Here is a 231000-nt window from a genome sequence, read left to right on the forward strand (position 1 = left end):
TACACCATTACCATCACTTAGTCATGTGCAACCCTGGGAGGTTAGTTTATTCCCTGGAATGAATGTCTTTTCTATATCTTTTGAAAGTTGAATTGATGAGTTTGAAGAAAATCCTTTTATAAAGCAATAACATCCATTTTCTACAAAACTCCACTTGTATATGTTTGTATGCATTTTATTTGACTTAAAAACATCTGTTACCCCCAAAGTTAAAACTGACAAGTTTGTAGGCTTAGTTATTTAAACTCTGGAATGAATTTAGATAGCTTCTAAAGCCATTTAAAACTAGAGGAAAGTAAATTAAAAGTAATAGAATGGATGGATTTTTGAAAAGTAAAGGGATAATACTTCAATCCCAAACTTAGTATAGGAGAATTTAACACTCTTTGGAAGGCAATTGGTGATATATCGTCCATGAGTTTTTTTTTTTCTTATTTAAAAATATTTATGATATTTTGCTTAATACTACCCCACTGGAATGCAGAACAATCTTTGTTATACATACATATGATTTTAGTCAGATTTTGAGTTGCTGTAACTTAAAGACCAGACCAGAACAATTTTAGGGAAGAAAAGTTAGAGGAAATACATATTGTTATTATCAACATTTTAACATGTCTCACATTCAAAGCCTTCAAACTAATGTAAGATATGTTTTTGAAATTCAGAGTATGAACTTTTGAAAGGTGCTTTGTGTTTGTTTATAAGCACAGTAAAAATAGAAGTTAAAGGGGAAGCACTGAATCAGGTAGAGTATGGACTTTATGTCAGACAGATCTACATAACTGTGCCCTGAGTCTATTCCCGATTACTAGACTTGTGACTTGGGTGCTGTGTGTAATCTCCTTGAACATATTTGGATACTGAGATAGTAAGTTTTGGGAATATTCTGAGGATTAAAGGAGACAGGTTTATTGTAAATGCTATTTGTTAATAGATATAAGTAATATTTCAGACCAAATACCTGACCAATGAAAATATCACAATTTAAATTGCTTGGCTAGAAAAAATAGAAAGCAAGCTGAAGATTCTCTTCAATAAGCCTGTATTAGTGACTACATTTTTGAGAGCTTGTTTGGAAGTTCTAGCAGGGGAGTACAGTACCCTTGACTGAAAATGGTCCTCTGTCCTCCTGTTATCAGGGAAGGTGGCCTTCTTTGACAAGAGTGTGCAGCTTTGGGAGGGATGCACATGGAGTGGTGAGGGAGGAAGGGAACACCTGCTTAGCCAACCAGATTCAAGTGAATCGACGCTGGCGTTCAATGGGGTGACTGATGTTTCAGCCAGATCACATTCACATCCCATTGACCACCTTTTGAAGAGGATTGAAAGTGGTAATCAGTCAACAGATATTGGGCATGTTGCTCAGCTGTTATATACCCCAAATAAGATTTAAGCTGAGTTATTCTCAGAGTCTTCAATTGTTTAAAATAGTAATAGCGTCAGGATAGAAAAGAAACTAACCTCTGAAATGAGCTAGTTTTTGGCTCATGAAAGTATATACATTTATATATGTATCTACATATACATATATATATATATTTTACTCAGTGCAGAACATACTAATTTCATAGACAACAAGTTAACAAGTTATTCATGGTATGACATTCCATATAGACATTTCAGAACAGTTTTGATGTCAGTTGATGTTTCTGATGTGAATTCTTGGACATTACCATCTATGTGACTTGGCTGAATCACTATGTTGAGAAAATTTAGTCTCAACTGATTAAATACCTAGAGAATAAATTTAGTATTTAGGCATATTTTATGTTACTAACCAAAGAAAATGATTAGAAACTGACTTTTAGAATTCTGTTTAGATAATTCATTTCATTCAGATCACAAGTAATTCTTTTTTTTTTTTTTTTTTTGGTGGTGATGGGGATTTTTTGTCATGTTTTAAGGTGATATTAAAGTAAAATGTCAGGTCAGTTTTTTTTCAGTCTTTGAATTGAAAATTTGTTGGTGTTCTCAAAAGAAAGATGAAATCCTCAATGCCAGAATGCAACATCCATTAGCGGATCACTTAATAAAATGGCACTGTCTTGAGTTTCTTAAAAGATTTTGAAAGTCAGGAGAGTAAAATTCAGTTCCACCAGCCACAAACATGCTGTCAGTAATCTCTTCACTCTTCAAGTTTTTATTTGTGAAACAGATAGGGAAGCTGAGTCAGAGGGAGAAGAGGGACTTTACTCAGTTGGAGCAGAACACCAGATCCATGCCTCATAACACCGATTTCATGCTCTACCCATGACTGTCATTGAGTTGGGGTTATGTTTTATGGTGACATAGATGCCCTGTTCTGTCACTGTCCAGGAAAGCATGTGTAGAACCCTATCCTAAAGTGTGTGTGGGGGGGTGTTACTAAAGTGTAAATGCTCCCTAAGTGATGAAGAGTCAGTTCCCCTGAGGATGTGAGAACTAGCTGCTGAAAAGTGCTTCTTTGGTCACTTGGGGGGAGTTTTGCTAGTGGGTTGCTTTTTATGTCAGTTAACTCTAGTTTCTCATTCTCAACTTGGTAACTTGACCTTGATTTTTCCTTCCTGTCCTTTCAGATTTATTGTTGACAATTGTTGGCTCTGGAATTTTTACCTCAACTTCCTTTCATAGATTTTTGGCTTATCTTGTTCATCAGGTTCAGAGCACCTTCTGTTGCCTTAGTGGGAGTCCCTGACTCATTATTTTTGCCATTTTATAACTTTATAATTCTTTTCCCAGATACCTCACTTTGCTGGTGGTTTTTTCCTGCCCCTCCCACAAAAGGTGGCAGAGGGATTTGGGAAATTTTCGCATGTATGCCTACTCTCCACTTTATAAAGGTTGCTAAAGCATTTTATAAATGCAATTCTCCCAAAGACAGATTTGAACTTATGGGTCTTGAAAAGTGTCATTAATGGACAAATGTATTTCTAAACTAGCTTAAACTTGAGGGATCTAAAGAAGAGATGGTCTGAGAAAAGGCAAAGGAACTTAAGTTTTATGACATTTAATTAATTGGACATTCTGTACCTAATTAAGGAATAGACATACTGCACATATTACACAAGCTTTAGAAGTGACTAAATAATTTCTCTGCAGGTTCTCTCTGAACAGGAAGCTGTTAATAATCAATCTCTTTTGAAGTGGTGCTCATTTACTTCACCCTCCATGAACAGATGTTATTTCCAGATGACTGGAAGTGCTATATACAGTCTGTTAATATAAGTGATTAAGAAATGTTGGACAGAAAGATTATAGTGAAAACATACTGTGTGGAGGGGGTGAATTCTTTACTTTTGTTTGTATTACTTTGTGGAATATATGCATTGTGTGTATCACACTTTAGTAGGAATTTAAAATCCCTACCCAGCCCACATACCCACTCTTAATATGTTTTCCATCTGCTTTGTGTAGTTTAATGATATGGATAATTTAGGAGGGAGCTTATTTCTCTAACAAATTATATTCCTCTACACTGAAAAATGCTTCTAAAACTTAAGGGATCTCATTTTATTGTTTACTAAAATAAGTTTAATAAATAAATTCATAATTTGGGAAGGTACCTTAAGGCAAGCCCGATATTAACTTGTCAGTGGCTGAACTATGGTATACATTTTGGTTTTCTGAATTCAAAGTCTTTTTTCTTTCTACTATGTTATGTTGCTTCTCTAAATAAAGTTAAAATTACAAAGTTAAAAAAAATACTTGCTTGCTGGGCATGGTGGCACATACCTATAATCACAGTTACTCAGGAGACTAAGGCAGGAAGATGGCAAGTTTATAAGTTTGAGGCCAGCCTGGGCAATTCAGTGACTTAAAAAAAATAAAATTGTTATATTAATTAGACTTGTCATTCGTATTGCTATTTTATAAGTCATGAAGTCAGGTTTTGTAAGTGGTCTTAGATTCTGGCCTGGTTTTGAGGTCTTTGCCAATAGCATGTGTTACTGGTTGATTTCTCTATATAATCTCTTGGGTATATAAGACAAGGTGTCTTAGTTCGTTTTGCACTGCCAAAGCACAGATTGATAATGATTTATAATTTATGGTAAACCAAAATTTATTGGCTCACAATTCTGGAGGTTGGGAAGTCCGATATCAAGGTACTGACACTGTTGCCAGCTTTCTTGATATATCATGACATGGCTGAAGGCATCACATGACAGGAGTCAAAAAGAGGATGGAAGAGGGCAAGACAGGGTGAACCCACTCTTGCAATAAGAGCACTAGTCCATTCTTGAGTAGAGCCCTCATGACATAAACACCCACCTCTCAATGCAATCACAATAGCAGTTAAGCATCAACTTAATTTTGGAGGGGACAAACCATTGAACCACACTATAAGGCAAATGAAGCCGTATTTTGTCTGAGAACAGTTAAGCTATAGATGTCAAGTAGGAAGTGTTATAAGACCTGTTTCTCTCTCTCTCTCTCTCTCTCATTTTATATATATATATATATATATATATATATATAATTTTGTTTTCTTTGCTGAGAATATCTTTAAACTTCACAGAAGTACAGGATCGATGCCACTAATTTTGGACCCTTGACTCAGAACAGATCCAAATAAGGCTGAAAAGAAGAAAAATATTGTAGAATCTTTTTTTTTATTGATTGTTCAAAACATTACAGAGCTCATGATATATCATCTTTCATACATTAGACTCAATTGGGTTTTGAACTCCCCTTTTTACCCCAAATACAGATTGCAGAATCACAACTGTTATATACTCACATTATTAGATAATGGCATATTAGTGACTGTTGTATTCTGCTACCTTTCCTATCCCCTACTATCCCCCGTACCCTCCCCTCCCCTCCCCTCCCCTTCCATCTTCCCTCTCTACCTCCTCTGCTGTTGTTCAATTCTCTCCCCTTTTTTCCCCCCTCCCCCTTGCCCCTCATAACCTCTTATAATTTTGTGTATCGTTGAAGGTCTCCTACCATTTCCATATGCTTTCCCTTTTCTCTCCCTTTCTCTCCCCCCATTCGTCTTTGTTTACTGTTAGTCTTTTCCTCATGCTCTTCCTTCCTGTTCTGTTCTTAGTTGCTCTCTTTATATCAAAGAAGACATTTGGCATTTGTTTTTTAGGGCTTGGCTAGCTTCACTTAGCATAATCTGTTCTAATGCCATCCATTTCCCTGCAAATTCTATGATTTTGTCATTTCTTAGTGCTGCATAATACTCCATTGTGTGTAGATGCCACATTTTTTTTATCCATTCATCTATTGAAGGGCATCTAGGTTGGTTCCACAGTCTAGCTATAATCATTGATGTGGCCGTATCCCTATAGTGCGCTCTTTTAAGGTCCTCAGGGAATAGTCCAAGAAGGGCGATAGCTGGGTCAAATGGTGGATCCATTCCCAGCTTTCCCAGGAATCTCCATACTGCTTTCCAAATTGGCCTCACCATTTTGCAGTCCCACCAGCAGTGTACAAGTGTACCCTTTTCCCCACATCCCCGCCAACACTTATTGTTATTTGACTTCATGATGGCTGCCAATCTTACTGGAGTGAGATGGTATCTTAGGGTGGTTTTGATTTTCATTTCTCTGATTGTTAGAGATGGAGAGCATTTTTTCATGTACTTGTTGATTGATTGTATATCCTCCTCTGAGAAGTGTCTGTTCAGGTCCTTGGCCCATTTGTTGATTGGGTTATTTGCTATCTTATTGTTTAATTTTTTTGAGTTCTTTGTACATTCTGGATATTAGGGCTCTATCTGAGGTGTGAGGGGTAAAAATTTGTTCCAATGATGTAGGCTCTCTATTTACCTCTTTTATTGTTTCCCTTGCTGAGAAAAAACTTTTTAGTTTAAGTAAGTCCCATTTGTTGATTCTTGTTATTAACTCTTGGGGGTATGGGCGTCCTATTAAGGAATTTGGAGCCCGACCCCACTATATGTAGATTGGAGCCAACTTTTTCTTCTATCAGACGCAGCGTCTCTGATTTGATATCAAGCTCCTTGATCCATTTTGAGTTAACTTTTGTGGATGACGAGAGAAAGGGATTCAATTTCATTTTGTTGCATATGGATTTCCAATTTTCCCAGCACCATTTGTTGAAGATGCTATCCTTCCTCCATTGCATGTTTTTAGCTCCTTTATCAAATATAAGATACTTGTAACTTTGTGGATTAGTCTCTGTGTCTTCTATTCTGTACCATTGGTCCACCTGCCTGTTTTGGTACCAGTACCATGCTGTTTTTGTTACTATTGCTTTGTAGTACAGTTTGAACTCTGGTATTGCTATACCTCCAGATTCACATTTCCTTCTTAGAATTGCTTTTGCTATTCTGGGTCTTTTGTTTTTCCATATGAATTTCATGATTGCTTTATCTATTTCTACAAGAAATGCCATTAGGATTTTGATTGGCATCGCATTAAACCTGTAGAGAACTTTGGGTAATATCGCCATTTTGATGATGTTAGTTCTGCCTATCCATGAACAGGGTACATTTTTCCATCTTCTGAGATCTTCTTCTATCTCTCTCTTTAGGGTTCTGTAGTTTTCATTGTATAAATCTTTCACCTCTTTTGTTAGGTTGATTCCCAAGTATCTTATTTTCTTTGAGGATATTGTGAATGGAGTGGTTTTCCTTATTTCCATTTCAGAGATTTTGTTGCTGATATACAGGAATGCCTTTGATTTATGCGTGTTGATTTTACAACCTGCTACTTTGCTGAATTCATTTATTAACTCTAGCAGCTTCTTTGTAGACCCTTTTGGGTCTGTTAGGTATATTATCATGTCATCTGCAAATAGCGATAATTTAATTTCTTTTCCTTTTTATGCCTTTAATTTCTTTTGTCTGTCTAATTGCTCTGGCTAGTACTTCGAGAACTAAATTGAATAGAAGTGGTGATAGAGGGCATCCCTGTCTTGTTCCAGATGTTAGAGGGAATGCCTTCAGTTTTTCTCCATTTAGGATGATGCTAGCCTGAGGTTTAGCATATATAGCTTTTACAATGTTGAGGTAAGTTCCTGTTATCCCTAGTTTTTCTAGTGTTTTGAACATAAAGGGATGCTGTACTTTGTCAAATGCTTTTTCTGCATCTATCGAGATGATCATATGGTTCTTGTCTTTAAGTCTATTGATGTGGTGAATAGCATTTATTGATTTCCGTATATTGAACCATCCTTGCATCCCAGGGATGAATCCTACTTGATCATAGTGCACAAGTTTTTTGATATGTTTTTGTATTCGATTCGCCAGAATTTTATTGAGAATTTTTGCATCCAAGTTCATTAGAGATATTGGTCTGTAGTTTTCTTTCTTTGAAGTGTCTGTCTGGTTTTGGGATCAGAGTGATGTTGGCCTCATAGAATGAATTTGGAAGAGCTCCTTCTTTTTCTATTTCTTGAAATAGCCTGAAAAGTATTGGTATTAATTCTTCTTTGAAGGTTTTGTAGAACTCCGCTGTATACCCATCCGGTCCAGGGCTTTTCTTGGTTGGTAGTCTTTTGATAGCTTCTTCTATTTCTTCCTTTGTTATTGGTCTGTTTAAATTGTGTGTGTCTTCCTTTTTCAATCTGGGCAGATCATATGCCTTAAGAAATTTATCGATATCTTCACTATCTTCTATTTTATTGGAATATAGGGTTTCAAAATACTTTCTAATTATCTTCTATATTTCTGTAGTATCTGTTGTGATATTGCCTTTTTCATCCTGTATGTTGGTAATTTGAGTTCTCTCTCTTCTTCTCTTCGTTAGCATGGCTAAGGGCCTGTCTATCTTATTTATTTTTTCAAAGAACCAACTTTTAGTTTTATCAATTTTTTCAATGGTTTTTTTTCATTTCAATTTCGTTGATTTCTGCTCTAATTTTAATTATTTCTTGTCTTCTACTACATTTGCTGTTGTTTTGCTCTTCCTTTTCTAGGTTTTTGAGGTGTAGTGTGAGTTCATTTATTTGTTGGTTTTTTCTTTTTTTGAGGAAAGAACTCCAAGAAATGAATTTCCCTCTTAAAACTGTTTTCATTGTGTCCCATAGATTCCGGTATGTTGTGTCTGTATTATCATTTGTCTCTAAGAATTTTTTCATCTCCTCCTTTATGTCTTCTGTAACCCATTGATCATTCAGTAACATATTGTTCATTTTCCATGGGATGTAGGATTTTTCCTTCCTTCTTTTATCATTGATTTCCAATTTCATTCCATTGTGATCAGATATGGTGCATGGTATTATCTCCACGCCTTTATACTTACTAAGAGTTGCCTTGTGGCATAATATATGGTCTGTCTTTGAGTAGGATCCATGTGCTGCTGAGAAGAACGTGTATCCACTTGATGATGGTTGATATATTCTATATATGTCGGTTAAGTCTAGGTTATTGATTGTGCTGTTGAGTTCTATAGTTTCTTTATTCAGTTTTTGTCTAGAGGATCTGTCTAATGGCGAGAGCGGTGTGTTGAAGTCACCCATAATTATTGTGTTGTGATCTATTTGACTCTTGAACTTGAGGAGAGTTTGTTTTATGAATGTTGCAGCTCCATTGTTTGGTGCATACAAATTGATAATTGTTATGTCTTGTTGGTGGATGGTTCCTTTTAACAGTATATAGTGTCCTTCTTTATCCTTCTTGATTAACTTAGGTTTAAAGTTGATTTTATTCGATATGAGTATGGCCACTCCTGCTTGCTTCCCAGGGCCATGTGAGTGGTATGATTTTTCCCAACCTTTTACCTTCAGCCTGTGTATGTCTTTTCCTATCATATGAGTCTCTTGAAGGCAGCATATTGTTGGATTTATTTTTTTGATCCAGGTTACTAGCCTATGTCTCTTGATTGGTGAGTTTAGGCCATTAACATTTAAGGTTACAATTGAGATATGATTTGTACTTCCAGTCATGCTTCTTTATTTATTTATTTTAGTTTGGCTGGTTTTACTTTTTGGTTATTTTCCTCCCCCTTTACTGAGGTACCTCCTGCTGTTAGTTTTGGGCACTATTTTTCAATTCCTCTTCTTGTAGTATTTTGCTCAAAATGCTTTGCAGTGCTGGTTTTCTTGCTGCGAATTCTTTTAGCTTTTGTTTATCGTGAAAGATTTTAATTTCATTGTCAAATCTGAAGCTTAATTTTGCTGGATACAGTATTCTTGGTTGGAAACCATTATTTTTCAGCGTTTGAAATACATTGTTCCAGGATCTTCTCGCTTTCAAAGTCTGTGATGAGAAATCGGTCGTTAACCTAATTGGTTTACCCCTGAATGTAATATGCCTCCTTTCTCTTGTAGCTTTTAATATTCTCTCCTTGTTCTGTACATTGGCTATCTTCATAATTATATGTCTTGGAGTTGGTCTATTATGGTTTTGAATGTTTGGGGTCCTGTCGGCTTCCAGGATTTGGCAATCCATTTCATCTTTCATCTCTGGGAAGTTTTCTAGAATTATTTCATTTAATATGCTGTCCATTCCTATGGTTTGAGTCTCTGTGCCTTCTTCTATCCCGATGACCCTCAAATTTGGTTTTTTTATGACATCCCATATCTCTTGAATAGATTGCTCGTGGGAGTTAAGCATCTTTTCTGTGTTGACTATATTCTTTTCAAGTTGATAAACCTTGTCTTCATTATCTGATGTTCTGACTTCTACTTGATCAAGTCTGTTTGTTATATTCTCGTTTGAGTTTTTAATTTGGTTTATATTTTCCTGCAATTCTAGGATTATTGTTGGATTTTTTTTAAGATCTCTATCTCCTGTTAGAGCTCGTTCTTTGTCATTTGAATTTGTTTGTTTAATTCATTTTCAAAATATACTTTTATTGCTTAGACTTGCTGTCTCATGTCTTCCCTAATATTCCTTTCCATTCAAGTTAGGTATGCCTTGAGTTCTTTCCCTATCCCTGCTTCTGATGTTTCTATGTCCTCCTGTAGAATTAAGTAGTCCTGCATTGTTTGTACTCCTTTTTTCCCTTGTTTTCTCATGTTGTCCACGTTACTTTCTAGCTCTATTTGATTGCCGTGTTTCTGCTCTCTTTTATAGATTTGTTTTGGTTCTGTATTACTCTGTTGTTTCTTCTTTGCGTTGTTAAACTGTGCCTGCTAACGTGGATTCTGCTGGGAAGGAATTCCGACGGCCGAGCTCCAGTGACGTCACTACTCTGCTATGACGGGCCCCAGTCTCCTTGCTGGGGTGTCCTAATGGGGCTGTGTGACTGGACTGTCTCTGTTTGGTTTCAGCTCCCCGTCGAGGCAGGCGGGCAGTCTCAAGCCGCCCAGTATCTCAGGCAGCGGGCAGGTGATCGGTCACGGCGGGGGAGTGGACTCCGGCTGCCCAGTCGTGCGGGCAGCGGGCCGGCTCTCGCCGGTGGGCGGGCGATCTCTAGGCACCCAGTCCAGCAGTTTCCAGCTGCCCAGTCGCGAGGGCCTGGCCTCTAGTCCCCTAGTTTCTCCTGCTAGTCTTGGTTTCTCCTGCTAGACCAGATTTCCCCAGAGTGATGGTTCTCGTCAGTTCAAACTGTACTCTGGACCTGCCGTTTGTTGGGTGTGGAGGGTGTCTATTGGGGACCCCGGCACTCTATTGTTTTGTTTCCGTTGTGGGGGATAGAACTGTACTGCTTCCTTCCCCCTCTGAAATCCCGCACTCAGCCCGGGGGTCAGTGCGGGCTCATCCGGCAGGATTCCACAGAATTGCAGCCACTTTTCTCCCTGCTTGCTAATTAATCACTTCTCTGCGCGCCCCACCTTCTGTAGCTGCGGGGAAGGCCGGGCGAATCAGTCAGCCCAGATCCCCGGGGTCGCACAATTGGCTATTGGGATCCCTGGCACTCTATGGTTTTGATTTTTTCTGCTTGCCCCTCCCCCAGCGCTGGCTAGACAGGTTTCGTTTTGGCTGCTGATGGGAGGGGGAGTTGAAGGTCAGGTGTCTCTAGTTTTCCCCTAGTCTTTATGCGGGCTCACTCTGATACTCCCTCCCCCGGAAAGCCTAGGAGAGGTTTTATGCTGATTCCCCGATGTATGGGGGATGGGCTGAGTGACACAGACCTGTTTTATTGTTGCAGTCTGTCGGAGAGTGGCGGTGGATACTTCAGCTCTCCAAGATGGTGGCTGTTGATTGCCTTGATGGAGTTTCCGTTGTGGGGGACGGGACTGTATCGCTTCCTTCCCCGTCTGAAATCCCGTACTCAGCCCGGGGGTCAGTGCGGGCTTGGCCGGCAGGGTTCCACCGAATGGCAGCCACTTTCCTCCCTGCTTGCTAATTAATCGCTTCTCTGCGGCGTCCCGCCTTCTGTAGCCGCAGGGCAGGCCGCGGGGATCAGTCAGCCCGGATCTCCGGGGTCGCACAATTGCCTCTTGTAGAATCTTGTTGACATTTGTATATTGCATTCAGAATTCTATCAAAATCTTTATAGCAGTGCATCTTTGGGGAATGTTTGTTTTTTTGTTTTATTTTTTCTTTCTAGAACAGTCTCTCATAGTGTTTTGTGATTACTCCATTGCCCATTCTCTCCTTTTAAAGAGATTATATTTTGAATCACATTTCTCAATATTGCTATCCAGGAAAGATGGGTAGAATTTTTTGGAAATGTGGGCATGAAGTTCAAAAGATTCCTTAAGGCTTGATGCCTTTATATTCTCATGCATTTTGAGAGCATCTGTAGGAAGGAGGATGTCTTCTTTTGCATGCACATGCAAAACAGACATCTAATGGTAGCATTAGCACTGTGGTTGTGACACTAATATTGAAGCTATAAATTGAGCTACTTTGTATAGAAAATAGTCGCACTTGAGTGAGTCTGTAGAGTTTATTTTGGGAATCCTGAATATTTCTTAATGTTGATGAAAATTGAGTCTGATGTTAGAAACCTCGGGGTATAAATTGTGCTGATAATTGGTCTGAGTTGAACCTGGAAAAAATGCTGATGTGTTCACTCTTAAGCAGAGTGATTCATCATGTAAGCCTTATCATGGACAGCTCTGGCAGAGCAAATAGAAGTGAAGTAGGGAAAGACAAATTAAAGGAACCATGGAAACGGTGGCTGTCTATGCACAAGGAACTTGGAGGTCTTTGAGGAGAAGGCTCCTGAGTGTCCATATTCCTTGCCATTTTCATTACTGATTGGCTCTAGTTATGTTTATGGGGAGCCACTCTACCTTTCCCTGTCACCTGAATGAAGCCCCCCCCCATCTCCATTATTCTGTACCCATGGGATCACTTTTAGGCTTTTGTGGCTTCTCAGTCCGTTAGCTTTCAGAACCATGGTCAGTCTGTTTCATGGCTCAGAACTGGCTATTCTGGTCCCCAGTGAGCAGTGGAGGCAAATGCTGTGGGCTTATGTTTGTGTTGGACATTTATTGCAAAAGATAATTGAAATTCTGCAGTTTCAAATACTTCAGGGGGAGTGTCTGGCACTAATTTCACATGACTGTTTTCAATTTAGTAATTAAAAAAACCTTAATTGGTTTGTTTCCCTTATAAATATGAAATGAATGTTAATTTTAGAAAATTTAGAACTTACACAGAAGCAAAATGAGGAAATAAGAATCATCAATAATTCCTATCATCCAGGATAATAATTATTAACATTTGGTATGTATCCTTCTGGTGTTTTTCTGAATATATTATTTAAGTCATAAGTCTTTGGATGTAAGATATCCAATTATATGTTGAATAAACAAACAACAAAAAGAGAATGTACTGATTCATTAAAGGAAGAGTTTGGATATAGTTGGGTCTTTGGGGAAAGTAATTGATTTGAACAAAAGATTAGAGGAAGCTAAAAAAATGCATTCAAAAGTAATGATTATCCAGATACACAAGGCAGTGTGTCTCCTGTACTTTTACTAAGGCAGATGAGCCCTACTGGTATATGGGGGTGAATGGAGGTATTGTGAGAATTCTTCTGCCTTTCTTGAGTCCTTACCTTTCTTTTCTTCTGGAATTCCCTGGCATGTGGCAAGTGTCAAATGACATAATTTAGAACTCTAGAAGGGACAGACCATACTCTGAGGTCTGTACTGACCCATTAAATGGCTGTTATCTGATGTCTAGATTTCCTTGGTTCCTGATTTGGTTTTCCCCACTGTGTTGTTTTGGCAGCTTGAATCTTGCCTCTCTGAGAACTTTGGGAGTTGACGTCCTTGGCAGGGTACCAGGTGCCATCCTTGTACCCTCTCAGGGTGGTTTTTTTTTGCAGGTGGGGAACACTAATAGGGGCATCCTTTTGGGATCAAAGGAATGTCTATGTGTCAGCCATCCATTTTTTTTTCCCTCATAGCTGAATACTGTGCAAACCTGGATTATGTGAAATAGGAAAATGATATCATGGAAGGTAAAGTTCAGGAAAAAAATGCCAAAAATTATAATTTTTTTCATTAGTTAACTTAATTACTTAGTGTAGGTCACCACTGAGTCTGCTTGGAAACAAATGACTGATTTAAATTCTGCTTCCCTTTCCAGTAGAAATTCTTAAAATATCAAAATAACACTAATAATATAATTAAGATAATTATAATTAATATAATTGGAATAATTAATAAAAGAATTAGACCAAAAAAGCTGCATACCAGTGATTTTTAATATGGTCACTGGAATTTCACAGGCCAGATTCATTTGATGGCTAAAATAATACTAACACCACGGCAGAGGTCCTAGTTTTAGTATTTTAACTCACTTTGTTGGCACAAATTATGAAGGAAGAAGACAGTAAGTGGGGAAATGTAAGGGCTACCACCATTTTGTTCTAAAGAATCCTGTGTATCTTATAGATGGATCTGAGTCATGACAACATTTTTGAAATGGTAAATCCTAGGTAAATTATATCATCTACATTTTAAAAATAAAATACTAAGGTACAGATATTTCCTAAAAAAGCCTGAGTGAATTCATTGAACTTAATCTGCTCCTGAGTAAGATAGTTTGGTAGGATTCTTAAATCTAGGTTCCTAGTGCTGTTGATTTCTCTACGGCTGAATAATAATGTCACGGAATATTAAGGATAATTGTGGTAATTGACAGCTTTTCTTGAGTGGGAGTTTATTAATACATGGATTCCTACGTATATTTAAAATTATCCATTTTAATGAATGCTATTTAGCTGTTTCAGTTTCTTGGCTAATTTGAAACTGAAAAAGTAACCTTCTAATTTACCCCTCTAGAGCCCGCCAGCCTGTAAATTGATAATAATTTTCTGGATTGGTTGAGATAAAGGTAGGTTAAGGCATAGGAAAAAAAATGTATGGATGACTTGTATAGATTATTCCAGAATTTGGATTCTATTTTAAAAAGGTTATTCAATGCAATTAACTTCATATTGAACATAATATGTGGAATTTAGCTGTACTCTAACCTATTAAAACTGAATCATAGAAGTGTATAGCAGCACTTTTTTGGTTTCAAGTGGCAGAAAATTCAGCTCAGATTGTTTTAAAAGAAAATTACCACAAATGATTGAAAAGTAATTGTTAGGCATGGCTAGATCTAGGTTTTTAAATGATGGCCCAGGAACCTCTTTCTTCCTTGGTTTTGAGTTCTTCCATGTTTACTTTACTCCCGGGCACCCGTTTCCTTTAGGGTTGCAAGATGGTCATCAGTACCTTGCAGTTTTCATTACCACGTTAATGTCTCAGTGTAAAGCGAAGATTTATTTTCCAGTAGTTCCAGCCTAAGTCTGACACTTAGTCACACCAACTAGCTTGGTTTAGGTAAAGTGCTCACTCAAAAACAAATTGCTGTGGTCAGGAGTTTTGATCATTGCGTGCATTTGGGTCACAGCGGGAGGATTCAGCCCAGTGCATGAACCCACAAGTCTAAGGAAGATTCTCTAAAGGAAAATAGGATACATTTATCAGAAAAAAAGGTCAGGGTGCTAAGATGGCAAAATTAACAGGTATTGCTAAAACGGATGTTTTAGCATTTACAGGTTTATGAAGTTTCACTCATTTGGTTATTTCTCATTTCTTATAAGAGTGAAAATGAAGTTTGAGGATTTAATAGAACATTTAAGTATATTTTTAAGAGCACTACAGTGGTCTGATGATTAGATGAATTGTGGAAATTTTAACAACCATGATGTCTACCTATAAAATTTGTCTTAGGACGAAGGACCAAAATGAAATCTTAAAATGATAACTGTGTAAAGCAACTGGTAATAGCATATTGATCACTTTAATATTTTTTAGGCTTTTGTTTGAGAGCTGAGACTTCATAAGATTGTAGACTTTGCTAAAGAGAAAATAAAAAATCCAGAAGTCCTCATTTAACCCACTGAAAATATATGTAGACTTGTCTTGCTCAATATAAATTGTTTATTATGACCATCATTTCTATTAAAAATATATTTCTGGTAGCCTGCAGGGTGGCCACAGTGGGATGCTTCCCAGACTGAAAATAAAAGGGCACATTCACAAATTGCCTTTTGGTAGATAATGAACCAAATGTTCAATTAATTTACTTTAGGACTATTTCATATGCCAGTGTGATTTCTGCCTCTTCTGAAATCTAATCCTTTTACTGTTTGTACTGTTCATATGGCAATCTGATCATGTTTTTCTTTTAATTAGTTTATTTATTTATTTATTTATTTATTTATTTATTTATTTTACGTGTGTGCTAGCTAAGAAACGGTATTGGAAATTAAACAGGTGGGCTTGTGGCCATATAATTTACCAGTTCTGTGATCCTTAGGGAAGTCTCTTACCCTCTTAAAACTCAGTTATCTATTTGTAATCAAGGGTTGTGTAAAGTAAATGATGTAATAACAGTGTTTCTCACAAGGCCTCTGTAGTCATTCAAAATGTTAGTTATTGAATATTACCATTTTATTGATACCATGTTCCTTATTGTGTATTATCTTCCCATCCCTAAATTCCCTAGGAAAGGAACTTTGTCATAAAAATATTTTGTGATCTTTCAACAAACACCATAGTATATTGCATACACTAAAAATTTAAGTCATCCTTTCAGATCCATCAGTTCCACAACCAAGTATTTAACCAGCCATGAAGACATTGGAAGGCCTACAATAAGTGTGTCTGTACTTACTATAGACTGACTTTTTTCTGTGTCGTTGTTGCCCAAGCAATGTCATATAACAACTATTTTCATAGCATTTACATTCTATTAGAAATTTTTAATAACGTAGAGATGATTTAATGTACACAAGAGGATAAGTGTAGGAGATATGCAACACTAAGCCACTTTACATAATGGATTGAGAATCTGCAGAATTTAGTATCCATGGGTGGAGGGCGTGAAACCAGTCCTCCGTGTGTGGACTCCAAGGGATGATTGTGATTGTATTAATTATGTTACAAAATGGCAGTGTGCTATTGCTAGACCTCAGAGTTTCCATTTTGTCAAACCATGTCATTTTCCAAGATGCTCTTAAAAAGAGCAAGAGAAAAGGGCACAGGAAGAACTTTTCTGAGGAACTAGGGCAAAATATGTATTGTTTATTCATTCATTCTCCTACTTATTTTTCCCACTCATTCTTCTTTGTATAACTTAACTGTACCCAAAGTAGGCACCAATAGTAGTTTAAATAAGTTTTTAACTAAATGAATGACTTAGAAAAAAGCATGACAGAGTATAGTAATATATAAAACACAAAGCAGGTGGATATCAACTCTCCTGATAGAGGTACAGATTAAGTGTTGTGGTCCCTCAGGATAGGGGGAGATAGCATCTAGCAGAGGAAAGCATTTGCCCAAGGTTTTCATTCTCTTATTTGAGGCTTAGTCCACATTCAATGTCTACTTTATTTGGTCACATGACCACTAACGTGAAGAGGGATTAAAGGAAGGATAGGTTAAGAGCAGTTTTCAAAACTTTAATGTTTTCTGTTTTATAGTTCTTAATGTGAGATTTATTTTGCAAATCATTTTTATATACTTGAAACTATCCAAGTTTTATTCAGCCACCTCTAATTTCTTAGTTTAGCATTTAAAGTTATGGGATAGTTCTGTGTTGGTCTTGGAAGAGGGCACATAAAACGCAGCCCACCTTCTGGTTTGGTGTCTAGCTGGGAGGAAAATTACCTATAGAATGTTGGTAAGAATGAAGAGGCTGTGTGCCTGTAGAAGTCATTCAGACATGAAGTGTTATTATGGCTGTAAGGTAGAGTCCCTTGCTGCTGTACATGGGATACTGAAAAAGATAGAATTCAAAACTGGGAAGTGGAGTTGGAGCCAGGAGAAAAGGGTATGCTCCTATTCTAAATAGGAAAGGTGAAACAAAAACAGAAAGTGAGCAGGTGTGCTCCTCTGTGAGTCACAAGACAGTTCTGTCTGGGAGACAAGGTTGGGCGCAAAGATAGGGGCAGGCAACTGTGTGGACTCTTCTGCAACTGGGGATGGTAGCGGGGTCTCTTCTGAGCTGCTTGATGGATAGTGGCTGTCCAGATGAACTCTGAGGCCAAGTCCAGGCTGAGTGGGAGTGAATGTGGTGATGTGTAAGAGATGTCTACTGTAGATGCTGGTGGTGGGGTGGCCGTGGCCAGCTCTCCTGCCTGCCTTCTTGTCTCAGTGGAATTTGGGAGTGCTGGGTCTCTTGCTAACCCCACAGAACACTTTGTCATCCTTCATGTGGACCCTGATCAGAGATAACCACATTGATGTAGGAACGTGACGATTTGTCCATTTCATAAGTTGTACAATAGGAAGAAGGCAAGCACTATTCAAGCTACCCCGATAAGATGTGAAAAAGAAATGACTGTTTTAATCTCAGTGTTTCTACTTCAAAAACCAAAACATGTTCTCATCAGAGCACAGAATTCCAAAGAAAATCAAGGTAGATTAGAGGCATGGACTTCACTTTGATTTACTGGCTTTGCTGACCATAAAAAAAAAGAGTAATTGGATTAATTTCGCAATTCTTCCCTCCCTGGGAATTTCTCTTTTTTTCTTCAGGTTCTCTTTTACAATGAGGTTAGTTTAGTTATTGCTAAGAATCAATGTATTCCTATTCAACATAGTTGACTTTCTGATATACTCCCCACCCAGGTATTAAGTGAGGCTAAAGGGGTTTGTTATGTCCCCCTTGTTCTTTGTTGTCTGTTCCTGGGAATGTAGACACACCTGTGTGTTCTCATCCCTGAAGCCACTGAATTCACTGAAGTGAAACAGGCACCACTCCTGGCATTTTTCTTTCCAGTCTTACACATTTTCAATATGCAGTGATTCTCAAGGCCAATATTTGTGAGAATTTTGTTTCTTAAACTACAACTGTAGATGCTTTATCATCATCATCCCCTTTGGCAGATGGGAAATTTGAAACACAGAGAGATAAAGTAGCATGTTTCAGGTCATACAGCTAATTAATAACAGTTAAGATTCAAACCTAGGCAGTCTGGCTTCAGAGTCTATACTCTTCTTTCTGCAATGCTGTCTCTTCTATTTAGTTCATTTCCCTACATAATCAAAGACTATGGGAAACAGTGAATTCCTGACATAACTCATGATCCATCAATTCTCTGGGTATCTTTGTGTTGAGTGATGTTAGCAGTCTTTGGGAAGGGTATTTGCGGGTGACAGGGACTCTCCTTCAGGTCGTTATTTGCAATACAATTGCTGTGGCCTCTTCAGAAATCTTAGGGGAGCAATTGAAGAAATTTACTAGAGTCACAAGTTAGTTTATGACACATGATTGTGAAATTTTACTTCCCAAAGGATTATTATACTCCTTGCTCAGGAGATAAGATAACATATAAGAAGTGTTAGAAATGGTACCTGATGGCACCTAATGATATCACCTGGGGTGATGTCACATTCTTTTTTTTTTATTGATTTTTTAAAGCATTACATAGCTCATGATATATCATCTTTCATACATTTGACTCAAATTGTGTTTTGAACTCCCATTTTGTTGAAGCCACTTTGAGTTGCTGTCAGGGAGAGTGATTGGTATTTTCTTGTATGGAGGATGCTGGTCCAGAGAGCAGTGTGCTGTGGAGCAGCCCCAGCAGGGATGTGTGCTGTTGGTGCAGGAACTTCTGCTGTTTAACCTGGAAAAAACATTTGTTCCCTGTTAGAGGGGGTGGACAGACCTATATCCCATCTTTAGGAGTGTACAAAAAGTTGATTGTTCAACCCTGGACTTCACCCTAAGCTACTTCTCCCTTAGGGATCTTTGATGTTGAATGCTGATGAAAAGGTAATCGAATTTGTGATTGTCAGTTCCAGGACCACTATAAAGAAATGAAGTGACTAAATGGAGCAGCATGAACGTCTGTTCCTTAGGATTCCAAATTCCACTGGTCATTTCTTCATTTTCATGCCCTCCCTGATCACCTAAAATACTTATTCCAATTTCTTGATTGGAAAGGCATTGCAAATGTTTTCATGCAAAAGTCTTGGAACTTTAGATCCTTTTTTTCTTCCAAAGATTTTTAGAAATTTCAAAGCCAAGGGGTTACAGAAATAAAATACACTTATTGTAACCAAATCAATATGTATTCAATTACCTTAATGTTCTGAAAACACTTATAGTGAGCAAATATATTCTCTTGGTTTGTATGCGAATTTATTGGTTCATTTAGCAAATTAATTAATTGCTTATTGTTTATTTCCCCTACTTGCATGATAATATCAGGGATGATTTTTTCATGTTTTATCCTTTATCTTCAGAGCATGAAATAGAGACTACTTAGAGGATAGACTGGGCTCAATACACATTGCTGAGTGAATACATGGATGGATTGTAAAAACTTAGAACTTATAGAAAAGAAAACATTGAAGCTCTAGAAATAATCTATATAACATTTAAAATGTGCTTTAGTTTAAATATACCTGTATAGTTAAATAAGCCTGTGATTAAGGCAGTCCTTGCTTTATGCACTAGTGCAAGACTATAAAAAATGATCATGCAAGCCAAAATCAATACAAAGCAATCCTAATAATCCATGGGAAAAGTTACCATTGTTCCTTGACCTTTATAAAAATTTCAAAACATTAAAATCTCTCTTGATGTTGGCTATAATGGTACAGGGAAATGGAAAACAAAATGTTAAAACTGCTATTTACTTAGTACACAGTAATTTAAGACATTAGAAACATTGAGATTAAAACGGTCATTTCTTTTTTCACATCTTATCAGGGTAGCTTGAATAATGCTTGCCTTCTTCCTATTATACAACTTATAAAGTGGACCAAACAGGTGTTTTCCTTTAAATGCCTAGACAAATTGTCACGTTCTCTTTAGTTGGGATCAGCGTACAGCATTTATTCTTTACGCTTTCTGTGTCAAGCCGTGGTCTCTTGGGTTTCTCTAGTGTGAAGTTTTTTCCAGCATCATTCACTTCTTATAAGACATTGTCATCTTTTTCATCATGGCCCTTTTTCTTATAGATGTTGATAATTTGCCTTCACAAAGTTCCTTATATTCAGAGTCTCTTAAATGGCGACTGGCAACATTGTCAACATTCCATGGATGGCGATGTCTTCTGCAGCTCTCTTTGTGTTTGTTTCAGATTTCACTTCTTCTAACATCATCAGTTTCTTTGTTGGCCAGTTTTCTCTTTTGATGAGCCACATCATGTGTATGTACCACAGAAAGGCAAGAAGGCACACGACTACACACTTGCTGTCTTGTGTGAATTGAGTAACAACTTTTAGTGGCCAGTCACTGACGGATTGAAAGAAGAGCTATGGGGCTAGGGTTGAAGCTCAGTGGAAGAGCACTTTCCTAGCATGTGTGAGGCACTGGGTTTGATTCTCAGCACAAATAAATAAAATAAAGGTCCATCAACAACTAAAAGATATTTTAAAAATATTAAAAAAAGAAGATCCATGATTGGTCACTGTTTAGCATGCACATTTGTTAATTAGGTAGTGATTTATGGACTGAAGAGCTAGCAGCAAAGGTTTTACTTTATGCAATTACAGTTACTATACTATGTTAACAGAAATTTGAACTGTGTTGTTAAAGGATTAAAATTATTTAACTAAACTGTGCTACCTGAAATACACACACATGATAGAACTGAGCAAAGTGAGGGTTGCCTCAGTTTTGGACTTTGATTTATGGATATGTATTGTGCATTTTTTCTTTACTAGAATAGGGCCACTTTATGCCTATGATTATTTTTTTTCATTTGATTTTATATGGTATACATGTAAAAACCCTGCAATCTCGAATTCATGTTTTATGACTGCATGGTATTTTGCTGTGTATTTGTACCATGTTTAGTTAACCAATCCTTCTTTCTTTTTTTTCTTAATTATGAACAATACTGCAAAGATCACCACTGTAGCAAAAATCTTTGAAACAGCTAGCATTTATTTGAAATGAATGTCTTTTTAGTGGAAGAATTCCTGGCTTATAAGATATACTTTTAATATTTTTTTTTTTAGTTATAGATGGACACAATACCTTTATTTTATTTATTTATTTATTTTTTATGTGCAACTAGTGCCTCACATGTGCTAGGCAAGTGCTCTACCAATAAGCCACAATCCTAGCCACCAGGATATACTTTTAAAATATTTCCACATCCTTCCAAATTTCCCTTTAGAGATTTTTTCCCATTTAGGTTGCCTACTAACAACCGACAATGGGAGATACTATTTCACAATTTCTAAACATTGGGCATTGTCATTCTTTCCTATTGTTATATTTCAATAGGTGAAACATATATACTTTAATAATTAGTTTTGATTACTAATTAGGTTGAATATTTTTCATGGATTTATTTGCAGTAAATAAATTTTGACCTTTCAACTTTTATTTTGTCCTGTATTTATGTAATTTTCAGATGGTGGGCATTTTCATGTTTTATTAGGTTGTTTGTTTTTTTTTTTAAATTTTTTATTGGTTATTCACAACATTACAAAGCTCTTGACATATCATATTTCATACATTAGATTGAAGTGGGTTATGAACCCCCAATTTTACCCCAAATGCAGATTGCAGAATCACGTCGGTTACACATCCACAATTTTACATAATGCCCTATTAGTAATTGTTGTATTCTGCTACCTTTCCTATCCCCTACTATCCCCCCTCCCCTCCCCTCCCAACTTCTCTCTCTGCCCCATCTACTGTAGTTCATTTCTCTCCTTGTTTATTTCCCCATTCCCCTCTCAACCTCTTATATGTAATTTTGTATAGCAATGAGGGTCTCCCTCCATTTCCATGCAATTTCCCTTTTCTCTCCCTTTCCCTCCCACCTCATGTCTCTGTTTAAAGTTATTCTTTTCTTCCTGCTCTTCCTCCCTACTCTGTTCATAGTTGCTCTCATTATATCAAAGAAGACATTTGGTATTTGTTTTTTAGGGATTGGCTAGCTTCACTAAGCATAATCTGCTCTAGTGCCATCCATTTCCCTGAAAATTCTATGATTTTGTCATTTTTTATTGCTGCATAGTACTCCATTGTGTATAGATGCCACATTTTTTTTATCCATTCATCTATTGAAGGGCATCTGGGTTGGTTCCACAGTCTAGCTATTGTGAATTGTGCTGCTATGAACATCGATGTGGCAGTATCCCTGTAGCATGCTCTTTTAAGGTCTTCAGGGAATAGTCCGAGAAGGGCAATAGCTGGGTCAAATGGTGGTTCCATTCCCAGCTTTCCCAGGAATCTCCAAACTGCTTTCCAAATTGGCCGCACCAATTTGCAGTCCCACCAGCAATGTACAAGTGTACCCTTTTCTCCACATCCTCGCCAGCACTTGTTGTTGTTTGACTTCATAGTGGCTGCCAATCTTACTGGAGTGAGATGGTATCTTAGTGTGGTTTTGATTTGCATTTCTCTGACTGCTAGAGATGGAGAGCATTTTTTCATGTACTTGTTGATTGATTGTATATCCTCCTCTGAGAAGTGTCTGTTCAGGTCCTTGGCCCATTTGTTGATTGGGTTATTTGTTATCTTATTGTCTAATTTTTTGAGTTCTTTGTATACTCTGGATATTAGGGCTCTATCTGAAGTGTGAGGAGTAAAAATTTGTTCCCAGGATGTAGGCTCCCTATTTACCTCTCTTATTGTTTCTTTTGCTGAGAAAAAACTTTTAAGTTTAATTAAGTCCCATTTGTTGATTCTAGTTGTTAACTCTTGTGCTATGGGTGTCCTATTAAGGAATTTGGAACCCGACCTCACAATATGTAGATAGGAGCCAACTTTTTCTTCTATCAGACGCAGAGTTTCTGATTTGATATCAAGCTCCTTGATCCATTTTGAGTTAACTTTTGTGCATGGCGAGAGAAGGTTGTTTGTATTGAAATCTAAATATAAATCTATTGATTTATATATTATATTCATGTGTATGATATACATCAATTGTATCCGTATGTATATGTCATTGGATTATTATTATAAAAGTATACATGGGCCTTAGTTTTTAATGTGACCATCAATTTCCAAATGCTTTCATCCCTCTCTTTTTTAAAAAAGAGAAAATAACCTACAACCTGGGGGAAATTCTAGTTAAATTTTCATTACATGATTTCCAGGAGATGGGGTCAAAAGGAGCTAGTAGGGCATTCAATTATCTGCTTAAGTGTGTTGGAAAACTTTTTCCCTCTCAGGTGTACAATATTTTACTTGGACTTGTTTTTCAAGTGCATTGAAGTGTGACTAAATATTTTTGGGTACTGCCATTATGTAAAAAAGAGACCTCATCTTGTTAAATATTCCTTTACCAACTTTGCAGTTAGTTATGGTCAGCGAGGAGCCTGGGAGGGTCATGGGCTCAGACATTGGACAGAGGGAGGGTGGGTGGAAGGAGTGGGCCTAAGGAAAACCCAGGATTGGGGTGCTCTGTTGCCCCTCCCACAGCTATATGAAAATGTGATTGGTTCAAGATGATTTCTGTCTTATAATTTTGGATGGGTCATAAGTGAGGAAGGAGGAGAAGTCATGTGGTTGGGCCTCAGCACATCTGAGGGCGCAAGGTTCTTGGTTACAAACTACTCAGACCTGGAGCGCAGTTCTTTTGGAGAACTGAGATACAGTTTGGACCAAAAGAAGAGAGACCAATTTTGAGTGCTTTTTGGCTTTAGGTTGGGGATAAGGGAGAGTCAGCAAGAAAGATGTCTACTGAAAATGTGGAAGGGAAGCCCAATAACCCTGGGGAGAGAGGAAGATCTCGGAGCTACACTTTCCTCCGGGTTGTCCAGCCAGTGTTTAACCACAGTATTTTCACTTCTGCAGTCTCTCCTGCCGCAGAACGCATCTGATTCATCTTGGGAGAGGAGGATGACAGCCCAGCGCCTCCCCAGCTCTTCACCGAACTGGATGAGCTGCTGGCCGTGGATGGGCAGGAGATGGAGTGGAAGGAGACAGCCAGGTGAGGCATGGCTGATCATATGCTGTACTAACTCAGGGAAACGAGTGTGGGGCATGATAGGTGAGCCTGCAGGTGCCTTCCTCTCACCTCCACACCCTGAATGGGCAATGAGGGTGATGTTGCTGCTGCATTAAGGAGTGAACCACCCCTATTTCTTCTTTTCTTCTACATTGACATGGTTGCAGGGCACCCTTCCTTTCACTGTTGAATCATAGTTTCATTGCCCTGTGCTGTTGTAAGTTTGACTTTTATAATGAATGAGAAGTTGATCTCAATTTATATTCCTACTTTATGGTAAAGTATTTTATAGAGATAATAAACTCAGGCACCCAAAGATGATAGCCAATAGATGTGCAAATAACTCCGATTTATCTTGTGAGACCTTGTTTTATTCTCACTCCATGATAAGAGAGGCATTGTGAAGACGGTGATAGGAATTAGCAGAGTGGGATTTCAAGTAAAAACCTGTCATCTTCTAAACATCCAGCTAAAAGCAAGTAGAAGGTTCACTTCAATTTGGAGTTTAAAGACCTCAGTTTACTTTTATGCTCTGTTTCCTGTTAGCTGAATGGTATTTAGTTTCTTTGGTTTTATGCCAGATTCAGTGGTTTATGCCTATAATCCCAGTGATTCAGGAGGCTGAGGTAGGAGGAGTGCAAGTTTGAGGCCAACCTCAGCAGCTTATTAAGACCCCGCCTCAAAATAAAAAATAAAAAGAACTGCATATATAACTCAAAAGAAAAAAAAAGAACTCTGGATTCATCATCAATAATGAGTAGATAAAGTTCATTGGATTAGACAGAGCAATGAAGGGAAGGGAGGGGGTGTGAGAATAGAATAGTAGAATGAATTGGACATAACTTTCCTATGTTCAGTTATGAATGTACAACCAGTATAACTTCACATCCCGTTCAACCACAAGAATGGGATCCTAACTGGAATAAGTTGAACTCCATATATGTGTAATATGTCAAAATACACTCGACTGTCATGTATATCTAAAAAGAACAATAAAAAGTGTAGATAATCATACCTATTATGTATGATATGTATTTATGTTATATAAAATGTGTAATATTGGGGCTGGGGTTGAGGCTCAGTGTTAGAGTCCCTGCCTCGCACATGTGAGGCACTGGGTTTGATCCTCAACACCACATAAAAATAAATAAATACATTTTTAAAATGTGTAACATATTATGTATAATTATATCATATTTTTATCTACACACACACACATATATATAGATATAGAAATGCTTTCTACATTATTAACCACTATAACAGGTAGATAAACTTTCATGAGTTTCATGATTTCTGAGCTTTCCTTTACAAATAAATTCAGTTACATATCCCAGAGTAAATCTTCTTTTGTGACATGAATAATTATGTGATATAAAGACTTTGATATTGGTCTCTCATTGTTTTGTAATACAGAGATACCAATTTGTTTCAGTTTTCTAAATAAAATAATGTTAAGCTATGTCTTTTATAGACAATAATTTATTCATATCAATTCAATTTACCCAGTGCTTTTTTGAGTGATTAGTATATATCCAAGCATTATCTTATGTTCTGGGAGTGCAGTAGGGAGCAGAAGAAACACATACAGTGACCTCTGTACTTTATTGAAAAGTTTGAAGCAAGTTCAAAATGCTGTGTTACAATCTGAGGAATACCAATCAGTATCCTGATTTTTAGTTTAAGAGAAATAAAGCTAAAAAAGGCAAAGGTCTCCTGTGGTAATTGATGGAAATGGGACCTTCATCTGCTCTTCTATTCTAGATAGGCTATTCCAGAGTCAGAAAGAAGTTAATATTTTCATCATTATGATCAGTCAGAACAGATGAACTACAGAGAGCAAGCTCAATAGTCCCCCTTTTTCGACATCAGGGCTCTTTTAAGAGTTAAAGGAAGGACTTTTTTCTGAGGCATATCTTGAAAGTTTCACATATTATACCATTTACGATGAAGTCTTTGTCAATTTGATTGGGTTTTTATAGGTTAGGTACTCAGACTATGCTTTACAGATTTATGAATTTATTCTTATTTCCACAATTTTAAGTATTGCTGAATGTCTTCAGCCATTTGGTATTTTTAATACTGGAGAGGTTTTGTAAATTGATTCATTTGATAATGATTGAGAGGCTTTCATTATTCACCAAGAATTTTGAGGTAGCTTGGACTTACAGACACACCTGCTTTTAAAAAGTTTAGTAGAACCCGTGAAGACTTTCTTGCTTTCCATAACTTAAACCATGGTCAGCAAAGAAAAAAGACATTAGGTTATTCCTTACCCTCACAGTAGCATTAAGACAAGGGATCCGATTTTCAAATATTTTATTTCCACTTAATGGTAATTCTCCTTCTAATTGACATCTAGAGGGAGTGTGCTTGTTTAAACTCGTCTGTTTAATACTGAATTAATTTTTCTCTTTTACTTATAAAGCTTTGGTAGCACATCTGTATTTTACTCTAATGCTCTCAAAGATTTTTCCTTTTTGCTCTTTGGGACCTCTTGTGACACAGCAATTGTCTCTTATTTCTCTTTTTAAGAACCAATAACTTGTATACTAAAAATCTTTAAAATATAATTTTAGTCCTTAAAGTGTCCTCCGAAAAGAAGGCTTCAGAGCAAAAACTTTTACTGGTGTCTCCATTTTATTCTCTTTTCTTTCTTTCTGTTAGGAAAGTATGGAGTGAAACTTGTATTAGTGCAACCTCAATTATGTGTTGTCAGGTCTTGGTCTAGCCTTGGCTTTGCTGTTCTCTGATTGTTTAATTTTTTTTTTATTGGATGTTCACAACTTTACAAAACTCATGACAAATCATATTTCATAAAATAGAATCAATTGGGTTATGAACTCCCATTTTTTCCCCAAATACAGATTGCAGAATCACATCGGTTACACATCACATTTTTACATAATGCCATATTAGTGACTGTTGTATTCTGCTACCTTTCCTATCCTCTACTATCCCCCCTCCCCTCCCCTCCCATCTTCTCTCTCTACCCCATCTACTGTAATTCATTTCCCTCCATGTTTGTTATCCCATTCCCCTAGTAAACTCTTAAATGTAATTTTGTATAACAATGCGGGTCTCCCTCCATTTACATGTGATTTCCCTTTTTTTCTCCCTTTCCCTCCCGCCTCATGTCTCTGTTTAATGCTAGTCTTTTCTTCCTGCTCATCCTCCCTGTTCCGTTCTTAGTTGCTCTCATTATATCAAGGAAGACATTTGGTATTTGTTTTTTAGGGATTGGCTAGCTTCACTAAGCATAATCTGCTCTAGTGCCATCCATTTCCCTGCGAATTCCGTGATTTTGTCATTTTTTAGTGCTGCGTAATACTCCATAGTGTATAAATGCCACATTTTTTTTATCCATTCATCTATTGAAGGGCATCTGGGTTAGTTCCACAGTCTAGCAATTGTGAATTGTGCTGCTATGAACATCGATGTGGCAGTATCCCTGTAGTGTGCTCTTTTAAGGTCTTCAGGAAATAGCCCGAGTAGGGCAATAGCTGGGTCAAATGGTGGTTCCATTCCCAGCTTTCCCAGGAATCTCCATACTGCTTTCCAAATTGGCCGCACCCGTTTGCAGTCCCACCAGCAGTGAACAAGAGTACCCTTTTCCCCACATCCTCGCCAGCACTTGTTGTTGTTTGACTTCATAGTGGCTGCCAATCTTACTGGGGTGAGGTGGTATCTTAGGGTGGTTTTGATTTGCATTTCCTTGACTGCTAGAGATGGTGAGCATTTTTTCATGTACTTTGATTGTTTAATTTTGAACATATCACGGGGTCTCCCTGAGTTTGTGTTTTCTGTTCTATCAAAGGATCATAATATTGGGTTGTAGCCTTTCTAACATAAGCCTATTTTATTGCTCTAAAATTTTATTCAGATGTGTGTATTGTTGTAGTTAGCTGTGGCTGGTTTGATTCTTATTTTTATCTTGAAATTTTGTAGTTATCATAGAGTGCAGGGATTGTTGTCTGTTTTTTATTTCAGTCAAAATTAGACTGTGCTTTATTTGACATTATCCTTAGTCCCAAAAGGGTGGAGAGGTCGCAGTTCATTGTATATAGGTAACCCAGTGTTGAATGAGATGGGCTTAATATTTCCCTTTAAGATCATTACAGATTAAAGTGATCTTGAATTATTTACTACCATCTTTGAAGACTTTTTTTTTAAGCATCTTTGCCATCTTAGTGATGTAATCAGTTTCTCAGAGACTGTATTGCCTGTAGGAAGAGCACTGGGAGTATACTGTGTGTCAGGGAGAAGTTGTCTAGGAATAAAAAGCACTCACACTCATTAATAGCCCACACTTTATAACTTCTCATATGTAGTATTTGCCACAATTACTATTAATTAATTTTTATCACTAATTTGTGTTTTTATTATTTCCATCTGTTTTCCCTCATGACACTAAACCTGGGGACTACCATGGCTGTTCACTATGGTGTTCCCAGTGCCTTGCTGTTCTTGATTCATACTGGGTGATAAATATTTGTTGAATATGTGATAAGTTCATAACTGATTGCCTTAGAAATAACCACTTTGCAAATTCCATGATTTTGTCATTTTTTAGTGCTGCGTAATATTCCATGGTATATAAATGCCACATTTTTTTTATCCATTCATCTATTGAAGGGCATCTGGGTTGATTTCACAGTCTAGCAATTGTGAATTGTGCTGCTATGAACATCGATGTGGCAGTATCCCTGTAGTGTGCTCTTTTAAGGTCTTCAGGAAATAGTCCGAGTAGGGCAATAGCTGGGTCAAATGGTGGTTCCATTCCCAGCTTTCCCAGGAATCTCCATACTGCTTTCCAAATTGGCCGCACCCGTTTGCAGTCCCACCAGCAGTGTACAAGAGTACCCTTTTCCCCACATCCTCGCCAGCACTTGTTGTTTGACTTCATCATGGCTGCCAATCTTACTGGGGTGAGGTGGTATCTTAGGGTGGTTTTGATTTGCATTTCCTTGACTGCTAGAGATGGTGAGCATTTTTTCATGTACTTATTGATTGATTGTATGTCCTCCTCTGAGAAGTGTCTGTTCAGGTCCTTGGCCCATTTGTTGATTGGGTTATTTGTTATCTTATTGTCTAATTTTTTGAGTTCTTTGTATACTCTGGATATTAGGGCTCTATCTGAAGTGTGAGGAGTAAAAATTTGTTCCCAGGATGTAGGCTCCCTATTTACCTCTCTTATTGTTTCTCTTGCTGAGAAAAAACTTTTCAGTTTAAGAAAGTCCCATTTGTTGATTCTTGTTATTAACTCTTGTGCTATGGGTGTCCTATTAAGGAATTTGGAGCCCGTCCCCACAATCTGTAGATCGGAGCCAACTTTTTCTTCTATCAGACGGAGAGTCTCTGATTTGATATCTAGCTCCTTTATCCACTTTGAGTTGACTTTTGTGCGTGGCGAGACGGGGGGATTTAGTTTCATTTTGTTGCATATGGATTTCCAGTTTTCCCAACACCATTTGTTGAAGATGCTATCCTTTCTCCATTGCATGTTTTTAGCCCCTTTATCAGATATAAGATAGTTGTAGCTTTGTGGATTAGTCTCTGTGTCCTCTATTCTGTACCATTGGTCCACCCACCTGTTCTGGTACCAGTACCATGCTGTTTTTATTACTATTGCTCTGTAGTATAGTTTGAAGTCTGGTATCGCTATACCACCTGATTCACACTTCCTGCTTAGAATTGTTTTTGCTATTCTGGGTCTTTTGTTTTTCCATATGAATTTCATGATTGCTTTGTCTATTTCTACAAGAAATGCCATTGGGATTTTGATTGGCATTGCATTGAACCTATAGAGAACTTTTGGTAATATCGCCATTTTGATGATGTTAGTTCTGCCTAACCATGAACAGGGTATATTTTTCCATCTTCTAAGATCCTCTTCTATTTCTCTCTTTAGGGTTCTGTAGTTTTCATTGTATTAGTCTTTCACCTCTTTTGTTAGGTTGATTCCCAAGTATTTTATTTTTTTTGAGGATATTGTGAATGGAGTGTTTTTCCTCATTTCTGTTTCAGAAGTTTTATCGCTGATATACAGAAATGCCTTTGATTTATGAGTGTTGATTTTATATCCTGCCACTTTGCTGAATTCATTTATTAGTTCTAGTAGTTTTTTTGTAGACCCTTTTGGGTCTTCTAGGTATAGAATCATGTCATCCGCAAATAGTGATAATTTAAGTTCTTCTTTTCCTATTTTTATGCCTTTAATTTCTTTCGTTTGTCTAATTGCTCTGGCCAGTGTTTCGAGAACTATATTGAATAGAAGTGGTGATAGGGGGCATCCCTGTCGTATTCCAGATTTTAGAGGGAATGCCTTCAATTTTTCTCCATTCAGAATGATGCTAGCCTGAGGCTTGGCATAGATAGCTTTTACAATGTCGAGGTAAGTTCCTGTTATCCCTATTTTTTTCTAACGTTTTGAACATAAAGGGATGCTGTACTTTGTCAAATGCTTTTTCTGCGTCTATTGAGATGATCATATGGTTCTTCTCTTTAAGCCTATTGATGTGGTGAATAACATTTATTGATTTCCGTATATTGAACCATCCTTGCATCCCAGGGATGAATCCTACTTGATCATGGTGCACAATTTTTTTGATATGCCTTTGTATCCAATTCGCCAGAATTTTATTGAGGATTTTTGCATCTAGGTTCATTAGAGATATTGGTCTGTAGTTTTCTTTCTTTGAGGCGTCTTTGAAAGAGCAGATTATGCTTAGTGAAGCTAGCCAATCCCTAAAAAACAAATACCAAATGTCTTCTTTGATATAATGAGAGCAACTAAGAGCAGAACAGTGAGGCTGAGCAGGAAGAAAAGACTAGCATTAAACAGAGACATGAGGCGGGAGGGAAAGGGAGAAAAAAAAAAGGGAAATCACATGGAAATGGAGGGAGACCCTCATTGTTATACAAAATTATATATAAGAGTTTACGAGGGGAATGGGATAACAAACATGGAGGGAAATGAATTTCAATAGATGGGGTAGAGAGAGAAGATGGGAGGGAAGGGGAGGGGGGATATTAGAGGATAGTAAAGGTAGCAGAATACAACAGTCACTAATATGGCAGTATGTAAAAATGTGATGTGTAACCGATGTGATTCTGCAATCTGTATTTGGGGTAAAAATGGGAGTTCATAACCCAATTGATTCTAATCTATGAAATATGATTTGTCATGAGCTTTGTAATGTTGTGAACATCCAATAAAAAAAATAAATAAATGTAATCCTGACTGCAAAAAAAAAAAAAAAAAAAAAAAAAAAGAAATAACCACTTTGGATATAATGGTTTTTTAGACATATTAATTGGCCAAAGTTGGAATTCTATTATAATTTCTCTCTTTCTGAATGATGAATGCTTGTGGAACAACAGCCCCAAGGTACCTAGCATATCACTGATAAAGCAGAAGAAGACCTTTGTTTAAAGTTTTAAACTACTTCATCAATGTGTGAATAGCACCTGCATTTTTATCTCTAAGCTAGACTTCTTTCCTTACTTAATTGGAATTAAATATAATTGGAACTATTGGGAGTCTCAAAATCCATGTTTCCAGATCTGCATCTCCTACAGATTTCTCCACATCAGTAAATAGTTTACTCTTCTAGTTGTGTCAGCCAGAATGTTGGTCTTTTTTGATGCCTGTCTTTCCCTTTACCTGCTATTTGATCAACTGGCAAATTCTGTTTCTCCCTTAAAGGTACTCAGATATTCAGATGTCTTACCACATTTCACCTTCAGTACTCCCATGACCTTGGCGCAGGCTACCATCTTGCACCTAGATTACTGTGAGTGGCTCCACCTAGTTGGTCTCTCTGCACCAGCCCTTACTTCCCTCATGAGCTATCCACCCTGGTCTCTTTGACCTTATCTCCTCTTTTCTTTCTCCTTATTCAGTCTGCTTGATCCCCACTGGCCTGTCAGGCTCTATTCTGTCAAGGACTTTGCCCTTGCTGTCCCCTCTTCCTGCCATGTACCACCACAGTTACCTGCAGAATTCATTTCCCCTCCTTCAGGTCTTCATTCAAATATTATCTTCCCAGGGCTGCCCTATCTATAGTTGAAACTTTCCCTCAACACTTCCTAGCACTTGCTCATCATTACTTTAGTTTTTACCACTTGTCACCATTTGGCGTATTATGTATATTGTTATTGTCCTTTCCCAATAGAACTAAAGTTCTGTGAGGGCAGTTGTTTTGTTTATCACTCTATTCCTAGTGCTAGGTACTACCTGGCACATACTTATGCTCAAGAAATATAGGTTAATAGAATGAATGAAAAGAGAAATAGAGCCTTGATCCTTAGTTTGCTGCTCCATCTAAATTCTCTGAAGGTTTGGAAATGATTATGCTTCCAGAAATGTTCAGATTTTAAGCAGTCTTTACTTCAGAATGTTTTTTGTGGTAATTTGACTTCTATTTGTGATGTCCATTTCCCAGACATGATAATTTATTTTCCCCTATTAAAAGTTCTCCAACCTACCAGACTAATAAAAAAGCTTTTGCTTAGAAGGAATTCATTTTATATATGAAGATGTGACATGAATCTTTTTCTGATTTTAAAAAAAATTTGAGAATTCTGTCCTGCAACAACCTCAGTTGATAGACATGTTTTGCGGGGAGAGGGCTGGGGTTTGAATTTCAGGCTTCATGAATGCTAAGAAGGTGCCCTACCACTGGGCTACACTCACAGGTGGTAGAATGTTGTATTCCAAGGAGAGCTAACCTTTCATACTTCTCCAGCTTAATGCAGTTTCTATGGAGTCTATACTCCACAGAACACAATTCCCCCCTACTTTTCCTTTTTAGGTTCTATACTTTTCAGTTGGTACTGATTTGATTTGACTGAGAATATTCTACATGGAGCCTCAGCATTACTGTGGTTTGAATCCTACTTCAGGAATTTCAGGTTGGCCCTGTGCCTCAAACAATAAGGAGATTGTTTCCAGTAATAGGGGAGATGCCCTATTTAAGTCTTATAAGGTGCAGTAGTCATGTAGTACTATGAACAAGAGAAGTTTTTACTTATATGGAGTTTAAAGTAACAGTCAATTCTATCTGCCACCCACCCATCTTTTCACATCCTGTCTCTGTTCTTCTTTTTCCTGTAAGTTAGAACTTTGAATTTTCAGCGACTCTTCCAAAACAGAGCCCAAGTTGAACACTGCACAAAGGATAGACTTATCAGACCCCACAAATGCATCTTATCAATGGAATGGCAAGGAATGTGACTCTTTTTTTAAAAGAGTACTTCTGAATGTTTGCTCATTATAAAAATGACATTCACTGAGATAGCAGTGATTAAAATCAAATCATTTGGAAATGGTACAGAAGTCTTGCTTCTTGTTAAGAACCTAGGTATCAGCTAGTGGGTTCATGAAGCAAGTGGGTAAAAAGAATAATTTGTGGCCCAGATTTGGTGATGGCCCAACAACTGGAGGAAGGGACTCCCCCCCTCTCCCCCCAACTCTTTATTTCTTTGAGCTAGGAATATATCTGCAAATGTGATTATTGTTTTTTGGCTTTGCTTCAGTAAATTTTCAGATGGACAGTGCTGGAATTCACTACTGTTAAGTGAATGTGTTAAAGATCACTTATCCAGCATAACTCAAACAGTGCTGGCAAACCTGGGTAAAAAGAAAAGCTGTCACAGTTTCAACAGATAGGAGCCAACAAAGGGAAAGGGTGTTGATGTTTCATGTCCAGTGGGACAGCACAAGGGAACACCTATTTGTGTTTCGGCTGATTGACCTGACTCACCTCTGGGAAACCTAATTTAAGGTCACGGTCATGACACATCAGAAGGTACACTGACCCTGTGGATTTTGACATGGATCACTTTCTTTCCAATCTACACTTTCTCTCTTTTTGTACTGAATTACTCTGGGAAATTCCATTTGAGACCATTTTTTTTTTCTGTAAGAAAAAGGCTTGAGAATTCTAATCAGAATGTAATTATATGTAGTTACATCTAGATAATTATATGCAATAATTTTTACAGTCCATCTAGAAACTTAAGAATTCTCCTTAAAATCATACTTTATCCCAGGTATGTACTAGCATCGACTTCTTTTATATGTAATGAGGCATTTATTAATTAGCAAGAAATTTAGTATCATTTCAGTAGTTTTATGTAGTTGGGTTATATTCTAGTGCAAAGGTCGTGTCTATTTTCCACTGTAAAACTGGAAGGTTTTTAAGTTAGAGGTCTTGTCTTTTCTTAATTATATTTAATCATATGATTGGAAAGTTGCAAAATCCAGTGATTCCCAGTGGACCTTCTGTTTCTTCAACAAACGAGTGAAAAGCTGTTTGGTTGGCAGTCACTCAAAGTGTGGTAAACTGCAAAGTACTTTATCATTATTCTTCTAAGACTTTGGAATAAATAAACTTCACCTAATAAACTCCCCTCCAAGGGTACAACGGTTTTGTAATTGCAAGCATTTAAAAAGCCAACTTTTGAAATTAATTTTCCTGTAATATGTCAAGTACTGAAACAAGAGGAAAAGTCAGAAACTTATTCCAAATATATGGTTACTCATAGTCATTATGAAGGGTACATAGTGGCTTTTAGTACACTCTACAATAAAAACGTCTGTTTTTTTAAAAAAACATAATTGCATGGTTATAAAGCACCTTTACAGATTCATTGGCACTCAGGCTGAACTTTGGTCTTTTGCCTTAGCCTTCTTTTTAATGGCTTCTGATTTGAATTGAGTAGTGTTCAGTTTTTTTTTTCCCCACAAGTTTGTCCTTGGTATGTGAGGTAGATAGATATAGTGCGTGCAGTTTCCAGAATGAAACTATCTGCAAACAATCTGTTTATATGGGCACACCATTCTTTTGTGCTTAAATGAATATGTTGAAAGTATAATTGTTCCTTGAACACTTGAGATAGTACATTCTGAAGGAATTTCATAGGCCTTATCCCAGGGTTCCGTTATGCTGTTAGCTGTGCTATAATATGACATCATCACAGCTCTCAATATTTACTGAAGGCAAAGTGAAGTAGTTGCTGAGCTGAGATAATACTTATCCCTTAGGAATGTAGATTTTAAGCAAAGGCTAGTTTTAAGACTTTATGTTTCCATTCGTTTATGGTTAAATCTTGACCTAAAGGGCTAGTATAATCCAGAAGGGTGAGTAATGCTATTTTGTAAGTCCAACTTAGTTGGGATTTATGATTTCTAATTTTTAAAATGTACTTTTAAAATGTCTTCAAATTCATATTTTAAGTCCAATCAGGTTCCTTACACTGTTAACTATGGAGAGGAATGCATAAGAGGCAGCCACAAAGGAATCCAGTGATTTTGCTTCTCTTTTTTTAACAAAAATTTTATTAAATTTATTTTGTTTGGGCAGTTGAGGATTGGCTTAGCCTTTTTTTGGCTACAGTAATATAATATCATAGATTGGGTAGCTTATAGATAACAGAAATGTATTTCTCACAGTTCTGAAGGCTGGGAAGTCCAAGATCAAGGCCACAGCAGCAGTAGTGTCTGAGGGGTGATACTTTCTCATGTAAAGTGCCTTTTTAGCTGTATCCTCACATAGTAGAAGAGGCTATCTGTCTACTTGGGACTCTCTCTATAAGGGCACTAATCCCAATCACAAGGACTCCACCCTTCTGATCAAAGTACTTCCAAAGTACTTCCTAATACTATCACCTTGGGGGTAAGATTTCAACATATGAATGTCAGGGAACATAAACATTTATACCATAGCAAGGGTAATGGCAGAAAAGAACCACTGTCAAATACTGGACATCAGTGATGTATAGTTTTCTTTTAAGGAACAGGTTTAGCAGTACAGGTTGATGGAAATTAATAGAAAGGAGACACTCATTTAGTAAGGATATTAGGGTAATGAGGACATATAAGATATTTCATTTAAAATAATTTCTAGTTGATTCTTGTCATTCATCTTGGGCTTGAATCTACCACCAAAGAATCTACCTGTAATTTAATAAGAATATACTTAGAAATAGAAAATGAGGAGTCACTACACTCTCTATAAATTATATAACTCTATGTAACCCTGACTTGATTTCATATACCATGAAATCTTCTGTCTACTGGAGCCTGAACTTGGGCAATAAATTATAACCTCAGATGTAAATACAGTTCCCACAACCATTACCAAAAAACATGGTTAAAGAATTTATGAACAAGTTGGAAAAAATGTTATACCTAAAGTTAACCAATGTATCATATTGCATAAAATGATTATTCTTGAAATAACCCTGATTACCTAATTACCTCTTATTGTTTTGGTTACACCCATAGAATTCTATAAGTGTGTGATGTAAAACTGTCATTTTTTTCTTCTCCTAGCCCCTTCTATTTCTCTGGCTCTCATTCAAACCAAAATGAAGAAGTGCTAATTCAATCACAGGTGTGCATATACGCACACCAACATGCATGCAAGAGTATTAGGACTCATTGATTCTTTACTGGAGTGTGAGTCAACCACTCTTGTAGAAATAAACTAGGTTTCATTCTGAATTTCAGAGCCTCTTTGGTGTTGTTGTTGACCTTTTAAATCTTGGGGAAAACATTTAAAAATCTCCACTGCTTACCTTTTTTGGGGTGTGGGATATAAGGGGAAAAAGCAGGGGTCTTAGAATTGAGTGAGATTGGGATGGGGTTACCACTGACACAGGAATTGCCTGGCTCTCTGGGGCTTCATGACAGGAGCATGGAGGGAGAGTCTTTGAATATGGCAGAATACTTCTGAATCATATTTGTGTTAGTCTTGATTAAATTCTAAATATTATCTGGCTTTGTGGTTGATCGCTTGATCTATTTTCACTCGGTTTCTCCTGATGTGTGTTTCCCTTTCCTTTGGGGTTGGTAAGAGTTCTATAAATAATACTTTATATAGAGTTTCCTCTGTTCTCTGCCCTTTGTTCTCATCTTTGGTGAGTTAGGTGAGTGTTTAGCTTTTTCTAGGAAAACATTTTTTCAATCATTAACCCTTTGGGTGAAAAATGTAGGAAAAACAATTTTTAACTCCCTCTTTCTTTTATCCAGTATCTTTCATAATGTTTGAATAAAACAAAGCAGTGTGTTCATTTGGATGGTGATGTATAGCAATCAAAGATGCTTTTCTGTTTCCTTTAACAGTGTACGACAGTCCATGTGTAATGTATGGGATATAAAAACTACCAAATGTGCTTTGCTCTACCTGAACTTTTTGTTTCTGAATATTGCCGTATTATCAAAATGTCTAGGAGTCTTAGAAAGCAGCAGCTATGGCTGTTTGTTCCATTGCTAAGGTTTATAGAAGATCTGTTATTATCAGAGTAGATCTGTTTTTCACTGAGCTTGTATATTTTTAAACACACATGGAACCAGACTTGCAGGCGAAAGCTTCTGTTAGAATCTCAATGAGAGGGAGCATTTGTTAGCTGAGAAATAAACAAAGACACAGCAAACATGATGACCCTCTGTTAAGCATCCACAAAGGGAAACTTTATGTTCATTTCACCACTTGACACATCAGGGTTTCCAACTGTTTGAGATAAATATTGGTTCATCACTAATATTTTACCTTACATGAACCTGCCTTGTGAAGTCTCAATAAGATCCTCTTGGTGGTGGCTATTTTTATACATTGTAGGTTCTATCCACATGGAGAATTTTGAGATGCATATTTTTCTACCTTATTTAAAAAGTTTAGTTAAAGAATCATTCTTGGGGGCTGTGGTTGTGGCTCAGTGGTAGAGCACTTGCCTAACATGTGTGAGATACTGGGTTCAATCCTTACCACCATACAAAAATAAAAAAAATAAAAAATAAAATCATTCTTGGTGTTTTCATGGTTACATGTGGGCAGGTATAAAAACAAAGATGTTTTGTCTCTTTTTGGTTACTTTTATTCTCTCTAACTGTAGGGTGAGGAGTGGTCTATGACTCTGGGTGTATTCCAGAAGGTAATGCAATAAATGATAGAGTAAGCTATTAAAACTTTACAAAATGAGACATAAAAAAGAAAGTTCTGGTAAGAGTGGAAATGGAGGGGTTGACATTGCTATTTCTAGAGGAAGTTGGAGCAATTTTAATTATTATTCACTATTTTCATCTTTCTAGATGGATTAAGTTTGAAGAAAAAGTGGAACAAGGTGGGGAGAGGTGGAGTAAGCCCCATGTGGCCACGTTGTCCCTACACAGCTTATTTGAGCTTAGGACATGTATGGAGAAAGGATCGATCATGCTTGACCAGGAGGCTTCTTCTCTCCCACAGTTGGTGGGTAAGTATACTGTTTAGGTTCCTATTACTATTTTGCCTTCACAAGTCATGAGTCTACATTAATGCAGAGGCCTACTAGTGGAAGTAGAGTTGAATAGTATATAACAATCTTTTCCTTTCCACATTGTGAAATTAGTGTGGTTTATTGTAGAAAAGTTGAAAGTCAGAAAAGAAAAATGTAGCTGAGCACAGAGGCACACACCTGTAATCCTAGTGGCTTGGGAGGCTGAGGCAGGAGGATCGTGAGTTCAAAGCCAGCCTCAGCAAAGCGAGGTGCTAAGCAACTCAGTGAAACCCCATCACTAAATAAAATACAAAATAGGGCTGGGGATGTTGCTCAGTGGTCAAGTGCCCCTGAGTTCAACCCCAGGTACCCCTCTTCACCCCCCAAAAAAGATAAAAAAATAAAATGTCTTCTGTAATATGTCTCTAGTCAAAACCATTGTTAACATTTGGAAATATTTTCTTCCTGATTTATTTTCCAATCTTCTCTTTCATGCTTTTCATTTTTTATATTATTTTTCCTTATATTTAGGATTGTACTATTTATTTATAGATTTGTATTAATTTAATTCACTTATTGGCACAAGATTAATATTTTGAGTAGACTCTCTCACTCACCCATCTTTGGTCTTATCAGACCAGAAGTTGGCACATTAAATTTCTAGAACTCTTTGACCTACACGTTGCATCGAGCTTCTGTGCACTTCAGTTTCAGCATCTGCAAAATGGAGCTTAAATCTTCTATAAAAAGGGAAATAGTCTGGGTCCTGCATTGGATGTCAAGCTTTTTAGCTGTGTATAGAGAAAGCTTATGAAGGCAGCGAGCAGGTAGGACCTTTTGGGTTAGTGACTGAGTCAGTTCACATTGTTGCTGAGTATTATTTGTATCACCAAGAACTTGTGAAATTTCTCTGCCTGAAATTCTACCATTTAAAGATTCATTCCATCGAGCCCAGGGTTTGTCCTCTATAAACATGTGCACATTCTCTGGAAGGTATCGTGTATCAATCCCATGAGATATAGAATGACATCACAGGAAAGATGATGGATTTAAAATTGGGAGGGGGGGCTTTAATTAAAGTTTACCTCTGCTGACATGGGTGACCAAGGATAAAGCAAGTAATTTAACTCTTGTGCAGTCTTATTAATCTATAAAAGCAGGATGAAGCAGAGTTGTTATGAGAATAAAATGAGATCATTAGATGTATTTGTTACAATTTAATTATCTAGATCTTTTTACATGTCACCTGGCAGAGGGCTGAGTGAAGACTGAGTCAGGTTAAATAGATACTCAGGGATTTCATGAGCAGGAAAAAAGATTCCAAATGGTGTGGCAGACAGAGCTGGAAATGGTTGCATAGTTTCTTGACTATGCCTGGAGCTGATCAACAGGAGATGAAAGTCAAAGTGGAATTACACATGGGAGCTTTTCTTTAAAGCTGTCTTTGGGGTCTTCAGCACCAGAAAGAGCTTAAGGAGCTTCTGGTCTTCAGCAGCTAATTGACCCCTTTACATGTAGTAGAAGACAGATTCCACATTAAATTGGAACCTCTTTAGCCAATGGCCACAGAGAGAACTTCTGATATTTACTGCATTTAAGAAAGGTTAATCGAAGCATTTTATGTTCTTGCATTAATTTTCCATTACCTTTTATTATCAACTGTGAACCTTTTCCCTAACCTCCATGCATTTACTTTAAAAATTGTCATTACATGTTAAAATTAGACACCACTGGGTCATTTTGAGGTATCATCCTTCACTAATATGTTTGCTCCACAGTCCCTGGGGCAAGTAGGCAGAGAGCCAGCGCTGTCATTCTGGAGCTAATAATACAGACATACAGTTCAGAGGCAAATCACATGTCATGAGCAAAACAAAGGGAGAAAGGGGGAAGAGGCTGGTTTTGCAGGCATGGGAAGAAAGCTTGCTTGAAAGAGTGTAACTGGCTAACAACAAAGACTTACAGATCCTTGGAGAGAATCAAAACCTTCTGGAGGGTAAAACATGAAGAATAAAAGGTCCTATTTTATCTAGTTTAAAATGACAGAAGATGGAACAGTAATTTGAAGAGTTATAGTCATTTAGTTAAGAAAAAAATCCTTTCTAGCAGAGGGTAAAATGGAGTTGTTCCCAAATCCTGAATCATGCTATAATTTTCAGTTGAAAATTATTCACAGCTAAGTCTTAAGATGCATCTCCCCCCACACTCCAATTTTATTTCAAAAATAAGATGAAAAACTAATAGCAACTATGATAGCAAATATCAAAAAACAATAGTATGCTGCTTATTCTTCTTTGCAGTCCACCAGCTACCACGTCTCATCAGTCTGCCTCTCAGAGGCTTCCCACCCTGAGCTCAAAGGCAGTGCCATAGGAGGGGCCTTGAGATGCATGGGGGCTATGAGTGGCGGGTGACTATTTAAGCAGGTGTCACTTCTCATACTTACCAAAAAAAAAAAAAAGAAACAAAAATTTAGCCTAATTCTGATTCTTCTCAGGACCTCTATGTGCTTTTTCCATGAAGAACCCCTTCTGCATGCTAATAGAAAAACTTATCTTTTTAAAAAAGTATCATAAAGGGTAAAACATTTTCATGGATTATTTTAATAGTTTTATTATTAGCATCATCATCATAATTCTACATTTAACGAGTGTCATTCATATTTGAAGCCAAGTCCATGGGAATTTTCCTTCCCTTCTAAGTTAAAAACATTATAAGCCATTTCAGGTATTCTATTATGATAAAAAATGGATCAGGGAAATGTACCTCTATTTTTGGAGCTCATTTTGTATGTAAAGGCATTCCTGAGCTGTGCATGTTGGCAGATGTGTGAGTTCTGTTGCTTCTTGCTTTTCACACCTTTTTATATTTTCAAAATGACTTTATTTCTATTGTTTCTTCTAATTACAAAACGAATATATGCTTATTTTAAACTAATACAGAAAAATGTAACCCACAAAAATAGAAATACCCACTCAACTAATTTTCAGATCTATCTTCTCAGGTTGCTTGCCTGCTTTCTTTTCTTTTCATTTACACACACACACACACACACACACACACACACACATTATTTATTTTAGTAAAGGTACTAAATATAGTTCAGATACTACTGAACTATATCCCCATCCCTTTTTATTTTTTGAGGCAGAGTTGCTAAGAATGATCTTGAAATTGTGATCCTCTGGCTACAGCTCTGCCAACTTGCTGGGATTATAGTCATGCACCACTGTACCTGCGTCTCAGCATTTTTTCTATGCAACCGTTTATGCATCTATAATTTATTTCACAAAGCAGAATCATAGTGCCTCATTTTTTTAAAAAAAAAATCTTTATTTTATTTACTTATTTGTATGTGGTACTGAGGATCGAACCCAGTGCCTGAAGCATGTGAGGCAAGAGCTCTACCACTGAGCTACAACCTCAGTCCACATACTGCCTCATTTTAAAACATAACAATATTTTTCCATGTTATTAAATTTGAATGTAATTTTAATGTATTAAAATTACACAGTATTATCACACAGTGTTTAATAATCTATTATTGGGTGTTTAAATTGCCTTCAAATTTTTTATTGTAAAGAAAAGAAGCAAAGATATTTCTTATAGTTTCGTGAAATTGTTAGATTATTTTCTTGGTATGAATTTCTAATGGTAGAATGTTCAGAAGCTTTGAACATATTCAAAGGTTTTGATATGTATTTGTGAAACAATCTTCAAGAAAGTGTCCTAGTCACTTTATCATTAATGCATAAAATTGCCTGCTGCATGCACCCTTCATACCATGGGGGATTGATTTGTCTTTTTAATTTTTATCACTTTGGTGGATTAAAAAAATACCTCATAATTGGTTTAATTTGCATAAATTTGTTTAAATTGTCTTTCTTAATCTTGAAGTTGAGTATTTGCGTATTTTTTGGCCCTTTGTATTGCTTTTAAGAAGTCATTTGTGACCTTTGGCCATTTTTCTGTTGCATCACATCTTTCTTTTCTTTTTTTTTTTTTTTTAAAGAAAGAGTGAGGAGAGAGAGAGAGAGAGAGAGAGAGAGAGAGAGAGAGAGAATTTTTTTTTAATATTTATTTTTTTTAGTTCTCGGCCGCACGCATGCCAGGGGAGCGCGCTACCGCTTGAGCCACATCCCCAGCCCCTCACATCTTTCTCTTGGTTTGCAAAAGTTCTGCATGTATTGATTCTTTTCTTGTCTAGAGTTTTCTTTTTAAATCTAAATAAAAACATGTGACCTGGAGAAAGATCTAAACTGTGAGTCAAAAAAACTGGTTTTATTGTTTTTGTTTTTGTTTTTTTTTTTTTTTTTGCCTCTAGTGAGTCTACATGTGTGGACCAGCACCTCTCTAGCCCGCTCTTTTCTCACCTGTGTAATAAGAGCTTGAACTCTTTATTTTTTTAATTTGTTTTAATTAGTTATATATGACAGTAGAATGCATTTATGTACTTTGATATACATAGATGGCATGCAATTTCTCAATTTTCTGTGTGTACATGTTGCAGAATCATATTGGTCATGTGGTCACATATATACATACAGTAATAATGTCTGTTTCATTCTACTATCTTTCCTAGCCCCACATTTCCCCTCTCTTCCCCTCCCATCACTTCCCTCTACCTAATCTAAGGTAATGCTGTTCTTCCCTAGTGCCCCCTACCTTATTGTGAATTAGCATCTGCATATTAGAGAAAACATTTGGCCTTTGGTTTTGTGGGATTGGCTTATTTCACTTAGCATGATCTTCTCTAACTTCAACCATTTACTGGCAAATACCATAATTTCACTCTTTAAAGCTGAGTAATATTCCATGGAGTATATATACCACATTATATTTATTCATTCATCTATTGAGGGACACCTAGGTTGGTTCCATAGTATAGCTATTGTGAATTGAGCTGCTACAAACATTGATGTGGCTGCATCACTATAGTATGCTGGTTTTAATTCCTTTGGGTATAAACCAAGGAGTGGGATAGCTGGTTAAATAGTGGTTCCACTTCCAATTTTCTGAGGAATCTCTATACTGCTTTCCATAGTGGCTGCACCAATTTGCAGTCCCACCAGCAATGTATGAGTATACCTTTTTTACCTCATCAACATTTATTATTGACTATATTCTTGATGATTGCCATTCTGACAAAAATGAGATGAAATCTTAGAGTAGTTTTGATTTTCATTTCTCTAATTGCTAGAGATTTTGAACACTTTTTCATATATTTGTTGATCAATTGTATTTCTTCTTCTGTTAAATGTCTGTTCAGTTCCTTAGCCCATTTATTGATTGGGTTATTTGTTTTTATGGTGTTAAGTTTTTTGAGTTCTTTATATATTCTAGAGAGTAACGCTTTATTGGAGGTGATGTAGAAAAGATTTCCTCTCAATCTGTAGGTTTTCTCCTCAGGTTATTGTTTCCTTTGATGAGAAGAAGCTTTTTAATTTGAATCCATCCCATTTATTTATTCTTGATTTTACTTCTTGTGCTTTAGGAGGTCTTGTTAAGGAAGTAAGATCCTAGGCCGACATGGTGAAGATTTGGGCCTATTTTTTTCTTCTGTTAGCCACAGGGTCTCTGTTCTAGTGCCTAAGTCTTTGATCCATTTTGAGTTGATTTTTGTGCAGGGTGAGAGGTAGAGGTTTAATTTCATTTTGCCACATATGGATTTCCCGTTTTGCTGGCACCAGTTGTTGAATAGGCTATATTTTCTCCAGAGAAAGTTTTTGGCACCCTTGTCTAGTATGAGATAACTGTATTTATATGGGTTTGTCTCTGTGTCCTGTATTCTGTACCATTGGTCTACAAGTCTATTTTGGTGCCAATACCATTCCGTTTTTGTTACTATAGTTCTGTAGTTTAAGGTCTGTTATTGGGATGTTTTCTGCTTCACTTTTCTTGCTAAGGATTACTTTAGCTATTCTGGGTCTCTTATTTTTCCAAATAAATTTCATGACTGCCTTTTCTATTTTTATGAAGAATGTCATTGGGATTTTAATAAGAATTGCATTGAGCTCTTTAGTTTTTTAAAATTTGTTTTAATTAGTTATACATGACAGTAGAATGCATTTATGCACTTTGATATACATAGATGGCATGTAATTTCTCATTTTTCTGAGTGAACATGTTGCAGAATCATATTGGCTTTTGGTACTATAGCCGTTTTGACAATATTAATTCTGCCTATCCAAGAGCATGGGATATCTTTCCATCTTCTGAGGTTTTCTTCAGTTTCTTTTTTTAGTGTTCTGTAGTTTTCATTGTAGAGGTCTTTCACCTCTTTTGTTAGATTGATTCCCAGGTATTTTTTTATTTTTTATTTTTTGAGGTTATTGTGAATGCAGTAGTTTTCCTAATTTCTCTTCAGCGGATTCATCACTGATGTATAGGAATGCATTTGATTTATGAGTGTTATTTTATATCCTGCTACTTTGTTGAATTATTTTATTAGTTATAGAAGTTTTCTGGTGGAATTTTTTGGGATCTATAGGATCATGTCATCAGCAAATAGTGATTGTTTGAATTCTTCTTTACCTATTTGTATCCCTTAAATTTCTTTCTTTTGTCTAATTGCTCTGGCTAGAGTTTCAAGGATGATGTTGAATAGAAATGGTGAAAGAGGACATCCTTGTCTTGTTCTAGTTTTTAGTGGGAATGCTTTCAATTTTGCTCCATTTAGAATGATGCTGGCCTTGGGTTTAGCATATATAGCTTTTACAGTGTTGAGGTATGTTTCTACTATCCCTAGTTTTTCTAGTGTTTTGAACATGAAGGGTGCTGTATTTTGTCAAATGCTTTTTCTGCATCTATTGAGATGATCATATGATTCTTGTTTTTAAGTCTATTAATATGATGAATTACGTTTATTGATTTCTGTATGTTGAACCAACCCTGCATCCCTGGGATGAATCCCACTTGATTGTGGTACACTATTTTTTTTAATACATCTTTGTATGCAATTTGCCAGAATTTCATTGAGCATTTTTGCGTCTATGTTCATCAGGGATATTGGTCTGAAGTGTTTTTCCCTTAATGTGTCTTTGTCTAAGAGCTTGAACTCTTGCTCAGCTTTCAGCTCTGCTATCATCTGGAGCTGGCACTTTTTCTCCCAATTGGTAGCGTCTGTGGGATTTTGAACACTGAAGGCTTAATTTCAGTGTAGCTGTAAAATGTTACTGCCCCCACTTTCCTTTGAAAAGTTTCGTAGTTTATGTTTAAAGAGATTCCTATAATGTAGACCATTTTAATGGAAACTTAATGAAGGGCATAAGCCACACAGATGTTTTAACCTGTTCTAACTGGTGATTTCCAGACATTAGTAACAGGGCAGGCTGTGTATGCATATGGATTGGTTTGTGATTTTAAGGGAAAGCAAGAATAGAGGGAGGCTCTGCCAGGAATGGTAGATAAGAAAAACTTTAATCCACAACCCTGGAATTAGAGTAGGAGTTTGATAACACTTGCAGCTGATATGCTGGGCTGTTTTTTTTTTCTTTTAAATTTTTTTTTTTAAATTTTATGGTTCTTCTGTAAAATGGACTTTCCACATGGAACAAAGCTTAAAGGGAAAGAAGAAGGGTTGTGTTCTGTAGGCACCTAATTATTTTACTGTTCAACAGAGGGATAATTGTAATTACAGGATCAGTTCTGAGATTTTTACTGAGTGGGGTTTGTGTAGTTAAAAATACTCAGAGCTAAAGGCCACTGTCAAACCAAAACATCCACAAGAGAAACTCTTCCTGTCTTGCCCAGGCATCCTACCAAGTGGTCCAGTGTTACATGACATTTATGGCATCTGTGTAAGGCACATGATGGAAAATCCTGGATTTAGCCTCTGCTTGACTTCCAAATAATTGATTGTGCATTGTAAATGTCAGTTTCTTGCTATAGACTGTGAGACCAAATCTATGAGTACTTGCTATAAAGATGGATGTATGAGAAGTACAATTATGCCCAAGAAAAGCCCCTTGAAAATCTGCGACTTCTCTTTACAGGGGTGGGAATCGTGGGAGATGCTATTATCCAACTAGGACCCATTAGTTTTCTTGTCAGACTTTTGCAGAAGAATAACTTGTTCTCTTTTTACTTTTGTATATTGAGATGCTTGCTCAAGAGGGGAATATGGATATGTGTTAGATGCATCTATGTATCCAAAAATGTTGGTATGGGATATATTGTTCTGGCTCAGTGCAGAACACTATTTGCTTGTAGTGAGGTAGCTTCCTGCCAATATTGCACAGATTTTGTGATTTTTTTGGTCTTCAATCTCATTCAGGGTAGAAATAAAATATCCTGTCATGTAGATGTTAAAGTAAGATGCACCTGGATACATTTATGTTATACTATTAACATGTTTTACTTGTGAGAAAGAGGATTTCTTATTTTCTGTTAGAGTAGAGGAAAGGGATGGTGGGGGGAAAGGAAGGAAGGGGGAAATACTGACAAATGATATTGGCCAAATTATACTGTTACATTGCGTGCATGTGCAAATATGTAACAATAAATCTCACCATAATGTACAACTATAATGTTCCAATAAAAAAATGGGAAAAAAGCCTGCCTTAGAAGAGATTAAAGGATAATTTCAAAGTTACTCTTTTATTTAATTAATTGGTGTTCAGATGACTTGATATTAAGAAACTATTGTTTCCTTTTCTCTTGTTTAAAAAATATATTTTTTGTAGTTGTAGATGGACAGTGTGCCTTTATTTTATTTTTATGCAATGCCAATGATTGAACCTAGTACCTCACATGTACTGAGCCCCAGACCCAGCTCTCTCTCTCTTTTTCTTGTAAAGAAAACATAACCTCTTAGGGGAATTTGGAAAGATAGATTTAAATTTTTTAAAAAATTAAAAAAATTAAAGTTTAATCTTACTTTTAAATTTACACATTCTTAAGTTTTTCATACCATTAATATTTCTAACACATAATAGTGCATGAAAATTTTCCAGTTTATTTTAGATGAAAATGTAAATTATTAACTCATAGAAGTAGAATGTAATTTATGTGAAATTGCTCAACTTGGATGAAGGATAATGAACAAGATAATTTTGCCTTCCCAAACATACAATTATTACTAGAATATTTATAACTCTCATTAAAACCAGTATCCCTGTACCTTGTATCTTTATCCTTTACATAAAGTAGGAAGTTAGTATATTGATATTAAATTTGAGGGTGACCACCATGAAGCTGGAGTAAAAAATTCATGTTTCATGATTAAGTTTTATTTTTGTTTCATTTTCTTTTTGTATTAGAGATGATTGTTGACCATCAGATTGAGACAGGCCTCTTGAAACCTGACCTTAAGGATAAGGTGACCTATACTTTGCTCCGGAAGCACCGTCATCAAACCAAGAAATCCAACCTCCGGTCTCTGGCTGACATTGGGAAGACAGTCTCCAGTGCAAGTAGGATGTTTACCAGCCCTGATAATGGTAATGAAGGGCCACTGGCTGCTGCTTTCTCTTACCTGTCTCAACTTTCTTCCACTTCTCGTCATCTTTTCCTCCACATTTCTTCCTTTTCCAAGTTCATATGCCACAGTCATCTCATGATACTTTTTATCCAGGGGGGCAGTTTATAGACTTGCTGGAAGGATTTCACTGCTACTGTAGGCTGAAAAAGCCATGGTGCCTGGCTTGCTCCATATATATCTCTTCTGATGGACTGATAAGGTTTGGTAATAACTATGATGATCCAACCACATTTTTCAGATGCATCAGGAAGCTTATATATCCTGAGTACCTCAGGTAGTATTTTTCAACATGATGGTTTACCAGAATTAGGAGAATATAGTAAGATATGATAAATGCCTTGAAATCTCATGGAATGAGGTGTTTTCTTGGTGTGTGACAGCATCCGGCCTATAAATGATCACTTCATAAAGTAAGACTCAATAATTTTTTTACTACTTAAAAAAAAACAACTTCTCTTTTCATAGGTTATAATCATGGGAAAATAAGTATTCAGGATGGGTTATTAACCCAATTATATAATAGTAGGGAAGGCACTATGTCCTATTCATACTTTATTGCATTTATGAGAGTTTCCTGATAAAAGTGCTATCTTCTGGATTATTCTCTTTGTTTTAAATAAATTTCATGATTGGGTGCAGCCTGAGAAAGGAGAATTTAATTTCCATAAAGCATGGAAAATGAAGGTGTGGTGGGCAGAGTTGCTAAGCACTGGGGTGGTAGAACTAGGTCTGTACTTCCATTCTTCCTATCTTGTTTAGTGTCAAGAGAAATGAGTAGATATGGGAGGTTCTATTTAATTGTGTTCAGTTGCACTTTCAGAACATGAACATGTTGTCATGGAAAAGGTGGATTGAGAGAATCGTGTAGACCGAATTCCAGCTCAGCCACTCTGCTTCCAGAAATGGGGTTTTCTGATTTAGTGTTAATGTAAAAAGTTGGAAGAGAGCTTACTACAAATGAACTTTTCAGTTATATTTCTTAAGGGAAACTGGTTACAAACAAATAAATAGAATAGAAATGCTCTTTGTAAAGAAATTTCACAGTGGTTTGGGAGGCTGAGACAGGAGGATCACGAGTTCAAAGCCAGCCTCAGCAACTTAGCAAAGCCTTCAGCAACACAGCGAGACCTTGTCTCAAAATAAAATACAAAATAGGGCTGGGGATGTGGCTCAGGGGTTAAGTGCCCCAGGGTTCAATCCCTATTTTAAAAAGAAAAATCACAAAAGGTAATCTAACCTGGAACATTCCTACTACAATTTAATGGTTCTACTGTTACCTGGAATATTGCTGCTGACAGGAAATGTTTTGGTTTTTGCGTGTCTCTGCTTTATTTACTGGTTTTTAAAAAAATGGTTTTTGAAGAAAAAGGTTGTTTAATGACTGAAAAGGTTACAGGGTGAATAATTTTAATAGCTGATGTTAAAATGTATTTCATTTTAAACAACCCATATTTTTGAAATTAAGGCAATTCAAATTGAAGTCCCTCTTGTATATCATATATAATAATACTCTTTCTCACATAAAATGAAATTTAAACAATTGGGAGTTTTTTTTTGTTTTTTTTTTTTAATCGTGGGGTTGGTGGTATAAAGAGGTAAGAATGTAAAGAGGTAAAAAAGTGTGTTGTGTTTTCAAATGTCATTGTATTTGTGAAGAGAAGAGGAAGGATGAGTACTGTGAGGATGCTTTCTACCACTGCAGTTCTTGGAACTGTAGGCAGAGTCAAAATTACAAACAGATGAGTTTTGGAGGCCAGTATCTCGTGGTAGCTTGAAATCGGTCCTGATATTAGTACTGACCTTCCACAGTATTTGGATGTGGAACACAGCTAGTGAGTTGATAGGGCTCCTCATTTTATCAGTAGATCTCTGTACTTCAGAGGAAAGTTGAAATTGCCTTTGTCATTCACCTTTTCACTTGTGAAATGTTATATGTGCTGGGCAGAAAGTAATAGGGAGGGCAGGCAGTTCCTTTCTGGCTCTTCAACGGATCACCTTACACCCTGAAGCATGGGATACCATTAGGTCTTTTAAAACCTATTATTATTGGCCCTTGTGTTATCCAACTCTTTTTAAAACATCACAGGCAAGATTTGGCTTTGAGAGATTCTATAGCAATGAATTTCATGTGCCTCCAAGGTACATTATTATAAATTATCAGATGGCGAATTTTTGGCTTTCTAAAGGTGCTTGTTCTAAACGTGCAAGTTTACACAGTTGCCTTTATATCTTGGAGTTTAATCACTTAATATCTTTAACAACTACAAAATGTTCTTAGAATAAACTTTTAAAATAAAGAATTATATAACTGTTGCTGCTATTTAAGCCTGAATCTTATGCCTATTGTAGTTGGAGCTATATTCTAATATCCTCATGTAAAGTCTAGATAAACTGAAGTCACCTTGGTCTTCTAGTACAAGTTGGAAAATAGACCCAGTGATATAGTCAGTTTTATGTGAGCAACAGTGTGATAAATAGCTGAAATTTATGGAGACACTTCAGAGTTGGGAGTTTTTTCATTTCCCAGAGGTGTGCTAGAGCCAGCTCTTATCTACTCAGAAGAGCCCATTGTTATCAAAAATTTTGCACACTGGTTAAATACAGCTTCTATTAAAAATTAAATTATGTAAGCAAGTAATTAAATAACATATTAAAAACTCATGTAATAAACACTCAAATTTACCACTTCCGACTTATTTCACTATATCTTATTGTAATCTGTACTCTTGAGGTAATTTCCATCTATTATTGTGTCTGTACGGTAGAAATACTATAAAATGGTCTGCTACTGTGCATCACTTCCCAGCGCTCCATGGTCTGGGAGTACAGAAGTCTTTTGAGAAGTGGTGTATTAGTCATCCCATCAGACCTAGATTGTGAATTTCCTTTTTTTCAATCCAATTTAATAACTTCATTTTTTATTAGTGAAAAGTTGTTTCTTCTTTCTAATAAAAAAGGTAGTTTAGTACTTAGTTTCCATGTCTATAAAACACACGATGAAATGACAAATGAAATGACATTATGTAAATGTTTAGAATATTAATAATACACAGTAATACACAATATATTTAAGCATGAGTAGGAAAGATTTCATGAGTCAGAATGGATTCTGGAATGATACCTGCTTTGTAGCTTACTACTGGGAGGAAACTCATGGATATAGTCCTGATTTATTTCTTATGCCTTTTAGTAAGTGATACCAACACCCATTTGTTAGCAAAGGGGAAAGGAAGCTGTCTTGCAGAATGGTCTGTCTCCTTCATTGGTTTTACTCCTGGCTCAATGGCTGTTGTGGACCCTAAACCACACTGGGAATTCATGGGCCCCATCAAATAGATCAGGGGTTGGAGAAGGTGCCAGCTCCAAGCAGGGTGGTGGCTCCTAGGGCTCATGGTGCTTCTCTCTGGCTTTTCCTGGATAGGGTCTCTTTTGTATATATAGGGGCCCATGGCCTGCTCCTGATTGGATCCCTCTGAGTTTTATCTTCAAATTACCACCTCCCCCTTTTTTTCTGTCAATGTGAGAAATGTGATCTCCTTGGTCTTACCAGTTTTTGCCTCCACTTACTCCTGAACCTGGTCTCTTCTTTCAAGGTTATCTACCAGGCAGGGGCTGCTTCCTAATTCTTTCCCACGTGTTTGCTTTGACATAGGCATAGAAAACTTCAGGTATTTAAAAAAAGGTTCTCTATTGCTGTTGTCTACAGAAACAGTGGTTAACAATGCAGAACAAACAATAGAAAGAGGGCTGGGGATGTGGCTCAAGTGGTAGTGCGCTCACCTGGCATGCATGTGGCCCGGGTTCGATCCTCAGCACCACATACAAACAAAGATGTTGTGTCTGCTGAAAACTAAAAAATAAACATTAAAAAAATTTCCTTCTCTCTCTCTCTCTCTCTCTCTCTCTCTCTCTCTTTCTCTCTCTCTCTCTCTCACACACACACACACACACACACACACACACACACACACACACTATTTCTTTAAAAAAAAACAATAGAAAGAAACCAGTGCTTTTTTGTTGTTGTTGTTAGTAGTAATTCTAGGCTTCATAGAAATGGAAGTAGGATTAGTAAGGCTCTTGTTGCTTTGGATGTGATTGAGGTTAGATCTATTGGAACTATTTGGTTTGAATACTGGATCAACTGCCTTGACATTGGCATATGTTGGGTCTGGCTGGGATCACTGCCAGGTTTGGCAGCTTTCTCAGTCCCTTTAGCAATTCTTAGCTTTTGGTCTGGGTTTTAGATTCCAGTTAGCCCTGTTGTCTCTGGCTGGGTTGTTCTACTTTGCTTATTCCACCACCCCTGCCCTGGACTCTTAAATTCAGACATGTACCTGAATCAATGGGTAGGCAGGCATTTCCCTAACTTCCTTCAAAGGTTCTGCTCCTCTGAAGCAGGCCATCATGCTTCTGAGATGAGACAGGTGACATTTTGCATCTTGAGGCCCATAGCATCTTAAGATGAGAGTTGTCTTCCCAGGTGACTTTCTGTGTATTAGTCAGCTCCTTCTGAAAACCAGCAGCAGATATCTGTTTTGTTCTGGATTCTAATTTCCCATGCATTTGCATAGCACATGTAAATATTCTGGCCAGACCCCAGGAATGATCAACCTCTTCCCAACTTTAGAATAAATTAACCAATCCATGGAAAGTGTCTAGAAACATGTCCAAAAGAGATTATTCCTTAACAGCAGTAGCTGTTATGTTTATTATTATAAACAAATTTCTCATTTACTCATCAGGCACTCTTCCTACTTTACTTTCTTTCCTCCAGGCAGTGACTGATCTTCTTGATCAAAACTGTTCAAATCTTTTAAACAATAACTCATTTTTCTCAAGGGCATTCCTTCTTAGTGTTTGCTAGTCTGTTCTGTTCTTGAAGGCAACAGAGAGTCTGGCTTAAGAGACACAACACTAGTGAGTGCTGGTTTTAACACCAAAGGCCGACTTCACTATCTTTTTCTAGAAGTCATGATGCTATCTTTTTCCAAAGGTTTTATTCAAATCTTGCTAATATTTGGTAGCAGCATGATTTTGAGTAGTATACATAATCTCCCCAAGCCTTAGTTTTTGTATCTGTAAAATAGGGTAGGTAGTAATATCTTATTCATTGTATATAACCAGAATTAAATGAGATATCTTTGTGAAAAGTATTCATTAAGAAGTACATGAGATTCCTTTATCAGAACCAACTTATTCAGAAATATTTTAAGGGAAAAATTTCATGACCTTCAGATTTAAATTTGAGGACAGAGTTTCAATTCAACACCATTGTTTTGTTTTCTGTATTTCTCAGTTTTTGTCCCATATCACTCCAATATGAAAACATTCCTGCAGTTTTTTAATAGTGTTATTTTTGTTATCAACTTTACATTTACTAAAAAATGTTTAATGTGTTGACACTTAGAACTTTATAGCATTTTTAATTTAGGGTAGAAAGACTAATAAGTATGTGTGAGCAATGACAGTTCTTAGCCATCAATAACTGATGTATGTACAGCAGGATGTCACCATGAGATGAACATGTTTTTTAATTTTACTAATTGTTAGTCTGTTTTATACAGCCAGAATGCGGGTAGAGGAAAGGAACTGGAATGATTCTCTTTGTCTTATCCTACCAAATACAAGCACTCTTCTTTATTCTCCCTTTCCAGGAAAAAATTGTGTATTTAAGGGACACTGAATGATTTGCTGCTGCCAACCCAGAGTAAATCTTGCAAAACTTGAAAGCCTTCATTGATCCACCCTTGCAAAGTCTTCAACTGCCCAGCCTCATCTTGTGTTGAGAGTAGATGGGAGAGGAGGTGCAGATCTGGGACCATGTCCTGATCTCTATGAACAAGAGAGAGAGAAGAGGAGAGGGAGGAGAGGGAAGAATGAGGAGTGATGAGGATGTGAGCCGGGTGGACTCCTGATTATGTCTTCCTAAAAGAAGAAAGGGGAGAGGATGTTAGTCTTCCAAGAGTAATTAAGCATGCCTGTACTGCTTGAACCCTGTTTCAGTACAAGGGACAAAAAGAAGATCTTTACTGGTGTGTGAACCTGATTTCTTAAAAATCACATTTTGAGGTTAAAGTTGCATTTAGTTTTTAGTGGATATTGACAATGATACTTGTATTTATTTATGGAATACAAAGTGATGCTGTGACATATGCATCCAAGGTAGAATAATTGAATCAAGCTGATTAAGGTATTATTCATCACCTCAAATACTTATCATGTATTTCTCCTGTTTACTTGAAACATTGTACCCTTTGACCAACATCTCCCCATTTTTTCAAATCCCCAGCTTCTGGTAAGCACTGTTCTACCTTCTGCTTCTATGAGCTATTATTTCAGAGTCCACATGTAATAAGTGAGACAAGTGATATTTTTCTTTCTGTGTTTGGCTTAACAGTTTCTCCAAAAAGCCAAAAATTTCCTCTTTTTTAAAAAAAATAGGACTGACAGTACTCTGTTTTGTTGATGTTTATCACAATTTCTTTATCCACTCATCAGTTGATAAACACTTAGGTTAATTCTATAACTTGGGTATTGTGAATAGTGCTACAGTAAACATGGAAGTACAGATATCTTTTTGGCATTCTGATTTCAGATCTTAAAGTTGAATTTGAATTAGGCCAAAATTGCTGTCTGTAGTGTTTTCCAACATGGTTCAGACTGTTGAGCACAGGAAACATCATTCTGTTAATGATAACCTCCCATTTTTATTTAAGCACCTTGTATACACTGGACATATGCCAGGCATTGTTGTCTACCATATTTCTAATGTATGTAAATAATCTCCATTTGAAGATGAAAAACCTGAAACTCAGAAATGTAAAATAACTTGCACAAGCATAATCAATGGAGGATCCAGTGTGCCTAATAGCAATATGATAATTACACTACAAGGGGAATAAGCTTCCTCAACCATAATTTATTTCCCACACATTAATGAGTCCAGTTCTCTCATTTTGTGCAATCATGAGATGTTGAAGAGCTCTGGTAGCTATTCTTTTTGTGTGTGTGTGTCGATGGACACAATACCTTTATTTTGTTTATTTTTATGTCTTGCTGAGGATGGAAGCTAGTGCCGTACAAGTACTAGACAAGTGCTCTAACACTGAGCTACAACCTCAGCCCCCTGGTGGCTATTCTTTATTTGCAGGAATACACATCAAACATGGCAGACTGTTGATTATCTTATTGGCTTTCTAAATGAAGATTTCTATGCAATGTATCTCAAGGGTTTATTGGTGAAATACTACTATAATATTAGGTAAAATTTAATGGTGAAATAACAGTGGGAGTGCATAGTAAGTGCTTGGTAACTATTTAAACATACAACATTGCATCCCCCCCCCCAAATTATACAATTTTAACATAGATAAACTTCTTCTCCTCTTAATACTATTGTTGAAAAAGCATTTTTCTGGAGAAGTTTCCTTGATCTGTTTGCATGAGTCAAAAAGAGACACGTTCACTTGAGTAGATTTAGGATGGATGTCTTTGAACAAGTTGATTTCCAAGGGGAACATGAATCATTAAGCAAAATTTTTGATTCATAACACAATCCAGATATTGGAAACCATCACTCAAAAATGTTTAGAGGCATAGCTTTCGTCATCAAGTATGACATAAACAAGATTCTACCTTGTTCGTGGCAAACATGATTTAAAATTTGTAAGATGCTAGCAAAGCTGTTTGTTTTGTAGCTCAAGCATCAAGGACAAAAATGAAAGAATTTTTTAAAGATGCACACAATATATCATTACTGTGGTCTAATTATGAAAAGTTCAGTTCCAACTTTGGGAACAAGTTTTTAAAATTTGATGTTTGGAGTAAATTTATGAAGAAAAAAAAAGTAACAAGAGAGGGTTACAGTTTGTGTCTCTTCCTGCACAGAACACCGAGGGCCCAACAAATCAAAATGTTAGAATTTGCCAGTAAAAGTAATGGATGCTGTGAGCCTCCCAGTTTTCGTGAGGGTGAGCAGCCAGATGGCTCCAATCAGGCTTTGCTAAATCACAGGTGCCAAGTCTCTATGGGCATTGCATTTTCATGCCTGTCTTTGCAGCCAGGTTCTTTGCTGGTATGTGCCAGGCTCCATTCCACCGTCCCCTTAATGAGGAGGCTCAGCATTAGTGGAGGCTGTGTATGCAAAAGGGAGTTTCCAGATTTTGTTCCCAACAGATACTACACTGACATGCTGAGAGGAGCAGAGAGAGAGAAGCTGTTGGAGAAAGCTAGTTACCAGCATCTTAGTATTTGAGCAGCAGCTGACTTCTCGTACTCACTTTAGTGTTGAGTCATGACATCAGTGATAAAGTCTTGGTAGCTACATACTCGTGAGAAGCTAAAGGAATGTGAGTTTACATTGTATTACCAGTCTCTTTCAGTTCTCACGGATTTGGCATTACATTCAAGCCCTTGTTTGGGCCCAGGCAATTGAGTGCCAGTTGTATACATTCTTCTCACGTCATTTAGCCAAGCCTGCAGGAATATTGGCTCTTAAAACAGGGCACTAAGTCATTAAAAGAAACAGGAGGTGAGACTTGGTCAGTTTGATAATATACATTTCTAAATGCCTCCCTCTTGACAAAAGCAATTTTGGAGTACTCTCAACTGGTTCATTTCCCTTTTTCATTTTTCTTAGTGCAATAAAAACTTGCAAAGAAGTTCAATTATGGGAAACAATTAAAAATTCAGATTGCAAAGAGAAGACATCAGATTTGCCTCAAACAGGTGCTGGCACAGATGGCCTGCTCACAAGTCCTGGCTTTATTTACAGCTTTTAAACACAGACAGATAAATTGACAAAAATGTTTCTGGATTTTATAATGTGCTGAATGCCCAAATTTGGCTATAAACTTACATTAATTTTTAAATGGTTCAATTTAAAACCTGACCTCCCAAGTCACCAATAGCCTATTAAAAAAAAACTGTCTGCCCTGTCTTTTGCACACTTGTATGAATAGAATGATCTAATATTTGCTCTTGGTTGGATATGTTTTGCTTATTGCCTTGATCATGTTAATGGCTATATCATTAAGAAAAAAAATACTTCTCAAGTCAAATTGTACATAGTCTGATGGTTAGGTATTTACTCCATCACTGCCATTCCTTAAAAGGATCATTATGCTGTCCATTTCTTTTTTTTTTAATTTTAATATTTATTTTTTAGTTATCGGCGGACACAACATCTTTGTTTTTTATGTGGTGTTGGGGATGGAACCCGGGCCGCACGCATGCCAGGCAAGCGCACTACCGCTTGAGCCACATCCCCAGCCCCTATGCTGTCCATTTCTTACTAGCCTGAGAGCATGGTGCTTGATGAAAATAGCAAGACAAATGACATGAAGCCCAAAGCCTAAAGGAAACTGTCCTCAGGAGGAAGTCGAAGGTGTTATCCAGTTGATGAAATGTACCAGGAGGAACAATACTGTATTTTTAGCTGCATCATTATTTTATCCTTACTTATTTTGTGGTCTTAAGATTTTGCATAGGTGCACCAAGTATAAAAATGGTAGTAAAATAAGTATTAAAAGGCACAAGAAAATGAAGATTTAATATGCATTTCTAAGCGGGCCTCTATTAAGATATTATTTATCCTGGTGTCATATTGCTGGAGAACTGAATAACAGAAAATTGGGAGCCACTTCTGAATTCATCAAGGAAAATATTTCAGAAGTGGAAGTCTGAAATGTTGCTTTCTACCTTTCTGAACAAGATCCATAGACGGGTCTGTTGGGTAGATCATCAAAAAGCTGCTTACTAATATGACATCGTGTCCCCTGTGCTTTGTAAAACTACGTGTTACTTCCCTCTGTGTGTGCTCATATGGTACAAATTATTAACAGTCTTTCTCTGACATCTTGAGTTTGGTGTTTATTATGTAAATCTTTCTTTGGGAAATAATCCATGTTTTGTGTATAAGACCTGCGGGGTGAATCATCCATTGATAATTGGGGAACTATAATGATTGAATGTAATTTTTTTTTTAACTTTTCATTCTGTGTTGGGATATGTTTCATTTAAGGGTGCCGGGTCATGGGAGGGGGTGTGTGTCATTGTAATGTGTCATTGTTCTCCTTTAACACGCTTGTGTGATTTGCTTTAGCATTTTTTCTTCTTAATTAATGCTTCCATCCTCATCCTTGCTGTGGCTGCTCATGTGTCCTCCTCCTTCTCCTGTCTTCTGCTTCTGACACTAAAGCCCGCAGCCCGCTTGAGAACTCAGTGCTCTGCCTAGCAACCCGCACCTTGGACGATGACCCCCGAGTGCGGCGCACTCCCAGCGTGGGATGGCTAAGTAAGTCAAGGGTTGGGGAAAGGGCAAGGATGGTGGTGGGGGAGGGCGGGAAGGATGATGATCTCTTGGCCATGGAGTGGAGGGCATCCTCTGGCTTGCCTGAAAGGGTAAGATGTAAGAATTCCTAAGCTCATGATTACTGATGGATTGCTTCTGCTTCCAGACAGTACAGGAATAAAAAATTCTCTGGATCATCTGCTGGAGTGAATTTGAGTTGAGAACCTTGTGAATCAGTGGGAAGGGTGTGAGAATGGGGTCAGGGCTGATACTGCAGCCTGGCCTCTATGCAGTACTTGTCAGAAGCTCAGGTCCCTCATGCTGGACCTTGTTCCTTCAGAGGATTATGAGCAAGGTCACTTGGGATGAACTCTCTGAGGGTGGTTGGAACGTATTCAGGAGCTAGATAGGAAGAACTTACTAAGTTAAGGACGTAAGACCCTGAAATACTGATTACATGCCAGAGAGCCATCAGGTGCTAAGAACAGTAAACAAAGAGCTAGAGATAAGAAAGAATCTTTAACTTTTTAAAATTTAGAGCTTTACTAAGGAGGTAAAACTAACAAACCTAAAACCAAAGAGAAGCAAACCTGTTCAAGAAACCACATGGACTTTTCCCGAAGATTTTTATATTGATCGTGAGTGGTATAAATGTTGGTTGGCAAGAAGCCTATCTATGGTGACATCATTGGGTCTTAACTGATTATTATTCACTTTCATAGAGTATTTATACTGATTTGAGCCTTTCACTATTTTAGCATAAGAGAATTTCACCTTCTTAGGAAGACGTCCTTTCCATCTAGATGAATGGGAAAAGATTTAGTTCATCCTAATATAGAGTTTGTTGAATTATGTTCTTCCAGGGATTCTCTTGGTATTATTCTGACATTTCAAGAAGCTATAATAATAGCCTCTGTGTCTTATAGAGGTATACATGCATGTGCTACCCATTAGGTATGGTATGGGTATCGTGTATTCAGAGGTGAACAAGGTGAGTCTTTTCCCTCTTGGGAGTTCCTTTCTAATGAGGGATGAAGGACACAAATGGGTAGCAGGTGTATAAAATAATCAGTGAAATCACTGTTGAAAACACACACATGCATACACACCGCCTACACCCAGATGTACGCCCATTTACACATACACATAAGATTGTGGGAAATCTTGGCCTTGGAGTGGTGTGGTAGATAAGGCTTTTTGAGGTGGTACTTTTGGGGGTTAAATCTTAAGGGAAAAGTATGAATTTTGTAATGGGAGAATCAGGGGAAGACCCCATTATTGAACTATTAACTTTATAAAGATTATTTCTATAAAGTAGGCCTCATGGACTTGAATAAAAGTTTTTCTTGAATAATAATAAAAGTTGCAGACATCAGTTCATTGCTTTTCATTACTTTTTTGCAAACTCTGAGCTAAATACTTGATGTGACAGTATTTAGTTTTTCGAGCAATCCTGTGACGAGGCCATTATTATCCACAGTTTACAGATGAAAAAAAAATGAGGCTTAGACTGGTTAAGAAGCTTTCCAAAATCGCACAGCTCATGTGTGTCTAGGGAAGGACTTGAACTTCATCGTGAAGTTCATCAAGAATATGATGGGTGACTTTTTATTTAAATGGTAAGAAATTCACAGGGACAGATTACCAGAAAGATCTACTGACCCTGTCATGAAGCTCTAATACCTGTGTGATTTTCTCTGCAAGAATCATGTACTGTTTCTAATATATTCTTTTATTCCTTGGTGTTGCCTATAGTGGAGAAAATAAATTCAAGTAAGAAGTTTAGATGTTGGAATTTGAAGTCAAGTAGGGTTGGGTTTGAATCTGGGTCTCCTCCTGGTGGCTTCCTGACTTTGAGCAAATTACTTATTTCCTGTAAACTTGGGTTTCTGAACTATAAAATTAGGTTAATCCTACCAGCATAAGATTGTTGTGAGAATTAAATTAGAAATGGATAAAGTGTCCAGGGTAGTGCTTGGTACTCAGTACATCCAGCCTTACTGTTGTTAGCAAAGTACTTACAGGAATTGCTCAGGAAATTGTAGCTGTTTTTAATCTTTTAAAAGTTTTACTTATTCCATGTCAGGAAAACAGATATTAAAGTATTTTTCTGTATAAAGCATCAAGGAAATTGACCAAAAGGTTGAGATGATGATATAGAAATTTGGCAACTCTTTGGAAATCAGCCTAAGATTAAACCATGAGCCATTCCTTCTAAGAAAACATATTTTAGTGATGAGAGGAGCTTTCTCATTGCCTAGTTTTGTGGTATATTTTGTTCCTAAACAACCATGTTTGATGTACAGTCTCCATCACCTTCACCAGGTGTCCATATGACTTACCTTATGTATTCAGTAAACCAAATATAAACCATAGAATAAGTTGTGCAAGTTATTGTTAAAACCTGTTGGTGCCACCTGCTCACCAATCTCATTTTGTCTCTTTTTAGTGTGAGCCCCAGCTTGTCCTTTGTTTTTGTCCTTTACTTTTGGTATTAAGTTTTATCTCCATGCTGTAGTTGATTTCCCTGTCCATTCATGAATGAATGCCTTTTTAAGTAAAACTTTCCAAAACTATTCAGTAGGGCCTGAATGATGTTCTGCCTCCTTTATAAAATTGTTCCTATAAACACAGAATAGGTCCTCAAGTCTTAAAATTTCATAGTTCCTATTGTCTGTGCCTATCAATTCAAGATTTACTATATAGTTTTATGTTGTCCTCCTATGTCTCATTATCTGTATATATTTTTTCATTTTAACTGTATAACAAAGCTCCTTTAGGGAGGGGCAGTATCTCAAGCTTGTACATCTCCTCTGATGTGCAGCAGGTACTTGAAACATGGATGTTATATAATACCCATGTTCCTTTTTTGACACCTTATCATTTCATTGAAAGCAACTCACAGCCCCATTTTCATTGTGGGCCTTCTTGGCCACCGTAAACTATTAACCAGACATGAATATTGTTTACTTGCAAAAACTGTTTATCCATATTTCTGTACATCCTGAGCTGATGAATTTGGTTATCAGTTTATGGTTAATAGTTAAACACAGAACAACTTTTAAAAAAATTTGCCAAAATATCAGCTAAAACCCAGATTTATAATAAGAATCCATTAAGTTAATCTTTCAATATTCTTACCAAGATATTTTCAGGCCTAATGTAAATTGCAGCAACTATCTTTAAAAAGCTGCCTTTAAAGGTGCTTTTGGAGAGTAAGCTCTCATCATTTCTCATTGTGCTTCTTATCTTAGTTGTCACCTGAGGCAGATGTGAGCTTAGGGCTCTTATCCATTTCAAATGCTGCCAAGGTATTGAATTAGAAGTTGGAACAAAACCAAAAATGATTTCCTCTTGCCGATCCCACTGGCAGGTCTGAAACCAGACAGGCCACTGAGAACAAAAGGGAAGCTTTCACCTCCACTTTTCAGGACAAGTTAATACCAACCTAATGCTTTGCCATTATGAGAGTGTTAGAGCATACCCTATCTTGGTAGATCCAGAATGGCTCTTCACTCTGAGTGCTTATCTGTGAATTCAGTTTGACATCTAACCGCCAGCATCATTTGAGCCCTTAGAAAACACTTGTGTCCCTTTGCAGTTAGGGACAGTAGAGATCAGCTGCTTCAGACATTCAGGTCTGAACTTCAAAGAAGAAAATGAGACTTAGGGTTTTCCTGTCGTCTTCTGCACATCCCTGGTGTCTGTCTTCGCTATGTTTTGTATTGTGTGTCTGGTTAGTTTGTGCAGGAACCTGGTCCAATTCAATGTTTTTCTTTGTAGGTCTTTATCCAGTATCTACTGTTATTATTATCCTAAGTCTAATAATTAGGTAAAACTTTTTTTTTTTTTAGTTAAGCCACAGTACTTTAACTCCCGAATCTTGTTTTATTTTCTAATTAGCCTACACAACTTGACCCTAGAATTTAAAAGAACTAAATTATAAGTGGGACCTTTTTTTCTTATAATTTTTTTAGTTTCTTTTTGGATCATTTTTGGAATTGATGAAAATTTTTTGACTAAAAAATTTAGTTTTCTCTGTCCCAGAAGTTTTTCTTGAAAATAAACTAAAAACTTTTTTAGGAAAATGGAGAATCCAGAGAGTTCAGTTTAGCAAGTTTAATTCAATAGCTATTCCCTGAGCTCTTATTCTTTTAGTTGACATCCAATTGGAGAAAAGGAGATGAGGGAAACATGACAAAAGCACTTTGAGAAAAGCATGGTAAGTGCCACCCAGGAGAGTAGAGGGCAGACGGGTTTGTCTGCAGAATATAAAACAGTAGTGTGTATTATGCACTCTGAAATGCTTATTAGCAGAATGGATGGTGGGTTACAAAAAGAATTAGGAGAAGAATTCTTCCTAGGGTAGACAGACTTTTCCATGAACCTTAAAGAATGGGTCATATTTTCATAAATGGAGATTGTAGTGAAAACAGGATGAGACATTGAAAGACCATGCTAGACCGAGAGAAAAAGTACAAAAGCAACCAGAAAGTATGAAAGATAGTTTGTATGAGGTACAGTAAATTGACACATTAAATTGGCAGAGAGGGAATGACAGCAGGACATTGGGGAGCTAACATAGCAAAATAATTGAGTTGTTTTGTGGAAGGCCTAAGTTTTTTTTCCCCTCCCCTTTATATTAGGGAGATTAATCTGACAGGGGTTCTTTGAATGGGATAGATTTAGGAGGTAATTGCAGTTGACCAGAGATGAGGGGAATAAGGATCTGGACTAGGATGGTGACTATGGAAGTTGAAAGGAGGGGACATGCAAGCTTTGCAATGGGCATGGAATTGCAGGACTTGGCAACTTCCTCAACTCTGGGCAAGGGAGAGGGAGAAGGCTAGGCTTGCCCTCAGGAGGATGATGGAAAAGCATTTGTGGAAAAGGGTGATGGGCTCACAGAGGCATGCCAGATGAGGTCTCTGTCCCCACCATGCATGTAGCAGCCATCCTTGAAGACACATTTCACTAGCAGAATATTAGATGACTTCTTTTTCTAATTTATTTTTTCTTTGTTCTAATTAGTTATCCATGACAGTAGAGTGCATTTTGACACATCGTACATAAATAGAGTATAACTTCTTGTTCATCCGATTCTTCTTTTGGGCTAGGGCTCCTCTACATTTCTGCTTTGTTGTCACATTCTTAGCTTAGTTTTTCTGAGCTCCATCTCACCCTTCCTTTGGGGTGACACATCGTACATAAATAGAGTATAACTTCTTGTTCATCCGATTCTTCTTTTGGGCTAGGGCTCCTCTACATTTCTGCTTTGTTGTCACATTCTTAGCTTAGTTTTTCTGAGCTCCATCTCACCCTTCCTTTGGGGTGGGGAATAACCAACACATCACAGCTATTTATTGCCCAGTGAATTTAGAACATTTTCATTTTTGATTCCAAGCATTTCAGTTTTCATTCCTCTGTTTCTTTCTTCGCCAGGTTCACATAGGCTTGTTTTTGAATGGGAATATTATTTGGGTCACTTACTGTACCATTCACATATGTTCTTGGCCTTTAAAAGCCAAAGCAAATCCAAGTATAACTTTAAAAGTTCCCTTCCTTGAGCTGTTCATAGTCATAATTTTCAAAAGACTATAGGGAATAATAGATGTCTTTTGCCAATCTGACTTCTATTTTCAGTTAACATAAGACATTCAGAAAACTTGTGGTATGCAAGAACAAGTGACAATGTTCTTAAAATATCGATAGTCCTAACCACTTCTTCTTCATTTTTTTTTGTTACTTTAGATACTCTTTATCCTGAGTTCTGAAAGAAGTCTCATGAATTATTTCATTGATATCTAACATTGTATTTATAATAGACAAAAATCTGTGCTGAAGCTAAGCAGGTATGAGTAGAATGAAATGGAGAAAGAAGAAAAAATTAGAAATTCTGTTACTTTGCACTTGGAGGCACAGATTTGGAAACAAATTTGATAGTCTGCTGAAATTATAAAATACTTATGTGGTCAATAAGAGGATTTTGGGATTTGTGAGGATTCAAACTCATGCTTGACAGAAGGATGGGTGGTGATATGTGTAGTATGTTTATAATTAAAGAGTTTCATCACCAAAGTCTTCCCATCACCCAGTCTGTCCCTCTTCCTGACTTTCCTGGTCCTTACCATCTTTTTGCCTTCTCTCAGTCTTGGGCCTGAACATGCCCTTTGATTATGCACTCTCCTCCTCCACCTGCAGTGGCCCACCAAAGGTGTCCAGTGTTACCTCTGTGTTGTTGCCTGCTCTGCTTCGTTTATAGTTCTTACTGTCATTGGGTTTGTTCAGGTTCGCATTTCCTCTTGCTGAGTCTGATCCAAAAGCCTGTTACCTGGGGTCACTGCCTATGGGTGGGCGTATGCAAGTGCAGACTACACTTCTGTTAATCTTAAACCTGGCTGATAAGTACCTTCTAATGAGGGAGTGTTCAGTGGCATTTCATACATCATCCAAGCCCCCGAGCTTAACATTCAAGGCCCATTACACAGTGATCTGAAGCTGAGGAAGCAGTTTTTCGCTTTCCTGTGCTCCTCTTTATGCCCTGTTTCAGTAGCTATTTGTCATTACTTGCATCTGCTGGGCACCTCCCTCTCTTAGTGCCTTTGCCCTCAATCACTTCTCTGCGTGGAATATTCTGCTTCCTCCTGAAACTTGGTCAAACTTCCCTCTGTCCTTTAAGACTTCCTTTAAGACACATTCTCCTAAAGCCTTCCCAATTCAAGGTATTATTTACTGACCTTGAACCTTAAAAGCATGTTTTCTTAGACTTCTCACAGTGGCATTTATTTTATTCTACTTTGTACTGTAGTGCGTAGGCATGTATTACTGCCTCTTAAGGGCACCCAATGTCTAATTTGTTTAGATATCTTCTATCACATGTATGGAAAGGCTGGCCCATGGACTAATCCATTCTGTAACCTGATCATGTAAATAAAGTGTCATGGAACCAAGCCATGCTCATTAGCTGATATGTATTGTTTTTGGCTACTTTTGTGTTATGGTGGCAGAGTTGCAACAGAGATCTTAAAAACCTAAAGTATATACTGTCATCTAGTAAAAGCTATTCTTGCCCTTGCATTGTAGTCCTGGTTCTCAAAGTTGGGACTGAGGAACCCTGGGTCCTCCTAAGATGCTTTTAGAAGGTTTGAAAGGTCTTAGGACTTTCTTCATATAATTCAATCAAAATAGTATTTCTCAACAAATTGAACACAGACGCAAACATGAGAATCTAGTTATATCCCATAAGATAATAAAGGAGATCTTCAAAGATGTCATTTTTTTATGGTTAAATAGCCAATCAGCATTCATACTTCAACACCATTTTTATAGTGATTTTTTATTTTGAAAAATAGTTTTTTAATGAAAATGTATGAATTCATTGACATAATGCATTTATTATTATGATCTTACATTAATGAATTGATATTCTTAAAAATTGTTGTTTTAATTACTGATGTGATAAGTGTTTGTGTTTTTTCTTTTTGAAATTAGAGTGTAATAGTTATACATATTAGTTGAGTTTATCCTGACAAACTCATGTATGGAATTCAATTTCAGTTCATGGTCCTCTCTTTTCCCTCCCGTCCTCCCTCCCCTCTCCCATTCTCCTTCCTCTCCTAGTCTTTGACTTGCCTGTTTGTTTATATTTTATTGGTTCCTTCTACCTCTGTATAAAGGTGAGGTTCTCTGTTGCATATTTATATATATGTATAACATAATTTTCTAAGAATCCATTCTCATTGCCTCCCCTTGCCCTTCTTGCACTCTGCCTCTCGCTGTCCTTCTACGTTACTGAGCTTCCCTTTACCTTTATGTTATCCTATCCTCCTCTGCCCCTTCCTTTATTTTACTCTAGCTTCTGCATATGAGAGAAAACATTTGACCTCTCATGTTTTTTTTTATTTGTTCTTTTTAGATATACATGACAATAGAGTATATTTTTGACATATTATACATATATGGAGTATAACTTATTCTAATTAGGATTCCATTCTTGTGGTTGTATATGATTTGGAATTTCACTGATCATTTATTCATATATGAACATAGGAAAGTTATGTCCCATTCATTCTACTGTCTTTCCTATTCTCATCCTCTCTCCCTTCCCTTGATTCCCCTTTGTCTAATCCACTGAACTATTATTCTGTATCCCTCCACCTTGTGTGTCTGCATCCATGTATCAGAATATTAACCTTTTTGTGCTTTGAGATAGGCTTATTTCACTTAGCATGATATTCTCCAGCTTCATCCATTTACCATCAAATACCATGATTTAATTCTTCTTTATGACTAAATAATATTCTATTGTATACATATACCACATTTCTTTATTCATTCATCTGTTGGTTCTATAGCTTAGTTATTGTGCATTGAGCTGCCAAAAACATTGATGTGGCTGCATTACTATAATCAAGAATTCAAAGAGAGAGCCTTGGAATGGGAGAAAAATCTTTGCCACCTGTATCTCAGATAGAGCATTAATCTCCAGGATATACAAAGAATTCCAAAAACTTAACACCAAAACCAAAAACAAATTATTACCCAATGAATAAATGGGCAAAGGACATGACAGGCACTTCACAGAAGAAATATGAATGATCAACAATATATGAAAAATGTTCATGGTCTTTAGCAATTAGAGAAATGCAAATTAAAACTATACAGAGATTCCATCTCACTCCAGCAGAATGGCAATTATCAAGAATACCAGTGACAATAAATGTTGGCAAGGATGTAGGGAAAAAGGTTCATTCATACAGTGCTAGTGGGAATGAAAATTGGTGAAACCACTATGGAAAACTGTATGGAGATTCCTCAGAAAACTTGGAGTGGAACCATTATTTGACCTTTGAGTTTCTGAGTTTGGCTTATTTCACTTAGCATGATATTCTTCATTTCCACTCATTTACTGGCAAATGCCATAATTCCATTCTTCTTTTAGGCTGAGTAGAACTCCATTGTATATATAAATCACAATTTCTTAATTTATTAATTTATTGACAGACATCTAAGTTGATTTGATATGGTAAATATTGGTAGATGTGATCTAGATAAATAACATTTTTAATGTTTAAGTGTGTTAAGGAGGCCAAAAAGTTTGACATTTATTCTGTTGTGTCTTGTAGAATGCCTTATACATAGCAGTGAATCAATAAGTATAGAATAAATGAATGAATGAACAACAGAACCAGATGACTAAAATGAGAAATTTAAAAAATTATTGATAATAATTGAAAGTATTGAAAGGAAAGGCCAAGTAAGAATCATTAAGACATGATATTTACTAATTGCTTGTGACTTTGATTCCTTCTTGGCTTCCCAGAGAACCCTGGTGAAGGATACTTGATAGAGGATAATTTTAAGGGGATAAGAAGAACATGATAACTAGTAGTCAGGAAGGGCTAGATTTTGCTTCAGTGACAACCCCCCTCTCCCTGTATCTCAGGTGCTTAACATGACAAAAGTTTCTTTTTTATTCATGCTACTGCATATCTAATGTAGGTGTTTAGGGGGCACTGCTCAACATCCTTCATCAGGATTCAGGCTCAACGTATGTTTCCACAGTCACTAGCAGCAGACAAGATTCATGGTAATGCGTAGGCTGCCTGTTAAACTTGTACCCGTACATTTCATTTGACATAGTTAGTCATGTATCCACACATTACTTCAAGGAATGTTTATGCCCAGAAGGTATCAATTCACTAGTATTTGACTAGTGGCATTAATGACTACCACCCAATCACAACAGTAATTGTAGCCTTGACTTTGAAGTGTGTCAGCATTGTGAAGCTGTGCAAAACCAGTATACAGAAAATCTTTCCCTCTCACCATGTACTCTTAAATGAGGAAGATGAGAGTTCTCTTCTAATGAAGGAGGTTGGATTTACCAATTCAAGGTCTACCAAAGAACCTATTGAACTGTGGTCTTCCAGGGGACTTCTGAGGTAGACTAGAGTAATTTGAAACTGATAGAGAGTCTTTCCTGCAAATATACAATAAAATACTCTTATTAGACCCGACAATGTCTGGATGTAATTATTGGAGACAACTGAAGATCTACCTACTTGAATTAGTATGTCTGTGCACATGTGAGTGAGAGAGACGAGGGGGAAAAGCAAATGTAATGTTCTAGCTGTGGATATCAATTTCAAAGTTAATAATGAAATTTCTTCTTGGCAGCAAATAGTAGAAATTTACTTTGATGAAAATTGCTGGCAGAATCTTCAGAAATAGGGTTTTTCTTTCTGTGGTAAGCTGAATGTTTATGATATGTATGGCTGTCCTGGTAATTCACATTTCAGTTCTACTCCTTTGAATGCATTTCCCAGCTCTGTGGACCCTCATCCATTCTCCTGCCAGGCCAACGAACCCCTTTTATTTTGGACTTCTCTTCATTCTCCATTCTCCATTCTCCATTCTCCATCTTCTTATGCTGCTTTGCTTCCTATTAATTCCTGCCCATCATGAACTCTTTTGTTATAGCTGCTCTGCTTCAGGGCCTTATCATCTTCTTTGTGGACCATTTCAATTGCTTCTTCTTTTCCAAGCCTTTGTTATTACTTCTTTAAATGAATCCTTCCATTACTACTACTACATATTTAAATTAATCCTTCACAACTGCCAGAAAAAACTAAATAAGCTACAAGTGTAACTTTTTTTTAAATCAAAAACCTTGAGTGAACTTCCTATTATTATTAAGTCCAAGCTCATGGTCCCTAGTCTGGCTAATATTTGTAAGATCAAGCCCAAGTTTTCTAGCCTGGGAGAGGCTTCTTGACTTGGTCATTCTTAACTCCCTAATCATCTTTTGCCATTCCACTCTTGTACTTCAAGCTCAAGTAATTTAGATTTAGATCCTCACATGCCCAGACTGCATGTGTTTCTGTCTCACATATTCTGTTTAGTGACCCCCACTTGATGTGACTAAATTTTAACCTGTCATTGAAGTTCATATTTCCTCCAGGAGAATTTTTTTTTTCTTGTTGTTCTTGTTCCTCTCTCCTATCCCACCAAAGGCTTCTCCCTCACTATGTTCTTGTAGCCCGGCTCTCCTGCCCCCACAGATTTATCATCACACCTGCATTGTTGGCAAAGTGGCTAAAGAACTTGAACCACATCCCATTCGTCTTTGTTCCTAGTGCCAAGCATAATGTCACACACTTAGTAAATGTTCAGTAAATGTTTGACTGGACCAGTTCATCCACATGATTCTCACCATGGCTAAATTATTTGTTAACCATGTGTTGTCAGTCACACCTATATCTCTTTCCCCACCAGGTTGTTATGGAGAAGATCTTTTATGAGTGTCTTTAAGAGTTTAGTCAATCTAAAGAAAAGAGAGGAAATAGAATATGTTCCATCTACTTAAGCAGAATATGTAGTATCCAGAGCTTGAGACAAACCTTTTAAATAGATCATTACATTTTTGTTTTTGACTTTTGGACAAAACAAAAGCTTTGGAAGGATTGATGGCTAATTTCTCAAATTCATTTAGATTTTATTGTTTGTATTATTTATTTATTGATGGTGGTGGTATAGAGAACTGTTACTGGGCATAAACTCTGATTCTTAGAAAGGTTGTTTTTGGGGGATGGGGTGGGATAAGAAACAATGATTTATTTTTTTCACCCAGGGTCTAATATGGTGTCTGACACATAGATATTTTATAATACTTGTTGATTAAATGAACACTTAATGTGAAAATGAGAGAAAAGTTGAGGTAACATCTCATCTTTTCTTGATTTATCAGATCAGTATTTTTAACATCATCCCAAAACTGACCGGCTGCAGTGCCATGGGGGAAGCTCTGGGTTTTCTCTAGCTTCTAATAGTAGTAAATTTTGATGATTGGTCTCTCTGCCCATGGCCTCCATTTCTTGCCAACTGGGTCATTCTATCCATTATTGAGATATCACAACCAGGGCAATTATGGGTACTCCCTAACATTTATGTACGTGGTTCCCACAGAATATTCTTATGAGGTAGGCATCATTGGCTTTTCTTGTAGCTGAAGGCACCTGGGATCAGTAGGTTATGTATTTATGGTAGTCATTAGGGTTATTCACAAATATTCCAGCTTTCCCTCTTTTTGGGGAACTTATGAAGATTGTACTTTCTTGCCCAATTGAGGTTAGGTGTGACCACATACTTGCTTTTTGGCCAAGGAATTGTGAGCAGAAGTACTGGGTACCAGTCCCAGGGGGAGCTTCTAGAGACAGTGCACACATCACTCAACTCTTCTTCCTCCAACCAACAGTGTTCTAGAGAGTAGCTGCTACCTGCAACTGGGCCCTGGTATAAGAACAGAGATGCAGAACCATGTCCCTGTCAATCCACAGTAGTCAGTGTCAAGAGTGAGAAATCAATTACAGTAGGGTTAACCCATGAGAATCTGAGGTGGTTCTTTTCTGTAACCCTACCTGTCTGAAAGGGAGTGTTTGAGGTCACCCAGGAGATAGGTTAACTGGCGTTGCACTCAGTGTAGACTCCAGATGACATTTTCCCTCTTCATTCCTCGCTCTGCTTATCATTCATTCTGATACTACTCTTGCCACAGATACTACTTTTGTCTGCTAAAAAGAAGTATGGTCACGGACGACTCAGAGTTTCTCTGTTTTGGCTCAGAATATGAAATTCCTGATGTCCCTCAGTGAGAGGCAACAAGTCAGCATTCCAAAGCATAAATTTCTGGGTTGTTTCTGTTTTCTAAGGCCATTCTTCTCAACCCCAGGCAATAGTTGGAGTACACAAACTACGATGGGCTGTGACCAACTTTGTTTTCAGAAAGCTGTACACTATGTGTTCTGTAAGTAGTAACCATGGTTACAAACTGGTATACGGTCTTTTTAGGTAAATGTGGTGGAGAGACTAATATCAGTATCCTTTTTGAGGAAGAACACGGTAAATCCAATTATAATGTCACGTTTTCTCCTCAGTCAAATCTGTACATCTGGCACACATTTAAGCTGGGCTCTGGGTTTAAAGTCTCAAGGTTGAATCATTTCCCCAACTTCCAAAGGCCATCTTAGAAACTTTTTGTCTGCATTTCTAGGGAAGTGCCTAGAATGTGTATGAAGGATTTCCAGCTAATAGCTCACATTGTATTATTATTTGTAAAAAATGTCAATCATAGTTATAACTGTGGTCTTTAGTAAAAGTGATTATTTTAACTATGAACTGGGAAGGTTCCTTCTCCCTTTACTGGTAATAATTTCATTATTTCCAGATATAGTGATAGAATTTTGAGGTGTTATAATAATTCATTTGGATTGTCAAATTCATTCATTCACTTAAATACTTTTTTGGGGGGTGGTACTCGGGGATTGAACTCGGGGGGACTCAACCATCGAGTCACACACATCCCCAGACCTATTTTGTATTTTATTTAGAGACAGGGTCTCACTGAGTTGTTTAGCGCCTTGTTGTTGTTGAGGCTGGCTTTGAACTTGTGATCCTCCTGCCTGGATAATTCCCTTAAATATTTTTGAGGATTACTCTTTGCTCAGTTCTCAGCAAGGTGCTGGAAATATACAGTGATCAAGACACACAGTCCCTGTCTTCAGAGATCTGCCAGTTAAACCTGTTTACCATAAGAGGAACACTGATGTTTATGATAAGCTAGGCTTATCATGTGTAGGGTGAGAAGTCCTTGTGGGTAAGTGGTTCCCATCTGGTGGAAGAGAATTATAACCTGGAGACCATCTAAGAGGTGACCAGACACTGAGACATCTAGGCATGGTCATCCTTAGTTGGCCCAAGAGAGCTGGCCTAATACTTATATGTAGAGGAAAGTAGACCTTGCTTTGTTGCTTTAGAGAACAATATTAGACCTATGGATGAACATTGTAGTGAGGAAGATATTTGCTTTAGGCTCTTTATGTCTCTGGATAAGAATGGAATTCATTTCTAGAATCCATTAATTTTCAAAGAGGATCTGTGGACTGCTTCAGATTTACTTTTTTCTAAATTCAGGCTGATAAAGCCCTCTTGGTGAGGATATAGGTATCTCCCTCTTGTACAAGGGTACAGAATTTCCCACTAAAGGCCCTTTGTACACTAGCTTCTGGGAGGGATGAGAACTTTATGGACTAGCTCCCTGCTGGTAGAGAATTGTCAAAATAAGGTGAGGGCTTCTATGTATGGAAATTCTCAGTAAAGCCTGGGAACATATGAAGATGTACATTATTTCTAAGAAGAAAAATATAAATTATGTGTATTTGAGTGGAAATCAGTCTTTCAGAGCAAGTGTGTGCTTTAGTTGGCACTCTGAATGTAATGTATGTACTGACTTTGGTCCTTGAAAATGCTACTGCTTACCTGGGGTGTGGATGCAGTTTACCAAATATAAGAAGAACTTCACTATAGTGAAAGGGATTGTTTTATAAGTGGCAGATTTCCTGTCAGCAAAAGTATGTAAGCAGATAGTAGGAAACTAGCTGTATCTAATGTTATAGGAAGAATCACATTTGAAAAGTAGGTTAGAGGGCACCCAGGTGCCCTTTGACTCTGTTATTATATGAGCCACATGTATAATAACATGCCCAACCTACCAGGGACTTTTCCCTGGGGCATCTAAATTTATTGTACCCTCTGTATTGTATTCCTGGTCCACAGATAATGTACAACTGTGAGAAAACTTTAGTAGTACTGTATCAGAGGATTTTATTTATTTATTTATTTATTTATTTATTTATTTATTTTCATAATTATTGATAAAGATTTTATTTGGTTTGGCTTTGGTTTATGTTGAATTATACAATTATTAAGCAAATACCAAATATTGACTTTTGCATGTATATTGTGTTTTGTTTGCATGTTAATTTGTTTGGACTAAAGAGTGATTTAGGATCTAGTATGAGAAGGGGCTTATAGTTTCAATTTGTCTAATTTATAAGTAAGACCAACTGTGTTTTGATATGGAGCTTTTATTTTTTTATTTTTTTTAAAGAAGGAAATACATTTTATTCAGATTTCATTTTAAACCAAAATTATGATACATTGTTAATTATCAGATCTTAACCAATATTGTGGTATCAACATTTTCTGAAAGTAGTTCAAAGAAAGTATCTATAAAAAAGAGAAAGAAAATGTGATATTTATATAAAGTATAAATAAAAAATAGGATGATAGGTTTATATAGTATTTGGGGATTATATAAATAAAAGGAATTAGAATGCTGGGGATGAAGCTCAATGATAGAGGGCTTGAAGCCTGAATGTATCCCCTAGACACATGTAAAGAGATAAATAAATAAATCCAAACATATACCCAAATTCTCTGTGTAAAAAATAGTTGGTTGAAAATAAAATTCTAGTGTAATTTTTTTTACAGTTGACTTAATGCAAATATACAATTTTTATAATGAGAAAATCGTTGTTTTTAAAGGTGAGATCCATTGATAAAATGAACATATAAAGAGACACTATTCTTAGAATCACACCTTCACTCAAAACAGGGCCAAACAAGAGAATCAAAAAGTTTTCACTTTATTTTTCATCTAATTCATAAAATAGGTTTCTTTTTTTTAAAATTTTATTGTTGGTTGTTCAAAACATTACATAGTTCTTAATATACCATATTTCACAGATTGATTCAAGTGGGTTATGAACTCCCATTTTTTACCCCGTATACAGATTGTTGTGTCACATCAGTTACCTTTCCATTGATTTACAAATTGCCTTTCTAGTGACTGATGTATTCTGCTGTCTATCTTTAGTAGTACTGTATCAGAGGATTTTAGAAGCTGAAGTTCTGCTTCTGGTTCACATTATTCCTAGTCAGTGTTTCTTTCTTATTCTCTGTTTCATTTCTCTTTATCTTGGTTCAGCAGAAAATAGAGTTTTTTTTTTTTAAAAAAGAAATTACCTTTGCCCACTGATTTAAGCAATCTTTAACTAGCATAACTAGACTCAGTGAAGCATTCTCAAAATCTCTGCTTTTTTTCCTCATGATGCTTCATATGTTTTAACACTTGCTCTTTTTTTTTCCACCAGCTCATCCTCCACACCATTTTAGTAGCAAATGTAGAAAAGTGTGTCTTGTCCTCCATCAGAATGACAAACTAGATCACAGCTCCTCAAAAGAATATTAGAAATTACCATTAAAGACCTTTTTATACCCACAATGTAATATATGTAAGTAAGGTGCTTATTGCATAGGTTTTTGAAGTAAATGATTGTTAATGACCCCTGCACTCAATGAGACGTCTAACACTTTTGCTAGAAGCTGTCTCACATTGGTTTGCCTGGTGTGACCACGTATCCCCTGTGTGATTAAGAATAGCTCTATTTAGTCCTCAGTCTTCATTTATTGAATTGACTTAGATGACTTCAACCTAAACCTCAAGATATCAGTTAGAATTGCAACCTCTCAGTTCTCTGAACTCATCACCTTAGACTGGAAAATTACAAATGATGACTGGTTATGGGACCTCACAATGGCAAATGTACTTCACAGTTTCCTAAGCATCTTGAGTTCTGAGTGGCATGATTGCAGGGAAAAATGGAAAGAAAACTAACATTTATTGAACATCTGAGAAGACCCTTCTTATGCATTTTCTTGTTTAGTTTTTGTAACAATCCTATGAATGATCATTACTCAATTGGCTAATCTTTTCTTACTCTTGCTTTGTCTTCTTTCTATAATAACATGTTGGCATGATTCTTTTACTTCTTTTTATGGATCCAGTAGGCTCTTCCCAGAAAGGAAAGATGTGAGCCACCATTCTATCTTCTTTCCCAGCTCATGCTTAGTAAAAAAAAGTAATGATCATGGTAGTTACTATCAGGCAGGTCTGGGTCATAAAATACCCTCACCCTCGGAACTTCTTAGTTCCAACTTCTTAGTAGAGGTGATTTAGAAGTAGGATAGTATTAACTGAGAGCTACAGGCTTCTCAGTTCAGCTTCAGCTTTCAATAAGAAGGAAATCCTGGACCTTCTTGTTTCTGCCTGGAATTCCCCAGGGTAACTCTAGGAGGACCCTAAATGTCACTTTGGCTGAAGATGAGCTTATGAATAGGTATATACAAGTCAAGTGGGACATGCAGTCAGCAAGGTCATGAGGAGTTGGTCACACAAGGAAGCCAATTGAATGACTTTTCCCCAAATATGTTTTGTGAGCCATAAATCTAGAGCACAAGGGGAGGGGCTACATTTGTTAAGTGGAGGCTCAGAGAATGTGTCTATTAACCTTTTAAATTTTTATGTCTGTTTCTATAACATCTGTATCTATATTTATGTCAACATCTATATATTTATTTGACTGCACACAGAGGATCTTGTTAATATTGTGCTTTTTCTGCACATACTCATACTTTTCAGGTGTAAGAATTTTTGGTAACTCCAGCTATGGATTATAATCTTTAATAATTCAGACAGATTTCAGAAAAAGTTTCCTTTGCCATAATTAAAAAATTATAAATAATATTTCATGGACTGAAAGATTGGACCTGTCCCTGGCCCTTCCTTAATGCTGACACTTCAGGCTTCTGTCATTGCTTCTTTTACTTTTATTGTCAATACTGGTTAGATTTACATTCTCATCTTTATCTATAAATAAATGTGTGCTTTCTCTGTCAGTTGATTCTAATGCTAGGAATCCATAAATAGAATTTGTATTATGACTGCATGAATATAGTTCACTCTAAAACTATGTAATGAGCTGTAAGTACATTTTCTTTTGTGAACATCTTTTTTTAAACTAGAGTTTTGAATTGCATTAAAAATTACCTATTACTGTATTCTCAAGCTCTTTCAGTGTTGCAGTGATGCTAATGCACCTGTAGTGTGCCTGAGTGTCACCTTCTGGCAGGGCTGCCCCTTCAGTGGATTCCCCTGCCCCCTTTACCACCCTCCTGCTTGTCCCTGGGCCTGCTGCATGGTGGGTATTCTGAGGTTTGCTTCCCTGGCTCTCCAAAGTTGGAGACCACATATCCCCTTCCTTAGTCATTACCCCATTTTGCTAAATCACATGGTCAGGTAACTTTGTATGAGAGGGTATACTAATATTAACATTTTTCACCTGAAATTTTTTCTTTCATTTCCCCCCATGACTGATGATTTGGAAGCATGTAGAATCCCTGATTGAAAGTAATTTTTTTTTAGAACTTTGAAAACAGGGTTCCATTAACTTCTACCATGGAACTTAGGTTTCTGCTGCTTAAGAGAATTCCAAGATCTAATTCTGGTCAGAACATTTTAGAATATTCTCTTCATTCTTGGTGTGAGGAAGTTTCACAATGACTCATCTACATACAAGACTGGGATTTTTTAAAAAAATTTTTTGTGGTTTGTTTTATTATCCCCTAGAGGCCCTTGTGAGTGGAAGAAGCATGTCCTTTAGCTCTGGGTTATTCTCTCATAGTGTTCTTTCCTTCCCTTTTGTTGTTCTGACCTAATAGGACTCCTAATAATTAGATATGGGGCTTCTTGGATTGATTCGCTATACTCAGATATATTCTCTATGTTTCCTGGCATTGTCCACCCAGTCTCCTTGTTTTTTTGGAAGACTTTCTTGTTATTTTCTAGCTCTTGTATTGAGGATTTTGAATTTTGTTGTTGTTGTTCTGGGGGTTTAACTCAGGGACACTTTACCTTACCACTGAGTGACATCCCTAGCCCTTTTTATTTGAGACAGGGCCTCATTATATTGCTTAAGGCCTTACTAAATTGCTGTAGCTGGATTTAAACTTGTGATCTCTCAGTCCCAGCCTCCCAAGTCACTGGGATTACAGGTGTGAGTAATTGTGCCTGGCAGGGGTATTATTTGTTATAATCATCCCTCTTGCTCATGCTCTCCACCCCCATATATATATATATATATATATATATATATATATATATATATATATATATATATAAAATACACACACACAAGGAAAGCTTTCAGAATGAACAAAATGATTAGTTTAAACATATTTAATGTTTTTTATATTTAAATATATTAAACACATGTGTACACACATATAAAATGTACCTATATATGTTTAAAGTAATTATTTATTCATTCTGAGACCTTTTCTTTATTCTGTTTTTCATAGAATCTTGTCTGTATTTTATAGATAGATTATTGTCTTGGATCTCTGCTAATTTTTTTTTTTTTTGGAGAGAGAGAGAGAGAGAGAGAGAGAGAGAGAATTTTTTTAATATTTATTTTTTAGTTTTCGGCGGACACAACATCTTTGTTGGTATGTGGTGCTGAGGATCGAACCCAGGCCGCACGCATGCCAGGCGAGCGCGCTACCGCTTGAGCCACATCCCCAGCCCGGATCTCTGCTAATTAATAAGAATTTTTGAGTGTTCTAAATTATACTTATTTTTCTAATTTATTTTGTCTCCTTTCTTTATGGTTATCTCTGAAATGCTTGCTGTGATCTGCCTTCCTCTCCTGAATGCCTGATGCTCCTCAGTTGTTCATTTGCCTTTGAGAAAGAACACTTGCTCTACAGTGCATTATCCCAAGAGGGTCCTCTACAGTGCTGGAATTCACAGGGCTTGGCTCTGTGGTACAGACTCTGCACTAAATCTCTTTGTCTTTGCTGAGTTTCTCTTTAGTAAAGAGCCTGGCAGTTGTAAATGCCTTGGCTGCTGCTAGTTAGTCTGTTCCCTGGGATGGTGTTAAATTTTTGGTGCATGGTATTTCCATGAATTTGTTCCTTTCAGCCTACATCTCTGCTTCCATCTACTTGGAGTCTTTCAGTATGGAGCTTCTTCAGGAGTGGGAAGATCTCTTTTGTGATGTCATGCCCCTCAGCACGTATTCGACACTACAATTTCTGAATAGTGTCAGATTCTACTACTCTGTTTGCTTTTCTTCTTATAGAGTGTTTGAAGTCTCTTGTCTGTGTTTCTCTTTTGCCAGTTATTTTCATTGATGTGGCTTATCACCCCCCCCCCTTTTTTAGTATTTTTGTTAGAAATATCTAGGAAGGGTGTGGAAGTAAACCCATCTATTAAGTCATATGCTAAGTACATTATCTTGAACTGGTAGCTTTCTTAAAATATTTAAAACTCACTTCATCAAATCAGAGAATTCCTTAATCCAATGAATGATATTTTACTATTATGTTGTATTTGGTGTCTATACATGTGTGCAAGAGAGTAGCCCAAACTTATCCAGTCACACACTGGTAAACGTCCAGTCCTTGCAATGATGTGGCTGCAGGAACCTACTCATATTCCTTTTTAACTTAGTTTAGGGGCATTTCATGAATATCAGTCTAGGTTGGTACCTTTTTGGAATGAAGACAGTGAGATGTTTCTTTACTGCTCTCATATTCTGCCATTGATAGGCCTTCCCTGTTTACACTTTTATTAACTAGCATGGGCTCACTATAGGTACTGCTCTTTTCTGTTTCTGTGAGGTAAGAAGGTCACAAAGTATTTTAGATATATCTACCTAAGTTTTTTGTTCATAGTTTTAATTTTTGCATGTGTGCATGCATAGTGTGTGTCTGCATATATATGTGCTCAGGTGTATGTGTATGTCCTTTGAGAGAACTTTTATAGAATCACAAATACTATAATTGAAAGGACAACAGATTCCTTATAGTACTTTATAGGGAATTTCCTTTTTAATAAATTTTCCAACCATGGTCTGTTTCTGAATTCTTTCTCAGATGACTAGTGATTTTATGTTGTGTGTGTGTTGGGGGCGGTAGTTGAGAATGAAAAACTTTTCAAAAAATTAAGCTGCCTATTTTAAGTCACTATAAAAATTAAATGTTTAGTGCAGTGTTATTATTAACTGAGTGAAGGAAGTTTAGGTTAGAAGAGTATCAAAGGGGCTTAGATAGTAGAGGGTGTAGAGTATAGAACAATCTTTGAAAGAAGAGGGTGGTATCTTCACCTAATAGAAGAAAAAGAAGGCCCAGATCTTCATCCTGTCGGAATAGGCCCCTACTTCCTTAGGGCAAGACTCCTAAAGGGCAAGAAATTAACTCAAGAATTAGTAATGGGATGGGTTCAAACTGAAAAGCTTCTTCTCAGCAAAAGAAACAATCAGTGAGGTAAATAGAGAGCCAACAGAATGGGAGCAAATTTTTACCACATGCACGTCAGATAGAGCACTAATCTCCAGGATATATAAAGAAATTAAAAAAAAACACCAAAAAACCAAATAACCCAATCAATAAATGGGCTAAGGAACTGAATAGACATTTCTCAGAAGATGATATACAATCGATTAACAAATATATGAAAAAATGTTCAACATCTCTACAATTAGAGAAATGCAAATCAAAACTACTCTAAGATTTCATCTCACTCCAGTCAGATTGCAGTTATTAAGAATACAAGCAACAGTAAGTGTTGGCAAGGATGTGGGGAAAAAGGCACACTCCTACACTGCTGGTGGGACTGCAAATTGGTGCAGCCAATCTGGAAAGCAATATGGCGATTTCTTAGAAAACTTGGAGTGGAACCACCATTTGACCCAGTTATACCATTCCTCAGTTTGTACCCAAAGGACTAAAAAACAGCATACTGCAGTGACACAGCCACATCAATGGTTATAGCAGCACAATTCACAATAGCTAAATTGTGGAACCAACCCAGATGCTCTTCAGTAGATGAATGGATAAAGTAAGTGTGGTATATATACACAATAGAATATTACTCAGCATTAAAAGAGAATAAAATCATGGCATTTGCAGGGAAATAGATGGAGTTGGAGAATATCATAATAAGTGAAGTTAGCCAATCCCAAAAAACCAAAAGCTAAATGATTGCTGATTCATAATGGAGGTTGGGGGGGGGAGCATGGGAGGAATGAAGGAACTATGGATAGAGGAGAAAGGGGAAGGGAAGGGGTATGGGGGTAGGAAAGATGGTATAATGAGATGGACTTCATTACTATAGGTACATATATGAAGACACAAATGGTGTGACTCTACTTGGTGTACAACCAGAGAAATGAAAAGTTGTGCTCTATTTGCATACTATGAATCTAAATGCATTCTGCTGCCATGTATAACAAATTAGAACAAAAAAACAATTGATTAAAAATTTTAAAATGTTAACAAAAAAGAAGAGAGTGTTGATTGCCACCTCCTCGTTACAGGTGTTCTGCTGTGATCTGACCCCTGCACACTTCTAGCTCTCCATGTAAGAGCATCTTCTCTGTTATCTTTGTCCCATACATTAGGGATGACTTCACTTTTGGCTGAACTTCACTCACATACTTTGATAGTTATCTGGGTCTTTTTATGTCGTTGTCTTTCCTGCAAATTTCTTTCACTTTCCAAGTTAATCACGTGCTTCCAGTGATTTCAGTGCCACCTACCCCTCTGGCTTTTCTTTGTCCCAGGGCTCTCCTTTCCTTTGGCCCAGACTGGACACCTTGTCCCATTTCTCCTGCATCCTGACTCCTGGTTCTTGGTTTGCAGGGTTTTTCTTTTTCCCATTATCACTTCTGACTTCTGTTCCTTCTGTTGGCTGACAGGCCTTTGGCCAGCTTGGCAGAGTCCTTGGGTTCTGTTAGTTCTGGGCCAGCAACAGACTTCTTCCTTATTTACTCTCAGACTTTCCAAGTCTGAAGGCTCTTGGAGGGTACATGCAGCATCTCCCTCCATAGGAGATGGACTTAGCACTGTTGTGTTTAGAGTAGTAATTCCAGACGGAGGTCAGATGATACCCACTTGCATTATTCATTCACCAATATTTATGAGGCTCCATTAATGCCAAGCTCTGAGGCTAGACCTGTGAACAAGACAAAACCAAGTGCCTTGGCTCTGGGCTCTTGGAGTTTATATTATAGAAAATAATGAACAAACAAACAATAAAAACATCCTAAACCAAAGAATTAAAATGAAACAAAAATAGACAAACTGATTTCTTAGTTATGAAATTCTTTCATAAAGCTCCTAATGACTGATGATATTTTTAGCTTTCCTTAGTCTAATACTTGCATTTTATGTATTTCTGCATTTTATTTAAAAGATGGGTGAAGGGATTAGATTAGGAATCTTAATAATCTGCGTATTTTTAAATTACTTTTGGTGGGAATTGCTTTTGATAGCCTGTTGTTATAGAAAACTAAGCTATTCCTTCCAGATAGTCTCAAATTTATTATAAGTATTCTAAGTGATTTATCTCCTTGTTCTATTTCTGTTTTTAGTGGTTGAAATGGGAAGAAGTTGTAGTTGGAGTAACTTGAAATGTGGAAAACCAATATGGAAATAATGGAGAATTGGCTTTGTGTACATTATGGAATTTCCCAAACACTTGGCTATGACGATGTAGGACATTTAGAAGCATGTGGTGTTATTATCTTATAATTATATTGTTATTGCTTTTAGCATCCTTTCTTCTTTGTCACAGAGTTGTGGTTTGGTGCTGCTTAATCACAGTGGTATACAGAATAGCTGAGTTCAATACTTTTCCTGTTTTTTTCTTTATGAAAATGAAAAAGTGAAGAAATACAGATTCCGTCTTTGGGAACAGCTAAGTTGAAAACCCAGAACATATTTGTCTCAAACACCCTCAGCAATGTTATATTGTACACAGTTGGCACGGAAAAAGGATATATTCTTCATGGTTGTACATTATACTTTCTCTTCATTGGACATGATGAAGGACATATGTTTATTTGTGTAAATAGCATAGAGCAGTTTTCTTTATAGAGGAGGTGGGACTGGTATTAAGAAATCTAATTTTAAATTTCGGTTTTACCATTTGCTGTGTAATCATGAACTTAACCTTCTTGAAGTTCATTTGTTTAATATTAAGTGGTAATAATAATACCAATCTTCCAGTGTTGATATGAAGATTAAATAAGATATGCACTCAAAAAGATTAGTTAATCATTAAGCTTGGATGCAGACATCTTTAGTAAGTTTGTTATGTCTATAGAGCAGGGAGGATTATCAGTGGGGTCAATGGGGATTCAGAACACATTAACAAGCTGTTAGTCAGATTTTTGTCATTGCAACAAAATACCTGAGATAAACAATTTGCAAGGAGGAAAGATTTATTTTGGCTCATAGTTTTAGAGGTTCAGTTCATGGTCACTTGGTCCTGCTGCTTTGGGCCAGTGGTAGAATAGTACATCATGGTGGGAAGTTGTGGCAGAGAACATCTGTTTACCTCATGGTATATGGGAAGGAAAAAAAAATAGAAGACTCAAAAGGGGAGGTCCTCATATCCCTCTCATGAGCATATCTCCAGTGGCCTGCCTTCTCTTACTAAGCCCCATCTCCTAAAGGTTCCACTAACTCCCAGTCCCACAGGGTAAGGACTGAGCCTTCAATACAGGGGACAAGGGTAGGGAGCATTCCATATCCAAAGTATAGCACATGCATTTTCCTGAAATTACATTTACTATTTAGTTTATGGTCCTACACAGTGCAGATTAGATTCACACCTCTGAATTTTCTAACATGAACTTATATGTCTGTAACTTGTATGTTACCTTAGTTATTTTTTATTCTGAAAATATTATATATTCTTAAGAAAAAAGAACCCAGTGTATTTTGTAGACCTGAGCTATTTGTTTTAACTTGTCCTTGTGTTCTCTGTTGGCTCATTATGTAGTTTGAGGTAAGGGGGCTGCCACTGTGTTTATACATATTTACATTTTTATGTACATATTTAAGTATCATTCTTTTTCTATGCCATGCATTCTCTATACCCCATTTTATCTAGTAGAATTGCAAAGGACTTTATGAATTGCTACATATATGCTAAAGAATAACAATGATTTTAAAACAGTACAGAATGTAATTAATTTTTATAGAAACAGTATGTACCTGCCAAATGGGTACTTTGCAAATGAAATTGTTTTTGATTGTGTGAAACTGCTTGAAAATGTGATTCTCCAAAGCTTTTATTTTTCCCCCTTATGGCTAGAAAACAGTGATATGGAAATTAATTATGACTATGCACTCAAGACTAGTTCTTCTCTTAAAAAAAAAACCTTGAAAAAAAACCCCACAAAGTTTCTTTGGATAAAAAGCAGGGCTAAGACATTTGTATGTCCTGAAATCAAATTCCATGCATGTATGAGTTTGTCTGAATGAATCAACTACTCTGTATAGCTATAAACCTCTAATTAAATAAAAGAAAAGAAAAGGCAGGGTCTGCAATGGTAGCTTTGAGTGATTCACCACCTGTCCCACTTTAGGGTGTGTTTGTATTTCATCTGTTTGGTACAAGGTGACATTTTTCTCTAGTCCCCCAACTCCCTCAGAATTGTAGTATAATAAATTTGTATTATTAGGCCCAAATTCTAAATAGAATGCACTGATTTATTCTGACAATGTGTCGTAGTGTATGTCAGTTGCAAAATGTACACAATAGAATGTGTTGTTAAGGACCTGTTGTGTAACAGCTTCTTGGGTTTGCTGAAATCCACACACAAATTTCTGATTCCCACATGTAATCTGGTTTGTAATCATTTGGCTCTTGTCCTGTCTTCTTTGATTTGGTTAATACATTTCTGGAAAAGTCTGATCAGTGAGTTTCCAAAACTAAGTATTTATTTATTTAGTTGTATAGGTGAGGACTCAAAGGAAAAACCAAATAGGGTTCTTTTGTGTGTTTATGTGGTAAGGATGCTAATCAAATGATTTTGCTTGAGATAGGACAGTTGTGGAGTAGTGATTTGGAGGAGGGTAAGTTATTAGAATTACCCTTCTGGCTACTCCGGCTTAAATGTGCTTCTTCCAGTTCCAATTCCGAGTAGACATACACTGTTAAGATGACTATTTTATTTTGAGCAGTGGTTCTCAATCTTTATCATGTTTCAGAATCACTTAGAAGGTTTGTTAAAACCCATGTTGCTATGCTCCATACCCAGAGTTTTGATAGAGTTGGTCTGGGGTGAGCCTCAAGAATTTTGCATTTCTAAGTGGTACCTAGGGGATACAGATGCTGCTGGTCTAGGGACCACACTTGGAACCACTGATTAAGAGCATTGGGAAGCATCTGTCCCTGTTCAAGGTGTTGTGGAAAGGGGGTGGGAAGTTTGATAGGGAGAGAGGGGAAAAAAGTTGAAGAATACTGATTATATGCTTAGTTACCTGGGAGCTTTGACTTCTGAGCTCTTACAGCATATCACAAGGTTAAATGTTGGTGAAGCTGTTAATACTGGGAATTGGGTAAAGTTAAGAAGGGGCAATAGATTTGATTGTTTCTTAACATTGGCCTTCTCTTTCTCATCTATTTCTTGCATCTTCCTTCAACCTGGGCTTTCCTCTGAAACCCCCCCCCCCACCTTCTAGGATAAATGTAGATAGGTGCACTATAACATTTCAGAAGTGAGAGAAATGATGAGGTACTATATGAGGTTTCTTAGAAAAATTAACACATCAGTCAAATTTACCATTATCATAAAAACCTTATCTATTTGTTGTTTACCTCCTTATGGTTGTAGCAATTAGGATGGTGACTGAGCTGAAATATACCTTTGCAGTATTTATAGAGCTTTCAAACAAATCAATATATTTAGGCTGTTGCCCAGGGAATTTAACTTGTTTAATGAAAAACTGCTTTCAGATTATTTCAACATAGCCAATAACATACATTTGATTGATAATTAGAAATCAGTCTGGAGTATTCATCCTACACAAGCTGCTTTTAACTTGTAAGTCTTATTAGGAATGCTAAGACTACATTTCTTTAGGAGTATGTAATTCAGATTTCTTCACTCAGGCAGACCTTTCACTGTGTTAGTTCAAATAACTGCGTTTGTTTTTAAATATAAAGTGCAAAATTATATCAATTCATCATTTCTATTAGAATCAATCTCAGCATTATTTGGGGGCATTCAAGTTTGTACCAGATGTCTTTTGTATGGACACTAGAAAGAGGTTACAGTTCAAAGCAGAAAATAGCACCTTCAGAGGGGTTCTTTTAATTTTGCTTATGAAGCACTTTTTCCAATGTTGCTTTCCTTTAAATAATGTCCTGTGCTCAAATTTTCCTAGAATAAAACACCCATCAGGTAAAGGATTTAAGAGATCTAGGCCATGCTTACTCAATGAAATGCAGCAGAGTGGAAAATACCCTGTCTTGCCAGCTCAAGAAAACTATGATTTTTCTGATCTGGTAGTTAAAGGCTATTATATTACTTAAAGAGATGCTTTTACATAGAATTAACTTATTAGGAGTAGGTTTTTTTCTCTTGTAAAATTAGGTGTTGGGGTTTCTATGTGAAGGAATTAGTCTGTAATCTAAAGGATGATTTCGAAGCCAATGTTCTATTTGAACCTCTGTGCTTCTTTTCCACCCTTGTCCTTTTGCTGTGAAGACCAACCTGAGTCAGATCATTGAGGATTAATAATGAATGCATTGCTCAGCACCCTGCAGGGGCTGGGTCAAACACCCTGGATTTGAAAAAGTTACTCTTTTGCTTAGTAAGCCCACAAGTTTCAGGTCCAACTGCAGAATGCAAGTTCAGTATTCTGTTGATTAACATGGTCCACCTGAACATGATCTATGGCTGTTCTTGGTGTTTTTTTCTTTATACTTGTGTATAACAGTGTCTAGAATAACTGGAGGGATTGCCAATTAATTTTATCCACAACTGTGATAATGCTGAGAAGATTGGTTCCCATGTAGTATTCCTGATGAAATTTATCCTTTGACTTGAAGCAGAAGTCTGGCATGTTGAGGAGGAAAAGGGACTGTGTTTATTTTAGATTGCCAAATGGAAATGCAGAGAAGCAGGGAGCCTGTGAGAATATGACTGTGAGGCAGACAGTGGGGATTCCAGATCAGATACCCACTAAGGAGAACTATTCTGTTTGAAATCTCTCTCAGAGAAGGGAAAGCAGGTGGCTTTTCTGGTCCATTAAAAAGAGTAAAGGGAAATCAGGTGGCTTTTCTGGTCCTAGGAAGGACTGTCAAGTCCTCGGGGAGAGGAGGTCCAGGCTTGCACCCAGGGGCCAGCTCTGCTGCTGATGAGGAAGGAATTGATTTCTGCAGGCCATGGAAAAGGAAAAGAAACCAGGGATATTAACATGTGTGTGAGAAGGCAGCGATAGTAGTGAGCCAAACCAGAGGAAATTTATTTTATTTAAAAATTTTTTTCAACTGTAGATGGACATAATATCTTTATTATTATTTTTTTTTTTATTTTTATGTGTTGCTGAGGATAGAACCCAGCACCCCATGCATGCGAGGCAGGCACTCTACCACTGAGCTGTAACCCTAGCCCAGGAAATTTCTCTTGATGCTTATTGTCATAGAAGTTTATTTCAAAGTTTAACTTGTCTTGAAGTAGAACCAGGTAATAAGATTTTTAAAGTATTTGGGATTTTTAAATATTTTCCACTTAACCACGTTTGTACTCCAACCTGAATTCTAGAAAATTCTTTAGGAGAATCCTAATGTGTTTAAAAGCATCATCATCATTCTCATCTTTGTCTACTAGTGTTTATGAATTATACAACCAAGGTCTTAGTCTTGAGGAGATGTCTTTAATGAAAAAATCACTTGTGTTTTTCCAGGTAGTCCAGCCATGACCCATAGGAATCTGACTTCCTCCAGTCTGAATGACATTTCTGATAAACCAGAGAAGGACCAGGTAAGCAAAGAATTCTTGACTCTTTGAAATGTACAAGTGAACGTGTGGCTAAACAATGCTAGGAAAAGATTAGAGATGATGGTTGCCTCATGTAACATGGACCATTATGTGTCCTTTATGCTTGCACTTTACCTGAGGGAAGGTAACCAGTATGTGAAGAGTTCTGGAGTCAGAACAGAGTTTACATCTTGATTCCAGCCTTTGTGGGTGGTGATGGTTTGGGCAATTTAAACCTTGGAGCTATAGTTGATTAGCTTTCAAACAGTAATAACCTCTGCCTCAGGAGCATTGTGAGCATTAAATGAGATAATTTATGAAAGTGTTTGGGTAAACTATAAACAGCTAAGAAATGTTGGCAGTTGTTAATTTTGGAGGGATACAGCAGGCTCAGGTACTGATTGTTAAATCATCTCTCTAGCTTTATATTTGTTTGTCTGTTAAAACCTGTAGCAAGTAACCTATTTGAAATGAAGAGCAATTGGGTTTTGAATCTGCTTTCTTTTCAAAAGAATGTGGGCTATTTTCCCAGTTGGCTGTATCTACCTGTGGAGAGATGTATTTCAAGAATATAGTTTATCAATATTTATAAAAGGATGCTTCCTGATTAATAAAGAAGTTACGGCTTCAAATAAATCAAAGTGGCATATTTTTAAAAGGACAGAAACCCCAACCCATTTTCAGGGTTATAGTGGAGGTAGCTATGTTGGAAAGAGCAAGAAACAAAAAGCAAGTACCATGGACTTGGAACTTGTTTCAAAACTAGATAGTTATGTAATGAACCCCAGTTTTCTACTTTGTTAAGTGGAAACAGTAATATATGGCTCACTTCAGAAAATCAAGTATCTGATTCTTGCTCCTTTTGTCCTTTGATATAGGAGAGTGTGATTCTAGTTGGCTTCATGCTTGACATTGCTAATTGTGTATCATTTATGTGACCTTATTCTTCCTTTCTTTCTCTTTTAAGTAGGGTGGTTTTGAAGATTTCTTTTTCACACTTTGCTATTTTTTTCTAAAAAAGGCAATATTTATGACAGTGTTCTTCTTTAACTGGCAGTACTTGTAGTAATGACAGAGGTTTATAGGGGTGGTGAATTCTAAAAAGAACAGGAAAGGTGAAATTACATTCCTTCTTATGAAATGGCTCTTGGATTCTTTTTACCTTCTCCTTTCCACCAGCAATACTCAAATAGGGCCGCCATCATCTCCGATCTGGATTGTTAGAAAAACCTTTAGAACTAAACCTTTATTCCCACTTTCTCCCAGTTCAATGTGCTTTTCATATTATTACCCTCATTTTTCTTCTCCGAATTGGAAACTATCGAGTTAAGTTTGGAATTTCCTGACTTTAAAGATCCTCTGAAATCTGGTGTTGTCCTTCCGATCTTCATTTACTTATTCTTGTTCTCCAAAAGAGGGGCTTCTTCTTTTGATCAGGACTGATCACTTCCCTCCACCTTTGCCTTGAGATGAATTCTTGACTCCTTGAATGCCTCCTCCCTCAAATGCTGATGTGGATTTTCTCCTCCCTTCCACCTGCTCAACTCCTGAAATAATCAGGGAGAGGGTCATTTAAATATTGGATACATTGGTAGGTATGTACCTGTAGCAGAAGAGGGAGACCCAGACCACTAGGATTTCCTTCAAAGCTCTTTTGCACATTTGGCTTCATTCAGTATTTACCAAGCAGTGTTGACTATTTAGGTTGTTTGCCAGGAATCTTGAAGTTGGGTAAGGCAGTACACTGGTTAGGTTAGGTATATCTGGTTGACAAGACTTTTTGAGGAATTCTTTTTTTAGGAACAGCCCTCCTCTGGTCAAAAATTTGTCATAGGCAGCTGGTAAATTCTGGTGGAGAGAAATTTCCTACCTTCTTGGATCTTTTCATATTTGGGTATATGTAGAAGAAGTTTGATGACTTATGATACAAATTGCATGAGATTTTATTTCTAGTGATAGAAGAAATATGTTGGGAAATTATGATATTTTGAAGTTCATTTTGCTATAAAACCTGTGTGACTGGGTCCTTAAAACCAGAATCTTCATTGCCTATCATTAACATCTCAAAGTAATGAAAGTTCATGTTAAGATGAAGCCAGAAGGTTTAACTCAAGAGTTTGGTTCCTCTTGTTTTCAAAGCAAGCAAATGAAGATTGGTAAAAATACTATTATAAGAGCAACTGTCTATGCAAATGGTGTCTATTACAGTAATTATACTTAATCTAATGTGTTCTTCTGTCCAAGAAAAGGAAGAAAATCTGTTCTTTACTTCCTACCAAAGAGCTTGAAGAGGAACTGTGACTGATTTATGATGTCTTCCACAACCAAAAGTAGGGGAGGAATTCAAAGTAGTATTTCCAGTTTCTTTCTGTACCTTCTCTCTTAGTAACTAGAAATATAGAAGGCCCTAGATCATTTTAGGGTGAGAAGAAAAGATGGACTTGCAAATAAGATGAAGATGAAGATACGGTAAATCTGACACCACTCCCCTTTTTTAAAAAACTTGTTTTAACACAGTGAATCTAGGCTTTAATTTTTTAACCTGATTTTCCTCTGTTGGGGTAGGAAAAAAGGTTGCCAGGCTTAAATTTGTTTTGAAAAGCTTTTATAATTAATTAGCCAATGTCCTGGAAGTGAGCTTGGCAGTAAAGTCAAACTTGTCCTGTGTGCTTATCCAAGTTGGCCCCAAAAACTTCCATCCAACTGCGACTGAAGTTTCTGATTGACTGATTATTCTGCCTGAATACAATCTCAACAGTTGCGATGGTGCCTCATGGCTTCCTGGAGCTATATAACTTCCCAGTAGCACAAGGGATGGTTTTAATGTTCAGAGATACAAAGAGGAACAGAACAGCTCTTTCTGACAGCTACATAGTGACAAAATTTGAGGGCATATTTTTTTATGAGATTCTGTTTTGGGAAAACAGAAGAAACAAATCTGTGGACTGCACTTTTTCTTTCTGGCTGTGCCAAGCCTCTGAACTTAGGATTTCAGAAGCGGCTGCCTGATTGAGAAATAGCTCAAAATAGTTAACAGCAGAAGAGAGATAGCCAAAATTTAGGTGATTCAATGCTTTAACAATATTCCAACTTGGATGTTATATTTATTAAGCAGAAAAACACCTGTGGACAGTAGATTAAAAATACATCTGGAGCTCATCTAGTTGTAAATCTACATAAATAACTTCTTCTATTTTGTTGCTATGGAGTTGTTTTTTTTTTTTTTTTTTTTGCATTATGCAGTTATCTTCCTTGGTTATCTTAGATTGATTTGTTTTTTATCCCCCTTTATTCCTTTCCTAATCTTTTAAAACTTTACATGCGTGTTAGATGGGTGTTCATCAAATGCGGGATCTTTAATTTCAGTTTTCATGTGTTAAGAATTAGCTGAGTGGATAAGACATTTTTTCTCATCATTTTACTTTTGAGCTTTAACTCTTGTAGAAGTACTGTGCTCATTGGTACAATAACTTCAGAAGGGGTTGACTTTTTTTCACGTTTATCAACAACGCAATAATGTTTCTCACAATTCCATGTTCAACTTTAAGTGAAATTGCAGTCTGGAGTTTGCAGTGGTTACAGAATTCATGGAAATACCTTACAGATTCCCAGGGAGACATGTAAGGATCACATAGCCTTAGAGCTGCTTGTCTGATTATCACTTCCTTGATTCTTATTATTTAACAGGCTTCCCTGAGAATTTATCCCATTGGTCTCCTCATGAAATTTGGCCTAGGGTTAATGTGTAAAGTGTTTTATAATTTTTAAGCATCATCTATTATCCATTAGCTTTAAATATATTTGGATGCCTTTTTATTTTTGAAGTGTTGGTCTTCTATGATAGTAAACCCAAGTTTAGATATTTTGTCAGAGAGTAATAAGATGAAACCATTAAGTCACGTACAAACTTGAAATTGCTAAGCCATGACTGCCAAAAAATGAAATCTAGAAGGAAACACTCGGTAGCTGAATGACTCCTAGTCCTTCTCTTCCTCATACACGACATAGGTGCAAGTCAACCTCTTTTAGCTGAGATGACTCTTTCATGGTTTTGAAGGTATGATTCCATCCCAGAGCATAGCCTGGGATGCTTCCCTTAGCCTTAGTAGCTGGTTCATATTTATGGTGACAGAAATATACCCAAACATCTTTTTTTTCTTTTTTATGGCTCAAACACTGAAGTTCACACTGAATATGGATAGTCTTACTTTACCCCTCAAGGGAGGCACCATGGCTGAGAAAAGATCATGATCTCCATGATTAGAATAGTGGTCTTCAGCATGTTTTCAGGGACCAGTGAGGCACTGCTGTGTCAGAACAGCTCCACGGGGAATTGCATCTGTGAAAACTTGAGAACAAAGGTATGTTGTGAGCAGGGTTATAGTCCTTGGTCACTACAGTATTGCTAATGGCTCAGTGACTATGGCTTTCCTTGGGCCATATGTTTTTGAAGGGAACTTGTGTGGCCATGATTATCCTTAGGTCCCTTTCAAACAAGATCAAGTTGCGTTTAGATAACTAATAAAACAGATGTTTGTCATCACCTTTTGTCTAATAGAAATTTGACTTAATATAGCTTCCTTTTTCTACCCTGAGCTCTGTCCCGTGGTCTTAAGTTTTAACTACTGGTGGGTGGGAGTAGAGTTTGAGAAGAACTGTCAGTACTGATTTCAAGAACCTGTGTGTTTTAAAGTTGGGACAGTTGAATTTCCCTTTTATTGATGCTGTACTTTCTTGAAAGCCATTTGATTCAATCAGAAAACCAGCATTCAATTAAAAGCAGGTTTATCAGTTTTAACATGATAATAAATCATAACCATATGGTTGTAAATAAATCATAACCATAAGGGTTATATATGTACACACACATACAAGAATTCTTTACCTTCTATATAGTAACATGTTCTTACTATAATATTTTTAAAAAATCTTAAAAGAGTTTTCTAGTTCAGGAATATACAAAACTGCTGTAAAACTTAAACCAGGCAAGCTTGAATAAAATAGAAAGTAATAATTCTTAAATTCCAACCCTTCAAAGTAGCCACTATTAGCAGTTCAATGTAGAGTCTTCTGGACTTTTTTGATGCATACTTATATGCTTCCACATGTAAAAGAGAAATAGGATTGTACTCTTCTATAACCTGATTATTTTTAACCCACAGTACCATGGAACCTACCTTGTTCTTCTTAATGGCTATATAGCACACATAATCATATTTTATTGTAATGATCTTCTATTAATTGATACTGAGTTATTTTCAATTCTGTATGATTACAAATAAGCTCAGACAAAATATTCTTATGGTAATTTTTAGTTTTCTTTCATGATTATTTTTGGAGGAGAAGTTTTTCTGAGTGCAGTTGCTGGGTCACTATATATTGCCAACACAATTAACTTCTCAAAAGATATACCACTTGTGCCCTAGATTTTTTAAACATTTTAATAAACCTCCTCTACTGCCAAGATACTGCTTGCCACTCAGGTTTGAGTTTCTTCTTTATGATTCACTCCACCAAAAGCTCAGCAATTCAGCTAAAGTGAAAAGAATTTCAGTAACAGCATCTGTCTCCCAGCTCACTTTGGGACTTTTTTCAGAAGCTTAAAATACAGAGATAAAAACCAAGTTCATGGGCTGGGGCTGGGGCTCAGTGCACTTGCCTGGCATGTGCCAGGCACTGGGTTCAATTCTTAGCACTGCATATAAAGAAATAAAATAGAGGCCTATCAACAACTAAAAAAAATATATATTAAAAAAAACAACCTCCAGTTCATGTTCCTGGTCTAATTGGCTGTCTGAGCTGGCTAATTGCCTGTATCCTGAGGTAAGGAGGTGAAAAGTGCAGTGGCCCTAGCCTTGACCACTTGTGTTTCTTATTGCTCTAGCTAAAGGTGTTGCTGTTCCCAGCTCTGGGAGAAAGAGCTCTTTGGGCTCTGTAGGAATTTCCTTGGCAACCAAAAATGGTTTCCTTTCAAGAGCCCTTCTTGGTGGTCAGCATTTGGAAGAACAACAACAATAAAAAAAATAATTGCAAGATGAGTTGAACAAAGGTTCTTTTTGAAGCATTACTCAACACATTTTCAGCTCAGCTGTGCCTCTCCCCCTCTCCCTCTTCCCCCAAGAGAATTTTGAGTGAACTGACATCCAAACTGTACAGTTATCTGGAAGTGCTTAGGAGCTTTGAAGGAGTGTTGTTATCTGGGAGAGCTAATAGAAAGACAGCTGACCATGCTGTACGTGGTGGCTTGTTGCTACAGATTCTGCTGCTCCTCTGCCTCCTCAATGGGGAATCTCTGCAGAGTAGATCTATGAAGAGGCCACAGCTCACAAGGAAGTTGCTTTTACTCTTTTTCAGAAGGTGAATGGTTTTCCACTGTCTGCAGTTCATTCTTCTGATTGATCCGGAGACTAGCTGATTTGTTTACCTTGGCAGAATTTCATGATCCTATCAGCCACCACCAGAGCTTCCTGATTTCTCCATGTATTACCATCAATGGTCTCATTTTACTCCCTAGATTCAAGTGAAACTGAACAGAAATGGAAACAACACTTTTTTTTTTCTTTTTCTACCACATTAAAAGGGCAGAGGTATTATTTTTTCTGTAATCCAAAAGCCAGTGGTTAGTCACACCAAGCAGACATTCCTGCCTAATCAGTGTTCTATGCATACATATACATGAAGGTAGAAAGTAACTGAGTCTTTGCATAGGCAGCCATTGTAAACTTTGAATTTCAAAATTAGCTGTACTGCTAATCATGCTGTGGCTCTACCTGCTAGTATTGAGACAAGCGTCTCACTGATAGAACACCCAATTGAGTCTGTTCCAGTATAAAGAATAATTAACAATAACTAACATAGATTGGACCCCTACTTACATATGCCACGTGAATGCTTTGGAATTGGTAAACTTGAAGCCTGGAGAGATTAAGTTCCCTGAAGTTAAACAGCATCTAAGCAGTAGGCTGCATCCTGTTGTGTGCGCCTGTGCTCTTAATCAGCATAATGAATTCTGCCTATTTAGATTAGGGGTGTCTCTGAGGTTTGAAGCCACAGTGAAACAGACAGGTGTCCAGTTGATAGTTTTTGGCCTTTGGTTTGCCTTTGAGGTACACATCATGTTGACTAGGCTAATTACCAGAATTAGTGTTAAAAAAATAATTTTTTTAAAAATTCTTAAGGCTCTTTGATTGGTTGGACATTTCTGCTGCTACAATGATTAAAAGACTTGATGTTGTATATCTGTACTGTGTGTAGGATTGGAGGGGGATCAGTGAAAAGAGGCTGATATAATTAAAAAAGGTATGATATATGATTCCCTATTGTGAGTTTGTATCTAGCTGGGAAGACCAAATAAACTGTGTGGTGCTGACAGTGGAGCACGGCAGGAGTTCAGTGAAAGACGAAATAACTGTGTGGGCCAGAGCTGTCAATCAAAGAGAAACAAGGGACTTTGGAAGCATCTTTTCATTTTAAAGAACATAAATAACAGAAGAGATGAGAATTAGCCAAATGAAACATTCTTCCTTAGATAAAGAGTTGGGTAAGAAGTGGGAGAAATAAGTTGAACTGTAACTGTCTGCAGTTTAATAATATAAGTGAATGACTTGATTCATACAGTAAATGGAAAATATTGTGGCTTTTAGAATTCTTTGAAATAAAGACCCCAGAGTCCTCAAATCTGATAAACTACAACATTTAAATTTAATTTTTTTGGTTGTAGTTACAATTCCTGTGAATTTAACAAGTCTAGATTAGATTGTCGAGTTGACTCCATCACAGATCACAGTGGATAATCAAGAGTTAGATCTCGCTTGGTTTATGAATCTTCACCTTGTTCTTTACTGAAATAATCCATTGTTCTTTGGCTTTCAGATCAGTTAGTATTTATCCTCACTATAGATTCAATCCCCTCTAGGTCATTAAGTCATACATACACATATATCATTATGACTTTATTTTTTCTGGTAAGTGGAAAAAGCAATTATTACTGAGCTTTTTTCACTAATCCTATCTCAGGAAGAGCATTAACTTAAATAAGCATGTTAAGCTTTGATTCTTCTGAACTTCAATTTTTCTTATTCATAACACAGGTCTTATGATTCACAGAGAACTTCCTTCTCCTCAGGCTTGTTGTGTGAAAAGGAAAGTGCTTACTACAGTTTAAAGTGTTATACAAATCTTCATTGTCATTTTATTATATAAATGATCTATTGCCTTTTTTGGGGGATTTTATTTTTTAATAAATTGAGGTAGGATGGAAGTCACCTACATTTTAGATATCATTCCGCATCTTTCAGATTGATATTGCCAGTTGCTGTTTGATATTCCATGCTCTTGGCTTTTGCACTATACTTCTCTACCTTCACTCTAAAGAAATGTTGGGTTGTTTTTCCAGGAATACTATTATTGCATGTACATTTCCTTTGGATCCCATGATCCATTTTCCTTAACTTTTACAAATCATATCTTTACTTGAAGACCTGTCAAGTACTACTCTTTCCTTACATCCATATTTAAATTTTCTATCAGATGTAACCAACTCTTTCCTTGAATATCTAATCAGCTAATACTTACTACTTGCAACACAAATTTGTTACTTGTTCATTTTGCTTTTTATGTGTATGTCCATCTTCTCTATTTGGAGAGGCAGGAGTTAATTTGAGAGTTAGTTTCTAATGATGACAACTAATTGGGGACAATAAGTATCCACTCATTTTTTCTCTTTTTTTTAAGCTAAGGAAATGTTTATGACCCTGATTTTCTCAGAGAAAAAAGATTTCTCATATTATTGTTATTGTCATATCTTTTATTCTGGTAACTTTAAAAGTTAGTGTTGTTTGAATCTGTATTTGTTATTTTGTATATATGTTAAAATTCATTTTCCAAGAACAAATTTAGTGTTGCTTATGCTCATTAGCATTGTGCTCTATTAATTAGGTCAACCAGTTGCTTGAAATGTATACTTATATTATCTTTTCATTTAGAATAGTCCTGTAAATTCTACCATTTCAAATATATTTTACTCTTTCATTTGCTATTATCCATTTACACATTTATACCATAACCTATATCTGAAATAATCAGTATACTGCAAAGAAAAATGAATGAACAGTTGTTTGACTGGCATAAAAAACACCACTGAATCTTTTTCTCCTTTGTTTAAAATAAAGTATGGTCTGTCTTAAGGATATATTGGAAAAGCCAACTTTCAGCACAGAAAGGTGTTTTATTGAAAGATGGCATAATATTGTTCATTTATGTAGAGCACATGTCAAATTATGGACTGTATAACATTCTAGTTTTATATAAGAACCTTTTCATTTTTTGGTGATGTGAAATTAGGGGGAAAGCAGAGCAAATGGAAAGGATTTGTCATTGAATGGGATTTATGATTGAATTTACTAGTTCTATACATTATAACACCATCTCACTTATCCAATTTTCTTATAGTTTAGATTCCATGGAAAGCGTTATGATAATAATCTTGGTATATTATTGAAAATAAGTGAGAACCAGTCAAATTGAAATCCATCTATGTATTAAGATGATTTGTCTCAAAAAACCCTTTTGGTTAGAGATAAAACAGCATTTCTTTTCTTATTGTGTCTTTGATTATATTATACATCATTTCTCAAATATCGTTTCTTCTTCCAATATCAGCTTATTAAGAGACACTGAGAAATAAACAAAGGGAATTCCAGAAATTTCAACAAGCAGCCTGCTTGGAGACTTTGTAAGAAGGACTAGATGGAAAGTCTACTGCCTATTTTATTGTGATCTCTGAGAAGGCATTCCTAGTTTACTGGTTTCTGGAAGGAAATTTTGTTTAGAAGAACAACTGCCATTACTATCTACAAAAGTTGTGAAATTTTTCAGAGTGAGCAATTCTCACAGAATAGCCCTTTCTATTGAGACTTATGAAAACACATGTAAGAATGTGTCATGAAGGGAGTTTCATGAGGAGACATCAAAGTTGTCCCTGAAGGATGTCTTAATTACTAATGGAATAGAATGCAGCTAGGCCTTTTTAAAGGCCAAAGTACATTCATATTTTGTTTTCCATTAGTACTTAGAAAAATCCTGTATGGTTTTTCATTTCTAAACAGCATATCAAAGTAATACAATGTGCAGGGTTCTTTTTAAGTTAAAAAAGAAGAACAAATTAAATAAAAGGTATAAGATTCTCCCTTCCCTGATTATACCAGGGACTTGCGCCTCTTTGCTAATATGTGTTCTAATCTGTGTCCTTGTGGTCTACACCAGTCAAGGAGCTGTCCTGTCTTGATTTTAGTGGTGCCTTGTTGCTCTAAACGCCCAGTTTGTAAAACCTCTGTGTGGAAAGAAAATGAGAAAAGGATTTAAATAGAAGGGTAGAAGATTTAGGGTAATTTCAGCATTTTCTGAATATTAGGAAATGTATTTTGCTTGATGTGATTGAAAACTCTGAATTTTATAACTCTTAGGATGTTGGTTCAAAACCTGACTTCCCTTCTTACTGTGTGATCTTATGCAGTACTTATTTATATCTCTGAGTCTTACAAAGAAGTTTTTTTTTATATTTATTTATTTTTTTTAGTTCTCGGTGGACACAACATCTTTGTTGGTATGTGGTGCTGAGGATCGAACCCAGGCCGCATGCATGCCAGGCGAGCACGCTACCACTTGAGCCACATCCCCAGCCCAAGAAGTTGTTTTTTTTTTTTAAAGTATCTCCTCATGTACTCATAAGAATAAAAGGAGATAGTATATGTGAAACATACCAGGAGCAGAATGGATGCTTAGTAAATATTACCTCCAGAGCAGAGCAGGGAACTTGCTTAGTGTGTGAGGCCCTGGGTTTGAATTCCAGCAACACACACATGCACATATATGTGTGCACACACACACACACACACATACACACACACACACACACACACACACACACACACACAGTTTCTTTCCCTACTCCCTTATCCTTTTCTCTTGAAAGCAGAGGAATAGGATGAACTATGGAATTTTAAAAAACATATCTGAATATATGGCAAGAGATCATTGCCACAAAATGTAAAATATTTACTGTTTGGGCTTTCACAGAGAAAATTTGCCAATCTATGGTCTAACTCATCACTATTTATGTTGAATAAAAGAACAGAAGTATAATCTATGTCACTTTCTTTTTAGAGCAGAAACACAATTATAGTGAGGCATCCATGGAGTCTTAATGATGTTGTAGTAAGCATTTGCACAAATAGGGCTGTGTTACCATCAGAGGGTTCTAATCTGCTTAAACAGTAATACTCCAAGTGTGTTGGTTAATAGCTAGTGTAAATGTGGGAGGGTTTCCAATATCATGGCACTTTTAGCTTGTCATGCTGTGTTGAAAGGATTTATCAGCAATTTGAAGTAGGACACAATACATGCACGTTAAATTTTCTTATGACACAAAACTGACAAGGTTAGCTATCTTAATTTTAAATGATAGCATCAATATGGACAGTGATCTTGATAGGCTTAAACCCACAGGAATTTAGCAAGAATAAAGGTGAACTATATAAGTTCAAAATATGAAGAATATGTGACAACTGCTACTTTATTTGGAAAGTTTATGACTTTCATCTGATTTAGGCTTTTCAAAGATGCCCATTATCCAAAAGCAGTTGAGGATAACTAATGGATTAAGATATATAATTAACATAGTGAGATGCCTGGGCACTAACCAGAGAATAACTAAGAATTGAAGTAACTCCTCCAGCTTTGAGATGAAGGGCTATAGGGGTAGAGTGCTCAGAAAAGTTGTTGTTTTCTAGTAAGGGAGGATAGATCTGCTGTCTGTTGCTCCAGACATAAAATTGCAATACCAGGTGGATATTTCAAGGAGGTAGGGTTTATTTTTTTATTATTATTATTTTTTATTTTGTTACTGGAGATTGAATCCAGAGGCACTTAACCACTGAATCACATCCCCAGCTCTTTTTTTTAAAAAAAATATTTTATTTAGAGACAGGGTCTCACTGAGTTGCTTAGGGCCTTGCTAAGTTGCTGAGGCTGACCTTGAACTCATGATTCTCGTGCCTCATGCCTGGTTTACAGGCATGTGCTGCCATGCCCAGCAAGGAGGCAGCTTTTAGTTCAATAAAGGATAAAAGGAGATGAGGCTTTATCACTAATTTACTTACAATGTTTTTAAGTCTTTCTTTGCACTGAAGATTGTTTTAGGCATCAAGAGTACAGAAACTGTTCATTATAGACTTCAAGGAACAGTGGTAAATAATGTCAGGTGTTAAATGTCCTGGCCCTGAGAAGGGAGTAGGCCTTCTTTCAGGGTCCAGAGAGTGGGCAGGTGTGATGTTGAATTAATTCTTGAATTGAATGTTTTTTTTTTCTTTCACTATAATGTTTAAGAAGAATCAAACGACTATATGTTAGGAATACAGTTGTTGAAGGGAAAAATTGGACTAGACAGTTTTGAGTTCTTTTAAGATTTTCCAATTTGATAAATGTCAATAAGTGGCAATTGTTTTTGCATCCCCCCACCCCAAGTAAGAAGTGGGCTTTGGGCTGGAGTGTACCCTGGAACAAAGAAATGAAGGGACCCTGAGGGTCATTTTCACATTGGTCAAGTGATCATAACCTGCTGGTGGCCCTTTGAGAGCCTCCAGGTGCAGATGAAGAACCTCACAGGGAAACTTCTGTGTGGCTGTTGTCTGCCCTTGTGTGAGAAGCTTACTCTCCCTTCGATTCCCTTTTTCTGTTTCTTCAGTGTTCTCTATTGTTCTAATTTGGTACATGTTCTCAGAGACCTCAGTGAAGGGTACATGAAAAAAAAATCTGCTAAATAAATAATAGCATGACTACTACAGATTTAATTATAGCTATACAGCTGCCTGTTTGAAGTGTTCTGCCGGGGCCATATGGTCCCTTCGATATCCCAGCCCTGGAAGGACCTGGTTTCAGTGCCACCCAGCTGATAGGATTGAATTCTCAAAGAACTGCTAGCAGCCAGCCACTGGGGAAGTCAGTAGATAGTGTCTTTTACCTTGTGCTCTCCCCAGGTGGACTTTTTATTGATGATTGCTTATTAGACTCCAAGTCATCAGATATTAAAGTACCTACCCAGACAGATTCTAAGTATTTGTAAACATCTTAGCCTGATTTATGTCATCATACTCAATGTGGTAAGGGGCAGTACTTCTGTATCTGACCATTTTGACTTCTTTCAGGAAGTATCTTAATGGGCGAGTCTTTTAATTATTTACTGTCCCACTGGTATTGTGGGGACAGGAGTGGAGAAGGGCCCAGGAATGGTGCCTGCTTCTGTTCTAGGAGTGTGACCTGGAGCACTGTTTAGCTTCTCTGGGTCTCTGGAGAGCAGAGACTGGGCCCTTCAAGGCCTCTTCAGATTCCAGAAGTCTGTGCCTTGACGTTAGACTGTGCTCTTGCCAGTGACACCTGTCTCTGGAGGTGAGGGCAGTTACCTTTTCCCACTGTGATGTCTGTGCATCCCTTCCCCTTGTGCTTAGAAAGCCCAAGTTTCCCATTCTCAGAGGCACAAAAATCTTTCAGTATGAAGTCTTTGTGAAGGACTAAACCTCAGAGAGTAATAGAACTTGGCCTTTATTATGTATGTTTTCAGTTCAAAGACTCATGCTGCAGTCTTTAAGCTGTTTCCACATCAAGGATCCATTTGAGCTTATGATGAAGTGATGGATGTTTTCTCCAGGAAAACACATAAGAAACATAAAGACTCAAAGAGTTGCATGTAAAGTTGCATGTAAAAGGTGCCCATAGACTTCCTGGGTTTTCCCTGGGGACCCCAAGTTAAGAACTGCCGCTGTGTGCTTTGCGAAGAACCTGGCCATCTCCGTTTTGCTCGGAGTGACAGGACTCCCAGGGTAGGTCAAGTTTGGTGAAGTAGGTGTGAGGCCTGAAACACCAGCTCTGAGGTTCAGATGGGGCCAAAGACAGAGTTTGTCAGGTTCATGGGCTGCACCCAGGTGGAACAAAGAATATAAGTGGTGGATGGTGTTTTCTCAGTTCCAGCACAAGAAAAGCATTCTGCATAGGTGTTTGCAGAGCCATCAACTTTCAGCTTTTGGTTATCTACATTACCTTTGATGATTCCACCCTCCCTCCTCTCATGCCTTGAAGTTTTTCTTTTTGAGAAAGCAGTCTGTGTTATTTATTAGCTGCTCTGACTGGGATGTGTGCAGAGGAGAATTCACACAAAACATTTCCCTTTAAACTGTAATTTTCTCTTGAAGTCACTAACCCCACAATGCTAATTGTTGTTTGTTTGTTTTGACTTCATTTGGTTGTTCCCTCTGAAACCTTTCTCTTCTTGTGGCATCTGGAGGTTGTGGGGCAATGAAAGAAACCCTATGTTTAGGATCTTTCTTTTGGGGGTGCGAGCAGGAGGAGTGTCAACAAACACTGCTCTTTAGATATTAATAGGTAGGGCAAGAGTTAGAATTAAGCATTTCATGTTATGTTTGCTTTTTCTTTTCCTTGTTGAACAGTCATTCAAGGACAAGTGTGTCATTCTGAGGGATTACAGATAAATTAAATGGTGCAATATCATGTGGAATTATATTTTTTCATATTATAGTTGCCTTGAATCATCTAAGATCTTCTCAACCTTCAGTTCATCTGATTTTGTAGCCTCTGCAACCTCCTCTAGTTGAAACTCATGGATCTGTACTCTGAGTAGCATTAACTTCTTTAAGGAGGTGCTACCCTCTGTGATTCATTTTTAAATCTATAACACAAACAAGGTAAAGAGATTTCTCTCTAAAATTCTGGGGACTACATATTGAATTAAATGTGGTGGTAATCTATCTATATTGTTGCTCTATTCCTTTGAGAGAGAAAAGTTTTATTTTATCAATCACCTCTTTCCTTTTCTATGATTGTATTAAAACTCTGCTGTAATTTTAACTTTCATTACCATTTATTGAATACCTGCTATGCTATTTCAGGCACCATGCTGAGAGCTTTTTCCATGGTGTCTATAACACCTGACATTATCATCAACCTTATTCTACAGATGCAGAAGCGAAATAAGATGACAATCCTGTGGTCTTTCAGCAACTGTTCCATAGGTTAAAATAAAAGGAAACTTTAGGGCACAGGTATTTTTAGTGCCAGACAACCTTTCACCGATGTATCTGTTAATCACTCCTATTGCTGATGTGTGCTTTCTATGCTGGAGAGAGGAGGCATTTGAAGAGCTCCAGTTTTGTGCCCTCCCCTCTACTTGGATATACAATAAGTCCTATACAACTATCTTTTAATTTTCCTCAAACCTGTTTTTGACATTCAGTCCACTGATACTCTCTTGGTTCAGGGCCTCAGAATAGTCTCCATTTTTACACATTTTTGTTGAGGGGCCTATTGTCTGCTCAGCAGTGTGCATAAACACTTTCAAACCTTGTTTTCTCCTCTGAATAACTCTGTGAACCAACACTTATCCCCATTCATACATGAGGAAGCTCAGCTTAAAGAAACGAAATCATTTGCCCAAGATCACACAGCAAGTAACTGGAAAAAAACATATTTGCCTATAGCTCTGTCTGATTCCAAAGGGCATTCTCTCTATCCCTATTTTAACTTAAAACAATTGCCTAACAGGTGCTAAGCTCAGCACAGTAGAGTTTGGACTGTGAAGACAATCTGTGATTTGAATCCTTACTCTGCCTTTCCTAGTGTCATGAAATTAGTCAAGTGATGGGATCTCTAAATCTCACTTTCCACATGAGTAAACAGAGCCAGAAATAATAACTTGCTTATAGAATTACAGGGAGAACGTAAAATGATGGTGTGTGCAAAGTTATTGGTCCAGTGCCTGGCCAGAGATCATTGATTTAAAAATGTTATTATTACTAATTTGAACATTGTTATTGAAGGTGCCTCTTGATAGCAAACGTGTCTTTAGAATCCAGTCTTACCAATATGAGATTCAAAATCTTAAATTAAGAAGGACTTCAGCATGCAGCTAATCTTCAAAAGGAGGACTCCCTTTTAAAATTTCATCCATGTACCCCAGATAAGGACAGCACTTTCAGGCACTTCAGGGATTATTATTATTTCTTTAAAACAATGAATGGTGGTACTGTATGTTTACAAGTTTTGGAACCAGTAAAGACCCTTTGCTTATTACCCAGGGCCTTTCTGCAGTTTACTACCGCCAAATGGAGCACCTTTCACAGAGCTCTCAGATCCCCACTTGTCCTTATGCAGGGTGTAATGATGCCACAGCATAGGTGTGACCACCTGGGTTTCATGTGTTAAACAAATGTTTACTGAACACTTACTGTAAAGCTGTGACTTTATAAGGTATCAGGGAAACAAAGTTGAATAATGTGTGGTTCCTTTTTATAGGATACTTTAGAGCCCTCTTTAAAGTACTTGTAGTCTAGTAAGAGTCATAGGGGAGTCAATCAATGACTGCATTGTGCTAAGTGTAATCACACCTGAAAGGCTAAAGAAAGTCAAGGAATGTGGGGCAAGTCAGGGTCAGGCCTTCCCATAAGGCCTGGTTGGATTATGGAGGCATAAGTGGAATCTAAGCATCAAAGGGGCAGGTTAGGGAGAAGGGCATGGCATGCAGGTAGAGAAAATTTCCCATCAGATAGAAAAATGAAGACTTCTGGTCTCCTTCCTTGAGGCATAGAGCAAATAACCTGTATTTACATACAGTGGAGTTCATGACACAATGAAGATCCAGAACTTTTAAAAAAAATTTCCTAATTCAGCTAGCACCTAGAGTCTGCAGGTTCTTGTTTTTCCTAATGTTATGGTTTGGATGTGTGGTATCCCCCAAAAGCTCATATGTGAGATAATGTAAGAACATTCAGAGATGAGTGGCTCTCATAACCCAGTCAGTGAATTAATCCCATTAATGGGGATTAACTGAATGGTAACTGAATTCAGGTAGGATGTGGCTGGTGGAGGTGGGTCATTAGGGGCGTTCTTTTGGGGTATATATATATATATTTTTTTTTTAAACAACAAAATTGTATATATTGACAACAGGCTGCTTTTATACAGCTATAAAACATCAAATTACATGAATAAACACCAAACAAATTTGTTATTTCTATACAAATATGAGACTATTGCTACAGATAATTTTATTTTGGAAAATACCAAATTGGTAAAGTGCTGTTCCCTAAGCTTTACATTTAACTAAGTTTAACTTTTAAAGTACAATTTAAAATCCATAGTGTACGGGTAACACTAATCACAGGTCTGTAGGGGTTAGCAGTACTAGCAAAAATCAAAGGACAGCCTTAAATCTCTTATACATTTAGGAAATAGTGTTAATGATCAGAAACAGACTTAGTCAAAGCAAGCCACACTCTTCTATCATGATGTTCAGCCTCACCTTGAGCCTCAAGGAATAGAGCTGGCTGTCTATAGACTGAGACCTCTGAAACTGTGAGCCCCCAATTAAACTTTTCTTCCTCTAAAATTGTTGTTGTAAGGCCTTTTAATCACAGTAGTGAAAAGCCTGACTAAAACACTTAACATCCCTTTTCAAGTGCTGTTCTCTGTGTTTGGGTTTTCTTTTCTCTCTCAACCATTTTATTTTATGCAGTCAAATACTTTTAAATGTGCCCATGATAATTTTTAAAGGCTATTTGTACAGAGCCTAAATTAGTATTGATGCTTAACTCTGGTTTGCTCTATGAAAGCCCAGAGATTTCAGGACAAGAGTTTCTAAACTTGAGGTAGTAAAATTTGTTCATCAGCTATAACGGTTTTGCAGTGTAATGAAGTGGATAGAGCATTAGACACTGGAAAGTCTGGATTCCAGTCCTGGCCGAGCCATGTAGCTGTATGAAATTGGGGAAGACAAATATACTTTTCTTCATCAGTAAACAGCATAATAATGCATTTTCACAAGCTGGTTGTAATAATTCAATCAAAATACCATTTAAAAATACTAAAAAATTGTATTTGAAAAAACTTTTGAAAAATATTGACACATAAAATGTGACAGATTTTGACAAATTAATTTTTTAAACTAGGTCATTACTTGAAATGTCTTCGTGTTTAGGAAATCATAACCAACGGATTGTACATAATGTTATATTTAGTTTAATAGCCATTTGTAAATGTGCTGCTTTGCAGAATCATTTGCATTAATGGTGGTGAAATGTCTAAATTTGGAAAGAAAAATTAGAAAATCAAATTATCACCCTCGGGGACTGTTTTCATTTGAAGTTGTATTTTTTTAATGCAAAAACAGAAGTATAAAAGTGTTCAGAAAGTAAAAATGTAGCCACAGAGCCTTTTGGCACCTCGTCTAAATGACTTTGCACTCTTTCTGGAAATCTCAGACCACGTCATAAATGTTAAGTACTAATAACATTATGAGTGATTGTCAAAATTTTGGATTCTGGGGGCTGTCAAGCTCCTTTTAGGCTTCTTAGACATGGGACCAATGGTATTTAAAATTTAGCTACTGGAAATATTCCTCTAAATCACAGGTAGAAGATAAACTAAAGGGCAATCTGAGCTTTCATTAACAACCAAACAAAAAAATGTTTCTAGTAATTACTCCAATAGTTTTCTCTATCACACACACACACACACACACACACACACACACACACACACACACAGTCCTGTCCCACAAATTAGCTTAAGAGATAAATAAAGAATATCCTTATTTTAACAGGAAAGTTTTAAGGTAATTTTTCTTATGTGGTCTTGAAATAAAAGGCAGTGCCTGTTAAGCAAAGAGAACTGTGATTCTTATCTCTTCCCTTTGTCTGCCCTTTCCCAGTTGAGTAACCATGTAATTTACAGTAAAGAGGTGAGATTTAGGAATGGAATGCTGGGGTGTGTTTCAGATGGTGTTTGTTCAGGCTATCCAGGAACACCCAAACCCTGTCCTTGGCACAAGAGACTCTCTAGAAGACCATCAGGGAAATGTGTGCCTGAAGAAACAAAGCTAAGGAGCTGAGGCTTCTTTGTCTTCAAACCCCAAAGCAGAGCCCTGGTGAGCCAGGCAGAGCCTTCTGCCTCATCTTGGTAGCTATAAGGAGACTAAAAGCAAAACAGATTCTACTAGGCCATCTGTTTGTATCTGAAGCCCAGACTGAATCATGGGCCTTCCTTCTTTAGTACAAAGAAAGGCTGGAATATGGCTTTCGTGAGAACTATTGTCCCAATACCTGAGGCAGAGCTGGTGTAGGCCTATTGAATAAGAATTTGCTTATTTCAAATCGGCCCTCTTCTTTCCTAGTCATGGGACAGGAGGGATGCTGGAATTAGGGGTGAATGGGAGATAGGATTAACCTTCAGATAACCATAGAAGCCAACTGGAGAAAATGCACTGGTCTTCAGCCATTCTAATGCTAGATTTGGGATTGTAGGTGTCCTTTAAACAGATACATGTAATTCTTAGTAGGTCAAATCTATTTCAAAATTGCTCCAAAGATTAGTTTTCACAAGGTGTCATTTGATGGCCTGCTTCTTCATCTCAGCCCTGTTGAAGTCTAATTTTAACCTGAGGAAAGTATACTTGTTTAGGTTATATTTATATTCAGTAGTGGATATGAGGGTTGTAAGAGGAGAAAGGATGCATAGGTCAGGGATCTTTTTTTTTTTTCCCCATCACCTAAGACTTAGGCCAGGTTTGGTGAGAACTTTCAGGAACTTTCTCCCAGAGGCACAGTAATGCCTATGCTTTGAACTGAAGAGAAGAGGGCCAGTCAGTCCATGTTGGAGAAACTATAAATAAGCCAAGAGTAGCTCCGCATTTCTTTGTCTCTTACTAGATGTTTTACCTCTTGTTTCTTATAATCTTTATGAAAGTTTTTAAGTTAGGGCTGTGAAATATGGTTTTAGTTTCTCACTGCCTTTTATTTTTTTCAAGTGTTCCCTGCCAAAGGTATATCACATAATGTGCCAAATTTGCAGTGAAGTGGTTATTTATTAAGACACTCATTGTAGTTTTTTTTTAAAGTAAAACATGGCATAAATACAAATCATAAGTTGACTTCATGCTGTTTCACCCTGAGAACACACCTGATGTGGTTTGAATGTTGCGGTCTCCTCCAAAGTTCATATTGAAATTTAATCTCTAATGCAACAGAGTGGGGCTATGGCTTTTGGAAGAACTCTACCCTCATGAATAGGATTAGCAACACTTATGAAAAGGTTTGTTGGAGGAAATTTGCCCCTTTTTGCCCTTCCACCTTCTGTCACATAAAGACACAGTGTTCCTCCTTTCCAGAGGATGCAACGTTCAAAATTTAAGCACAGCCCTTCATAGATGCTCATGGCTTGATCTTGGGCTTCCCAACATCCAGAACTATGTGAAAGAAGTTTCTATTCTTTATAAATTACCCAGGCTCAGAGACATTTTGTTATAGCACCACCAATGAACCAAGACAACGTCTGTATAATTGTCACTCAGTTTATGAAATAGTATTTATTTTCTATTGCATTGATTTCTTCTTTTATTTTTGTTATTTCTCCATCTGTCTTCTTTGAGTTTTGTTTGTTTTATTCATATTTCTTATTGTATAGTTATATCATTGAACTTTTTTATATTTAATTTTTGGTTATAGGTGGACACATACTTTTTTAATTTTTATGTGGTGCTGAGGATCAAACCCAGTGCCTCATGCATGCTAGGCAAGTGCTTTACCTCTGAGCCACAACCCCGGCCTATATCATTGAACTTTAATCTTTCTTCTTTTGTAATGTTTGCAGTTAAGGCCATGAATTTACTGAACACACATGGTTAGTTGCATTCCACAAGAGTTAATACGTCATATTTTCAGATTATGAGTAATATTGACTTTAACAGTTCAAGGATACATATTTTAATCTCTAAGACAATTTTTTTAGCATTTCAAATGTATTTTTAAAAACCCAACCCAATAATTATGGACTATTTTACTTTTTAAATAGATTCTACTAAAATCTTATGTTTTATAGTCAATTTTTTAAAAATGAAGTTACTTCAAAGACTGGTAACTTCAATGTGTAGCTCTTCTTTAGGGTTTTTTTCTGATTTCTATTAGTTATTTTTTTTTCTTGAGCTCCAGGTTTTCTTGTTATCTACTAGTATGCCTGGTAATTTCTGATTAAATGTCAGATGTAATATATGTAAAGTGGAGATAATTTGATGCTGTAATGATGTTAGCTTCCTTCAGAGATTTTTTTCTTTTTGCCTGATATTTAGGCTGCGGGTAGGTCATCTAAATATTCAGTCTGGAATTGAGCTGAAAAGAAGCTAGGTTTCAGTTTTTTTTTTTTTTTTTTTTTTTTGTAATTTACCAAATGTATATCTCCAGGCCTACAACCACCCATACAGAATCTAAATCCTGAGATTCAGATAGGTTCAGATGTAAAAATTATGATATAGAAATATGAAATGACCTTTCAATCTCCTAACCAGCTACATGGATGAACATGTCAGGCCGGCCGGCCTGCCTGTCTCTCTCTCTCTCTCTCTCTCCCTCTCTCTCTCTCTCTCCATTCAATTGTCTTGCTTCAAGAGAAATTTAAATTACTTCTTGTGTTCAGGCACTATAACCCTCCCAGTAGACAAAAAACCCATTGAATTTGTCAAACTCTTAGTTCATCAAATTGGGTATTTTTCCTGAGATGTAGAGAAAGAGAATATGCAGAAGCAGAAACCTAGTAAGGTGAGAGGACATCATAGCAGTGTGTGTAGAGTAAATGAATAAATGCATACTCAAGAGAGAGCATAAATAATTTAAAGTCTGTTTGATTATGCTTTTTGAGTTCCTTGAATGTTAAATTTTTACAGAATATGATTTTCCTCTAATGCTATATTTTGGGCTCTGCTGAAGAGCTGATCTCAATGAGATTATAAATGTAGGCTATCTATATAATTTTTGTTCTGGACCAAGATACTTTTGAAAATCAAAGAGGGAGTACTCATGATGTTGGCAGGACAATAGGGTAAATTGAAGCTGTCATGAGTAAGCTAGTAGGCATGGTGTCCCCCCCTTTTTTATTATTAACACAGATACCTCCTATTGTTGGAGGACATGGTACTAGGGTCACCTATAATGACTTTTAGCTTACCAGATGATTTTGTTTGAGAAAGAATATGAGCTGGCAATTCCCAAAGGGAGAAGAGAAAATAAACTAAGAAGAAGAAAAGAAGAAAGGAAAGAACATCAATAAGAACCCCAAGAATAATCTCTTTGCCCAGGAAAACAGGTGGATGTTAGCCTGTGGTCATGAGCAGGGTGCACTGAGACTGAGTAGATAAATTAGAAGATGAAAATTATTCTCATGGAGAGAAAACAAGAATGTATAGAGTGGAGTATCAATAGGTGTGAGCTTTATAAAGCATGAGAAAATACATTCAAGTTGAAATTATTTTTAAATATCACTTATAATAAGGGCATTGAATAGGATCATATTCTAACAAGTCAAACTCAATATTCAAACCATAAGTACTCATGCTTTATTATAAATGGAATTTTTTCTTACCATATTTCTATTAGTGCATTATGGTTGTACACAATGATGAGATTTGTTGTTACATATTTGTACATGCACATATATAAAAGTATAATTTGGCTAATATCACTCCCCAGCACTTTCCCTATCCCTTCCCATCTCATCCCTTGGTCCTTTTCCTCTACTGATCTCCCTTTGATGTCCATGATATTCTTGCCCTCTCACCTTTCTTTTCCTTTTTCCTTTCTAGCTTCCCATGTGAGAGAAACCAAACCCTTGACTTTTTAGGTTTGGCTTATTTTGTTAACATAATGGTCTCAAATTCCATCCATTTTCCTGAAAATAACATAATTTCATTTTTTGGTGTGGTTTAATAAAACTCCATTGTGTATCTATACCACAGTTACTTTATCCATTCATCCACTGGGGAACACCTAGACTGGTTCCATAATTTGGCTATGTGAATTGTGCTGCTATAAACATGGGTATGCATGTATTGCTATAGTACGACTTTAATTCTTAAGGATAAATACAAAGGGTGGTATAACTGGGCCATATGGTGGTTCCATGCCTAACCTTTTGAGGAAACTCCATACTGATTTCCATAGTGGTTGTACTAACTTACAGTCCCACCAACAGTGTAATAATGCTCCTTTTTTCTACATTCTCTCCATCACTTATTATTGTTTGTACTCTTTTTTTAAGAGAGAGAGAGAGAGAGAGAGAGAGAGAGATAGTTTTTAATATTTATTTTTCAGTCTTTGGTGGACACAACATCATTATTTTATTTTTATGTGGTGCTGAGGATCGAACCCAGCACCCCGCACATGCTAGGTGAGCGTGTTACCGCTTGAGCCACATCCCCAGCCCCTTGTTTGTACTCTTGATGGCTGACATTCTGATTGATGTGAGATGAAATCTTAGTGTAGTTTTGATTTGTATTTCCTTAATTGTTAATGATGGTGGACATTTTTCATATATTCCTTGGCCATTTGTATTTCTTTTGAGAAGTGTCTGTTTAATTCATTTGCTCATTTATTAATTGAGTTATTTTCTTTTTTGGTGTTAAGTTTTTTTAAAAATTCTTTTTTAAAAATATTTTTTAGTTGTACTTGGACACAATACCTTTATTTTATTTATTTTTTTTAATGTGGTGCTGAGGATTGAACCCAGCTCCTTGCATGTGCTAGTTGAGCACTCTGCCACTGAGCCACAACCCCAGCCATTAATTCTTTATATTAGATATTAATCCTCTGCCAGAAGAGTAGAAAGAATTTCCTTCCATTTTGTAGATTCTTTCTTCACATTCTTAATGTTTCATTTGCTGTGTAGAAGCTTTTTAACTTGTTGCCATCCATTTGTTCATTCACGATTGGCATTATTTCTGAGTTTTAGGGCTAGTGAGAAAGTGGTTGCCTGTGCCCATATGCTGGAGTGTTGACCCTATGTTTTCTCTTAGGAGTTGCTAGATGAAATTATTTTAATGTGTCAGATAATGACAGAGAACAGGAGGTAGGGTTTAAATACCTGCCTCGGGTCTGAGGAATGGGACAGCTTGGGTCTACAATGCTGTAGTTCTGAGGTTAATAGCAAAGAAGCTAGTGGGACATACTGTTAATCAAATGGTTAGAACAGCCGGTTGAAGTGTGATGGATCCCTTATGTGAAACCTTAAAATATGCAAACTGCTTTCATAGAGGAGGACAAGAGAACCTAAGATGTAAGTGGAGAGTGGAAGATTGACTTTTCAGTGAACTATATATGGCACATATCACTTATTCATCGTCAGACAGAACTGTCATCCCAAGTAATGTACCTCCTTTACAATCAGTCCATTTATTCTGCTTTATCCATTCAAAATTTCTAGTTTCTTGGTATAGTAATGTTGTGATCACTGGGTTATAGAAAACTATTCAGAAAGTAAAGAAGGATAAGAAATTATAGGAGTAAACGTTCATGGCAAAGGGCAAGAGCTTACTGTAGAAGAAAAAATAAAGTGTAAAAAGAATTTTTAAAAAATGCGCATCTGTATTTACAGAGCTCATGTTAAAACCTGGCAAAGACAGGAAAGGTCACAAAATTGTTGTGCTAGCCAAAATATCTTTTAACGATTATAGCTCCACAAGGCAGCCATTTGAAATCCATTTTTCTGAAATCAAGGTTGGCTAAAGAAATTTTTCTTCCTTGTGTGTGTTCTTAAAGTTGACCCTGCCTAAAATCCAGGCTGGGTATCCCTTGGAGAAACAACTAATGATCTATAAGAAAGGAATGTCAAACTTTATCTTTGGAATTCAATCCAGATGATTTTATTGGGTGATTTTCAACCCAATTTGAAAGCCTTAGGTTCTGTTCTTGTTTTCATTACCTTTTATTGCTCTTTGTAATTCCTAAGTTTATTCTTTACCTTTTTGTTTAATCTTTATTATTTTATTATTGTTCATACTTTATTGTGTAAGCCCAAGTTACTTTTCATATTTCTGTCATTACTTTTTCCTTCATCAGGTATTATTGGCTTCCTTAAAAAAGGTATCTGAATCAGTGTTTGAAGAGCCAAAATTATGGGAGAGATTTCGTTAACTTTGAGAAGAACCTTCCTTGAGCTCTTTTACTGGATGCAATTGCTGTTTCTGTGACCTCCCATCAAACAATGTACCTTTCATGGTGTTTGTTTCTTCTGTAAATTTCAGGAGAGCAGATCTGTCTTTTCTTTACAATGACTACAACCAGACCTTGAATTATAGTAGGCGCCCACATATTTTGAAGAGAATAAAATAGAATAGAAAGGGGATTAGATGAAAGATGAGAAAATTTCTATACAAAGCAGCGTTTTCTAATCTGATTTCCTACCATAATGTGCCTGGTCTCTCAGTGGGAGATAAAGCATCTATAGGCATAAGGCATATTAAAGGCTCTGAGAAAGTCTATGGTGTGGAAACTTATTTTATTTAACCCGGTGTTCCTCAAATCCATTTGACAAATACACTTTTGTACCTGGGCTCTGCAGTGGACAGAAATACATTTCAAATTAATTTAAGCCCCAAAGGATTTAGTGGTTTATGTCAGTGGGAGGGATTCCTAGAGAAGATTCAGGATGTCAGAGACTGGGACTGAAGACTCATAAATCTCTTTCCATTCATTTTCTTTTTTGCTTTTTTATTTATTTTTTATTTTTTTTATTTTTTATTTTTAGAGAGAGAGAGTGAGAGAGGGAGAGAGAGAGAGAGAGAGAGAGAGAGAGAGAGAGAGAGAATTTTTTTTTAATATTTATTTTGTAGTTCTCGGCGGACACAACATCTTTGTTGGTATGTGGTGCTGAGGATCGAACCCGGGCCGCACGCATGCCAGGCGAGCACGCTACCGCTTGAGCCACATCCCCAGCCCTTTTTTGCTTTTTTAAAAAATATCTTTATTATTTTATTTATTTGTTTTTATGTGGTGCTGAGGATCGAACCCAGGGCCTCATGCACGTGCTAGGTGAGGGCGCTACCGCTGAGCCACAACCCCAACCCTTCTCTTTTGCTTTTGTTGGGTACTTACCTCATTCTATCCTAGTGTGGACAGTCCTGACACATGGCTTTTCAACATAGTGGGGAATAACCTCTGATGAAAGAAAGAATTCTTTTTTTAACCCACATAAGTCCCAGTTCTTCTAAAGGATATGGTCTTTGCGCAGGTCATGCATCCATCCTTTTGACCAATCACTCTTGTCAGGGGAGGAGTTTACCAAGAATGGCCATGTCTAGGCTTTTTGTTCACCTGTGTGGCCTGGGAGGGGAGAGGGTAGATGTGCAGAACTGACTGCTTGAAGAAGAGAGTTAGGAAAGCTTATTGGGAAGAGCAGAAATAATAACCTCCATTCCTTCAACAACTATTTGTTGAACCTTTCTCCTCAGGTACTCTTGTAGGCACTAGGAACATTGCACTGCACAAATTAGGTGGATATGTCTACCTCTGGTGAACTTATATTCTAATGGGGACATAGATTTAAAAAAAATTTTATTAACATATATGATATGTTTGATAGTGACAAATGCAAGGAACAAAAAATAAAGTGGAAAAGAGGAGTTAGAAGTGTCTGTGGAGAGAAGGGAGTTGAAATTTTAACTAGGGTGGCTAGGGAAAACCTCTCTGATAAGAAAGCGACTTTTAATTAAAGAGCAAAGGAAGTGCAATAGCAGGGTCAAATGGTGGTTCCATTCCTAGCTTTCCCAAGAATCTCCATACTGCTTTCCAAATTAGCCGCACCAATTTGCAGTCCCACCAACAATGTACAAGTGTACCCTTTTCTCCACATCCTCGCCAGCACTTGTTGTTGTTTGACTTCATAGTGGCTGCCAATCTTACTGAAGTGAGATGGTATCTTAGGGTGGTTTTGATTTGCATTTCTCTGACTGCTAGAGATAGTGAGCATTTTTTCATGTACTTGTTGATTGATTGTATATCCTCCTCTGAGAAGTGTCTGTTCAGGTCCTTGGCCCATTTGTTGATTGGGTTATTTGTTATCTTATTGTCTAATTTTTTGAGTTCTTTGTATACTCTGGATATTAGGGCTCTATCTGAAGTGTGAGGAGTAAAAATTTGTTCCCAGGATGTAGGCTCCCTATTTACCTCTCTTATTGTTTCTCTTGCTGAGAAAAAACTTTTTAGTTTAAGTAAGTCCCATTTGTTGATTCTTGTTATTAACTCTTGTGCTATGGGTGTCCTATTAAGGAATTTGGAGCCCGACCCCACAATATGTAGATCGGAGCCAACTTTTTCTTCTATCAGACGCAGAGTCTCTGATTTGATATCAAGCTCCTTGATCCATTTTGAGTTAACTTTTGTGCATGGCGAGAGAAAGGGATTCAGTTTCATTTTGTTGCATATGGATTTCCAGTTTTCCCAACACCATTTGTTGAAGATGCTATCCTTCCTCCATTGCATGCCCCTTTATCAAATATAAGATAGTTGTAACTTTGTGGATTAGTCTCTGTGTCCTCTATTCTATACCATTGGTCCACCCGCCTGTTTTGGTACCAGTACCATGCTGTTTTTGTCACTATTGCTCTGTAATATAGTTTGAAATCTGGTATCGCTATACCGCCTGATTCACACTTCCTGCTTAGAATTGCTTTTGCTATTCTGGGTCTTTTATTTTTCCATATGAATTTCATAATTGCTTTATCTATTTCTACAAGAAGTGCTGTTGAGATTTTGATTGGTATTGCATTAAACCTATAGAGAACTTTTGGTAATATCACCATTTTGATAATGTTAGTTCTGCCTATCCATGAACAGGGTATATTTTTCCATCTTCTAAGATCTTCTTCTACTTCTCTCTTTAGGGTTCTGTAGTTTTCATTGTATAAATCTTTCACCTCTTTTGTTAGGTTGATTCCCAAGTATTTTATTTTTTTTGAGGATGTTGTGAATGGAGTGTTTTTCATCATTTCCGTTTCAGAAGTTTTGTCGCTGATATACAGAAATGCCTTTGATTTATGCGTGTTGATTTTATATCCTGCCACTTTGCTGAATTCATTTATTAGTTCTAGTAGTTTCTTTGTAGACCCTTTTGGGTCTTCTAGGTATAGGAATGCTATTGCCCTTCTTGGACTATTCCCTGAATTCCTTAAAAGAGCATGCTACAGGGATACTGCCACATCGATGTTCATAGCAGCACAATTCACAATAGCTAGACCATGGAACCAACCCAGATGCCCTTCAATAGATGAATGGATAAAAAAAAATGTGGCATTTATACACTATGGAATATTACGCAGCACTAAAAAATGACAAAATCATGGAATTTGCAGGGAAATGGATGGCACTAGAGCAGATTATGCTTAGTGAAGCTAGCCAATCCCTAAAAAACAAATACCAAATGTCTTCTTTGATATAATGAGAGCAACTATGAACAGAGCAGGGAGGAAGAGCAGGAAGAAAAGATTAACATTAAACAGAGACAGGGAAAGGGAGAGAAAAGGGAAATTGCATGGAAATGAAGGGAGACCCTCATTGTTATACAAAATTACATATAAGAGGTTGTGAGGGGAATGGGAAAATAAACAAGGAGATAAATGAATTATAGTAGATGGGGTAGAGAGAGAAGATGTGAGGGAAGGGGAGGGAGGATAGTAGGGGATAGGAAAGGTAGCAGAATACAACAGTCACTAATATGCCATTATGTAAAAATGTGGATGTGTAACCGACGTGATTCTGTAATCTGCATTTGGGGTAAAATTGGGAGTTCATAACCCACTTCAATCTAATGTATGAAATATGATATGTCAAGAGCTTTGTAATGTTGTGAACAACCAATAAAAAAAATAAAGAATTAAAAAAAAAGAGCAAAGGAAGTGAGGGAGGGGGCTTTGCAGACATTGCCTGCAGAGCAAACAGCAGGTGTAAAGGACCTGAGGTGAACCTGTCTGAGGGAGAACATGGGACCAGGGGTGGCCACAGGGAAGGCCAGGAGAGAGTGGTAGGAAATAAGTTCAGGGAGCAGTTGGCAGCTAGATAATGCTGGGATTTGGGGTTGTTGTAAAGAGCTTGGCTTCACTTAGGGAAACAGCAACCAGCTGGAGTTTTGAGCAGAGGAGTAACAGGGTCTGACTCTTGATTTTTCTGCTGTGGCTGCTTTGGTGAATACACAGCAGGGAGGGCAGGAGCAGGCTATCTAGTCAGGAAGCCAGGGCCATACTTCAGAGAATGTCTTGGACATGAACGAGGGTGGTAGCCATGAAGGTGTTGAAAAAGTTGGATTATAGGTACATTTGGAATGTAGATCCAACAGGTTTGCTGATGGAATGGGTGTGGGGTACCAGAGAAGGAAGAGTTGAAGATTACAGCAAGATTTTTGCCTTGAGCAATGGAAGAGTAGAGGTGCCATGCAAGGCAGGGAAGACTGCTGAAAAACTGGTTTTAGGGGACTGTCGAAAGGGCTTGTTTTGGATGAAATGAAGTTTTAAATGTGTATTAGAAATCCAGGTGGAGGTATTATATATAGGTCTGGAGCTTAAAGAAAAAGTATTGGCTAAAGATGTAAGTTTGATAAGTCCTCGGACTTCCTCACACTTTTGAGATCACCCAGGGAGCTTGTGTGTGGGGAAAAGATTCATTCAAAGAATTGGCATTTACATGGGTTTAAAAAAAATCTTTCTTTTATCAGAGGTTATTCCTCATCATGTTGAAAACTATTCAATTTATTCAGAATAAACTGTTCTTACCCTCATGAAACTGGGGGAGGGGAACTTATACCTTGCCGAAGTGTGATTCAGAAATGAGTAATTTTGAAAGTTCCCAAGGAAGTAGGATGAAATGGGAAGAAAGTCTTGTGCTGAACTCTGAAGAAGGTTTAGAAAAGGTAGAAATAGGGAAAGGACTTTTTTCTTTTCTTGTAATGAGTGTGAGAATCTAAGTATATAAGATGGAAGGAATTATGGTTGAATCACCTGCCTAACCAGGAGCAAGGAGTTTGCTGAAGAGAATGGGAGGTAAAACCAGAATAATGCACAGCTTTGTTTTCTGTATTGGTAAATGAGAGCAAGCACTCTCTGGAGAGAGTTTGAGGATTGTTATTTTGCATCTGTTTGGCCACCTGGCTGTACTCCACACTCTACTTAGTGTTCTGAAGAACAGTTCATTATTGTAATTTCCTTAGGTGATAATAACAATTTTGGCAACTTCATGATTTTAGACCACTCTCTTGGCTGGTGTTTTTATATCTGTAAAATGTAAAGAAAATTTTTTAATATTAGCATTTCTTGGAGGATTAATGGTAAAAATTTTGGAAAATTCCATACTACTTAGGAGTAGTTATATTCCTAACCTCTAAGAATATATAACTTGTCTTTATTTATTGATTAGTGAATTGATTGGTTTCCACCAAATTCTTAGTCGTTTCTTGCTTTTTGTCTGATAGCTTTGTTCTTGCATGAAGTACCAAGTTAAAAACAAAATCGTATAAAAATGCTCCTGAGTGTGATGGAGTCCTCAGAGTAACTTTTCATGTCATTAATTTCCCCTAATTAAAAACTCTTAAGTGGTCGTTGAAAATAAAATGTTGGTATAAACTTTGTACTAATGGGCAAAATTGGATCAAGTGTGCCACTTTCCATCCCAGCAATAATCCATGGCACAAAATACTAAACGCACTGGTACTTTTGACTTGAGGAGTGGGGCATTTACATTGGACGATAAGTAAGTATAAGAAGTCTGTGTCTTTTGTGTGGTCTTGCAAAATTCTTATTCTTTTTCCCTCCTGCAATTTTGAATTGTTTTCTTTGAGTTTTGTGGAAGAGATGATGCCTGTCAGATAAGCTTTCAATGTGACTGTGTTAAGCAGCCTTCACTCTCCAAGAAAACGGCTTTACACCTTCTCTTCTCTCCTCAACCCCCACATGCCTCCCTCCTCCTCACCATCAGCTCACTTGTATTTCATTGCAAAAATATGAGTCCTCAGAAGCCCTCATTGCCACTCTACCAACTCTCCCAGATCACCCACCTTTGAACCCAGAGAGTCTGCCTTCCCTGGTAGGATCGATAAGCTCTTTTCCTCTCTAAAACTGGCACCCCTACCTGGGATGTGGATATCATCCCTTCACTATAGATCCAGGTTGCTTGAGCTGCTTTTCTAATTATTCCCTATCCTTCCTGCAGCATTAGTCTGTCTCTACTAGATCATTCTGTTCACATTCCAAAATGCTGTCACATCTCTATTAAAACAAATCCCCAGTGTTATGCCGTCTTCACTTCCCTCTCCACTTTTCATCTTTTCTTGGTAGCTGTATTTCTCAAAATAATTACCTCTACTCCCTGTTTCTCCTTCTTTTCTTGTCGTTGTTCATGTGGCACTTGGGTGTCCATAGTAACAGCTCTGGTCAAGATTCACCAGCACTACCATCTTGCCAGACTCACTGGACCTTTCATAGTTCTCATCTTATTTGGGCTTTAGGCAGCCTAGGACTCAACTGATACTCTTTCCTTATTGAGCCCTTGTGTCACCTGGCTATGAGTAAAGTCTGGTTTTCCTCTCTTTATTTGTTGCTTCTTTTCAATGTCCTCTGCCGATGCCGCCTTTTATTCCTATGAAAGGTAGAGTGGCCCCAGAGTAGAGATCTTACCCCTTTTCTCTCTATACTTACACTCAGGGCTATGTCACCTGTCCAGTGGCCTTGAATACTGTTGACCTGGTTATGTCTCTCAAATTTATGTCTTCTGGCTCCACCTTTTAACTGGGGCTCTTCGTAAGCATCTCCCACATGAAACTTCTAAGCCTCCTTACTTTGGCCTTCAAGGTCTTTATGGACTGGTCCCCTTTACCCATCCAGCTTCATCTGTGGCTATTTTTGCCACTTTCCTCCTTTAGCTCCCAACACATCTGACTTCTTACTACTCTGCAAACCTCCTTCGTGTTCCAGAGGCTTTGCCCTTGCCTTTCTCTTTGCTAAGAATGCTCTTCATTCAGGTCCGTGCATGGCTTGTACCCTGGGTGCCAGTGTAAAAAAAAATATATATATATATATATATATATATATATATATATTTCTTCAGAGGTCTTCCCTGACCATCTTGTTTAAAATAGTACCTGTTTAAAAATAGTACCCTCTTATCTGTTTCATTTTTCCTTCTCAGTACTTATCACTACTTTAAATCATGTGTTATTTCCTCCTGTGGCAAGGTGAACCTAAGCAGAGCTCATAGTTAGCCTGTCCCTTCCTGTATCCCTCAGACTTAGAGTATTGCTTTGCTCATAAGTTTTCATGAGTGAATGACTAAAGAAATGAATGGATATATATATGTTTTATATATAAACCATGTTATTATACCTTCATCATGTTTTAAATCAAGGTACAGCTAAGTGTTTATTTTAATAGAATGGTTAAATACAACATAAAAGTGGCTGTTTAGGGACTGTTGCATGAAGACCCCATAAAGGGACATCCTGTGAGTGATGCGTATAGTATCTCTTCTTGTTTCCCTTTTTTGGAAATAAAATGGTTTTTGTTTGGTTCTTCCCATGCAGCTGAAGAATAAGTTCATGAAAAAACTGCCACGTGATGCAGAAGCTTCCAATGTGCTCGTTGGGGAAGTTGACTTCTTGGATACTCCTTTTGTTGCCTTTGTTCGACTACAGCAGGCTGTCATGCTGGGTGCCCTCACTGAGGTCCCTGTGCCCACAAGGTAGGCTGCTCTTTCCCACCTGCTGGGGTCTGCGATGCGCTTATTGGGAAATGGGCTCCCTTCTAGGCTAGAGGATCAGAATGAGGATATATCCAGTACATTCAAGAGGTTTAATTTGAAATAATGGCTAAGTCTCATTTTTATGCTATCAAATGACTAGGCACTTGTATAGTTATGACAACAGTTAATAATAATTATAATGATCTTTTGGGTGAAGGACTACTTTCTTCTTATAGATTATTCTACTCAATCTTTCCAATAATCTTTTAACATACAAACTACAGTGTTCAGATTTTACAGATGCAGAAACTAAGTCTTAAGAATTCAATGTGTACAAAGTTATACAATTAGTAAATGGTCATAGTTGCTTTCATTTGTTCTACGTCATCAGAAAATTGGTAGTGAGTTCATATATATACACACGTATACATAAATATAGGTATACATACAGATTTGTAAAATTCTTTTGGCTTTATACCCAAATTTGTATACTTTACAGTGACATATATCATGCCACATAAAATTTTGCTTTAAAAGAAGGGTGCCACTGTTGTTAAATCATGTTAAATCATCACACTGCACAGTACCTCACAAGTCATCCTCTTCAGCTCCCTCTGAAGCTGAGCTCAATAAAGTTAGGTAGCTTGATTTACAAAGTACAATTAGTTGAGTAGAAGTTAATGCTTCACTAAAATAATGCTGAGGAAGAGTTTAAAGAGATACTTGTATCTTTAGGTTGACATCAGGAAATTATCATATGAAAGAATTGAAGGGTGCTTTCTGTGGATTCCAGCACAAGAGGTGAACATTGCTCTCCTCGTTTTCCCCATGTGAACAGGAAGGAAGGGCTATGAATCCTCCTCAAGAAACGCAGGTGGTGTGAGCATGATTAACCAACAGTGACAAGAGGCCAAGATTTATTTTGAGCCAAGTTAGGAGGAATATTAGGAGAAAATTTCCTTAAGGCTTCTCAATTCAAGACATTCTTCCTTATTATATGTTTTTTTTTCTCAGTTTTGAATTTCTTAAAGACACTTAAAATAGGAATAATACACAGGCAGTCATTGGACAAATAATATGGACAAATAACAGGAGAAAGGAGATGATCAGTTTATTCGATTACTGGGATTATTGCGATTTGTTTTCTGTAACTTAGCTTTTTACTTTAAAACATTCCAGCAGAGCTTTGCAGTTCTATCTGAGCAATCATCTGGCAAACTGCTGACTCAGACCATGGCTGAAGTCCAGATTGGTGCCCCAATGGCTTTATTTATGTCTCTTTGGACTAACTTTACTGGGGCTTGAAAGAAAAAAAAAAAAAAAACATGCCAAGAAGTGTTAAAGAAAACTGCTCTTCCCTTTTTATTTTTATTACTATTTTCTTTAAAAGCTACAAATAAAAAAAGTTAAAAGGCTTTTTATTTAACAATAATATGCATGCATTGAGTAGCAAATCATGACAATTTTTGTATCCCTTTTATCATCTGCTCCTGTCTGGCTCATTCTTTTTTTCTTTTGTACTGGAGGGAGGAAGTATTAGTCTAGAAGTGAAATACAGCATCATTTGAAATAACAAGAGGAGCCAAGCAATTCAAGGGAATGTAATTCAATAATATCATAAAACTATTTCAGAGCAATAATCTGAATAATATATCCTTGCATGTTAACATTTTTCCAGGAAACTATTTTATCCATTTGCTATCCTCCAAACCAATACAAGCTCTAATCACTGAGTGGGGAGTCTCATTAGCTTTTTTGGATGTGAGTAATGTGAGGCCATTTACAATGGCTTCATCCTGTGAAATCCAATCAAGGAAATCCCACAAGAAATGTGGCAGTCATTGTGGAGGACCGTGTCTGCATTCCATGATGTGCTTTAATGTGCATGTGCTGTTCTATAGCAGGAAGACTTGAAAGACCTGTTTTGGTGCATGTGTTTTTTGTGGTCTTTTTTTTTTAAAGGTGGAAGAAAATTATACAATTATTATTATTACTACTATTCCTTATAATCTTACTACTATGCACCTTTACAGAAGTATGGCCCTAGCAACTCCCCTTCCTTGTATAGAATTCACAAGTTTCTCTACTTACAATGTGACTATTTTTATAGGCACTTTGCTGTCATCTTTTATCTGTTCACAGAGGCAACCTCTCACTCATATTTATGAGTTATATATGGAATAAATGTTGTTATGACCATTTTATATTTAAGGGGTGCAGGCAAAGGGAAGATCCACTGTCAGCACTAGAAACAGAACTCTGGCCAAATTTTAGAGTCTAGGTAACCCTAGAGATACCTAGAGTGGGACAGAATAGAAAGTTTTAGGAACCGCCCATGAAAAATGAGAAGCCTTAGGTCAATTTATCCTTTTTAAAAAATATATTTTTTAGTTATAATGGACATAGTATCTTTATTTTGTCTATTTATTTTTATGTGGTATTGAGAATTGAACCCAGTACCTCACCTGTACGAGGCAGGTGCTCTGCCACAGAGCTACAACCCCAGCCCTAACTTATCTTTTTCTGATCTCTGCGTATTTAGGGTAAATGGTTATTCAATAAGCTTTTAGTTCTCTAAAATGTTAGAATGTTTGCCCTTTTAGCATGGCTATATTTATATATATATATATATATATATATATATATATATATATATATATATATATATGTATGTATTATAAATAATTACTTACCTAAGAGAAAGAGTTTGTTCTTACAAACTCTTTTATACAAAAACTATTAGAGGGGCTGGGACAGAAATCTTGCTAATTCAGTTCTGTCTTGTCCGTCAGTCGAATTGCTAGCTTCTGAACTGCACATAATGTGGTTGGTTATGGTGGGTTTGTGGTCCCCATGAATCTATTGTGGAAGCTACAGTTTAGCCACATTTTCCAAAGTTGCTAAATATGAATAATGTGTTATTTGATTTTGAGAGAAGAGAGTAAAGGATTGGTACATGCTGAGTTTATTCTGGAAATAGCTGTGCTGTATCAGGAGGGGGATGTACATCCTTTCTGAAAAGATTAAGTGATTTAGGAAAGCTGGCTCCTTTTCTGATATTATGCTCTGTTTCTGCCTATAATTATTTTGAGAATGTGAGTATAGGCCATTGGTTCCAGACATGGATCATCTGGTACTTCTTTTTGTTGTGCAGAATGCTAGAGGCATCCTCCCCAGGCATAATTAGTTTCTTGAAAAAGCTCACAAAAGTAGAAAAGAGCCTCATGAACATTCTTAAGACAACTAGACACCATTAAGCATTCTAACTCTGACTTGTTGCTAGTGATGAGTGCATAAAAGAAACTCAGTGACATAAATTAATTTCTTTTCTCTGAGCTGTCAACATGGACTGTGTCCTTCCAGCCACACAAATGTGATGTTTACTCTAATTTGTTAATAAAGAAAAAAGCTTCTGGTTAAAAATAACATCTGTCCATTGACAAAAAAGAGTTTGGATCATGAAAAGTGTTTTCAGTACATTATAAAAGCTGAGCTTGGCAGGATGTACTTCAATCATAAAAGTTGTAACAGCTTTTGCTTCTTTGAGGGTTAAAGGGGAGAGGACATGTTTCAGGCAGAGGGAACATTGACTGGCTGGGTTGCTCTGAGTTAGTTCCCTCAGAACTCTTGGCTTCATGTCCATAATACAGTCTAGATTAAAGGCTGCTTAAGGGTCCTTATTCCTACAAATGAAATTATTCACTTGACATGATGTTCCCTACTGCTTTTGCATGCTCAGATTCCCTCTGTATATCACTTTTTAAAAATTAATTTTGTATATTTTAATTTGTTATACATGACAGTAGAATGTATTTTGACGCAGTGTACACAAGTGGAGCACAACTTCTTCCTCTGGCTGAATCCTTCTCTATATCATTTTAGGAGGGTACATTTACTGAATTGTTCCTGACTGGAGTTAGGTAAACAATGTTGCCATATTGTTTCTGTTTGGCACTTGATGATAGTTCATTAGTGAAGAAGTATCTTTTTTAACAACAAAATTATAATTACCTAGGAATAATACCTTTATTTCTAGGTCATGCTATAGTATCCATCATAGACACTGTTGATCTACTGTTTCCATTCATTCTTTGATATATTTTGTGGAGACCAAAGAGTAAAATTGTATGGAAAATATATGTTCCTCATCTCCTGGGTTTTTATACAGAGGCTTCATGACTCTATTAGTTCAGAGAGTAGTCACCCATCCTTGGCCAAAGTTTATGTTTATGTTTGAGGACTATTAGTGACTAAGTGTTTTTTCTCACTAACAAGACAGTAGGTTTTTTTTTTCCATCTAGTCAACCTGATAATTAACTTGTGTCAGTTGATACAGATTGATAGGAAAATGTGTATTTGTAAGCTACACTCCTTATGGGAGTGGTAGGAAGGGCCATAGAGTGGTTCTGGAAAGGTTTTGGGCATTATGCATTCCTGAAAAGTTAATATTTAGATACACTGAGATAATAAAAAATGGTGGGCAAAAGAAATCCATTATTTAAAAAAATGTCCTAAGTAAAGGACCCAACAAGGTAGTTTCTCTTGTGACACTGCACCTTCCCATTTTACCTAACACACTATTGTCTTACTTGACAGCTGGCCATTTGTAGATAGGCAAATTGAATTGGAAAAATGTAACCGGTACTAGCATTTCTCAGTGGTATTTGCATTTTGTTTTACTGGCAAAAAAAAATTTTTTTCAAGTGTTGCATTCAAACCAGGGATTAGTCCCTTTAGAAAGCAACATTTTACTGCTACCGCGTAGCACTTTATAATGCTGTATATGGTGGTACATAATTATGAAGTGGTCAGTGTCAAAGGAAGAAAAATTCTAGCATCAATTGAACTTCAGGGTTAGAGGTCTAAAGTTCAGTCCTGACAGTGGCTTCTTTCATGCCAAACAGACTTTCAAGCTGCTGATTGCTTTGCTTTTTCATTCACTGTGATCAGACTTGAAAGTGAGTGTTCCACTCCACTGCAGAACTGGTTTTCAAGCAAATAAGTACTGAATGGTTTTATTGTTATTCTAGTATAAAATCTGGGTATTCAAACTTTCAGATTACCACCGCCTTTTTTTACACTCTTAATTCCTGGTGTTTTTTTTCCCCCTATCTCCTTTGAATTGACTTTTATAATGAAATAAAGTAATTATATATCCAGGGGCATTTTGGAACAAGCCCTAACATTTTATAGAGTACTTGCTGTTGATCCTTTTTTATTTAAAGGGAGGTATAGAAGTATATTAGTAATAAATAGAATTTGGCAAAGTAATGTACAAAGCCATCCCTGGTACTTAAAATCTTACCTTTCTTGTCCCAAGCTAAGCATCCACAAGTTCTTTCCCAGGAGCAACCTGTGGAAGTTATTGTGGATAGTTTTTGTGTTTCACAACTCTGGTATGCCAATAGGGTTGGTGGTAATAACATAATTATGTGGTAAAAAGAATAGGATGCAAGAAGAGCTATATGTACACTTTATTTTGCTTTGCTTTTGTTTAATTTTGTTTTGTTTTTTTGATGCTGGGAATTGAACCCAGGGAATCATGCATGCTGAGTATGTCTTCTCCCTCTGAACTACATCCCTTGCCCCAGACATTTACTAAGCACAGACCTTGGGCTCATGTATCACCTCCTTCAGCCCCAGTTTCCTTGCCATCACATAGGAATAGAATACCTGTCCTTTTTGCAAGGGTTGCATGGAAATTAACAGAAAGTGATGAATGTGAAATCCTGCTTTGCAGGACTTTAAAAGCTGTCTAACCACATAATGCCATCATTTTGATTGTCCTCATTATCGCCCTGTTAGGTAAGACATGATCGATATCAAGGCTAAGATTTATCTAGTATCCCCTTTTGTGGCTTTTTTCCTTATTTATTTATCAGGTTCCCTCCTCCCCAGTGGAGACATACATCTTTGTCCTTGTTATCAGTGAGGGATTCCTTCCAATATGAAAAATGGGAATGAGCTCATTACTACATGTTTCAGGACTTATTTTCTCTGAAGCAGTGCTTTGTACAGTATCAAGAAAACAAGTTAGAAAGAAAATGGGAACACCCATAAAAAATTAAGTCTGTGAATGATAATTTATTTTGAATTTCCCTCATATTTCATTTTATTTTACATTGACGGTCAGCATATGGCTTACTTATAGAAATTTGGTTTCGGTTTTTGGAAAAGTCAGAGAAGTCCAAAGGTGTACTAAGTCTGTCTAGTTATTGGACTTAATGGATTTGCTTCAAAGATTCCAAAAGACAGTAGAAATGGAAAAAGAGCAAAACTTAAAACAGAAACATTGACTGTCTCATAAAGAATATAAATTGAACCTTTCCTGCTCAGAGAAAAAGCTTCTCAAGTTTTCATGGTAAACTTTTCTTTGCCTCCAAATAAACTGAACAGTGATTTGTGTTTCACATAGTGTGAAAGAGTATTTTCCACATCACCAAGTCTAGTCCTTCGTTTAGAGATCTAACCCTTTCGAAAATACGAACTGAGATAAACATTTCTTAGTCTCATGTATATTGATGAAATGTGTGTAACAGCATGTGCTTCTTTCCTTTTCCTTTAGGTTCTTGTTCATTCTCTTAGGTCCTAAGGGCAAAGCCAAGTCCTACCATGAGATTGGCAGAGCCATTGCCACCCTGATGTCTGATGAGGTAGGGAATTGGGAAGATAGGTTTTTTTGAATGACCTACTTGTGTTGTTTTCGTACTGTGACTCATCTGTGACAATTTATACAGTTTGAATTATGGGGTTACTAAGATCTTCATAGCATGAAGTACAATCATGTGTGGTAAATGCACTGATATTCCCTATGCATTAGTTTTCAAAAAAAGCAAGTCATGTACTTTGTTTTTGTACTGGATTATAAATTGTGTTGGAATAAAACATTTTCCTTTCTTTTTAAAAACATTTTCAATTCTTTTAAAATTTTTTTAATAGACCCATAATTGTGCCTCTATATGAGTTATAGTGTGATATTTCAATACAATTCTATACAATTTGGAATGTCTGAGACACAGTAGGGTAACCATAGCTAATAACAATTAATTGTATATTTCAAAATAGTTAGTAAAGAGGATTTTGAATGTTCCCAAGAGGAATAAAAGATAAATGTCTGAGGTGATAAATATGCAGTTCCCCTGATCTGATTATTACATATTTTCAACTTTGTCTCAACTTTAACTCTTAAAGTATTTAATATGTTAATTCTGGGAATTTAACTATTCATATTCTATACTATTTCCAGAATTATGTGTTTTATAAAATAATCTGTAATAAAATGGATAATGCATTCTTCTTAGGTATCAGAAAATACATGTTTCATGGTTTTCTTATTTTGTGGAAGGCAAGTTGCACATCTGAAATACATTAGCAACTGCAACTATAGAGTATCTAGTACTTTCCAGTTATGGTTTCATTACTCTCACAACAGCTTGAATGTTGCTACATGCATTTTAGATATGACAAAACCAAACCAGACTTGTGGTAAAAGAAACACTGTTAGAATATAAGATCATTAATTTCTGCTTCTGTGTCTTTCTGCTTTACTATTTTTTCAAATGTTTCACTTTTGCTTTATTGTTGAATTTGTCGGTTTTTCCATGTGTTAAGTGAGGAATAGGATGCTTGCTTGTTAGGGATAGAAATTCTGTGTGGTGATTGCTCAGGTGATTTCTACTGGGTCTGAGAACATTGAAGTATAGCAATGCTGGTTCTTTTTCTCCCCCTATTAAGGGGATGTATATTTCCCTCCTCACAGTGAGTTAATTTATTTTTGTATTTTTATACCTTCTTTTTTTAAGTTATTCATTTGAAGATGTGTCAATTAGGAAAGCTTTAGGCTGCAAGTGATGGGCTTATAGTAGCTTAAACAATCTGCAGATTATTTTCTTATATAACAAAGTTAGGAGGTAGATAGTAGCTGGGGTTGGTTTAGCTTAACTGTTTGCTAATTGATAGCTGCACACTTACTTACATGGTCTTAAGATGGCATTTTTCCCCCTCCTATCAAAATTGTAACTCTACAGTGTCTGCCTGCACTCAGCTTATCACCTCACTACATTTAAAGTAGGAAACAGTGATGGGGATAATGTGAGCCGTATCTGCCCCTTTTTGCAGGCTTACCCAAACAGCGTCATTCTCATGTCTCATTGGTTGGAACTGTTGCTCTCTATCTGCAGGGTTGGCTGGAAAGGTGACTCTCTGACTCTCCAGCCACAGTGATGGAGATGGCAAAAGAAAATGAGATTGAGGGTAGCAGTGTCTGCATTTTTATTGCCCTCCTCTCTACCCCACAACCCAAAGACCATTAAATGCTATTTGATTGACAACTTTAGAAAATTCTTTTTCAGGAGAAGTGATTTAGCAGAAATCTTTAAGAATGGGGAAGGTGATTGAACAGGGTGGCCATCTTCTTTTCTTGAGATTAAAGAATTTGACCCAGTTCAGGTTCAAGCATGAAAATCTTGCGAAGAACTTTCAGATCATCAGTTTGGTTAGAAGAATGGAATGGTTGACAAAAAGGCTTGTGTACTTTTTGGAAATCCTTCCTTTGGAAGTTCATATAAAAGACATGAACCTTTTGAATCCTTGGTGATTTAGATATTACCTTGCCAAAAAATGGACTTGTTTAAATACATTGACTTTGTGTTCTGACAGTATAACTAAGTTTTCTTTTTAAAATGGATCACATTATTTTTGTGCTTGACAACTGCAATGTTTGATTCTCAACCTGATCTTTACACTCACTTTAAATTTCTCCTTGAATTATCAGCAGTTGTTTGTCCCAGTAGTTTTTATTTCAGGGAATGACTTTTCAGTATATTTCTCCGAACTATTTTCATCTGGCTTCCATAGCAACTGTATCAGTAACAGTACTTTACCAAGGGGAGCTGAAAGGCATGTAATTTTACAGTATTGATAAAAAAAGAAACACTTAAAAATAGCCATTTACTCAGGCTTCTACATATATTCTTTAAGGTTATAATCTGAAAAACTTAAATATTTTGGAAATGGCTGAATAATACAAAATAGGAGAGCATGATTAGAGTAATATCATGGTGAATTTTGGATAGCTTTCTTCAGGCTAGATATGGTGTGAAGCTTGTAGAAAGCTCTTTGGTTGGATGAACACATCTCTTACCATTCTTTAGGTGTTCCATGACATTGCTTACAAAGCAAAAGATAGGCAGGACCTGATTGCTGGCATTGATGAGTTCCTAGATGAAGTCATTGTCCTTCCACCTGGAGAATGGGACCCAGCGATCAGGATAGAACCTCCTAAGAGCCTTCCTTCATCTGACAAAAGGTAAAATCTTAGGCAGTTGGAAATTTTAAGGTGCTAGAATACACCTGAGAAGGAGGTTATGTTTAGACAAGGAAGTGGGGTCAAGCTACTGTCTTAATATTTCTAGGTCCTCATGGGCATATTGCTTCCAAGGGATCAATTATGTGCCTTTGTTTCTTATTTCCTTGATGCTGTAAAATACATGTTAAATGTTTTGATGTTCTTTAGTGATTACAAATTGGCTCAGATCACAGTATTGGAATGCATCAGAGGCATTCTTTGGGGATGTTGTTTTGGGTATGTCTCCCTGTACATGTAGAAATATCAGTTTACTCAAGTCCTTTGCAGATTTAAGAGGTTAAGAAATTGGGTGAGGTAGTTGAAGAGAAACCATTTGTTGGAAATCTAATATTTCCCAGGTGAAATAAGATATACAATTAATTCAGCTTTTCATTTCATCTAATCATTTGTCTTGGCTCTGACTGCAACGTGTCAATAATTATTTGTTAGGATAGCAGAAAGAAAGAATGTTCTTTCTTCCCAAACTTCATCTTTCCATTGGCCAGTGTATGCTATAGTGAGTGCTTCATTTTAGAAGCAAATGGATAAATACTAATGTTCGCTTGGGCTCTGTTTCCTTGCTTAGAAAGAATATGTACTCAGGTGGAGAGAATGTCCAGATGAACGGAGACACCCCCCCATGATGGAGGACACGGAGGAGGAGGGCATGGGGATTGTGAAGAACTGCAGCGAACTGGACGGTAACTGACGGATCCTTTTGCCATTCACCATAAGGTTTTCTTTAGATCTAAATTTCCCTTCATCTTTCTAAATTTACTTTCAGCATTTTATTCACTGGTTTGTTCATTTGTTCAGCCAACAAATATTTATAGTGCACCTATTAGTCACAGGCACTGGGGATATAACAGTGAATTAAAATCCCTGCCCTTGTGGGTCTTACTTTGTGGAGATGGGAGACAAGTAAGAAAATAAATAAACATGGTGATATTTTTATGATGAAAAATGAAGCAGAAGTAGGGACTCTTGTCATGAGAAACAGTATTGTGATTTTAGACAGGCTGGTCAGAGAAGGCCTTACAGAGAATGGCAACATTTGAGGAAAGTGCAGAAGGAGGTGGGGGACAGATCATGAAGGGAAGATGTGAGGTGGGAGGGAACTGCCCACAGAGTGCTTGCTGGAATGGCATTGGGGTATTATGGCAAATGCAGGGACAGATGGGATGTCAGAGGGTCCAACTGATGCCTGGTAAGTATGGGTACCAGGAAGACGAACTGATAATGGGTTAGCCTTTCCTGGGTGGCTCTCAGGACTCCATCTCTTCCCTGCACATTTACTTAAAAGTGAGGAACATAGAAATGAATAATTCACAGGTCACTCCTCTGCCTCCTTAGCCTGAAGCTGGGAGTTCAGGTTTTCCAGATTGTTCCATCTGATTACTTTTTACGACAATTCTTCCTCTTCCACTATTATATTCTCCATTTCATTTTGGGATAAGTAAAAATTTAAGTAAGATAGTTTTTTTTCCTGTCTCTTAAAAAAAAAAGACAAAACACGGTAGGATTTTAATAAACAAAAAAAATACTGTAGGATTTTAATTTTAAAAAAGTATGTCATTTTGGTTTGCAGTTGAATCTTGGTGAAGTTATTTCCTTTTCCTGGTGATCCACTTGGATTTCTCTCCCAAATTAAAAGAAAAATTCCACCCTCCACACAAAATCCTCCCTCTTGAGCTCCCTGTTTTTTCTAAATACAGTCATGCATACTTAATGATGGGGATGAGGTCTGAGAATTGCATCCTTGGGCAGTTTGTCGTCTTGCAAACATCATGGCGCATACTTCCACAAACCCACATGGTATAGGTCAATCATGTGACACTTCTGATAAAATCAAAAGGCAAGGTTATGACCAGATGTAGGAGATTGCTGTCAGTGTAACACGGTGTGCTGTTTTATAGTAAACTATTTTTTTTATCAGTAGAAGGTATTCACTCTAAAATAATGATAATAAGAATAGTGTACCAAATACATAAACTAATAACACAGGTATTGATTAACATTATCAAGTCTTACATACTATATGTGTTTGACAGCACAGTAGGTTTGTTTACATTGACATCACCACTGACACATGAGTGATATGTTGTACTGGCCCATCATACATGTGGTCCATCATTAACCAAAACATTATTATGTGGCACATGATTGAAGTTCTTAACAAACCATTTTCATTAGGAATATCATTTTGGTTTTTCTACTTACATCCAAGGTAGTAGTTCTGGAATTTAGTTTTTTAAATTTCATCAGACTATGATTTTATTCTTCCCTCTTTCACCTTTCGTAAATGCACTGTGTACCTGCAGTGTTCCTGGTGCCATGCACAGCCCTGTGAATACTAAGGAAACAGCAGTGGGGCACTGAGTGCAGTGCAGGTCCAGCAGGCACCTAGAGAGGTAGATAATCCTGATAAAGTGTGAGAGCTAAGAGTGGGAATCTGGGTGATGAAATCGGAGCACCATTGAGCATTGGAAGTGGAGAGTTCTAGGCAGAAGCAACAGCATGCATGTTTATGGCTGATGATTGAGGTCTGGCTGGGAGGGAAGTAGACTGATCCATGGGTCCATTAGCTGACCTGCTGATGTGTATCGGGGCACAGTTTGTGCCTTCTCCTGTCACCTACCTGGTGGCCCTCCCCACTTAGTTCTTTCAGATCCTTACCCCAAAGTCACCTTCTTAGAAGCATCTTCTAGCTAGCCTATTTAAAGTTTCAAATACCTTTTTTTTCCAGTAATACATAACCCTCTTTCCCATTTAATGTTTTCTTTGATTTTTAGCACTAAGCATTTTACTTATTTATCTTGTTTATTGGCTGTTTTTTTTTTTTTTTTTTTTTTTTGTCTCTCCAAAGTAACCCCCATAAGAGCAGGGCTCTGGGGCCTGTGTTGTTCACTGTTGTATCCCCAGCAACCAGAACAGTGCCATAGTGTGGGAATATCACAAGTGCTCAATAAACATTTGTGGGATGAAAGAATGAATGAATGTGGGAAGGATGCTCTAGCAAGATTGTAAAGGGCCTTTTATGTTCCCACATATTTGGATGTTTTCCTTTGGGCAACAAAAGATTTTATTTATGTACACAGTTCATTCTTACATACAGAACCACTGGCTGATCTTTAGGAAATGTGACACCTAATTTAGCAACTGAAAGAGGTAGATAGTTTTCTGGTTTCATCTTAAGTGGTTAAATAGTATCATGTGATTGATTCAAGTGTTTTAATAACCAATTCTTCATGGTTTTGTGAATTGTCTTTTAATGAATTTGGTGGTCATTTATTTGTTTCTTACTTGGTCACATGTTTGCTTTCTCCCTGCCCAGGTTCTGTGGTGGATTAATTAAGGACATAAAGAGAAAAGCACCATTTTTTTGCCAGTGATTTTTATGATGCTTTAAATATTCAGGCTCTTTCAGCAATTCTCTTCATCTATCTGGCGACTGTAACTAATGCTATCACTTTTGGAGGACTGCTTGGGGATGCCACTGACAACATGCAGGTGGGTATGGTTTTGGGGAGGACACAAATAGTACAGCCAGATTGTCTTCCTCACCCCTACAGCTCAGTTAGAAGCAGATGGCCTTTCAGTTACTCAGCGTGATTTTCTTTCTTTTGCTGGATGCTGCATTTTAGTTTGCTTCTGGCTTGCTGCTGTATTTCCAGCATGTTAGTAATTACAAAAATAGCTCGATGAAATCTGGCTTGAGTCACAAGTGGGGAAAAGAAGGAGAGGAAATGAGGATCTACAATTCTATTTGGGAAAACATATATCAGCTGCCTTACATTTGTGCAGTGCACAAGGTTTAGATCTTCTCCATTGAATGTATGGACCATATTCTGTTAAACTTGATCATCACACTCTTTGGGAATGCATGATTACTTTACTCTTTACCTTTGCTCTTACATGAACAAATAATAATCAAACAATTGAGAGATTGCTCAAAGTGGGATTTGTAACTAGTAGAATTCAACTTTAATGGATGCAAGTTAATAGCTGTTTCTTCTTACCTGAACCTGTCTCTCATTAAGCCATAATGATTCTGGTGTGGCTTGTTTTGTACCATTAATTGTAACCACAATTTTTTTGGTTACTTTGAAAGTGGCGTTTGCCTTCCTTTTGCATCAATAATAGCTACAAAAAGAGAAGATGTTTTTGATTCCCCTAATCAATTGGAATAATAAGTACAAAACTACTTTTATTTGATCCAGTCATTAAAACAAATAGGCATTGTGTTAGGATGAATACAGAGGAGTGAATAAGTTTGATAGTCCCATGAAAAGAATCCAATTCAAGCCCTTTCTACACTCTGTTCTTACTTACTTGGGTTTAAGCAATGTGACATTTGTAAGTGCTGCCAGACAGCTTTTTTTTTTTTAATGTAACTAATTCCAAAAAATTACTTTTGTCCCACTTCACTTTTCTTGCCTAGGTACATTTATGTTCTAGATTTCTTTTTTTTTTTAGAGGCATCAATCTTTAATAACTTACAGGCAAATGCTAAAAAATAGTTAATAATAATACAGAGAACACACATGGCTTATAAAAAGGGTTGTGGATCTACAAATGTGAGGGAGAGATCTTGGTATTTTCACACAGACACAAAAAATAAAGACTATTATGACTGGCTGTTCTAGATTTCTTTTGAATACAAAAATAAGATGGAGGGCTGGGGTTGTGGCTCAGCGGTAGAACGCACGCCTAGCATGTGTGAGGCCCTGGATTCGATCCTCAACACCACATAAAAATAAATAAACAAAATAAAGGTATTATGTCCAACTACAAATAAAAAATAAATATTAAAAAAATAAGATGGAAACTATAACATGTATATTGTCCCGAGTAAAAAGGGAGAAATGACTTTAAACATTGTTCATTTCAAGTGCCCATACCTTATAGCCCTTATCTGTCTGTACAGCATATTGCCCCAAAACGTGGAGGCTTGACATAACCATTTTAAACTTCTTCTCATGGCTCAGGCAGTTGATGCTTAGCTGAGTGGTCCTCTATACTTTGCAGTCAGATGGCATCAGAGGCTGAAGTCCCTTAAAATGACTTTTTGCTCACATTCCGGTGCCTGGCTTGGGCTGTCTGGAACAGCTGGAGTCTGAGGATTCTCCACATGACTTTTCCACATGGCTAGCTTGGGGACTGTGATGACTCCTAAGAATTCATGCTCCACTGGAAAGGGGAACTTGCTGTTCATCTTTACTTATTTCCATGTGAATGTGTACCCATATCATTTTCTGATTTTTCAGAGAACCTGAAAAATTAAAACTCTTAGTGAAATCTCATGACACTTAAATATTGGCAGCCAATTAACATTTAAAAAATAACATTGTGCTGGCCAAAGAACTTGTATCACTGTGTTACTCATGAGAGACCTACAGCGCAGATTTTAGAGACTAAACTTGTGGACCACAGAGATGAAATACATGAAGAGTCTTCCCCATCTGCTCCTGTACTTTCTCTTCATTCATAAGACAGGAGTGAATAAACTAAATTATGACAGTGAGATGTCAGTAATAGAGTTTTTATAAACTTTGATCTGTATCTAAATTGGGCAGTGATTCTTCATCTAGATGATAACATAACATTCATTAAACAGATCATTCAAGGAAACAAGTGTAGAAGAAAGAAAGCACTGGGTAAGCATGCTGAGGCCGGCATGAAGAAGATAACACAGGTAGCCACATATTAAAAGAGTAATGCTAGTTTTGAGGACGGTAAGAACAAAACCATTTTCTGTCCATCAGAAAGTACAGAGACCTTCTTGTGCAGTTAATTTTTAAACATTTGTTTTGACATTTTTCTCATTGAGGTGGGGGACTTTGTGGCACTTCCCATGTGTGAGCATATTGCCTTTCTGAACTGAATCGAAATCTTTGCAGCCTCATAAGACTTAGCTTTAGAATGCAGCATCTGAGACTAGGGGCAGGTTATATTGAAATCTGTTTTGATCCCTCCTATATTAATCGATTTCTATCTAAGTGTGTCCTTGGGAAAGTAGAGGACTCTGTTGTGTAACATATGTAGGTAACATAGGATTACCACCTCCCCTACCGTGATATATCACCTGGACAAGGCCTTACTTGTGAAATTAGCTATTTTCTAGAATGTGAGGATTTCAGGGGAAATGAATGGTTTAGGGCATCAGAATGTTAAGTAGTACATCAGAATAGCCCTTTGCTGGATATTATTACTCTTGGGAATTGACAATTCAAAGTAATGCAAATACAAGAGGTTTTTTTTAAAAAAATAATTAATTTTTGTTAGTTGTAGATAGACAGAATGCCTTCATTTTATTTATTTTTATGTGGTGCTAAGGATCAAACCCAGTGCCTCACATATGCTAGGCAAGCACTGAGCTACAGCCCTAGGCCACTGAGCTACAGCCCCAGCCCCATGAAGTTATTTTCCAGACAAAATTTGATAATTTTATTAATAGATTCTGTAAACTCCATGCATAATTTTGTTGAAACTGTAAACACATTGTTTTAAAAGTTTCTGTGATTGAAAATACTGAAGTAACATTCTTTTTCTTTTCTCTCAAGTCTGAAGTCTTATTCCTTTAAGAACTGTATTGGCCAAGTCCTTCTCTCAGACTACAACTTGGTACTTCTGAGAAGTCCAAGTAGGTGGCAGAAACACTGAAAAAGAAGGGTAGAAAAAAGAATGATTATTAATCTACATTTATTGAATTGAAATTCAACAAATAGCTTTATATATTTTAAAGACTAGGGAGTAAGGTGGTTTAATATGTTGAAGAGTATCTCAGGTACTGAAAGGGTATGTACTTTAACACAAAAAAAAAATTTTGTGACCCTTGCAGTAGAAGACTTCTTGACTTAGCAAGAAGGACAAGAGAATATTTTAAGAATTTAATTCAAAGATCCAGGTCACTTAACAGGTCTATGGAAGAGTTTGATTTATTCCTTTGCACTTATTTATGGAGTGTTTACTATGGGTCAGAGACTATTTTAAGTGCTGGGATACAAATAGGTGAGCAAAATAGATAAGAATCCCATGCTGGTAGTATTTGCAGTCTAGGGTGTTGATGAATGCAATGTTTTTCAGTGCCCAGTAGTGGTGTGTAGTGGGTTTATTTAGGGGGTGAAGTCCCCTGGATTCATGAGACTCTAGACCAAGACTAAGCAGAAAAGCATTGGTAAAGCCTGAGATAATCTGCAGTTATATCACATGCATTCATAAATGTGGCAGTGGGTTATTCTCAAAAGCACAGGCAGTTCCATTGAGTCAACTGAGAACAGTGTCCTTGCCTTTAAGGCAAACAGCTCTGAAATGGTTCACATAGGGCCCTTATTGTCAGGCTACAAATAGACATGGGTGCTGGGTGGAAGCATGTTGTGAAAACACAGATGAGTCACTGCACGACTGTTGTCTAAGCAAACTCTTCTGCCAGCTTCTGTTCAGGAGGTCTTGCCTGCTTGAAGACAGGATTTTACATCTAAGCTTTTATTTCAGAGCTAATGATGCACACACACATATACAAAATTAGATTATATATATGTATATGTATATATGTGTGTATATAATATATCATTGGAAGCAGATGATCTTAAAAGCTATGTAGACCATTTCCTCTGTAACTATGTTCAAAATAAGAACAGTTGAGGCTTCGATGGCTCCAAGTATAATTAAATCCTATCGCCAACATAAATGACTGCATGAATTCCCCAACTTTGGCATATATATTTTGCCCATCAGGCAGTTATGATAGGACTCTGGGGCTTACAGAGTGGGTATTCACAGATTTCTTGTTAAGTGTTGGCAATTATAGCTTAACTTGGGCTTCTGGAAGCGACTGAACCACTTTGCCAAGAGTAGACCTTACACTCATCTAGGATCCAACCTGGGCTTGTGACTGATTCCTGTTCTTTGAGCTTAGCAACAAAGACCTGGAACGTATGCTTTCTGAAGTCCAAGAACAATGCAATACTCTTATTACCCTTTTCATTCAATCTCACCAAAAATAATTCTCTGCTCTCCTTGCCATATTGTCAAGTAATCCAAAACTTTTCAACCTCATTGTTTTAAAATCATGTCCCTTCCACAACCAAAGTCTCTATCACCTGCATGCCTGCTCTTTACATTGTATCTGTAATCTTGGTTGCCACACAAGCATACTGCTCTATTCATTTAGGTACTTCGGATTAAATTGTTAAATGTCAGTGTATAAATAGGTTCCATCAGAATCTGTTATAGTTATAGATTTTCACTCACAGTACTATCTGGATGGATCCTTGCTATCAAACTAAATCAACAAATATTTATGGATTGCTTGGTTTATGGGCAACATATTGGCACAAAAAATACTTTTTGATATTTTGTGTCAAGTCTTGTGTTACCTAAAAATTATTCTCCTAAGCTTTATAGAATACATGAAAGTACTTTAATTTAAATCTACATTTGATTGTGAATGACTAAGCATAGTCTAGAGTGAAGACTGACTGAAGAATGTAATTTTAATTTTTTTCCGGGAGTAAATATAATCCTATTTTCACAAACCTTTTAGCCAAAGAATTCAGTAAGATTTTTAGAATTCTGTGAATTTTGTGATATTTATGGAGCCTAACAGAGCACATTTTAAGGGAACTTGTCTCATAATAAGGAACATTTATAGCTGGCATCTCCAAATTTGAAGCTTTATTTTAACATACTGCTGTGCCGAGAATTTTTAATCAATCTGCTGAAGTTGGAAATGTATCATTTCTTGTGCACATATTCCTCGAGAAGATAGACACTCCTTTACAAAGACTATCACATGCAATTTATAAGAGCAAGATGAAAGCAAATTGGTAATTGCTTTACTATATTGAGAACCATATAATAATTTCCATTTACCTGACTATTGTACTTTGGCACCCAGAATGCATTTCCTTCTTGGCACATCAATCTGTTCTAGGAACATATTCTAATTTCAAAAAGTTAAGTAAAGGAGTCTGTTGGGATGATACAATTTAGTTATTTCCATAAGCAAAAATGAATAAGCCTATTTAATGACAGAGAAAGGAATCACTATTGCTTAGTTACTGCTAAGTTTTATTGGCTGTGGTTCTACCAGGGAGAAACTTGAAATAATATGCTTTACATGTACAAGTTCTGAATTTAACTCCTTGATTAAAGTAATTTGTATTTGGTTGTTTACTGCATTTGAAAGACCTTTGTCAAATCTATTTTCTTGATGATCAGAAAATCATAGTGATTTGGGGGATGTAGGGAGTCCCAAATGATGCTAAATTTGAAAATTATTTTGTTTAGCTTGCAGTTATTTAGGATATAATTATACATTGTAGAAAATTTAAACAGTACAGAAAAATTACATAGAAGATAATTTTGTCCTTAAACACATCACCCAGAAATAGTCATTAACATTTTCATGACATTTTTCATACATTTTACAATATTTGTGTACATGGATAGATCAGTATATAAAATTTAATATAAATGAGATCATACACATATTATTTCATAACAGTAGTATATCATGGATATCTTCTACTTCAACACAGTCTTTAATGTGATTTTTAATGACTTTATTCATGTATATGATACGTGTGCTTTAATTTATTTAGTAAATCTCCTATTATTGGACTTTCAGTTTTTTCTAATTTTCTCTTTTATAAGCAATACTATGGTGATTAACTATATTTTTGTTCTTTATAATTACCTTCTCAGGGTAAGTAAGTAGCAAAATATGTTTGTTTTAGTTTTTGCTGTTTCTTTCAAATTACACTCCACGAAGATTATACTTCTTCCAGTAATGGACAAGATTACCCAAAAGTCCATACCCTTGCCAAATAGAATTTTGGCCTATATTTTCATTTTGCCATACTGGATTGAAAAAGATGGCTCATTCTTATTCAATTAAGTTTTCTTTGATTTTTTTAGTGAAGAGGAATATCTTTCCACACTTTTACTGACTACACTTCTTTATACTGTGTCCTTGGTATATTTTCCTTTTGGGTCATTTAGTTTTTTTTTTTTTTCTTATTGACGTGTAAGAACTCTGATATTTTCCTTTTGCTTGTTGGAAGTATTACAAAACATATTTTTCCTAGAGCTACCATTTGTCTTTTAACCTTATTTATGATTTCTTTTGCTGAACAGATTTTAATTTTTGCGTAGTCAAATCTTTATTTTTTGTTTCTTCATGATATATTTAAAGAGCCTTTTCCTATCCCAAGATTAGAAAAATATTTATCCACATATTTTAGTTCTTTTATGTTTTCACTCAAATTTTTTATCCATCTGGAATTGATTTTTGTGTAATGTTATACTGGCATTTGATGTTTCGGATACATGTTCACATCTCTTCAAATAAAAACTGTAAGGCCTCCGTGTCTTTCCCATCCATTTGATTTGACTGGGAGTTGAAGCTTTGGTAAAGTTTTTGGCTCATGCTTTTCTTCAAGCAGAGAGATATTTGTCTTTCAAGTCTTCCCTTTTTTTTTTTTCAATTCCTGCTGGCAGTATAAACAGAATTTCTGCTTATGACACGACAAAGCACGTTAGAGAAGATGGCTCTGTCTGGCTTGGCAGCTTGATCTGTCAGGACAGAAATCACGGATTTATAGGTTGTAATTACATAGGAGAATTGAAGACGAGGGCTTTGTATTCAATCTTCTCCCCCAGTGTGGATGGATGGTCTGTATAACTGGTTGTTGATGCTGTTTTGGAGGAGGAGAGGAGGTTGTTTGAATACACAGGAGAATCACCTGAGGAACTCTGAAAAAAATTCTGAGTCTCCAGGCTTCATCTTCAGAGACCCTGATTTAATTGTTCCAGGTGGAGTAAAGAATTAGTGTTAAAAAAAAAAAAACAAACTTAGAAATAAACAGACAAACAAGCAAACAAGCAAATAAAAGACCCAGGCTTCCCAGATGACTTAAATTTGATTTAGATACTTGCATCATTTCTCCCTCCTGACCACGGGGGTTGGCTTATGCTAGGAAACTGGTGTCAAAACTCATGCAGGTGATTGAGATCTGACTGCCTGTTCCCAACGGCATTGGGCTGCCTTATTTGTTTAGTTATTTCTGGCTAAACTTTGGATTCAAAGATTCATCTAGAGAAATTAAATTTTATTATTCAACATGCTGCACAGTTATGATATAAATCATCACAAACATGAGCTAAAATTTCTCCTTTGATAGCTAGTAACATATAAGCAAAAAGCATTTCTGCTACGGTTTAGATATGAGGTGTCCCCCAAGAGCTTATGTGTGAGACAATGAAAGGAAGTTTAGAGGTGAAATGATTGGGTCCTGAGAGCCTTAATCTAATCAGTGCATTAATCTCCTAATGCGGATTAACTGGGTGGTAACTGTAGGCAGGTAGGGTGTGGCTGGAGGAGGTGGATCATTTGGGACATGCCTTTGGGGTATATATTTTGTCCCTGGCTAGTGGAACTCCCTCTCTCTACTTCCTGTGTCCTGTCCTGAGCTGCTTCCCTCTGACACACCCTTTTGTCATGATATTTTGCCTTACCTCGGGCCCAGAGCAATGGAGCCAGTTGTCTGTGGATTCAGACCTCTGAAACCATGTGCTCTAAAATAAACTTTTCCTCCTCTAAAATTGTTCTTGGCAGGTCTTTTGGTCACAATGGTGAAAATGTTAGTGAATGCTTTATCATTGAATGCCATTGAGATATTTTATTTTCCAAACTTGATTGCATTGCAAATCGTCAAAAGAAATTTAAAATCTTTTGTTTTCTTGGACAACTTCACCACTTTCTTCTTAGGTTTTACTCCCCACCCTTCTGTTATTACTACCCAGCCTCCCTAAACAAGGTTGCAAATATTAACCCAAATAATAAGGGCCTTAATAAAAAGGGACACAAAACAACAAGTCATTCTTCAGTGTTATATAAAGATACTAAATTGCAGTAAAGTTGATGTTGACAGCATACATTTTCCAATTTTAATGTTTTATTCTCTTGATTGTGGTTGTTTTGAATCAGCCATGATAGGAAATGGTGCCTTTTGCAACCATCGTCATAAGTAGCCCAAAGATGTGGAATGCTGGTATTACAAATTATGGTTGGATTTCAATGTTTTTAGAATTTTGCTCCTAGGGTCTGATTCTCTTTTATGCTTGATTTTATTATTTTGGGATTTGTCCTAATTTGGGGGAGGGGGGCTATTTTGAAAACCAGGGGCCATCCTTTCTTTAATTTCATACCCTCATGAAAGTAGAAAAGTATTTTCACAAATTGGTTTGGATGTGGGTTTGGATTTTACTTCTGTAAAATAAACTATTTTGTTTATTACCATCAATTTTGATGAAAGGAGCAACTGGCGATGGCCACGGAGTTGCCCTTGCTCCCCAGGGCTTCTATTGATTTGGAAATTCTCTGGAAAATCTTGCAGATCTAGAAGCTATCCCCCACTTCTTTCTGAGGACTGATTTTCATCTTTTCTATTTATGCCACTCCTTTTAACTTTCTCTCCATCTTCTTCCTCTCTTGAAGAAAACAAATACTAGAGATTGGCTGGGGAAAAGATTATAGGAAGCAACAAAGGAAAGGAAACCAGCATTATATTGTGTCTCAGCTTTGTGTTAGGTTTTTTTCTGAGTGCATTATACCTCATTGTATCATTTAATCTAAGTAACTATCCTGTGAGGGAGCCGTCAATGTACAGAAGAGAGAATTTGAATTTAGAGAGGTAACTGGTATAAGATTTAAACTCAGGTATCTGTTACTGTAAGGCATGCTCTTTTTGCTGAGCAACCTAGAGAGTTCTTGAAGATCATCTAGTCCAACTTCTTCATCTTGTGTCTAAATAAGTACGTTATGCATGTGGTTATTATTGTTCAAAAAGGGTTTCATCTATCAGAGACCATGCTGAGCATTTTATATGCATTATCTGATCAAGTGCACACTAACCTTTTCAGGGAGATTAAGAATCTTCCTTAAAAGTCATTGATCAAAGAAATGGTATAGTTTGGATGTCAGATAAAGGAATGTTTGATTCCGGAGTCCCTTGCTCTCCTACCTCTTCTCTTTTTTGTTGTTGTCTTACCTGGAGAAACTAAAATTGATAGAAGTGAACTGAGAGTCCTAAGTCCTAAGCTCTCTGGGGGCAAAAGAGTCTAGACTTCACGTTTCCTGTCTGCCAGCTGTTTGCTGCTCCCACTGTTCCACAGTTGGAATCATCTGATCAGAACTGGAATAAAGTGAAAGCCCAAGTAGAGTGGCCTGGAGCATTAGTGGCTCCTGATTCTGCCACACCTCAGAGCTCAGCTGGCTGCATTGTTGTGAAATACTAGGGAGTTTGCTCCTCAGAGAAATCAGGTATCCAAGTGTCTGTGACTTAATAGCTATTAAAAAAACCACACGTCCACACAGTATTTCCCCTTTTATATCTGTGAATATTTAATATAATAAATCAGAAAAGAGGCTTCTGATAGTTCACCTTATAAATTGTTTTAAGCTCTAGATATAAATATTCATTATTATATGAGATTATTTTAAAAATTTCTGTATCATGAAGAGGAACATGTCAAGATGTGGTGAAAATAGTTACTTTCTTAGGAATGCAGGAAGCGGCGTGAAGTTTAAGCAAGTTTCCAGTGCAATGTGTATAATAAATCACCTGTCTGTTTCAAAATTGTGAGCCACGGGATGGAAACTGTAGTGCTAACCAAAGGATCAAGTACTGAAATAAAAATAATCTGCCTTTGAACAGTCACATGGCTTCCATAAATCAAAGCCATATTCTGGAAGAAATTGGTTGCTATCTTTAATAAATGACCAATGACGGCTGTTGACCTTTGACAGGTGGACCTAGTATCATTTGGGCTCATCCTCTCTGGTTCCTTTAGCATTTACTGAGTGCCTGCAGAGCACATGGCAGGTGGTGGATAGCCTGTTGGAAGAAGGAGAACCATGAAAGACACACCAGAAGACCCTGTTCCTGCCATTGCAGAGACTAATAGTTCTGCCAAGTGGAGAATCCTAAATCTCATTCACCTCCTTTTTTTTCTTCTATATTTTCTCTTATACCCAGCCAGAGCCATGTTTTAATTCTGCAATAATGATGAGAAACAGGCATTCCATTGTGCCTGATAAAGAATAAAGAGGTGTACCTTTGCCTGTCACATGTATCTAGAATGTGGCTTGTCTTCCCATAGAGCATTCAAGTTCTAAAACTTTTATGTAAATTGCAAAAAAAAAAAAAAGATAAAGACATGAAACGCCCACCATCAAGGGGTGAAAAACTGTATGTCTAAGAAAATTATAGCTTGGCACACCTTTAATCCTTGCCAAGGATTAGGTTAGTTGGGCAGGTATGTATGCCAAAGAGTTCTTGTGCCACATTTATGTTCATATCATTTAACCCTCCTGAACCTCAGTCTCTAAACACTGGAGAAATCAAGACAAATCCTATTTTGGGGGCATCTTGGTTCTGTTAGCATTGCTTGACATTCTGATTCTGTTCCTATGAGGAAGAATGAGCTGGATTGTCTGTAAATACTGAGATGACACCTTTAGTCATGCTTTGGAACTCACGTTCATGTCATAAGGGTGTCTAAAAAGAGACTCCTGCCACACTTCAAACCTAGACTTTTCCATCAACAAGGGCTCTCTGGATTATTTCAGAGTGGTGTTACTTGCCATATGACAAGTTAGTCTTACTGACTTTTTTACTGCCTCCCACCCTAACTCTGGTTGGTTATCTAGTGCTACCCTTGTGTTGTTCGAATGCATTGTCATCTGTTTTCTGAATCAAACTCTAAAAGAGGAGGGTTTGCTATTGCTAATATCACTCTAAGGAGAATGTTGCTGGCTCTGAAGCAGTATAAAAATATTTTGAGTAATAACTGTAGCAAAGGTCTCCTAGGATAGCTTTTAAGTGGGGATGGAATTTAGTGTGCTTAAGTTCTGTAAGTTGATTTTCAAAACCCAATTTCTTCAAAATCATTTCCTGTGTATTATAGTTTCTTTAAAGATGATAAGTGAATGAAAAGTTGCTGGAGGACTTTGGAAACAGTGGAAAGAGGTGGTCTGGTGAGGCTGACAGCAGGATAGGCTAACTAGGGAGTTGGGGACCTAGAAAATGAATGATGGTCACTCAGATTCTCCAGAAATCCACTTTACTCCAGTCTGGGGATATTTAGATTAAGAGGCATGTTTATGTAACATAAATTAACTTCTGGAATCGAGTAATTTATTGTTTAATTGAAGAGAGAATTATTCCCATAATAGTTTCTTTTCACACACAAATTTACAGATATCACATAATTTTTCTCCATTGTGTAAATTAGTCTAACATTGGCTATATTGTACCTTTTAAAGCTGCATAACTTTGTTCATTTGAAAAATGTTTTGTTTGATAAATTTTAGTTTTTGGATTTATAGCTTTTTGTGTGAATGAATGGTCCTTGTCATCTTTTTACATTTAAACACCATTCCTTGGTAAAATATTATTGTAAGTTTACAGATAGACCTTTCCTACAAATACACATGTGCTATTCTAACTGATGTTTAAACAATGAAAAGTAAACAGGTCAGTTTGTCATCAGTGAAAGCTTTGGTGCTCAGTGACATGATTAAGAAAGTTAGGGCCATTTTGTAAATTTCTGGTGCTTGATGATGTGTTTCTTTGTTCTTGTTATGCTAAAGGAAAATTGCAGATTATTTTCCATAGATATACCTACAAGGAGATATGACCATACAAATTTAGCTATTTATATCCCTACACACTTGTTTCCTTGAGAGATAAAGTTAATTGAAGCGTGTATATAAATTTAGATTGGACAGTGAGTATATAACATTTTTTTGAAATTGGTGTTATAGAAATTTCAGGATGGAGTATAAATCATTTTTTAAAAATCTCCTTTGCTCCCCACTTCATTTCAAAGGCTTTTCTGAAATAGTTGGGTAGGGAAAGGGAACATGGGAGAAATAGACGAATTCTAGATAGGGCAGAGGGGTTGGGGGGCAAGGGTGAGAGCATGGGATTAGAAATGATGGTGGAATGTGATGGTCATTATTATCCAAAAGTACATGTATGAAAACACAAATTGGTATGAATATACTTTGTATACAAACAGAAAGAAAAAATTATTGTTTTGCTAAAAGGAGAGACAGGAATAAACACATTTGCAATGTTGCATGTAAAATGTTGGGAAAGAAGTAACTGCAGGACATTGGAGATTGCCCCTCCTTTTTAATGTTTTTACTAATGCATTATAGTTATATGTAATAGTGGCTTTCATTTTGATATATCCATTAGTGCATATAATACAGTTTGCTCCATTTAAAAAAAAAAGTAAAACTACTTTTTTTAAAAATGGAGCAAACTGTATTTTAAAACTATATTATATATTGTGTATAAAATACAGCTACTTTAAAGTGCCTACTCTGTGCAAGGTGAAATCAGGCTAAAACATTGAAAAAAGTACCAAGAGATTTCTACCCATTTCATGGTTTTATAAAATGTCATTTTTTTTATTGGTTGTTCACAACATTACAAAGCTCTTGACATATCATATTTCATACATTAGATTGAAGTGGGTTATGAACTCCCAATTTTACCCCAAATGCAGATTGCAGAATCACGTGGGTTACACATCCACAATTTTACATAATGCCCTATTAGTAATTGTTGTATTCTGCTACCTTGCCTGTCCCCTACTATCCCCCCTCCCCTTCCCTCACATCTTCTCTCTCTACCCCATCTACTGTAATTCATTTCTCTCCTTGTTTATTTTCCCATTCCCCTCACAACCTCTTATATGTAATTTTGTATAGCAATGAGGGTCTCCCTTCATTTCCATGCAATTTCCCTTTTCTCTCCCTTTCCCTCCCATCTCATGTCTCTGTTTAATGTTACTCTTTTCTTCCTACTCTTCCTCCCTGCTCTGTTCATAGTTGCTCTCATTATATCAAAGGACATTTTAACAACAGCACAATATTTAGTAATCAGGCACAAAAAAGGACAGAGAATTTTAAATTAGTCCATTTGCCCACATTTTACTTTCTAATACCTCAAAGGTAACAATCTTCATACACCACTCATGTTCTTTAGTCTTTACATTCTATTCTCCAAAAAATATTATGTCCCCAGGGGGTTATGAAAACTCTAGAAATATAAATTAAACGGATCTGGTATTATAGAATTGCTAAGTATCAGAAAATTTCAAAACCTAGCAAGCTGAGGAGAAACATTCACAGAAAAATCCAAAGCAGACCTGATAGAATGCTTTTTAGTAACAAATACAGAAAACAGAAGTCACGGGCTGTTGTACTTCTATTTAACTTTAAATGTCTCCTGGCTCTAAGAAGCTATTCAGAGAATTTACAACACAGATGGTTAAGTCAATGTTCATGATGGCTGCCAAGTTAAGGAGAGTAACACAGGGGGTTCTTCCAACCCCAGTGCTGTGTATCACAGACACATAAGGCAGACTTAGAAAACTGATGTGTTCTTCCCTAGAACGATGCTTTTTCATAATCAATTACATGAGGTTTTAGCTAATACTATTTTCCCAATTCTTCTATCATGATCATTTAAGATTTCTTTCACAAGATAGCCAAAACAAACAAACAAAATAATCCCAAACAGAAATTTGAATAAAATAGCCCTTGGGTTAATAACATATATTTGCTATATATATCTATACTTATGCATGTGTTATTTATTTATTTATATATATATATATATATATACACACACACACACACACACACACATACACACACACACACACACACACTAATGTTACAATATAGATTGCATGGGGCTCTAACATTGTCATTACTTAACTTGTATTAAAACAAACTTAATAAGTTCTCCATAAAATGTGGCAACATGAAAAGTGTGAACTAGGTGATTGAGATCTGGAATCAGAGACCCTAGGATCTGTACACTGACTCTGCAGTTTGTCTTTTACACTTTATACTATCTGAAATGTATGCATAAAAAATTATGTGTCCCAATCGGAGTTTGTGGAATTGTGAATCATACACATACACACAGAGGGTTGGGATGAGAACAAAGAGTATGTAGCACAGTTCCTGGAAGGCCCTTAAAAACAAACCAGGAAATCAGGGTGGTACAGAAAGAAGGTACCATGATGAAAAATTATTGATGCATATCATAATGTATGTTGAAGTTAAAGCCTGATATACTCTTTGAAACAGTGACAAAGAATACACAGTAGAATGCCTTTGAGAAGATGATCTTTATTATTGAATTAAACCACAATGAAAATAATAATCTTGTAAAAATTACCCTCTCAAGTCCAAAACATTACATTTTTAGCTGTGTCCTTTCTCTATCTCTCTCTGTCTCTCTCTCTCTCTGTTTCTGACAGAGTCTTGCTATGTTTCCCAGGCTAGCCTTGAATTCCTGAATGCAAGTGATCCTCCCCCCTCTGCCTCCTTAGTAGCTCTAGGGTCTACAGACATATGCCATTGCACTCATCTGGCTAACATCTTTTTATCTTTTTCTTTCTATTTTTTATAATGGCAATAAATTCCAATAGATTCTGGAGGTATATAATTGCAACATTTCAAAGATGAAACTAAATTAGCTAATAAAATTGATAGTGTTGAGTCTAAGGTAGGAGTGGTCCTTTTTAAAACCCTCGAACTTCATACAAAACATCTATGTTGGCAGACATCAGTGTAATTCCTAAAAAGGTGCCTGTACTCATAAAGAGGACAATCATTAGAACACCTCAGGTGCCACCTACTAAGTGTCTTGACTAAACTCTTCCTCTGAGCAGCTCAAGGAGTAGGGAATGCTTATTAGTTTCGTTTATCATAACATATCTGTACTACTAGGGCAAGTAACTCCAAGTAACTGCAAAGATAATTCTGTTTCCTTATCATCAATACATAAAATCCCAATAAGAGAGATTAAGAGCACTGATAAAATTTTCTTAATGCCTCCTGGCACACTATCATTAATTTATTCAAATTCTTTAAACTCTGACTTTCTTTTGAATGGAATGCAAAAGAATTAAGCAAAATGTTCTCTATTTGGGTTGATTAAGGGTGATCTGTTACTCAAAAGAAAGAAAGTGAATGTGGTAGGAATATCAAGAAAATGACATAGAAAACATGGCTTCAGAGAAGCAACTTAGGAAGTCTCTCACCAGGCCCAGGCAGAAAAAAATCACCCAGTTAATTGTTCTTTAAGCTTTTCAAAGGTCTGTAAGAGAAGAAAGATTGGAACCGTATATGCTAACTCCATGGAAGTATTCCCCAGAAAACTCAACTCAGAACCTTAAGTGCAAAGAACTTACATAGAATCAACTCACCTCCCAAACAACAAGGATCAAGCACTGAAAGGGGCGGAAGGAATTTAGTTTCCTCATGTCAGAAAGACTATAGGAAAAAACTCACATTCACTATTCCAAAGGAAGAAATGTTAGCATTTATGCTAAATGCTGCTGTGGGGTTCTCATTACCTAAAAAAACATGCACAAATAAAGCCTGGAGTCTATAAAAATAAAAAAAAACTGATAAAACAGCAGTCCTTGGTAATGGGTAAGTCACTCCACTTCAGGCTCTTTGCCAATATTTGACTTTAAATTGTAAACCTTATTTCAGGCGAGCTATTTTTAAGCAAAGATATTAAATTTTTACTTCAGGGCAAGGATACATAGATAGAGGGGCTCTAGCATAACCTCAGATTCTTAATTATATTTCAATGGTTATTTTATAATGCAGTTGTGAACATTTTGGTGGATTCTGGCATCCGAGAAACCACTCTCTTCAAAGGTTGCAATTAATAAAGCATTATGGGAAAAACACATGATGACAATGTCTTTCTAGAACTCTCCTAATTTGATTATAATGAATATAAATAAATTCTAAACTAATTATTTCTTTCAAACAATAGTATTTCCAGTATTTAAAGGAACTGCCCTCATAAGAGCCTTTCTAATGTAATTTTATTTGTCCAGTATTTATAATTCCCTCTTAAGGTTAATATAAGCAAAGCAAGCAGTGAGTTATTCCTATTGCCCAAACTGCTGGGTTTTTATCATTACTGAATTCAATTTGCTCCTAGGCGTCAATGCATCACTGTCAACTCAAAACCCTCAAATCCTCCGAATAGCCAGCGTGGTGGCACACACTTGTAATCCCATCTACTTGGGGAGGCTGAGGCAGGAGCACTGCAAGTTTGAGGCCAACTTGGGCAACTCAATGAGACCCTGTCTCAAAATAAAATTTAAAAAGGGACCAGGGGTGCAACTTAGTGGTAAAGAGCTTGCATAGTGTATGTGAGATCTTGGGTTCAATCCCTAGTACCACCCTCCCCCACCAAAAAAAAAAAAAAAAAAAAAACCTCTCAGAATAGTTTTTACTTAGGATATATAATGTGCTTATTCTACAGGATGGTCTGAAGAAGAGCAAAGTTTGGAAGCTTGAAAAGTCAGGCAGCTAAAGTGACTGAAACTCCTGTAACTCACTGTCAAATATATGAGCAAAGAAATAACTGAAATCCACACTTAAAACTTTTAAATAATTGATGCATACTGATGATCAATAAACCTTTCCTTCAAGAATCACCTTATTTTAAACTTCTACTAAGAAGTATGTAATAAGGCATATCAGTGCTCAACAAAGTAGTTTAAAAAGTCTTGGCCCATTATAAACATTCAACCCTTGCCCAATCCCTACTTCATAAGATGACAAAAGTGTCTTCCAAAATTACTGACCTCCCTAACACTAATAACTAAAATGACTGCTTTCACAAACAAACTCACACAGTTCCTAAACAGAACAATAGAATAAGCATCATTTCCAACCACCAGAAATGCCTTAAGTTAGTGAATTAGCTTATAGATAATTATATGTAAACCTTAATAGCATAAAAATCTGCTTAACACAATTTTAAAATTATGATTAAGTACTAATATAAATACTAGTCTTTTAAAGTAGCAAAGTGTCTCTTCACTAAGTGACAAAGGGACAAAGTGATTTTTAAACGAATTGTTGACAATACTTTAATTCAAAAGAGCTTAGTAGTTTATTTATTTCATTGAAGTATCATATTTAATTGTTTTTAAAAGTAAATGATATTTACAGATGGATAGTAAGTAGCATTTAAAAAATTTATCATTTAAGTTATAATTTATATAAATATAAAAGGAGAATACTAGCATATTCATTTATGTATTAATGCCTATATTATAGCATTATTTCTAGTTCCTGAAAATAGGTTGCCTTTTTGTCATCTCATTACTTTGCTGTGATTTCACTGGAAAATTATGCATTGAAGTTTATTACTCAAAGCATCCATTGTTGGAAAAAACCAAAACCACCCCAACCACCACAGAATCAAGAAATGAAAGAAAATTGGATATAACCATGAATCTTAAAAGAGTACCAAGCAACAAACAAGTAATTCCCAATATTAAATGCTAATGCAAAATTCCACTGCCTGAAAATTATTTCTTTTGCTTGCAAACCTACTCAATATCAACCCATTTGAAACTCATAAATCACATTCTGATTTTTAAATACAGGAAAATTAAGAAAATCTGATGAGGGAAGAAAGAAAAAGATCTCCCTTCCCAGATGTTCTTTTTAAATGACTAAGATTGATATCTGTTGAAAACTTGGCAATGGGTATAGGCAGTTATGTAAACAGTGTCAGAACACAATATTCAAAATAAAAATGAATTTGAAGACCTCTGTTAACTCCTTAGAAAACAATGTTTTATGAACACTTTCCATGGAGAAGACCCTGTACTAGGTGCATCTGAATCAAAGTACTTCTAGGAGGGCATTACCATTGTGACTAAGTACTCAGGAATTCTACATTTGAGACAGGAATGGGTATTCTATCAGATAGTAATTTTTTTTAATTATAAAAAATTTTCCTATTTCACAAAAGAGGCGGAGTTGAAAAGAACGATGGTAAGAGGGCTCTCAAAATGTTCAGCATATGATTCGGTGCTGCTGGTTACAAATGGCACCGTATTCATTCAAGCTAGTTATTCAAGCTTTTCCTTTTCATGCACAATTTTTCAAAGATGGCGGCGCCGGGAGGGGACAACTTTGGCCCATAAAATTATTTTTTGAGTAGGTATTTGGATATCACTATAAAATAATTTTTCTTGAATTAGTTTTCACTGTACCCAAGAAAAATAGAGGCCTAAAGTTGGTTTTTTTTTTTTTTTTATTTTCTTAATGTCACTTGAAATAATCATGGAAATGGAAATGTGTTGAAACTAAGAATTTGAATACTCGTTTCAAATAAATATTCATATTCAAAAAAACCTTCAAAATTCATAAAATATAAATATCAAGCAAGGAGCAAAAAAAAAGTAATCTCATGAGCCATGTATTCATCAGAGCAAATTCAGCTAAGAGCTATAGAATTGCCATGTCCTCTGAATGACACAAGAGACTGTGACAATAGAACAGCTCTTTTTTCATTTATTAAATACAAAAGGGAACCTGAAAGCCTTTAAAATTTCAAGTTTATATGTTGTCTTAATTTTCTTGGTAAGTTCACAATCGGGGAGCCAGAATGGTTAGTTTTTGATGAGGCTTCTCCTGGTATGCAGATGGCAGCCTTCTTACCATTTCTTCACAAGGGGAAAGATCTTGACCTCTGTCATCATATAGGCTATGAATTCTATTGGTAGGGCCTGACCTGGAGGACCTCTGTGAGAGTTTCAACGTGAATTTTGAAGGAACACAACTCACTTCATCCAAAAATACATATCACATGTCATTCATGAAAGTGTATGTTATTTAAAGTTTTCTTGTGTCTTAGTTATTGGTTCTTGTGTATTCTCCATTTAGCCTTAGTTTGAAATTTGTAGAGTAAAATAAAGAAGTTAAGCTAGGTGTGGTGGCACATGCCTGCAAGAGCAGCCATTCGGGAGATTGAGGCAAGAGGAGCACAAATTCAAGACCAGCTTCAGCAACTTAGTGAAATAGTCTCAAAATTAAAAAAAAAAAAAATGTGTGTGTTTGGGGGGGCGCAGTTATGTTAGCTCAGTGGGTAAAGTACCCCTGGGTTCAATCTCTAGTGTGTGTGTGTTTGAGAGAGAGAGAGAGAGAGAGAGAGAGAGAGAGAGAGAGAAAGATAGAAGTATTCAGTTTATCAGGAAACTGCTGGTAGGATGGAATTGTATCAAGTATTTTAACCTTGAGAAAGAAAGGACTGAAACAGTCCCTGACAACCATTCAATTGGATGCGTTTATGTGCTGTAGATAGAAGATGTGAACCCCTACAATGGGTCACAGTTCTCCAGTGCTTCCCAGAGTGTGAACCTCTCCACTACAGTGTGTGATTCTAGTATTTAAAGATGAGTATTTCTTATTCAACCTATCCCCGAAAGCAAATCATCTACCATATCCTGTGCATAACAGAAGAAACGAACATGCTGCTTGGATGGAAAACAACAGTATGAAAATCCTAATAGATTTTTAGAAGGAATTTTGACTGTCCCCGATTTTCTCCTTAGAGGCAGACTTTCTAATTTAGTCACCATCATACTCTTGGTGTTGCTGTTTCACCTCTTCCAAAGTCACACATACATGTATGTATAGACAGATATACACATCTGAAAGGAAAATTTGCACAAAAATTTAAAACTCTCACTATAAAAAGTTTATCTCTTCTGATTACAATTGCTGTCCCAAATTGGATAGTCTGTCTTCCACAGATATACTGATGAAACACCACTATTTCACACTGTCAGCTAAGAGAAGAAGCCCTCACACAATCCCATTAGCCCCACCTCTCCTGTTTTTCTCCTGTTGTCTCAATGTAAATCACTCTTAAACCTTTAATGCTGAGAAAACCAAGGCTTCAGTTACTGCCCAGTGCTTCTTTCTCAAGCACAACATTTAGAGGGAAGAAAACACCGTGTGCAAATATCATCTCTTTATTATATGCAAATCAGTCAAACTTCTTTATTCAACAGTATCTTAAGGAAATAAGGATTGCTAAAGAACTGGGTATATTAAAAGACCTAGAGTCAAACTAATTTTATCATTTACTGCTGATCCTGGATGAATGGCTACCTTTGATGACAATATGGGAAAAGTGAAAATCCTTGATAATTGCCATTCTAACTGGAGTGACATGAAATCTCAGTGTAGTTTCAATTTGCATTTCTCTAATTGTAGAGATGTTGAACATTTTTTCATATATTTGCTGACCAATCATATTTCTTCTTCTGTGAAGTATTTGTTCAGTCCTTTGCCCATTTATTAATTGGGTTTTTTTATTTTGGTATTAAGTTTTTTGAGTCCTTATATATCCTGAAGATTAATCCTCTATTTGAGATGCAGGTGGCAAAGATTTTCTCCCATTCTGTAGGCTCTCTCTGCATTTTCTTGATTGCTTCCTTTGCTGTGAAGCAGCTTTTTAGTTTGATTCTATTCTATTTATTGATTCTTCATTTTACTTCTTGCATTTTAGGAGTTTGTTAAGAAAGTCAGTTCCTAAGCTGACATGACAATATGGGAAAAGTGAGAGAGGGGAGGGAGAGGGAGAGGGAGAGGGAGAGGGAGAGGGAGAGGGAGAGGGAGAGGGAGAGGGAGAGGGAGAGGGAGGGAGGGAAGTATTCAGTATATCAGGAAATATACTGATTTGGCCTACTGTTTCTTCTGTTAGGTGCAGGGTCTCTGCTCTAATACGTAAGTTTTTGATCCATTTTGAGCTGGTTTTTGTGCATAGTAAGAGAGAGGGATTTTAATTTCATTTTGCTACATATGGATTTCCACATTTTCCAGCACCATTTGTTGAAGAGGCTCTTTTTTCTCCAATATATGTTTTTGGCGTCTTTGTCTAGTATGAGATAACTGTATTTATGTGGGTTTGTCTCTGTGTCTTCTACTTTGTACCATTAGTCTATGTGTCTGTTTTGGGGCCAATGCCATGCCATTTTTGTTACTATAGTTCTGTAGTACAATTTAAGGTCTGGTGGTGTAACCACTATGGAAAGCAATATGGAGAATCCTCAGAAAACTTGGAATGGAACCACCATTTGACCCAGTTATCCTACTCCTCAATTTATACCCAAAGGACTTAAAATCAGCATACTACAGTAATGCAGCCACATCAATGTTTATAGCAGCTCAATCTACAACAGCTAAATTATGGAACCAACTTAGATGTTCATAAACAGATAGATGGGTAATGAAAATGTGGCATGCACACACATATACACACAATGGAATATTATTCAACCATAAAGAAGAATAAAATTATGGCATTTGCCTGAAAATGCATGGAATTAGAGAATATCGTGCTAAGTGAAATATGCCAATCCCCCAAAACCAAAGTCCAAATGTTTTCTCTGATATACGGATGCTAATTCACAATAAGGTGGAGGATGGTTAGCAAAGAATACAAGTACTTTGAATTAGACAAAGGGGAATGAAGGGTAATGGGAATAGGAAAGATAGTAGAATGAAATGGACATTACTATCCTATGGGCATATATGATTGCATGACCAATGTAATTCTACACATGTACAACCAGAAGAATAAGAAGTTATACTCCATATATGTATAATATGTCAAAATACACTCTACTACCATATATAACTAATTAGAACAAAAAGGAATGAAAATCATGACTACAAAAGCAAATGTGGTGTATCTAAAAGTTGGGGTTTCACACAACACATTTCTTTTTCTCAGTAGTTATGTTTGACAATGGGGTTTAATTTATCGAGGAAGAAATAACCATGCTGTCTTTTGCTGTCAAGAGAACAAACCAAAGATTTGTATTTCATGAGCAATGCCCTCCAATTAAATAAGAAAAAGGAAAGAGAAAAGCTCATGTATTCCGTTCGAGTATTTGTGTAACAAATACACAGTGCCACTGTGGCTATTTAAACAATTGAGATTCATGAAAGTAGGAGAACTCCTAAAGCAATTGGAATCAATTCAATGGTACACTTTAATTTTTAAATGATTTTTTAAAATATTCTATGCTATTGGGATTGACCACTCATTTGACTAATTTATTGCAGGGGTGGTTGTGCAAGAATGAAATGCTCTCTGGCTGTATAATGACAATGAAACAAATCTGAATGTATTTAAATGTGATACATATTTCTGCTTCAGGTCAAAAATTTTTCCACGAGAGAATCTCTCCAGATAATAGCTAAAATCAAAGGGAAAATGTCATTTTCTCCCTATTTAGATTCTTTCAGGAATGCATCAGTATATGATCAGTATCACACCTGTCCTGGTTAATAACAGATATACAGTAAATGGGTGGTACTCTGAGCTCTCAATCCTTAATCTCAGAAACTTCCTAAAGTAAATCATCAATTATAACACAGGACACTAATCATGTAGAACTATGATTTCTACACAATACCTAATGACTTTTGAGTACTATTTAATAGGGGAGTTTTTCTGTTTCAAATGACACGTCAGAAAAGGTTTATTACACTGGTCTTTGATCATTATTCAAAAAAAATTTATTATACATGTACTACAGTTTAATGGAGTAGGGAGGGGATTGTGGAATTAATAGAGATGATAAAATTAGTGAGGACTATGTGGAGGTAGTAATCTCAACATTACCAGTGTTTATCCCATAACTGGGGTGCTATGGAAACTGAGTCGCCCAGTCTTTGGGAGGAGTCTTATCTCAAAAGAAATCTTCCAGGAGGACCACTGGAAATTGGCCAGGTAGGAGTGAGGGGTAAAGGAAAGGAAACTGTAAGTGCTTGCAATGCTCCGTACCATTAGCCCTTGCTAACAAGTGGACCTGATACTTCCAGGGTGTATGAGCAAACTCACAAGGGGCCAAGGCAGCCTGTCAGGACACCACATACTTCAGAATGGGAGCAGAGTCTCACTGCACAGATGGTTGCTGATAGAATGATTGGGTGGGGTCAGACTCTTCTTGGGCTCATCTAATCTTAGAGATCTGGAGACTCCCAAAGGGGTGGAGGAGTAGGATAGTTTTGGGGCCACCACAGTGGTGTAGTCTTTCTTCGGAAAAGATCCAGAGCCTGTAACTTACAGTGGTCTATCTATGTGATTTTTTTTTTTTGAGGGAAAAAGTACAACAGAAAGAAAAATCACTCTGCCCATCCTTCTGCTTCAACATTGCCCCTCCACATCCTCCTGGGAGACACTACAGGATTACGATGGTTTCTGTGACCCCTGCATGTACAAAGTTGTGGACTGCCCTCACATTGCCACTCCCTCTCCAGAGCTGATCTATCTAGGGCATCAGTGTACTGTAAGTGGAGGGGGTAGGGTTGGGGACTCTCTGGAGGACAAAGTGCTAATGCTCAGTAATTCTGCAAACATATGAAGACAACATTGCCTACCTTCCAAGGGTGTGGCACCATGTTCTGGCAAAGAGGACTGCAACTGATTTCACTCATCCAAGCAAATTCTTAGGGTGTAATGGGAGTTGAAAACATCATCTTGGAAGCTGCTAAAGGGACAAACATGATATGAAAACGACTGGGTGGGAGAGGTCATATTTATGAATCCTTAGTGAGGCTGTTTTATGGTTCAGATATTATTACTTTGGCTAATATCTGAGTGTACGTATATACAGATTTTAATAAAAAACATGAAAGCTGAGAAATCAGCTCATTGAAATTACAGAATATATATATTTATAACTTGGGTAATACACTTGGGCCAGCAGTGAATTCACTCACGTTGGATGAACTGAAATGACACTTCTACCTTATCTATTTATGGTAGAATAGGGAAACAACAATAAGAGTATAAATTGTTTTAACCCTGTGATCTTTAGAGTGCTTAGGAAACTACTGAGGATGAAAACAACACCATTTCACAGAACAATCTGTGTGTGTGTGTGTGTGTGTGTGTGTGTGTGTGTGTGTTAGTGTTACTGGGGATTGAACCCAGGGGCACCCTACTCCTGAGCTACATCCCCACCATTTATTCATTCATTCTTTCATTTTGAGACAGGGTTTCAATAATTCGCCCAGGATGGCCTTGAACTAGTGATCCTCCTACCTCAGCCTCCTGGGATGATGGGATCAAAGGAATGTGTGCCACCATTGCTGGCCAATCTTAGGTTTTATTTGACAATATTTAAGTGGTCTCATCATTCTGTTTACTTTATCTATTATTCCTTAATGTTACACCTGTTTATCTCATTTCCTTAGCCCTTGATATAGTTTAGAGCAGTGCTATTTAAACTGTAATCTGGGACCTAATAAATATAGAAATTGAGAATAAGCTCTTAAGTTTATGCAGCAATTTGACATGACTGTAACTCTCAAATATGTGATTGCTGGTTTATCTCATTGAACACATAGATTGAACAAAATATTGGTAGATGACGAATTGAGGAGGGGGCAGAGAATGGGTTCTTCACCACACTATAAAAAGTTTGATTAGCATTGATTTAAAAGATTTGACAACTAGAATGGTCAATGTCAGTGGTAGTAACCATAACTTTGAAGAAAAGACAAGGAGTTGATGGATATCAGGAAAGGCAGACTACAAATAACTGTACTTACCAAGGGTCCCAAGATGTGGTACATCATACCTAAATGTATCTTCCGAACACTTCAACAAATCTGGGTCAAGTCCAATGAATACTTTGACAGATTAACACTTTAGAAGTTACAATTTTTTTCAAAATCCCTCTAATTGCTCATTCATTCTAAAATTTTATAAATGCAAATAGTGTTACTTGGTCACAGAAGCTCTAGGGAGGTGTTTCATGATCTGAAAGAATCCTTCAAAACATACAGGCAGTGGAAGGGCTATTAAGCAAAAATAAGGTACAAGTATTTTGTAATAGCTTAAATGGCCATTTATAAGATGTGAATTTCATCAGGTTTTCAGTTGCAGAGGTTTCTTAAAATACTGTTTTATGGCTGTGACTACATTGTATTTTAGGACCTTTTGGGACAGCAGTAGTGGGGGTGTGGTCAAAAAATATTGAACTTTACTTACCACTATTGATCATAATCAATTCTGTATGAAATATGCTTGCTAATTAGCCCCCCCCCCCCAATACAAACTGGTCCACTAAGTTAGGAACAAATAAATCAGAATGGGTTAAATAAAAGTAAGGCAACTAGCCATAAGTACTAAGAATTTGGCCTTCCATTTTTTGAACTTCGGGTTTGTTTTTCACAAAAACCGGAATCAAGTTCCTATAGGTAGTTGACTTAATGACTTGAAAATAATAAGACAAAAAATGAAGCAACTGGGAGAGAAAAGGAATTTATGTATGCAAAGTTAACACATACTTTATAGCCAAATAATTTTCATGGTTCTCATGATTTTCTTTTAAAACTTTGGTCAAGTTAGATTAATAGACTATTTTCATTTCATTGGGTAGGCAGAAACAGTAAGGTGTTTCAAAATTCAGTCATGTAACTTAGAGATGATGCTGCTCAGAACATGGGCTGGTTTCTAACTAAGCCATGATATTATGCTACTTTAGCAATTCGTAGTACCAGATCTCCTTAACAGCAACAACCAAAAGCATGCTATGGTTGGATTCTTCAAATTCCCCACTTTTAAGAAGTAGCACCTCTGGTTTGGACAGCTACAAGGAATGGCAGAGGTACTAGGCCACAACTATATTTACCACAAGTATTTCAGTCTGCTAAAATACAAATATGTGCCTTGTGTCTGTTGGCATTTATCACTTTCAACAAAGGCAACAATGGAAGAAGCCAGAAACACTGCAGATAACAGAGATGAAAAAAATGACTCAAAATATTAATAAGTATAATTATGACACTGTGTTTGGTCAGGGTATTTATTAACTGATTATACAGCCACAGAAATATGATACATCCACTAAAATTTTCCTGCTAAGATGGCAAGATCCTATGCCAACTAACATGATGGTTCCCAGAAAGTACATGGGAAGATGATAAAGAAGAAATAGAGGTAATGAGCAAAACATGAAAAGACCAAGAGAAGTAAATAATTAATTCTATAATTGGGGAATCGTTAGGACAAGGATATAAATAAATCAAGGTAAATTAATGTGAAGGAAGCAGCATTGGCTGAAGAGGTCATGTGGGATTGTTAAAACTGGGGTAGCAACATGGAAATAAAATGGTAGATAATGTGGAGCAGAGGATGTAAAAGAAAAACCTGCAGAACTAAATGAAAGAAACAAAACAAAGATATGTGCACACACTTAAGCAAAAATTTTTTAAAAGTCTATTTGGCCACTGAAAACCTGTCTCTTCCAATCTCTGCTCTATTGCCCAGCTTGAAAGTGGTTTTCTCAACATGCTCAAAGTTGGAGGAACACTGCTCCACCACCAAGGCAAAAACCATTCCCCAACAAAGATAAAGGAGGATTCGCATCAGTTTATGTCCAGGGACAACTGTGCAGCACAGTTGTATGATTTGGGGCTTGTATGATCATTTATATGGGAGCCTAGCAGAGTACCTTTAATATTATAGGTGGCCTATGAATATTTATTGAATAAAATTATTCTTAAATAGTCTTCTTTTCCATCTGCTTTAAGAATTAAATGGCTTATCGAGGAGAAAAAAAACAACAAAACCTCCAAATGTTTTGGAAGCTAAGTCTACAGCAGCAGGGGCAAGTATAGGACTAATGACCTACAATATGGTTAGTGGCAAAATAATTGCCCAGAACAGAGTAGGTCCTAAAGGGAGTTTCACTCAGATAAAACATAATACACCTATTGGAAACAATAGTCATAAGGACTATGACCTCATATGACTAATGAAGGTAGGTAATTTGATAAAGCAAATTAATGTTACAAAAATGTCATAAAGAAATAAATGGCCATTCATTAGTTTCAGCTCCAGCACCTTCTCCAAGAAGTTTGTTTGGGCAACTATAGCCCACAACTTAAAGTTCCAGCAACGTAGCAAATAATTAAAATCTATCCTTGTGGCATCTATTAACATTTCTGTATGTTAACTGTATGTTAATTAAGGGTAGAGAACTTCTGGCATTTTTTTTCTGTAGCCATCACATCTGCTCCTATGTAAGGATGATTAAATACTAGGTAATAAATTTATCACATTAATAGGCTACTACTAATAGGGAAAAAAATCATATAATCTTCCCAATAATTATAGAAAAAATTGTGATAAATTTCTACATGCATTCATAATAAAATCCATTTCACAAAAGAAAAGAACATCTTTTACAAAAATGTAGTTCATCCATCACCAGATTAAAAACATTTATCTAAATAATGAAGTAAATAGCCCACAGCAAACATCATTCTTAAAGGAAAAATGCTTAAAGCACACACTCCTTTTTACAAGCCAGAAGGAAACAGGAATTCTTGCTGACACCAATGGTATCTTTCAAAGTTGTCCTGGAGATAATAGTCACTGTAGGAAGATGTGCTAGCTTGTTATAGCTGTGACCAAATACCTGATAAGAACAACTTAAAGGAGGGAAATTTAATTTTGATACACATTTTCAGAGATTAGGTCCATGGCTGGCCAACTCCATTGCTCTGGGCTCAAGATAAGAATCATCATGGTGGAAGAGCTGGGGAGGACTACCCTAAGGCAGCCCTGGAAGCAGAGAAAGGAAGGAAGGGCACAGGGAAGATGACCCTTCCAGGGGACACCGCCAGACCCACCTGCCTACAGTCACCAGTTAGTCCATTCAAACTAGTATGGATCAATAAGGACACAGCTCTCATAATCCAATCATTTCACCTCATGCATAAACGCAGGAGCTTTGGGGGGACACCTCACAGATAAGTCATAACAAAAGATAAGAAAAAGAAAGAAGACATGGAAAGAATGAAGCTTCCATTTTCTAATGAAATTAATACTTGCTAAAAATATAGAATATATAAATGATGAGGATTAATGGTTTAATGAGTTTGCTTGCTATAAAAATCAATATACAAATGTAAATTTATTGTATTTAATAGAAACTATCAGTCATAAATTGTCACATTACACATAAAGGCTGGTAACATTTAAAAGTCAGATAATACTATATATTAACAAAGATGTAGACAAAAGAAAAGATTTACCCATTCTGGAAAACTTCTTGACAGTGTCTAGTAAGGTTGACTATGCATGTGCCCTGTAACTCTTTCCATTTTAGGTACACAGATCATTGGGAAATGGTTGTGTGAGGTCTATTTAAAATGTAAGATACACTTTTTAAAAATGCTCATAGCAGCAGTATTTGTAGCAAACCAACAACGGAAAAAAAACCCAAACCCTATCAACAGTAGAAGGATAGATAAATCCTAATGCACTCATTTAACAGAATATCATACAGCAAAGAGGAACAATAAATCACAGCCTCAGAGATGAACATGAATGAATCCTGAAAAGATCATGAACAAAAATAGAAAATCACAGAATACATTCAATATGATTCTCAACTTATGAAGTTCAAAATATGGAACAATTGTTTTAATACACGATTTGGAGAAGCACACTTAGGGTGGCTGAATTAAACAAAGCAAAAGAATAGGCAACACAAAATTTAGGACAGTGGTTACTTCTGGCTGGGGAGGTAGCAGGATATACGTGAATGGCAGGCACAGATTTATAAGATTTATAAGGCACTAGTGGTGTTCTATTTCTTAATGTGGTGGGGACACTGGTATTCATTTTAATAATATTCTTTAATATGTAGTCCATATAACTTATAGTTTTTATTTTTTTCTACTGGAAAGAAGGAAGTGGAGGCAGGGAAGAAAAAGAAAGGGGCAGAAAAGAAGATAATTATAAATTTCTTAAAATGCTGAGAAAATAAAATAAGTGCAATGGAACCCTGTTTTGATTAAGAAAATACTGCTGCAGAGAGGGGGATGTGGCTTAATGATAGAGCATTTGCCAAGTATGTGTGAGGCCCTGGGTCCAATTCCCAGCACCACAAAAAGAGAAATTAAGGGGGAAATGTAAGAAGAGAAGAAAAAATATATTGCTGCAAACACTGTTGCTGCAACACATATGTGCAATACAACTGCAAGAGGCTATAACAAGACAGTCCCCTTGGGGCTGAGATTAGACTCCTTTCACTAAAACCAATGAAGTATTTTTCAAAATGCAGATGTTTTATGGCTGAAAAGCATGACTGAAAACACTGGTATTTTCTTATTTGAAAACAAGAATTTCACTAGATTAAATTTCCTCTAAAATTTTTAACCACTAGGTTGGAAATCAGAGGAATCCACTTTCACATTTCTCCAATTATTTGCAGTAAAACAAGAACATGTATCAGACCACGGGGGAAATTTTTTTTTCTTCCACACTGGAAATCTGAAAGGTACTTCTTTAATGTATGACCATCTACCGTAAATAGATTTGAATCCAAATTGTGCTATTGAGAGGTGAAAAAAGCCCATTAAAGTGTCAACACTTCTAAGACCAGCCAAACAACCTTCTGGCAAAAGCTAATCCAAATGTTTTCATAACCTATGTTTTCTAAGGTCGCTATTCAAATTTCATAGTCACACACATCTCTCTTTTCAGAGAAACTTTATTTCTGGGGTTTTGAAGGGCTGGATGTTGTTACTCAAAAATGACGTCAGGAGAGAGACCCTGAGCCTGGAAATCTATAACACTAGAGAGCTCCACTTATCTCCCCATATGCAGAGAGACAAGGTAGGGCACTGGCAGGACGAGGAAAACAAATCCAGAGACTGTCTGCAGAGCATCTGTTCCAGCAACCCAGTTGTGGGCCTTCTCCTGGACCAGTGAAACTCCATCTGGTATGGGAAGCTAACTGTTCCCCAGGTGGTGTGCCCACCTGTCAACTGACAGTTGGGCTTGTGCCATGGAGAAGAAGGGCAGACACATTTTGGCACAGGACTTTGGAGTATTTCTATAATAGCTGAGCAAAACTTGAGATGAAGAGATGAGGAAACACAAAAAAGAAAAAAAAAAGTACAATGGGCTCTACTGGTCCCAGCTAGGGAATCTAGGTCATGCCTAGAACAGGCATCTGATGGGGTATGCCATGGAGGGCGGAGAGTGGCAGGGAATGGTGCCAGCCTCTGCCTTTTGGGGCTTGCCAGCCCTTGGCAGGGATTCTGGAAAACGAGACATCCCAAGTCAGACACATTGCCGCACATTCCTCTCCCTCCCCTGCCTCTAGCTACTTACATGTGGCTCGTGGACAGACTGCTGAAACTTAAAAAAAAAAAAAAAAAAAAAAAAGATATGGAATCTATACATGTTTATGTCAGAACCCTTAACTACATGTACAAAAGTAGTTTCCCTATAAAGCTTTATACTAAATACTTACTCTTACTCTACGTGATATCCAAAATAGTTTTGGAATTCTTTTTGACGTTTGGCTTTAGAATTCTTGGCATATTCTCGTCAGTACCTTCATTGATGAAGATGATTGGTTCAAAACAGTAAATTTTATTTACCAGGACTAGGTAAGTAGGTGCTCAACAGATACATATTAAATAAGAGAATAAATGGATGGATGTTACACACATATTCATAGTTTTAGACAAATTCATAATGAAACGGGTGACCATGCATGAAATATACAGTAATCTATTTAAAAATTAACCAAAGGGCTTGGGCTATGCCTCAGTGGTACAGCATTTACCTAGCATGTGTAAGGTCCTGGGTTCAATTCCCAGCACTGCAAAACAAACAAAACAAACAACAACAATAACAACAACACAACTTTTTTAAAACAAAAAAGATCTAGAGGTTTTCTTGTATGCCAGAACTCAGGTGACCATTTTAATAGAGAAGGGAGAAATTGCTGAAATAAGCAGAGAGTTTCTGGAGTTCATTTTGGATGTAGGATCTATCAACCCTTTTATCCCTGCATTATTCCTTAAAGCGTTCACCTTCAGAAACTCCAGGTCTTCTGCCCTTCAGTCCTCAGGTGACAGAGGACTTACATGTGGCTCGTGGACAGACTGCTGAAACTTTAAAAACAAAAAAAAAAGTAGCTTCCCAGGCTGTCCTCCCTGTTAATCGACTGGATTTCAGAGGTATCTGACCCTAATCTTAGACTTAACACCAATCCAGAGGTTTGTTAGGCCAATCTTTATTCTACAAAATCTTACATGAATTTTCAAACTGACACATTTTAAATAGAAAAATAAGATCCATATTTACCCTTTCACCTTACGTCACTTTTCCCTATAGTATAATATATAATATATAATGAATTTTGATGCATCCATTATTTGATATTGTCTATTTTTTATAATGGACCCTCCACTACCACCACCCAGTACTAGGGATTGAAACAAAGGGCACTCAACCAATGAGCTACATTGCTCCATTCCTTGCTCTTTTTAAAACAAATTTTGTTTTTCTTTCAAGACAGGCTCTCACTACATTGCTGAGACTGAGGCCTCAAACTCACGATTCTCCTGCCCCAACCTTTGAAACCACTGGGATTACAGGTGTGTGCCACAGTGCCTTGCTATGATGAATTTTAAGTCTCTGTGATCAGCAGAAGACAGCATTCGTATACTTTTGGTGTAGCCTTTAAAATGTCTTATTGCTTCAGAGTTTCATCCCACAACAGATACACATATATCATGGGCACATTTACAAGCAGACACATAAAGGAAGTATTCATAAAGGATGAGTGACAGACACAAGGCCACCCTTTGATGTTAAAGATGCAGCTCCTGACTGCTGAAAAGAACACATACTTGAATTCTTGGTAATCACTGCGAATAGTGTCTGTCTATTGTTGAACGCAGATTGCTCAGAGAACTTATCTAGGGAGTTTACTGTTTTAAGGTGAATTCTCTACAGCTCAACTCACACCTAAGAGACATCCTGGCACTGAACCAAATGCCTGGGCCAGGGTGTTCTCTGGATCCTGATGGGGCCACTCAGAGACCAAATCAGGTACCAAAATCTGACTGACATGAACTGAGAAAACTTGGGCAGCATGTGGCCCCAACCCTCTACTCACCTGCTATCTTTCTCTAAAATAAAAAGCTATGATTTAAGTGAATGTTCTGATTCTCAAGGCAGAAGGTATGAGGGAAGGTCTCCAGTAAAACTGTGCTTCTTACACATCTGCTGCCCATCCAAAGACTGACATAGCTCATCACACTTCTTAAGTAAGAAAGTAATCCCTGGCTGGGTGACAGCGCACACCTGGGAGCCCAGATATTGAGGAGCCTGAGGCAGAAGGACCACAAGTTCGAAGCTAGCTTAGCAAGTCAATGAGACCATGTCTCAAAACAAAAAGCAAAAAGGGCTGAGGATGTAGCTCCCCTGGACTCAATCTCCAGCACTATAAAAAAGAGAGCCAGAAAGTGTGATCTCTGGAAAATGTGCGAAAATGTCTTTAACTTGCTCTTCCCTCTCATAAATATCAATATTATACCATATTTAAGTGACTTCACTATTGATGGAAAGTTTGTAATGTATCCTGATGAATATAAAGAGTCTGCTATAAAAACGGATTTTAAATATAATTTATATGGATATGCACACACATATACACAGTCTTTAAAATCCACATCCTGAAGCACAGATGTTTTCAGTGTGGTCTCAGAGTGAAGGTTTCTACCCAGGGTTTGGACAGTGAAATGCTGAGGGGAACAGATGAAAGGCATTTCTGATGATTACCCCAGAGACACAGTGGTTCCCCAGGCTTCATGCATATCTGCCATACTGGGCCGGTAGATACATTTTTTGACATTTACCACCTGCTTTTCAAATGTCATACCAGTTCATCTTGATATTCACCAAATTTCTGACTTCTAAGACTAGACTAGGTCTAGGTTTTTCCTGAGATTGCCTTAAAAGTTGCCACATTTTCCCAATACACTAAATGTACTTCTACTTCTTAAGGTATAGAGGAAAAAAAGAACCATTCTACTAATCAAATTTTGCCAGAAATACACAGTTTATGTTTTAAACTGGCACTAGTAAGGATTTTTAATTCAAGAATAAAATATGAAAATTCCCAACTAAGAGCCAATATTGCATGAAAACAATGACACAGTGACTACAAGATAAATAACAATAGTTTAAAAAAAGGGTATAAAATGCACGTAGAGACTTTGAATAACTATCAACATTTTCTATGAAATACTCTAGTAAAATAGTGAAAGAATTTTTAGAAATATCATATTAATAATTCATTACCATCATTAAATGGTCCACTGTACCCATTTCTACATATGAAGCATGAAAACGACCATTCGGAGTGCTACATAATGACAAAAATGTGGTCTGGATGGCTAACAATTCTTTACGCAGGACATAGAACACTGTTTGGCTCATCATAGGCACTGAATGAATCTGTTTATCTGACAAGTATTTACTGAGCCCTACTAAGTGTAAGGAGCTACTCTAGGCACATATACATACATCAATAATCAAAACAAAGATCCTTGTGCAAGGAACATTTGCTGCCTTGATAAAAGGTAGATCAGCCTTCTTAAAAAGAATCAACTATTTCTGAAATAGAGATGGATTGCAAATACAAGACTGAAAGAAGACAACAGTATAAAATTTTTTGAGAGTTAAATATTTTCTGATGCCTCTGTCTTTCAGCAGGTCTGAAGTGAAGCATTCTTTAAGCCTGGGAGAAGAATTTAGGAATCCATTGCCACTCTGAGGTCAGGAGAGCAGCTCTACAACCCCAGACTGTCTTCCCTTTGTCACATGTTACCTCGATGGTAGAGGGTATTCAATAAGATGTGCTCTGAAAGGGAACTATTATCCACTGCAAGGGCTGCTTTTTTAACTCTGCTCTGGTTGTTTCCCGTTTAAGCACTGGAAGGTTTAACATCTAGAAAATCTGTAGTTATCTTTAGAATGGCTGCCAATTACCAAAATATGGCACATTGTTTTGTCTCTATGCTTTTTCTTAAGTTGTTTCCTCTGTCCTCAGAGATCCCATTCCTACTTTTCCTTTCCCTTCTCTCATTTCTTAAATTGATGAGTGAGTAAACACTTGAGTGAGGGAGTCTGAGAACTTCTAGAGCTGGTTACAGCTAGGAAAGTGTAGGGAGGAAGCTGGGTGTTTACAGAAATGGCTTTAGGTGCCATTAGCTCTCCATTGCAGCCCTGTGTTATTTCTAAAAACAAAGACAGAGGACAGGACAGTAAGTTATGATCAAATCAGTAGGCTTTCTTCCCCAAGTGCTGGAACACAAAAGCCACTCCATTTCACAAATATATAAAAACACACTTGGCTTAGTTTCTACAATATATTACTCTCATTTCAACTGAGCTCATTTAAAAAAAAAAAAAAAAAAAAAAAAAAAAAAAAAAGGCCTGTCTGCAAATTGGCTGCTGGAGCCTGTCCAAGGAGCAAGAAACATCCAAAGAGAAAATTACTTGATTGAAGTCTTCAAAGTACAAAAAGAAATTAAATTATATTTTTAAAATAAAATTAATAAAATGTGTGCATAATTTACTGTCAGGAGGTTGCTGTGATGAAGTGAAAAAAGCATATGATTTGAAATCCAAAGACTTGAGTTTAGGTCACTAGCTGGATCTTGCATAATTCATTACTTCATTTCTGTGGCTCTTGGGTTCTCCATTTATAAAAACAGATAAGGAGATAACACCGTACTTCCCAGGACAGTGGAGAAAATGATCCAATATAATGTATGTGAAACATACTTTCCACTCTATGTGCTAGTTCATATTAATTCCAGCCTGTCCTCTGTGTTCCCATAGCATTCTTAACTTATTTACAATGGCTCTTACATACTATGTGGTAATTATCTGTTCCAGGTGGGTGAATTAAGAAGAAACCCTCCAATTTGTCTTTATGCTTCCTTTCACAGTGCATGGCATATGGTAAGTGTGCAAAAAAAGTCAACAGAACCACCACAACTTTTTGTTAAATAACTAGTACGAATTTTAAAACACTAAAATATGCTTAAAATTCTGAATCAAGGTATTTTACATCTTTGGAAAAGCCCTTTTTGAAAGCTGAATATAAACAGGCCTACCAACAAGTAAACTGGTTTCCTTTTTTTTTTTTTTAAGTTGTAGATGGACACAATACTTTATTTATTTTTATGTGGTGCTGAGGATCAAACCCAGTGCTTCAGGCATGCTAGGCAAGTGCTCTGAGCTACAACCCTAGCAACAAGTAAGCCTGTTTCTATAGATTAGTCTTCATATACTGGTCACTACATAAGGTTTACAGATTGTATCTTTATCCCACTAAATTAAATTCTCCATAGCACCTGAAACAATGTTAAGAACAGGCCAGTCCATCTCTGGGCATCACTATGGCACAAAGAAAGCACATTCACCAGCACACATTTCATAATAGCCCTCCTCAAGGACTACCTATGAAGCTTGAGCTAATGTCTGTCACAATTAGTCAATAACACTACCATTTGTTTTGGCTTCCATTTTTATCTCAAACACAAAGCTTTACATTTTACATATATATAAACACATACATTAAATAAAATGAAGAAGTTGGCACTTCCACAGGAAAATGGCTTTTATTGGTTATTCTTACAAAAATGGTAATCAAATAAAAGTAGTATTGTAATAAGAGTACTGTAATCAAGAACTGTAGAAAATTTTGTAGTATATTAACTCCAAAGTCCTTTTGAATATGCAAGAAGAAAAATTTTAAATTCAAGGTCACTTCTAGGTTCGTGACAAGCTTCAGAAACTTGGTTATCTTTTGGTAAATTATCGATTCTCTTTCACCTAAAAGGTGGAAATAACAATAAGATGTAAGATATGCTAAGCCTGAGGCAAAGAGAAGAAGGACTTTAAAAGCTAATTTTATTTTATCAATTAACATTTTGATTATACTCTATAAGGAAGACACAAATAAGTACACACACACACACACACACACACACACACGCACCAGTGTGGATGCAGAAGGACAAATCTCCAGTTATGAGGATTTGAATTCACAAACACACTGCTACATCATTTCCAAAGAGAAAGGATGGACACCTCATTAAGGGTCAAACACAGGGCATGAAAAGTATGATAACCTTGTTCAGTTTGGCTTCTCTTTCACATCCAAGCTGGCTGCAAAACAGGCCAAGCATGACAAGATGCTTAAAACTTGTAGCAATAAAAAAAAAAAAAAAAGAACCTAGGGTCGCATAATTATTTCATAAATATATGCAAGACTGAAGAAAGTTGGATGTGCTTCTGTTTGCTGCAATTCAAAGGTGAGTTAAAACCAACTTTGGGATTAATAGCTTTCAGAGATTTGAAAGCTTTCTAATACAAGGATTTTCAACTTTGCAATTTAACAACCCTGCTGTTGGCCTTTCCTGACCTGTTGTGAAGTAAATCAGGCACACTAATGTGGGCTAACAAGTCTTTTTCACACTGTTCGATCACCCAGCCTCTCTTTTCTCTGCAGACATGCCTTTCTCCCGCTCTCTGTCTAGCCATCCTCCCCCAAAGCACACAAAATGGCCACTGTAACCCAGCATTACTGCTCATTAGATCACAGGTTAGTCAAGTGGAACTGCCCAGGGTTCCCAAAGGAGAGCTATACTTCAAAAATCTGTCCATGTCAAATGAAGAAAAAAAACCCTGAGCATGGGGTCACCCAGATCAATGATCAAAAGAAACTGAGAATGAAGGGGGAAAAAAAGCACACCCTCGTTTTTGTTAAAAACACACACAGGTCTGAATATAGAGATACGATGGGGTTTCCTTCTCTTATGCTCTGTTTTCATTTTGTAACTAAGTAATTTGTTTCAATCAGGTCCTGTTGGTTGTTAAACTTTAGACTTTTGGAAAAGTCTACAAGGAATCCTTAAAATTTCCCCCAAAGAAAACACACTCCAGGAAATCCAGTTTTTAGGAGAGCTCTTAAATATTTCCAAAAAAAACCACTTGAAAAGCAATAAAAGTAATACAAAGTAATCCACCTTTAATGCTTGAGAAGATTCTATTTAAATCTGAAAGGCTTGGTGTGACATACACTCTAAAATCATCTCAGTAACCTCTTGCACCTTCAAAGAGGGACAACAACAAGGCTGTCAATCACATCACGAGAACACACAAGTGACATGCTATGTAGAAAGAGCAGATCCCTGGGCTTCGGGAGCCCACAGAAACCTGCAGATAGGGCCATACCTCTTCATCACATCCCTCATTTTTATGCTTATCAAAGTTTTGCACTCTGTAGTGCTGCTTTTGTACTTTTTAAAAAAGACAATCCTAATGTAAAGTACTGCAAACTGACACATTAAAACTTAAGGCAATATATATATCTGGAACATCTTAAAGATGGAATATCAAATTCCACAGGAGCAAACCACAAAAAGATCCAATTTTCCTGATTTCTTCATAAAAGTACATTTAACCACTCAGTAATGAAAAAAAAGTTTTTGACAAGAGTGTCATATATTGTGAATGAAAGTAAATTAATTACTTATAATTTGATCTAACAAGTTATAAAGGTTGTATAAGGCCTTCATTGCTTTTTCCTTCTGTTGAATTATATTCTTCATTGTATTTGGAATGTATTATTTAAACACTCTCAAAAGTATGAGATATACTCCATGTTTGTATAAATATGTAAAATATATTTAAAAAAGTATATGAACATATTGTGCATAACTTGCATTATTGCTTTTTGTCCTGCTTTACTTTGGGGGAATTTAACAAGCATTTGCTTGGCCTTTACTGTCTCAGGCTCTGTTAGAAGGGCCTCATCAAACATTAGCCCATTTAATCCTCACAGCGACCCTGCTGGGAGGGTAAAGGACAGGAACAATGCTGATAGAGGACTCCATGGGCCAAGTCCCCACTTAATGCTCACCCCTCCCATGAAGCAGGTTCCAGTACTCTCTCTATTTACAGCTGAGGAAACAATTTTTGCCCAATATTACTCAGCAGGTCAATAGTAAGAAGGATTTAAATCTAGACTGTCTGACCTCAGAGTTTTAATGTTTGTCATCTCCAAATTCAAAGTGCCAAGTTAAATGTCCAGCAAGTAGCAGGGCACAGTGGCGCACGCCTATAATCCCAGTGGATTGGGAGGCTGAGACAGGAAAATCTCAAGAGTTCAAAGCCAGCCTCAGCAATTGCAAGGCACTAAGCAACTAAGTGAGACTCTGTCTCTAAATAAAATTTTACAAAGGCAGGGGATGGGGCTCAGAGGTTAAGCATCCCTGGTACCAAAAAAAAAAAAAAAAAAAAAAAACCAAAAAACACCACACTTCAATTTTACCTGTATACTTGGGAAACGCTTGCATGTATATACATATAAACATGTGCGACAATATTCATCAACTGCTTTGTTTACAATCACAAAGATCCAGAGACAACTGAAACTATCAGTAACTGAATAAACACATAAAAGTAAGCCAAAATCATGCCCTAGAACACAATATATCAATGAAAATCGATGAATAAGATATATAAATATCACACAGATAATCTCAAAAAGACAATGAAAAAAAGTACATTAAAATATATTCTATAAGACTCTGCTTATGTAAATATTATCACATAAACCATTTTTGTGTATCATTTAGAGACACATGAATATGTAGTAACAAACTAAAATGTTTATCAATAAAGATATACATCAGCTGCCTCTTATGTTTGGCAATAATGGGCATTGAATACAGAGTCTCAGGCATGATAGGCAAGCATTCTACCACTGAGCTATATCCCCAGGCCTTTTTGTTAGTATTTTATTTTGAGAAAGGGTCTTGCTATGTTGCTCAGCTGGCTTGCAACTTGTGATCTTCCTGCCTCAGCCTCCTGAGTAGCTGGGATTACAGGTGTGCACCACCACACTCAAGTATTACTTGCTTTTGAAGGAGTGAGGATGTGAAAAAGACAGGGGAAGGGGTTTTAAATGCATCATTTATGATTTATTTCTCTAAACAAAAGATCTGAAACACACTAAATGTCAACATTTACTAAATCAGGGTGATGGATGGACAGGTGTGTTTGTTATATTATTTTCAGTATCTGTTTGAAATGTTTCAAAATTAAATAAAGTATGACTACTTTGATGCATACTTTAATATGATCACAGATGAATCTTTCTTGTGATTTTTGAGTATATGGTTCCTCTAAGCTCCTTCCCCTCAAGTGACAATAAACTGCTTAGAACTCAAACCACGGTAACAAGTTTTAATAGTTTTATTAAAACTATTTTCTTGAATGGATTATCTTACTGAAAGTATCTTAGAAATACTATCTTTAGGATAATTACATTAATTAATATATAGTCCATACTTCATTATGTTGTTAAGCAAAATTCATTAAATTGGTATTTTAACCTTTTGACATTCAAAGTCTTGCAATAAGGTAAGAGCTGTAAATTAAAGCTGAGCAGGGCACATAAGCAGAAAGGAGAACTACTTTTAACTGTATACTCTTTGGTCCTACTTAAAATTGTACCATGTGGTTTTATTCATCATTCAGATTGTTAATTAAAACAGAATTTAATGGATTTTTAGGTTGTATAATGTTCTATGGAAATTCAAACAAAAATGATATACATTTTCTAGAAGATGTCAGTCATACAATTTTAATTGATGAAGAAAGGATCAAATGATCTCAACTATGATTCTTTACAAACTTATACATATTTGTAAACAAAATCAGTAGAAGAGCTATTATTCTAAATATAATTCTAATGAACGTAAACTCTTCAACATCTTAAAAAACATGGCCCTAACTTTTTTTACAGTATATTTTCCAGTTCAGCATTACTATGGCTAAAGAATTATATGGCAAAATCTTACTAAAATCCAAACAAGAAAAAGTAACAAAAAGAATTAGGATTTTTGTATTCCATTTCTAACAGACAAAACTTTAAAATTACAAATTCATACCAATGGTTTTACCAAAACGCAACGTCTATGACCTTACATGGATTTAGTATAAATTCAATGAAATACTCTACTTTCTGCATCTAAATTGCTAGGACTCATGTTCTAAATAATTAAAGGGGCATTACAAAATTCACAATCATTAAAGAAAAACTGCATTTTCCTAGCACAGAGAATCAGTTCAGTCAAAAAAACCTCAATAATATGAAAAGAAAACAAACAGATTCTGGAAAACTATAAAAGACATAGCTGAGATACTCAGACTTCCATGAACAATAACAGGCAAGCAATCTGGTGACCTCATGCTTTACCTGTTTTCCCTTCCTCATTTAAGAAATGACATTAATATAAAGTCGTTGACAAAGCCAGACTTAATTAAGGGGGGGTGCACCAGAAGGATGCCCAACTTTAACTAAAGAAAAACATCAGTTAATATAAAAAGATGAGAAATTGGTACCCATTGTTTTATTGACCAAAACATGCAAGAAACATGCTTACACACTTAAATAATTCAAATAAACAACTTTCCAAAAAATTCACAAGTACCACTTTAAATGAAACTATTGCAGTATTGATTAAAATATCAATCTTTATATATGACAAGAAAAACGTCCTCTTTTTTAGGAATCCGTGTTTTAATGTTTTTAAAACTCAATGCCTGGGGTATAATTATTTGCTTCTGCATAATAATCATAACAGCAATAAATGTGTATAAGTGTATATAATTTATACCTCTATATCAAGCTCTTTCTGAGGCCAATTTTTCAGGATCCATCTAATTATTCAATCTTCTCTTCAATGCACTATGCTAAAACATGATGAGAGAGTACCTTTCTTCTATAGCAGAGTCAACAATTGTAACTCTTCAACAGCTGTTCTCTAAGGATTCCCTGGTCAAGCTCTTATTCTCATTTCATTATTTCTTTGTTCTCCATGTCTAAACTGTATACAAGTTACCCAGACTTTCCACTCTGGCCCCTTTCAATAAAGACTTGTTTTGGCTTGACAAGTTATTAGTCATAACCATGGTATAAAAACAAATATTTTATAAAATCCTACATGTTACAATTATATTCTTCTATGCAACCTCCAGATTTTTTCACTGTTCATACATAGAAACTCCCTCCCAGAGGCTCACTTGATTTAAGTCATTTATGAAAATGATTCCAGTTATTTTATGAAGCTATTTACTATCTAAACATTCTTCATAGAGCATTCTTTTAAAAACCTCATCATATTATTTCAGGTGTGGCATGAGCTAAATATGATCTATATACCCTGCTCAGCACAACTGAATCCAGACACCTGGACTTTCCTGAATTTTGTTGCTGTTGTTATTTTATTTGTAAGCCTACATATAACAAAATGAAACTCTACTTAACTCTTCCCAGCTGCAGCTGAGTAGAAAACTTATAAATTGTGTGTGTGTGTAAAAGATTTATATGCATACAAATCTAGATTTTAAAATTTTTAGTATAAAAGTAATTCTCAACTTCACTATTAGTGTGATATTAAAAACACAGCAATGACCAAAATAGGCCCAGTCAGGAGAAAACCATGTGGTACCTCGAAAATAAGATGCTATTTTTCTTCACAAGAACCTTGTAGAACACCTTCTCACTGATATTGAAAGTCTAAATCCTAATTTCATTTGAAACCAGTAGATAACAATTTTCTCCAAATAAAAATACTCAAGATAGTTATGTGAATGTATAAATAATAGAGTGTGGCTAAATAATATAATTCTACATAAAGAGCTATTACTAAAGAAAGAAAAAGAACAAGAGATAGAAGATTCTAGTAAACTAAATGGGGAGGTTCTATAGGCAAATTATTCAGGTATAGATTAGTTCCTTCCTATCAGAGCCAACATATACTGCAGAGTAGTTGCTTCTAAGCCACATTGAGTCTGCTGTTTTTACCACTGCACATGTCGAGTTCATTGTTTTCATCAAAGGCACAAATAATTCATAGGTAGAGAAAATAAATAAAATGGCAAGACGAAAGTGTCCATTTCCAAGTATCAGAGTATTCTATTCATCTCAAAAGATGAAAGCAGATATTTTTCATTCCATGTTTTTGTTCTTAAAGGAAGAAGGCCAAAAAATATGTGATTTTCATATCGGTGTTAACACAGTAGAGCCTTTTCAAAGTCACTGCCAGAAATGCACTGGTTTTCTTACCTGCTTTTTCCATGCTTTAGGTTAAGGATGCCTGCCTCATTATAAACCCTACTGCTTCCCCAGACTTTCTGTAGTCTGGCTTTGCTGTGATTACTGGTCAAAACCTTTAATTACAGTATATAGTTTGTGCAGCTGCCTGGAAATTGGTCTCAGGGTCAGTGGCTCTTCCCGTTCCCCTCTTTCCATTCTTTTGAAGCAATATTGCTGAACTGAAGGCATTGTTCCAGCTTTCTGGTGTGCTCTGTCTGCTGCACATTATGAATAGCTTTGCAATCACTCTAGCAATTGGTTCTTCAACTGCCTTTAGGTTGTCAATTGTAATTCATTGGCTCCAGGCACCTTTTCTCTTTTCATTCTCTTGAGGTCTTTTATTACTTAATTTGCAATAATATTAGGGAATGTCTTCTTCAGACATGTCACTAATGCCTTACTGATTATGAGGCTGGGAGGACAGCTGACTTTCATACATGTCTGTTAAAATGTTTCAATATTTCCTTCATCTTTGTCACTTCTAAGGCCAATCCGGGCAGTTATTTTGTAAGAAATTTTGCTAAATCCTTAAGTCCTCTAAAAATTCTCCTTAAGATATTCTTATTTGGGGTTAATTTATACAGTTAGTTATAGTTATTTTATAACTTTCCAAAGATAGAATTACTTATTTTTATAATAATTAAGCTTTTATATTTTGTTCCTATAATTATGGCCTAGTATTTTCAATAAATAAGAATTCTAATTTTGAGCTCTATACAATTCAGAAATAGTAAACTAAGAGGTAAAGGTCTTTGAATAGAAATCAATGCCTATGTTTTCAGAACCCTTTAAAACCTATAGACATCCTTTTAGAGATTATAGAAAAAAGCTTTCAAACTATTCAAAATAAGTTCCAACACTTCTGCATTATAGAGTCAAAACGAAGTTTATTTGAATTTTTAGGAGAAATAATAAAAACTTAACTCTTGATCTATTGAAAAAAAAATCTTTAGTGTATTATGTCTCAAATCCTGACTCTGGATAAAATCCAGTAGATTAACCCCTCTCATTAGGCTCAGCCATTCCAGAGCAACTAAGGGTATTTTTAAGCAGACACTATGTAATAATAATAATGATAATAATTATCATAATGATAATAACTAACGCTTATTGTGCTTTTTATCTTCAAAGCACCTTACTGACATTAACTATGTGTCTATTTTCAAATTAATTTAACTCAACAAATGTTTTATTAACTTTGTAAGCTATGGAATGTATAACTGAATTTGCTTTAGCAAATGAAAAACATAGTTAATAAAAGGAATTAAAGATCCCCCAAAACAAAAGATAGCACTACTGTATACTTCTGCCTCAAAATCATTCATTACCTTTGTTGAATCATTCATTACCTTTATAAATCATAAAATACTAATTTTTTATAAATATAGAGTTGAAATGAAGATGTAAAGAATAACATTGAACACTTACCACTTAAATCCATATTGCTTCAAGAAGACTCGAAATGAGCCAAATCATATTGCTCAGTAAAAGTAGTCTCTACCTTGAATAGTTATGATTCTTTATAAAATATAAAAACATGTACACAAAAAATTTTAAGTATGAGAATTTTTAATATCCAAGTTCATTAATGTAACACATAATCTTAAAGGCTCCATTTGTTTTTATTAAATTGAATTCATTTCTTTAAAGCCATCAACTATATTCCCATAGAGCTTATTATGTAGTACTCTCCACATGAGAATAAACAGTAAAAGACAGTTTGCAATACTAGCAAATGAAATAAACTCTATACAGTTAAAATGAGTAACTATTAAAAAAAAAAAGCATTGAAAAAATACTTGGTCAAGATGACCTGCCACTTTCTATAAGGAATTTTATGAGGAAAATAATAACTAACTATATTCTTACACATGAACACTAGTGGATACACACAAATATAAGTACATAAAAATACATAAGACAAATATTTGTAAATATGACAATTAACAGATCAAAACTTTTGTGAACTAATCACATGGTCAGAATGGTGAGGATTTGTGGACGATGTTATTCCTGAGCAATATTCAAATATCAGGAAGAAAATGAAAAATGTTTATATTCAAGGACTGAAACAGTTGAGTTAGACTGAGTGAAGACAGGAGACAGAAATCTGGATAAAGTCGATGGCATAAGGCCAGTAGGAAACTATGCATGATAAGACCCAGAAGGAGTTATTCCTGCAAACAACATATATCGAGTAAAGAGACATAAACAAGTCGTAATTCCTGTCCTTCAAGGAGCTTACAATCTTAAGGGGTAGTCAGAAAAGTTAACAGGCAATTAAATTTAATAGTATGATTTGGACAAGCCTAGGATGCCAAGGGAAATCAGAAGGGGCCACCTAACTGTGCCACAGGCATTCAGGATGTGACACAATCTTGAGGTGGTTTTCTCAGGGAATTAGGAACAGTGGGTGGTAGCTAGGCGTGAGTGAGAAAAGAAAAAGGAATCCAATTATGAAGCACATTAATGTTTAAGATATGTGGAGTTCCATCTGATTCCAGAAAGTATTAGAAAATAGTAGTCTTTAATATGGGTACCAGGTAAAGTAGGAAGTTTGTTTTTCTGGTATGTGTTGAGAAACAGGAAGGAAGGGGCAAATCTGAAGATGTAAACTACTAGAAAGGGGAGAGAAGTACTGCAGAGTCCGAAGAGGGAGAAGAGGACAATGAAAACATCTGTAAATAAATAAATAAATACATACATACATACATACATACATACTAAGAAAATAAATAAGACTCAGAAAGCAGGTTCAAAAATTTCCACATTTACATACAATGATGTCCTGAACATACTGAACAGGAGGAGAGTGGAAAGGAATGGAGGTTTTATAATGAAACACAAAGAATTCTTTTTGGAGCATGCACTGTCATGTTTTGAAACGCATTTCTTGGTGACCTCATCTAAGTATATAATAAAATGGACCTTTATTTTGTTACATACTTGTTAGTGGGACATTTACTGGTTTTCAGTGGCCATAGCACATTCTCATCATGTTACCTAGTGGACGTAAGAAACACAGATGTACAGAGGGAAGAATGTTGAGATCAAGGTGGATATGTGTAAAATTAAGGAAATCAAGTAATCAAATTAATTTCTCAAAAAAAATGTATATGAACAGAAAAAAAACTCGAATGAATATATAATAAGCAAAATATTCTGGCTGTTCTAATACTCTCAGCTTTTAAATCACTTTTTAAAATACACTTAGAACATTGACATTTTTGTAACTAATGAAATGATTGCTAATTCAGCTTTTCTTAAAGGTTAGTAAACATTTTCAAAAGATAGTCATCTTTTCAGTGGAAGACTGACTTCGAAACCCTCTTGTTTCCCCAGGATTTAACTAACAGTGTGGAGGACATCTGTATGGAAAGGACAACAAATAACTTGTACTTTTTATATTGTTTTAAAATAAGTATATGTCCCATAAGGGAGTTTTCAGAATGATCACACCATAGGTATGTACATACTGTATGTGAAATTAAATCAGGGTTCTAAAATGCTGCCAAGGGGCAGGTCAAAATACTTGGAAAACTCTTAAGATTTAAAGTATATGACCCTTACTTCCCAATGACTATTTTACAAACACACACACATTTCTCTCCATATACAAAAAGTGATATTAAATCAAGCTAAGTATTTTATGTGATTCTGTAAGTGTGTTGCATTTTCTAATAAATGAATTGATAAGTAAAATCAAAGAAGATATTTGTTACTTCACAGAGCTACCAAAAAACAACTGGTCACTTGTCAAGCAATATAAATATAAAAGTTTTAAACTAGAGATTTATTATTTGGTGACACACATTAAGAAGAATAAAATACATTATGTGGAAAAATTATAATTAAAAGTGATAGCTAACTGCCATAAATGTACTAGTACTTTCTTCCAGAAGATATATACAAATTAGAAAATGAACACAAACTATTCATGATACACTGAATATTGAATGCATTGTTCAAAAAAAAAATCTCAACACTTATAACTAAAACAAAACAAGGTCTAAAAAATCAGTAATGTTTGCATTATTACAGAAATACTTGCAAATACTCTTCTCACGTTTACATTCTATTATTTCCAAGTAAAACAACAACTTCTATGCACATAACAACAAACTGAATTACAACTGCATGAAAACTGAGAAATTGCCTGATCACAAGTTTTAACTTTATCGACACTCTAATTTAGATGCAGGATTTTCCTATGCTATAATTAAGGAGCCAAGGAACCAATATCATCAGTGGTATATAACTCTGCTTCCAGAATATGCTACACCGTTACCATATCTTTCAACTAATATTTGGTTTAATAGAATATATTTAACAACTCGGGACTTATGGGGTAGTATTTCTGAAAAACTTAGATACTTTTAGATGAAAGAGATGGATAAACATCAAATCAGATGAGATAGCTTGAAAGAAATAATCATATTTTTAGCAAACAAAATGTGTCATTTTATATGACATGCTAATACCCAATAAAATGAAAATAAGACTTTAAAAAGACAGGAGGTAAAAGAATCACAATCAGCAACTATGCAGAAGGAAAATAGGATTACATTTATTGGCTGCTATATCAACTTAACTTCTCATAAAATCCTCTTGATCTATTAAATAACTTCAGAACTGAAGTATGCTCTCCTATGGGAGTTATAAAAAAAATTAGATACAATTACAACTCAATACAACAAAAAGTCAACCTATTTACCCTTAAGATTTTTCATTTTATAGCTTTATCATTTAAACCAGGCCAGATTTTCCCCTAATGTATCAAGGGGCCACTTGGCATAATTATGGATTTTTCTAGTGTGTTTTCTATAGTGAAAAATAGTAGATATGAATAAATTCTGGAAAACTGTGGTAACTACACCTCCCCAAAGTGAATACAACAAACATCTGTTGCAAGAACTGCTTGGCTTTCAGACAGTATATAAAGGGTGTTCTTTTTCCCAGTATTTGCTTTTTTTGTTAAAAAACCCCTATTTGTTTTAAAAAAGAAATACATGTTTCCACTATCAAAACACAAAGTCTTAAGAGTCTGGTAAGTTTGACTCAGTGAAAAAAAATGGTATATTACAGAAAGGGAAACTATGCCATGTGCAAGATTCCGCTTGCTTCTGAAAGGACACCAAAATAACTGGGCAGGTTGCCCTCTGCCTGTGGGTTCCAGAGTAATTTCAACCAGTGTTGTCCTTTCTTAACATAGTGCTCCAATAAACCCAGCAACACTCATTGTAGGAAGGGGACTAAATACTTAACTCTCTGAGGATGTTTATCCTCTGTTGGAATCCCAGTGATAATTCTGCTTTCTCCTATAGGCTTCACTGGCTCCACTCACTTCTAAGGTCAACAGCATCCTCATTCCTCAATTAAGCAAATGAATTCCAAGTTTTATTCCAGCAATGGATAAATAATGGCACATTTTCTGCATAAAGCATAAAATGTAGTAATTTTCAATGGGCAGAGGGGAAGGGTCAATAAGCCTTTATGACTCATGTTTTTTTAACTGCACCCCAAGAGTGGTTCAGTACTTTTTGATAAACTGAATGCACCTTCATTGATTTTTAAAGAACAGAATCTTGCCTAAAATTCACAGATATTTTGCAGAGCAAAGCATGATCTTTTTAGCATTTGGAAATTTCAAAAAGTATACACAAATGAACAGGTGTAAATATAATGTTTACAAGCAGTAGGGCTGAGAACAGATAATACCTTTATGAAAGAGAGAATAATGAAAAGATGACCACATCTTTTTACACATTACAACTAACATATGACTTTGTTCTCAAAACGATTTTCTACCCAAGCCTGCTCCCAACCAGTTTGGGGTTATTTTTATACAACACTGAAGATTCAGTTTCACAACTCCATTTTTATTGCTAACAATAAGATACTGATTTAATTCTTACAACATGACAGAGTATTTCAATAGGGCCTTATGACACTAGTCAGAGAAATTTCTCTGCCATCAAGAAATGAGAAAGATGGGAAGCTTCTTTTCCTTTTGGACCAAGGTAAATGTAAACACTTCATTATGCTTCCATAAAACTCAAGATTTGCAACAGCATTTATTCCAACAAAGTAATCCAAAGTGGCTAACATATGGTATATGTTTATAGAACTATAGGAAAAATGCTTTACCATCTTCAAAATCATACTATACAAATTCCATTCTAAGAAAATATTTTAAGGAAAAGTGAAATTGATACAGATGAAAAGGAAAATCAAGTTTCATCCTCTACTACATACAAGTTTAGAATAATCTTCAAACCATACCTATGATCTTCTACGTTTATGGTCAACTGTCTTAATAAAAGATTAACCACAAAAAGGGTGGGGGGATATTTTCTCTTTTCCTAAGAGTTACTCAGCAAACACACACAAGGAATACTCAGAAACAATTAATTGCTAAAAGCTTCCTTTACTCAATGTAACAATGTTTAATTCCTACAGATGGTTTCTGAGTCAAATATTCAGTTTAAACAACACATCTGTCTCAATAATATTATGTCTAAGGAAAACAGATAGTTTCTATAATTTAAAAGCAAAAATAAAAAGAAAATCTCTTGTCAGATATTCATCTAACTTGAATAAAATCACCTGAAATGATAATGGCACTTTCATCATGTCTCAGATTTCACACTAATATGCATTACATACTTCATATATACAAATGTGTTGTATTCTCTCTTCTATAATACACACATATGCAACATTTCTCATAATAACTATCAGAATAACAATATATTTTCAGCAAAGCACCTTATAATAATAAATTAAGGTAATATCTATAGCAATCCACCATTGCATGCCATCATACTCATTCTATAGATAGAAAGCCTGATGGTATGAAGTTAGAAGATTTACTTAAGGTCTTGAGGTAGGCACCACAGAAAGGCACCACACTCACAATGCTGGAGATCTGTACAACAATCCCTCTCTGTTTCTATTTTTATTGCTATTTTTACTTTAATTTTTATTATCTGTATTATATTTTCCAAAATCTATACACAAAAAAGGTAGTAGTTAATTCTGAATGAAGCAAATAAAGATAGATGAGAAAACTCTAATAATTGAAATAATTCTTACCTTCCTTACTATTTTTCTAAAACAAATGAAAATTGCCTATATATGGTTCCTCTTCTACTCAGTACTTTAAGCTACAAAGTAAATTACCTAAATTAATGTGAGTTACTTAAAATAATTTGCATGATTCCCATTTTATAGGTGAGAAGCCAGACACCAGAACAAAGCTATTAGCCATGGGTCATACTCTAAATGTGAGAAAGGTCTGGAGTTAAAACATGTTATGTTCTTGGCTCATTTTTCTGACTAAAGGTAATGACATTCCTATTAACCATCTTACTCCAAAGCCACTTGAGGAAACACACAATTTTCTGAAGGAGAGGGGGAAATATATCCTGAAAGTTACAGGTGTAAAGAATACATCAAGAGTTTTGATTTCATTATACTTGGCTTATAATTCAGTATAATTTAAGTTTTAGAAACTATTTATATAACTTATTACTTTAGTACCATGAATCGAATAAGAAGCTTGGCTGAGTGAGATACTAATTACTTGCCCAGAAGGGTCATGTGCTTTTATAGGAGCTAAGAAATAAAATTAGATGAGGAAAATAAAGAGTGGTTTGTATTAAAAGGTATTTGGTGGCATGGAACTTAAAAGATACAACATCAATTTTTAGCCTGGCTGATTACAGAGTAGGACCCACTGCTCCTAGTCAACAGCAGGCATTACAGAGGAGCAAGAACAAGACATTTAAGGGTAAGTGATGCATGGTAACATGCACCATGTATTTCTTGAAAAACTGTGGGAGAGGAGAAGGAATTACGTTGGCAGGTTAAATAACATTAAGTAACCAGAACATCTCTAGTTGTTTGCATCTTTCCAGATTCCAATGTGACAGCAATAGTCCAACAAACAAAAAGGTAGACAAAGAGTTGCCAATGCTAATGAGACATACCTCTTGTACTGAGCGAGCCGCTGGCTTGTCTTGATGATTGGCCAATATTAAAAAGGGTAAAGTGCATAATTGTGGGTGCTGAAGAGCTGAGTGCAGTTCATTTCTAGCAGTTTCTAAATCATCCTCTGAAGAGGCACTGTCTAATACAAATATTACCCCTTGAGATCCTTGGTAATAACGGCTCCAGTATTTCCGGATATTATCAGCCCCTGTCATAAAGAGAGAAAAAAAATCCCTTTTTAAGAATAACTTTCAGAAACTGAAAAATGTCCCCATTAGTATTTCCTACTGGGAACCAAAATTAAGTATGAAAGAAAGGCTGTGGTATAGAATAGAACAGGGATCTAGAAAAGACAGAGGTTGTGATGGATAAGAACAAAGGCCTAGAGCCAACAGGCAGATGTGGCTAACGAAATGCAAATGTTTAAGTCATTCTTTGTACTTCCATATCAAAAGACATGAGAAAGAACCAGGATGATACTTCTTAGACTTCAAGTCAAAACAATGTTCTCTGACTTTGCTTCATATTCGTAAGTGAACTACACTCCCTACAAGTTGGGTATGGACACAACTCAGAGAGTAGATGTTCCCTAAGGCTTTCTTCCACACCATTTACATCTATACCATCATTATTTGGTGATATTTTCTAATAGCACTGTACTACAAGTTTGAGGTAGCCCCCAAACTTCAGATGTTGGAAACCTAATACTCAAATTGTATATTGGTGGTATTTAAAGGTGGGCCTTTCAGAGATAACTCGGATTAGATGAGGTCATGAGATTGGGACCTCATGATAGAGATAAATGGATTTATTAGAAGAGGAAGAGAGACCCAAACCTCATGTTCCTTTCACCAAGTGATGCTTCTACCACATCATGATACAGCAAGACCCTCACCAGATGTGGACCTTCAACCTTGGACTTACCAGCCTCCAGAACTATAATAAATAAATTTAATTTCTTTATAAATTACCCAGCCTGTAGCATTCGGTTAATAGCAACATAAAGTAGACTAAGACAAACTCCTGGCTGGGCTGCTGGCTGGCTTGTTTAATTCCACCCAGAGAATTATTAGTACAATAACTTCACGTGTCAAAGTGCTGAAATTTGTGAACATCTAAAATCTTGGCCTTTGGTATATTTATATTAATCTGTTAGGGTTCATAACCCATGGGAAAGAATAAAAGGCAATGAGCACACTCATGGGCTTGATGAGATTGAGGTAGGTGTTCATAAAAACAGACACCGTGTTCTCATCAGGCAGGACATGTCTTACAACACATCTTATGTTTAACATTCAGTGCAATGTGTAACTCAAAAGTCTAATGCAGTAATGAAGAGGAAATAAGGAAACAAAACGAATTAAGCTTTCTGAGTTTGAAGATAAGAAGGAATTTTAGAGATTATTCAGTCCCATTCTCTGAGGAAACTGAAGCTGAGAGGTTGAGAGGTGAGATGAGTGATCCTACCATGTGTCTAAGTAGATCACAAAGTCAGGATTTGCAACTGAGTTGATCAACTTGCCCAGAAAGGGTATGGGCATTCCTGTTACATCATGATGATTGCTTTTTATTATACTGATTGGTGAAGGGAATGAACAATTTGTGTGGTGTGTGTAGGGGGGAATATATAATGAAAATCAGATAAAGAAATTTCACCAATTTTATGCATGTAAGTGCTAATCAGTTATTATTTTAGTCATTCATTGAACATTTAGCTACTGTCTCCAACATACTGTGCTAAATAAACATCAGGGATCTAAACAGTGAAGATTAAGTTGGTGTGCACTGGCTGGCAAAAGCCACTTCTATGTATTACTTCCCAACTCTGTGTTCAGTGATTTCATATTGGTAACTTGAAATTGGCCAGGGGTAGAAGTTTTTTTTTTTTTTTTTTTTTTTTTTTTTTTACCATGGAAATCATCAAATGCTATCTAATCTATCAGGTCTCTTCCCTTCTTGGAGAGCTAACACACTATTGGTTAACACCAAGAAGCCCATATTTTCTGGGAGAAACAGAAATTTTATATATATTATATATATTTACATATATTTTAAACAAAATAGAAGATAAAGAAGAAAGAAATGAAGGGAAGATTCATGCATTAGAAAGAAGAAAAAGGACAGAAAGAAGAAAAAGGGAAGAAGGAAGAAAAAAGGAGAAAAGAACAGAGAGAGAGTGAGAACAAAGAAAATAGTAGCTCTCAGTTACAAGACATGCATTATGTACAGGGCAGCTTGTCAAGGACTTCACAAATGAGAAAACCCAGATTTTAATATAGTTCCTAAAGGACTATCCTAGAGGTACTCATTAGGTGTTCTGGGAGAAAGACATGAAATAGCTCACCCAAAGTGGAGAAAATAATTTAAAAGATTAATTCCAGTAACAAAATGGCTATTGGTTATTAAAGACTTCCTATATTCCAGGCACAGTGCTGTTTTACAAAGAACAGCTCATATATTTCTTACAACAACTGGGAGGAGGTATAACTGACTAAGGTTTAACCTTTTAAAGCAAGTTTTAGAACCTAAAATATGAGATATTCACCATTACATTATACTGAAATAACCAGGTATGTAAGAGAATCAGGGGCATTCATTTGATGTTGAGTAACTTTAAATGTGCAAAGACAAGGGATATGAACAGGTTGATTTTTATCAGGAAGGGTCCAGAGAGGAAAAAAAAACAAAAATAAAGAGAGGAAATTTAAACCAGAGATTAATTAATACAGAAAACTGGTTGCATAAGTGATAGTGAAACTAGGGCAAGAACAAGGGTATTGAGGTTAGCCATATCTTAGTTCAGGTTACCCAGAAGCAGGGCCTGAGCTGATGTTTTTTATGCACTTGATTATAGATGGGGTATTGTCAGGAGAAACCAGGAGTGAAAGAGCAAGCCAGATTCAGCAAAGGATTTTGGCAAAGATGTGGTTTCAGAAATCTAGTTTTAGCTTGATTCCATGAGGAAGTCTGGAGCTTGGACTGAACCACAGAAGTTGTCCAGTCCAGAGGTTAGGAAGCTAGGCTATTATACTCCCGTATAGTCGTTGGCTACAAGCCACTGCTGAAGAACAGGAGGGCGCTGGAGCCTGATCTCATAATCTCCCAGACATATTTGGTTGAAGCAATTACTGTCAGCCAAGAGCAGTTCTCTGGAGAAGGGTACAGGTGTGAGTCATTAGCCACTAATACCCACAGCAGCTGGGAGATGGATTCACTGGCCCAGTAAAGGAGATCTGGGTAGGATACCCACAGCATCTGCTGCAAGCTACATCCAGACATTATCCATATGCTAGAGAGCCATCCATAAGCTTGAGGGACAAAAGTGGAAGCCGTGATACCCAGAGATAATTATTTAAACCAACAACAATATTGTGTGCATATGTATCCACACATAAATTTGCCATAAAATTTACTGACATCATTTTATAAAAGATGTGTAACACAATTTTCATATAACAATATATGCAACGTTTTATTATAAATTCCACAGAGCCAATTAATGCTTACAGAATGCTCTTGTTATCCATAGACAACCAACGGTTGCAACTGACCAACTAATGTAGTATGGAAAATGACTGGTCATTGTTCTAAGTGGGTTTTCTGTTTTTCTTTCTTTTTAAACCTATATTAACTCTTTTATCCATGATAATCTGGCGAATTAGGTGCTCACACTCAGTTCATCAACAGGGAGATCAAGAGACAAGATAGGATTTGCCCAAGGTTACACATCTAAAAATACATGTATGTCCCAATGCGATTGAAATAGAGAAATCACTGACCAGGGGTGATGAGCTAAATAAAGAATGTACTGTATGATATAAGCTAGGGGAGTGGAGAGACCTATTGGAATAAAAGATACTTAAATGCCTGTATATATTAATATTCAGTATGGGAATATGTCTAAGAAAAAATTTCCCCACTCATTAATTCAATGAATACTTATTAAGTACTTATTCCATCCAAATTACCGAGGTACTACCTAAAGAGAGATTTAGCATTTTTCCCTTTAGCTCAAACTATCAAATCCTGTAACGTTATATTAATCACAAGGAGACCTGTAAATCTATCAGAGGGAACAAATACAGCCACACAGTAGATGGCATCCAGGGAGTCAAGTATAAAGAGAATACTTGTTATATGTTTGAGGATTGTCCATTAGAAAACATTTTGGACACAATGGAAATTCAACACATGACATCATCTCTTCCAGTAAGAAACTGCATTTTTTATTTGCCACACTGAGGAATAAAATGTCCCAAAATAGTGAGATAAAATTCCAGCAAACCCAACGGAAAAAAAAAAAAAACTCCAAGAGAAATACAACTATTTAAAAAAAGTTCCCTATAACATAATAAACAAATATTAATAGTGAAAATACCCTTTTATTTAATTTCTTGCAACAAAATTTTCTTTCCGATCTTAGGATTTCAAACTTTCTTCACAAGCACTGAATTTGGAATTCTAAATCCCAATTCATCCTGCTGCCAGTGGCTTTAGTTAGGGGCAGCTTAATCCAGACTGGGACCAAGGAAACCAGCTATGAAGGGAAGGAGGGCATACAGTTGTTCTGTCCCAGTTAGCAGACCAGAGTTTAGTAACCAGATTAAAATGAGAAATGTCTGTGTCATTAACCCAGCTGCCAGGTGCTGGGACTAATGGGGAATGCTATGGACACCTGTCTGATGTGATATCCCAACCTTCCTAATCCACAAACCAAATCCAAAAGAAGTAACAAACACAGGATATGCCACTCTTATCTAATGACTAAAATTGCATGTTCTGTGTCACTTAAATTAAAATTGTTACATAAAATGCTTAGATACCAAATTCAAACCTGGTCTACATTTTGTACTCTCAGATTAAAAACAAGGGGGAAGTCTGGATAGTAGAGGAGCTAGATAGGGCATCCGGGTGTTTCTAAATGCCCATGTTACACAAGGTCCAATTCTGCCTTACTAAAAGTTCTAAGGAATTCTTGGGAATCTAAGAACTCATTCTGAGTCAACCAGAAGGTACTATCTTTGTCTTAGTTTTTTTTGTACTCAAGGTACTATCTAGTAAGAGTAGAAGAAAAAGACAGGAGCATAATGTGCCCTGATTGTGTATGTTCACTTCTGTGGTACACCATGGTTGGTAACAATGGTCACTCATTTTTCACTAATTCATTCATCTAACAGACATGTACTAAATACCTGGCACCATCCTATGTACTGGGGATGCAGCAGTAAACAAAACAGACAGAAATTCCAGTCTTTATACTGCTCACAGCAGAGCTAGCCTACAATCACAAAGATTAAAAATGCTAGTACTTGTTTTCTCTCTTGGAGAAACATGGACATAGGGTTTAGTTCTGATAACGAGGATATAATGAGGGCTGTGGAAAGTTTCTGAAAAAGATTTTGCTCCTCAACAAGCTTTTAGATTTTTTGGGGTGATAAGGTGATACTTTGAGCAGCATTAGCCTTGTAGCAATCTTGACAGAGACATATCTACACACTCAGGTGTCCAAATAGGAAGACAGGAAGAGTCTGGATCTTTGAGAACACTGCTGAGCAGCAAATCCATCCCCCTACTTATAAGGACTCTACTCTAGTAAGTGAGAATCGTAAATACCCATTATTCAAGTCAATTTTTTAGAAGACTATTTTGTTTATTTACAACCAAAGAGATGCTAAGTTCTCTTAAGTTTTTTTTTAAATTTTTTTGTTTATTTTTGCATTACAATTCTTAATACACCATTATACCATAATTTATCATATCTCTGATTATATATAAGGATTATTAACACCAAATTCACATCTTCATACATGTATTTTGTATAATGATGAGGGAAGTTCCCTTATGTTAAATTTGAAAATCTCTGAATCAAAGTTCTTTAAAAGTTCTTCTTTGAAAAACAGATCCAATGATGAATTTGAAAATGAATTTGAAAATAGGAATATTCAGAAGTCAATAATGAAAGTAGTTACTCAATGTTTTCTCTATGAAACATATGATTTTCAGACTAGTGCTGTCCAACTGGAATTTCTTCAATGATAAGAAAATTCTACTTTTGTGCTTTCTAATATGGTAGCCATTAGTCACATGTGGCTAGTGAACACTCCACTCTAGATACTGTCATAACTAACTGTGAACATAAAAGACTGCTAGAAACCACTGCAACAAGAAGACTTACAGAGATCTAATCTGTTTTGGAAAAGAAGAGCACAGAACTCTGCTGATATTGAAGGGGCTGCAGTCACCCCATTCAGAGATAGCTTCCCAGAAGGCAAATGCCAAAGGGCTATGATGCAGGCTGCCCTAACCACTCATCAATCTGGGGTAGCATAAAGAGTCAGAATGAGAAGTTCTGATCATTTCCTCTGTCCATCCTCTTTTAACACCAGCTTAAGAAATTAAAACAGAGTAAAAATAATTTTCGTTTGGAAGACTTTATGGGATTGGAGACCCTATAATGGAGTGCAATTTGGAAAACTTGAAATATAAATGGGTCTTCAAATCTTAGTGAACAATGTAGTTTTAAGAGCACAGATTATCTCAGCAGTACTACTTTAAGAGGAAGATTTTCCAACATAGGGAGAAAATGTTCAAAATATAAGAAAGCAAGAAGGGAGAAAAATAAAAATTTTAAACTTTTTCATTCCTTCCATCTATCAAACTTCCATCTTTTTGATCAGTGAGTTGATTCTTTTGTCTTCTACACAATAGTCTCATTTAATCTATTTGTAAAAATTGAAATACTAAGAATTCAGGAAGGGCTAAGACATACATATCAAAAGTCAAACTTCTATGCACACTTGCCTACCTATACACACACAATAGTCAGAATAAAGGAAAGTAAATGAGCCCTCTCTAAATGGACAATACAAAGTATAAAAACGTGAAGACTTCAAGTCAAATCCTCTAAAATGAGGTGTGTGGTCCTATTTTGCTTTTCAAGGTTAATGAAAGAATTGTTAGAAAAATGGGAACTGGTAAGTTCTTTCTGAAGAACATGTTTACTCTGCAAGGCTGAAGTGAGCCACCACTAAACAGTGGATAACCATTGAGCTGGAGAAAAATCCAGTCCCCAGAACCATAGTGAGATCTGCAGTGACATGTCCCCAGGAACAACCTAACTGCTTAAGAGGCTTACAGACAACATCCCCTTTAACCTTTTAGAATCTATTATCCTCACCTAATGGGTGAAGAACCCTGGGACAGAAGGGAAAAGCTTTCAATAGGTGGTAGATTTATGAGTCAAATTTTGGATGCTCTGATTCCCAAGTCTATGTGGTTAGTTCCCAGTACACCAGGCTGCTTTCCAGAGAATAAGAGAGGCTCTGGTGAAGTGCAAATCGATGGAATGTTCTATCTGAATGTGTGTGTTTAAAAAAATGTGCTTACTGGCTTTAAAGAATGGTTAAGAATGATATTGGGGAGAAAAGGAGAAAAGGCATTCCAATGAGGGGGAAGTAGGGATGGCAGAGCTCATAAGCTAGTAGAAAATTAGGACTCAGTCGATAGTGGGGCACATCGAAGAGAATGCAAACGTAATGGGAAATATGAGTTCATGACAAATAAAAGGCTAGAGTGAAGATAGAACATAGATGGCTTTGTAAGCTGGGCAATGTCTGGCCTAGATTCAGCAGTTAATGGAGAATTATTATAGAGCCCTAAGTAATAACTTCTGGGTTGTTCTTATCTTGTTTAAGGACCCTGTTGGTACTTAGGTTGGACAGTCCCACCTAACTATACCTCAGCGTCCTCCAGGCCCAACTTTCCAAGCCTCCAGAATTCACAAACCTTGAGAATGGATAAATAAACACTCAATACACCTCTTGCATGTATGGTTAACTACATAGCCTAAAATGATTAGCTCATTAAGGAATGCCTACATGTATTAGAAATCTGCTATGAGAAAATATTGTGTGGAAGGAAGCTAAAGTTCTTCTTTCCCCCAAAGGCAAGAAGATAGTCCATAAAGGAACCACGTAAACGAATAGCTTCTGCCTTTCTTTTGGATTCCCCCAGTGTAAACTGCTTGAGAGGTGAATACAAGAAACACTAGCTGCAGAGTAGGGATGTAAAATAGCGAAAGAGATAACACAAAAAAGAAGGGTAATCAAGCCAGAAATCAGTGTGGGTAACCAGAGTTTAGTCCTGCTGTATGTAACGTTGGAAGTCAGCCCAGAACAGATACTGGGGTGAAGGAGTCAGGTCTTATCTGCCTATCTCTTCTCCATGCCTCCATCAGCTGGTTGGTTGAGGGTTTTTGAGGAAGGCAGGCATTAGTTTCTGAGCACTTATGGCTTGTCCAAGGCACCCAGGTAAAGCAGAATCCAGCAGCCAGAGAAAATATCCCAGGCAATCTGATGCCCATGGAAGAGGGGTTATAATAAGACACCAATGCGGCCTCTCTCAGCTACCCAGAGAACACCACATTAGCATCACTGTTCATCTGACTAGCTGTTGGTTCATCAGCAGTCAGCACAAAAATAAAATCATTACTATGCAGATGTAAAAACCAAGACGTGGTTTCTGTAACACCTATATCCATTAGGGCAGAAGATAGGCAGTAAGTCTTCTAAAATCAAGGAACAACTCTCAAAGTATGTTTTTTGAGAACTTTCAGGAGACCCAGGAATTCAAAACTATACTTATAACTATACTGAGACATCATTTGCTATTTTCCCAGTGCTGATATTTTCACTCATGCTATAAAAGCAAAGGGGAGTAAAACCATGGCAGATGTGGCATATATACAGGTACCAGAATTAAATGAGCAGCCACTGTGTTCTTAACTACTACACAATTGCAGGGGGAAGATAAAAGCCAGTTTCACCTAAGAATAGATTTAATCAAACAGAAAAGGTTATTAGTTTTATTAACAGCTCTTAAACACATCTTTGAATATATTCTGTTCAATGAAATAGGAAGTATGCAAAAAGTATTTTTGCTACATACCAAGTAGACAGTTGTTTTGAGGATAAATTTGTACAACTGAGTTGTACTTTAAACCAGTTGCTTTTTTCTTTTCAAAAATTTCATATTTATGTCAATTTCAACTGACAAACATTTTCCAGACTTGAGTATTATAACAAACATTTTCTCAAAGATAAATGTGTATGCATGCACTTCAAGGCAAATAATTGATAGTATTTGTTGTCAATAATAAAATCTGTTTTGAAGCAAAAGCTAGGATTTTGGAAAACTCACTACTGCCACTTGTGAGCTTGATAGCTTCTCAACAGATATTGTTGGTAATATTAACAGGCACATATGTATAATGCAATGTATCAACATTTGGAAGATCTACATGACTCAATCAACACATATTCTGGATGTCTGTATTGCTCAAAACACAACTTTATATCACTACCTTCAATGTCAAGTTCTTTTTTTTTAAATTTTTTATTTGTTTTAATTAATTACACATGACAGTACAATGACCTTGACACACCATACATTTGAATCAGATGGGATATAATTTCTCATCTTTCTGAGTATACAGATTGCAGAATCATATTGGTCATGAAGTCACATATATACACACAGTTCAATGTCAAGTTCTAACAATCATGCTTGAGGACTATACCTGCATTCTGTTCTTCTCCAATGTATTTCACACCCTCATCACCTTCCAGAAAACCAATTCAAATGATGTCATTAATATACCAACAACTTGTCTATAAAAGTAGCTCAAATTACATCACCCTTCTGCTCAAAAAAATTAAATATCTATAACTTGAAGTTCCAAAATTTCTTGATTTAGCATTTATGATTCGCCATAATCTGGCTCCACTTGGCCATTTCTACTGCATTTCTCAATTGATCTCTCTGTGCATTCCCCAAATGCAACTGACTTCTTGCTCTCTGGGACCAGACCTGAGTGGGGCTTTGCTGTTGTTATTTTGTTTTTTAGTACCAGAGATAGAACCCAGGGGTACTTAACAACTGAGCCACACCCCCAGTCCTTTTTTTAAAAAATTTTTAAATTTTAAGACAGGATCTCGCCAAGTTGCTCAGGGCTTTGCTAAGTTGCTAAGGCTGGCTTTGAACTTGCAAACTTCCTGCCTCAGCCACTTAATTTGCTGGGATTACAGGTGTATGCCACCATAACCAACCACATCTGAGTTTTTCACCCTCATGCATTTGTTCTTTATGTCATTTGCCTAAAATCCATACCATGTCAGTTCTCTCAGTGTCACCTACTCCACCAAGCCTTTCCTGATCTTCCAGTAGGAAATAAATTCTCAAAAGCAGTCAATTTCTCTTGGTTCTGTTCATACCACTTTCCACCCTGGAGAATAATCATCTAAATGCATATATCATCTTCTTGATTCAACCGAGAGAGACATATGAAAGTTCTATGCATTTCTGTGTGGTTCTTCTCCATATCCAAACACTTGTTTTTTTAATTTTTTTATTGTTGGTTGTTCAAAACATTACATAGTTCTTGACATATCATATTTCACACTTTGATTCAAGTGGGTTATGAACTCCCATTTTACCCCGTATACAGATTGCAGAAAGTTTTACATGTAATGGGAACTTCAATAAATATTTTTCAATGAATTAACTGCATATTTATTCGTATTTCTTAAATGCAAAACTTAACCAGGTCATTCTATGGTATATACAAATAACCCATCTTTTAGGTTGATGGTAGTAGTTTGTTGAAGTAGTTTTTAGTATATAATTTTTATGTTTCTGGCACATACCCAGTTTGCAAGAAATCTTTCACTCCACATCTGTAAGAGTTTCTTAATTACATAATATGGAAATGTGCAGCTACTATGTACAACTCCACAATGCACCATGTGCTCTGCACTATACGAAACCACAAATAAGAGCAGCACCTTCTGCTCTCTGGGATCCTTTTAGAATTCATCCTATTTCTGGTCCTTTACAGTGCTGTGATGCCCAACTGAATTCGAGTCATGAGAAACCAAAAACGTTGAAAAAAAAAAAAAGTTGTGGGAATAGTCCTGGGGAAATATTCCCTTCTGGACTCCTGCAAAAGCAAAGGTCTCCCTGGAAGATCCACAAACCCCAGGTGATCACAACTTGAGTAGTTCCAAGTGTTTTACTAAGTAGCAAATTCCTGAACTGCCGGCATGATCCAAAAATGAAAGCACTTTTGTGGTATCTAGAAAATCTGGTAGCCAAGCTAGAAAAGCATGGAACAATTTTGTTGCAATAGCTATTAACCAAAGCAACAAATTGGGAAGCCAAAATGGGAAGTTTCTGGCTGAAGTAGGAGATATTTGTTACTTACCCAGGGGATAAAATAAGATCTTTTAAAACCATGAAAATGCCATTGCATTCTAGCATGACTTGCAATTTCTCCCACTGGGATTTTTCTTTATAGGAAATTTTCATTTACCCATCTCGTGACAAACTGATAGAGATGTATGAGGTTCTAATTAAAACAAATTCATAGCCCATGATGGTTTACAACCGTCTAATGTCTTATATGAAAAAGAGTTTATGTACAGTCACAGATGGCAAGACTTGACGCTATGAGTTGGAATATTAAATTTATCTCTCTCAGGATGGGGTTGTGGCTCAGCAGTGGAGCATTTGCCTAACACATTTGAGGCACTGGATTCGATTTTCAGCAACACATTTTTTTAAAAAATAGAAATAAACAAAAAATAAAGTTATTTAAAAAAATTTATCTCTCACTTTAACTGCAATTTGCCTTCTGTGATTAATCTGACCTCAAGACAAGTTATTACCATATAATCTAGTTATGTAATAAAACCTTAAGAAATTCTCTCCAATATTTGATTCTACCCATATTTTCTTTCATCTTATAACAATCTTTATGATATCCTTGATGGAAATGCTTATCACAGCTCTAAAGCGGAGAGTTTAGTTTTTCCGTCTGCACCATTCCCTTTTTTCTAGTTGTAACTTCATTGATAACAGAAGTATAGCCAGGATCATGTTTAGGCATAAGCACAAAAGGGTGAATGTTAAAGGAACAGCCTAGAATTTAGGGAAGTGACACCAATTTCTAATTTGATCATATACATGAACTAATACACATTATGATTTGAACTATGTGACTGGACAAATCGATATATACTAAAAAGTATAAATAAATAAGGGCAGCTCTCAGCGTAGGGATCAAGTATGTTTCAAAACTTTTCAAAGGTTCCAATATTTTCGGAATTCAGTATGTAATTTTCCTAGAAGGTCATGCACTGGAGTTGGGTTCAGCCCTGCCAGATAGACTAGCCCTGATGGACAGAAGGATATTAGAGTGATGAACAGCACCAATACTTGAGGAGCCTCACTGGGTTCAAAGTCCAGTTCTGCCACATGTCATCTGTGTAACTCTCGATAATCAGCTTACTAATTGCAAATCTTAGTTTCCCTTTCAAAAGGGTAAAAATAATAAGGCACTCACAGGATGGTGAAGATAAATGATATCACTTATTTAATATAGTGCTTAGAATATGCTAAATGTTCAAGTGTTGACTGTTCTTGTTACTATTATATTTGACCACTATTTCAATAGTAACTTCATGAACTACTGAAGTAACTTGAATTCTTAAGTATAAAAGAAAAAGAAAAGAAGAAAAGTCTACCAAGTGCTCAGTGGAACAGACAAGGGGAATTGGTTCCTTTGTAATATCTGAGACAGCCCATGTTGGGGAAAATAAGTCAACTTTTTATTTGGGATGAACCCTTTCTCCTATTCCAGTAGCTGCCTCTAGTAGTTTAGATTTTCCAATTTCTTCCTCCCTTGGTGGGGTCCAGATTTTTTCCCCTGCTCCACCAACATCAAAAAAGAGTTTAGTCTTTCAGATGGAAATGCAAAGTCCTTTAGTACAGCTATCTCAATCTAGATTTAAAAAAAAAAAACAGTGTGATTAATCAAATTAATATATTCTCTATTTCATGATGGAAAACCCCAAGAGGATTACTGATACAAATTGAACTCCTGTGTATATGTGTGTGCCCTTGAGAGTTGATGTTGGGTACCAGGCTGGCCCACGATATACTCCCATATACACACAGAGCAATTACTCTGCTTTACATTGTTTTCCTCCTTATTACAAATGTCTAGATGAATAAAAATGGCTGGCATAGCTGCACCAATAAGAGCTCAGGTGTCTACGAGCTAAGGAAGGAGCTACCATTTGTAAGCAAGTGCTTTGTTTTTCTTTTCTTCTGTCAAGAACTACTTTTAATAAAAAAGGAATTGGATCACAAATTGAAGAGAAACAAACATACATCTAGACTCAAAATAAGCTCTTTTTCTCAGGAATTCACTCATAACCCGTTTTCTCACAGCTTTTTCATGGCTTGTCTTTAGGCATACCAGATTCACCAAGCACTTGTCTCCACAACACCACTAATTAACTTTGGTAAAATGCCCGAGATCTTCCTGGTTTGGCCTGTTCACCCCAAGGTTCAGAGCAGGCAGTTAATATTTGTTGATTAGGAATAAGTGAGTCTTAAAAGTGAATATGGGCAGATGCCACTGGTTGCGAGCGGGAGCCGAGTGCAAGCAGAGCGCAGTCGCGAGGGAGGCGCGGGGGAGGCAAGCCGGAGCCCAGGCGCTAGCAGCAGCATTGAGTGTCAGTCCGGAACACCCAACCGGAGACGGAGCCGCAGCCGCAGCCACGATGGCCGTGGCAGTGGGGAGACAGTCTGATCACTAGGCAATGCTGAGCTGACGTGGATCTGGGGCAAACAGTCTGGGCCTCTCAGAACACACACTGAGCCTGGATCGGCTGAATTCAAGCTCCCGTTCGCCTGCTTCCCGCAGACAAACAGCTGTGACTCAGCACTAATCCATCCGGCTGAAACAACTGGTCAGCCCTTCTCATCCTACAGAGGTAAATGCCTACCGAGCCTTCATAGGTAGTGGCCACAGGTTTGAAACGGGGCTTGGGAGAGACAGTAAGGACCCACCCGTTGCATTGGTCGCCCGGCAAAGGGAAACGAACTGTCGCCATTTGCAAGAGATACCACCATGGCAGAGAACTGACGTCATCAGACTGCGGTGGAGGAGATAACTTCATTGAAACCTGCGGCTACAGCATCTAATAAATTTATAGGAGTAAACAGTAACTCAGCAGTCAAACAGAACAAGAAGTAACATGAGCAGCTTCAAAAAGCAAGGAAGAAAAGGAGTACAAACAATGCAGGACAGCCTAAATATTCAGGAGGACCTAGAGTCATCAGAAAAATGGTCATATAAAGAACTCAAGGAACACCTTAGACAGATGGAATGGAACCTTAAAGAGGATACAAGACAGCAAATTCAAGCAGCGAAAGAACACATTGAGAATGAATTACATAAACAGATAAAAGAAGAAGTTAAGCATCTTTATCAGGAGATAGAGATTATAAAAAATAATCAAACAATAATTCTAGAAATGAAGGAAACGATAAACCAAATTAAAAACTCAATTGAGAGTATCACTAACAGAGTGGAGCAAGTAGAAGCCAGAACGTCAGATAATGAAGACAAAATATATCATCTTGAAAAGAGTCTAGCCAACTCAGAAAGGCTGGTAAAAAATCACGAGAAAAACATCCAAGAGTTATGGGATAACATAAAAAAACCAAACTTACGAGTCATCGGGATAGAAGAAGGTACAGAGATTCAAACCAAGGGAATGAGTAACCTGCTGAATGAAATAATTACAGAAAACTTTCCAGAAAAAAAAAAGGAAACAGAAATACAAATTGAAGATGCATACAGGACACCGAGCACACAAAATCACAGTAGACCAACGCGAAGACACATTGTTATGAAGATATCCAATATACAGAACAAAGAGAAAATATTAAAAGCTACAAGAGAAAGGAGACAGATTACATTCAGGGGTAAACCAATAAGGTTAACAACGGATTTTTCATCACAGACACTGAAAGCAAGAAGGTCAAGGAACAATGTATTTCAAACACTGAAAGACAATGGATGCCAACCAAGAATTCTGTATCCAGCAAAATTAAGCTTCAGGTATGACAACGAAATAAAAATCTTTCATGATAAACAAAAGTTAAAAGAATTTGCAGCCAGAAAACCAGCATTGCAAAGCATTTTGAGCAAAACACTACACGAGGAAGAAATGAAAAACAATAACCAAAACCATCAGTAGGAAGTGCCTCGGTAAAGACAGAGGGCAAGGGGAAAGATAATCATGGAGAAACAAACTAATTTTTTTTAAAAAAGGATAAATAATCAAACATGGATGGAAGTAGAAATCATATATCAATAGTAACTCTGAATGTTAATGGCATAAACTCTCCAATAAAGTGACATAGGCTGGTATCATGGATTAAAAAAACAAATCCAACAATATGCTGCCTCCAGGAGACACATCTGATTGGAAAAGACATACACAGGCTGAAGGTGAAAGGATGGGAAAAAATATACCATGCACACAGTACTCGTAAGCAAGCAGGGGTGGCCATCCTCATATCGAATAAAATTGACTTCAAGACTAAGTTAATCAAAAGGGATAAAGAAGGACATTATATACTGTTAAAAGGAACCATTCACCAACAAGACATAACAATTATCAATATTTATGCACCAAATAATGGTGCTGCGACATTCATAAAACAAATTCTCCTCAAGTTCAAGAATCAAATAGACCACAACACAATAATTACGGGTGACTTCAACACACCTCTCTCACCATTGGACAGATCCTCCAAACAAAAGTTGAATAAAGAAACTATAGAACTCAATATCACAATCAATAACCTAGACTTAACTGACATATATAGAATATATCAACCATCATCAAATGGATACACTTTTTTCTCAGCAGCACATGGATCCTTCTCAAAAATAGACCATATATTATGCCATAGGGCAACCCTCAGTAAATATAAAGGGGTGGAGATAATACCTTACATTTTATCTGATCATAATGGAATGAAACTGGAAATCAATGATAAAAGAAGGAAGGAAAAATCCTACATCACATGGAAAATGAACAATATGTTACTGAATGATCAACAGGTTACAGAAGACATAAAGGAGGAAATCAAAAAATTCTTAGAGATAAACGAAAATACAGACACAACATATCGGAATCTATGGGACACAATGAAAGCAGTTTTAAGAGGAAAATTCATCGCCTGGTGGTCATTCCTCAAAAAAAGAAAAAACCAACAAATAAATGAGCTCACACTTCATCTCAAAGCCCTAGAAAAGGAAGAGCAAAACAACAGCAAATGTAGCAGAAGGCAAGAAATAATTAAAATCAGAGCGGAAATCAATGAAATTGAAACAAAAGAAACTATTGAAAAAATTAACAAAACTAAAAGTTGGTTCTTCGAAAAAATAAATAAGATCGACAGACCTTTAGCCATGCTAACGAACAGAAGATGAGAGAGAACTCAAATTACTAACATACGGGATGAAAAAGGCAATATCACAACAGATGCTACAGAAATACAGAAGACAATTAGAAATTATTTTGAAAACCTATATTCCAATAAAATAGAAGATAGTGAAGACATCGATAAATTTCTTAAGTCATATGATATGCCCAGACTGAGTCAGGAGGATACACACAATTTGAACAGACCAATATCAATGGATGAAATTGAAGAAGCAATCAAAATACTACCAACCAAGAAAAGCCCAGGACCGGATGGGTATACAGCGGAGTTTTACAAAACCTTTAAAGAAGAATTAATTCCAATACTTTTCAAGTTATTTCAGGAAATAGAAAAAGAGGGAGCTCTTCCAAATTCATTCTATGAGGCCAACATCACCCTGATTCCGAAACCAGACAAAGACACCTCAAAGAAAGAAAACTACAGACCAATATCTCTAATGGACCTAGATGCAAAAATCCTCAATAAAATTCTGGCGAATCGAATACAAAAACACATCAAAAAAATTGTGCACCATGATCAAGTAGATTCATCCCTGGGATGCAAGGATGGTTCAATATACGGAAATCAATAAATGTTATTCACCACATCAATAGACTTAAAGACAAGAACCATATGATCATCTCGATAGACGCAGAGAAAGCATTCGACAAAGTACAGCATCCCTTTATGTTCAAAACATTAGAAAAACTAGGGATAACAGGAACTTACCTTGACACTGTAAAAGCTATCTATGCTAAGCCTCAGGCTAGCATCATTCTGAATGGACAAAAGTTAAAGGCATTCCCTCTAAATTCTGGAACAAGACAGGGATGCCCTCTATCACCACTTCTATTCAATATAGTTCTCGAAAAACTGGCCAGAGCAGTTAGACAGACGAAAGAAATTAAAGGCATAAAAATAGGAAAAGAAGAACTTAAATTATCACTATTTGCAGATGACATGATTCTATACCTAGAAGACCCAAAAGGGTCTACAAAGAAACTACTAGAACTAATAAGTGAATTCAGCAAAGTGGCAGGATATAAAATCAACACGCATAAATCAAAGGCATTTCTGTACATCAGTGACAAAACTTCTGAAACGGAAATGAGGAAAAACACTCCATTCACAATATCCTCAAAAAAAATAAAATACTTGGGAATCAACCTAACAAAAGAGGTGAAAGATTTATACAATGAAAACTACAGAACCCCAAAGAGAGAAGTAGAAGAAGATCTTAGAAGATGGAAAAATATACCCTGTTCATGGATAGGCAGAACTAACATCATCAAAATGGCGATAATACCAAAAGTTCTCTATAGGTTTAATGCAATGCCAATCAAAATCCCAATGACATTTCTTGTAGAAATAGATAAAGGAATCATGAAATTCATATGGAAAAATAAAAGACCCAGAATAGCAAAAGCAATTCTAAGCAGGAAGTGTGAATCAGGCGGTGTAGCAATACCAGATTTCAAACTATATTACAGAGCAATAGTGACAAAAACAGCATGGTACTGGTACCAAAACAGGCGGGTGGACCAATGGTATAGAATAGAGGACACAGAGACTAATACACAAAGTTACAACTATCTTATATTTGATAAAGGGGCTAAAAGCATGCAATGGAGGAAGGATAGCATCTTCAACAAATGGTGTTGGGAAAACTGGAAATCCATATGCAACAAAATGAAACTGAATCCCTTTCTCTCGCCATGCACAAAAGTTAACTCAAAATGGATCAAGGAGCTAGATATCAAATCAGAGACTCTGCATCTGATAGAAGAAAAATTGGCTCCGATCTACATATTGTGGGGTCGGGCTCCAAATTCCTTAATAGGACACCCATAGCCCAAGAGTTAATAACAAGAACCAACAAATGGGACTTACTTAAACTAAAAAGTTTTTTCTCAGCAAGAGAAACAATAAGAGAGGTAAATAGGGAGCCTACATCCTGGGAACAAATTTTTACTCCTCACACTTCAGATAGAGCCCTAATATCCAGAGTATACAAAGAACTCAAAAAATTAGACAATAAGATAACAAATAACCCAATCAACAAATGGGCCAAGGACCTGAACAGACACTTCTCAGAGGAGGACATACAATCAATCAATAAGTACATGAAAAAATGCTCACCATCTCTAGCAGTCAGAGAAATGCAAATCAAAACCACCCTAAGATACAATCTCACTCCAGTAAGATTGGCAGCCACTATGAAGTCAAACAACAACAAGTGCTGGCGAGGATGTGGAGAAAAGGGTACACTTGTACATTGCTGGTGGGACTGCAAATTGGTGCGGCCAATTTGGAAAGCAGTTAGGAGATTCCTGGGAAAGCTGGGAATGGAACCACCATTTGACTCTGCTATTGCCTTTCTCGGACTATTCCCTGAAGACCTTAAAAGAGCATGCTACAAGGATACTACCACATTGATGTTCATAGCAGCACAATTCACAATAGCTAGACTGTGGAACCAACCCAGATGCCCTTCAATAGATGAATGGATAAAAAAAAGTGGCATCTATACACAATGGAGTACTATGCAGCAATAAAAAATGACAAAATCATAGAATTTGCAGGGAAATGGATGGCACTAGAGCAGATTATGCTTAGTGAAGCTAGCCAATCCCTAAAAAACAAATACCAAATGTCTTCTTTGATATAATGAGAGCAACTATGAACAGAGCAGGGAGGAAGAGTAGGAAGAAAAGATTAACATTAAACAGAGACATGAGATGGGAGGGAAAGGGAGAGAAAAGGGAAATTGCATGGAAATGAAGGGAGACCCTCATTGCTTTATAAAATTACATATAAGAGGTTGTGAGGGGAATGGGAAAATAAACAAGGAGAGAAATGAATTACAGTAGATGGGGTAGAGAGAGAAGATGGGAGGGGAGGGGAGGGGGGATAGTAGGGGATAGGAAAGGTAGCAGAATACAACAATTACTAATAGGGCATTATGTAAAATTGTGGATGTGTAACCGACGTGATTCTGCAATCTGCATTTGGGGTAAAATTGGGGGTTCATAACCCACTTCAATCTAATGTATGAAATATGATATGTCAAGAGCTTTGTAATGTTGTGAACAACCAATAAAAAAAATAGAAAAAAAATGAATATGGAAACTATTTCCCTATACAAGACTCATTTTTATATAGTTAAAATAACTTTCTCACTTCCATATTTGTTTGAAATACTCTTCTCTCTAAGCTTCTTTAAAGCAGTAAGTCTCATTTTATCTGTTCTCAGAAGTAAGCTTTTCCTCTGTGCTTAGAAGCTGCCATTATAAAGTGGATATAGTGATATGACTGTTCCATTCCAGATGATTCCAAATGAATTGTTACGGAGACTGAAGCTGGATGAATGAACCACTAAAATCCTATCTTAAGGTAATCAGACTTCCTCTTTTACACAATTATGTATTAAAAATAAGATTAGCCCACTGCTTCACATCTACCATTAAACAGATTTCTTCACACTTAATCATATCACTAGATCTGTTAATTGCCAACTTACATCTTTGATGCTGTGGGATGTGTCCTATTATCTTAAGAAGCAAGCAGGACTCTTGAAATGAAATTCAAGTGCGTCTGTGTCATACAACACTTGAGAACAGAGGATAACATAAAATAAAGTGCCACAATATAAAAAGATTAGGAATTAGTGCACTGGCCAAAGAGAAGGCAAATGAGTTTGAAACATTGCCTGAGGTCAAACATTACACTTCCAAATACACTTTCCCATGAAGAACACACTCAGAAGAAGATAGTGCAATTTAAATGATGCTAAGCCTCCTGCCTAATTTTTATTTAGACCATGACAGTTGAAGAATATATTTGCTTGAGGACAGAGAAGAAGACCACATGTGAAGAGATATTTATTAGGCATCCTGTAGGATTCAACAATGCTGAATTTTCCTAAAATTATGATATTAGGTTAGGATTTATTTTCACAGCTGGCCTATAAAGAGATTCCCTTTAAACATTCCTTATTCTAGATAAATGAAAACAATTATAGGGTAGACAGGCATGAAAGCATGCTAATCTGCTGATACCTGCCATTCTGACATAGGAGCAACATCAATTTTTTCAGAAATTGCTTTACATAACTAATCATATAGACTTGCTACAATTTTGAATAGTTTTTCTTATACACAAATGGCTGAACATCAAAAGAATTATCAGAGGAAAAATACATTATCCAACCTACCCCCATTATTTGGCTTGTATCCTTTAAGATTTTATCTTTTTCTTGATGAGAAAAATTATGATCTTGCTATAAACCTAAAAGTCAGATCTAATTAAATACACAGGCTTAGTGAAATCTCTCTATAGTTATATGGTTTTGCTAATAATCAATGTACAAGAAGACTTTGTCCACAAAAATAGGCAACACGAAAAGAATAACCCATATTTTGTGTTTCTATAAAGTCAGGAACCACATCTTCTCTTTCTTTATACCCATCACAATGGTGTTACAGGTGCACAATACATAATTTGGGGGTTTACATGGGGAAGGATCTATCAGGAAGAACACAGGGGCATCCTAATAGAAATCACCAAAGCCTCACAGACATGTCACATGATGAAAGCGACTGTGACAGGTAACCTCTGGGATGAACTTCAATGATCTCCCACCTCTTGGTATTGACACCTTTGTGTCCTCTGCTAGAGTATGGCCTGGACTAGTACCTTGTTGTTAAAAAGAGAATGTGGCAAGGTGATGGGATGTCACTTCTGTGATCAGGTTATAACATATTTTAACTTCTGTTTTGCTCTCAGATTGTTTTATGAGAACTGGCAAGTAGAGACATACTGCCATGTTGGAGAGGTATATATGGCAAGCAACTGAGAGCATTCTTTGGCCAGTAACTGACCAGAAACTGAGGCCCACAGTCAATCCAAAAGGAACTCAAATCTGCCAGCAAGAAAGAAAACTTGGGAGTTCCTTTTGTGGATGAAAAGTATTCCACTATACAAATATATCATGTTCTGTTTATTCATTCATCTGCTGATGGACATTCAGGTCATTTCCATCATTGGTTATTGTGAATGAAGCTGCTCTGCATATTGGTGTGTGTAAGTTTTTGCTTAGCACCTGTTTTCAGTTCTTTTGTGTTAACTATAAGTGGAATTGCTGGGTCATATGGTAATTGTATGTTTAACTTATTGAGAAAATGTGTATTGTTTTAAGTTTCAAATTTTGTAGTAAATTGTTATACTGCCATAGATAATTAATGCAAAGTTTAAAGTGAATTTACAGCTAGGGAGAAACTTCCAAATGGGGATTAATGAACTAAAGGAAAAAAAATTTACGATTGCTCTTCTTGGCAACCCCTTATTGCTGTCGTCAACACCATATTCTGCACTCTCAAAACCTTTCTTTCAAAGGCAACATTTGAAAAACATTACAATGAGGATCTGCTGAGTGTCATGTATTATGATGTATTTCAGAGATTAAAAAGAAAGAGAGAGAGAGAGAGAGACAGACAGACAGACACATGTTCTCTACCCTCAGAGTGCACAGATCTTCAGTAAGAATTAACTGCTGCTGATGTTCTCTGAACTCTATTCATTAGCATCTCTCTTCTCCTTATACATCCTCCTTGGGAATGTCTTCATTTACTTTGTTTCAACTTCCTCTACTATCTTGAAAACACTCAGTTCATATGTTCTCATCCAATTTTCTTCTAAGCATCAATTTAACATTTCTCATGTATTCCCTTCTAGATGTTCCCTAAGCACTTTAAACTCAATTTGTCCCCAGAAGAACTCAATCCCTGCCCTGAAATTCTTGCTATGTACTTTTTTCTAACGAAGCCTCCTGAATTTCCTATCTGGGGATTGCCAGTCAGATTCAAACTATGAATTAAAAGTCATTCTTTTTTTTTTAAATGAGTGAATGGTTAAGGTCCTTCTTTTTAAATATTTTTAGTTGTAGGCGGACACAATACATTCATTCATTCATTCATGTGATGCTGAGAATCTAACCCAGGACCTCACATGTGCCAGTCAAGTGCTGTACCACTGAGCCAACCCCAGCCCTTAAAAGTTATTCTGCATCCTTATCACTTATTCTAAGAGTAAGTCAATCATTAATCACCCCCCTTTCTTGTGCAGTGTACCTGTAGGGTTCTTGGACACTCTAAAGTGCCATGACGTGTTTTCTTCGGGTTGTTTTTCCTCTGCTCCACTCATGACTGACTTAGAAAATTCCTATGTGCATTTCAAATCTGAACCCAAGCCTTATCTCCCCATTAAACCTTAAATTTATTTTTACAAAATTGCTTTCTTCATCCATTGTGATCCAAGAGTAAATTATACATTCTTTCAGTTTAAAAAACTAGACTTATAGCAATGTAGTTTTACTTGTTAAGCTCTTAAAGACTGCCCTGGGCTGACAGTTTTCTGCATTACATTTTGAGACCAATTCTGGGTATTTTAGACATCTCCTATATGAACCATCATAAAATATTCACTAAATTCATGTGTGGGAAAATAAAAATAGCCACTGATTTGTATTATTTTTCATTATATCAACTAACATATCTATGGAATGGCTTTTAGGTATCAGACATCACACTAGGTCTCAGGGATACAGTGGCAAACCACTTAGACATGAGCCCTGCCTGACTCACGAGTTTATAGTCTAGCAAGTCACTGAGTTGATAATATCTCAATGATGCTACAGCATTTCGTCTTCAACCTACTTCTGAACAACACAAGTGTTTCCTACAAAAGCACATTTACTCTTCTGATTCTTGCAGTATTACTAAACACTGTAAAGTTAAACTTCTATTCAATGAGTTGCAAATTTGAAACCATTATCCTGCATTAAAAACAAATGCACAACAGCAACAAAAAACCTAATCCCTCCTTGTGCTTGACATGTGGTTATACAATATGTCTAAATAGGGTGTATCAACTATCTAGAAAACTGTTAAAACCTAAGAGCCATGGGACAGCCAACAGAGTGTCCCCAAATTAACATCTAAAGATTAAATACTTTTAAAATATCCCACAAGCTCACAAAGATATCTTGCCTAGAAAAAAAAAGTGATAACATTGAATTTCTTGGCAATTGTCTACATAGAGCTTAGTAGAAGGAGTAAATCATTATATGTGAGACAGGAGAGACAGAAAAACCACCAGACAGAGATGCACAGACAGCAGGAAAGAGAGACGGCTATAACAGAGATTGGATAAAAAAAAATCAAGGAATGAAAAAAGGGCAAGAACAAAGAGATCAATAACTATGAAAGAAAACAAGGTGAAGAACAGAAATTAAAAGCACAGCAGTTTAGATTTAACACAGCATGGAAGAGCCAGCTTCCCCTCTTGGTACTGCGGGTGGGGTGGGGGTGGGGGGATTCTGACACTCAAACAAATGATGAACTATATTCCTGATATTTCAGTTTCTCATTATAGAAAAATTTGAACAAATACATGTAGTCACAAAAGTATGATAAATAGTATCCATCACCCACTCTCAACAACTACCAAGCTTGGCTCATCCAGGCTTATTTCACTTTCTCCTTCATATTATTTTGAAGCAGGTTTCAGATGTTATATAATTTCATTTGTAAATATATTAAAATACATCTCTAAAAGCTGATGATTTTTAAAAAAAAACATAACCAAACTACCATCATTGTATCTAAAGAAAATTAAAATCAAATTATAAGGTTTAAAATCCATTCTTAGCATTAAACTGTCTTAAACATTAAACCAAGATCTATTTTTATATTCTTAATGTAATTGGTTAAATGTCAAGAGAGATAAAGTGCTTTGAGAAGCATCCTCCTTGTTTATACACTAGCCAATGAAGATATAACATCATTAAGTTACAATATTTTGGTATTTAAACTAGATTCTTTAATCAAGGGAAATCTTTTTATAGAAATTAACTCATTAAGGTAAGTTTGTTTAGTCTGCAGATTTGAAGTATAACAAATTGATTAATTATTATTTGAGGGCCACATAATAATTCTCTAAAAGAGCAATCAGAATTGACATACATACTCACTTCCAGACCGAAATAATCTTAAGAGAATTTCATGCCAAAATTCAGATGCAGTGGTCCTGAGATGCAGTTACTTTTCAAAAGGATCATATAATCAAAAGCAAGCAGGGCAATGTAAGTATGATGATACACACCCAAGAAATTTCCATGTGTCATTGGTGACCATAACCTGGGTAGGACAGGTAGTCATCCCTTCCTTCAATTAAAGGCTACAGTTTTGAAGGCAAAATAAATGAATGGGGCTCTTGGTACTTGAACTGAGAACTAGATAAACATATGTGGCACCATCTAAGGAAGAGTCTGCATGTGTGTGCATGGGGGAAGTGGTTTACTGGGCAAAATGCTCAAAACAGCTTTCAACTGAAATCTGAGAAACAGAAATAAAGTCTAAAATAGAAATCTTATGTTTTTCCCAACTCAGATGTGCCTTGGAAAGATTTACGGATGTAAATCCTTTAGCACTAAAATCCCTGCACCACTTGGGGTATCTAGTGAGGCCAGGGTATGCTTTCCCACTTCTTATCACCTCTAGCTGTACAGACTTTCTGTTTATCTTCTACATCGCAAAAATATTATCATTTTCAATGTGTCTGATAATGTGAAAAACCTTGAGAAGCATTGGTGCAAAGAGCTAGGCCTGCCATTCAAAGCTCCTGATGATTTAATCTTATTGTCCTCTCTAACCTTGAATCCTCCCACCATTTTGCAACTTTGACACACCCCAAAATGAAATGCTCACATTTTCAACTTACACACATCATACGTCCCAACTGCCAATGTCTCTCTTATGACATTATGTCCATCTACAACTAAAAATATTTTTAAAAATCTATGCAAGTACAAAATATGACAATATGGAAAAAATATCCCATAATGTGTATACATGACACATATACATACATGCACACAAACACACAAAAAATGTTTGTATAAAGCATCACATGTAAGAAATAGAAATTTCAGTTGGGCATGGTATAATCCCAGAGGCTTAGAAGGCTGAGGCAAGAGGATTAGTGAGACTCTGTCTCTAAATACAAATGGGGCTGGGGATGTGGCTCAGTGTTCGAGTGCCCCTCACTTCAATCCCTGGTACCCAACCATCCCCAACAAAAAAAAAGAAATGAAAATTTCAAATCTTCTGAAACATGTTAATGAGTTTAATGTATCCCCAACCAAAAATTCAAAGGAATTTTTAATCTGAAATTTCACCTGGAATAATTAGTATGTAATAACAGCCATATTTTATAAGCAAAAATGATGAAAAAGTAAAAAACAATCACAATGGAGACATAAACATTAAAAATTTTGTCATTAAAAAAACTAAAATCACATGGTACTATTTTTCACTTATTCAATTTCCTCAAAAACATCTAAAATGGTCTGCAACAATAGGAAAGATGCAGTAACACAGACAACAGAATGTATTTCTAATGGTAATATAAATGTACGTAAATTTATTAAAAAGCAGTTTTGTGCTATGTACCAAGAGCCTTAAAATACCTTCTTAATTTTCTGTTTTTCATATCTAAGGTAATACTCAGAAACAATAAATTGAGAAGAAAATCAAATAACTAAATAAATTTCAGATCTATACCAGAGTATCTAGGATTTTATAACTACCAGGGATCTGAAAGATTTCTAGAAGGTCAGGGAAACTAAGAGTGAAGTTATTTTTATTGTTAACCATTAGAAATTGTCAAGCTATATCAAAGAGTCAACATTTCCCACAAGTCAGAATGAATTAGGAGTTTTGATGGCCTACTGAGAAGGATTAGCTAATAAGGAAGGTAGGCTGGCAGTAATACCCCAAGAAGTAGAGACCAAGTGGCAAATGTCAGCAGTTCCTACACAAACAATGCTCATGGCCAAACACGTGACTTGTCCAGTTCTGGTGGCAGGCAATATTGTACCAACAGTCACACTATCAGAACCAGTTGCCATTAGACACAAGGTTGTGATAATGTCCTGAGATCTGATATATTTATTCCTTATGCAGGTGACAATTTCATAACAAAGGACAAGAATATGATGAATCTAAGTGTCTGAATTTAATTGTGACCATCCAAGAAGAAGTGGGTGATATGTTATCATAGAAACCATAATACCAAAACTGGTCATTTACCCTAGATTTTATAAAGGTTTAAAATCATAATTGGAGGAGGAAGAAGAGAAAAACCAGCCCATGACTGATCATCCTAAAGAGAAAGATAGGAGGATGCAAGGGAAAGACTGAAGGGTCAGATGGATTTATGCTGGCAGAAATGTTAAGAACAACTAAAGGAAACACACACACACACACACACACCCAGAAAGGACATAAAAAACAATGACTTTCAATCTGTAAAGGAGTTTGGAATCTGCAGGTAGAAGAGAGTGCATCCAGCTTCTCTACATTCACTCAAGTCTCCCAGCCCAAACCAAGACAGCAGACACACTCAGATGCCCTCATAAAAGTGCTCTAAGTGATGTTATATAGAATGGAGGATGAAAACGACACCAGACGACTGGCAACAGGCAAATATTGCCCACAGTTTTAAAAACTGGGATCACTAAGAACCACATGTGTTCATTAAGAATAAGCCTTCTAAAAATTCTCAGTTTCATTTGGACTAACTTGTCAGGTTGATGCATTTTGGGAATGAGGAGAGAGGGAGAGAGGGAGAGAGAGGGGGAGAGAGAGAGAGAGATAGAGAGAAAGAAGAAAGGAAGAAAGAAAATTTAATGAGCCTCTTGTGTCTTTTGGTAGGAATGAAAAAAGGAAGATAAAAAAAAAGCACACCAGGTGTTAATAATTAGGTAGCATTATACCTGATAACTGCCATAACCAAAAATTCATGGATTTATGCCAACATGAAAGGACTGAGTCCTCCATGATTTGCAACCAACCTTGGTTCTCACAGCATTTTACACATAACTCTATTATAGTAATTATCACCCTGCATTATAGTTATATAATTACATGTCTATTATTCCCTACAGTCTGTGAGCTCCCTGAAGAAATGATTATATTCAAATCATCTTGATACCCTGAGCAGGGAGGACGAGACTAGCACAGAGCAGACAATTTAATATATGTTTATACATTTTAATTGAACAAAAACATTAAAGATATCATAGCAACATTTACAGAGGGCCCAAAGCTGAAAGAAATTGCTAACACATTAGATGACAAAATAAAAAAGAAATCAAAAAGTTCCTGACAAGCTAGAACAATGAGCCAGTGCTTACACAATGAAATTTAATACGGATATAAGTAATGTCTGGTACTTGGAATTAAAAAAAAATCAACCAAAGAAAAGAATGGGAAAGATCTGACTGAAAACAGCTGATGTTTTAACGGCACATCCAATATAAGCTAATGAGGTGCTACAGCTTGTATTGTTGGTATTAAGAAAAACAGTGCCAGATGAAAAGAGATGAGCCTCACTGTTCAGACCACATCTACAGCATCACACCTCTGGGCACACATTTACAAGAAACCACAATTTAAAACTTGTTCAGAATAAGGAACCAGGATGGTGATAGACATTCAGACCATTATCATATGAAAAATAGCTTAAAATAAGATATTTATATTAGAAAAACTATGTGGAGTTTCAGAGTATATGACAGCAAGATTGATGCTTTTGAATTACTGCATAGGAAGATGTAAGCATTAGTATGGCTCTATCAGATGGAATTGGGCCTGTTGTAGCAAACAAATAAAATTCAGATTTTAGTACATTACAACAAATTGAAATAATTAAAACATTTCAAATGTGGTGTGTACAATTTAAACAGACCAATAACAAAGGAAGAAATAGAAGAAGCCATCAAAAGACTACCAACCAAGAAAAGCCCTGGACCGGATGGGTATACAGCGGAGTTCTACAAAACCTTCAAAGAAGAATTAATACCAATAATTTTCAAGCTATTTCAAGAAATAGAAAAAGAAGGAGCTCTTCCAAATTCATTCTATGAGGCCAACATCACTCTGATCCCAAAACCAGACAAAGACACTTCAAAGAAAGAAAACTACAGACCAATATCTCTAATGAACTTGGATGCAAAAATTCTCAATAAAATTCTGGCGAATCGAATACAAAAACACATCAAAAAAATTGTGCACCATGATCAAGTAGATTCATCCCTGGGATGCAAGGATGGTTCAATATACGGAAATCAATAAATGCTATTCACCACATCAACAGACTTAAAGACAAGAACCATATGATCATCTCGATAGATGCAGAAAAAGCATTTGACAAAGTACAGCATCCCTTTATGTTCAAAACACTAGAAAAACTAGGGATAACAGGAACTTACCTCAACATTGTAAAAGCTATATATGCTAAACCTCAGGCTAGCATCATCCTAAATGGAGAAAAACTGAAGGTGTTCCCTCTAAAATCTGGAACAAGACAGGGATGCCCTCTATCACCACTTCTATTCAATTTAGTTCTCGAAGTACTAGCCAGAGCAATTAGACAGACAAAAGAAATTAAAGGCATAAAAATAGGAAAAGAAGAAATTAAATTATCGCTATTTGCGGATGACATGATAATATACCTAAGAGACCCAAAAGGGTCTACAAAGAAGCTGCTAGAGTTAATAAATGAATTCAGCAAAGTAGCAGGTTATAAAATCAACATGCATAAATAAAAGGCATTCCTGTATATCAGCAACAAAACCTCTGAAATGGAAATAAGGAAAACCACTCCATTCACAATATCCTCAAAGAAAATAAGATACTTGGGAATCAACCTAACAAAAGAGGTGAAAGATCTATACAATGAAAACTACAGAACCCTAAAGAGAGAAAGAGAAGAAGATCTCAGAAGATGGAAAAATGTACCCTGTTCATGGATAGGCAGAACTAACATTATCAAAATGGCGATATTACCCAAAGTTCTCTACAGGTTTAATGCGATGCCAATCAAAATCCCAACGGCATTTCTTGTTGAAATAGATAAAGCAATCATGAAATTCATATGGAAAGACAAAAGACCCAGAATAGCAAAAGCAGTTCTAAGCAGGAAGAGTGAATCTGGAGGTATAGCGATACCAGAGTTCAAACTGTACTACAAAGCAATAGTAACAAAAACAGCATGGTACTGGTACCAAAACAGGCAGGTGGACCAATGGTACAGAATAGAGGACACAGAGACTAATCCACAAAGTTACAACTATCTTATATTTGATAAAGGAGCTAAAAACATGCAATGGAGGAAGGATAGCATCTTCAACAAATGGTGCTGGGAAAATTGGAAATCCATATGCAACAAAATGAAATTGAATCACTTTCTCTCGCCATCCACAAAAGTTAACTCAAAATGGATCAAGGAGCTAGATATCAAATCAGAGACGGTGCGTCTGATAGAAGAAAAAGTTGGCTCCGATCTACATATAGTGGGGTCAGGCTCCAAATTCCTTAATAGGACGCCCATAGCCCAAGAGATAATAACAAGAATCAACAAATGGGACTTACTTAAACTAAAAAGTTTTTTCTCAGCAAGAGAAACAATAAAAGAGGTAAATAGAGAGCCTACATCATGGGAACAAATTTTTACCCCTCACACCTCAGATAGAGCCCTGATATCCAGAATGTACAAAGAACTCAAAAAATTAAACAATAAGATAACAAACAACCCAATCAACAAATGGGCCAAGGACCTGAACAGACACTTCTCAGAGGAGGACATACAATCAATCAACAAGTACATGAAAAAATGCTCACCATCTCTAGCAATCAGAGAAATGCAAATCAAAACCACCCTAAGATACCATCTCACTCCAGTAAGATTGGCAGCCATTATGAAGTCAAACAACAATAAGTGTTGGCGGGGATGTGGGGAAAAGGGTACACTTGTACACTGCTGGTGGGACTGCAAAATGGTGAGGCCAATTTGGAAAGCAGTATGGAGATTCCTGGGAAAGCTGGGAATGGATCCACCATTCGACCCAGCTATCGCCCTTCTCGGACTATTCCCTGAGGACCTTAAAAGAGCGCACTATAGGGATACGGCCACATCAATGATTATAGCGGCACAATTCACAATAGCTAGACTGTGGAACCAACCTAGATGCCCTTCAATAGATGAATGGATAAAAAAAAATGTGGCATCTATACACAATGGAGTATTATGCAGCACTAAGAAATGACAAAATCATAGAATTTTCAGGGAAATAGATGGCATTAGAGCAGATTATGCTAAGTGAAGCTAGCCAAGCCCTAAAAAACAAATGCCAAATGTCTTCTTTGATATAAATAGAGCAACTAAGAACAGAACAGGAAGGAAGAGCATGAGGAAAAGACTAATAGTAAACAAAGACGAATGGGGGGAGAGAAAGGGAGAGAGAAGGGAAAGCATATGGAAATGATAGGAGACCTTCAATGATACACAAAATTATAAGAGGTTATGAGGGGCAAGGGGGAGGGGGGAAAAAGGGGAGAGAATTGAACAACAGCAGAGGAGGTAGAAAGGGAAGATGGGAGGAGAGGGGAGGGGAGGAGGGATAGTAGGGGATAGGAAAGGTAGCAGAATACAACAGTCACTAATATGCCATTATGTAATAATGTGAGTATGTAACAGTTGTGATTCTGCAATCTGTATTTGGGGTAAAAATGGGAATTCAAAACCCAATTGAGTCTAATGTATGAAAGATGATATATCATGAGCTCTGTAATGTTTTGATCAATAAAAAAAAATGTGGTGTGTATACATGCGTTCTGAGACCCTAGCTTCCTCACCATGCAAGCACTCAATTTGAAACTGTTTAGTCCCATGCCAGAGATCTGAAAACAGAAAATACCTATTTAGCCTATCAGGTTTGAGTAAGCAACAGCTGATTTAACATGTTTTCATGTTATTTTAGGAGATAAAACCACTGGAAGTAGACTGAGACCTCAAATAATTTGTAAAACTCTTATGAAGAAGACTGCATATGACACTTTTTCAAAAATACATTTTAGTTGTCAATGGACCTTTATTTTATTTATTTATATGCGGTGCTAAGAATCAAACCCAGTGCCTCACACATGCTAGGCAAGTGCTCTACCACTGAGCCACCATCCCAGCCCTGCATATGCCACATTCTAACACTGCTTTTGAGGAGGTTGGCTTAGACCACTGCAGCAAATGTACCCATCACCCAGTGTGAACTCTACAGTGCAGGTGAAGAATCTGAAGACACTTCTGTGTGTCACATAGGTCAGAACTCTCCAAGAGGGAAAGAGGCAAGTGAGACCAGGACTATCATCTAACTATGTGGGTAAACAGTAAAAACAAAATAAAAATAAAAATATGTAAGCAATCAAGTATGAACTTCTAAATTCTATAACCACTCCCTTTTGTGCACACCAACTCCCAGACTCACTGATTCATTTAGTACCATTTTCAGCAAAAATATCTGGTTACCTAGCTGACTATCTATATTTAATATGTAATTTTTCCAAACCATCTTCAAAATACCTTTAATAGTCAGTTACATAACAGAGATAACAACACATTTGTGTGTTTAAGATTAATCCAAATGATAAGCAGAATTCCAAAGTGAATTAAAATATGACTTAGGTCCACTAAAATACAAACAAGTTAAGTTTTCAATGCATCTTGACTAAATGTAAAATATCATCTGCTTTTGTGACAAACAAGTCTGCGCCATTAATCATATGCTTCCAGCTGCAACAACTCACATTCAAATTAAAACCATGAAATAGCATCATAGTGTCAAGATTCACACAAACTGATCTTTTAACAGATTGTGAGAAAAAAAAACATACATTAAAAGAAGAATCTAGAGAAAATGTTACACAATAAAAACATCTGAAAGAGCTTAAGCACTCAAGAAGATAGAATTCTGGTTTTTGAATTGCATAGGAATTAAATGTTAAACAAAACTCAAAGCCTGCTCTTAAACAACGAAGACATCATAAAAAATATTTCTTTTTATAGCCACAGGGCTGAAAGTTTTGCAGTGTATATCTATCCCAGCATACAAATCTATAGTACTGCCAGGACTGTCCCCTCTGACTTTACTGGGAAGCTAGACAGGAGAGTCTGCCTGGGTTTCTTTTAGTAGAGTTCAGCTTGTGTCTAAAACTGGCCCAAGAATCATCTCTTTTCAGTCACTACACTCCTGCCTGCCAGTTGCACGGCTCCAAACACTTCCCTTCCAGACACAGATATTAAAATGTTTTGTTGTTTTAAAATTTGATTTAGAACTGCAGCAGATAACTACCCGCCCTCACCCCATCTGAGGCTCCCCCAGGTCAGCAAGCTGCAGCAATATTCAAACAGTGCAATAGCATCCACTGCACACTAAAAACAAGAACAGGGCCAGGAATAAGCACAGTGATATATTCTAGGTTAGTCTGGCATTTTCTAGTCCCAAAGAAGGTTTATATGGTCAGCACACATGTGGGCCAAATGATGCACAGGGTCATTCTGTACTGGCCCTCTTGTGTCTTCCTCTGGCCACTGACGTACCCCACTGAACTCCCTGGACACAATCCCCAGAGATGTTCTGCAAGGAGGATGAGTCCACAGAGTCCTGTCTTTCTGCCTCTCAGCTCACACTATATTAAAATGGAGCACTGCGCTTTGGGCTAGCCACATATTTTATTCCATTCTCAGTTGGTTCCTCTTTAGAATGGCAGCCTAATCCTCCCTTACCTGAGAAAAAGCCATTAGGAAAATAAGAAAGAGAACAAACACAGAAAACCACAGTACATGTAAAAATGTTAATAGCCACAGTGTCACTCACTCCAGGTTAACATTTTAGCTTCTCTAATTAATAAACCAAGATAAGACTGGGGTAGTTATCATAAGACATAAAGATATGAGAAAAGAATGACTATTTCAAAATTACTAGATTTTATTATTTGATACCCATTAATCTTTTGTTCTTTTCCTTATTCATAGAGACGTTTCATCCTAGATGACAAATGGAGGAGTATCTAACATTTTAATCCCACAACAGCCTACAGAGAACTTTACCAAAGAAATTTAACATAAAGTTAAAGTTGTACAAGATGGCTGTGCATGATGGGTTTTAGGAATGGATTCCGAAATACAGTAACACAAATTAGAATAATTTTAAGAGAGGAAACTTCCTAAAGGAAAATGAGATGAGTGAAGAATATAAGCAGAACATCTCCATGACTAATACAAAGAGAATCTTAGACTTGTCCTATGCTTTAAATAGTGTGGAAAATACATAGCACAAATAACTTAAAATATATTGGAACTTCAATATTTGAGGAAACTTTGGTATCAAACATTTTTTAAAAAAACAAAAATTCTTTTGAAATACTAAAAAATTACTTAATAAAGCCTAAAATATACATTTCTGTATTATTATATATAAGGTTTTCTTCAAGCTGAGTACAACTACATATGTCTTTCAAAAAGGAGGATCTCAGTAATATTTTAAATGACAGATGACTAGATTCTATTGATCTTTTTCCAAAAGCACAGTACCCATGGATGATAATGGTGGTGAGGTGTCAGAGTGATGTCAAAATCAATTAACCTCAATTTCTGGCACTATGGTAATGGAGAATTTTTTTTTAAAGTTATATTATAGGCAAGCAATCTAAAATAAACTAGTTAGGACCATTAAATCTGAGTAATACTCAATGCTTGCTGAACAAGGCAATAAAAATAGGATTTCTCTTTATCTTACCAAAGCTGAAAATCACAATAGAATTGTTTTCAAATGGCCCCATTTTATTAAATCAATCATAAAGAAATATATCTAGCAGTTTTAGATAAAATCTTTGGTAGGTAAAAACCCAAGTCCACTCCTCACTCCCTCATGCAATTTTTTCTTAAATACCTTTAGACTCAAAGTGAGCAGATCAGTGGAAAGAAGGGCAGAAATCAGCTGGAACAAAGAGCCCCCTAACAGTTATACTATAATCTCTTTCAGAAAGACGGAATCAAGATAAAGTGACAATTTACGTTCTTTGATATTTTTTTTTTCCTTTTTCCCTCCACTGACCAAAAGAGGGGAAAAAAGAAATTCACAAGCCTGAAGGAGAAAGAAGGCATTAGGTGGGAAGATTCATTCAGAGGAAAGCTGTATGCTGTTTTAGGTCCAGGGAGTAATAGGACAAAGGAACTGTCCCCTGACTCCTACATGAGATCAAGTAGTTTAAGACCTGAGATTAAAAGGACCAATAGAAAGAAGTTCCAAGACTCAAAGCACTGGAACACCCAACTACCTGAAACAGGACTAGAAGAAGGCACTGATCTCTAAAAGGAGGAGAGAAAGTTGCCTTGTTTTTTTTTTTTTTTGTTTGTTTGTTTTGTTTTGTTTTTTGTCAATTTAAACATAAGCCAAGACAAAGGTTGATAATAGTTATCTAGTTAGAAAACAAGGTTCCTACACCTGAGCATCTGGTTCTCAGTCTGTGGGATTTGTGTGCACATTCATTTTGTCCTGCCTGGGCTTCCTTTATTTTGAATGATAATAACAGGACAGTGGCCTTGGGGTCCTTCTCTTAGTTCCAGTCCTTCGAAAGAACTACAGGAAATGTTTGTAGAAAGCAATTTCACTTAATGCAAAGGTTCTTATGTTCAATGTTGCTCTCACTTTTATTTACAATGTCATTCTTGCTATCTCAGTGTCAAAAATCCCCTAGTGAATTTTTTTTTTTAGTTGTCTTAAAAGTTGATCAATCAACAAGTACATGGAAAATTCTCTAGCAGTCAGAGAAATGCAAATCAAAACCACCCTAAGATACCATCTCACTCCAGTAAGATTGGCAGCCTTTATGAAGTTAAACAATAAGTGCTGGCGAGGATGTGGGGAAAAGGGTACACTTGTACATTGCTGGTGGGACTGCAAATTGGTGTGGCCAATTTGGAAAGCAGTATGGAGATTCCTGGGAAAGCTGGGAATGGAACCACCATTTGACCCAGCTATTCCCCTTCTCAGACTATTCCCTAAAGACCTTAAAAGAGCATACTATAGGGATACTGCTACATCGATGTTCACAGCAGCACAATTCACAATAGCTAGACTGTGGAACCAATCTAGATGCCCTTCAATAGATGAATGGATAAAAAAAATGTGGCATTTATACACAATGGAGTATTACTCAGCACTAAAAAATGACAAAATCATGGCATTTGCAGGGAAATGGATAGCATTAGAGCAGATTATGCTAAGTGAAGCCAGCCAATCCCTAAAAAACAAATGCCAAATGTCTTCTTTGATATAAGGAGGGCAACTAAGAACAGAGCAGGGAGGAAAATCACCATTAAACAGGGACGAGACGGGGGAGGGAAAGGGAGAGAGAAGGGAAATTGCATGGTAATGGAAGGAGACCCTCATTATTATACAAAATTACATATAAGAGGAAGTGAGGGGAAATGGGGGGGGAAAACTAGAGAGAAATGAATTACAGTAGATGGGGTTAGAGAGAGAATATGGGAGGGGAGGGGAGGGGAGGGGAAGGGGGATAGTAGAGGAAAGGAAGGGCAGCAGAATACAACAGACACTAGCATGGCAGTATGTAAAAAAGTGGATGTGTAACAGATGTGATTCTGCAATCTGTATACGGGATAAAAATGGGAGTTCATAATCCACTTGAATCAAATGTATGAAATATGATATGTCAAGAGCTTTGTAATGTTTTGAACAACTAATAAAAAAAAGTTGTAGCAAGAGTTAAACTAAACTGATGATTTTGACTTACAGAACAAACTCAGAAAGGGAAAAAGAAGCCTTTGAAGGAACCCTAACAGAGCTATATTTTCCAATTTGAGGAAGGGGGAGTCATCTGGATTTCAACCCTGAATTGTCAGGTGCTGCTGCCAATTTTCCTCCTCAGCCTCTTTTCAGTTTTGATAGAAACAGAGAGAGTAACAAATGACTAGGAAATTTAAGTCTATTCAGAGATATGCCTAGAAGATTTCAATACCTTTTCTACCTTTCTAAATTTGAGGCATAATCATTTTGGTTCTTAACCTATCACCATTTGCATTAGCTTCTCATGGCTGTGATAAAAATACCTAACAAGAACAACTTAAAGGAAGCAAAGTTTGTTTTGGCTCACAGTTTCAGAGGATTCAGTCTGTGGTTGGCTGGCTCCAAGGCAGAAACATCATGGTGGAATGTGCATTGCATAGGAAAGCTGCTCAGTTCATGGCAGCCAGGAAGCAGAAAGAGGGTAAAAATAGAAAGGGGCCAGGGACAGATATAGCCCCCAAAGACATGCCCTCAGTGACCAACTTCCTCCAGCCACATCTCACCTGCCTACAATTATGACCCAGTAGGGCAATCAAATTATGAATCCATCAAATGAATTAACTTACTAATGAGATTGTAGTCCTCAAGAGCCATTCATTTCCTAAAAGCATCACCTCTGATTCTTGCTGCACTGGGAACCATGCTTTCAACACATGGTGGAGACTTCACATTCAAACCATAACACCATTAAAGAAATCTGCACTTGGTCCTACAACTTATAAAATGTTTGCAAAATATATCTAAATATATCTAAATATATTTAGAGGACATTGGAGGTGAAGAATAAAATAAGAATGGCTAGCATTCTACCTTTGGTTCCTAAAGTATAAGCTTATCACTTATACAGTAATCTTATCACTGCTCTAGCTAGGCCACCAAAATCTATGAACACATTCTGCGATGTAGATAGATAGATAGACAGATAGATAGATATAGATACATAGATACATACATACACACAATCTGCCATCACCCTAAAAAAAACTTCATGAAGCCTTGGGCTTGATCCCCAGTACCACAGAAAACAAGACAAACCTTACCAAACAAACCCAAGAAGGAACACAGTAGCAGTGACTCCACTAGACGGAGATCACTGATGGCAAAGTACAGAGATAGAAAGCATATTTATGTTCCACCCTGTTAGCATATTGATTTTTGCTAAAAATGCCTATAACTATTTCTACCAGGCATTTTGCTGAGACTTGGAAAAAAGAAACAAGGAAAAATGCAAATGAAAAATACATTGCTTTTTATGCCAAACAAGGTCTGGTTGGAAAACTTCAACCAGAGGCATGGTCAGGATAACATAAGACTTAGGGAAGATCAGCCTGACAAGATGATTTAAAGCTGCAAAGATTCTTGAACAAAGCCCCCCCAAAAGGTATTTCACACATACATACATAAAAAATAGATTTCAAAAGCACAATTTTCTGTGTTTTGGAAGCAAGATACTTTTTTTCCATCTTAATGTCATTATTGTTGTTCTTTCCCACAACTTGTTACTTCCTATGGGATCTACATTTTGCCAACTGCAAAATTACCAACAGGAATAGCTTTTATAAATAAAACCATAAAGATTGGGAAGAGGATGTTGTACCAATATGGTTTTCAATATACCTACAGAATGAACCACAACTGGGTTAGTCTAAGAAATTGCTCACTCTTTGTATAACGAGTCTGTGGTACATATTTATTTTACTAATTAAGCACTACTATTATTAATTAAGCACTACTATGCAGATTAATCAGTCTTATTAGCAATGAGATTTAAAAAGTCTGCCTATTAAATTGATGCACTTGATAATATTTTGATATTAGTTTTAAGTGTTAATTTGCACCTTCAATTTTAATTCAGCTATATATGATTACTTATAAACTGATATATTTCCAAGTCTTTCCCCATCAAATTTAATTAATTAATCAATTTATTTATTTATTAGCTATTGCTTTTTCCTTGGCCTATTTGAAATAGCTTTTTACTGGAAAGCAATCCAAGAAAAGGACCAAAAGTCCTCCCACAAAATATATTTTCAATCATTTTTAATCAGAGATAATTATAAGTGTATCTTTTAATTTTGAAGAGTATATAATTTTTGAAAGCTTTACTATAGTATAACTGACACATAGTAAACTGTACATATGTAGCATATGCAGTTTGCCGAGTTTTTACATACACACACATGTGAAAGCATCTCTACAATCAAGGTAATAAGTCTACTCCCTGCTTGAAAGTTTTCTCATGATCCTTTTAAACCTTCTCTAGAACCTCTACCCTTACTGCCTTCCCCCCTTCTCAGGTAATCATTGATTGTTATATCACTGAAAATTAGTTTTCATTTTCTAGAATTGTATGTAAATAGTATACAAACAAATCCCATTATAATACTATTTTATGTGGCTTCTTTCTCTTGGCATAATTATGTCTAGACTCATCCAGGTCATCACATATCAACAGTTCATTTATTTATAAAGGAGTAGTCTTTAGTTGTATGGATATACTAAAATTTTTCTATTAACCAATTAATGACATTGGGTTGTTTCCAGTTTTGCATATTAAAAACACAATTGCTATGAACATTTACATAGATTTTGTATAAAATTAAGTTTCCATTTCTCCAATGAGTAGAATGGCTTGACTACAAGATTGGTGTGCTTTTCAAAACTCTTCCAGAGACTGCCAATCCGTTTTTCCAAACTGGTTGCTCCATTTTGCACTTCGATTGGCAATGTAGAAGTTTCAGTTCTACATTCTGCCAACACATTATGTAGTCAAGCCTTTAAATTTAAGACATTCAAATAGATGTATTCAAAAACATACACATATATGCTTTCTATTCATCAAAACTTTTTTGGTTATTTTATTCCTTTCCTAAATTTTGTTTAATTTATCAAATATTCTTTGCTTTCTCTCTTTATTTTTTAAAAATTCCATTCTTTAAAAAAATTCTAAAAAAAAATCTCCCATGGAAAAAAATTTCATGTAACTCAGATAATGCAAAAATTGTATTTGATCCCAATGAACTCTCTCTCCATTCTTTTTATTTTTTAAATACATGACAGCAGAATGCATTACAATTCTTATTACACATATATACCACAATTTTTCATATCTCTGTTTGTATATAAAGTATGTTGACACCCAATTCGTGTCTTCATACATGTACTTTGGATACTGATGTCCATCACATTCTACCGTCCTTGCTAATCCCCTGCCCCTCCCATTCCTCTTCCCTATCTAGAATTCATCTATTCCTCCCATGTTCCCCCTCCCTACCCCACTATGAGTCAGCCTCCTTATATTAGAGAAAACATTCGGCATTTGGTTTTTTCGGAATTGGCTAACTTCACTTAGCATTATCTTCTCCAACGCCATCCATTTACCTGCAAATGTCATGATTTTATTCTCTTTATTGCTGAGTAAAATTCCATTGAGTATATATGACACATTTTTTTAAATCCATTCATCCACTGAAGGGCATCTAGTTTGGCTTCACAGTTTAGCTATTGTGAATTGTGCTGCTATAAACATTGATGTGGTTGTTTCCCTGTAGTATGCTGTTTTTAAGTCCTTTGGGTATAGTTTGAGGAGAGGAATAGCTGGGTCAAATGGTGGTTCCATTCCCAGATTTCCAAGGAATCTCCATACTGCTTTCCATATTGGTTGCACCAATTTGCAGTCCCACCAGCAATGTATGAGTGTACCTTTTTCCCTACATCCTTGCCAACACTTATTGTTGTTTGTCTTCAGAATAGCTGCCATTGTGACTGGAGTGAGATGATATCTTAGAGTAGTTTTTATTTGCATTTCTCTAATTGCTAGAGATGATGAGCATTTTTTCATATATTTGTTGACTGATTGTATATCCTCCTCTGAGAAGTGTCTGTTCAGGTCCTTGGCCCATTTGTTGATTGGGTTATTTGGTTTTTTTGGTGCTTAGCTTATTGAGTTCTTTATATATCTTAGAGATTAGTGCTCTATCTGATGTGTGAGGGGTAAAAATTTGCTCCCAGGATGTAGGCTCTCTGTTCACCTCACAGATTGTTTCTTTTGCTGAGAAGAAACTTTTTAGTTTGATTCCATCCCATTTATTGATTCTTGGTTTTAATTCTTGTGCTATAGGAGTTTTATTAAGGAAGTTGTGGCCTAATCCCACATGATGAAGATTAGGGCCTACTTTTTCTTCTATTAGATGCAGAGTCTCTGGTTTAATTCCTAGGTCCTTGATCCATTTTGAGTTAAGTTTTGTACATGGTGAGAGATAGGGGTTTAATTTCATTTTGTTGCAAATTTCCAGTTTTCCCAGCACCATTTGTTGAAGATGCTATCTTTTCTCCATTGCATGTTTTTGGCACCTTTGTCTACAATTGTAATTTTGTGGGTTAGTCTCTGTGTCCTCTATTCTGTACCATTCGTCTACTAGTGTATTTTGGTGCCAACATCATGCTGTTTTTGTTACTATTGCTCTGTAGTATAGTTTAAGGTCTGGTATAGCGAGGCCACCTGCTTTACTCTTCCTGCTAAGGATTGCTTTAGCTATTCTGGGTCTCTTATTTTTCCAGGTGAATTTCATGATTGCCTTTTCTATTTCTATGAGGAATGCCATTGGGATTTTGAACAAAATTGCATAAAACCTGTATAGTGCTTTTGGTAATATGGTCATTTTGATATTAACTCTGCCTATCCAAGAACAAGATACATCTTGCCATCTTCTAAGGTCTTCTTTGATTTCTTTCTTTAGGGTTCTATAGTTTACATTGTATAGATCTTTCACCTCTTTCATTAAGTTGATTCCCAAGTATCATATATATATTAGGTTATTGTGAATGGGGTAGTTTTCCTCATTTCCCTTTCAGAAGATTTGTCATTGATATACAGAAATGCCTTTGTTTTATGGGTGTTGATTTTATATCCTGCTACTTTGCTGAATTCATTTACTAGTTCTAGAAGTTTTCAACAAAGATGGAGTTTTTTGGGTCTTCTAGATATAAAATCATGTCATCAGCAAATAGTGCTAATTTAAGTTCTTCTTTTTCTATACATATCCCTTTAATTTCTTTTGTCTAATTGCTCTGGCCAGTGTTTCAAGAACTATGTTGAATAGAAGTGGTGAAAGAGGGCATCCCTATTCCAGTTTTTAGAGGGAATGCCTTCAATTTTTCTCCATTAAAAATGATATTGGCCTGAGGCTTAGCATAGATAGCCTTTACGATGTTGTGATATGTTCCTGTTATCCCTAGTTTTTCTAGTGTTTTCAACATAAAGGGGTGCTGTATTTTGGAAAGTGTTTTTTCTGTGTCTACTGAGATGATCATATGATTCTTACCTTTAAGTCTATTGATGTTTAATGGATTTTTATTGATTTCCATATGTTGAACCAACCTTGCATCCTTGGGATGAATCCCACTTGATCATGGTACACAATCTTTTTGATATGTTTTTGTATTCGATTTGCCAGAATTTTATTGAGAATTTTTGCATATATGTTCACTTGAGATATTGGTCTGAAGTTTTCTTTCTTTGATGTGTCTTTGCCGTTTGGGGTTCAGGGTGATATTGGCCTCATAGAATGAGTTTGAAGTACTACCTTTTTCCTATTTCCTGAAATAAATTGAAGAGTATTGGTATTAGTTCTTCTTTAAAGGTCTTATAGAACTCGGCTGTGTATCCATCCAGTCCTGGGCTTTTCTTGGTTGGTAAGCTTCTGATGGCATATTCTATTTCCTCACTTGATATTGGTCTTTTTAAGTTGTGTATATCTTCCTGACTCAATCTGGGCAAATTGTATGACTTAAGAAATTTGTTGATGCCTTCAATGTCTTCTATTTTATTGGAGTATAAGATTTCAAAATAATTTCTAATTATACTCTGTATTTCTGTAGTTGTATCACTGCATTCTCTAAGATATTTTATTATATAGGTTTGATATGTAACTTTTCAAAACGTTCATAAAGATGCATTAATGAATATGTCACTCTACTTTTATTGTGGTCATGTTTACCCTTAATTATCTTCAAGACACACATTTAAACTTCAATTTTCCTTTCATTAATTTCACTCTGTAACTCAAGCAAGAGAAGAATGTATTTTTATGCTAATTTCACTTTACCTTACATCACCCATGTTGAAATTAGAAATAATGTTCATGTGCATGTGCATGCGTGTCTGTCTGAAAGTGCGAAGAGCAAGTGTGATTACAGTTAATGATTTCTTTTTCTTCATAATATGTTCATGTATGGAACTTTCCTTGTTAATTATGTTTGGCATTCAGAGAACTCAATAAATTTTAATACTTTTATTGAGTATTTGAGGCTTTTTTCTTATTATTACTTTGATAATTTAAAAGTCTTTAGTTCTCTTCTCTCTTCTTTTAGAGCTCTTATTAGAAGAATGCTGGAACTTCTGTTAACTATCCCCCGTGTTTCTCAAATTCTTTCTCATACTTCAAAAGGATTCCTTTTTCATGACATTCTGAAAAAAATTCTCAAGCTCAGACTTTATGTTCACTAATGCACACCTAAATTGTGTCAACAAATACTTTCCTTTAAAATTTTAACGTTAAATTTTAAATTCCTAAGTTCTGTCAATCTTTCTCTTGAATACCAAACCTTTCTCCATCTCTCTGAATGTCTTCTTCTGATCACTCTATTGCCTCTAAATCTTTGAATACTTTTTCTCCCGATTTTTGATTCGGTATCTTTCTCTGTGGTATTGATTTTGTTCATACCATGATGGATCATAATTATATGTTCATCTTTTGTTCGAGAATCTCTGTTTGCCAGCTCTTTTGTTTACTCCTGCCTGTTTCCAGTGATTAATGGGGACAGACAAGTGGCTTGTCTCCTGTGTGTGTGGGCTTTCTAACCCACCTGGCAGTCAGAACATTACTGAGACACTGCCCTACCTCTCTGGGTCTAGCACCCACACTCAAGGATTTAGTTTGTGGGTAAACACAGCTGCTATCCACTACTTAACCAAGGAGAAAAGAAAAATAAAGGCACAGCTCCAAATGTACAGCTCCAATTAATAACTCCAATGAGCTCTTTGATTAATAATCCTGATGAATTCCCCTTCTATTTCATGTTTCCATTGTCTGTATATCAAGCTTTGTCTTGCTTTCCTTTCTTCATTTCACATTAAATATGTCTTTGTTATAGATTTGTTAATGTTCATTAGTTTGTTTTTGATACTTTTTTTTTTTGGTCATATGGAGTTTGAGCCAGAAAGAAAAAATAGACATACATTTTTTAAAAACTTTTAATTTTCAATCAGGTAAGTTACTTAAATTTTAGGACTTTACATACTTGTATTAAAAAATAACTAATTATATAATAAATTCCTCGTTTTTATTTCTCACAGTAATGCTATATCAGTGACTTTCAAGAATAAAATGATCAGACATTGTCAATGGAATCTTTAGACCTTGGGAAGTTAAAACCAACATATTTGTAAAACCCCTGAACAATTACATCCAAATCTATTTTATTCCATTTGAGGTCTGAAAGCCTAGTCTGGTAGGTGATGAACTGTTATAAACATATTACCTTTTCCGTGGTTGTTGAGTTGCCATTCCAATGATAGGAGTCTAGTAAAGTTCAACATTTTCTGAAAAATTACATAATCATTAATTGCCAATGACACTTTCCCACTCAAACATCCAAAGAAATGGACTTAAGATGATCTCATGTGTATGTGTACACATATGTACATGCATGCAAATGTGTGGCAGGGATTATATCCTCAGAGCCCATCATATTAATTGGTATTCACAAAATGTAAACATTTTGCATAGCATTAGTCTGGCATCTTGGGGCATCATTTGGCAAATTTCCCTCCAGCTTAGAATCACTGATATAACTTAAACTATAACACAGTGAACCCTTAAGATTATGGTGTGTTGCCAAGTATATATCACACATGCCTGTGATCCCAGGCTGAAGCAGAAGGATCCCAAGTTCAAAGCTAACCTTAGCAACTTAGTGAGGTCCTAAGCAACTTAGTGAGACCCTGTCACATCACAAAAAATAAAAAGAGCTCAGTGGTTAAGCATCCCTGGGTTAAGCATCAATCCTCCATACCAAATAAATAAATAAATAGAAAAAAGATTATAGTATACTTTTCAATGCTTTTATAACTTTCTTATACTGTTCCCATCCATAAACCAAACCCAGTAACCCCTCCATGACTTTTGTTCTGTATGTTCTTTTTCCTAGATTCTTTTCTTCTGTGAAGCCTTTGTTCTTTATATATGATCTTAATTGCATCTAGTACTTAATCCTGTTACAGTACTTACCACATCAAACTGTAATGCTTCTTAAAGAGCATAGTGATAGTAACTTTGTTAAGTTGCCATCAGTGATGTTACCTTATAAATGTATGCCCTGCGTCACACAACACAAAAAAATTAAGACTTACCTAAATGTCTAAATCAAAAATAAATAACTAAAGAAGTTAACATGAAAGGAAAACAAAGCAAATAATGCGATTCAGTTCTGCACAGTGATTAGAGGCCAGCTCTAACAGTTACAGAGGCTAGAGTGAAGGAGACACTGTGAATTCAAGATAAAAATAAGCTAGTTATGTCGTACTCAAACAGGAGAAATGTTACCAGCATCATCGGCTGCTAGAAAAGAAAGCAGCCTTGGAAAAGTTAAGTGCTTTGTCCAATGTCCCATGGCTTGTTTTGTTAGAGGAAAATACTGGTCTCTGACTTCAAGTGCTGTTGCTGCAACACCACATGAAACCAAATACACAATGAAAATTAGTTGCTATTATGGCAACCCCTGGGAGAAACAGAAATACTTATTCCCTTGAGAGGGATAGGAAGTTTTTTTTTTTTTAATGTATAATTCTTCTTTTTTTTTTTTATTGGTTGTTCAAAACCTTACAAAGCTCTTGACATATCATATTTCATGCATTAGCTTCAAATACAGATTGCAGAATCACATTGGTTACACATCCACATTTTTACATAATGCCATACTAGTAACTGTTGTATTCTGCTACCTTTCAGAGAGGGATAGGAAGTTAAGCCGAGACCCCAACACGGATGTTCTGTGAGTTCTGAAGAGCTGGAAGACGTGAAATGACCTGATTGCCCCTAAGTAGGAAACAGTGGTGTAGCTGCAACCTTCAGAAGCACATGAGATCCCTATTGGCAGGGGGTGGGCATGGGGTGGGGGCCGAAAAGACCAAGAAGCTAACTACTAGAACATTCTCCAGGTATACCATATTGGCAGAAGTAGACAATTATGTGCTATACTAGACTACAACTGGGAAGATAGGTTTTTAAAAATTTCCTAGGGCACTTTTCCAAAAGAAAACAAAAATTAAGGTCAGGTCTACATCAGCCAGTAACAGACTTCTGGGCCCCTGGATTCATTTATTTGGCTCTGCTGACTATTTGGCTCAGATTTCCCTTAGCAAGTGTAAAAAACGCTTGAACACCACCACCCTGGGATCCTGTTCAACCAATTCAGATAGCTGTGGCCTTTTAACTCACATCCAAGAGACTTGGCTTAATACCAATATCATTTCCCCTAGTATAGCCTAAGCTTAAGTGAGAAAGTACAAGCTCAGGGAGCCAGGAGTTAACTGGCTGTTCCCATTCCAGAGAGGCCTGGTTCTTTTCTTAGATAAGGAAACAATACTATATCAAGAAGTTTCGATCATTCAATATTACATATGACACTAGATCCACAACTATAAAAAGGGAATTAGTGGAAATACCACTGTCTATTCTTAAAGCATCTCTCTTGAGGAGCTTTAGGCAATTTAACTATTCTCTTCCAACCCAATCCCTTGGGAAATAAGTAGAGGTGACTTATTAAAACTTATATTTTACAGATAAAGAAACAATAGGAAGTGCAAATGCAGAAAGTGGCAGAGAGTCTTAAGACCCCACTCTCTTTGTTAAAATACATTTCTTCTAGAAAGTTACACACAGATAAAGAATATTACATTTCCTCATGTACAGCTGCCTCTGATGTACTCACAGGACAGTCCTAAGGTATTCCTGGGCCCTCACTCCTGTGCTGGCATCACCTCTGCCTCGGACATGGATTCTTGCCCCTCTCCTCCTCAGACACCCGTGTGTGCAGATGTTTAGAATAGCTTTCAAATGGCCAGCTGCTCTCTCCTATATCAGCAAGAAATTGCCACAACTCCACTTGTCTTCTCAAAGACAGGCCACAATAAGCCCAGCAAGTCTACCTGCCTACACTGTTTGCCTTTTCTAATATAAAACCAATTCATCGGTGTATACGATCTTTATTCTTTCCCTATTTCTGAAGTGTAGTATGACTCTGTGAGTCAGGGATTACATTAAATTTGGAATTACTAAGCTAGATTTTTTTTCATAAGAAGTGGCAGTGGGGCTATGGAGGGGAAGCGTAATATACACAGGACTGTGAGAAATGTTGTGTATAAAAATGAGAGTTACGCTTTCTTCCAAAGTTAAATCTTAATAAAAGAAGTCTCTGAAGGAAGAAAGCTTTATTTTGGTGACAGACATCAAATGGCCTGCACAGGAAGGCAGAAATTAAAAGAAACAGGCAGCAGTGCCCTAGGTTGCCTGTCAAGAAGTTTGCCCTGGATAGTTTCTGGAGAAATTCAGAAATGCAAATAACCTGGACAGATTAACGGCACCTAAAGATAACTAACAGGATACAAACAAACAGCACCTTTCACTATGAGGAGGCATGTTCCTCCAGGCAAACAAAGAAACAGGACAGAGTCAACATCTGTTTCATATAACAGCTTGGCTGCTGAAAGAAACAACCTTTAAAAAATGGCTGAGCCGACAATCCCCCCAAATCATTCACTTACTATTGCATGGGCTGAAATAAACGGGTAAAGGAATATAACTTGCACTTTCCACCCTGTACTTGCAGCCTTCTTTAAAAAAAAAAAAAAAGAAGAAGAAGAAGCGGGGGAAAAGTTGTCCTTTCATAAGAGGAAAACAAAAAATTAAAATAGAGTGCCAAAAAAAAAAAAATCCTCATGAACTTTTCCATTTGATTGACAACTAACAGCAATGAATATTGAAGCACAAAAAAGACAGCTAACTGCTTTTCAGCTTTCCTAATGTCAACTGTGAAGACAAGACTGCCAAAGAGTATACTGGGTGGGGATGGTGGCTGGGGGTGGGAAGAGAGAGACAATTCAGACACAACTTGTTAGAATATTAGAGGAAGAAAACAAGTCATGTGGCAAAGCCAATCATGGTTCCAGAATCCAGTTAGGGAACATGGCAATGTCTGGATCCTGATCAATAAATGACAAAACAAACATGTTAAGAAATGAAATTTTAATCTCTGGATTCCATCAATTCACTTCTAAAATTTCAAAATAAAAAGAGAAAAAAACAACAACAACAAGATGGCAAAAAAAAAAACAATGTTTGTAGATTTAAGAACTGCAAATTACTAAGATGAAAAATTATCAGAGCTACGATATAACTGTGTTGCGGATGACTACTACTTAAAACTCAACCAAATGTCAGACACTTCATGCACCTCAGTAATGTGCTTAAATCACAAATGCCAAATAGAAGACCAAAGCAATTAAGAAACTCTGAAAGGGCTGGGATTGTGGCTCAGTGGTAAGTTGCTCACCTAGCATGTGCGAGGCCCTGGGTTCGATCCTCCGCACCACATAAAAATAAATAAATAAAGGTACTGTGTCTAACTACAACTAAAAAATAAATATTAAAAAATAAAAAGAAGAGGCTCTGGCAGGCAAAGAGATGTTTTCAGGTGAAATCTGAAAACAGAAGTAAAGGTGGTAAGGTGGAAAGAGGCAAAAACAATTCACATTAATGTGGAGCACAAAACTATGCTAGGTGGCTAAACAAGTCTCCAATGTAATCCCTTCCCAATGGCTTTTCAGTTTAACCAGGTAAACCACAGTGTGGGAAAAGAATGCCTTATCTGAAGTATGACCACAGAGAGAAAAAGCAATATGTGATGTATGCTGCTCTTTTTAGAGACCTTAGGGGAAAAGGCTTTGTTGAATTTTGTCTTTTATATTTTAATGTTTTTGGTTGGGGGAGTAGTGAGAATGTAACTATAATGAAAGCAAATCTGGCATAATGTTAGCTATAAGCCATGTAAACTCTAAGAACCTGGCTTGTATTACCTAATTTTGTCCTCACAAGGATGATAGGATGTAGCAATTATTATTGCTACATTTCACAGATAAGGAAAGAGAGATACAG

The 231000-nt window shown here is 36.5% G+C and overlaps 1 pseudogene across 1 annotated transcript; it reads left to right on the forward strand.

Annotated features, from left to right (window-relative positions):
* Positions 1-23952: 23952 nt before the first annotated feature.
* LOC308640082 (electrogenic sodium bicarbonate cotransporter 1-like) lies at positions 23953-142032 on the forward strand (annotated as a pseudogene). Its single transcript has 10 exons — positions 23953-24209; positions 38326-38486; positions 47750-47929; positions 86711-86787; positions 119227-119384; positions 125950-126037; positions 128537-128691; positions 129317-129431; positions 132065-132240; positions 141883-142032. The product of its transcript is annotated as an electrogenic sodium bicarbonate cotransporter 1-like (transcript).
* Positions 142033-231000: the final 88968 nt, after the last annotated feature.

The sequence above is a fragment of the Spermophilus citellus genome (assembly GCF_964194105.1).
Source record: "Spermophilus citellus genome assembly, contig: SCAFFOLD_356, whole genome shotgun sequence".
NCBI lineage: Eukaryota > Metazoa > Chordata > Mammalia > Rodentia > Sciuridae > Spermophilus > Spermophilus citellus.